We start from the raw sequence: 231,610 nt of genomic DNA, 5'->3' as shown, positions 1-231,610 counted from the left end.
ACCAGAACTGTGAGGGGCCACCAGAACTGTGAGGGGCCACCAGAACTGTGTGGGGCCACCAGAACTGTGTGGGGCCACCAGAACTGTGAGGGGCCACCAGAACTGTGTGGGGCCACCAGAACTGTGAGGGGCCACCAGAACTGTGAGGGGCCACCAGAACTGTGTGGGGCCACCAGAACTGTGAGGGGCCACCAGAACTGTCAGGGGCCACCAGAACTGTGTGGGGCCACCAGAACTGTGAGGGGCCACCAGAACTGTGTGGGGCCACCATAACTGTGAGGGGCCACCAGAACTGTGAGGGGCCACCAGAACTGTGAGGGGCCACCAGAACTGTGAGGGGCCACCAGAACTGTGTGGGGCCACCAGAACTGTGAGGGGCCACCAGAACTGTGAGGGGCCACCAGAACTGTGAGGGGCCACCAGAACTGTGAGGGGCCACCAGAACTGTGTGGGGCCACCAGAACTGTGTGGGCCCACCAGAACTGTGAGGGCCCACCAGAACTGTGAGGGGCCACCAGAACTGTGTGGGCCCACCAGAACTGTGAGGGCCCACCAGAACTGTGTGGGACCACCAGAACTGTGTGGGGCCACCAGAACTGTGAGGGGCCACCAGAACTGTGTGGGGCCACGCAGCAGCGGTGAACCCGCTGGGGTCACGGTGGAAGATTCTCTCTCGATGATTCTCTCTCGATGATTCTCTCTCGATGATTCTCTATCGACGATTCTCTCTCGATGATTCTCTATCGACGATTCTCTCTCGATGATTCTCTATCGACGATTCTCTCTCGATGATTCTCCCTCGATGATTCTCGATCATTCTCTATCGATGATTCTCTCTCGACGATTATCTATCGATGATTCTCTCTCAATGATTCTCTCTTGATGATTCTCTCTCGATGATTCTCTCTTGATGATTCTCTATCGACGATTCTCTCTCGATGATTCTCTATCGACGATTCTCTCTCGATGATTCTCTATCGATGAATCTCTCTCGATGATTCTCTCTCGATGATTCTCGATTATTCTCTATCGATTATTCTCTCTCGACGATTCTCTATCGATGATTCTCTATCGATGATTCTCTCTCGATGATTCTCCCTCGATGATTCTCGATTATTCTCTATCGATTATTCTCTCTCGATGATTCTCTATCGATGATTCTCTATCGACGATTCTCTATCGATGATTCTCTCTCAATGATTCTCTTTCGATTATTCTCCTTCGATGATTCTCTCTGGATTATTCTCTATCGATGATTCTCTCTCGACGATTCTCTATCGATGATTCTCTCTCGATGATTCTTTATCAATGATTCTCTCTCGACGATTCTCTATTGATGATTCTCTCTCGATGATTCTCTATCGATGATTCTCTCTCAATGATTCTCTCTCGACGATTCTCTCTCGATGATTCTCTATTGATGAGTCTCTCTCGATGATTCTCTCTCGACAATTCTCTCTCGACGATTCTCTCTCGATGATTCTCTATCGATGATTCTCTATCGACGATTCTCTCTCGATAATTCTCTCTCGATTATTCTCTCTCGATTATTCTCCCTCGATGATTCTCTCTCGATGATTCTCTATCGATGATTCTCTATCGATGATTCTCTCTCGATGATTCTCTCTCGATGATTTTCTCTCGATTATTCTCCCTCGATGATTCTCTCTCGATGATTCCCTCTCGATGATTCTCTCTCGATGATTCCCTCTCGATGATTCTCTCTCGATTATTCTCTCTCGACGATTCTCTATTTATGATTCTCTATCGATGATTCTCTATCGATAATTCTCTCTCGATGATTCTCTCTCAACGATTCTTTCTCAACGATTCTCTCTCGATGATTCTCTCTCGATGATTCTCTCTCGATGATTCTCTATCGACGATTCTCTCTCGATGATTCTCTATCGACGATTCTCTCTCGATGATTCTCTATCGACGATTCTCTCTCGATGATTCTCCCTCGATGATTCTCGATCATTCTCTATCGATGATTCTCTCTCGACGATTATCTATCGATGATTCTCTCAACGATTCTCTCTCGATGATTCTCTCTCGATGATTCTCTCTCGATTATTCTCTCTCGATGATTCTCTCTCGACGATTCTCTCGATGATTCTCTCTCGACGATTCTCTCTTGATGATTCTCTCTCGATGATTCTCTATCGATGATTCTCTATCGATGATTCTCTATCGATGATTCTCTCAACGATTCTCTATCGATGACTCTCTATCGATGATTCTCTCAACGATTCTCTATCGATGATTCTCTATCGATGATTCTCTATCGATGATTCTCTATCGATGATTCTCTCAACGATTCTCTATCGATGACTCTCTATCGATGATTCTCTCAACGATTCTCTATCGATGATTCTCTATCGATGATTCTCCATCGACGATTCTCTGTCGATGATTCTCTATCGACAATTCTCTAACGATGATTCTCTCTAGATGATTCTCTCTCAACGATTCTCTCTCGACGATTCTCTCTCGATGATTCTCTCAACGATTCTCTTTCGATGATTCTCTCTCGATGATTCTCTCTCGATGATTCTCTATTGATGATTCTTTTTCGATGATTCTCTCTCAACGATTCTCTCTCGACGATTCTCCCTCGATGTTTCTCTCTCGACGTTTCTCTATCGATATTTATCTATTGACGATCCTCTATCGATGATTCTCTATCGACGATTCTCTATCGATGTCCCCGCACGCGGCTCCTGCGAGCGCGCGCCGCGCGTTACCAAGCGCCGGGGTTGTACCATTCACACGGCAGGAGAGGGGGGGGGGGTCGCGTGGCATCGACGCAATCTCGTCGCGTTTGACGGCCCACGTCCGGGTTAGGCCACCCCCATTCCACTCGGCACGCAGTGGTCGCGCCCAATAGGATGCGACTTTGTCGCTGGAGTTGTCAGTAACTAGGAGCGCAGCGCTCCGACGCCGCGCTCACGCTCATCGTCGTTCTCGTGAGGACCTTGCTCGCTCCACCGCTGGATGAAGACGGCCTCTCCCTACAAGCCGCCGCCGCCGCCGCCGTCTCTCACGACCCCTGCGATGTTATTCATCTCAGCCCGGCCGCTCGCTGCCCAGCCACATGAGTTGTGATGGCATCGTCCGCTCCATCTCTCATCGGTACTCAGCGGCGATGGTGGTGGTGGTGATGGTGGTGGTGAACAAAGTCGACTCGCAGGTCGGAGTGAGAATCTCGCGCGCGTTCCATCCATGTGGCTGCGGCTGCGTTGTTAGTCTCCACCTCGCCTGCTATCAAGGAGGTCGTGGGTTCGACCAGCGACCCTGACGCCTGCTGCTGCTGCTGTGTGTGTGAAGTTCGCGGCGTCTCTCCCCACGATCGCGTGGATCTCTCAGCGTCTCTCAGCGTCTCTACGCGTTCGGAGTTATTTGGGGCTGCTGCTGCTGCTGTTCATCTCCACACGACTGCGAGCCGCTTCGCTGGGACGTCAATTGCGATGGCTACGTATAGCTCAGTGCGACTTAGCCGGTAATAGTGGAACAGAGTTGTTGTAGTTTGTCTGGCCTCGTAGACTGCCACAAGCGACGCTCCCCTCTCGCGTCAAACATTGCGGGTGGTGTCACGGCACGCGCGGTCTGCGGTCCGCGTGCCTCCTGCCACGGGGATCCTCCCGCCTGCTCGCGTTCCTTCTCTGTTGCACGATCAGAGGAAACCACAAGATGCTCGCTGTAGTCGCCACTTGGCTTCGGTCATCGTTGCGTTTTTTTATGCTTTGTTTTACGTAACCCCCCCCCCCCCACTTTTAAATTAAAGATTTAACAAAATTTGTTTCGCTCTGTTCTCCTTACCCCTTCCCTCTCTCTCTATACCCCTCTCTCTCTGCCCCCCTCTCTCTCTGTACCCCTCTCTGTACCCCCTCTCTCTCTCTACCCCTCTCTCTCTGTACCCCTCTCTGTACCCCCTCTCTCTCTGTACCCCTCTCTCTCTACCCCCTCTATCTCCACCCCTCTCTGTACCCCTCTCTCTCTGTACCCCTCTCTCTCTCTGTACCCCTCTCTCTCTCTGTACCCCTCTCTCTCTGTACCCCTCTCTCTCTGTACCCCTCTCTCTGTTCCTCTCTCTCTGTACCCCTCTCTCTCTCTACCCCCTCTCTCTCTCTCTACCTCCTCTCTCTCTCTGTACCCCTCTCTCTCTCTCTACCCCCTCTATCTCCACCCCTCTCTGTACCCCTCTCTCTCTGTACCCCTCTCTATCTGCCCCCCTCTCTCTCTCTACCCACCTCTCTCTCTGTACCCCTCTCTGTACCCCCTCTATCTCTACCCTCTCTCTCTGTACCCCTCTCCCTCTGCCCCCCCTCTCTTCCTACTCCATGTCGCTCTCTCGCTCTCTTTTTATTTTTTTATTTTTCTCGTTCGCTTCCGCCGCTCTGGACTTGTGCGTCGACGGCTTGAGACGAGTTTCGGCCCGTTGCTATAGCCACGGTTTAACCTGACAATACCGTATATACATGATGGTATATCTATATATTTGTGTGTGTATAAACATTAACATAACATCGACCACATCGTAAACACTCCGCCCCTGTCCTTGAAAGGGAGGAATGGAAACCCTTGCTTCTGAACAAGCGATTGAGTGAATAAGAACTTCCACAATTGCACCTTCGATCTGCTGCTATTAATCAGTGCGAAGGAAAAAAGATCACAAAATAATAAAAACGCTCCGAGTGAACGGTTATTTTTCATGACCTTGGTCTACTGGGCGCTGTCATAGGAATGTGGAATGGACAATTCAGGTTGATGTCAGTCTCGCCATACGACGCCGATGTTGACTCTCCCCGCAAAGTGGTAGGCTATTTATCGACCTGCGTGATTGTGACTGACCCAGTCGACCCCAGTGCACCTCCATCGTCGATATCAATGGGGGTGGACTCAGCACATTGTGATCACAGCCACTGGTGTTCCACCGGTGACTTTACAACAATGTGGTACCCACTTTATCGACCTCTCCGGGATTATGGCTGTGATGGTGGGGTCAGGCGTTTCAATTCCAGAATCGGAATTTTTATATCGACTGGAGAAATCCGATGAGCTATGAAGCTATTTTTCACACATGTACAGTTTCACAGATGTCCAATTGATTCACAGATGTCCACAGATTCCGATCTGGAGTCGACTCAGATCATCGTCACCACCACCATATTCATCGTCGTCATCGTCACCACCATCGTCCACTGTTCACTCCCCACAAAGTGTTATTCGGTGTCCCAATAGACATTCCAACGTTCGGCCAACGTTCGCTGACAATCCGGCCATCGTGGAAGAGTAGGCCAAATACTCCTCTGTATGGGCTCTCTAGAGCTCCCTCTATCGAAGGCCCTTCTGCCAGCAGGGGCGTGAGCGAGCAGCTGCAGGGCTGCGCCTTTACAGCCACCACCATCATCACCGTGGCCCATCTCCCCTGCGAGACAGCGGTGAGCGTGAACCCGGTCTAACCCCTTTCTGTCGCCCTCCTGAACCTTTGTGCCGCCCACCGCCCAGAAGATGCTGACCGCTCGATCGCTCGTCACGATGGAGAAGCGCCCGAGCCAAAGTTCCTCGGGCCCTGAGTTGGGGCCCACGGGCAGCCCGCCCGTGACGGCGCCTGGGCCGAGGCTGCCGCCGGCCGACGGCGGCGACGGCTTCGGCGGCGACGGTGACGGTGACGGTGACCGCGCGTTTGGCCGCGGTGTTGAAGGCGCCCGGTACAGCGGGCAAACGCTGCGCGGGCTGAGGCACGGACAAGGCAGGCTCGCGTGGCGAGATGGGCAGGTGAGCGAGCGAGCGAGCGTTGTTTGTAAACTAAAGCTAAACAACTTTTTACTTTGTTTCACCAGGTGTAAGTAAGGCCCCCACTGAGCCTCTACGGTGGCTTTTTTTTTTCAGAAGCGACCCGCCCACCGCAAACGAAAGTTCGGCGGAAGTGGATTGTCGCGTGGGAAATTCATAGCGGCGGCCAAAATACTCTTAAACGTGTGACGTTGATTCTAAATGTGGAGGGAGAAACGGGAGGAGCTGGAGAAAAATCCACGCGACCACGGGGAGAGAGAAAGACGCAAACTCAAAAAATATACAGCAGCAGCAGCAGTCTCGGGATCGAACCCACGACCTCCTGCGTGCCAGGCGAGGTAGTGTAGCGGTGAGCGCGCTGCACTACGAACCCCGGCGGCCCGAGTTCGATTCTCGCTCACGGCCAAAACCGGCGACGATTATCTGAACCGGTCCAGGGCCCCTCCTAGGTCGACTCAGCCTCAAATGAGTACCCGGTGCGCTGTGTGTAAACATCGCCACTGGGGAGACAAAAGGAGCGGTGCTGGGCCACCCCTCCCGTGTGCCGCGCCGACCTTCATAGGTTCGGGATCGAACCCACGACCTCCCGCGTACCGGGCGAGGGAGTCGACATCTCCTAGCGAGAGGCTTTTGGGGTCCTGTGTCGTTGCAGTTGTACGTGGGCGAGTTCTTCCGAGACCACTGCCATGGGCTGGGCGAGCACGTGTGGCCTGATGGGTCGCGGTTCCTCGGGCGCTTCTACCTCGGCAGGAGGGAGGGCTACGGATCATTCACGTTCCCGGACGGGAGCACTTTCCAGGTGACAGCCACTCTCCCCCTCTCTCTCCCCTCTCTTCTCTCTCCCCCTCCCTCTCTCTCTCTCTCTCTCTCCCTCTCTCTCTCTCTCCCTCTCTCTCTCTTCTCTCTCCCTTCGCTCTCCTCTCTTTCTCCCCCCTCTCTCTTTTTCACGATCAGAGGAAACAAGAAGATGCTCGGTGTAGTCGGCACTTTGCTTCGTTCATCATGTCGTTTTTTTTAGTTTATTTCCTCGCTTTGCTTTATGTGCTCCCCCCCCCCCTTTTTAAATGAAAGATTTTCCATGTTTTACATTTTGAAACAAAATCTGTGCTCCGGTGCTACTTTCTTCTCAACATACAAAAACCCACCTATCTCTCTACCCCATCTCTCTACCCCCTGTCTCTACTACCCCCTATCTCTCTACCCCGATCTCTCGACCCCCTCTCTCTCCCCCTGTCTCTACCCCTATCTCTCTAACCCCCTATCTGTCTACCACCTATCTCTCTACCCCCTATCTCTACCCCCCCTATCTCTCTACCCCCTCTCTCTACCCCCTCCTCTACCCCCTCTCTCTACCCCCTATCTCTCTACCCCCTATCTCTCTACCCCCTATCTCTCTACCCCCTATCTCTCTACCACCTCTCTCTACCCCCTATCTCTCTACCACCTATCTCTCTACCACCTATCTCTCTACCACCTATCTCTCTACCACCTATCTCTCTACCCCCTATCTCTCTACCCCCCTATCTCTACCCCCTATCTCTCTACCCCCTATCTCTACCCCCTATCTCTCTACCCCCTCTCTTTACCCCCTGTCTCTACCACCTATCTCTCTACCCCCTATCTCTCTACCACCTATCTCTCTACCCCCTATCTCTCTACCCCCTCCCTCTACCCCCTATCTCTACCCCCTCTCTCTCTACCCCCCTCTCTCTCTACCCCCTATCTCTCTACCCCCTATCTCTCTACCCCTTCTCTCTACCCCTTCTCTCTACCCCCTATCTCTCTACCCCCTCTCTCTCTACCCCCTATCTCTCTACCCCCTCTCTCTCTACCCCCTACCTCTCTACCCCCTATCTCTCTACCCCCTCTCTCTTCACGTTCCTGGACAGGAGCACCTTGCAGGTGTAAGCCACTCTCCCCCCCCTCTCTCTCCCCCACCTCTCTCTATCCCCCCCTCCCTCTCCCCTCTCCTCTCTCTACCCCCCCCTCTCTCTCCTCTCTCTATCCCCTCCCTCCCTCTCCACCGCGTATGCTGCCAGTTTAATTTGTTTGCTTTCTGTGTTTAGTTTGTGTTGTCCCCCCCCCCTCGCAACCTCCGATTAGCACGGTTGGCCACGTACGGTGCGAACGAAGTTCAACATAGTACATACGTACAGTACGGCGCGTACATAACACCACCACCACCCCCTGAGTCATTAGTTCACGAAACCTGTGAACTCGTTCGTATCGACCCGAACATGACCCACGTGTCGTGGCCTTCGTTCAGACGTTGTCGCCCCTGGCCTCTAGGGGGCCACGCGCTCAGCAGCCGGTGATGACGGAAGGGAGAGAGGTAGGGAGGGAGAGAGGCAGTCCGGCCAGCGGCCTGGGCATCTTCCGCGCTCTGGTCGGAGCCAGGGTGTGGCGTAGGCCGGAGTTCCGGCACGGCGCGGCTGACCCACGCCGTGCCGGCCTTCAAGGAGCAGTGGGCAGCTGGAGGAGGCCGCTGGACGAGGCCGCGTGCTCGGTGGCAGTAGCCGGAGAGCTCCGCGTGGAGATACCCGGTGGAGGCCGTAGGACTGCGAGGAGCGCTGGGTGCAGATGCAGCACTTGTCGTAGATTTGGCCTCACACGAGTACCTGTGTGTAGTCAACATCATCACTTTGGGGAGACAAAGGCGGCCGGGCGTGGTGCTGGCCACCCACCCATTTGTGTGCCGCAGTGCCGGCCTTCATAGGTGCTGCTCGTTAACAGCACTTGCCCCAACAGCCTGTTAAGGCTATAAGGGGGATCTTTGTCTTTGTGTGCATATGTTCGTGTTTACCGTATGTATATGTTAGTGTGTGTGTGTTCGTGGGGGGAGCGGTAGTGCAGTGGTTAGCGCGCTCCGCTACGAACCTGGCGAACCTGGCAAGTGCTGCTCGCTAGCAGCACTTGCCCCAGCAGCGTGTTAATGCTATACGAGGTGGGAGTGCATCTTTGTCTCTGTGGCGCGGGATGTTTGGGGCGCGCGTCGCTGGGGTTTAGCGTTGCCCCGCTGCCGGAGTGAAAGGTCGTGCACGCGTGCCGAGACAAACATTGGCCCAAGCGCGCCGCTGTGATGATGACGACGATGCTGATGATGAACGCGCCACGCCCGCCCTCCCCTGGCCCCCGGTTCGTGCTGGGTGATAGACTCGCTCAGACTCGCCCTCCGTATGGAAACTAAACAAACAAAACTCAACAACAATTTGTTGTTATTAAAATGGGACCTTTTTTGACAGTAGCATAGTATGAAAACATAGGGATAGGTGTTACCCTTTCTGGAAATAAAACAGGTGTTAAGATGTTCAAACACCAAATATAAGCCTCGTAATAAATGTTTTTGGGTTAGTTGGCGTCAGCATTAATGTGTCGATGTAACTACTTCAGCCCACCGCTGTGTTGAGTGAATCCAGCGAAACGCCGCACTACTCAGATTGTAAATGTTGTGGATTCACTCTTCAACACGCCGGTGGGCTGAAGTAGTGAACTATTTGGCGTTTTGTTTACGTGACAAATCCCTTACTGATTGGCCGTGTCAGGTGGTGGAGGGTTTCGACACATTTATAAATAACGCGATCTAACCCAAAAAAAACTTTATTACGAATAATATTGGTCGCGAAAGCCTTACGTGTTAAACGAAATATAAACCTTTTGCAATGAATCCTGAACAGTGCAAAGACAATGCACTATCAGCACCTTTATAGTTCTGTGTGAGCAGCTACGAAACATTATCTTGTGGCATTGTGTTTGTGCTGTTCGCCTTTGGGTGTTGTCTGGTTTACACTGGTGGTGAGACAGGGCCCTCAAGAAGGCTGTCTCTCTCGTAGACCAATCAGTTTCAAAGACAATTCCATATATTATCAGAACGTGCTTTGTTTGCGTGCTCACAAGTAACGCGATTTTGGACGATTTTTGACCCCCCCCCCCTCGTCACAAGGCGTGACAAAAAGTCAGACCCCCCCCCCCTCAAATATGACGTCACAGCTCTGCCCCCCCCCCCTCCACAACCATATTTCCATTTTGAAAATAAAACATGCTTCAAATCGCTTTAAACTATTGTCATTGTAGTGCGTATTTAATGCGGCGCTGCACTCTTATGTTGTAGGAGAAAACATTTATTACAAAGTCTATTTAATTAAGTAGAACGTGTTGTCTATTTTTAGTTAAAGTTGCGCATTTTGACGTGACGTCACATTTCTCAACCCCCCCCCCCTCCTCCTCGTCACACATCGTCACAAATGTCTGACCCCCCCCCCCACCACCCACCCTAGGTGCGTGACGTCATTTATGGACGGCCCCTAAAGATCGTCAACGTTCAAACGACTGACTAATGATTTGAAGCTGAAGTAATTCACCTTTTCGGGGGAACTCGCCAATAAGACCTTGCCGCGTGTTGGGATGACTGCCGAGGCGGTGGTTGGAGGCGTTGCCGTCGTCGCACTGCAGGGCCACCGCGATGCTGTCGCTGATGACGACGCAGCCTCCCGCGTGGCTTCCCGCTTGACGACCTCGCGGCGCGCGGTGGACAAAAAAAAAACATTCGTTCACGCGAAAAAATTCGATTTCGGTCATGGAAAAGCGTCCACGATTTGTCAGCTGCGTGACACGCGGAATGTCGTGGGCCGAACGTGTCGTTAGATCGAGGGATTCCCTGAAGTCCTCAACCTAGGGACGGCTGTGACTCGGCACTGTCTGAGCTTTCGTTCGGCGCCCCGGCGATCGCGACGCCGGAACGCGCCGCGAGGTTTCGCATGGACGATGCGCCGGCTATGCCGCCGCCGCCGCCGTGGCTATGTGCGCGATCCCATTTGAGTCACTTGCGGGTAATTTTTCTAACCATAGGTGGTTTGCTCACAAGCACTCGCCCCCAACAGCCTGTATTGTCCATACGGGGGGGGGGGGGGGGAATTATTTTACTTTGCGCCGCTTGCCGCGGTGCCTCTTGCAGGGTTTGTACGCGAGCGACCGGCGTTTTGGACCCGGCGTTCGGAGTTACGGGGACGGACGTCAGGACGCGGGGATCTGGCTGGGGGAGAGGCTCGTAAAGCTGTGCGTTCACCTGCCGAACGTCGCTCCCGCGGTCTGGCCCCCGGAGGAAGTGACATCGCCGGCGGGCGCCAACCCGCGGGAAGCGACGTCACGGGAGCCCGCGGCGACCGTGGAACCTTCCGGCGCGAGGGCGGGGAAGTCGGATCGCGAGCAGCGGAGCGAACTGGCGCAGCGGGAAGCGGCGTCGCACGCGGCCACACGGGAAGCCGGGCCGGCCGGGGACGTGCCGCCGAACGCCGAACTCTCCGACGCACGACCGGTGTGCTGAACTAGTGACGAATCGCGACGTTTTGTTTACGCGATGCCAACTTGCTGATTGGCCGCGTCGGGCGGTGGCGGGTTTGAATGACGCGTTTACATATTTACGCGATCGAACCCAAATAACTCCTTCCGCTGTGGAGGCCTACCTCGTCGGTGGCCTCAGCACGGCCACCGACGGCTGCACGAGAGCAAGCAGCGTCACATGTCGACTCGATTCTGCACTTAATCTGAATTCCAGCTCCGGGGCGATGCAGGCGCCGGCAGGCCGTGGGGCGCGCGAGAGGCGCCGTCTCCGCCGCGCGGCGGCGCCGACGCTTCCGGAGGGATGGCCCCCGTGATCGTCGCTCTCTGCAGAAGAGAGCCTCGTAGCTTGCCGGATCTCTCCGACGACGACGACGACGACTCCCACGACGACGACTCCGCGGCCCGGCCCGACGGGGGAGCGGCGCCCTCGCCGGGCACCGTGCGGAGCAGCGGCGGCGGGTTCGGCGTAGCGCTGATGAAGCAGGTAATGACGAAGCGGAGCGCCACGGTGGCCAGATGTTAACTACCTCGCCTGGTAGGAAGGAGGTCGTGGGCTGGATCCCGACCCCTGACGCCTGCTGTTTTATTTGCAGCTTGCGGTGTCTCTCTCTCTCCCCTCCACACTTAGAATCAACAACAAGACGCGTTTAGAGCATTGGGCTGCACGACGATGAGGCTGCTGTAGGCTCCCCACGTGACGGGCCACTTTGTTGAGCTCTCATTTGTGATAGCCACAGCGCTGCTGAACAAGAGCTACATACAGCTCAGTGGGCCTTGCCTGGTTTAAATAAAATAAAAATACATATAGTTAAAAATAGTTAGTTGTGATTGCTGCATCACCCCGCAGCCGTGTAAGTATAAGCGCGTTACGCGAAATGATACGTGAAGGCACAGCGGCGTTCACACCAAAAAAAAACGCATTTTTAAACGCTGTCAGCAACTGCCCAAGCTCTGTGATCCTATAATTGGAATGTTTGGCAGCTCCCATAAACTGTTGTTACGCTCATGACAATGCAACAGATGGTGCGCGTGACGAACTGTTTACGTGTCGGCCACAGACCCCCTGTGGGCTGAGAGTTGTGCGGCACACAGTGATCTCTGCGTGATCCATCAACTCCAAATCCAAACCGCCGGCTTGCGCGTGTGTGCCACCACCACCTCTCCTGGTGGTGGTGGGGAGCGGTGGCGCAGCGGTTAGCACGCTGCACTACGAACCCGGCGACCTAGCCACGGTCACCAACACCTTTGACGATCGTCTGAACCGGTCCTGGGCCTCCCCTAGGTCGACTCAGCCTCAAATGAGTACCTGGTGCGGTGTGCAAACATCGCAGCTGGGGAGACAAAGGCGGTCCTTCGCAGGTGCCGCTCACTAACGGCGCTCGCCCCGGCGGTCTGCCGAGGCTTCAACGGGGGGGGGGGGGACCGTTTTGTATTTCGTCACCCGCGCAGGTGCAGAGCGACCCGCTGGGCTACCGCTTCCAGCAGGTGGCGCTGCACGACGGCGTGGTGTTGCCGCCCGGCATGGAGCGCTACTCCACCGACGCGCAGCACCTGCCGCTCACCGCCAGCTACCTCGCCGCGTGTGACGCGCGGTTCTTCAGAGGTGCGAACGGGCGCCTTCCGCTTCCGACTCCACATCCGACTCCACATCTCCTAGCCACCGTGGTGGCTAGGAGATGTTGACTCCCTCGCCTGGTACGCAGGAGGTCGTGGGTTCGATCCCGACCCTGACGCCTGCTGTACATCTGCAGCTTGCGGTGTCTCGCTCTCTCATCATCATCATCACGGTGGCTAGGAGATGTTGACTCCCTCGCGTGGTACGCAGGAGGTCGTGGGTTCGATCCCGACCCTGACGCCTGCTGTACATCTGCAGCTTGCGGTGTCTCGCTCCCCGTGGTCAAGTGGATTTTCCTCCAGGTCCTCCAGGTTTTTCCCTCCACATTTAGAATCGACATCACGCGCTTCAGAGTATTTGGCTGTTGCTATACATTTCCACGTGGTGATGATGATGATGATGATAAGCCGCCGCTTCGTCGAGAAATCATTTGTGATGGCCCAGGGGTCGCTTCTGAGAAAGAACTGCACAGCAGCTCCATGTGCCAATTCGTGACTAGTTCAGCACGCCGGTTGTGTGCTGGTGAGTAAACCCACGACAACATTTACCATTCGAGTACCGTGACGTGTCGCCAGTAATTACAACCAGCATCATCAGGCTGCAGCCAGAGTTTGTTGATAAATCCTCCTCCTTTTTCGGTCTTTAATAGAGGTGGAGGTGAATGTATCCAGATAACTTACAATGGATGTCTGTTATTGGTTGGGTTATTCGCAGTTAATCAATATACATTATGTATGTACGTAATGTGTGTATATTATGCACATTACGCGTGTACATCCTTCCGTTTTTGGAACCCAAAAATCGGTAGACTCGAGAGCGCGGTTGTTGCTGTCAAGAAATAACCACGATGCAATGCGGCAGACCCCACTCCGCTGGCCACTGAGACAGATGCGTGGACAACCTCTACGAAAGATCGCAAATCACGCAAAAATCTATCACTGGACAAACGTAAAAAGCGCAAACGCCTCCGCACGCGACATCATTGCCCCGCCGCGCTCCCCGCGTCGGCCGCATGCCTGACCCCCCCCCCACCCCCCACCCCCCCCCCCCGTCGCCGCCGCAGCAGCTCGAGAGGCGGCCGGGCTCCACGCGGGCAGCTGCTGGCGGGACCGCCACCTCCCGGTCCGAGCGTGGCTGAGGACGCACGCACGGGCACACGGGTAACACACACACGCTCGTGAGCACTCACGCATGCCAACGTCCCTCCTGCCGCCCCCACCACCCTCCGAACCCCCCGCCCCCACCCCCGCCACCACCCCCGCCCCCACCCCCACCCCCGCCACCACCCCCGCCACCACCCCTGCCCCCCCGCCCGCCCGCCTGCGGTGGCAGCTGGGCTGGGGGGAATGGCGGCGCCTGGGAATATGGAGCCGTTGAATCGCTTCGTGTGAACCGGATTCGGTTCTGCGTTTTTCTCCCCACCTGCCCACCGCTACTCTGCGCGGGGTTTTCCTCCAGGCTCTCCACTTTCTTCTCATAGCTAACACAACCCCCGCAGTGTGAGTGGCACCGGGGCCAAAATTACATCCCAACGCTGGGAATCACTCGGTTTGGATCGCACGGCAGCACCGGCAACAGAGGCGGCATCGCCCCCTGCGGTGAACAGCTGGCAGGACCCTCCTGAAAAGGAGTCGTGAGACTCGGTGAGGTTCTCCTGGGTGAACACGCGGATCAATAATAAATCAAACTGATCGTTGCGTCGTGAGATCGTGAGAGGTGGCGGCCTTCCTCCGGCAGTGGATGGACCGCGGCCGGCGGCGGTGACGACGCTCCCCACGGCCGGCGGCGGTGACGACGCTGAGCTCTGTCGCCGCAGGGACGAGCGCTTCGCGCTCGATTGCCGTGCGGGCGACATCCTGGAGGGCCGCCGCGTGGGGTTCGGCCCACGGGGCCCCCTGGAGGAGGCCTCGGAGCGCCTGCTGGCGGCGGCCGCCAGGGGCGACGGCGCCCGGGCCCTCGGCCCGCCGCTCACCCACCCCGACGTCGCAGACGCGCGCGGGCGCACGGCGCTGCACGTCGCTGCGGTGAGAGGGCCGAACCGGAGCTGGGCGATTGGTCGCGCGCGACTCGGCTGCAACTCGGTTGCGTGCGACTGAGTTGTGCGCAACTCGGTTGCAACTCGGTTGCGTGCGACTGAGTTGTGCGCAACTTAACCGCTCAAAGCCTCGCCACCGCACTTGAGCAAGTCGATTCCACGCGACCGAATCACTGACGCAGGGTCCACCAACTTGGCTGCATGCAGAATCTCAAAAGTCGGGTCCCCACGCCTGAGCAATCACTTGAGCAGGTCGGTTGCATGCAAAACAAAACGCGAGTCATAGAGGCGATGGGATAACGTGGTGCGGGAGGATGTGGGGCTGAGTGGATGTGCCGATGACGGTCAAAGTCGGCCTCTGTGGAGGAGGTTCGTGAGGGACGCTACTGGGGAGTCGGAGGCAGTCATCCTCCAGCAACAACGGAGGGCGGAGGAGCGATGCACCTCCGATTAGCACGGTTGGCTGCTTACTGCGCGAAAGAAGTTCAACGTGGATACGTACATACGAGCGGAGGGCCGGGCAGATAAAACGCAGCAAGGTGGCACAACAGGGGGCAGAGTGGGTGCATCTGCCAGTCATCTCAGTGAGTTAAATCATAACACCTGGGTTTGTGCCATAACCTCCTCCTGCACCTAGCCTGGCACAGCAGGCAACACGATAGCACCTTGGGTGCCATGACCTCCTGCCAGCGAGCCTTGCTTGGACACTTCACGCGATGGCTTTTTAGTGGACCTAGCCTGGTACGTACAAGCGCCGTGGTGAATGACCGCAGCTATCGCGCTTTTGTTGCGTGTGGCGTGCCGTTGTGCTGATGCGGTGCTGCCCCCGTTTGCAGGTGAATTGCCAAGAAGACACAATTCACCTGCTGCTGGACTGGGGCGCCGATGTGAATGCGTTGACGGACGATGGAATTTCTCCACTGCTTGCTTGCCTCATGCTGTACTATGCACAGGTAGGAGACGCGCGCGCGTGTGTGTGTGTGTAGCAGTGCTGCTCGCTAACAGCACTTGCCCCTACAGTCTGTTACAGACTATTTTGGGGATCATTGTCATTGTAGCAGTGAGCGCGCTGCGCTACGAACCAGGAGACCCGAGTCCAGTTCCCGCTCGCCGCCAACACCGGTGACGATTATTTGAACTGGTCCTGGGCCTCCCCTAGGTGGACTCAGCCTCAACTGAGCACCTGGTGCGGTGTGTAAACATCGTCACTCCGGAGACAAAGGCTGCCGGGCGTGGTGCTGGCCGCCCATGCTCTTGTCTGCTGTTATGGCCTTAACAGGTGCTCGCTAACAGCACTTGCCCCAACAGTCTGTTAAGGCTGTACAGGGGATCTTTGTCTTTGTGAGTGGCAGTACTGAATTAGCTAAATAAATAGATCTGTAGTGACTGACTCAGAGAAACTGATAGCAGGAAGCACTTTAATTATTAACAGCCTTCACAGTCCACACAAAGTAACTCCAGCTCTCAGTGGGGACAGCTGGCAGACTGCCGACTGACGACGCCGAGCAGGTGAAGACGTAGATGGCGGCGAAGACTCCAGCAGCATGACGTGATCTCACTCCAAGCGACAGCCCCGAGCTCCCGCCCGGGGTCCCCTTTTATCCTCCCAGCGTGGCCTCGCTCCGCCCCAGCCACACCCCCTTTCTAGAACATTCTAGCGGATTCCCGGGCTTCCCTCACGTGCCCCTCCGGTAACCTTTCCCCTACATCCCTCTCTCTGGCCTATCACGTGACCTGCTGTCAGTCAAGGCTGCTGCAACTGCAGATCCCCTTCTCTGCCAGCAACAAGCGCTATGCTGCTAAGTGACCGATTCTATGTCACGACACATCCATCCAGTTGCATGAATTTTGAGTGTGCAGGTTACATAGAGACCCATACAGCTTCTTAGAATTAATTTTGTTATTCAAAATTTGGACCTGAAGAATCTGATGAGCTATGAAGCGCTCTTTCACAGATGTCCAGTAGGGACGGGTCAGCCCAGTAAGGATGGGTCAGCCCAGTAGGGATGGGTCAGCTCAGTAGGGATGGGTCAGCCCAGTAGGGATGGGTCAGCGCAGTAAGGATGGGTCAGCCCAGTAGGGATCGGTCAGCCCAGTAGGGATGGGTCATCCCAGTAGGGACGGGTCAACCCTGTAGGGATGGGTCAGCCCAGTAGGGATGGGTCAGCTCGGTAGGGATGGGTCAGCCCAGTGGGGATGGGTCAGCCCAGTAGGGATGGGTCAGCCCAGTAAGGACGGGTCAGCCTAGTGGGGACGGGTCAGCCCAGTAGGGACCGGTCAGCTCAGTAGGGACAGGTCAGCCCAGTAGGGATGGGTCAGCTCAGTAGGGATGGGTCAGCTCAGTAGGGACGGGTCAGCCCAGTAGGGATGGGTCAGCCCAGTAGGGATGGGTCAGCCCAGTAGGGATGGGTCAGCCCAGTAAGGATGGGTCAGCCCAGTAGGGATGGGTCAGCCCAGTAGGGACGGGTCAGCCCAGTAGGGACGGGTCAGCCCAGTAGGGACGGGTCAGCCCAGTAGGGATGGGTCAGCCCCGTAAGGGCAAAACAACAACCACAATAATAATAATAACAAGCGCACAGCGTTCAGAGATGGGTTTGGCTCCACTCCGCGTTGGTACGCCGCCGGGACGTCACCGCCCGCGTCCCCGCGGTGTCTTCCCAGGAGCCACCGGCCCAGGGAGCAGTCAGCGGTCGCGCGGAGACGCCAGAGGCCGACGGTGCCGCGGCGTCTCGGTGCGACGGGACCCCCCCAACCGAGAGCGGCCGCCAGTGGCCCCCCACCCGGGAATCCCCATCGGACAGCGGCGTCGACGTGAGGGACCGCGCGTCGGCGTTGTGCGAGGAGCCGCCGCGACGTGGCCGCTGTCATCGGCCAATGGCGGCGTCGGTAAAGAAGCACGCGCACGGCGCGATGTGATTGGTCGTTAAAAATAAAACGCAACGCCACGCCACAGTGTGGAGCTGCGATGTGATTGGTCATTTAAAAGTGTTTCCCACTCGCAGGCGTGGCTTTTCTCTGGTTTCCTTCCACGTGTAAACATTCATTAATTCGTCAATAACGCATTGTCGGTCCATCACCTCCTCGTCTCTCCGCTACCTCTACTATCACTCATCGCTCCGGCCACTCTCACAGACCGCCGGTCCATCTCCCTCGTGGTTTTTCTCTGCTACCCCACACCCGCCGAACTCGCTACCCGACCCACTGCTGCTCCATGGCCTCCCGGCCTCGCCGCCCGCTCCCCCGTGCGCCGCGCGCCGCCTAAACGCGCGCCGCTCGCCGTCCCCACCCGAGCGCGGGCCAGGCAAGGCGATGGCGCCTTCGGCGGAGGGACGACCGCTTGACCCCGAGCGCTCGGGATGGACCGGCCACGGGCCCTCGGGTGCACGCGGCGAGGACGAGGAGGAGGACGAGGAGGAGGACGACGAGGAGGACGAGGAGGAGGAGGAGGGACATTCTACGAGCTCCGAGTTCCGCTCCACCGCTACGCTGCGCGCGTTCGCCATCGCCGTCTCCGACAAGGAGCTGGAGCTGAGCGCCGAGGCCCTGAGCAGGCTCCGCCGTGACGAGGGGGCGGCTCGTGAAGGCGGGCGCGGTGGTGAGAATCGCGGCGGTGGCGGCGGCGGCGGCTGCTGCAGCGATGGAGGAGGAGCAGACGAGGAGGAGGAGGAGGAGGAGGGGGGCGAAGGAAGGGCAAGGAAGCTGGCCACCCTCAAACACAAGTGAGTGTCGCAGACGAGTCTCTCAATCTCTCGATGACGGCGGAGACGACAAGACACTCGTCCGGGGACGAAGGTGGTGATGACGATCCGCACACGAGGTGATTTGTGGAGGGTTGAGGACCAGACCTCCCGTCATGCCGTGCGCGAGTAGCGTGCGCACAGGCGACCCAACTCGAGAGTCTAGAAGCGGAGAGCGGAGGTCAACGTGGTGAGCGGGGGGGGGGGGGGCAGGGGGGCAGGGGGGACACTCACCCACTCAGTAAGCCACCCATCTACACACTCACCCACTCATTCACCCACTCACCCACGCATTTACCCACTCACCCATGCATTCATCCACTCACCCACTCATTCACCCAATCACCCACGCATTCATCCACTCAACAACAACCGCCATTCGCCACCAAGTGGCGGTGACGTCACCACGGCGCTTGTGCCAGGCCATGTGCACCTTGAGGCCACGTGAAGTGTCGAACGCCCGATGACAGGAGGTCATGGGGCAGACCCAGGTGCCACGGGTTGACTGAGATGACCGAGATGACTGGCTGATGCACCACCTGTGTCCCCTACTCTGCCAACCTGCTGTGCTTTAGCCACCTGGCGCTCTGCACGTGTTTTGAGCGTCGCTCCTCCGCCCTCCGTTGTTGTTGGAGGCCGACTGCCTCCAACTGCCCAGTAGCATCCTTCACAAGCCTCCTCCACAGAGGTCGATCTTGACACCGCTGGTACCAGTCATCGGCAAGTCCACTCAGCTCCACGTCCTCCTGTACCACATCACTCCATCTCTTCTCTAGCCCGTGCCGCACCCATTTAGCCCTCTCTATCCGGCCTAACAAAATCTGTTTAGGCATGCGGTGGCTGGGCATGCAGGCTATATGACCCAGCCAACACAGCCTTGCCTGCCGGAGGAGCTCACCAGATTTGTGAGTTCCTCACACAATCCAGCCTGGTTAAGCCTAAATATTTCTAACCGGTGAAGATGTTCCATTAGGGGGGTCCATGTTTCGCAAGTGTAGAGTAGGGAGGGCATGACTGTGGCCGAGAAGACCTGGAGCTTCGTGTGGAGCGACAGACCAGGTAGCTTCCACACAGCGTTATGCAACCGATGAAAAGATAATGCCGCTCGACTGATTCGGAGTGAGACATCTGCTGTCAAACTGGAGCCGGTCATGAGCACACTGCCCAGGTATGGGGAACTCTCCACTCTCTCCACAACTACCCCATCGCTAATTGGGAGTTGTGGGGGTGGAGTGTTTGATGGTACAAAATACCCAGGCAGGTGCTTAGTTTTGGTGAGGCTGATGGTAAGGCCCCACCTCTGAGTGGCACGCTCCAGGTTCAGCAGCAGCGCCTCCAACTCCTCCTCTGAGTGAGAAGCAATCACCAGATCATCGACATACATAACATGGTTGACCAATAGGAAGCCATCCCTTGCCCGCACCCGGGCATCGATCAGCCTCCCATTGTATCTGTACGTGGTCGAAATAGATGTTAAATAATGTGGGAGCCAGAGGACATCCCTGTCGCACTCCAAGGTGAACAGGAAATGGCTCCGACTCCCGGCCACGTAGTTTTACCTGGGCCAGATCACCATCATGAAGGTCCTTAAAGATTGTGAGCAAAGAGTCAGGGACTCCAAAAGCACGAATAACCCAGAGCCCAGGCCTACTGATGGTATCATAGGCCTTGACCAGGTTAATTAAGCAGAGATGTAGGCTTTGTTGGCATTCCCTACACCTCTGCTGTAGCAGACGGACAGTAAATATGGGATCTGTGCAGGACCGCCCTTTCCTGAAACCACATTGGGGCTCTGCAAGCCTCTCTTCAGCGTGCCTGGCAAGGCGATGTTGAATCATCCTTGCCAGGACCTTTCCCGGCACACTGAGGAGTTAGATGCCCCTGTAGTTGTTACAGTCTGTGCGGTTCCCCTTCTTAAAGAATGGGACCACCAGGGCATCCTTCCAATCCTGCGGAACCCGTCCAGTGGTCCAGACTGTTATTATGATGTCATAGGGCAGTATGTGCACAAATGCCACCCTCCCTCAGCATTTCGCTTGGGATATCATCTCTGCCCGGTGCCTTTCCTGGTGTCAGACTCTGGATCGCCTTCAGCACTTCCTCAACAGATGGCACCTCAGCCAGCCCCTCACAGGGGGTGACTTCCTCCAATATTTGAGGCACCGCAGCCTCAGCAGGGTCATCCCCACTTTGCCCAATGATGTTTTCCAGGCTGAGGGATTTTCCATCCCCCAAGACCTCACAGAAATGCTCAGCAAATCTGCAAACCTGTTCCTGGGGGTTGGAGATTGGATTATCTTTCTTTCCCCTAATGATGGTGATAGGTGTGGCACTACAAGTTACTTTTTGATGGAATTAAAGAGTGATTTGTGATCACGGGCCACTGAGGCAGATTCAATCTCCTCAGCAACACGCTACTACCACCCATCCTTGCAGTGCCTCAGGGCTCTCCGAGCGAAGGCTGTGGTAAGCCTCATTCTCTGATGTGGGATGCTGCAGATGATGAGAGTGGGCCTATCGCTTTTTCTCAGCCAGCCTGAACACCTCCTCTGTCAGCCAGGGTCTCTGGGGAGGTCTGGACCGTGTACCCAAAGCAGCCATTGCAGCTGCATGAGTCACAGTCCTAAACCTCGCCCATTTACCCTCGACATCAGGAGGAGTGGGGGACGATGCCAACCCCAGCCGCAAGCGATGATTAAATTGTTGCTTGCAACTTTCTTCAGCTAGGTGAGACCAGGCTACTATGAGTTTGAATGGGATCCTGGGTGTACACCCACCACCGGAGTGGAAGAATGGCAGGCATATCTTACAGATGATAAGTCGATGGTCAGTGGGCAGATCAGTTCCACGGTAGGTCCTGGTGTCAAGGACAAGGGCCTGCATCCACTGTTCTGTCACGATATAGTCCAGAAGATGTTCTTGCTTGGACCCGGCATGCATCCTTGATGTTGTGTGGATGCCCCAATGCCGGAACAGCGTATTGGTAATTACAAGCCCATGAGTTGCACAAAAGGCTAGCAGCCTCCTACCGTTGTTATTGAGGTGATCTGTCCCATGTCTTCCAATCACTCCAGACCAGGTGCCAGCATCATGACCAACTCGGGCATTGAAGTCACCCAACAGCATGACTCTATCCCGAGGGGCCACTTTAGCTAGCACCTGTGACAGGAGGTCATAGAAGGCTTCTGATTCATCGGCCTTGCCTGCATCCCTCCACTGATGTTCATCTTCGGTGGGGGCATAAGTAACCACGACCACCACTCCTCACCTCTGGTTGATGGGAAGGCGAGCCCAAGGTAGCCTGGGGCTTACAGCTTCCCACACCTAACCGCCACGCTCCCACGCCCTCTTCACCCACTCACCCACTTATTCAGCCACTCACCCACTCATTCACCAACTTACCCACTCATTCATCCACTCACCCACTTATTCACCCACTCATTCACTCAGTCACCCACGCATTAATCAACTCATTCACCCACTCACCCACGCATTAATCCACTCATTCACCCACTTACCCACTCATTCATCCACTCACCCACTCATTCACCCACTCATTCACCCAATCACCTACTCATTCACCCACCCACTCATTCACCCACCCACCCACCCACTCATTGACCCACCCACCCACTCATTGACCCACCCACCCACTCATTGACCCACCCACCCGTTCACCCGTGCAGACGGCGCCGCCTCTGGGCCACGGCGCTGCTGCTGCTGGAGCGCGGCGCCGACCCCGGCGTGGGCGGCGTGGGCGGCGTGCCGTGCCTGCTGCTGGCGGCGAGCGCCGGGGACGTCCGCGCCCTGCGCCTGCTGCTGCAGCGAGGGGCGCCGCCTGACCAGCGCCTGCCAGCCGAGGTAGCCCACGCAGCACCCCGGTGACACCGTGACGGTGATGACGTCAGTGGTGAGCGTCACCGTGACGGTGATGACGTCAGAAGTGAGCGTCACCGTGACGATGACGACGTCAGTGGCGAGCGTCACTGACGATGACGTTAGTGGTGAGCGTCACCGTGACGATGATGACGTCAGTGGTGAGCGTCACCGTGACGATGATGACGTTAGTGGTGAGCGTCACCGTGACGACGACGTTAGTGGTGAGCATCACCGTGACGATGACGACGTTAGTGGTGAGCGTCACTGTGACGATGACGTTAGTGGTGAGCGTCACTGTGACGATGATGACGTTAGTGGTGAGCGTCACTGTGACTATGACGACGTCAGTGGTGAGCGTCACCGTGACGATGATGACGTTAGTGGTGAGCGTCACTGTGATGATGACGTTAGTGGTGAGCGTCACCGTGACGATGATGACGTTAGTGGTGAGCGTCACTGTGACGATGATGACGTTAGTGGTGAGCGTCACCGTGACGATGACGTTAGTGGTGAGCGTCACTGTGACGATGATGACGTTAGTGGTGAGCGTCACTGTGACAATGATGACGTCAGTGGTGAGCGTCACTGTGACAATGATGACGTCAGTGGTGAGCGTCACTGTGACAATGATGACGTCAGTGGTGAGCGTCACTGTGACGATGACGACGTTAGTGGTGAGCGTCACCGTGACGATGACGACGTTAGTGGTGAGCGTCACCGTGACGATGATGACGTTAGTGGTGAGCGTCACCGTGACGATGACGACGTTAGTGGTGAGCGTCACCGTGACGATGATGACGTTAGTGGTGAGCGTCACTGTGACGATGACGACGTTAGTGGTGAGCGTCACTGTGACAATGACGACGATGATGACGACGATGACGATGATGATGATGTGAGCGATGATGATGAGGACGATGATGATGATGTGAGCGATGGCGACGCCGGTGCAGCAGGGCGGTTTCCCCGCCCTGCTGGTGGCCGCTGGCACGCCGGGGCCCCGCGGGGTCAAGATGGTCTCCCTGCTGCTGCACGCCGCGGCCGACCCGGACGTGCGTGCGCCCCACACGGAGGCCTCCTTCTTCCCTCCCGACCAGGTGAGGGACCTGGGTTCGAGCCCGCGCCATGGCGCCGTTCCCCACGCCGCTTGTTCGTCTGTTGTTATTGTTTTGACGCTTGTTTAACCAGATCGCGCTTGATAATGAGACTCCTTTGCCCTCATTCGTTCGCTCACCCATTCACTCACCAACTCACCCACTCACCCATTCATCCATCCGCCCGCTCGCCCGCTTGCCAATTCACCCACTCGCCCACATGCTCACTCGCCTACATGCCCACTCGCCTACTCACCCACTCATCCACTCGCGTACTCGCCCATTCACCCTCTCGCCCATTTGCCCTCTTGCCAATTCGCCCATTCGCCCACTCGCCCATTCACCCACTTGCCCATACGCCCACTCGCCTACTCACCCACTCGCCCATTCGCCCACTCGCCCATTCACCCTCTCGCCCACTCACCCACTCGCCCATTCACCCTCTCGCCCACTCACCCACTCATCCCCGCGTGGCCGCGCCGTGTGCAGGGTGCGGACCACGCGGTGTGTGGCACGGCGAGGAGCGACGCTGCCCAGGCAGGGTTCCCTTCCCAGCTCCACGGCCACCCCCAGCAGCCCCCTGCAGCGGGGGGACTTACAGCCCTGCACGTGGCTTGCCAGCGCTCCGACGACCCGCAGGTGCGTTGAGTGTGTGAGTGTCAGTGCACGTGTGTATGTGTGTGCACGTGTGTGTGAGTGTGTGAGTGTGTGCGAGTGGGTGTGTGCACGTGTGTGTGTGAGTGTGTGAGTGTGTGCGAGTGGGTGTGTGCGTGTGTGTGTGTGCGCGTGTGTGTGTGCGTGTGTGTGTGTGCGTGTGTGTGTGAGTGCACGTGTTTGTGTGTGTGAGTTTGTGTGTGCGTGTGAGTGTGTGAGTGTGTGCGAGTGGGTGTGTGCGTGTGTGCACGTGTACGTGTGTGAGCGTTTAGTGTAGCGGCGACCCGAGTTTGATTCCCGCTCACACCCAACACCGGTGAAGATTTTCTGAACCGGTCCATGGGTCTCCCCGAGGTCGACTCAGCCTCAAATAAGCACCTGGTGCGGTGTGTAGTAAACATCGCTACCGGGGAGACAAAGGCGGCCGGGCGTGGTGCTGGCCACCCACCTCCTTGGGTGCCGTACCATTCATAGGTGCTCGCTAACAGAACTTGCCCCAACAGTCTAAGGCTGCACTGGGGATCTTTGTCCTTGGCGTCTGTGTGATGGTGATGATGGCGCTGCGTCTGTGTGTGTGTGATGGTGATGATGGCGCTGTGTGTGTGTGTGATGGTGATGATGCCGCTCTGTGTGTGTGATGGTGATGATGGCGCCGCTGCGTGTGTGTGATGGTGATGATGGCGCTGTGTGTGTGTGATGGTGATGATGGCGCTGTGTGTGTGTGTGTGATGGTGATGATGCCGCTCTGTGTGTGTGATGGTGATGATGGCGCTGTGTGATGGTGATGATGGCGCTGCGTGTGTGTGATGGTGATGATGGCGCTGTGTGATGGTGATGATGGCGCTGTGTGATGGTGATGATGGCGCTGCGTGATGGTGATGATGGCGCTGTGTGATGGTGATGATGGCGCTGCGTGATGGTGATGATGGCGCTGCGTGTGTGTGATGGTGATGATGGCGCTGTGTGATGGTGATGATGGCGCTGTGTGTGTGTGATGGCGATGATGGCGCTGCGTGCTGGTGATGATGGCGCTGCGTGTGTGTGATGGTGATGATGGCGCTGTGTGATGGTGATGATGGCGCTGCGTGATGGTGATGATGGCGCTGCGTGTGTGTGATGGTGATGATGGCGCTGTGTGATGGTGATGATGGCGCTGTGTCTGTGTGTGTGTGATGGTGATGATGCCGCTGTGTGATGGTGATGATGGCGCTGCGTGTGTGTGATGGTGATGATGGCGCTGTGTCTGTGTGTGTGTGATGGTGATGATGGCGCTGTGTGATGGTGATGATGGCGCTGCGTGTGTGTGATGGTGATGATGGCGCTGCGTGCTGGTGATGATGGCGCTGTGTGATGGTGATGATGGCGCTGTGTGTGTGTGATGATGGCGCTGTGTGATGGTGATGGTGATGATGGCGCTGTGTGTGTGTGATGGTGATGATGGCGCTGTGTGTGTGTGATGGTGATGATGGCGCTGTGTGTGTGTGATGGTGATGATGGCGCTGCGTGATGGTGATGATGGCGCTGTGTGTGTGTGATGGTGATGATGGCGCTGTGTGATGGTGATGATGGCGCTGTGTGATGGTGATGATGGCGCTGTGTGATGGTGATGATGGCGCTGTGTGATGGTGATGATGGCGCTGTGTGTGCGTGATGGTGATGATGGCGCTGTGTGTGTGATGGTGATGATGGCGCTGTGTGTGATGGTGATGATGGCGCTGTGTGTGCGTGCTGGTGATGATGGCGCTGCGTGCTGGTGATGATGGCGCTGTGTGTGATGGTGATGATGGCGCTGTGTGATGGTGATGATGGCGCTGTGTGATGGTGATGATGGCGCTGTGTGATGGTGATGATGGCGCTGTGTGATGGTGATGATGCCGCTCTGTGTGTGATGGTGATGATGGCGCTGTGTGATGGTGATGGTGATGATGGCGCTGTGTGTGTGTGATGGTGATGATGGCGCTGTGTGTGTGTGATGGTGATGATGGCGCTGCGTGATGGTGATGATGCCGCTCTGTGTGTGATGGTGATGATGGCGCCGCTGTGTGCAGTGCGTGCAGGCCGTGGTGCGCCTGCTGCTGCGTCACGGCGCCAACGCTGACCCGGTGTGGGCCGGCCACTCGCCGCTGTCCCTGGCGGTCGCCTGCGGGAACCTCCCGGTGAGCTCCCCAGCGGCTCCCCAGCGGCTCCCCAGCGGCTCGCCAACGCGAGTCGGCGCCGGCCTGCCAGCGGCCGCCCCGCGCAGCGCCGCCCGCGGCGGGGTCGACCGTTATCTTTGTGCGAGCGAGCGCAGGCGGTGGAGGAGCTGCTGAGCGCCGGCGCCGACCCGGACCTCGCGCTGCCGGGGCCCGTCGGCAGCGCCCTCTGCGCCGCCGCCAACCCCGGCTACGCCCACGGGGGACTCGACGCGGCGTCGCTCCTCGCGCTCGTGAGAGACCCGCACGGGAGCCTGCCTGGTCGGGCGCGGGGGTCGCCGAAACCCCTCGCCCTGCGCCGCCGGTGGCCCCGTGACGCGGTCACGCGCCGGTGACGCGGCGTCACGCGGTTACCGGTTACCGTTGAGCGAACCCGAGCATCGAGCCCCGTTTGCCGCATCCCAGGCGATCGGAGCGCAAGCCGATGGCACAAACTGGCGACGCTCGCTAACCCAAGGGCGGGCAAGTGGGTTCGATCCGTACGGGGATCGAGCGTCACCCCCCCCCCCCTAACCCCCCTTGCTTCCCTTGCGGCCTGAGGGTTTTCTCCGGTCGCAGTTGTTATGCCAAACATCCTAATGTAGAATCGCAGAGCTTGGGAAATTGTTGTTAGCGCCGGTTCTGGCCGCCTTCCCGGATTCCTGCAGCCTAAGTAAAGATTCCGATTCTGCCGTGGAGTTGTGAGCCACGGCCTCAGCGCGCATTGCACCGTGTGTAGAGTAGAACTCCGCTTAAGGACCACACTTGTGTATGGCAGTGTAGTGTATAGTAGTGTAGTGTGTAGTGTATAGTAGTGTAGTGTGTAGTGTATAGTAGTGTAGTGTATAGTAGTGTAGTGTATAGTAGTGTAGTGTATAGTAGTGTAGTGTATAGTAGTGTAGTGTATAGTAGTGTATAGTAGTGTAGTGTGTAGTGTATAGTAGTGTGTAGTGTATAGTAGTGTATAGTAGTGTGGTGTATAGTAGTATAGTGCATAGTCGTGTAGTGTGTAGTGGTGTAGTGTATAGTAGTGTAGTGTGTTGTAGTCTGTAGTGTGTAGTGTATAGTAGTATAGTGTGTAGTGTATAGTAGTGTAGTGTATAGTAGTGTGGTGTATAGTAGTGTAGTGTATAGTAGTGTAGTGTATAGTAGTGTATAGTAGTATAGTGTAGTGTATAGTAGTGTAGTGTATAGTGTGTAATGTAGTGTATAGTCGTGTAGTGTGTAGTGTATAGTAGTGTAGTGTATAGTGTATAGTAGTGTAGTGTGTAGTGTATGGCAGTGTAGTGTGTAGTGTATAGTAGTGTAGTGTATAGTGTATAGTAGTGTAGTGTGTAGTGTATAGCAGTGTAGTGTGTAGTGTATAGTAGTGTAGTGTATAGTAGGATAGTGTATAGTAGTGGAGTGTATAGTAGTGCAGTGTATAGTAGGATAGTGTATAGTAGTGTAGTGTATAGTAGTGGAGTGTATAGTAGTGGAGTGTATAGTAGTGTAGTGTATAGTCGTGTAGTGTGTAGTGTATAGTCATGTAGCGTGTAGTGTATAGTAGTGTATAGTCGTGTAGTGTGTAGTGTATAGTAGTGTATAGCAGTGTAGTGTGTCATGTATAGTAGTGTATAGCAGTGTAGTGTATAGTAGTGTGGTGTATAGTAGTATAGTGCATAGTCGTGTAGTGGTGTAGTGTATAGTAGTGTAGTGTATAGTAGTGTAGTGTGTTGTAGTGTAGTGTATAGTAGTGTAGTGTATAGTAGTGTAGTGTATAGTAGTGTAGTGTATAGCAGTGCAGTGTATAGTATGATAGTGTATAGTAGTGTAGTGTATAGTAGTGTATTGTGTAGTGTGTAGTGTGGTGTATAGTAGTGTAGTGTGTAGTGTATAGTAGTATAGTGTATAGTAGTGTAGTGTATAGTAGTATAGTGTATAGTGTAGTGTATAGTATAGTGTATAGTAGTGTATAGTGTAGTGTATAGTAGTGTATAGTGTAGTGTATAGTAGTATAGTGTAGTGTCTCCATAGAGCCCAATGTGTTCGCTTACTGACCGTTCCCCTGCTAGACAGGCTGTTGTAGGTGCAGTAAATAAAGTAGTACTCGCGGTTGTGCGGGGATGCCAGTGGAACGAATTAATCCTTTATCGTGCACTCCCTACACTCGCTGAACGACCAAATCACTGAACGACGGGTTTCGTGTTAAGAGGGCTTCTACCGTAGCTGGCGCTCGGTCGTGTAGTGTGTAGTGTATAGTAGTGTAGTGTGTAGTGTATAGTAGTGTAGTGTGTAGTGTATAGCAGTGTAGTGTGTAGTGTATAGTAGTGTAGTGTATAGTAGGATAGTGTATAGTAGTGGAGTGTATAGTAGTGCAGTGTATAGTAGGATAGTGTATAGTAGTGTAGTGTATAGTAGTGGAGTGTATAGTAGTGGAGTGTATAGTAGTGTAGTGTATAGCAGTGTAGTGTGTAGTGTATAGTCGTGTAGCGTGTAGTGTATAGTAGTGTATAGTCGTGTAGTGTGTAGTGTATAGTAGTGTATAGCAGTGTAGTGTGTAGTGTATAGTAGTGTATAGCAGTGTAGTGTGTCATGTATAGTAGTGTATAGCAGTGTAGTGTATAGTAGTGTGGTGTATAGTAGTATAGTGCATAGTCGTGTAGTGTGTAGTGGTGTAGTGTATAGTAGTGTGGTGTATAGTAGTATAGTGCATAGTCGTGTAGTGTGTAGTGGTGTAGTGTATAGTAGTGTAGTGTGTTGTAGTGTAGTGTATAGTAGTGTAGTGTATAGTAGTGTAGTGTATAGTAGTGTAGTGTATAGCAGTGCAGTGTATAGTATGATAGTGTATAGTAGTGTAGTGTATAGTAGTGTATTGTGTAGTGTGTAGTGTGGTGTATAGTAGTGTAGTGTGTAGTGTATAGTAGTATAGTGTATAGTAGTATAGTGTATAGTAGTGTAGTGTATAGTAGTATAGTGTAGTGTATAGTATAGTGTATAGTAGTGTAGTGTATAGTAGTGTATAGTGTAGTGTATAGTAGTGTATAGTAGTGTATAGTGTAGTGTATAGTAGTATAGTGTAGTGTCTCCATAGAGCCCAATGTGTTCGCTTACTGACCGTTCCCCTGCTAGACGGGCTGTTGTAGGTGCAGTAAACGAACGAATTAATCCTTTTATCCTTTATCGTGCACTCCCTACACTCGCTGAACGACCAAATCACTGAACGACGGGTTTCGTGTTAAGAGGGCTTCTACCGTAGCGGGCGCTCGGTCGTGTCCCGTGCAGGTGGACCGGCTCATCGCGGCCGGCGCCAGCGTCCTGTCGCCCATCCACGTGCACGACGGCGCCAGGCTGGCGGTCGGCACCGTCGTCGACTTTGCCTTCATGCGCTTCAACCAGGTGTGCTCACCACGCTCACCACGCTCACCACGCTCACCACGCTCACCACGCTCACCGCGGTCACCACGCTCACCGCGGTCACCACGCTCACCGCTGTTACCGCACTCACCACGCTCGCCACAGTCACCACGCTCACCACGCTTACCACGCTCACCACGCTCACCACGCTCACCGCTGTTACTGCACTCACCACGTTCACCACGCTCACCACGCTTGCCACGGTCACCACGCTCACCACGCTCGCCATGCTCACCACGCTCGCCACGCTCGCCACGTTCACCACGCTCACCGCGGTCACCACGCTCACCACACTCACCACATTCACCACGCTCACCACACTCACCACATTCACCACATTCACCACATTCACCACACTCACCTCATTCACCACACTCACCACATTCACCACACTCACCACACTCACCACATTCACCACACTCACTACACTCACCACGTTCACCACGTTCACCACACTCACCACGTTCACCACACTCACCACACTCACCACGTTCACCACACTCACCACACTCACCACATTCACCACATTCACCACACTCACCACATTCACCGCATTCACCACACTCACCGCATTCACCACACTCACCACACTCACCGCATTCACACTCACCTCATTCACCACACTCACCACATTCACCACACTCACCACTCACCACATTCACCACACTCACCACACTCACCACGTTCACCATGCTCACCACACTCACCACGTTCACCACACTCACCACGTTCACCACGCTCACCACGCTCACCACATTCACCACACTCGCCACATTCACCACATTCACCACACTCACCACATTCACCGCATTCACCACACTCACCGCATTCACCACACTCACCGCATTCACACTCACCTCATTCACCACACTCACCGCATTCACCACACTCACCGCATTCACCACACTCACCACACTCACCACACTCACCATGTTCACCACGCTCACCACACTCACCACGTTCACCACACTCACCACGTTCACCACACTCACCACGTTCACCACACTCACCACACTCGCCACATTCACCACACTCGCCACATTCACCACATTCACCACACTCACCACATTCACCGCATTCACCACACTCACCACACTCACCGCATTCACCACACTCACCACACTCACCACGTTCACCACACTCACTACACTCACCACACTCACCACGTTCACCACACTCACCACACTCACCACGTTCACCACACTCACCACGTTCACCACATTCACTACACTCACCGCATTCACCACACTCACCACACTCACCACACTCACCACGTTCACCACATTCACCACGTTCACCACACTCACCACACTCACCACACTCACCACATTCACCACATTCACCGCATTCACCACACTCACCGCATTCACCACACTCACCTCATTCACCACACTCACCACATTCACCACACTCACCACACACACCGCATTCACCACACTCACCACACTCACCGCATTCACCACACTCACCACGTTCACCACACTCACCACACTCACCACGTTCATCGCGCAGGAGACGGCGAACCAGCTCTCGTTCGCTCAGCCCGGTCACTCGGGAGGTCCAAGCGGATGCTCCGGCACGTGACGAGACACGCCGCTAATTAACTTGACAACGTTCACAAACATTCCAAGATTTATCGTGATCATTGCAACGATCGTGACGATGATCACAAGAACAATCTCCCGCACGTGCATGCCTGCTTTGCTTGCGAGTGCGTTGGTGAGTGCGTTGGTGTGTACGTGGGTGCGTTGGTGCGTTGATGTGTACATGAGTGCGTTGGTGAGTGCGTTGGTGAGTGCGTTGTTCCGTGTGTTGGTGTGTACGTGAGTGCGTTGGTGAGTGCGTTGGTGAGTGTGTACGTGAGTGCGTTGGTGTGTACGTGAGTGCGTTGGTGAGTGCGTTGGTGAGTGTGTTGGTGTGTTGGTGAGTGTGTACGTGAGTGCGTTGGTGAGTGCGTTGGTGAGTGTGTTGGTGTGTTGGTGAGTGTGTACGTGAGTGCGTTGGTGAGTGCGTTGGTCCGTGTGTTGGTGTGTACGTGAGTGCGTTGGTGAGTGCGTTGGTGAGTGTGTACGTGAGTGCATTGGTGAGTGCGTTGGTGAGTGTGTACGTGACTGTGTTGGTGTGTACGTGAGTGCGTTGGTGAGTGCGTTGGTGAGTGTGTTGGTGTGTTGGTGAGTGTGTACGTGAGTGCGTTGGTGAGTGCGTTGGTGTGTTGGTGAGTGTGTACGTGAGTGCGTTGGTGAGTGTGTTGGTGTGTACGTGAGTGCGTTGGCGAGTGCGTTGGTCCGTGTGTTGGTGTGTTGGTGTGTACGTGAGTGCGTTGGTGAGTGCGTTGGCGAGTGCGTTGGTCCGTGTGTTGGTCCGTGTGTATCGTGGTGCGACTCTGCGGCTCGCAGGACCGCCGCGTCGCCCACGCCCCGTACCACGCGCTCTCCCCGAGCGAGCGGGCGGCGTTCACGGCGCGCCGTGCCGTGCTCGCCCACCTGGGCGCCGCCCTGCGCCGCGCCGCCGTCGCCCGCGAGCGCCGGCGGCTCGAGGCCTTGGCGGAGCGAGGAGTCGTCAGTAAGCCGCTAGCTCGCGGGCGGCGAGGGACGTTGTTGTTTTTGTCACGACGACGCCTCTGCTCAACCCGAGCTGCTGACGCGCCGGTCGTTGCATTGCCCTTGCGCTGGTCGCTTTTTTTGGCGTTGTTCTCTGGCGTTGTTCTCTGGTCTAACGCCGGTGGTGAGACAAGGCCAGAAAGAAGGCTGTCTCTGGTGTAGGCCAGTCGGTTTCAAAGACAATGCAGGTACATGATTATTATTATTATTAGAGCATGTTTTGCCACAAGTATGCGTGGTCAATTCAGACTTGATGCCTTGCAAAATGTATCTATGTGGTGTTTAAACAGCTTAACACCTGTTTTATTGCCAAAAAAGGGTCAAACTTATTCTTATTTGTCATAATTTTGATACTGGCAAAAATACGTCCCATAGATATAACTCTCGTACCGAGCTATAAGAGCTCTGATACTTGCATTGCCTTTGTAATGTTTGTCTTTTGGCGTTGTTCTCTGGTCTAACACTGGTGCTGAGACAAGGCCAGAAAGAAGGCTGTCTCTGGTTTAGGCCAATCAGTTTCAAAGACAATGCAAGTATATTATTATTATTATTATCAGAGCATGTTCTCCATGATACAGGTTTTTTGGGTTAGATCACATAAACCCGCCACCACCCGGCACAGCCAACTCGTAAGGGTTTGTCACGTAAACAGAACGTGGCCAATTCGTCACTAGCACAGCACACCGGTTGTGTGTTGGAGAGCAAATCCAAAACATTTACAATCTGAGTACGACGTTTCGCCAGTAATTACAACTAGCTTCATCAGGCAACAGCCAGATTTGTATAATTATGCGATCTAACCCCAAAAAAACGGTATTATTGGTGCCACAACTCCGTGATGAATGCAGACTCGATGCCTTGGAATAGGTGTGTGTCTATTTGGTGATTGAACATCTTAAACACCTCCTGTTTAATTGCCAGAAAAGGGGTAAAAGCCTATCCTTATTTTTTTTCATCATTTTGATACCGGCAAAAAAGGTTCCCGCCGAGGCATCTCTTCTTATCCCCACGCTGGGTAACCCGGCAAAGCCTCAATGAAGAATCGGGTGCACTGCGCGTAAACATCGCCACTGGGCAAAAGGCGTTCGGGCGCAGTTGCTGGCCACCCGGCTCGCTCGTGCGTTGAACTTCTTTCGCACCGTACATAGCCGACCGTGATAATCGGAGGTGCGGGGGAAGGGCAATTAAAACACGAAAATAAATTTGCGTTTACAATCTGGGCGCTTTAAAAGTGCATGGCTCCCGGTGGCTTCCCGAACCACTCGCGCCGTCAGCACTTGCCCCGACGGCCAGTCGAAGGCTGCACGGGGGGGGGCCTTTGCATGTGCGTCTCTGCAGCGGTGGGGCCCAGCAAGAGGTTCGTTTACACCGGCGCGGGCGCGACCGTCCCCACGACCTCCGGGCCGTCCCCTCGCTCGGCACGACGCTCCTCCTCGCCGCACTCCTCGCCGCACTCCTCGCCGCACTCCTCGCCGCACTCCTCGCAGAGGTAACGACGAGGTGGCGGCGCTCGCTCACGCGTCGCCTTCGGGCGTCACGGTGGCTAAGAGATGTTAACTCCCTCGCCTGGTATACAGAGGTCGTGGGTTCGATCCCGACGCTGATTCCTCATGTATATTTGGAGTTTGTGTGTGTGTGTCTCTCTCATCATCATCACTGTGCCGAGGAGATGTTAACTACCCTGCCCGGTATACAGGCTGTCGTGGGTTCGATCCCAACCCTGACACCTGGATATTTGGAGTTTGCGTGTCATCATGCGTTTAGAGCATTTGGCTAATCTAAATTTCCGCACACGGTCAGCCCACTTCATATTCTTGGGTTTTTCGGTAAAGTCAAGTAGATAGGTTCAAAGAAAATAACAAAAACCTATATCAGTGACTTTACCGAAAGACCCAAGAATATGAATTCGTGCAGTCACGAAAGCTTTAAGTCAAGATTTAAGCCCACTTCGTCGAGCTCCCATTTGTGGTGGCCCAGGTGGAGCCACCGTAGCTCAGTGGGGCCTTCCCTGGTCAAATTAAAAAATAAAAAGTTCAGTTTAGTTTTTTTGTGTCGCGGTTTTGTTGTCCGCGGCTCAAACCCGGCCGGGCCAATTCACTGAGCGCTGATTCACTGGCGCTGATTCACTGGCGCTGATTCACCGAGCGCTGATTCACTGGCGCTGATTCACTGGCGCTGATTCACTGCGCGCTGATTCACTGGCGCTGATTCACTGCGCGCTGATTCACTGGCGCTGATTCACTGGCGCTGATTCACCGAGCGCTGATTCACTGCGCGCTGATTCACTACGCGCTGATTCACTGCGCGCTGATTCACTGAGCGCTGATTCACCGCACGCTGATTCACTGAGCGCTGATTCACTACGCGCTGATTCACTGCGCGCTGATTCACTGGCGCTGATTCACCGCAAGCTGATTCACTGTGCGCTGATTCACTGCGTGCTGATTCACTGGCGCTGATTCACCGCACACTGATTCACTGCGCGCTCCCTCTTCACGGTCACAGACGAGAAACCCGCGCGGGCGCGGGCACCAAAGAGGGGAGCGCGGCGGTGAATGAAAAGAAAATCGTGAGGTGTGAACGCGCGAGCACACCCACACACACTCCCACGATACACACACACACACTCCCACGATACACACACACTCCCACGATACACACACACACTCCCACGATACACACCCACACACACTCCCACGATATACACACACACACTCCCACGATACACACACACACACACTCCCACGATACACACACACACGCTCCCACGATACACACACTCCCACGATATACACACACTCCCACGATACACTCCCACGATACACACACACTCCCACGATACACACACACACACTCCCACGATACACACACTCCCACGATACACACACTCCCACGATACACACACACTCCCACGATACACACACACGATACACACACACACTCCCACGATACACACACACACACACACTCCCACGATACACACACACACACACACTCCCACGATACACACACACACACTCCCACGATACACACACACTCCCACGATACACACACACTCCCACGATACACACACACACACTCCCACGATACACACACACACTCCCACGATACACACACACACACTCCCACGATACAACAACCGCCATTCGCCACTAAGTGGCGGTGACGTCACAACGACGCTTGTCCCAGGCCATGTGCACCTTGAGGCCACGTGAAGTGTCGAACGCCCGCTGGCAGGAGGTCACGGGGCAGACCCAAGTGCCACGGGTCGACTGACTAAGATGACTGAGATGACTGGCTGATGCACCACCTGTGCCCCCTACTGTGCCAACCTGCTGTGCTTTAGCCACCCGACGCTCCGCTCGTTGTTGTGAGCGTCGCTCCTCCGCCCTCCGTTGTTGTTGGAGGGCGACTGCCTCCAACTGCCCAGTAGCGTCCATCACGAGCCTCCTCCACAGAGGCCGATCTTGACACCGCTGGTACCAGTCATCGGCAAGTCCACTCAGCTCCACGTCCTCCTGTACCACATCACTCCATCTCTTCTCTAGCCCGTGCCACGCCCGTTTAGCCCCCTCGATCCGGTCGAACAAAAGCTGTTTCGGCATGCGGTGGCTGGGCATGCGGGCTACATGACCCAGCCAACGCAGCCTGGTTAAACCCAGGATGGATCGTAGGCAGGCTAGCCTAAATGTTTTTAATCAGCGAAGATGTTCCATTAAGGGGGTTCACGTTTCGCAAGCGTAGAGAAGGGAGGGAATGACCGTGGCCGAGTAGACCTGAAGCTTAGTGCGGAGCGACAGACCAAGTAGCTTCCACACAGCGTTACGCAACCGATGAAAAGATATTGCCGCTCGACTGATTCGGAGTGAGACCTCTGCTGTTAAACTGGAGCCGGTCATAAGCACACTGCCCAAGTATGGGAAACTCTCCACTCTCTCCACAAATGCCCCATCACTGATTGGGAGTTGTGGGGGTGGAGTGTCCGATGGTACAAAATACCCAGGCAGGTGCTTAGTTTTGGTGGGGCTGATGGTAAGGCCCCATCTCTTAGTGGCACATTCCAGTCTCAGCAGCAGCGTCTCCAACTCCTCCTCTGAATGAGCAGCTATTACCAAATCATCAGCATACATAACATGGTTGAGCAATAGGGAGCCATCCCTTGACCGCACCCGGGCATCGATCAGCCTCCCATTATATCTACCAAATGAAGATTCCCCCGGTACAGCTATTGAAGGCTTCACGAACTACGTGGTCAAAATAGATGTTAAATAATGTGGGAGCCAGAGGACATCCCTGTCGCACCCCAAGGTGTACAGGGAATGGCTCTGACTCCCGGCCACGTAGTTTTACCCGGACCCGCTCACCATCATGAAGGTCCTTCATGATCGTGAGCAGAGGGTCAGGGACTCCAAAAGCACGAAGAACAACCCAGAGCCCGGCCTACTGATGGTATCATAGGCCTTGACCAGGTCAATAAAGCAGAGATGTAGGTCTTGCTGGAATTCCCCTCTGCTGTAGCAGACGGACTGAAAATATGGCATCTGTGCAGGACCGGCCTTTCCTGAAACCACATTGGGGCTCTGCAAGCCTCTACTCAGTGTGCCTGGCAAGGCGATGTTGAATAAACCTTGCCAGGACCTTTCCCGGCACACTGAGGAGTGAGATGCCCCTGTAGTTGTTAGTCTGTGAGGTCCCCCTTCTTAAAGAGGGGGACCACCAGGGCATCCTTCCAATCCTGCAGAACCCATCCAGTGGTCCAGACTGTTGTTATGATGTCATATAGGGCAGTCTGTGCACAAACGCCACTTGGGAGATCATCTCTGCCCGGTGCCTTTCCTGGTCTCAGACTCCAGATCGCCTTCAGTACTTCGTCAACAGATGGCACCTCAGCCAGCCCCTCACAGGGGGTGACTTCTTCCAATATTTGAGGCACGGCAGCCTCAGCAGGGTCATCCCCACTTTGTGCCACGATGTTTTCCTGGCTGAGGGGTTTCCCCTCCCCCAGGACCTCACAGAAATGCTCAGCAAATCTGCAAACCTGTTCCTGGGAGTCGGAGATTGGAACACCGTTTTTCCCATAATTATGGTAATAGGTGTGGCGCTGCAGGTTACTTTTTTGATGGCGTTAGAGATTTGTGATCGCGGGCCAGTGAGGTAGACTCCATCTCCTCAGCAACCCGCGACCACCACCCATTCTTGCAGCGCCTCACGGCTCTCCGAGCGAAAGCTGTGGTAAGCCTCATTCTCTGACGTGGGATTCTGTAGCCGATGACAGTGGGCATGTCGCTTTTTCTCAAGTATCCTGAACACCTCCTCTGTCAACCAGGGTCTCTGGGGAGGTCTGGACCGCATACCCAAAGCAGCCATTGCAGCTGCATGAGTCACAGTCCTAAACCTCGCCCATTTACCCTCGACATCAGGAGGAGTGGGGGACGATGCCAACCCCAGTCGCAAGCGATTAAATTCTCGCTTGCAACTTTCATCAGCTAACTGAGACCAGGCCACTTTACGGTAGGTCCTGGTGTCAAGGACATGGGCTCGCATCCGCTGGTCCGTCACTATGTAGTCCAGCAGATGTTCTTGCTTGGACCCGGCATGCATCCATGATGTTGTGTGGATGCGCCGATGCCGGAACAGCGTGTTGGTAATTACAAGCCCATGGGCTGCACAAAAATCTAGCAGCCTCCTATCGTTGTTATTGAGCTGATCTGGCCCATGCCCTCCAATCACTCCAGACCAGGTGCCAGCATCATGACCATCTCAGGCATTGAAGTCACCCAACAAGATGACTCTATCCCGAGGGGCCACTTTAGCCAGCACCTGTGACAGGAGGTCATAGAAGACATCTGACTCATCGGCTTTGCCTGCATCCCTCCACGGATGTTCATCTTCGGTGGGGGCATAAGTAACCACGAACACCACTCCTCGCCTCCGGTTGATGGGAAGGCGAGCCCAAAGTAGCCTGGGGCTTACAGCTTTCCACACCTCACTGCCACGCTCCCACGCCCCCTTCATTCTTTTGTTCAAAAGAAGAGCCACACCCTGTTGTTTGGCAGTCTGCTGCCCTGAGTAGAGGACTGTCCACCCCTCATGGTATCAGGAGCCAGAACCGGTCCACCGGACCTCCTGAATGCCACAGAGATGCAGGCGGTACCGGTCCAGCTCCTGACAGGAGTGGCAGCCTCTCCTCCGCAGTGAGCGTTCGAACATTCCACGTGGCCACACGAAGTGGCTTTTCGTTGTTTCTGGAGCAGCCCCGAGGGGAGATATTCAATCTCCTGGCTCCGCCAATTGGGGTTTGGCCAGGAGACGTCATAGACGCCTGTCCCCCCGGGGCCTCCGGCACAAGCTTATTAGTTAGATATTTTAGTCGTGGTTTCGTGGTAATTTTTTTAAGGTGGAGAGGTTACCAGCCTCTCGCACCCGTCCAGAGCCCCCGTTTAGCCACTGTGGTGGTCGCAGACGCCATGAGGGGAGAGGCCAATCGGAATTGGCCCTCCCCCCACAGCACTGTCCACGACAGAGTTGCCCGTCCGGCACCGCGAGGAGGTAGGGGGTCCCACGATACACGCACACACGCACACACTCCCACGATACACACACGCCCACGATAGGCACACTCCCACGATACACACACACACGCACTCCAACGATACACACACATTCCCACGATACACACACTCCCACAATACACACACACTCCCACGATACACACGCCCACGATACACACACTCCCACGATACACACACTCCCACAATACACACACTCCCACGATACACACGCACACACTTCCACGATACACACACACACTCCCACAACACACACTCCCACAATACACACTTCCACTGTCGGGACTGTTCCAGATTTTTGGATTCGTGAGTGGATGACTGAGTGAGTGAAAGCAAAATATCAATGAGTGAATGTCAAAGTGAGTGAATGTCTCCCTGCCTTGGCGCTTCCAACTGCAGTTCTGTGATGAGTCAGCGAGTGCATGAATAAGTAAAGGAATATGTACGGGACCTTTTTCCCCAGTATAAATCCGCATGAACCACACGTACTTACATGTTTTTGCCACAAGTGGTTAATGCAGACTTGATGTCTTGAAAACGGGTTTCTATTTTGGTGTTTGAACATCTTAACACCTCCTGCTTTATTGCCAGAAAGGGGTAAAACCTATTCTTGTTTTTTTTTTATCAAGTGAAAGAACGTCTCCCGCCCTAGGCGCTTCACGGTGCGGTTCTGCTGCATCAACGAGCCAATGAACGATCGAAACGAGCGAGTAAATGAGTGAGCGAACGTCTCCCTGGCCAGGCGCTTCCTGCTGCGGTTCTGCTACGGCTGCGGCCGCGCCGTGGGCGTGCGGCTGTCCCCGTGCTCGCGGTGCCGCGAGGTCCTCTACTGCAGCCGCGCGTGCACCGTCGCCGCCTGGGCCGGCTGGCACCGCGACGAGTGCGTCCGCGTGCCAGGTGCGGTGCCCCCTCAGGCCGCTCGCTCGCTCACCCACTCATTCGCTCGCCCGTTCACTCCGTCGGTGGCACGTGTGTAATCTTTGAACTTCTTTCGCACCGCACGCCGCCGCCCGGCGCTAATCGAGCCCGCTCCTCATTCGCTCACCCATTCATTCATTCAATCAACAACGGCCGCCTTTCGCCACCGCTAACACCACAGCACTTGTGGCAGGCTAGGTGCACCTTGAGGTCAGGTGCATTGCGGAAGGCTCACCGACAGGTCACGGGACAGACCCAGGCGTTCGGGGTTGACAGATGCACCATCTCGGCTCCCCACTGTGGCGCCTTCCTGCTCGTTGCTGTTGTTGCTCGTCGCACCTCTGCGTCCTTCCTCGTTGTTAACTCGCTCATTTCCTTACCCATTCGCTCTCCCACTCATTTCCATCGCTCACTCGCTCGCTAATTTCCCCCACTATTCACTCGTCCGCTCACAGGGCCCTCTCTCCTCGACAACGCAAATCACATTGTGGTTCCTATTGCTCTCACATCATCGCAGCCAATCATTTCTAATAACAACACGCGATTGCGTCCCATGAACACAGCAGCCTGCCGGCGGGGCCCGTCGCCGCTCCGCGCGATCTCACGCTGCGCCTAGCCCTGGCGCCTTCCGTTCACTTGCCGGTCCGCGCGTCTCTGTGGCAGGTCAACGCAGCCAGCAGCGCAAGGGCAAACCCGACGCGGCGCTCGACGGAAAGACCGCGAAGCAGCCCGCCGTGCCTTCATGCTCGGAAAACTACAGCTTCAACTAACACGAGGAGCAGCCAACGGTCCGGAAGGGAGCTGCCTCCGCCCGGCGGATGCTTCCACGGTCCCCCGGCCGTGTGCCCCCGTCTCCTCCTCGTCTCTCCCGCGGCCAAGACGATCGCGGCCAAGACGATCGCGGCCAACGCCGCGGCCACGACTATCGGCCACCTTCATTCGCAGTTTGACAACGGCCGCTCTCGTCGACCCGTCACCCGCTCGTCTCTCCGCGAATGCTACGACCGTGGCCGTTGCTACAGCCGCTCTCTTCCCTCATTGTTGCCATCTCCTGCCCAAGCTGCAGGCAAAATTGTTCCCCCCCCCACCCTCCCTCCTCCTCACTCCCTCCCCCCACCCTCCCTCCTCCTCCCTCCTCAGTCCCTTTACCCCCCCCCCCTTTCTGTCCTTGCACTGCTCAGCTTTGAAAATCCGCTTCTCTTTCTAAGCTTGTAAACGCCGCCTTGATGCTCAGAGCTCGTCAGTCTCCCGCCCCTCCCCTTCTCTGGCCGTCTGTGCCGTGGCGGCGGAGGCTTTGCCGTACGGACGTCCGATTTAGCGACAGCGATGGACAAATCTATCCGCGGGCACGTCGCACGCGGCGGCTCCGGCAAAAGCTCACAGGGTAACGCTTTTCATGCAATCCGTGTGTGGTCAGAGACCGTGGGTGGAAAATATCCTTTGGTGGGGGGGAGAGAGCTGACATCGTTGTGATAAATGAAATCACGTATAGCGAATTAAATGTCTATTTTTTGTAAACTTTTTTTTTATTTTACCAGGTAAGGCCCACTGAACTATATAGCTATTCTTCAGAAGCGACCCGACCACAACCGATAGCTCAACAAAGTGGCTCATCAAGTGGAAATGTATATCAGCGGCCAAATACTCTGAACGCGTGGTGATGTTTATTATAAACCCAAAGAAAAACCCCACACGACCACGGGGAGAGAGAACATGCAACCTCCAAATATATATGAATCGGGGTCGGGATCAAACCCACAACCTCCTGTATACCAGGCGAAGTAGTTAACATCTCGCCACCGATATACATATATTTTACATATACGAATGTCCAAAAACTAGAGCGGAAGTTCGCCACTCACAGAGCACGCGGTGGACGGGCGTCCAAGGGCACCGGTCACCTGACCGCGTGCGGGACCCCTGCTCTACGTGCGGGGTGACCCCACACGCCGTGACCGCCTTGCAGAGGTGCTGCTGGGTCGGCCGTGTGCACGCCGGAGAGGTTCCAGGAGGCCAATCCCCTCCAGCCCCGGCTACCCACCACGTGCATGTTCAACTTACTTTGCACCGTACGCAGCCGCCAACCGTTCTCATCGGAGGCGCGGTGGGTGGAGGGGGGGGGGGCATCAAAAACGCGTGGTCTCGTACGGAAGCGGTCGGCTGGGTGACGGGATCCACGCTGGCTTTGCCACGTACAAGGAGCTGCGAACCACGTCGAGACACTGGGTTCAATCGCTGCAGCCGGGGTCGCCTCCACTAAAGGGCGTTCGCAATGTCGCTGTTGAATCGGCGTTTTAGTCGTCGCCTCTCGTCGCCCCTCGTCGCCCCACGCGAGCGTTGTTTGGCGACCGCGATGGGAAACCGCGAATAAAGACGCCATCTCCGTCTGCCGGTCTTCGTCTTCCACGGCTGCACTTGGGGGGGAGGGTGGGGGCACCGCACGGCTCGGCGGCTCGGGCCGGAGCCGCTCAACTGCTCCCACAGACGACGCGGGAGCGAGAAGCGGGAATCCTGCGCGTGGCCGGGAACCCCCCTCCCCCCCACCTCCGCCCCCCCCACCCACGCTCAGAGCCGGCTCCAGTTGACCGTCGCGTGGAGCCACGGCTCGCTTTGAGCCCGGGCCCGGAGTCGAACCCGGGTGGCGTGCGAGCGGCGCGAAGTTTCGCTCGACGTCGGCCGCCGCCGCCGCCGCGTGGAACGCCGCCGTCAAGGACGCGGCGCCGCCGGGGTCATGCAACAGAAGTGCGTCCTTTATTTTTATTTTCGCTACCGAGTCACGAGGCGTAACGATGCGCAAAGAGAAGTGCAAACACAGCTACAGTCGGTCGTGGAATTGCACAATCCTGAAGTTCAAAACACTTTCCTTCACAGCTATAGCAAATGCTCATGGAAACACTCACAAGTCACCAAGTCACCGGGATCTTTGTTTTTCGTAATACCGCCAAGGTCCCACGGAAAGCTGAGGATCGGGGGGGTCGTGGGCTCCACGTTGGCTACGGGGCGACGCAGGCGAAGCCGCTTCCTCGGGGAGTTTGGAATTTCTCGCGCTGATCGTTCCAAGTTTTGTTTCCCTTTCCGTCAACCGGTAAACGAATGAAATTCAAGCCGCGGGAGAAAACCGGTTAGTACCGGTTTTTGCCGCGCACAAGAGAAATGTCTAGAAGAATAAACACAAGGCGTTTTAACTTTTTAAACGCCCGACGACCTCTTCCAAGACGTGTGGCCAGCGCGGAAGAGTAGGCCAAACACCCCCGAGGGCTCCCTCCTCGCGATGACCCGTCTGCCCGGCAGTGGCGTGAGCAACCAATTGCAGGGCCGCGGCCTTCACCTTTTAACGGAGAAACGAGGGGGAGTTCAACTTAGGCCGCGGTGCGGTTCGCGAGTCCGCCCCGTGCCAATCGGCGCGTTCGTCACCGACGTCACCGGTTCCGGTAATTGACTCCGAAACGCGGCCATCGTTCAACCCCAAATTTTTTTCGTGCCCAAAAAGCAACAAAATCCACACTGCACGAGAGCGGCACGGGGGGGGGGAGGGGGGGGGGAACTCTCCCGCTGTGCTGCCGTTGTGCAAGTCCCATCACCACTTTCACTCCACTTAACTTGGGGGGGGGGGGGGGGGGGGGTGGGAAATCTCTCGAGACGCGACGGCTCATTTGGGGCATCGTCCGCCTGCAAGGTCTGCCGATGAGAGCCGACGGAGTCGCGAGCAGCTGCACCGGGCGCCGAGCGGAGGTCCGGAGGGCCCGCGGAACGTGCAGCGTTCCCCCCCTTACGCCGCTTAAAATCGGAGGAGCCGGGGGGGGGGGGGGCGGGGGACGATGCCCCCTACACACCAAGACAAATGGCGAGCGGCCGGGGCTACCTCGCGCGCGCGCCCTCCGGTACAATCGCGGGCGAGAGGACGTGGCCACCGCCGCCGCCCGCCACGTGAAGGGGGCGAGCGAGCGGCGCCCGCGCGGGGCGCCGCTCTGCGGGGAGACGCCGCACGACCGCCGCACGACCGCCGCTCCCATCGCGAAACTGGAGGGTCCCGGGAAAAACTCGGAAGCCGTAAAAAGTGGTCGTGGCTTCCGCGGCCGCTTTTCCTTCACAACCAAATATTCTTAAATCTCCCTCACCCCCCCCCCCCCCCCCCCGTCGCCTCCGTGCATCCAACAGTGCGAATGGGCTCACAACCACAGTCTATCGGTAAGGGCGCAAACGGTGGGGTAAAATCTGGGTACCCCTGCCTCTTCCAAGATGTCTGGTCCAGTGTGGGGGTGTAAGCCAAAAAATATTCCCTGGAGGGAGCTCTGTCCTCGATCTCCGCTTCTGCCAGCAGTGGCGTGAGCGACTACTTTGCAGGGCTGCGCCTTCCTTGAACCTGTTTGTTTGTTTGTTGACAATGTGCGCCCTGCCCCGGGCACCCACAACAGCGGTGAGCACTGGGCACTTGGCCCAGAACCGACGAGAGCGGAGGGGGCACAGAGGGAGTTCCAAAAGCGCACAGCACGCACGCGCAACAACAACGCAACAACAACGCAACAACAACGCCCACGCCCCAAGTACGAGAGCTTATTAAACCACCTGCGCGCGTGAAACACGACAGCAAAGTGTGACATGGCGAAGCCGCGAGATGGAGGAGACGCTGACGCAGCCACGCCTCTAGTCACCCCAAGCATTGCACACAAGCGGGGGCTGGGACGAGGGGTTAGGGGACCTGGTCCAGTTCGGGGTTAGGGTCGAGGTCAAGTATTAGGGACTGTGGTCGGGTTAGGTCCACCGAGGGTCAGGGTTCGGGTCGGACCTGGTGTTACATTCGGGAGGAGTTAGGGGCGAGGCGAGGGTATGCGCGGGAGTCTCAAGCCGCGCGATCGGTCCGAGAGTGTGGGTTGTCGAATCCCAACGAACACCCGTTTTATCCTTTGCGACACCCGGTAACCCTTGGGAACGCTCGGCGTGCATTGGAACACCCGGTTATCCATGGTAACACTTGGTATCCGTGGAAACACCCGGTATCCGTGGCAGCCCCTGGTATCCTTTGGCACACTTTGGTATCCGTGGAAACGCCTGGTTTCCGTGGTAATACTCGGTCACCCAGCGAGCGGCCCTGACGCCCGAACAAGAACCCGGGGGTCATCGCCCGCCACCACCACCCCACTCCCCCACCGCGTGCGCCACCCTTACCCGGCGGCAGACCCGGTGGGGACCCAGCCAGAGCAAGGTGCATGAGGGGGGGGGGGCATGGGAGGGGGAGGGACGGACGACGACCCCCCGCCCAACCCCTGCGGCCGCTAGGTGAGGCCCAGCACCCGCTGGAAGAGGGAGGCGTGGTGCTCCGGGTCGCCGGTGGGCTCCACCACCACCACCCCCTCCTCCTCCTCCTCCTCGTCGGCCGTCTCGCGCTGCCGGCTTAGGGAGCGGACCAGGTCCCCCACGGTCCAGAGGCGGCGCCGAGCGGCTCGCACCAGGGCCTGCAGCTGGGACAGCAGCAGCAGCAGGAGGAGCAACACGGAGATAAAACCGCACGACAGCATAGAGAACCACAGGCAACCAAACAGGCACACACAACCACACAGAACCACACTCAACTACATAGAACAACACGTAACCAAACAGAATCAATCACAACTATACAGAACCACTCACAACCATACAGAACCACTCACAGCCATGCAGAACCACTCACAACCATACAGAACCACTCACAACCATACAGAACCACTCACCACCATACAGAACCACTCACAACCATACAGAACCACTCACAACCATACAGAACCACTCACCACCATGCAGAACCACTCACAACCATACAGAACCACTCACAACCAAACAACCACTCACAACCATGCAGAACCACTCACAACCATACAGAACCACTCACAACTATACAGAACCACTCACAACCATACAGAACCACTCACAGCCATGCAGAACCACTCACAACCATGCAGAACCACTCACAACCATACAGAACCAATCACAACCATACAGAACCACTCACAACCATACAGAACCACTCACAACCATACAGAACCAATCACAACCATACAGAACCAATCACAACCATACAGAACCACTCACAACCAAACAGAACCACTTACAACCATACAGAACCACTCACAACCATGCAGAACCATTCACAACCATACAGAACCACTCACCACCATACAGAACCACTCACAACCATACAGTACCACTCACAACCATACAGAACCACTCACAACCAAACAGAACCACTCACAACCAAACAGAACCACTCACAACCAGACAGAACCACTCACAACCATACAGAACCAATCACAACCAAACAGAACCAATCACAACCAAACAGAACCACTCACAACCATACAGAACCAATCACAACCAAACAGAACCAATCACAACCAAACAGAACCACTCACAACCAAACAGAACAACTCACAACCAAACAGAACCACTCACAACCAGACAGAACCACTCACAACCATGCAGAACCACTCACAACTATACAGAACCACTCACAACCATACAGAACCACTCACAACCATACAGAACCACTCACCACCATACAGGACCACTCACCACCATACAGAACCACTCACAACCATGCAGAACCACTCACAGATACACAGAACCACTCACAACCATACAGAACCACTCACAACCATACAGAACCACTCACCACCATACAGAACCACTCACAACCATACAGAACCACTCACCACCATACAGAACCACTCACCACCATGCAGAACCACTCACCACCATACAGAACCACTCACAACCATGCAGAACCACTCACTACCATACAGAACCAATCACAACCATACAGAACCACTCACAACCATACAGAACCACTCAACCATACAGAACCACTCACAACCATACAGAACCACTCACAACCATACAGAACCACTCACTACCATACAGAACCAATCACAACCATACAGAACCACTCACAACCATACAGAACCACTCACAACCATACAGAACCACTCACAACCATACAGAACCACTCACAACCATACAGAACCACTCACAACCATACAGAACCACTCACAACCATACATAACCATTCACAACCATACAGAACCACACACCACCATACAGAACCACTCACAACCATGCAGAACCATTCACAACCATACAGAACCACTCACAACCATACAGAACCACACACCACCATACAGAACCACTCACCACCATACAGAACCACTCACAACCATACAGAACCACACACAACCATACAGAACTACTCACAGCCATACAGAACCACTCACAACCATACAGAACCACTCACAACCATACAGAACCACACACAATCATACAGACCCAGTCACAACCATACAGAACCAGTCACAACCATACAGAACCACTCACCACCATGCAGAACCACTCACAACCATACAGAACCACTAACAACCATACAGAACCACTCACAACCATACAGGACCACTCACCACCATGCAGGACCACTCACCACCATACAGAACCACTCACAACCATACAGAACCACTCACCACCATACAGAACCACTCACAACCATACAGAACCACTCAGAACCATACAGAACCACTCACAGCCATACAGAACCACTCACAGATACACAGAACCACTCACCACCATACAGAACCACTCACAGATACACAGAACCACTCACCACCATACAGAACCACTCACCACCATACAGAACCACTCACCACCATACAGAACCACTCACAACCATACAGAACCAATCACAACCATACAGAACCACTCACAACCATACAGAACCACTCACAACCATGCAGAACCATTCACAACCATAGAGAACCACTCACAACCAAACAGAACCACTCACAACCATACAGAACCACTCACCACCATACAGAACCACTCACCACCATACAGAACCACTCACCACCATACAGAACCACTCACCACCATACAGAACCATTCACAACCATACAGAACCACTCACAACCATACAGAACCACTCACAACCATACAGAACCACTCACAACCATACAGAACCACTCACCACCATACAGAACCACTCACAACCATACAGAACCACTCACAACCATACAGAACCACTCACAACCATACAGAACCACTCACCACCATACAGAACCACTCACCACCATACAGAACCACTCACAACCATACAGAACCACTCACAACCATACAGAACCACTCACAACCATACAGAACCACTCACAGCCATACAGAACCACTCACAACCATACAGAACCACACACAACCATACAGAACTACTCACAGCCATACAGAACCACTCACAACCATATAGAACCACTCACAACCACACAGAACCACACACAACCATACAGACCCAGTCACAACCATACAGAACTACTCACAACCATACAGAACCACTCACAACCACACAGAACCACTCACAACCATAGAGAACCACTCACCACCATACAGAACCACTCACAACCATACAGAACCACTCACAACCATACAGAACCACTCACAACCATACAGAACCATTCACAACCATACAGAACCACTCACAACCATACAGAACCACTCACAACCATACAGAACCACTCACAACCATGCAGAACCACTCACAACCATACAGAACCACTCACAACCATACAGAACCACTCACAACTATACAGAACCAATCACAACCAAACAGAACCAATCACAACCAAACAGAACCACTCACAACCAAACAGAACCACTCACAACCAAACAGAACCACTCACAACCAGACAGAACCACTCACAACCATGCAGAACCACTCACAACTATACAGAACCACTCACAACCATACAGAACCACTCACAACCATACAGAACCACTCACCACCATACAGGACCACTCACCACCATACAGAACCACTCACAACCATGCAGAACCACTCACAGATACACAGAACCACTCACAACCATACAGAACCACTCACAACCATACAGAACCACTCACCACCATACAGAACCACTCACAACCATACAGAACCACTCACCACCATACAGAACCACTCACCACCATGCAGAACCACTCACCACCATACAGAACCACTCACAACCATGCAGAACCACTCACTACCATACAGAACCAATCACAACCATACAGAACCACTCACAACCATACAGAACCACTCACAACCATACAGAACCACTCACAACCATACAGAACCACTCACTACCATACAGAACCAATCACAACCATACAGAACCACTCACAACCATACAGAACCACTCACAACCATACAGAACCACTCACAACCATACAGAACCACTCACAACCATACAGAACCACTCACAACCATACAGAACCATTCACAACCATACAGAACCACACACCACCATACAGAACCACTCACAACCATGCAGAACCATTCACAACCATACAGAACCACTCACAACCATACAGAACCACACACCACCATACAGAACCACTCACCACCATACAGAACCACTCACAACCATACAGAACCACACACAACCATACAGAACTACTCACAGCCATACAGAACCACTCACAACCATACAGAACCACTCACAACCATACAGAACCACACACAATCATACAGACCCAGTCACAACCATACAGAACCAGTCACAACCATACAGAACCACTCACCACCATGCAGAACCACTCACAACCATACAGAACCACTAACAACCATACAGAACCACTCACAACCATACAGGACCACTCACCACCATGCAGGACCACTCACCACCATACAGAACCACTCACAACCATACAGAACCACTCACCACCATACAGAACCACTCACAACCATACAGAACCACTCAGAACCATACAGAACCACTCACAGCCATACAGAACCACTCACAGATACACAGAACCACTCACCACCATACAGAACCACTCACCACCATACAGAACCACTCACCACCATACAGAACCACTCACAGATACACAGAACCACTCACCACCATACAGAACCACTCACCACCATACAGAACCACTCACCACCATACAGAACCACTCACAACCATACAGAACCAATCACAACCATACAGAACCACTCACAACCATACAGAACCACTCACAACCATGCAGAACCATTCACAACCATAGAGAACCACTCACAACCAAACAGAACCACTCACAACCATACAGAACCACTCACCACCATACAGAACCACTCACCACCATACAGAACCACTCACCACCATACAGAACCACTCACCACCATACAGAACCATTCACAACCATACAGAACCACTCACAACCATACAGAACCACTCACAACCATACAGAACCACTCACAACCATAGAGAACCACTCACCACCATACAGAACCACTCACCACCATACAGAACCACTCACAACCATACAGAACCACTCACAACCATACAGAACCACTCACAACCATACAGAACCACTCACAGCCATACAGAACCACTCACAACCATACAGAACCAGACACAACCATACAGAACTACTCACAGCCATACAGAACCACTCACAACCATATAGAACCACTCACAACCACACAGAACCACACACAACCATACAGACCCAGTCACAACCATACAGAACTACTCACAACCATACAGAACCACTCACAACCACACAGAACCACTCACAACCATAGAGAACCACTCACCACCATACAGAACCACTCACAACCATACAGAACCACTCACAACCATACAGAACCACTCACAACCATACAGAACCATTCACAACCATACAGAACCACTCACAACCATACAGAACCACTCACAACCATACAGAACCACTCACAACCATGCAGAACCACTCACAACCATACAGAACCACTCACAACCATACAGAACCACTCACAACTATACAGAACCACTCACTACCATACAGAACCACTCACAACCATACAGTACCACTCACAACCATACAGAACCACTCACAACTATACAGAACCACTCACAACCATACAGAACCACTCACTACCATACAGAACCACTCACTACCATACAGAACCACTCACAACCATACAGAACCACTCACCACCATACAGAACCACTCACAACCATACAGAACCACTCACAACCATACAGATCCACTCACCACCATACAGCACCACTCACAGATACACAGAACCACTCACAACCATACAGAACCACTCACAACTATACAGAACCACTCACAACCATACAGAACCACTCACAGCCATACAGAACCACTCACAGCCATACAGAACCATTTCTACTCGCTTAATTGCTGCAGTTCGTTCTTACGCTTTTGTCATGTTGGCGGCCCAGATCACCTCTGTGAATGAGCCTCCTCTATCCTGGCCTCCTGAGTTCCCATCACGTAAAATAAACTTGAAAACCTCTCCAAACACAATGCCTCCTCCTCCTCCTCCTATCCCCACCTCCCCCACGGCCCTCACCTCCCCGGGACCCCCCTCCCCCACCCTACCTGCTGCGGGTCTGGCAGCTGGGACTCGGTGACGCGCAAGCGGGCGACGCCGCGGGCCGACGCGACGGCCCAGAGCACCAGCACGGCCTCCTCGGCCCGGAGGCCCGAGCAGCGTGGCCACACGGTGTGCACCAGCAGATCCTGCTTCCACACGGCTGGGCGCAAACACGGCACGAACGCACAAAACCCAAGGCAAGAGATCCACCGTGGAGTCCGAACAGACCGTTTGGTGCTGTTAGCGCAGCAGCGCCGTTGAAGGGCGGCAAGGTGCGCGGGGGGGTGGGTGGCCGGCGCCACGCCCGGCCGCCCGAAGTTTTTACGCCGCACCAGGTACTCGTTTGAGGCCGAGCCGACCTAGGGGAGGCCCAGGACCGGTTCGGACAGTCGTCGCCGGTGTTGGCCGTGAGCGGGAATCGAACCCGGGTCGTAGCCGGGTTCGAAGGGCAGCAGCGAAGCTCACCGGCTACACTAACCGCTCCGCATACCCTGGACACGCGTGTACGCATGTCGAACAACACGCGTGTACGCATGTCGAGCAACACGCGTGTACGCATGTCGAGCAACACACGTGTACGCATGTCGAGCAACACACGTGTTCCTACATCATTAGACCTCCTTTGCCAGTATCAAAATGTAATAATAGGGTTTTTCCCCTTTTTTCTGGCAACACAACTGAAACCTTTTTACAAGGATTCATGTCTGCATTAACCACAATACCTGCAGTCAAAATGCAAACAAAAAACATACTATGACAATATATAATGCATTGTCCTTGAAACTGATTGGTCCACACCAAGGGACAGCTTTCTTTTGAGCCTTCAAGGACAATGCATATATTATCGCAGTGAGCGCGCCGGGATTGCAATCTAGAGGTGGCCAATTCGAGCCACTCTCCCGGCGCGGCAGTTGACACAATGTTACAGCGCAGCACGCTAGCCACTGCACACGGAGGAAGGGGACGTTCAGATGCGGCATCGGCAGCGCCGGCCATGACGTCGGCATGCGCTGGCCATCACCAGTGGCAGAAATGATCACATTCATTAGCAGCAACATCAGCATGTCCCCACACTAACATTTAATTCACTTCGCGTGGGCCGCAGATGCACGAGGCCTACCACATCGAAACAGCCTACGTGTGATGCGTATCCGTCACTGCAAGCGTCCGAGCCGTACCAATCTGGCACTGGAGGGAAATAACTTTCAACCTGGCATCACCGGGTTTCTAAGATTAGCACATTCAGGCACTAATGTTTTGTGGTATTACTGGATAACGCCGAGGTGAGCATGTGGCTACTCTAAGTATCCGCGTGTTAAGTCACTGAGCTGTCATTTGTGACCAGGCCGCTTCAAGAAAATAGCTCAGTGGCCCTTAATCTGTAAAATAAATAAAAATTGTTTAGTTTTATTCGTATTATTGTTAGTGATTTGCTTACATTTCCTATACTTTGTACTCCTATCGTCGTGTTTCTGTATTGTTTGTTGCTGTCACGTTCTGACCCGACTCCCACTGGACATCTGTGAAAAAGAGCTTTACAGCTCATCGGATTCCTCCAGCATAAACATTCTGATTCCGATTCTGAATGTGAGGAAAAGGCTCTTCCCACTCTTACCAACAATCGTAATGGAATAATAATAATAATAATCATCGATTATTTTCCCATGAAAGCCACACAAGTCCATATGGATCCCTGCAATCACGAAAACTTCAAGTCTAGATTGCCACACAAGTCCAAAGGCTTATTTTCAGGAGGGCCCTGCTACACTGCGATGTTTGGCCAACACCAATGGCACTGCGCGTGTTTAGCTGCGGGAGGAAACCCGTCCGTAGCAAGGGGGGAAGACACAAAACTCCACGACGAGAGGAGCCAGAGTCAGGAAGCGAACCCGGGTTCCCCTTGCCGTGAGTGTTGCCGCCCTGCCGCCCTGCCGCCCTGCCTGCCTGCCTGCCTGCCTGCCTGCCTGCCTGCCTGCCTGCCTGCCTGCCTGCCTGCCTGCCTGCCTGCCTGCCTGCCTGCCTGCCTGCCTGCCTGCCTGCCTGCCTGCCTGCCTGCCGCCCTGCCTGCCGCCCTGCCCGCACACGCGAACCCGTGAGTTGTCCCGCACTTACCTGTCCCGGAGGCTCCCGTGGGCCGACTGTTCTCCGCGGCCCCCTGCGGGTCGCTGCACGCGCGCACGCAAGGGGGAAAACGCCGGAGTCCATCGTTGGTCACCGTCGGCAGGGGACAGTGACGTTCCACTCCGCGCGCCGGGAACTCCGTCATTGGGGGGGGGGGGGGCAGGAGAACGGGGCCGGGGGGGGGGAGGTGCCGCCGTGCCGAGGCGGCGTCGGCCACGTCGGAAGCCGGCGGCGGGAGAGCACGCGGCCCCGGGAGCTCCGGCCGCGCTCGCGACACGAGGAGGCAGGGGCAGCGAGGAGGCTCTGGGGGCCTGCCCCGCCGCCCAGCCCAGCGCAGCGCGCGCCGTGTGGCACGCCGCTCTCCCGTGCCGTGTGGCACGGCACGGGAGAGCGGCACGCGGTGCAGTGTGCACGCTGAGCGCTACGCGACGCTCAGCTGGGTAACCAGACGCACCAAGACCCCGCCCCCCGTGTCACCTTCACAGATCGTTGGGGCAGGTGCTGTTAGCGAGCACTTACCAAGGATGGCACACGGCACGCCAAGGGGTGGGTGGCCAACACCACGCCCGGCCGCCTTTGTCTCCCTAGTGGCGATGTTTACACATCGCACCGGGTACCCATTTGAGGCTGAGTCGACCACGGGGGGGCCCGGGACCGGTTCAGATAATCGCTTGCGTTGTACGAACTCGGGTCGCCAGGTTGGTAGCGCAGCGCGCTAACCGCGACACCACCGCTCCCCACCCCACACGCGTGCACGCCCACACAGGATCAACATGCACCACAGCAGGGGTGTCCAAACTACGGGCCGCGGGCCAGTTTTTATTGGCCCGCAGCAAATTCTGAAAATATTATTGAATATGGCCCCGCACAAGAAGCTTGAGCTCAACTCTGTTGCACTTCTCAGTTTCAACACTAGATGGAGCCAGCCACGGAAAACCGTGCTTCTCCACTAAACAAAATTAAGCAAAGAAAAACTTTTACCGCGAGTCACCAGAAATGGCAGCACCGAAGAAACGCAAAATAGCGAGTGAGTGTGGAAGATTTCAAACGCGGTGGGAAAATGAATATTTTTTCAAAGAAATCAACGGAAAGTGTGTCTGTTTGATTTGCAATGAAGATGTTGCTGTGATGAAAGAGTATAATGTCCGTCGGCACTATGAGACCAAACATCAGAGCTACACCTCGGACACCGGAGCCGAACGAACACAGAAAGTCAAGCAAATGGCGGCTAGCCTGCAAGCTCAACAACAATTTTTTTTCGTGCTAAGAAAATACAGGAAAACGCCACAACAGCAAGCTATGAAGTCACTAAACTTATTGCCCAGCACGGCAAACCGTTCTCGGACGGTGATTTCATAAAGCAGTGCCTCATCAAAGTCACAGAAATAATGTGCCCAGAAAAAGTGCAGGATTTCAACAGCGTGAGCTTATCCAGAAATACAGTGGCGCGGAGAATCGAGGACTTGTCGGCTAACTTGAAGCTTCAGCTGAGAGACGAAGCTTGTGCTTTTGATTTTTACTCGATAGCATGCGACGAGAGCACAGATGCCACAGACACCGCGCAGCTGTTGATTTTTTTGCGGGGAGTAGTTGATAATTTTTGCTGTACGGAGGAACTGCTTGATATGATGAGCCTAAAAGGCACAACGACGGGTAGAGATATTTTTGAAGCTATGTCAGAGGCAGCTGAAAAGATGGGGCTTAAACGGGACAAGCTCTGCGGAGTAACAACGGATGGAGCTCCGTCCGTGACGGGCGAGCGCAAAGGAATGGCATCGGGGGTGTGCGCCAAGGTAAAAGAGAGCGGAGGTGAGGCTGTTAGGATGCGCTGTGTAATCCACCAAGAAGCACTGTGTGCCAAGACTGTCCAACTGGGCGATGTGATGAGCACCGTTGCAAAAACTGTCAACAATTCGAGCTAGAGGACTGTACCACAGAGAATTTCAAGCTTTCCTATCTGATGTGGATGCTGAATACGGGGATGTGCTCTACCACTCTGATGTGCGCCGGCTCAGCCGCGGCTCTGCGCTGCAGCGGTTTTATTCGCTGAGATCAGAAATCGACCAGTTTTTGAAAGAGAAGGGCCGACCTCTTCATGAACTGAGTGACCCTCTGTGGCTGGCAGACCTGGCATTTTTAGTTGATCTTACTCACCATCTGAATACACTGAACAAGAACCTACAAGGCAAAGAACAGCTGGTGCCACACCTGTATGCGCACATGAAAGCCTTCTGTGTAAAGCTCCGCCTGTTTGAGACACAACTACGAAGCTTTAATGCTGCACACTTCCCTGCGCTGTCTGAAATCAAGTCTGCTTTTCCAAAGGCCGACCTTTCTGCTAAAAAGGAGAAATATGTGTCTGTGATTGTATCTCTCGTGACAGAATTCAACCGGCGTTTCCAAGATTTTTCTGTCATTGAAAAACAAATCAAGCTGTTCTCGACCCCCTTCCTGGTGGATGCAGAAGAAGTGGAAGAGAGTCTGCAGTTAGAACTGATTGATATGCAATGTGATGATTCTCTGAAGAGTCAACATCAGCTTCTCTCCCTCCCTGACTTCTATCAGAGTTTGGATAATGCCAAGTTTCCTCTGATGAGACGCCACGCAAAAAGAATGATGAGCCTGTTCGGCTCAACATACAAATGTGAACAAACATTTTCTCTGTTAAATCAGAACAAAAGCAGACTGAGAACCAGAATGACTGATGGCCATCTCTGTGAAGTCCTTCGTGTCTCAACCACCAAACTTTCTCCTGACATGTCAGCCATCCTTCGATCCAAAGGACAGCATCACTGCTCCCGCTGAGTGCAATGTTCTTCACATTATAGGCGAGTTAGAAATACACGCAGTATTCATCACGTGTCAATGTCACCTCCAGTGTGTGGCCCGGCCTTTTGTTAATTTTTCTGTATTTGGCCCTCACTAGAAAAAAACTTTGGACACCCCTGCGCCACAGCCGCTCCCCGCCGCTGCTGCCGACACTGTCATGCCATGACTTTGACGACGAATGCTGCAGGGGAAGCCACGCAGGGGGAGAGCCTACAGCACCCACGCGGTGACGCGCGCGTGGGTGCGCGTGCGGGCAAGCGCGCGGGTACGCGTGCGGCTACGCGCACGTACCCGCGCACAGGCACGCGCGTAGGTACCCGTGTGGGAGTGCGCGCGGGCACCTGGTGGAGAGGGTGGGGAAGGAAAAGCTCTCATCGGAGCCCTCGACGTCCACCGTGGCCAGGCTGCTCCAGCTGCTGCCAGCCCCGTTGCTGCGGGGCCGGCAGCAAAGTGACGCGGTGAGGAGGGCGGGGCAGCGGAGGAGGCGGAACAAAGGAGGGGGGTGGATTGGGAATGAAGGAGGGAGGGAGTTGGAATGAAGGAGGGGAGTGGGAACGAAGGAATGTAGAGGAGAAATGGAGGGGTGGGGAGCGTGGGAATTGGAGGCATGGTGGGCCAGTGAGTGATGAATGGCACGAGGCTCGAGTGGGTTAAGGATGCGTGTTGCAGGAGACAAAGGTCATCCCAGCCTTCGTGACTGTTATACACACGTGACTGTTATACACACGTGATTGTTATACACACGTGACTGTTATACACACGTGTCTGTTATACACACGTGACTGTTATACACGTGATTGTTATACACACGTGAATGTTATACACACGTGATTGTTATACACACGTGATTGTTATACACACGTGATTGTTATACACACGTGACTGTTATACACACGTGATTGTTATACACACGCCGACGTTTCTACTGGGGGTGTGTTCCGGATTACATTTTCTATTTTTAAGGTCAATATCAGATTTTCGGATAATATACATCATCATCGTCATCGTCGTCGTCATCATCAACCTTGCTCAATCCACTGCTGGATGGAGGCCTCCCCAAGGCACCGCCATCCGGACATCTATGAATAAGAGCTTCACAGCTCATCGGATTTCTCCAGGATGAATAAAGATCCCGATTCTGATCTCACATGACCCGGCGATTCAACAATCCATCCAGCGCCTGCACATTCACCGATCTCATCGCTCTCCGTCTCCCCCTTGGACGTCTTCTCTCAGGACGCATTCTATGCCCTGGCTGTCGCTCCGTCATTATTCTTGACCACCGTCCCATCGCCCGCCCCACCACACCCTCCTTAGCCATGACTCATCCTGCCCAAGCCCCACTTTACTTTCCCTCGCAGTTGGGATCGTGCCACTCACCGCTATGTACAGTCCTAAGAGATTATTTTTTTTTGCCTTCACTGGAGAGCACGTGTGACACCACTTTCGTCGAGAAAATCACAGCGGATGACGACGACGACGACGGTGAGATGACGTGTCCGCGTGGGAGTTTTGCGAGCACCTGTCGCTGAGCTGCAGGAAACTGCTGCTTTCGTCGCCCACCCCCTCGCTGCTCAGCTGGGCCCAGCTGCCCAAGCTGCCCGAGCTGCCCTCGCTGCTGCCCCCTCCTCCTCCTCCTCCCGCGCCCGGCGCGTCCGTGGAGATCCTCTCTCCGGAGCGTGCGTTGCGGGCCAGCTGCGGCGCACTGAAAACGGTACAACGTGGCCGCTACCGCCGCCGACACCAAACACGCCACAGCCACCACCGCCGTGACAAACCAACAACCCCGCAATGTCCCCGGCGCTATCCCCGGACGTGAAGGCGCTTGCTTTGTATCGCCAGTTTTTTATTTTATTTTGGCCAGCCACCGAATGGAGACGGTCACCCGCATCGCGTGCTTTCTGATGTGCGCGTCTGCACCCGTCGGGAAGGCTCTTCCTTCCCATATTAGGAAGCCGCTGGACAAATTGATTCCTTTACAACTGCTTTTTGCGTTTTAGTTTCTTATCCTTCCCCCCCCCGCACCTCCAATTAGCACCGTTGGCCTACGTACGGTGGCGCGAAAGAAGTTGAACGCGCGCACGCGCGCACATGCACGAAACAACGGCACGATGGGGCGCGTCGCCGTCACCTGCTGCCCGCGAAGCTTCCGACGATGCCGCTGTCCGACGTCTCGCCCAGGTCGCCCGCGGCGGCCCCCGACCCCGCCGCCGTCTTTCCCCCGTCCTCCCCCTCGCCCCTCCCCGTCGCCTCCGGCCCCCCCGCCGACCCGGCCTCGGCCTCCACGCGGATGAGCGGCGGTCCCCAGCCGCGCGCGGCCGTCGCGCTCGGCCGCGCGCCCGCCCGGGGCGTGGACCTCATCTGAGGCGAAGGCAGCGGCGGCGGGCCGCGCCGGCGGATCACCTCCCACTTGCCCTGCCACAGCGCCACGTTGACGAGCCTCGCGGCGTACAGCTCCACGCGGGGGGACGGCGCCGGCACGCGGGACGACGCGGCCGGCCTCCCGGCAAGCCCCGTGGCGCGCAGCGACGCCAGCACGTCGCTCGCCACGCGCTCGGCGAAGCGGCCCAGCGCCGGCGCGGCCCCGCCGGCCCCGCCGGCGCACGGGCGGTGCGGGGGGCAGCCGCCTCCCCCGGCCCTCCTCGGGGCGCCCTCCGCCCCTCGCGTCACGAAGAGGTAGAATTCCTCCGTGACGCTGTCGCTCCTCGACCGCTTCCCCGCGCCGCAGCAGCGGGAGCAGCAAGCGGCGCGGCGGCAGCCGCAGAGGCCGCCGCCGCGGCGCCGGCCCTCGGCGGCGGCCGCCACCGACGAAGCGACGACGTCCTCGGCGCAGACGTCGGCGAAGGCCCGGAGGTGAACCTTGAGGCTCTCGACCCTGCCGGCTTTCTCGCGGTAGCGGCAGTGGGGCCAGCTGGCGAGGCCGCAGGCGGCGCGGCCTCCGGGCAGGGCGAGGCGGAGGGCCCAGTCGTGGAGCCGGGACTCCGTCGCGTCTTCCAGCCTGTCCGGGCGCTCGGCGATCGGCGGCGGCGGCGGCGGCGCGGCCGCCCACGCGCTCCCGCGGTTGGCGGCCGCCAGCGACGACCGCAGGATGTTGCGCGTCATGACCTCGGCGGACCTCTCCAGTCGGGCCTTCACCAGGGACAGGACGTCCGCGCCGCCCGGCGCCGCTTTCTTCTTCCGCTGCCGCTCCCTGCGGAAATACACGTCCCTGGGCTTCGTGTCGTCGATGTAGATGGACGCGAGCTCCGTCGCCAGCGAGACGATGTCCCCGGCGAGCCGGCTCGAGTACGCCTGCACGTCGCGGTGAGCGGGCGCGCCGCCCCCCTCGGCCTCGTCCTCGCTGCTGGCCCCGGCCTCCGACAGGGAGCGCGCGACGCGCAGCACGAACTCGGCCTTCTCCTCGGCGTCGCGGCCCACGCCCGACAGCTCGGCGGCCGTCATGGCGCGTGGCGTGGAGGGCGGCACCGTGGGCTGGAAGCACTTGGACAGCTCCCGCTTCAGATCCTTGCTCAGCCTCCGCATCACCTTCCTGTCGCCGCCGCCGCCCGTCGTTTCCCCCGCCGGGCCGGACGGACGCGGCGGAGGGCAGAGCCCCGGGTGGCGCAGGCCACCGCGATCGACCGACGGCTCCGGAGTCTGCACGGGGCTCGGGGGCGGAGTGGCGGGCGACCGCGTCCCCGCGGCGCCGCCGTCGCCGCCCTCCCCCGCCGGCGCCGGCGGCAGGGCGGACGGCGTCTCAGAGCCCTCGTGCCGCCCCTTGGCCTCCTCCGCAGGGAAGCGCGGCATGGAGAGGGAGAGACGCTCGGCCAGCTCGGCCGGCTCGGCCGGCTCGGCCGGCTCGGCCTCTCCGCCGGCGCCGCTCGGCCTCCGTGCCAACTCCTCCACGGACGCGGCGCTCAGAGCTTCCCGCAACAGCGCCGACGAGACGGAGCCCGCGTACCGGCCCAGGACCGGCTCGGGGCCGGGGCCCGCCACGGACGGCAGCGGCGACGACAAGAAGCTGGTGCCGTCGCCGGACTCCGAGCCGGACTCCTTCTCCGAGACCGGAGCCGGTGCCGCCGCGAAGTCGCCGCGCCTCACCTCCCTGCCGACGGCCTCCACGAGGCACGGCCCGGCGACGTCCGCCGGAGGCGGCGGAAGGCCACTGGCGCCCGGCACTTGGCCGATGCGGGAAATGCTGATGGCCGCCTGAGAGGGGAAGGTGCTCGCGGAGCAGGAGAGGCCGATGAAGGCCTCCTGCAGCACGGACTCGGCCAGGTCGGACGAGTACACGTCCACGACGGCGCCGCCGGCGTTCCACGCGCGGCCCTCGCGCGGCAGGTGGCTCGCCTCCATGGTGGCCTCGAACACGGCCTGCTCGGCCATCTCCCCCGAGAACTGCACCACGGCGCCCAGGTAGAGGCCGTGCCAGGCGTCCGGCAGGGCCTGCATAGCGCTCAGCACGGCGCCCCTCACCACGCCGTCCACCAGCGACGCCAGCCTCTCGTCCCCAGCGGCGAGACCGGCGGCCCGGCGCGGGGCGGGCGCCGTGCCCCGCCTCCTCCCGTACGCCACCTCCCGGATGGCGTCGTAAAAGCAGGCCCCGACCAGGCCGTCGGCCATGGCGCTCACGCGCGCCAGGTCTCCGGGCGCCGTCCAGCAGCACCGCCCCGGGGAGGAGGCGGGAGCCTTGACGCGCGAGCGAACCCGCCGGCTGCGCGGCCCCCGCCGGCCACCGCCCTCCCGCTGCTTGCGAGCGAGGCCGGACAGGGCGGAGCCCAGCACGGCGGACGACAGATTCCCGGCGAACTCGCCCAGCGTCGCCAACTCTCGCCGGGTGCGCCGATAGGGGCCCGTCGTGGCGTTCCGAGCCCCGCCACCGTGCGGAGAACCGCCGGCATCGCTCCCTCTCCGCTGGACGGGGGCGGCGCCGCCGCCGCCGCGTTTCTCCCCGCGAGCGCACGACAGCGACCTCATGATACTGCCGGATATGCGGCTTGCGAGCTCCGACACGGAGTTCGGTTCGCTCTCCTCCGCCGTGGCCGGAGGCGCCGGCTCGGCCGCCCGGCCGCCCTCTGCCCCCTCGCCGGGCCCGGCGCTCGGCGCCGCCAGCGCCAGCGACTGGAAGATTCTGCTCGAGATCTGCGTGGCCAAGTCGGCCACGGTGGAGACGCCGCCGGGGCCGGCGGCCCGTACGTTGGGAGGCGTGAACGCCGACGCGCGCTTCCACTCCGGCTGCTGCTGCTGCTGCTGCTGCTGCTGCTGCGACGGCAGCGCCGGCCGGGGCGACGGGTCGCGGCCGTCGGCGAAGCCCGCGGGGGGCGGCGTGGGCGAGCCCCCGACGAGGCCCACGACGGGCGAACCCGGAGCGTCGGTCGGCTTCCGGGGCAGCGGCTTCCGCAGCCCGGCCGGCGGGAAGGAGCGATCGAAACGTCGCGGGTTGGGGGCGCCACGCCCCGGAGCCGGCAGGCGCCGGCCCCTCGCCCCCGCGCCGCCTTCGCCGCCCGTGCCGTCCGGCGTCTCGAAGCGCTCGCGGCTGTCGAAGAATTCCCCGAGCTCCGAGTCGGAGTCTTCGATGTCGTGGCCGAGCAGCGCGGGGATGCTGGGCACGTGGATCTCGGCGCGCATGCTGCGCTCGTAGCCCTCCTCGTCCAGGAAGATGACGGGGCTGGGGCTCGAGCCGTTCGACTCCTCCGTCTCGGACGCCGCCTCCTCCTCCTCCTCCTCCTCCCGCGCGGCGGCGGCGGCGTCCTTGAGGAACGACGGCCTCTGCGTCTCGACTTCCGAGTCGGAACACGACGAGTCGCCGAGCTCCTTGGCGGGCGACGGAAACGCCGCGGCGGCGCCTCCACCCCGGATGCTTTGGTCCGAGTGGCCGTCGCCGCCGACGTCGCCGCCGGCACCGCTGGAACATCGACCCGGGAGAGGGGACGCCGCAGAGAAGCGCAGCCGTTGGGCCGGCGGTGGCGCCCGGCTGAGCAGGTGGCGGCGGCGCGAGGCCACGGGGGTCGGGGGCAGCAGCAGGAGCGTTGGCGGCGCCGTGCCGCGCTCGGGGGAGGAGCGCGGCTCCACCGCCAACTGCGAGCCGTCGCCGGGGCCCCCCGGGGGACCGCCACGCGGCCGGACGTCCGGGACGCGGGCCGGGGGTCCGGGGGCCTCCACGCCGCCCTGCTGCCAGTGACCGCAGCCATGCCTGGGGTCACTCTCCACGCCGCTCCCACCTGAAGGCGAACATCAGAGAAGGGTTTTTAGGGGGTGTGGGGAGAGACACGTGCTTGGAATGATGTCGGAGAGACAGAAAGAGGAACCACGTGGATTAGAGCAGTGGTTCCCATCCATTCAAAACTAGCGGATCACTGCCCTGCCAACCCTCAAACCAGCGTCGCAGACGACAATGCACGAACATCGTTTTCAACATCGAAACAACTGCGGATCCTGACATCTGCTACAGTGTCCGGGGACCGCTCCCCACAGCGACTCAGCCACGGGCGACTCAACCACGGGCGACTCAACCACGGGCGACTCAACCACGGGCGACTCAACCGCGGGCGACTCAACCACGGGGGCGACTCAACCACGGGCGACTCAACCGCGGCGCCTCACCTTCGTCCTCCAGCACCTCGAACGCCGTCACAAAATCGTCCTCGATGGAGCTCACAGAGCAGTTGGTGTCGTCTTCCGCCTCGACGGCCGTAGCGACGTCGCACAGCGCGCAGCGGCCGTGGCCCAGCCCGGCCATTTCGCCGGCGCGGCGCTCGCCCGCCCGGCGCTCGGCCACCCGGCGGTCGCTCGCCCACGAGCAGCCGAGCGCGGCCACGTGCAGCTGGTGCTCCAGCCAGGGCCGCCAGCGGTACAGGCAGATGGCGCCGTTCCCGTGGCCCTGCGCGAAACGTGGCACGAGCGTGTGACAGGGTGCTCCCCCCCCACCCCTCTCCCCCCCCCCCCCCCCGCCAACCCCCGTCTCATTCTTTGCACCTGGGCCCAAAGAAACCGGTGAATCAAGAGCTCGCAAAAGATATATATACAAATTTCTGCGGATGCCACCAGGTGTAATGGCCAGCAATACTGGACCTGCAATAACCGCAAATTGGAAACTGGTAAAAAAAAAGTGAGCAGTTTTCCACACGTAGAATATCCGAGTCATAGAACTTAACTGAGAAACATAGGAAGCTGCCCTGGTGTAAAGGTCAGTGCACTGGACATGCAATCCGGAGGTCGCCGGTTCGACTGCACACTTCCAGTTGAAACCACGGAGCAAGTTTCTTAAATCCCCAGGGTGCCTCTTGCCCACCCAGCAGTACAAATTGGTTCATTGCAGTCGGTCAATCGGCAGGTCGTGCACGCTGGGGTCAAGTGCAGGTACTGCCTGCCACCTCTTCTAAGGCCAGTGTGGAAGGTCTCGAGCCATCTCTAGAGGAGGAGTGTAGGGCTGCACCTTGACCTTAGCAAGTCACTGGAACTATGCAATCTAAACACAAATGGCCAATGAAGCCTTTCCCGTTCCGAGACATCTGCAAGTTCAGAATCAGAACATGTATCTATACTGGAGGAACCCGATGAGCTATGAAGTTATTTTTCACAAATGTCTAGTCATAGGTTGCAGGGTGGGTCACGTTCACCGCTGAATCTGGGAACGCGCAAGCGCTTCAGCGTTCATTTTATCCAGAGAGGCGTAGCGCCGTTGTTTTTAAAGACACCGTACTCACCACAGGGAACCGTAGCGGCACGACCACCGCACTTTGATAGCTGGTGCCAAAATGTGCCACGCCCTCCCGCGTGGCCCTGTGGGAGCCTCAGTATCGATTTTTCTTACGATTCCGTTCCGATTAAGAAGAGCTGGGAAAGGGTTCATCGTTTCTCGCGTAATTTAGATACCGATTACGAATGAAAGTAGAGGGCCTGGCGCTCCGTAATCGTGTCTTGCCTCACCTCCCCCGCGGGCGGTGACGGTGTCATGTGTTCTCCACCCTTGCCCAGCGCTAAACCTCGTTCGGCCCTAGTCACCAGAAGCACCTCGTCCACGCCAATCTCCAGGGGAGGCAGGGACCGCACCAGCGCGCCAATCGCCGGCGGCGCGTCCTGCACGGCAGCGGCACACACGCGCAGCGTCGTTAACCAGCGCAAGCAAAATGCGGCGGGCGGCTCGCAAGCCTCCCAAATGCCATATTGGTCCAGCCATGGAGGTCACTGGAATATAGGTCACCGTGCTGGTCAGTGCGTGCGTGTTGACGAAGGGGGGTTCGGATATCACTCGCCACTAATGTTAGCCGTGCCAAACAATTAAATTATGAGTAGAAGCCGGTTTGCCGAGTACACAATGCAATGCGAGCTAGTAATCGAATGGTCGGTGTTAATTATGTGTGTATTTTTTTTATAATTATGAATACAAATTACAATCAAAATTAGTAAAACAATAAACTGTTTGCCGACGAAAGCCACACTTGGGATTTATGGTCATCACCAATGACTCTACTTTGTATGTTTTTAAGCTTTGCGAGGAAACAGGAGAACCCGGAGAAAATCCACGAAGAACAGGGGAAGAGAATACAAATGCTTCAAAAGATTTGGGCCAGAGCCAGGAATCAAGCCCAGGTCCTGGTGGCTATGGGTCACACGCATTACCACTGCCCAAGTAAACATGCAAAGTTGGGCCAACATTGGCACGTGGTTCGATCCACCGGACCAACGTTGGCCCAACGTTGGGCCAACTTTCCATGTTTACTTGAGCGCCACGCTGTGCGTTCTCCCCTTGTTCTGTTGGTTTCCTCCGCTCTCTTCGGTTTCCTCCCATAGCAAAAAAAAAAAACATATTCACAATGCAACTGGTATAGCCCAAACGTCCCCACGCTGAAAAATTACCTGCAAATTAATCAGCTGCCATTACACATGGCAAAATCATCCCCGATTGTGAAAAAGTGTCAGAACACTCCGGAGAAAGAGGCACGGTGAGCTTCTCCTGGGAAAGCAAGCCGTCGTACAAAATAATAAAAGCCACAAAACTCAACTGAAGACGGACAGCCGTGCGCGTTTCATTTTTTTAGTCTAACCAAGTAACGCCCACTGAGCTACCTCGTTTTCAGAAGCGATCTGGCTATCGCAAATGACAGCCCAATTAGGTGGCTTATAATTGTGGGAAATGTACAGCAGCAGTCAAATACTCTAAACGCGTGACGTTCATTCTAAATGTGGAGGGGGGGAAAACTGGAGGACCCGGAGAAAAACTCAAAACATGCAAACTCCAAAAAAATAAAAAATACAGCCATCAGGGTCGGGATCGAACTTACGACCGCCTGCATCCTGCGAGGGAGTTAACATCAGATTCTAGATTAAAAGCTTTCGTGACTGCAAGGATCCATAACATCTGACTCAACGGGAGAGGGACAGCCCTGTGTGTATGTCCCATCCCCCCCGCCCCCACCCAGGCAATGACAGAGGGCACATGTGAAGGAGGTGTGAGCGTCACGGGGGCGGTGAGAATGCACCTTGATGATTATCCCCGGGATAATTAGCCCGAGGGACAGGCGCCGTGGTGTGTGCAGTACTCGAGCGGTGTGCAAAGGGCACGATCGTTGAGCTCACCTCCCAGCCGGCCTTGTCGACTTCATCCCAGCCGTTCCTGGTGCACGAGACGAACGTAACCTGTGCGGACAGGGACAGGTAATAAGGGATAAGAATTTGCGTGATCTGGACACAGGACCGGTCAACCTTTGATTAGCCAGAGTATTGGGGGAGGGGAGGGTTGATCCAGATAAAAAAAAAATAATGAAAATCACGTGAACTAAGGGATTAAACCCAGAGCTACTGTTTACTTGTAGAGACTATGGGTGGAGATGCAGAATGCATCGTCTGATCAGATGCCTTGCCACCGTGGCGAGATGTTAACTAGCTCGCCTGGTATAAGGAGGGTCGTGGGTTCGATCCCGACACCTGCTGTATATTTGTAGTTTGCATGTCTCTCCCCCCGATTTAGAAACACGCGTTGGCAGTATTTGGCTGCGGTTATAAATTTCCACACGATGATAAGCCCCTTCTCGTTGAGGCATCATTCATGGCCAGGTCGCTCCCGAAAAAGAGCTACACCGCTTCATGGACGCTTAGTGGGCCCTTACCGGGTAAAATAAAAAATAGTTTACAGTTTTAGTTTTTTGCGTGTTTGCGGTGATGTGCGCATTGAGACCTTCCATCCCACTGACCCCCTACGGGCGAGGAGCGGACAAGTGTTTACCTCTGCACTTACACGCGAAATCTACTCAGCCCATCGGTGATCGAGAGTTGCCTGTATTGGACACCCTTCCAAATGAGACCTTCCATCCCAAGGGATTATCAGGGTGACATATTTGAAGAAAAAACGCATTTTAGAAACAAGACTGAAATTTAATCTGCTCTTGTAGCCCACACAAATCGTCTCAGGAGCTGAAAATCAAGTTCAAGTTCTCCTGTTTATTTTTGTTGAACCAGGTGAGAAAGAAAGAGACCGGAATGGGTCTCATTGGCATTCATGGCCTGGATCACCACAATGCCAAAAGCAATCACGTAAAATGAAGAGCGGCAATGAAGCAAATTAAAACATCTGGGGCCACGGTGTATGCATGTTGAAGGGATGTATGTAGAATTTATTTCGCACGGGACGTAGCCAAGGGTACGGACGACAAAACTAAACACGAAAAAACACAGTTCTGGTGGTGGTGCACAATACCTCTGCGAGACCCTTGCTGTCGTGGGTCTGGCCAATGCAGAGCTCGCAGAGCCGCCTGCTGCTGCGTAGCCACGAGCTCAGGCAATGCGGCGTGACGGCGGCGAGACCCTGCCAGTAGTCACACAAACCATGGGTTCACACACAAAGGTCCACTGTGTAGCCTACATACGTTGCTGGGGCAAGTGCTGTAACGCAAACACCGATAACGTCAGCACGGCACACGAGGGGTGGTGTGCCCAGCGCCAACGCCTCGGCCGCCTTTGTCTCGCGAGTGCTGTTTACCAGGTAATCGAGGCCGAGTCGACCTAGGGGAAGCCAGTGATTTTAACCGTGGCTGAGAATCCAACTCAGGCCGCGAGGTTCATGGCACCGAATGTGAACCACTACGCTACCGCTCCCCACACACACACACTCCCTTGTACACATTATTCCACTAAAAGGCATTCTTAGAAAAGGTTGGAATGGAAACCCGGTAAACGTGGACTAGCAAAACTGCATCTGCCAAGTGAAGTACTTGTACACGCAGAGACCTTTATCAATCAACTGCAGGATGAACGCCTCCCCACAAGATGTGGGTCATGGGGGTTATTTTTTCAATACTTCAGCAGGCTGGCCAGTGCGGGTTTCGCGAAGGCGGGAAGCACCGATGCGGGGGGCACTGAAGTACGGTACAACAATTAACTTTTCTGCACGGCTGCTCTCTACTGCCCACCACGTGACCCGGCGACCGATGACAACCACCCATTGCGCACGGCGGCCACCTGCCCAAGCGCCATCTCTGTCGGCTCGACCACGATGACTTTCTAAAATCTGTCGAAAGACGGGCATTTTCTGGCCGGGTTGACCACAGGCGGCCACAGGAGCCAACGTCAAGAGCAGCATCGGGGGAAGCCAAGCCAGGCAGAACACGTGGGCTCAGCCTCGCTGCTGCCCAGCGTCATTAAGGTGGAGGTGGCCTGTCCCTCGGGCTAATTATCCTGGGGATAATCATCATGGTTGCATCCTCACCGCCCTCGTGACGCTCACACCTCCTTCACACGTGCCCTCCATCATCGCCTGCGGGGAGGGGGGGAGTGGGACACACACAGGGAAAATCTCAAAAAGGCCATGTGGAACGCAAGTTCCGCACGCACGCAAAACGCACCCTAATGAATCCTATAAACCCACACCGAAGACAAAGATTCCCCATATAGCCTTGTCAGAATGTTGGGGTAAGTGATGTGAGCGAGCAGCACCTACGAAGGCCGGCACAGCACACGAGGGGGTGGGCGGCCAGCACCTCGCCCTTTTTCTCCCCAGTGGCGATGTTTACACACCGCACCAGGTACTCATGTATGGCTGAGTGGACATAGGGGAGGCCCAGGTCCGGTTCAGATAATCATCACTGGTGATAGCCGTGTGCGGGAATCGAACTCGGCCGGGTTTGTATCACTAAGCACGACACGCCTGCTCCCCACGACTGCTCCCCACAACCAATGAACCACACCGATCACCGTCACACACCCTCCCATCAAGGCTCCAACCCATCATTACCGGTAACCACGGAAACCACCTTGTAAAGACCGGAAAAAAACCAGTTGCAGGTTTACTGCAAATACATAAACACTCATCATCCAAACACACCACGCTAACCACTCAACCCTCACCATCCACAGGACTCCCACCCCACTCACCATCACCACCTACAAAACACCACGCTAACCACTAAACACTCACCATCCCAGCACTCCCACCCCACTCACCCTCACCATCCCAGCACTCCCACCCCACTCACCCTCACCATCCCAGCACTCCCACTCACCCTCCCATCACCATCTACAACACCCCACGCTAACAACTCAACCCTCACCATCCCAGCACTCCCACTCACCCTCACCATCCCAGCACTCCCACCCCACTCACCCTCACCATCCCAGCACTCCCACTCACCCTCACCATCCCAGCACTCCCACCCCACTCACCCTCACCATCCCAGCACTCCCACCCCACTCACCCTCACCATCCCAGCACTCCCACCCCACTCACCCTCACCATCCCAGCACTCCCACCCCACTCACCCTCACCATCCCAGCACTCCCACTCACCCTCCCATCACCATCTACAACACACCACGCTAACAACTCAACCCTCACCATCCCAGCACTCACCCTCACCAACCCAGCACTCCCACCCCACTCACCCTCACCAACCCAGCACTCCCACTCACCCTCACCATCCCAGCACTCCCACTCACCCTCACCAACCCAGCACTCCCACCCCACTCACCCTCACCAACCCAGCACTCCCACCCCACTCACCCTCACCAACCCAGCACTCCCACCCCACTCACCCTCACCAACCCAGCACTCCCACTCACCCTCACCAACCCAGCACTCCCACTCACCCTCACCAACCCAGCACTCCCACCTCACTCACCCTCACCAACCCAGCCCTCCCACCCCACTCACCCTCACCAACCCAGCACTCCCACTCACCCTCACCAACCCAGCCCTCCCACCCCACTCACCCTCACCAACCCAGCACTCCCACTCACCCTCACCATCCCAGCACTCCCACCCCACTCACCCTCACCATCCCAGCACTCCCACCCCACTCACCCTCACCAACCCAGCACTCCCACTCACCCTCACCAACCCAGCACTCCCACCCCACTCACCCTCACCATCCCAGCATTCCCACCCCACTCACCCTCACCAACCCAGCACTCCCACCCCACTCACCCTCACCAACCCAGCACTCCCACCCCACTCACCCTCACCATCCCAGCACTCACCCTCACCATCCCAGCACTCCCACACCACTCACCCTCACCAACCCAGCACTCCCACCCCACTCACCCTCACCAACCCAGCACTCCCACACCACTCACCAACCCAGCACTCCCCACCCGACTCACCCTCACCATCCCAGCACTCCCACCCCACTCACCCTCACCAACCCAGCACTCCCACTCACCCTCACCAACCCAGCACTCCCACCCCACTCACCCTCACCAACCCAGCACTCCCACACCACTCACCAACCCAGCACTCCCACCCGACTCACCCTCACCATCCCAGCACCCTCACCACTCCACTCACCCCTCACCACCCCACTCACCCCTCACCAGCCCCACTCACTCCTCACCACGCCACTCACTCCTCACCAGCCCCACTCACTCCTCACCACTCACCCCTCACCAGCCCCACTCACCACTCACCACCCCCACTCACCACGCCACTCACTCCTCACCAGCCCCACTCACTCCTCACCACTCACCCCTCACCACCCCCACTCACCACGCCACTCACTCCTCACCAGCCCCACTCACTCCTCACCACTCACCCCTCACCAGCCCCACTCACCACTCACCACCCCACTCACCCCTCACCACTCCCTCTCACTCCTCACCACCCCACTCACCACTGACCACCCCCACTCACTCCTCACCACTCACCACCCCCACTCACCACCCCCACTCACCATCCCCACTCACCGCTCACCACCCCACTCACCACCCCCACTCACCACCCCCACTCACCACCCCCACTCACCACTCACCACCCCCACTCACCACCCCCACTCACCGCTCACCACCCCACTCACCGCTCACCACCCCACTCACCACCCCCACTCACCACCCCCACTCACCACTCATCACCCCCACTCACCACCCCCACTCACCACCCCTACTCACCACCCCCACTCACCACTCACCACCCCCACTCACCACCCCCACTCACCACCCCCACTCACCACCCCCACTCAACACCCCCACTCAACACCCCCACTCACCACTCACCACCCCCACTCACCACCCCCACTCACCCCTCACCACTCACCACCCCCACTCACCACCCCCACTCACCCCTCACCACTCACCACTCACCACCCCCACTCACCACCCCCACTCACCACCCCCACTCAACACCCCCACTCACTCCTCACCACCCCACTCACCCCTCACCAGCCCCACTCACTCACCACTCACCACCCCCACTCACCACCCCCACTCACCACTCCCCGTGTCGACTCCGCCGGTCTCCCGCCCGTCCCCTTGCAGCGGAGCGGCGTTAGAGTAACGAGGCCGACATGGCGGTGTGTGTACACGTGTGTGTGTGTTAGTGTGTGTGTTAGTGTGTGTGTATACGTGTGTGTGTGTTAGTGTGTGTGTGTTAGTGTGTGTGTTAGTGTGTGTGTATATACGTGTGTGTGTGTTAGTGTGTGTGTGTGTTAGTGTGTGTGTTAGTGTGTTAGTGTGTGTATACGTGTGTGTTAGTGTGTGTGTTAGTATGTGTGTGTTAGTGTGTGTGTTAGTGTGTGTATACGTGTGTGTTAGTGTGTTAGTGTGTGTGTTAGTGTGTGTATACGTGTGTGTTAGTGTGTGTGTTAGTGTGTGTGTACGTGTGTGTGTTAGTGTGTATACGTGTGTGTGTTAGTGTGTTAGTGTGTGTGTTAGTGTGTGTATACGTGTGTGTGTTAGTGTGTGTGTTAGTGTGTGTGTGTATACGTGTGTTAGTGTGTGTGTACACGTGTGTGTTGGTGTGTGTGTACACGTGTGTGTGTACACGTGTGTGTTGGTGTGTGTGTTGGTGTGTACACGTGTGTGTGGGTAAGGGTGTGTGTTGGTGTGTGTAAGGTTGAGTGTTGTTAATAATCAAGTACGTGTGTTATGAAGGGGGTGAGTGTGAGGTTCGTCAGGATGTGTCTGTGTGTGTTTACTTGTGCCAATGTGTGTGTCTGTGTGTAGTGTACGATTGTCTCTGTATGTGCAGTACTGTAATTATTGTGTATCTGTCTACAGTGTGACTGTGTGTGTCTGTGAATGAGTAGTTTAGATCTCTGCAGTGGGTACTGCTATTGTGCATATATGTACGTGGGTTGTATGTGTTACATGTGTGTTATACAGGTGTTGTGTACATATGCATATATAAAGTATTGTGTTTAGACAGTGTTAGTTTATGTATATACAGTATCAATGTGTATCTGTGTGGTGTGTGTGTATAACTGTGTATACTGTGCAGTATTGTCTGTGTTAATGTGTATGAAGGCTCTAATGTGTCTGTGTATACAATATTTTTGTGTCTATCAGTATACAATATCACCGTGTATCTCCGTGTGTATCTCCGTGTGAATCTCTGTGTGATGTGTGTTTGTATCTCTGTGTATTTGTGTGAATCTCTGTGTGGTGTGTGTATCTCTGTGTGTCGTGTGTGTGTCTGTACAGTGTATGTGTGTCTGTGTGTATCTCTGTACAGTGTACCTCTGTGTCTCTGTGTGTGTATCTCTGTGTGTATCTGTGTATCTCTGTGTAGTGTGTGTGTATCTCTGTGTCTCTGTGTGTGTATCTCTGTGTGTCTCTGTGTGTGTATCTATGTGTGTATCTCTGTGTGTGTATCTCTGTGTGTCTCTGTGTGTGTCTCTGTGTGTGTCTCTGTGTGTGTATCTATGTGTATGTGTTTCTCTGTGTGTGTATCTGTGTGTATCTGTGTAGTGTGTGTGTGTATCTGTGTGTCTCTCTCTACGTATCTGTGTGTGTCTCTGTGTGTGTATCTGTGTGTATCTGTGCGTGTCTGTACAGTGTATCTGTGTGTGTGTATCTCTGTGTGTGTATCTCTGTGTGTCTGTGTGTGTCTCTGTGTGTGTATCTATGTGTATGTGTATCTAGGTGTATGTGTATCTCTGTGTGTGTATCTGTGTAGTGTGTGTGTGTCTGTGTGTCTCTCTCTGTGTATCTGTGTGTGTATCTGTGCGTGTCTGTACAGTGTATCTGTGTGTGTGTCTGTACAGTGTAAAATCGCGTGTTGTTGGTGCTGCTGCTGCTGGTGGTGGTGTGAGAGGAAGCGATGCCGATAGCCGTGACGAGGCCCTACGTCACATCCAGCTCCACCCACACACAGCGTACACATACACACTACAGCATACACATACACACTACAGCATACACACTACAGCATACACATACACACTACAGCATACACACTACAGCGTACACATACACACTACAGCATACACATACACACTACAGCATACACATACACACTACAGCATACACACTGCAGCATACACATACACACTACAGCTTACACATACACACTACAGCATACACACTACAGCATACACACTACAGCATACACATACACACTACAGCATACACATACACACTACAGCATACACATACACACTACAGCATACACATACACACTACAGCATACACATACACACTACAGCATACACATACACACTACAGCATACACACTACAGCTTACACACTACAGCATACACATACACACTACAGCGTACACACTACAGCGTACACACTACAGCGTACACATACAGCATACACACACAGCGTACACATACATACTACAGCATACACATACAGCGTACACACACAGCGTACACATACATACTACAGCATACACATACAGCGTACACACTACAGCATACACATACACACTACAGCATACACATACAGCATACACATACACACTACAGCATACACACTACAGCATACACGTACACACTACACCGTACACATACACAGTACAGCATACACACTACAGCATACACATACAGCATACACACTACAGCGTACACATACATACTACAGCATACACATACAGCGTACACACTACAGCATACACACGACAGCTTACACATACACACTACAGCATACACACTACAGCATACACACTACAGCGTACACACTACAGCTTACACACTACAGCTTACACACTACAGCATACACACTACAGGGTACACACTACAGCGTACACACTACAGCGTACACATACAGCATACACACTACAGCATACACACTACAGCATACACACTACAGCATACACACTACAGCAACACATACATACTACAGCATACACATACAGCGTACACACTACAGCATACACATACACACTACAGCGTACACACTACAGCATACACACTACAGCGTACACATACACACTACAGCGTACACATACACACTACAGCATACACACTACAGCATACACATACAGCATACACACTACAGCGTACACACTACAGCGTACACACACACTACAGCATACACACTACAGCGTACACACTACAACATACACACTACAGCGTACACACATACTACAGCTTACACACTACAGCATACACATGCACACAACAGCATACACGTACACACTACAGCATACACGTACACACTACAGCATACACGTACACACTACAGCATACACACTACAGCATACACATACACACTACAGCATACACACTACAGCGTACACATACATACTACAGCTTACACACTACAGCATACACACTACAGCGTACACACTACACACTACAGCATACGCACTGCAGCATACACATACACACTACAGCATACACACTACAGCTTACACATACACACTACAGCATACACATACACACTACAGCATACACATACACACTACAGCATACACACTACAGCATACACACTACAGCATACACACTACAGCATACACATACACACTACAGCATACACATACACACTACAGCATACACACTACAGCATACACATACACACTACAGCATACACACTACAGCATACACATACTCACTACAGCATACACACTACAGCATACACATACACACTGCAGCGTACACATTACACACTACAGCATACACATACACACTACAGCATACACACTACAGCGTACACGTACACACTACAGCGTACACACTACAGCGTACACACTACAGCATACACATACACACTACAGCATACACATACACACTACAGTTTACGCATACACACTACAGCATACACACTACAACATACACATACATACTGCAGCATACACACTACAGCATACACACTAGAGCATACACACTACAGCGTACACACTACAACATGCACACTACAGCGTACACATAAATACTACAGCTTACACACTACAGCATACACACTACAGCGTACACATACATACTACAGCTTACACACTACAGCATACACACTACAGCGTACACACTACACACTACAGCATACACACTACAGCGTACACACTACAGCATACGCACTGCAGCATACACATACACACTACAGCATACACACTACAGCATACACATACACACTACAGCATACACACTACAGCTTACACATACACACTACAGCATACACATACACACTACAGCATACACATACACACTACAGCATACACACTACAGCATACACATACACACTACAGCATACACACTACAGCATACACACTCCAGCATACACATACACACTACAGCATACACACTACAGCGTACACGTACACACTACAGCGTACACACTACAGCATACACACTACAGCATACACATACACACTACAGCATACACATACACACTACAGTTTACGCATACACACTACAGCATACACACTACAACATACACATACATACTGCAGCATACACACTACAGCATACACACTAGAGCATACACACTACAGCGTACACACTACAACATGCACACTACAGCGTACACATAAATACTACAGCTTACACACTACAGCATACACATACATACTACAGCTTACACACTACAGCATACACACTACAGCGTACACACTACACACTACAGCATACACACTACAGCGTACACACTACACACTACAGCATACGCACTGCAGCATACACATACACACTACAGCATACACATACACACTACAGCATACACATACACACTACAGCATACACACTACAGCTTACACATACACACTACAGCATACACATACACACTACAGCATACACATACACACTACAGCATACACACTACAGCATACACATACACACTACAGCATACACACTACAGCATACACACTACAGCATACACATACACACTACAGCATACACACTACAGCGTACACGTACACACTACAGCGTACACACTACACACTACAGCGTACACACTACAGCATACACACTACAGCATACACATACACACTACAGCATACACATACACACTACAGCTTACACATACACACTACAGCATACACACTACAACATACACATACATACTGCAGCATACACATACACACTGCAGCATACACACTACAGCATACACACTACAGCATGCACGTACACACTACAGCATACACACTACAGCGTACACCCTACAGCGTACACACTGCAGCATACACACTACACACTGCAGCATACACATACACTACAGCGTACACACTACAGCATACACACTACAGCTTACACACTACAGTGTACACACAGCTTACACACTACAGCTTACACACTACAGCTTACACACTACAGCATAGCGCAAGCTGTACACGCAGCTTACACACTACAGCGTACACACTACAGCGTACACACTACAGCTTACACACAGCGTATACACTACAGCATACACACTACAGTTTACACACACAGCGTACGCACTACAGCATACACACTACAGCTTACACACACAGCGTACACACTACAGCTTACACACTACAGCTTACCCACACAGCGTACAAACTACAGCTTACACACTACAGCTTACACACTGCAGCTTACACAGCGTATACACTACAGCTTACACACTACAGCATACACACTACAGCTTACACACACAGCGTACACACTACAGCTTACACACTACAGCATACACACTACAGCGTACACACTACAGCATACACACTACAGCTTACACACTACAGCATACACACTACAGCTTACACACACAGCGTACACACTACAGCTTACACACTACAGCATACACACTACAGCGTACACACTAGAGCGTACACACTACAGCTTACACACTACAGCTTACAGCGTATACACTACAGCGTATACACTACAGCATACACACTACAGCTTACACACACAGCGTACACACTACAGCTTACACACTACAGCGTACGCACTACAGCGGACACACTACAGCGTACACACTACAGCTTACACACACAGCGTACACACTAAAGCGTACACACTACAGCTTACACACTACAGCATAGCGCAGGCTGTACACACTACAGCGTACACTCTACAATATACACACTACAGCTTACACACTACAGCGTACACACTACAGCTTACACACTATAGCTTACACACTACAGCTTACACACTACAGCGTACACATTACGGCTTACACACTTCAGCTTACACACTACAGCGGACACTACAGCATACACACTACAGCGTACACACTACAGCATAACGCCGGCTGTATACACTACAGCGTACACACTGCAGCTTACACTACAGCATAGCGCAGGCTGTACACACTACAGCGTACACACTACAACATACACACTGCAGCTTACACACTACAGCGTACACACTACAGCTTACACACTATAGCTTACACACTACAGCTTACACACTACAGCGTACACATTACGGCTTACACACTTCAGCTTACACACTACAGCTTACACACTACAGCTTACACACTACGGCTTACACACTACAGCGTACACACTACAGCGTAGCGCAGGCTGTACACACAGCTTACACACTACAGCGTAGCGCAGGCTGTACACACAGCTTACACACTACAGCATAGGGCCGGCTGTACATACAGCTTAGACACGACAGCAAAGTGCAGGCTATATGGTACATACATATTACACACTACAGCACAGGACAGGCTGTACTTTCAGATTACACACTACAGCAGGTTGTACATACAGATTGCATACTACCGTACAGTGAGGGAAAAAAGTATTTGATCCTCTGCTGATTTTGTACGTTTGTCCACTGACAAAGAAATAATAAGTCTATATTTTTAATGGTATGTTTATTTGAACAATGAGACAGAATAACAACAAAAAAATCCAGAAAAACGCATGTCAAAAATGTTATACATTTCATTTGCATTTTAATGAGGGAAATAAGTATTTGACCGCTCTGCAAAACATGACTTAGTACTTGGTGGCAAAACCCTTGTTGGCAATCACAGAGGTCAGACGTTTCTTGTAGTTGGCCACCAGGTTTGCACACATCTCAGGAGGAATTTTGTCCCACTCCTCTTTGCAGATCTTCTCCAAGTCATTAAGGCTTCGAGACTGACGTTTGGCAACTCGAACCTTTAGCTCCCTCCACAGATTTTCTATGGGATTAACGTCTGGAGACTGGCTAGGCCACTCCAGGACCTTAATGTGCTTCTTCTTGAGCCACTCCTTTGTTGCCTTGGCCATGTGTTTTGGGTCACTGTCATGCTGGAATACCCATCCACGACCCATTTTCAATGCCCTGGCTGAGGGAAGGAGGTTCTCACCCAATATTTGACGGTACACGGCCCCGTCCATCGTCCCTTTGATGCGGTGAAGTTGTCCTGTTCCCTTAGAAGAAACACACCCCCAAAGTATAATGTTTCCATCTCCATGTTTGACGGTGGGGATGGTGTTCTGGGGGTCATAGGCAGCATTCCTCCTCCACCAAATACGGTGAGTTGAGTTGATGCCAAAGAGCTCCATTTTGGTCTCATCTGACCACAACACTTTCACTCAGTTGTCCTCTGAATCATTCAGATGGTCATTGGAAAACTTCAGACGGGCATGTATATGTGCTTTCTTGAGCAGGGGGAACTTGCGGGCGCTGCAGGATTTCAGGCCTTCACGGCGTAGTGTGTTACCAATTGTTTTCTTGGTGACTATAGTCCCAGCTGCCTTGAGATCATGACAAGATTCTCCCGTGTAGTTCTGGGCTGATTCCTCACCGTTCTCATGATCATTGCAACTCCACGAGGCGAGATCTTGCATGGAGCCCCAGGCTGAGGGAGATTGACAGTTCTTTTGTGTTTCTTCCATTTGCGAATAATCGCACCAACTGTTGTCACCTTCTCACCAAGCTGCTTGGCAATGGTCTTGTAGCCCATTCCAGCCTTGTGTAGGTCTACAATCCTGTCCCTGACATCCTTGGAGAGCTCTTTGGTCTTGGCCATGGTGGAGAGTTTGGAATCTGATTGATTGATTGCTTTTGTGGACAGGTGTCTTTTAAACAGGTAACAAGCTGAGATTAGGAGCACTCCCTTTAAGTGTGCTCCTAATCTCAGCTCGTTACCTGTATAAAATACACCTGGGAGTCAGAAATCTTTCTGATTGAGAGGGGGTCAAATACTTATTTCCCTCATTAAAATGCAAATCAATTTATAACATTTTTGACATGCGTTTTTCTGGATTTTGTTGTTATTCTGTCGCTCACTATTTAAATAAACCTACCATTAAAATTATAGACTGATCATTTCTTTGTCAGTGGGCAAACGTACAAAATCAGCAAGGAATCAAATACTTTTTTCCCTCACTGTCGCATATAGCCCGCGGGGTATACCACTTTTTGCAAACAAAACAAGACCCTGCGGGGTATATGGAGGTGTGTGCAATCCCAAAATTATTTTCCACGTGTGACGTCATAACTCGTTTAATGTTTTCATGGTAGGACTATCCACTGTGCAACACTTCTGAATAAACCACTCACACTAAAATTGCACATGTTATCACGTTTTAAATTATTCCAATTGTTTGTACAATGAAATGACAATGTTTGAAGTGGGCGCACTTTGTTTACCGTAATACTTTCAGTGGCTGTAGGGGGGTGCGAAAGTCTCAGCTGAGGCTATTGCACAATGGGAAGGGCCTTAACAAGCGTCCACCAGACGCGGAATCATAATTGCTGAGTCCCTTAGGCCGCTGCTATTAGCTGAGCACTATACAGTCACGACCATGAGCTTTGTTTCAAACTTCCAATGGCTTTGTTGCCAGGAGGCAATGGCGCTACCGTAGTGCCGCTATATTGTCTGCGCAGTGCGGAATCTACCAGTGCTAAAACTGTACAGGGGTAACTACCGGTCCAGTAGCTGTAATATGATGAGGTCGAATGCTGGTAAGCCTAACAGTACGCTTACTTATGGTACTTATCTACCAGTTATGTGTTACTTATTTATTGGATATTTACTTTTGTTACTTATTTACTGTTTTCAGTTCACTCGTTTCCGGTTAGTTTGTTATCTTTGTGCACGTTATGATTTTAATGTTAACAATTGAAAGTGAAATGTATTGCAAATGTAAACTTTGTATTAATATGATGGAATTAAGCTGTGGTAACGACGTTAAAGATATGAATGCATGCGGGGTATATGGAGGTGCGGGCTATCTGAATTTTGTTTTACAGAAAACGCTATTTTTGCGGGGTATATGCGTATGCAGGCTATATGCGGGAAAATATGGTAGTGTAGTGACTGTACTTGGCACTGTATGGTGCCGGGCTTGCGAAGTCACGGCCGGTAACGTTGTGTTTACGGGCAGCCCGGGTTGCGGGCTGAAGTACCCACACTAGCGGTGGTTGGGTGAGCGCTGGTTAGCGCGGAGGCACCGCGAGCGGTGTGGGGTGCCGGCTCCCAGTGAGGGAGCGAGCGTCAGCCAGCCAGGGTCACTCTGGGGCATGACACTCCGGAGAGGGGGCCACCGGTGGAGGGGGGCCGAGGGGCGGTCACGGGGTTCCGAGGGGCTCTCGGGAACATTCGAGAAGGAGCCCAAGACGCCTGGAAGGTGGGCGGGGCTGAGGGCGGAGCCAGCCCCAGCCCGGGAGCCATGTAACGAGAGCTCCGTGAGCAGCTCGGGTTTCTTCTTCAAGTGTTGGTGTTGGAAGATCCACGTCGGGGAGCAGAAGCCTCTAGCCACGCGGTCCGGGACCCAGCTCGTGCTCCGGGCCGGGATAGCGAACCGCGTCTAGTTCTGCCGTAGCGTGGCTAGATGGGCATTCGAGACCTGAGCGTAGGTTGTGTTACGTTGCGTGCTGTTATGTGAATAAATAGTGTTGCTCCCAAGATAACGTCTGCCACTCAGTTGGACTCACTACACTAGCATAACACAGGCTGTAATTGCAGCTCACACACTAGCATAGTGCAGGATGTACATACAGATTACACACTACAGCATAGGGTATAACATAGCATACACAGTGTAGCACAGGGCATACAACATTATGCAGTGTAGGGTGTACATTCTACATACAGTTTAAATTAGCATAGTGTATTTAAACAGAATAGCGTTGTCAGGTCGAGTAACATTGCCCTCTAGCTCCCGATTGGTCGTGCTAGCATGCTTGCAGAGTAACTGATTCGTTTCGCGTGCGGGTCGTGTCGAGGTTGTCGGCCAAGGAAACAGCTGTGGCAACATCGTGTCAACTGCCGCGCCCGGAGATCGACTCCCGGTGCGCTCGCTGCGGTAACCACAACCATCGCCGTGTCGCTGGGTTCAAGAGGTCAACAGGAACGCGCGCGTGTCCACGGTATGTGGAGCGGTTTGTGTAGCCGGTGAGCCACGCTGCTGCACTCCGAACCCGGCCACGACCCGAGTTCGATTCCCGCTCACGGTCACCACCAACACCAAGGGACCATTGTGTGAACCGGTCCTGGGCCTCCTCCCCTAGGTCGACTCGGTCTCAAATGAGCACCCGGTGCGGTGTGTAAAAACACCGCCACTGGGGAGACAAAGGCGGCCGGGCGTGGTGCTGGCCACACCACTCCACTCCGTGTGCCGTTGCCGGCCTCGCTAACAGCACTTGCCGCAACTGGCCAAGCCATGCGGGGGATCTTTTGTTATTGTAAACGTGTGGGCCAAACCGGTAACCGGTTTTACTGGTTTGTTCATACGGTTACCCTATCACATGAGCATTGAGGTGGTGCTCATCTCCTGTTTACAGGCCTCAGCCAGTGACGGAAAATCCACATTCCTTTGGCGGGGACGAGTCTAGCCCACCGGACAACGGCTGGTGACTTCCCCCGCGACAACCCCCGAAGGGATGATGGGCTGATTCCTCCTCCACCTCCTCCACCTCCTCCTCCACCTCCTCCACCACCACCTCCACCTCCTCCCCCTACTCACTGCAAGACGCCGCCCTTCACTTCGTCCCTGGGTCCCCCTCCCCGCCACCGCCCCGCGACTTCCTCCTCCTCCTGCTCCTCCTCCTCCTGGTCCTGCACCTCTTCCTCCTGCACCTCTTCCTCCTGCTCCTCCTCCTCCTGCTCCTCCTGCTCCTCCTCCTGCTCCTCCTCCTCCTGCCCCTCCTCCTCCTGCTCCTCCTCCTCCCCCTGCTGCTCCTCCTCCTGCTGCTGCTCCTCCTCCTCGTGCTCCTCCTCGTGCTCCTCCTCCTCCTCGTGCTCCTCCTCGTGCTCCTCCTCCTCCTCGTGCTCCTCCTCCTCCTCCTCGTGCTCCTCCTCGTGCTCCTCCTCCTCCTCGTGCTGCTGCTTCACAACTGGAACCGCAAGAATCTGACGAGGCCGCTCTCATTGTGCGTGGCGCTACGCGGCGGCGTCGCGGGCTTGTGTGGGCCAGTGTGTGACTGTGTGTGTGTCTCAGTGTGTGTCTGTGTGTGTCTCAGTGTGTGTGTGTCTGTGTGTGTGTGTGTCTCAGTGTGTGTGTGTGTCTCAGTGTGTGTGTCTGTGTCTGTGTGTGTCTCAGTGTGTGTGTGTCTCAGTGTGTGTGTGTCTGTGTGTGGGCCAGTGTGTGTGTGTCTGTGTGTGGGCCAGTGTGTGTGTGTCTGTGTGTGTCTTTGTGTGTGTGTGTCTGTGTGTGTCTGTGTGTGTGGGCCAGTGTGTGTGTGTGTCTGTGTGTGTCTGTGTCTCAGTGTGTGTGTGTCTCTCTGTGTGTCTCTGTGCCAGTGTGTGTCTCTGTGTATGTGTCTCAGTGTGTGTGTCTGTGTGTGTGTCTCAGTGTGTGTGTGTCTCTCTCTGTGTGTGTCTCTGTGCCAGTGTGTGTCTCTGTGTGTGCCAGTGTGTGTGTGTGATTATTTGAACCGGTCCTGGACCTCCCCTAGGTGGACTCAGCCTCAAATTGAGTACCGGGTGCGGTGTGTAGTAAACATCGCCACTGGGGAGACAAAGGCGGCCGGGCGTGGTGCTGGCCACCCACCCCCTCGTGTGCCACAGTGCCGGTGCTACTCGTCAAACCGCACTTGCCCCTACAGTCTGCGCGGGCTATACGGGGGATCTTTGTCTTTGTAAGTGTACAGTATCGCAGTCGGGAGCGGTGGTGCAGTGGTTAGCGCGCTGCGCTACGATCCCAGTTCGATTCCTGCTCACGGTCCAACACCAAGTGACGATTATCTAAACCGGTCGTGGGCCTCCCCTAGGTCGACTCAGCCTCGAACGAGTACCCCGTGCGGTGCGTTAAAAACATCGCCACCGGGGAGACAAAGGCGGTCGGGCGTGGTTGCCGACCACCCACCCCCCCCCCTTCGTGTGCCGTGTCGGCCTTCGTAGGTGCTCTTTGCCAGTCGCGAACAGCAACTTGGTAGCAGCAGCAGCGCTCTGTGGAGGGGATCTGTCTCTTCCGTGTGTGGGAGGAGCGGTGGCGCAGCGGTTAGCGCACTGCGATTCGTCAGTGGTAGGTAACTGAACACCGTCCGAGGCCCTTCGCTTTGGTCGACTCTGCCGTCAGCGAGTTCCTGGTACGTTGCATGCGAGACGTCAGCACTGGGGAGACAAAGGCGGCCGGGCGTGGCGTTGGCCACCCAGCACTTGCCCCAACAGGCTGTTAGAGGCTATACGGGGGAACTTTGTCTTTGTCCCCTCTGCCTGCACGCTGTCGCACTCGACACCCTGATTCTATGGAACTGTAAATTTCGATTTAAAGCTTTCGTGAGTGCAAGGATTCATCTTCTTTGGTTCTTTCGGTAAAGTCACGTAGAATGAGAATGAAATAATAAATTGATGAAATAAAATAACACAATGATATTCTCACGACGTTTCGGCCACAACACAATGATGAAGGCCGCTTGTGTTGTGGCCGAAACGTCGTCAGATTATTATTGTGTTATTTTATTTTATCTATGGAACTGCTCCTTTGTATCCTTCCTCTGCAACTCCTTGACTATCAAAAAGTGCAGAGATGCATGTTGAATGTAAACATCTGGTTTGTTTGTTCACTGGCAATGGTTTAGAACGCTGGACTTGCAATTCCAGACGGAGCCCGTTCGATTCCCCGGCACGGCAGCTGCAAACAGCGCTGCACCGTTGTGTGCTGTCCCAACCCAGCAGTTTCAATGGGTCACCTCTTCCCAAGGACATTGGTCTCTGTAGGAGTGTCGAACAAATGCCCAACGAGAGCTCCCCCTAGTGGAGGAGACTTTTCGCGAGCAAGTGGATTGGATTCGGAAACCACTCAATCGTCGAGATTGAAGACTCGTTTCTTGAGAACTGCTTTTTGTGTTTAGTCTGTTGTCCTTCCCCGCACCTCTGATTAGCACGGTCGGCTACGTACGGTGCGAAAGAAGTTGAACGTACAATACAGCCCCTAAGACCACCCTTCACCCGCCTTAACCCCCCCTGCTCCAATCTTCTGATTCAATGTCCCCCACTCTGAACCCCTCTCCCTTGCTCCACTCTCCCTCTCTCCCCATTCCTCTCCAGCACTTCCCAGTTATTGCATATAATTTTTGTATTTGTCCTGGAGAAATCCGATGAGCTATGAAGCTCTTTGGTAGGGGCGGGTCAGAAAGTTACAACGATAAACGATACAAAAAAAAACGTTCGGAGCGCAAAGTACAGCATAGGAAAGGTAAGCAAATGACTAAACATAAAATACGTAAAAGAGATAGTCCACTTACCAAGCTTGGGCAAGGCAGCAGAACAAGAGCAAGTCCCAAACCACACCAATACAACACTGGAGTAGTCTCTCAATAAAATTGCACTTTTAAATTGAACTATCGATAACACGGGTAAAGATTAAAGTTACAAATCACATTGGCAAGTGCGGTCGTGTCCCAGCACTAATCTTCTGCTTCAGGATATTCTTTGAAGGAAGATTTACGATGCGAAGGGAGGAAACGGGGTTGTTGGCCCGAAAACGTTGGAGCTGCAACGGCAAAGGCTTTGTCTCTTGTTCTTGGAATATTTAAAAATACAATTCGATCGGTGTCTTTGGTTTATTGAGTTTGACAATGGGGTTGATCATTTTGTTGTGTTCATTTTGTTGTCCTTCCCCCGCACCTCCCATCAGCACGGTTGGCTGTGTACGTTGCGAAAGAAGTTCAACGTAACGCACATCTGCCACGGCCACAAGCTCAAACGCAGGTAACTCTTCGTCGCCCGCGGATGACGATGTCTTCGTTGATGCTCGTCTATATAGCACGTCCAGTTCAGAAATGAGACTTAGCGAGAGGTGGGAACGATGACTTTCACTTAACATTTTGAGGATTGGTGCTTGAGGAGCAGGAGGAGGAAGAAGTGAGTGATGTGGACGGTGGTGCGTCTTGTCACAGACACGTCCTGCCGATCCAAAATGAGAGTGAAAGCCATCAGCAACGTCTTGTGAACAGTTCCTTTGTCCTACAGTAAGAGTTTTTTTTTTTTCAATATTGGTGGAACGTTTTGTTTTCCATTGTTTTCAACTGAATTGAACGTTTGCCAGAAGAGTCTTTTATTTTACGTTGCGAATTTAGAATAGTTTCGTGATAATATGGAACATTTAACATTTTGTATTTGGCGAGTACATCTATTACTTAGTGTTCTTTACGCAATCCAATTGGGGGGGTAGCTTGATGGTCTTACATTATCCCAGGCTATATATAGTTTTCATAAATTCATAAATGTTTGGATAAAGCCACGGTGGACGATCACCCTTTACTCTGAGCTATTTTAAGGGGGCACGTTTGTCAATAATTTATATTAATTGATTCCCTCATCTGCTCCCCGCCTCTCTCGTCCTTCACTCCCACTCACCCGCTCTGCTCTGAACACCTCTCTCTCTCTCTCTCCCCCTCCCCACTCCGTTCCATCCCACTCCCCAAGCGACTCGCTTTCACCCCGGCTGCTGGAACCCACCTCATCACCAGCTCCATCACTCGCGGCGGCGGCGGCGGCTGCGAGAGGAGAGGAGGGAGTGTCACCCGGCCAGAGGATGGGAGCCGCTCGCCTCTACGCGCTTCTCTCCGCCGTCTCGCTGCTGGGCGCCAGCTACTACCTGTACCTGCCTCTCCCCGACTCCGTGGCCGAGCCGCACAAGCTGATGGTGCTGGACGCCGTGTTCCGCACCGCTCAGCACGTGGTGAGTGCCCCGGTGCGGCTGACAGCGCTGGCGAAGGCGCGCGGGGAGCGGTGGCGCAGTGGTTAGCGTGGTTGCGTTAATGACTGCGCCGCCGCTGAGTTTAATTCACGGCGACGGCACGCATCGGTAGCGAGCGGTAATATATTTGGCCGGTCCTGGGCTTCGCCTACGATCGCCGCCTTTTCCAGTGGAGACGAAGCCCGGATGTCTCTCTCAATAGGCCTTGGGCTACGACAAAAAAAAAACTACACTGTACGGTCTACTGTGATTAAGTTCAACACGGCAACAACGCCAGTACCAGATCTGAGCTACAAAATCAGTTCCCGCCACCCGACACACAGATGCCAATTACTGGACAGGTGGAAATTAACCCTCGCTCTGTCTCTCTGCCACCGCGTAAACTACGGTTTGACCATACTTCACCACGCGTTCGTGGAGACTCTTCCGCCAGCAGTGGCGCGAATGAGACATTTCAGGGCTGCACCTCTACCTGTTTAGCCGGGTGGCGGTAGTAGTGGCGACGCTGCAGAGGCGAGGGTTGGTTGAACCCACAAAATATCCCATGGGGCGATACAGCTGGCAGGCTCCACCTGTCCCGTCTGTGTGGGATAGAGCGTTTCCCCCTTGCACACGTGCGGGCTTTTTCTGGTTTGCTCCGGTTTCCGCTTGCGTATAAACGCTCATCAATTGGCTGATAACACCTCAACATATGGAGGACCTCGGAGCTTGGGCAATCGCTTGTAGCGCTGATTCATCACCGTGTAGCTGCTGCTGCTGCCTTCCCGCTCGGCTGTGGTTTCTCCTAACGCCTCTGTGTTGCCATTATTGCCGTCTTTATGGATGTGGTCGACTCCCTTCACGTGGAAATGTTAGTGCAGGAGGAGCTGGGTGTAGTTGTCTTTAGCTGGATCGTGATTTTCAAGAATTACTGGAGCACTGTCTGGGCTCAAGGGGGCCCATTGCGGCGCGGTGGCTCATCGGCTTGGGCCGTATACAGTGGGCGCCTCTGTGTGCCCGCATTAGCCTGCGGAGGACGCGCGTGGTGCTGGGGTGTTCATCCGTGGAGTTGCGTTGCTATTCGTGCCTCGCACCATTGCCCAAACGCAGCAGCAGTGAATAGTAATACCTTCATAATAATCCGTGAGAATTGATTGGGTCACCTCACCAGGTCTCACGGCATTCCTAGCGCGGCTCCATTCGGACTTATATAACGAGTCATTTATATATTTATACATTTAGTCACTTGGTTGCCTTTCTCTCTGTTTTGCACGTCTATCGTTTTTTTTTGCATCGTGTGGTGCTGTAACTTGCTTCATAGCTTAGCAGATTCCTCCAAGCCTAAAATAAAGATGTTTGATTCATTCCTTGCCCTATCCACTGCTAGGCTACGCCACTTATTGTGGCCCTCTCGTCGTGGCAAGCAGACCCCCCCCTCGGCGTCGGCATCTTAACTCCTGAACACATTTCTGCTGCCATCGCACGTGACAGTTATTATTTTGAGTGGCTACTAATTGTTGGGGTGGGTGGGGGAGGGGCAGCAGGATGCAGGCGTCTCACTCTGTGACCGTGTTCAATTGCTGCGTGTTTCATTGCATCGCTCTCAATCAATGTGTCTCGTCACGGCGCATCCACCCCACCCTCGTGTCCGGTGACCACTGCCCCCCCCTTTCACCCAACCCCCCCTCCCCCGTTGTGACCCCCCCCACCCAGGGCACGCTGACCGAGCGGCTGGGGCTGTGCGACCAGGTCACCTTCCTGCAGACGATCATCTCGCGCGTGGCGCGTGTGCCCGCGCACTCCGACGCCGCGGTGTTGGTGCGCGACGCCGAGCTGGGCGGCGTGCGCGTGCGCGCGTTCACGTCCACGCGCGGCGGCGGCGGGGGCCCCAAGCGCGCCGTGGTCTACCTGCACGGGGGAGGGTGGGCGCTCAGCGGGGCGCGTGGGTCACGCACGGCGGGGCGCGCACACACACGCACACACAGACACAACAACAACAAGAACCGCCATTCGCCACTAAGTGGCGGTGACGTCACCACGGCGCTTGTGCCAGGCCATGTGCACCTTGAGGCCACGTGAAGTGTCGAACGCCCGCTGGCAGGAGGTCACGGGGCAGACCCAGGTGCCACGGGTCGACTGACTGAGATGACTGAGATGGCTGGCTGATGCACCAACTGTGCCCCCTACTGTGCCAACCTGCTGTGCTTTAGCCACCCGGCGCTCCGCTCGTTGTTGTGAGCGTCGCTCCTCCGCCCTCTTGACACAGCTGGTACCAGTCATCGGCAAAGTCCACTCAGCTCCACGTCCTCCTGTACCACATTCCATCTCTTCTCTAACCCGTGCCGCGCCTATTTAGCCCCTATCCAGCCGAACAAAAGCTGTTTGGGCATGCGGTGATTGGGCATGCGGTGATTGGGCAAGCGGGCTACATGGCCCAGCCAACGCAGCCTTGCCTGCCGGAGGTGCTCACTGATGGGACTTTGTCCAGATCTTTCGAGGATTTGTGAGCTCCTCGCACAATCCAGCCTGGTTAAACCCAGGATGGATCGTAGGCAGGCCAGCCTAAATGTTTCTAACCAGCGAAGATGTTCCATTAGGGGTGTCCACGTTTCGCAAGCATAGAGAAGGGAGGGAATGACCGTGGCCGAGAAGATCTGAAGCTTCGTGCGGAGTGATAGACCAGGTAGCTCCCACACAGCGTTACGGAACCGATGAAAAGATAATGCCGGTCGACTGATTCGGAGCGAGACCTCTGCTGTAAAACCGGAGCCGGTCATGAGCACACTGCCCAGGTATGGGAAACTCTCCACTCTCTCCACAACTGCCCTATCACCGATTGGGAGTTGTGGGGGTGGAGTGCCCGATGGTACAAAATAGCCAGGCAGGAGCTTCGTTTTTGTGGGGCTGATGGTAAGACCCCACCTCTTAGTGGCACGCTCCAGTTTCAGCAGCAGCGCCTCAAACTCCTCCTCTGAGTGAGCTGCAATTACCAGGTCGTCGGCATACATAATGTCGTTGACCAATGGGGAGCCATCCCTTGACCGCACCCGGGCATCGATCAGCCTCCCAGTGTATCTGTACGTGGTCGAAATAGATGTTAAATAATGTGGGAGCCAGAGGACATCCCTGTCGCACCCCATGATGAACAGGGAATGGCTACGGCCACGTAGTTTTACCCGGGTCCGCTCACCATTATGAAGGTCCTTCATGATCGTGAGCAGTGGGTCAGGGACTCTGAAAACACGAAGAACAACCCAGAGCCCAGGCCTACTGATGGTATCATAGGCCTTGACCAGGTCAATAAAGCAGAGATGTAGGTCTTGTTGGAATTGCCTACACCTCTGCTGTAGCAGACACAACAACCGCCATTCGCCACTAAGTGGTGGTGACGTCACCACGACGCTTGTGCCAGACCATGTGCACATTGAGGCCACGTGGAGTGTCGAACGCCCGCTGGCAGGATGTCACGGGGCAGACCCAGGTGCCACGGGTCGACTGACTGAGATGACTGGCTGATGCACCACTTGTGCCCCCTACTGTGCCAACCTGCTGTGCTTTAGCCACCCGGCGCTCCGCTCGTTGTTGTGAGCGTCGCTCCTCCGCCCTCCATTGTTGTTGGAGGGCGACGGCCTCCAACTGCCCAGTAGCGTCCTTCACGAGCCTCCTCCACAGAGGCCGATCTTGACACCGCTGGTACCAGTCATCGGCAAGTCCACTCAGCTCCATGTCCTCCTGTACCACGTCACTCCATCTCTTCTCTAGCCCGTGCTGTGCCCGTTTAGCCCCCTCGATCTGGCCGAACAAAAGCTGTTTCGGCATGCGGTGGCTGGGCATGCGGGCTACATGACCCAGCCAACGCAGCATTGCCTGCCGGAGGAGCTCACCGATGGGACCGTGCCCAGATCTTTCAAGGATTTGTGAGCTCCTCACACAATCCAGCCTGGTTAAACCCAGGATGGATCGTAGGCAGGCCAGCCTAAATGTTTCTAACCGGCGAAGATGTTCCATTAGGGGGGTCCACGTTTCGCAAGCGTAGAGAAGGGAGGGAATGACCGTGGCCGAGAAGACCTGAAGCTTAGTGCGGAGCGACAGACCAGGTATCTTCCACACAGCATTACGCAACCGATGAAAAGATATTGCCGCTCGACTGATTCGGAGTGAAACCTCTGCTGTTAAACTGGAGCCGGTCATAAGCACACTGCCCAGGTATGGAAAACTCTCCACTCTCTCCACAACTGCCCCATCACCGATTGGGAGTTGTGGGGGTGGAGTGTCCGATGGTACAAAATACCCAGGCAGGTGCTTAGTTTTGGTGAGGCTGATGGTAAGGCCCCATCTCTTAGTAGCACGCTCCAGTCTCAACAGCAGCATCTCTGAATCAGCAGCTATTACCAAATCATCGGCATACATAACGTGGTTGAGCAATAAGGAGCCATCCTTCGACCGTACCCGGGCATCGATCAGCCTCCCATTATATCTGTACCATATGGAGATGCCCCCGGTACAGCTATTGAAGGCTTCACGAACTACGTGGTCAAAATAGATGTTAAATAATGTGGGAGCCAGAGGACATCCCTGTCGCACCCCAAGGTGTACAGGGAATGGCTCTGACTCCCGGCCACGTAGTTTTACCCGGGCCCGCTCACCATCATGAAGGTCCTTAATGATCGTGAGCATAGGGTCAGGTACTCCAAAAGCACGAAGAACAACCCAGAGCCCAGGCCTACTGATGGTATCATAGGCCTTGACCAGGTCAATAAAGCAGAGATGTAGGTCTTGCTGGAATTCCCTACACCTCTGCTGTAGCGGACGGACAGAAAATTTGGCATCCGTGCAGGACCGCCCTTTCCTAAAACCGCATTGGGGCTCCACAAGCCTCTCCTCAGCGTGCCTGGCATGGCGATGTTGAATAATCCTTGCCAGGACCTTTCCCGGCACACTGAGGAGTGAGATGCCCCTGTAGTTACAGTCTGTGCGATCTTCCTTCTTAAAGATGGGGACCACCAGGGCATCCTTCCAATCCTGCGGAACCTGTCCAGTGGTCCAGGCTGTTGTTATGATGTCATATAGGGCATTCTGTGCACAAATGCCACCCTCCCTCAGCATTTCGCTTGGGAGATCATCTCTGCCCGGTGCCTTTCCTGGTCTCAGACTCCGGATCGCCTTCAGTACTTCCTCAACAGATGGCACCTCAGCCAGCCACTTTGTGCCACGATGTTTTCCTGGCTGAGGGATTTCCCCTCCCCCAGGACCTCACAGAAATGCTCAGCAAATCTGCAAACCTGTTCCTGGGGGTCGGAGATTGGATCACCGTTTTTTTCCCCTAATGATGGTAATAGGTGTGGCGCTGCAGGTTACTTTTTTGATGGAGTTAAATAGAGATTTGTGATCACGGGCCACTGAGGCAGACTCCATCTCCTCAGCAACCCGCGACCACCATCCATCCTTGCAGCGCCTCACTGCTCTCCGAACCTCCGAGCGAAGGCTGCGGTAAACCTCATTCTCTGACGTGGGATTCTTTAACCGATGACAGTGGGCCTGTCGCTTTTTCTCAACCATCCTGAACACCTCCTCTGTCAGCCAGGGTCTCTGGGGAGGTCCGGACCGCGTACCCAAAGCAGCCATTGCAGCTGCATGAGTCACAGTCCTAAACCTCGCCCATTTACCCTCGACATCAGGAGGAGTGGGGGACGATGCCAACCCTAGCCGCAAGCGATGATGAAATTCTCGCTTGCAACTTTCATCAGATAACTGAGACCAGGCCACTTTAGGTTAGAATGGGGTCCTGGGTGTACACCCACCGCCGGAGTGGAAGAACGGCAGGCGCATCTTACAGATGACTAGTCGATGGTCAGAGGGCAGATCAGCTCCACGGTAGGTCCTGGTGTCATGGACATGGGCTTGTATCCGCTGGTCCGTCACTATGTAGTCCAGCAGATGTTCTTCCTTGGACCCGGCATGCATCCATGATGTTATGTGGATGCGCCGATGCCGGAACAGCGTGTTGGTAATTACAAGGCCATGGGCTGCACAAAAATCTAGGAGCCTCCTACCGTTGTTATTGAGCTGATCTGGCCCATGCCCTCCAATCACTCCAGACCAGGTGCCAGCATCATGACCAACTCGGGTATTGAAGTCACCCAACAAGATGACTCTATCCCGAGGGGCCACTTTAGCCAGCACCTGTGACAGGAGGTCACAGAAGGCATCTGACTCATCGGCTTTGCCTGTTGCAGACACCCACACATACACACCCACAACCAAAAAACAAAGATCCCGAAATATGTGGATGAAATATTACCTGATGATAGTGTTTTCATAGAGACACACAGACTCATAGCGCACTGCACTAACCACTATGCTACCACTTCCCACATACAAAGATCTTCCATATAGCCTTAACCGACTGTTGGGGCAAGTGCTGTTAGCGAGCACCTACAAGGGGGCCGGTGGCCACCACTCCCCGGCCGCCTTTGTCCCCCTAGTGCGATGTTTACACACTGCACCAGGTACTCATTTGAGGCCGAGTCTACCTAGGCGAGGCCCATGACCAGTTGAGATAATCGTCACTGGTGTTGGCCGTGAGCAAGAATCGAACTCAGGTCGCCGGGTCCGTAGCACAGTGGGCTAACCGCTCCACTACACACACCCACATACACACCCGCGTTCACAGCCACTTACACACAGGCAATAATGCACGTGGAAACTCAAGAGACACATGCACTGACATTTGTCATGGTAATGTCGAATTGTAACGCGCCTCCACCGCCGTGCAGAATTCGCTCTCTCGCATTGGTGCTTGCGAACAGCGCTCTGCCCCAGCGTCTGTGTAGGCTGTGCAGGGGGCCTTTTTGTCATGACGTTTGGCTGTGTGTGTGTGTGTGCATCACATCCACGCCCCCGCTGCCCGCGTGCAGAGGAGAGGGGCTATGACTCCCAGTGCCGCGAGATGGCGAGCAGCCTGGACGCCGTCGTCATCTCGGTCGAGTGAGCACCTCCTCCTTCTTCCCTCCTCCTCCCTCCTCCACCCTCCTCCTCCCTCCACCCTCCTCCACCCTCCTCCCCCTTCCACCCTCCTCCACTCTCTTCCACCCTCCTCCACCCTCCTCCTCCCTCCTCCTCCTCCCTCCTCCACCCTCCTCCTCCCTCCTCCTCCCTCCTCCCAGCCGTTCTCCCCTTGCTGTCCCCTCCCGCACAACCGACGGTCTCCCGTGGGCCCGAGGGTCGTCAAGACAGTGGGGACCCTTGGCCGACCGAATCCTCCCGGCGGCTCTGGCCACGTGTTACCGGCCGCACTATCGTGGTCGGTTATCCGGGCCCACGCTCGCCTCCTGAAGGCGGGAAACCTCCTCGCAAGCCGCGCCCAGCGCGGCACCGCTGATGACGCTGGGGCACGACGGCGTCTTTAACGTCCACCGCGGAGCCGGCTGCGCATGCCCGAATTGGCGACGCACCGGGCAGCATTGATGGGGAGGGCCGCCGGATTGGAACTGCGAGTCTCCGTGGCCAGCGGTCGAGGGCGCACGCCGCCAGGCCACGTCGCCGCCCGGCGACGGACGGACCCGGCGGTTGCCTAAGCGAGTTGCCGGCGGGAAGCTGTTGCCCCGGGAAGGCGACCGCCTCCTCCTCTTTCACGCCGTGACCCCCCCCCCCCCCCCAACCGTAGTTACCGCCTGGTGCCGCAGCACCGCTTCCCCGTGCCGCTGGAGGACTGTCTGCGCGCTGCGCGGCACTTCCTGCGGCACGACACGCTGGCGGCCTTCTCCGTGGACCCCGCGCGTGTCGCCATCTCGGGGGACAGCGCCGGCGGGAACCTCGCAGTGGCCGTGGCTCTGCAGGTGGGGCCGCTCTGTCTGTGTGTCTCTGTCTGTGTCTGTGTGACTCTGTGTGTGTCTCTGTCTGTGTGTCTCTGTCTGTGTGTCTTTGTCTGTGTCTCTGTGTCTGTGTGTGTCTCTGTGTCTGTGTGTGTCTCTGTCTGTGTGTCTCTGTGTGTGTCTCTGTCTGTGTGTGTCTGTCTGTCTGTGTCTCTGTCTGTGTGTCTGTCTGTCTGTGTGTCTCTGTGTGTGTATCTCTCTGTCTGTGTGTGTCTCTGTGTCTGTGTGTCTCTGTCTGTGTGTCTCTGTCTGTGTGTGTCTCTGTCTGTGTATCTCTGTCTGTGTGTCTCTCTGTCTGTGTGTCTCTCTGTCTGTGTGTCTCTGTCTGTGTGTGTCTCTGTCTGTGTGTGTCTCTGTCTGTGTGTCTCTCTGTCTGTGTGTCTCTCTGTCTGTGTGTCTCTGACTGTGTGTGTCTCTGTCTGTGTGTGCCTCTGTCTGTGTGTCTCTCTGTCTGTGTGTCTCTCTGTCTGTGTGTCTCTCTGTCTGTGTGTCTCTCTGTCTGTGTGTCTCTGTCTGTGTGTCTCTCTGTCTGTGTGTCTCTCTGTCTGTGTGTGTCTCTGTCTGTGTGTGTCTCTGTCTGTGTCTCTCTGTGTGTCTCTGTCTGTGTGTGTCTCTGTGTGGGAAGCTGTAAGCCCCAGGCTACTTTGGACTCGCCTTCCCATCAACTGGAGGCGAGGAATGGTGGTCGTGGTTACTTATGCCCCCACCGAAGATGAACATCCGTGGAGGGATGCAGGCAAAGCCGATGAGTCAGATGCCTTCTATGACCTCCTGTCACAGGTGCTGGCTAAAGTGGCCCCTCGGGATAGAGCCATCATGTTGGGTGACTTCAATGCCCGAGTTGGTCATGATACTGGCACCTGGTCTGGAGTGATTGGAGGGCATGGGCCAGATCAGCTCAATAACAACGGTAGGAGGCTGCTAGATTTTTGTGCAGCCCATGGGCTTGTAATTACCAACACGCTGTTCCGGCATCGGCGCATCCACACAACATCATGGATGCATGCCGGGTCCAAGCAAGAACATCTGCTGGACTACATAGTGACGGACCAGTGGATACGAGCCCATGTCCTTGACACCAGGAGCAACCGTGGAGCAGATCTAGTCATCTGTAAGATGCGCCTGCCATTCTTCCACTCTGGTGGTGGGTGTACACCCAGGACCCCATTCCAACCTAAAGTGGCCTGGTCTCAGTTATCTGATGAAAGTTGCAAGCGAGAATTTCATCATCGCTTGCGGCTGGGATTGGCATCGTCCCCGACTTCTCCTGATGTTGAGGGTAAATGGGCGAGGTTTAGGACTGTGACTCATGCAGCTGCAATGGCTGCTTTGGGTACGCGGTCCAGACCTCCCCAGAGACCCTGGCTGACAGAGGAGGTGTTCAGGATGGTTGAGAAAAAGCGACAGGCCCACTGTCATCGGTTAAAGAATCCCACGTCAGAGAATGAGGAGGTTTACCGCAGCCTTCGCTCGGAGGTTCGGAGAGCCGTGAGGCGCTGCAAGGATGGGTGGTGGTCACGGGTTGCTGAGGAGATGGAGTCTGCCTCAGTGGCCCGTGATCACAAATCTCTATTTAACTCCATCAAAAAAGTAACCTGTAGCGCCACACCTATTACCATCTTTAGGGGAAAAAACGGTGATCCAATCTCAGACCCCCAGGAACAGGTTTGCAGATTTGCTGAGCATTTCTGTGAGGTCCTGGGGGAGGGAAAATCCCTCAGCCAGGAAAACATCGTGGCACAAAGTAAGGATGACCCTGCTGAGGCTGCGGTGCCTCAAATATTGGAAGAAGTCACCCCCTGTGAGTAGCTGGCTGAGGTGCCATCTGTTGAGGAAGTACTGAAGGCAATCCGGAGTCTGAGACTAGGAAAGGCAGTGGGCAGAGATGATCTCCCAAGCGAAATGCTGAGGAAGGGTGGCGTTTGTGCACAGACTGCCCTATATGACATCATAACAATGGTCTGGACCACTGGACGGGTTCCGCAGGATTGGAAGATGCACTGGTGGTCCCCCTTTTTAAGAAGGGGGACCGCACAGACTGTAACAACTACAGGGGCATCTCACTCCTCAGTGTGCTGGGAAAGGTCCTGGCAAGGATTATTCAGCATCGCCTTGCCAGGCACGCTGAGGAGAGGCTTGCGGAGCCCCAATGCGGTTTCAGGAAAGGGCGGTCCGGCACAGATGCCATATTTTCTGTCCGTCTGCTACAGCAGAGGTGTAGGGAATTCCAACAAGACCTACATCTCAGCTTTATTGACCTGGTCAAGGCCTATGATACCATCAGTAGGCCTGGGCTCTGGGTTGTTCTTCGTGCTATTGGGGTACCTGACCCTCTGCTCACGATCATTAAGGACCTTCATGGTGGTGAGCGGGCCCGGGTAAAACTACGTGGCCGGGAGTCAGAGCCATTTCCTGTACACCTTGGGGTGCGACAGGGATGTCCTCTGGCTCCCACATTATTTAACATCTTTTTTGACCACATAGTTCGTGAAGCCTTCAATAGCTGTACCGGGGGAATCTCCATATGGTACAGATATAATGGGAGGCTGATCGATGCCCGGGTGCAGTCAAGGGATGGCTCCCTATTGCTCAACCACATTATGTATGCTGATGATTTGGTAATAGCTGCTCATTCAGAGGAGGAGTTGGAGATGCTGCTGCTGAGACTGGAGCGTACCACTAAGAGGTGGGGCCTTACCATCAGCCCCACCAAAACTAAGCACCTGCCTGGGTATTTTATACCATCGGACACTCCACCCCCACAACTTCCAATCGGTGATGGGGCAGTTGTGGAGAGAGTGGAGAGTTTCCCATACCTGGGCAGTGTGCTTATGACCGGCTCCAGTTTAACAGCAGACGTCTCACTCCGAATCAGTCGAGCGGCAATATCTTTTCATAGGTTGCGTAACGCTGTGTGGAAGCTACCTGGTCTGTCGCTCCGCACTAAGCTTCAGGTCTTCTCGGCCACGGTCATTCCCTCCCTTCTCTACGCTTGCGAAACGTGGACCCCCCTAATGGAACATCTTCGCCGGTTAGAAACATTTAGGCTGGCCTGCCTACGATCCATCCTGGGTTTAACCAGACTGGATTGTGTGAGGAGCTCACTAATCCTTGAAAGATCTGGGCAAGGTCCCATCGGTGAGCACCTCCGGCGGGGAAGGCTACGATGGCTGGGTCATGTAGCCCGCATGCCCAGCCACCGCATGCCAAAACAGCTTTTGTTCGGCCGGATTGAGGGGGCTAAGCGGGCGCGGCATGGGCTAGAGAAAAGATGAAGTGATGTGGTACAGGAGGACGTGGAGCTGAGTGGACTTGCCGATGACTGGTACCAGCGGTGTCAAGATCGGCCTCTGTGGAGGAGGCTCGTGAAGGACGCTACTGGGCAGTTGGAGGTAGTCGCCCTCCAACAACAACGGAGGGCGGAGGAGCGACGCTCAGAACAACGAGCGGAGCGCCGGGTGGCTAAAGCACAGCAGGTTGGCACAGTAGGGGGCACAGGTGGTGCATCAGCCAGTCATCAGTCAGTCGACCCGTGGCACCTGGGTCTGCCCCATGACCTCCTGCCAGCGGGCGTTCGATACTTCACGTGGCCTCAGGGTGCACATAGCCTGGCACAAGCGTCGTGGTGACGTCACCGCCACTTAGTGGCGAATGGCGGTTGTTGTTGTTGTATCTCTGTGTGTGTCTCTGTCTGTGTGTCTCTCTGTCTGTGTCTCTCTGTCTGTGTGTCTCTGTCTGTGTGTCGCTGTCTGTGTGTCTCTCTGTCTGTGTGTCTCTGTCTGTGTGTGTCTCTGTCTGTGTGTCTCTCTGTGTGTCTCTCTGTGTGTCTCTCTGTCTGTGTGTGTCTCTGTGTGTGTCTCTGTCTGTGTGTGTCTCTGTCTGTGTGTCTCTCTGTCTCTGTGTCTCTCTGTCTGTGTGTCTCTCTGTCTGTGTGTGTCTCTGTCTGTGTGTCTCTGTCTGTGTGTATCTCTGTCTGTGTGTCTCTCTGTCTGTGTCTCTCTGTCTGTGTGTCTCTCTGTCTGTGTGTCTCTCTGTGTGTCTCTCTGTCTGTGTGTGTCTCTCTATCTGTGTGTGTCTCTGTGTGTGTCTCTGTCTGTGTGTCTCTCTGTCTGTGTGTGTCTCTGTCTCTGTGTCTCTCTGTCTGTGTGTCTCTGTCTGTGTGTGTCTCTGTCTGTGTGTGTCTCTGTCTGTGTGTCTCTCTGTCTGTGTGTGTCTCTGTGTGTGTGTCTCTATCTCTGTGTGTCTCTGTCTGTGTGTCTCTCTGTCTGTGTGTCTCTGTCTGTGTGTCTCTGTCTGTGTGTCTCTCTGTCTGTGTGTCTCTCTGTCTCTGTGTCTCTCTGTCTCTGTGTCTCTCTGTCTGTGTCTGTCTGTCTGTGTGTCTCTCTGTCTGTGTGTCTCTGACTGTGTGTCTCTCTGTCTGTGTGTCTCTGTCTGTGTGTGTCTCTGTCTGTGTGTCTCTCTGTGTGTCTCTCTGTGTGTCTCTCTGTCTATGTGTGTCTCTGTGTGTGTCTCTGTCTGTGTGTGTCTCTGTCCGTGTGTCTCTCTGTCTGTGTGTCTCTCTGTCTGTGTGTCTCTCTGTCTGTGTGTCTCTCTGTGTGTCTCTCTGTCTGTGTGTGTCTCTCTGTCTGTGTGTGTCTCTGTGTGTGTCTCTGTCTGTGTGTCTCTCTGTCTGTGTGTGTCTCTGTGTGTGTGTCTCTATCTCTGTGTGTCTCTGTCTGTGTGTCTCTCTGTCTGTGTGTCTCTCTGTCTGTGTGTCTCTGTCTGTGTGTCTCTGTCTGTGTCTCTCTGTCTGTGTGTCTCTCTGCCTGTGTCTCTCTGTCTCTGTGTCTCTCTGTCTGTGTCTGTCTTTCTGTGTGTCTCTCTGTCTGTGTGTCTCTCTGTCTGTGTGTCTCTGTCTGTGTGTGTCTCTGTCTGTGTGTGTCTCTGTCTGTGTCTCTCTGTCTGTGTGTCTATCTGTCTGTGTGTCTCTCTGTCTGTGTGTCTCTCTGTCTGTGTGTCTCTGACTGTGTGTGTCTCTGTCTGTGTGTGCCTCTGTCTGTGTGTGCCTCTGTCTGTGTGTGCCTCTGTATGTGTGTCTCTCTGTCTGTGTGTCTCTCTGTCTGTGTGTCTCTCTGTCTGTGTGTTTTTCTGTCTGTGTCTGTCTGTCTGTCTCCTGTTTATGTGTCTCTCTGTCTGTGTGTCTCTCTGTCTGTGTGTCTCTCTGTCTGTGTGTCTCTCTGTCTGTGTGTCTTTCTGTCTGTGTCTGTCTGTCTGTGTCTCCTGTCTGTGTGTCTCTCTGTCTGTGTCTCTCTGTCTGTGTGTCTCTCTGTCTGTGTGTCTCTCTGTCTGTGTGTCTCTCTGTCTGTGTCTCTCTGTCTGTGTGTCTCTCTGTCTGTGTGTCTCTCTGTCTGTGTGTCTCTCTGTCTGTGTGTCTCTGTCTGTGTGTCTCTGTCTGTGTGTCTCTCTGTCTGTGTCTCTCTGTCTGTGTGTCTCTCTGTCTGTGTGTCTCTCTGTCTGTGTCTGTCTGTCTGTGTGTCTCTCTGTCTGTGTGTCTCTCTGTGTGTCTCTCTGTCTGTGTGTGTCTCTGTGTGTGTCTCTGTCTGTGTGTCTCTCTGTCTGTGTGTGTCGCTGTCTGTGTCTGTCTGTCTGTGTGTCTCTCTATCTGTGTGTCTGTCTGTCTGTGTGTCTTTCTGTCTGTGTCTTCTGTCTGTGTGTCTCTCTGTGTGTCTCTCTGTCTGTGTGTGTCTCTGTGTGTGTCTCTGTCTGTGTGTCTTTCTGTCTGTGTCTCTCTGTCTGTGTGTCTCTCTGTCTGTGTCTGTCTGTCTGTGTGTCTCTCTGTCTGTGTGTCTCTCTGTCTGTGTGTCTTTCTGTCTGTGTCTGTCTGTCTGTGTGTCTCCTGTTTGTGTGTCTCTCTGTCTGTGTGTCTCTCTGTCTGTGTCTGTCTTTCTGTGTGTCTCTCTGTCTGTGTGTCTCTCTGTCTGTGTGTCTCTGTCTGTGTGTGTCTCTGTCTGTGTGTGTCTCTGTCTGTGTCTCTCTGTCTGTGTGTCTATCTGTCTGTGTGTCTCTCTGTCTGTGTGTCTCTCTGTCTGTGTGTCTCTGACTGTGTGTGTCTCTGTCTGTGTGTGCCTCTGTCTGTGTGTGCCTCTGTCTGTGTGTGCCTCTGTATGTGTGTCTCTCTGTCTGTGTGTCTCTCTGTCTGTGTGTCTCTCTGTCTGTGTGTTTTTCTGTCTGTGTCTGTCTGTCTGTCTCCTGTTTATGTGTCTCTCTGTCTGTGTGTCTCTCTGTCTGTGTGTCTCTCTGTCTGTGTGTCTCTCTGTCTGTGTGTCTTTCTGTCTGTGTCTGTCTGTCTGTGTCTCCTGTCTGTGTGTCTCTCTGTCTGTGTCTCTCTGTCTGTGTGTCTCTCTGTCTGTGTGTCTCTCTGTCTGTGTGTCTCTCTGTCTGTGTCTCTCTGTCTGTGTGTCTCTCTGTCTGTGTGTCTCTCTGTCTGTGTGTCTCTCTGTCTGTGTGTCTCTGTCTGTGTGTCTCTGTCTGTGTGTCTCTCTGTCTGTGTCTCTCTGTCTGTGTGTCTCTCTGTCTGTGTGTCTCTCTGTCTGTGTCTGTCTGTCTGTGTGTCTCTCTGTCTGTGTGTCTCTCTGTGTGTCTCTCTGTCTGTGTGTGTCTCTGTGTGTGTCTCTGTCTGTGTGTCTCTCTGTCTGTGTGTGTCGCTGTCTGTGTCTGTCTGTCTGTGTGTCTCTCTATCTGTGTGTCTGTCTGTCTGTGTGTCTTTCTGTCTGTGTCTTCTGTCTGTGTGTCTCTCTGTGTGTCTCTCTGTCTGTGTGTGTCTCTGTGTGTGTCTCTGTCTGTGTGTCTTTCTGTCTGTGTCTCTCTGTATGTGTGTCTCTCTGTCTGTGTCTGTCTGTCTGTGTGTCTCTCTGTCTGTGTGTCTCTCTGTCTGTGTGTCTTTCTGTCTGTGTCTGTCTGTCTGTGTGTCTCCTGTTTGTGTGTCTCTCTGTCTGTGTGTCTCTCTGTCTGTGTGTCTCTCTGTCTGTGTGTCTCTCTGTCTGTGTGTCTTTCTGTCTGTGTCTGTCTGTCTGTGTCTTCTGTCTGTGTGTCTCTCTGTGTGTCTCTCTGTCTGTGTGTCTCTCTGTCTGTGGGTCTCCTGTCTGTGTCTCCTGTCTGTGTGTCTCCTGTCTGTGTGTCTCCTGTCTGTGTGTCTCTCTGTCTGTGTGTCTCTGTGTGTGTATCTCTCTGTCTGTGTGTGTCTCTGTGTCTGTGTGTCTCTGTCTGTGTGTGTCTCTGTCTGTGTGTGTCTCTGTCTGTGTATCTCTGTCTGTGTGTCTCTCTGTCTGTGTGTCTCTCTGTCTGTGTGTCTCTGTCTGTGTGTGTCTCTGTCTGTGTGTGTCTCTGTCTGTGTCTCTCTGTCTGTGTGTCTATCTGTCTGTGTGTCTCTCGGTCTGTGTGTCTCTCTGTCTGTGTGTCTCTGACTGTGTGTGTCTCTGTCTGTGTGTGCCTCTGTCTGTGTGTGCCTCTGTCTGTGTGTCTCTCTGTCTGTGTGTCTCTCTGTCTGTGTGTCTCTCTGTCTGTGTGTTTTTCTGTCTGTGTCTGTCTGTCTGTCTCCTGTTTATGTGTCTCTCTGTCTGTGTGTCTCTCTGTCTGTGTGTCTCTCTGTCTGTGTGTCTCTCTGTCTGTGCGTCTTTCTGTCTGTGTCTGTCTGTCTGTGTCTCCTGTCTGTGTGTCTCTCTGTCTGTGGGTCTCCTGTCTGTGTCTCTCTGTCTGTGTGTCTCTCTGTCTGTGTCTCTCTGTCTGTGTGTCTCTCTGTCTGTGTGTCTCTCTGTCTGTGTGTCTCTCTGTCTGTGTGTCTCTGTCTGTGTGTCTCTGTCTGTGTGTCTCTGTCTGTGTGTCTCTCTGTCTGTGTCTCTCTGTCTGTGTGTCTCTCTGTCTGTGTGTCTCTCTGTCTGTGTCTGTCTGTCTGTGTGTCTCTCTGTCTGTGTGTCTCTCTGTGTGTCTCTCTGTCTGTGTGTGTCTCTGTGTGTGTCTCTGTCTGTGTGTCTCTCTGTCTGTGTGTGTCTCTGTCTGTGTCTGTCTGTCTGTGTGTCTCTCTATCTGTGTGTCTGTCTGTCTGTGTGTCTTTCTGTCTGTGTCTTCTGTCTGTGTGTCTCTCTGTGTGTCTCTCTGTCTGTGTGTGTCTCTGTGTGTGTCTCTGTCTGTGTGTCTTTCTGTCTGTGTCTCTCTGTCTGTGTGTCTCTCTGTCTGTGTCTGTCTGTCTGTGTGTCTCTCTGTCTGTGTGTCTCTCTGTCTGTGTGTCTTTCTGTCTGTGTCTTCTGTCTGTGTGTCTCTCTGTGTGTCTCTCTGTCTGTGTGTCTCTCTGTCTGTGGGTCTCCTGTCTGTGTCTCTCTGTGTGTCTCCTGTCTGTGTGTCTCCTGTCTGTGTGTCTCTCTGTCTGTGTGTCTCTCTGTGTGTCTCTCTGTGTGCCTCTCTGTCTGTGGGTCTCCTTTTTGTGTCTCTCTGTCTGTGTGTCTCCTGTCTGTGTGTCTCTGTCTGTGTGTCTCTCTGTCTGTGTGTCTCTCTGTCTGTGTGTGTCTCTGTCTGTGTGTCTCTGTCTGTGTGTCTTTCTGTCTGTGTCTCTCTGTCTGTGTGTCTCTCTGTCTGTGTCTGTCTGTTTCTCTCTGTCTGTGTGTCTCTCTGTCTGTGTGTCTTTCTGTCTGTGTCTGTCTGTCTGTCTCCTGTTTATGTGTCTCTCTGTCTGTGTGTCTCTCTGTCTGTGTGTCTCTCTGTCTGTGTGTCTCTCTGTCTGTGTGTCTTTCTGTCTGTGTCTGTCTGTCTGTGTCTCCTGTCTGTGTGTCTCTCTGTCTGTGGGTCTCCTGTCTGTGTCTCTCTGTCTGTGTGTCTCTCTGTCTGTGTCTCTCTGTCTGTGTGTCTCTCTGTCTGTGTGTCTCTCTGTCTGTGTGTCTCTGTCTGTGTGTCTCTGTCTGTGTGTCTCTCTATCTGTGTCTCTCTGTCTGTGTGTGTCTCTGTGTGTGTCTCTGTCTGTGTGTCTCTGTCTGTATGTCTCTCTGTCTGTGTGTGTCTCTGTCTGTGTGTCTCTGTCTGTGTGTCTTTCTGTCTGTGTCTCTCTGTCTGTGTGTCTCTCTGTCTGTGTCTGTCTGTCTGTGTGTCTCTCTGTCTGTATGTCTCTCTGTCTGTGTGTCTTTCTGTCAGTGTCTGTCTGTGTGTGTGTCTCCTGTTTGTGTGTCTCTCTGTCTGTGTGTCTCTCTGTCTGTGTGTCTCTCTGTCTGTGTGTCTTTCTGTCTGTGTCTGTCTATCTGTGTCTGTCTGTCTGTGTCTTCTGTCTGTGTGTCTCTCTGTGTGTCTCTCTGTCTGTGTGTGTCTCTGTGTGTGTCTCTGTCTGTGTGTCTCTCTGTCTGTGTGTCTCTGTCTGTGTGTGTCTCTGTCTGTGTGTCTCTGTCTGTGTGTCTTTCTGTCTGTGTGTCTCTCTGTCTGTGTCTGTCTGTCTGTGTCTGTCTGTCTGTGTGTCTCTCTGTCTGTGTGTCTCTCTGTCTGTGTGTCTTTCTGTCTGTGTCTGTCTGTGTGTGTGTCTCCTGTTTGTGTGTCTCTCTGTCTGTGTGTCTCTCTGTCTGTGTGTCTCTCTGTCTGTGTGTCTCTCTGTCTGTGTGTCTTTCTGTCTGTGTCTTCTGTCTGTGTGTCTCTCTGTGTGTCTCTCTGTCTGTGTGTCTCTCTGTCTGTGGGTCTCCTGTCTGTGTCTCTCTGTCTGTGTGTCTCCTGTCTGTGTGTCTCCTGTCTGTGTGTCTCCTGTCTGTGTGTCTCTCTGTCTGTGTGTCTCTCTGTGTGCCTCTATGTGTGCCTCTTTGTCTGTGGGTCTCCTTTTTGTGTCTCTCTGTCTGTGTGTCTCCTGTCTGTGTGTCTCTGTCTGTGTGTCTCTCTGTCTGTGTGTCTCTCTGTCTGTGTGTGTCTCTGTCTGTGTGTCTCTGTCTGTGTGTCTTTCTGTCTGTGTCTCTCTGTCTGTGTGTCTCTCTGTCTGTGTCTGTCTGTGTCTCTCTGTCTGTGTGTCTCTCTGTCTGTGTGTCTTTCTGTCTGTGTCTGTCTGTCTGTCTCCTGTTTATGTGTCTCTCTGTCTGTGTGTCTCTCTGTCTGTGTGTCTCTCTGTCTGTGTGTCTTTCTGTCTGTGTCTGTCTGTCTGTGTCTCCTGTCTGTGTGTCTCTCTGTCTGTGGGTCTCCTGTCTGTGTCTCTCTGTCTGTGTGTCTCTCTGTCTGTGTCTCTCTGTCTGTGTGTCTCTCTGTCTGTGTGTCTCTCTGTCTGTGTGTCTCTGTCTGTGTGTCTCTGTCTGTGTGTCTCTCTATCTGTGTCTCTCTGTCTGTGTGTGTCTCTGTGTGTGTCTCTGTCTGTGTGTCTCTGTCTGTATGTCTCTCTGTCTGTGTGTGTCTCTGTCTGTGTGTCTCTGCTGTGTGTCTTTCTGTCTGTGTCTCTCTGTCTGTGTGTCTCTCTGTCTGTGTCTGTCTGTCTGTGTGTCTCTCTGTCTGTATGTCTCTCTGTCTGTGTGTCTTTCTGTCAGTGTCTGTCTGTGTGTGTGTCTCCTGTTTGTGTGTCTCTCTGTCTGTGTGTCTCTCTGTCTGTGTGTCTCTCTGTCTGTGTGTCTTTCTGTCTGTGTCTGTCTATCTGTGTCTGTCTGTGTCTTCTGTCTGTGTGTCTCTCTGTGTGTCTCTCTGTCTGTGTGTGTCTCTGTGTGTGTCTCTGTCTGTGTGTCTCTGTCTGTGTGTCTCTCTGTCTGTGTGTGTCTCTGTCTGTGTGTCTCTGTCTGTGTGTCTTTCTGTCTGTGTCTCTCTGTCTGTGTGTCTCTCTGTCTGTGTGTCTTTCTGTCTGTGTCTGTCTGTCTGTGTCTCCTGTCTGTGTGTCTCTCTGTCTGTGGGTCTCCTGTCTGTGTCTCTCTGTCTGTGTGTCTCTCTGTCTGTGTCTCTCTGTCTGTGTGTCTCTCTGTCTGTGTGTCTCTCTGTCTGTGTGTCTCTGTCTGTGTGTCTCTGTCTGTGTGTCTCTCTATCTGTGTCTCTCTGTCTGTGTGTGTCTCTGTGTGTGTCTCTGTCTGTGTGTCTCTGTCTGTATGTCTCTCTGTCTGTGTGTGTCTCTGTCTGTGTGTCTCTGTCTGTGTGTCTTTCTTTCTGTGTCTCTCTGTCTGTGTGTCTCTCTGTCTGTGTCTGTCTGTCTGTGTGTCTCTCTGTCTGTATGTCTCTCTGTCTGTGTGTCTTTCTGTCAGTGTCTGTCTGTGTGTGTGTCTCCTGTTTGTGTGTCTCTCTGTCTGTGTGTCTCTCTGTCTGTGTGTCTCTCTGTCTGTGTGTCTTTCTGTCTGTGTCTGTCTATCTGTGTCTGTCTGTCTGTGTCTTCTGTCTGTGTGTCTCTCTGTGTGTCTCTCTGTCTGTGTGTGTCTCTGTGTGTGTCTCTGTCTGTGTGTCTCTGTCTGTGTGTCTCTCTGTCTGTGTGTGTCTCTGTCTGTGTGTCTCTGTCTGTGTGTCTTTCTGTCTGTGTCTCTCTGTCTGTGTGTCTCTCTGTCTGTGTCTGTCTGTCTGTGTGTCTTTCTGTCTGTGTCTGTCTGTGTGTGTGTCTCCTGTTTGTGTGTCTCTCTGTCTGTGTGTCTCTCTGTCTGTGTGTCTCTCTGTCTGTGTGTCTCTCTGTCTGTGTGTCTTTCTGTCTGTGTCTTCTGTCTGTGTGTCTCTCTGTGTGTCTCTCTGTCTGTGTGTCTCTCTGTCTGTGGGTCTCCTGTCTGTGTCTCTCTGTCTGTGTGTCTCCTGTCTGTGTGTCTCCTGTCTGTGTGTCTCCTGTCTGTGTGTCTCTCTGTCTGTGTGTCTCTCTGTGTGCCTCTATGTGTGCCTCTTTGTCTGTGGGTCTCCTTTTTGTGTCTCTCTGTCTGTGTGTCTCCTGTCTGTGTGTCTCTGTCTGTGTGTCTCTCTGTCTGTGTGTCTCTCTGTCTGTGTGTGTCTCTGTCTGTGTGTCTCTGTCTGTGTGTCTTTCTGTCTGTGTCTCTCTGTCTGTGTGTCTCTCTGTCTGTGTCTGTCTGTGTCTCTCTGTCTGTGTGTCTCTCTGTCTGTGTGTCTTTCTGTCTGTGTCTGTCTGTCTGTCTCCTGTTTATGTGTCTCTCTGTCTGTGTGTCTCTCTGTCTGTGTGTCTCTCTGTCTGTGTGTCTTTCTGTCTGTGTCTGTCTGTCTGTGTCTCCTGTCTGTGTGTCTCTCTGTCTGTGGGTCTCCTGTCTGTGTCTCTCTGTCTGTGTGTCTCTCTGTCTGTGTCTCTCTGTCTGTGTGTCTCTCTGTCTGTGTGTCTCTCTGTCTGTGTGTCTCTGTCTGTGTGTCTCTGTCTGTGTGTCTCTCTATCTGTGTCTCTCTGTCTGTGTGTGTCTCTGTGTGTGTCTCTGTCTGTGTGTCTCTGTCTGTATGTCTCTCTGTCTGTGTGTGTCTCTGTCTGTGTGTCTCTGCTGTGTGTCTTTCTGTCTGTGTCTCTCTGTCTGTGTGTCTCTCTGTCTGTGTCTGTCTGTCTGTGTGTCTCTCTGTCTGTATGTCTCTCTGTCTGTGTGTCTTTCTGTCAGTGTCTGTCTGTGTGTGTGTCTCCTGTTTGTGTGTCTCTCTGTCTGTGTGTCTCTCTGTCTGTGTGTCTCTCTGTCTGTGTGTCTTTCTGTCTGTGTCTGTCTATCTGTGTCTGTCTGTGTCTTCTGTCTGTGTGTCTCTCTGTGTGTCTCTCTGTCTGTGTGTGTCTCTGTGTGTGTCTCTGTCTGTGTGTCTCTGTCTGTGTGTCTCTCTGTCTGTGTGTGTCTCTGTCTGTGTGTCTCTGTCTGTGTGTCTTTCTGTCTGTGTCTCTCTGTCTGTGTGTCTCTCTGTCTGTGTGTCTTTCTGTCTGTGTCTGTCTGTCTGTGTCTCCTGTCTGTGTGTCTCTCTGTCTGTGGGTCTCCTGTCTGTGTCTCTCTGTCTGTGTGTCTCTCTGTCTGTGTCTCTCTGTCTGTGTGTCTCTCTGTCTGTGTGTCTCTCTGTCTGTGTGTCTCTGTCTGTGTGTCTCTGTCTGTGTGTCTCTCTATCTGTGTCTCTCTGTCTGTGTGTGTCTCTGTGTGTGTCTCTGTCTGTGTGTCTCTGTCTGTATGTCTCTCTGTCTGTGTGTGTCTCTGTCTGTGTGTCTCTGTCTGTGTGTCTTTCTGTCTGTGTGTCTCTCTGTCTGTGTCTGTCTGTCTGTGTGTCTCTCTGTCTGTATGTCTCTCTGTCTGTGTGTCTTTCTGTCAGTGTCTGTCTGTGTGTGTGTCTCCTGTTTGTGTGTCTCTCTGTCTGTGTGTCTCTCTGTCTGTGTGTCTCTCTGTCTGTGTGTCTTTCTGTCTGTGTCTGTCTATCTGTGTCTGTCTGTCTGTGTCTTCTGTCTGTGTGTCTCTCTGTGTGTCTCTCTGTCTGTGTGTGTCTCTGTGTGTGTCTCTGTCTGTGTGTCTCTCTGTCTGTGTGTCTCTGTCTGTGTGTGTCTCTGTCTGTGTGTCTCTGTCTGTGTGTCTTTCTGTCTGTGTGTCTCTCTGTCTGTGTCTGTCTGTCTGTGTCTGTCTGTCTGTGTGTCTCTCTGTCTGTGTGTCTCTCTGTCTGTGTGTCTTTCTGTCTGTGTCTGTCTGTGTGTGTGTCTCCTGTTTGTGTGTCTCTCTGTCTGTGTGTCTCTCTGTCTGTGTGTCTCTCTGTCTGTGTGTCTCTCTGTCTGTGTGTCTTTCTGTCTGTGTCTTCTGTCTGTGTGTCTCTCTGTGTGTCTCTCTGTCTGTGTGTCTCTCTGTCTGTGGGTCTCCTGTCTGTGTCTCTCTGTCTGTGTGTCTCCTGTCTGTGTGTCTCCTGTCTGTGTGTCTCCTGTCTGTGTGTCTCTCTGTCTGTGTGTCTCTCTGTGTGCCTCTATGTGTGCCTCTTTGTCTGTGGGTCTCCTTTTTGTGTCTCTCTGTCTGTGTGTCTCCTGTCTGTGTGTCTCTGTCTGTGTGTCTCTCTGTCTGTGTGTCTCTCTGTCTGTGTGTGTCTCTGTCTGTGTGTCTCTGTCTGTGTGTCTTTCTGTCTGTGTCTCTCTGTCTGTGTGTCTCTCTGTCTGTGTCTGTCTGTGTCTCTCTGTCTGTGTGTCTCTCTGTCTGTGTGTCTTTCTGTCTGTGTCTGTCTGTCTGTCTCCTGTTTATGTGTCTCTCTGTCTGTGTGTCTCTCTGTCTGTGTGTCTCTCTGTCTATGTGTCTTTCTGTCTGTGTCTGTCTGTCTGTGTCTCCTGTCTGTGTGTCTCTCTGTCTGTGGGTCTCCTGTCTGTGTCTCTCTGTCTGTGTGTCTCTCTGTCTGTGTCTCTCTGTCTGTGTGTCTCTCTGTCTGTGTGTCTCTCTGTCTGTGTGTCTCTGTCTGTGTGTCTCTGTCTGTGTGTCTCTCTATCTGTGTCTCTCTGTCTGTGTGTGTCTCTGTGTGTGTCTCTGTCTGTGTGTCTCTGTCTGTATGTCTCTCTGTCTGTGTGTGTCTCTGTCTGTGTGTCTCTGCTGTGTGTCTTTCTGTCTGTGTCTCTCTGTCTGTGTGTCTCTCTGTCTGTGTCTGTCTGTCTGTGTGTCTCTCTGTCTGTATGTCTCTCTGTCTGTGTGTCTTTCTGTCAGTGTCTGTCTGTGTGTGTGTCTCCTGTTTGTGTGTCTCTCTGTCTGTGTGTCTCTCTGTCTGTGTGTCTCTCTGTCTGTGTGTCTTTCTGTCTGTGTCTGTCTATCTGTGTCTGTCTGTGTCTTCTGTCTGTGTGTCTCTCTGTGTGTCTCTCTGTCTGTGTGTGTCTCTGTGTGTGTCTCTGTCTGTGTGTCTCTGTCTGTGTGTCTCTCTGTCTGTGTGTGTCTCTGTCTGTGTGTCTCTGTCTGTGTGTCTTTCTGTCTGTGTCTCTCTGTCTGTGTGTCTCTCTGTCTGTGTGTCTTTCTGTCTGTGTCTGTCTGTCTGTGTCTCCTGTCTGTGTGTCTCTCTGTCTGTGGGTCTCCTGTCTGTGTCTCTCTGTCTGTGTGTCTCTCTGTCTGTGTCTCTCTGTCTGTGTGTCTCTCTGTCTGTGTGTCTCTCTGTCTGTGTGTCTCTGTCTGTGTGTCTCTGTCTGTGTGTCTCTCTATCTGTGTCTCTCTGTCTGTGTGTGTCTCTGTGTGTGTCTCTGTCTGTGTGTCTCTGTCTGTATGTCTCTCTGTCTGTGTGTGTCTCTGTCTGTGTGTCTCTGTCTGTGTGTCTTTCTTTCTGTGTCTCTCTGTCTGTGTGTCTCTCTGTCTGTGTCTGTCTGTCTGTGTGTCTCTCTGTCTGTATGTCTCTCTGTCTGTGTGTCTTTCTGTCAGTGTCTGTCTGTGTGTGTGTCTCCTGTTTGTGTGTCTCTCTGTCTGTGTGTCTCTCTGTCTGTGTGTCTCTCTGTCTGTGTGTCTTTCTGTCTGTGTCTGTCTATCTGTGTCTGTCTGTCTGTGTCTTCTGTCTGTGTGTCTCTCTGTGTGTCTCTCTGTCTGTGTGTGTCTCTGTGTGTGTCTCTGTCTGTGTGTCTCTGTCTGTGTGTCTCTCTGTCTGTGTGTGTCTCTGTCTGTGTGTCTCTGTCTGTGTGTCTTTCTGTCTGTGTCTCTCTGTCTGTGTGTCTCTCTGTCTGTGTCTGTCTGTCTGTGTGTCTTTCTGTCTGTGTCTGTCTGTGTGTGTGTCTCCTGTTTGTGTGTCTCTCTGTCTGTGTGTCTCTCTGTCTGTGTGTCTCTCTGTCTGTGTGTCTCTCTGTCTGTGTGTCTTTCTGTCTGTGTCTTCTGTCTGTGTGTCTCTCTGTGTGTCTCTCTGTCTGTGTGTCTCTCTGTCTGTGGGTCTCCTGTCTGTGTCTCTCTGTCTGTGTGTCTCCTGTCTGTGTGTCTCCTGTCTGTGTGTCTCCTGTCTGTGTGTCTCTCTGTCTGTGTGTCTCTCTGTGTGCCTCTATGTGTGCCTCTTTGTCTGTGGGTCTCCTTTTTGTGTCTCTCTGTCTGTGTGTCTCCTGTCTGTGTGTCTCTGTCTGTGTGTCTCTCTGTCTGTGTGTCTCTCTGTCTGTGTGTGTCTCTGTCTGTGTGTCTCTGTCTGTGTGTCTTTCTGTCTGTGTCTCTCTGTCTGTGTGTCTCTCTGTCTGTGTCTGTCTGTGTCTCTCTGTCTGTGTGTCTCTCTGTCTGTGTGTCTTTCTGTCTGTGTCTGTCTGTCTGTCTCCTGTTTATGTGTCTCTCTGTCTGTGTGTCTCTCTGTCTGTGTGTCTCTCTGTCTGTGTGTCTTTCTGTCTGTGTCTGTCTGTCTGTGTCTCCTGTCTGTGTGTCTCTCTGTCTGTGGGTCTCCTGTCTGTGTCTCTCTGTCTGTGTGTCTCTCTGTCTGTGTCTCTCTGTCTGTGTGTCTCTCTGTCTGTGTGTCTCTCTGTCTGTGTGTCTCTGTCTGTGTGTCTCTGTCTGTGTGTCTCTCTATCTGTGTCTCTCTGTCTGTGTGTGTCTCTGTGTGTGTCTCTGTCTGTGTGTCTCTGTCTGTATGTCTCTCTGTCTGTGTGTGTCTCTGTCTGTGTGTCTCTGCTGTGTGTCTTTCTGTCTGTGTCTCTCTGTCTGTGTGTCTCTCTGTCTGTGTCTGTCTGTCTGTGTGTCTCTCTGTCTGTATGTCTCTCTGTCTGTGTGTCTTTCTGTCAGTGTCTGTCTGTGTGTGTGTCTCCTGTTTGTGTGTCTCTCTGTCTGTGTGTCTCTCTGTCTGTGTGTCTCTCTGTCTGTGTGTCTTTCTGTCTGTGTCTGTCTATCTGTGTCTGTCTGTGTCTTCTGTCTGTGTGTCTCTCTGTGTGTCTCTCTGTCTGTGTGTGTCTCTGTGTGTGTCTCTGTCTGTGTGTCTCTGTCTGTGTGTCTCTCTGTCTGTGTGTGTCTCTGTCTGTGTGTCTCTGTCTGTGTGTCTTTCTGTCTGTGTCTCTCTGTCTGTGTGTCTCTCTGTCTGTGTGTCTTTCTGTCTGTGTCTGTCTGTCTGTGTCTCCTGTCTGTGTGTCTCTCTGTCTGTGGGTCTCCTGTCTGTGTCTCTCTGTCTGTGTGTCTCTCTGTCTGTGTCTCTCTGTCTGTGTGTCTCTCTGTCTGTGTGTCTCTCTGTCTGTGTGTCTCTGTCTGTGTGTCTCTGTCTGTGTGTCTCTCTATCTGTGTCTCTCTGTCTGTGTGTGTCTCTGTGTGTGTCTCTGTCTGTGTGTCTCTGTCTGTATGTCTCTCTGTCTGTGTGTGTCTCTGTCTGTGTGTCTCTGTCTGTGTGTCTTTCTTTCTGTGTCTCTCTGTCTGTGTGTCTCTCTGTCTGTGTCTGTCTGTCTGTGTGTCTCTCTGTCTGTATGTCTCTCTGTCTGTGTGTCTTTCTGTCAGTGTCTGTCTGTGTGTGTGTCTCCTGTTTGTGTGTCTCTCTGTCTGTGTGTCTCTCTGTCTGTGTGTCTCTCTGTCTGTGTGTCTTTCTGTCTGTGTCTGTCTATCTGTGTCTGTCTGTCTGTTTCTTCTGTCTGTGTGTCTCTCTGTGTGTCTCTCTGTCTGTGTGTGTCTCTGTGTGTGTCTCTGTCTGTGTGTCTCTGTCTGTGTGTCTCTCTGTCTGTGTGTGTCTCTGTCTGTGTGTCTCTGTCTGTGTGTCTTTCTGTCTGTGTCTCTCTGTCTGTGTGTCTCTCTGTCTGTGTCTGTCTGTCTGTGTGTCTCTCTGTCTGTGTGTCTCTCTGTCTGTGTCTGTCTGTGTGTGTGTCTCCTGTTTGTGTGTCTCTCTGTCTGTGTGTCTCTCTGTCTGTGTGTCTCTCTGTCTGTGTGTCTCTCTGTCTGTGTGTCTTTCTGTCTGTGTCTGTCTGTGTCTTCTGTCTGTGTGTCTCTCTGTGTGTCTCTCTGTCTGTGTGTCTCTCTGTCTGTGGGTCTCCTGTCTGTGTCTCTCTGTCTGTGTGTCTCCTGTCTGTGTGTCTCCTGTCTTTGTGTCTCCTGTCTGTGTGTCTCTCTGTGTGTCTCTCTGTGTGCCTCTCTGTCTGTGGGTCTCCTGTTTGTGTCTCTCTGTCTGTGTGTCTCCTGTCTGTGTGTCTCCTGTCTGTGTGTCTCTGTCTGTGTGTCTCTCTGTCTGTGTGTCTTTCTGTCTGTGTCTGTCTGTTTCTCTCTGTCTGTGTGTCTCTCTGTCTGTGTGTCTTTCTGTCTGTGTCTGTCTGTCTGTCTCCTGTTTATGTGTCTCTCTGTCTGTGTGTCTCTCTGTCTGTGTGTCTCTCTGTCTGTGTGTCTCTCTGTCTGTGTGTCTTTCTGTCTGTGTCTGTCTGTCTGTGTCTCCTGTCTGTGTGTCTCTCTGTCTGTGGGTCTCCTGTCTGTGTCTCTCTGTCTGTGTGTCTCTCTGTCTGTGTCTCTCTGTCTGTGTGTCTCTCTGTCTGTGTGTCTCTGTCTGTGTGTCTCTGTCTGTGTGTCTCTCTATCTGTGTCTCTCTGTCTGTGTGTGTCTCTGTGTGTGTCTCTGTCTGTGTGTCTCTGTCTGTATGTCTCTCTGTCTGTGTGTGTCTCTGTCTGTGTGTCTCTGTCTGTGTGTCTTTCTGTCTGTGTCTCTCTGTCTGTGTGTCTCTCTGTCTGTGTCTGTCTGTCTGTGTGTCTCTCTGTCTGTATGTCTCTCTGTCTGTGTGTCTTTCTGTCAGTGTCTGTCTGTGTGTGTGTCTCCTGTTTGTGTGTCTCTCTGTCTGTGTGTCTCTCTGTCTGTGTGTCTCTCTGTCTGTGTGTCTTTCTGTCTGTGTCTGTCTATCTGTGTCTGTCTGTCTGTGTCTTCTGTCTGTGTGTCTCTCTGTGTGTCTCTCTGTCTGTGTGTGTCTCTGTGTGTGTCTCTGTCTGTGTGTCTCTCTGTCTGTGTGTGTCTCTGTCTGTGTGTGTCTCTGTCTGTGTGTCTCTGTCTGTGTGTCTTTCTGTCTGTGTGTCTCTCTGTCTGTGTCTGTCTGTCTGTGTCTGTCTGTCTGTGTGTCTCTCTGTCTGTGTGTCTCTCTGTCTGTGTGTCTTTCTGTCTGTGTCTGTCTGTGTGTGTGTCTCCTGTTTGTGTGTCTCTCTGTCTGTGTGTCTCTCTGTCTGTGTGTCTCTCTGTCTGTGTGTCTCTCTGTCTGTGTGTCTTTCTGTCTGTGTCTGTCTGTCTGTGTCTTCTGTCTGTGTGTCTCTCTGTGTGTCTCTCTGTCTGTGTGTCTCTCTGTCTGTGGGTCTCCTGTCTGTGTCTCTCTGTCTGTGTGTCTCCTGTCTGTGTGTCTCCTGTCTGTGTGTCTCCTGTCTGTGTGTCTCTCTGTCTGTGTGTCTCTCTGTGTGCCTCTATGTGTGCCTCTTTGTCTGTGGGTCTCCTTTTTGTGTCTCTCTGTCTGTGTGTCTCCTGTCTGTGTGTCTCTGTCTGTGTGTCTCTCTGTCTGTGTGTCTCTCTGTCTGTGTGTGTCTCTCTCTGTGTGTCTCTGTCTGTGTGTCTTTCTGTCTGTGTCTCTCTGTCTGTGTGTCTCTCTGTCTGTGTCTGTCTGTGTCTCTCTGTCTGTGTGTCTCTCTGTCTGTGTGTCTTTCTGTCTGTGTCTGTCTGTCTGTCTGTCTGTCTCCTGTTTATGTGTCTCTCTGTCTGTGTGTCTCTCTGTCTGTGTGTCTCTCTGTCTGTGTGTCTCTCTGTCTGTGTGTCTTTCTGTCTGTGTCTGTCTGTCTGTGTCTCCTGTCTGTGTGTCTCTCTGTCTGTGGGTCTCCTGTCTGTGTCTCTCTGTCTGTGTGTCTCTCTGTCTGTGTCTCTCTGTCTGTGTGTCTCTCTGTCTGTGTGTCTCTCTGTCTGTGTGTCTCTGTCTGTGTGTCTCTGTCTGTGTGTCTCTCTATCTGTGTCTCTCTGTCTGTGTGTGTCTCTGTGTGTGTCTCTGTCTGTGTGTCTCTGTCTGTATGTCTCTCTGTCTGTGTGTGTCTCTGTCTGTGTGTCTTTCTGTCTGTGTCTCTCTGTCTGTGTGTCTCTCTGTCTGTGTCTGTCTGTCTGTGTGTCTCTCTGTCTGTATGTCTCTCTGTCTGTGTGTCTTTCTGTCAGTGTCTTTCTGTGTGTGTGTCTCCTGTTTGTGTGTCTCTCTGTCTGTGTGTCTCTCTGTCTGTGTGTCTCTCTGTCTGTGTGTCTTTCTGTCTGTGTCTGTCTATCTTTGTCTGTCTGTCTGTGTCTTCTGTCTGTGTGTCTCTCTGTGTGTCTCTCTGTCTGTGTGTGTCTCTGTGTGTGTCTCTGTCTGTGTGTCTCTGTCTGTGTGTCTCTCTGTCTGTGTGTGTCTCTGTCTGTGTGTCTCTGTCTGTGTGTTTTTCTGTCTGTGTCTCTCTGTCTGTGTGTCTCTCTGTCTGTGTCTGTCTGTCTGTGTGTCTCTCTGTCTGTGTGTCTCTCTGTCTGTGTGTCTTTCTGTCTGTGTCTGTCTGTGTGTGTGTCTCCTGTTTGTGTGTCTCTCTGTCTGTGTGTCTCTCTGTCTGTGTGTCTCTCTGTCTGTGTGTCTCTCTGTCTGTGTGTCTTTCTGTCTGTGTCTGTCTGTGTCTTCTGTCTGTGTGTCTCTCTGTGTGTCTCTCTGTCTGTGTGTCTCTCTGTCTGTGGGTCTCCTGTCTGTGTCTCTCTGTCTGTGTGTCTCCTGTCTGTGTGTCTCCTGTCTGTGTGTCTCCTGTCTGTGTGTCTCTCTGTGTGTCTCTCTGTGTGCCTCTCTGTCTGTGGGTCTCCTGTTTGTGTCTCTCTGTCTGTGTGTCTCCTGTCTGTGTGTCTCCTGTCTGTGTGTCTCCTGTCTGTGTGTCTCTGTCTGTGTGTCTCTCTGTCTGTGTATCTTTCTGTCTGTGTCTGTCTGTCTGTGTGCCTCTCTCTCTGTGGGTCTCCCTGCGGCTGTCTCTGCGTCTCTCTGTCTGTCTTTATCGCTTTGTCTATCTGTGCGTGTGGCTCTCTCTCATCTTTATCCTTGAGCCTGCCTCTATCAACCTGTCGCTCTCTGTATCTGTATCCCTGTATCTATCTGTGTGTATGTGGGTCTTTCTCTGTCTCTATCACTGTGTCTACCTGTGTGTATGTGGGTCTTTCTCTGTCTCTATCACTGTGTCTATCTGTGTGTATGTGGTTCTTCCTCTGTCTCTATCACTGTGTCTACCTGTGTGTATGTGGGTCTTCCTCTGTCTCTATCACTGTGTCTATCTGTGTGTATGTGGGTCTTTCTCTGTCTCTATCACTGTGTCTATCTGTGTGTATGTGGGTCTTCCTCTGTCTCTATCACTGTGTCTATCTGTGTGTATGTGGGTCTTCCTCTGTCTCTATCACTGTGTCTACCTGTGTGTATGTGGGTCTTTCTCTGTCTCTATCACTGTGTCTATCTGTGTGTATGTGGGTCTTCCTCTGTATCTATCACTGTGTCTACCTGTGTGTATGTGGGTCTGTCTCTGTCTCTATCACTGTGTCTATCTGTGTGTATGTGGGTCTTCCTCTGTCTCTATCACTGTGTCTATCTGTGTGTATGTGGGTCTTCCTCTGTCTCTATCACTGTGTCTATCTGTGTGTATGTGGGTCTTTCTCTTTCTCTATCACTGTGTCTATCTGTGTGTGTGTGGGTCTTCCTCTGTATCTATCACTGTGTCTACCTGTGTGTATGTGGGTCTTTCTCTGTCTCTATCACTGTGTCTACCTGTGTGTGTGTGGGTCTTCCTCTGTCTCTATCACTGTGTCTATCTGTGTGTATGTGGGTCTTCCTCTGTCTCTATCACTGTGTCTATCTGTGTGTATGTGGGTCTTCCTCTGTCTCTATCACTGTGTCTATCTGTGTGTGTGTGGGTCTTCCTCTGTCTCTATCACTGTGTCTACCTGTGTGTGTGTGGGTCTTTCTCTGTCTCTATCACTGTGTCTATCTGTGTGTGGGTCTTCCTCTGTCTCTATCACTGTGTCTATCTGCGTGTGTGGCTCTCGTCTCTTTCCCTGTGCCTGCCTCCATCGCTCACTGTCTCTCTCCGTCTCGTGTCTGCGTGAACCGCAGCTGGCGCGGGAGCCAGAGGAAGGCTCGGCGAGCCTCAAGCTTCAGGCGCTCATCTACCCGGTGCTGCAGGCTCTCGACTTCCAGACGCCGTCGTACCGAGAGAGCGCTCACGTCCCCATCCTCTACGGGCGCACCATGGTGCGCTTCTGGCTCCAGTACCTGGGTGAGCGCCCGGCGCCGCCCGCCTCGGACATTCCGCGTGAGCGGTGGGCAGCTCCTGACCAGATCCGCCACTGCCGACCCACGATACGGGGGACCCGAGCCGGAACGTCCGGAACGTTCAAATCCCACAGGGTCTGCTGCGTGGGGGGCGATAGTTCACGAGTAGATCAGATATGTTTTGTCCTCTATTACCCTCCCCCCTTCTCTCTCCCTCCACCCCCCCCCCCTTCTCTCTCCCTCCCCCCCCTTCTCTCTGTCTCTCCCCCCCCCCTTCTCTCTCCCTCCACCCCTTCTCTCTCCCCCCCCTTCTCCCCCCCCTTCTCTCTCCCCCCCCTTCTCTCTCCCTCCACCCCCCTTCTCTCTCCCTCCGCCCCCCCCTTCTCTCTCCCTCCACCCCCCCCGTTCTCTCTCCCTCCACCCCCCCTTCTCTCTCCCTCCACCCCCCCCTTCTCTCTCCCTCCGCCCCCCCTTCTCTCTCCCCCCCTTCTCTCTCCCTCCACCCCCCCCTTCTCTCTCCCTCCGCCCCTCCTTCTCTCTCCCTCCACCCCCCCTTCTCTCTCCCTCTGCCCCCCCTTCTCTCTCCCTCCGCCCCCCCTTCTCTCTCCCTCTGCCCCCCCTTCTCTCTCCCTCCCCCCCCCCTTCTCTCCCCCCCCCCCCTTCCCGCCGGTCCCACCACTTCCTCTCCTCTCCCCTGTCCCTTTCTATTTCCCGTTACGTTCGTTATCTTCCCCCTTGCCCTCCCTCCCCCCGCCCCCCGTATAAACCTTCAGGTCCCCCCGCTAGTGGTCCCCGCCTGGGTGGGGTAGTGAGCCCCCCAGTCCTCCCCCTTCGTCGCCCCGCCGAACTCGAGGCTGCTGCTTCGCGGAATTTATTTTTCTCCCCTCCATTCGGTGGTCGGTGCTTTTGAACCGGGGCTCGCGTTGAGTCGTAATAGAAATGATACAAAACAACAATAACAACAACAACAACAAACAACAACAACAACAAACAACAACAACAAACAACAACAACAACAATCCTATGTGAATAGGTTTTCCCTTTTATCTGGCAACAAAGCAGGTGTTAAGATGTTAAAACACCAAACTGGAATCTTTTACAAGGAATCATGTCTGCATTAACCACAATACTTGTGGTCATATGTGCATTGTCTTTGAAACTGATTGGTCCACGCCTTTTGGCGTCTAACACCGTTTGAGACGAGGCTCAAAAGAAAGATGTCTCTGGTGTGGACCAATCAGTTTCAAAGACAATTCATATATTATCAGAGTATGTTTTTTGTTTGCATTCTGACCACAAGTATTGTGGTTAATGCAGACATGATTCCTCGTAAAAGGTTTCAGTTTGGTGTTTTAACATCTTAACACAACTGTTTTGTTGCCAGAAACAATGGGAAAACCTCTTCTCATATGTTGGTCCTGGCAAAGGAGGTCCCATGATGTAGCAACAATCCTCGAGGTTTCAATGTTACTTACAGAGAGGCTCGCAGAGCCAGACCTGGGCCACCAACGGGGCTCGGTGTAAATCACCGAGGCTCACCATGACAGCCAGACCTGGGCCACCAACGGGGCTCGGTGTAAATCACCGAGGCTCACCATGACAGCCAGACCTGGGCCACCAACGGGGCTCGGTGTAAATCACCGAGGCTCACCATGACAGCCAGACCTGGGCCACCAACGGGGTTCGGTGTAAATCACCGAGGCTCACCATGACAGCCAGACCTGGGCCACCAACGGGGCTCGGTGTAAATCACCGAGGCTCACCATGAGAGCCAGACCTGGGCCACCAACGGGGTTCGGTGTAAATCACCGAGGCTCACCATGACAGCCAGACCTGGGCCACCAACGGGGCTCGGTGTAAATCACCGAGGCTCACCATGAGAGCCAGACCTGGGCCACTAACGGGGCTCGGTGTAAATCACCGAGGCTCACCATGACAGCCAGACCTGGGCCACCAACGGGGTTCGGTGTAAATCACCGAGGCTCACCATGAGAGCCAGACCTGGGCCACCAACGGGGCTCGGTGTAAATCACCGAGGCTCACCATGACAGCCAGACTTGGGCCACCAACGGGGCTCGGTGTAAATCACCGAGGCTCACCATGAGAGCCAGACTTGGGCCACCAACGGTGCTCGGTGTAAATCACCGAGGCTCACCATGAGAGCCAGACCTGGGCCACCAACGGGGCTCGGTGTAAATCACCGAGGCTCACCATGAGAGCCAGACGAAGGCTGAAACGACCCACGCCGACTCCCCCCGCCACCGGCGGCTCACCGCGGCCCCGCGTGCTTGCTGCAGGCGGGGACGTGGCGCTGACGGACGTGCTGCTGGAGAACGCACACTCGCGCCACGTGCTGCTCGACCCCAGCGGCCCCGGCGCCTTCGTCGACTGGCGCTCGCTGCTGCCGCCTCCCCTCCTCCAGCCGGGGCCCCCCGTGGGCTCCCCCGTGGGCCCCCCCGTGGGCCCCCCCGTGGGCCCCCCCGTGGGCCCCGCGCGCCCGGACATCCTGGCCCAGATCCCGGCGCTGCTCGATCCCAGGGCCTCGCCACTCCTGGCCGGTGAGCGCGTCCACACGCTGATGACAAAGATCCCACCGTACAGGCCCGGCAGGCTGGCGAGGCGGCGCCGTTAGCGAGCGACTATTAAGACAGACACGGGACGCGATGGGTGGGTGGCCAGCACCACGCCTGACCGCCTTTGTCTCCCCAGTGGCGATGTTTACTGACCGCATGGAGTACTAATTTTAAGGTTGATTCGACCGGTTCTGCTGTCACTTGCCACTGATGGTGTAAGCCACGAGCAGGAATTGAACTTGGTCGTACAGGTTCGTAGCGCAGTGCACGAAGCATCGTACCTTCCTCGTACGGCTGATGCTCATATGGAGCAGCAGATTTTATTTCACATTTGAGGTGGTCGAGCCAGAATGATTGAGTCACAGAGCGGTTCGTCGCTATGACGACGCCGCCGCCGCCGCCTTCGCGTCTGCGGATCGCTACAAGTTCCACGGTTCTCTTCTGTGTGCTTGGGGACTTGCTCGTGTTCCCGGCCCTGCACCGCCCGCCGATCCCTCGTGCCCCGACTCGCATCCACCGCGGGGCAGACAGCTCGGCCACAAGAGGGCAGCGGCGGCAGCGGCGTTGAGGCGCGGTGCTGGGTCACGTGACTGTGGAGGTTTGCCGCGGCAGTGCCACGGTTATCCCTCAGTCGGACCGCTTTTGTGCCGCAGCACTTCTGTGGTTGTCCTGGTGCCGTGGATGTTGTGTCGTCGTGGTGCCGTGGTGATGCCGTGGTGGTTCCTCGGTCGTACCACAGTGGGGCTGCATCTCTTTTCGTTTTCACGTTGTGCCGCGCGTCGTTCGGCACCATGCCCGACGTTTCACGCCACGCGCCTGGGAGTCATTGAGTTTTCAAAGAGCAAAGCTTTGCGGACATCGCGTGAGGGTCGACTGGTCGAGTTCGGGAAGTCGATCGGTTGAGCCTTTAAGCGGTGATGTTGAGTGTCGTGGATTGTGAGGGCGAGTGGTTGACAGTGAGGCTGCGGATTTGACCCCCGAGTCGCCCGCCCCGCCCCTTACCCCCCTCCCCCCCACCCCCACGGCCCCCCCCATCGCAGACGACGATTGGCTGCGCGCGCTGCCGCTCACCTACGTGCTGACGTGCGAGCACGACGTTCTGCGCGACGACGGCGCCATGCTGGTGGCGCGTCTGGGCGCGCTGGGGGTCCCCGTGCACCGCGCCCACCTGGGCGACGCCTTCCACGGGGTCATGCAGTTCATGCAGCAGCCGCTGGCGTTCGCCGTCGGGCGGAGGGCGCTCGACGGCTACCTGGCCTGGCTCGATGCTAACCTGTGACCCTTGACCCTGCCGGCTGCCCGTCGCGCCGGCGCCGGGGGTGGCGGTGGCCGCGGCGGCGGTGGCGCGAAGCGTGAGCGAGTAAGCCAATGTTTAGGGACCCCAAGCAAGTCGAGGGCGGCTCCCAGTATTCGTGAGAGGCGTCCGCCAAATATCATCTGGAGCTCTCACCGTCTCTCAGAGCCCACCCCAGCCTAACAGCCCCATCTCTTAACTCCTGACGCTTACCATTGCCCTACATGAGCTCAATTATGAAATGTTCATTATAAATATTCCATTAACGTAATTGTTTCGCACAGCTGCTGCAATTGAACGAATTGGGTTTGGCCTTTATTTCTTGTTGTTGGTCGATTTTGCCTATTCCTGCGCGCGATGGCGACAGCGGCAATGTGGTTCAGGAGCTCGATGTTAACCAATGTCGAGGTCTGCTACCGCTGTTGCTGGCCACGACGAGAGGGCCTCAGGGGAGAGAGGGCTCGTGTAGGTTTGCTGTTCCTCCTCCTCCTCTGTTGAGTGCAGACTACAGTGGTTTTTACTGTGTGGTCCATAGGGACATTGGTCATTTGAATTTCTGCTTACGTCCCCCAATGGAGTAGCACCACCACTACCCCCCTACTGCCCCCCGCATCACTACCCCACCCCCACCACTGCCCCCTCCCCTGCCTCCTCCCCTCACTTCTGTTTGCGTTTGTTCACTCGCCTGCACCACCGCGCCACGGAGGTCAGAGCACTGAGCCGGTACAACTGAGATCCTGGGTTCCAGTTTCGAGGTTTTAGCCGCCTTGGGATTAAACTTGATTAGTAGTTGGTGTTTTCAGGCCGGTAAATCAATGACATCACAAAACCTTGGCATTAAGTTATATCACGTGCTGAATTTGCCAGTAAAAAAATTGGCTTACCTCACGCGACAAACATTAACCGCACGAATGGGAAGGACTGCCCTATTCCACTGTGTGGGCAGAAGTGATCTCTTCGGTAGCCCTGTGATCTTCTCTTCTGTGGACCGTTCTCTTAACACGAAGGGTTGCACTGCTCTGCTAGAGATCCGATATCTTCACCTTATTACATGTCGCCGATAGCAGAATCAGGATAACATTTGAGGAAAAGTTTTTTTTAAGTTTAAAAAAATATATACCATTATTTAAAGAAATGTTACATCCTGAGTGCATCTGTTGATTGCTAAACACGTGCTACATCGTGTATGCAGAGAGCACCAATTCAAATATAGATCATGCAAATCACCAATATCGCGATATGACTCACCTAGACTGCGTTGAGCAATCAGGCATGGATCGCGTAATCACTTGACGGTTTATTCGGAGGAGATTGGTGAATCCGGAAAGACGTCTATCCCGGTGGGTCGTAAGGACCGGCGCTCGGGAATCTCGCGTCTACTCGGTCGCTGCTCCGCCAAACTATTTCACGAAACTGCGTGCGCTCGAGGCAACGTGCACACAAATGCATGCACGCGATTTTCGGGTTGTGCCCAGTGTTGTTTTGTCGGTCGGTACGATGTCTGCTGTTAGAATTTTTTTAAACGTGAATGAAAAAGACATTCAGTCACTGACGAAGCTGCCGGCGTAGCCACGCGCGGCATTCAGCGATGGCGACGCGACTGGAGAGCCACGCAGCTCCGCCGTGAAATCCTACGCAGCAGCGGCAAGCGTGCGTCGCCGCAGTGTCTTCCTGGCCTCGGAAGCCCGGTAGGTTGACACGCACGCGGTCTATGGTATTACGCGCCTCGCTGTGTGTCGTTTGGGGTTCGTGACACTGGGGGAGAGAGGCGTTAACTCGACGCTCTGGATAAGGTTACTCCGTTGTGCCTGACCACTGCACCTGTGCACGCTTTGGCATTTTCAAATTCAGCCGTGGCGTCGCCACGCTCCACGATGGTGTCGAGCACAGCCTGCTGTGAACGCAGTCTGGTGACCGCACAGAGAGTGAAAAAGGAGCCCCTTTTTTGTCTTGTACACGTGACAACTTACGTGACCCAAAATGTCGCTCAGGAATCCAAGCGAAACATTCGTGAGACTTCACCAACGTGTAAACGACGACCACCCCCGGTTGGCGCTGCTTCGTGAGTTTGTGACACCGCAGGCGCTGTTTGCGTCCGAACTTTCACACCGCGGTGTTTGCGTTAAACGCGTCGATGTCACGAGAGGTGACCGCGAGATTGAGGCTGCCCCGCGGGGGGGAGCACGCGCGGGCGCTTAGTCCCCCGTCTGCACTGTGCCCGGGCGTCCGTCCGGGCATCGTCATCTCAGTTCCCACACTCCAGGACTCGAGGACCATGCGCTGCCGACGCATGCACCCACACCAGCTCAGGCGGCACAAGCGTTCTGAGCGAGACTTGAGAGAGTGCAATTATTTGAATGGCAATGCAAATGCTCGTGACTCTCCGTAGCACGGCAATTAAAAGTGACCACTGGAGCTCGTGAGACCGTGCACTTTATCCTCATCACACGTGCTTCGTTCGGGTATCTCCTGTGTGTAAGGCTGCATGGAGTGGCGCAGTGGTTAGCACGCTGTACTACGAACCCGGCCACCCGAGTTCAATTCCCACTCACATCCAACGCCAGTGGCAATGATCTGAACCGGTTGCGGGCCTCCCCTAGGTTTATTAGACCTAGAGGAGGACCCCAGAGCCTGGATCCCAGATGCCAGGCCCCGGACCCTGAACCACAGACCCCACACCACGGATCCCGGATCCGAGTAATTAACACTGCACCATATGGGAGCCTTAGTCTGGCTCTGTGTGCCTTAGCGATTACACACTGAAACCTATAGAAGCCCTAGTCTAGCTCTGAGAGCCTCGGTGCGTAACACTGACCAAGTGCGAGCCTTAGTCTGGCTCTGTGAGCCCCAGTGATTAACACTGAACCCTATGGGAGCCTTAGTCTGGCTCTGTGAGCCTCAGTGAATAACACTGGGCCCTATGGGAGCCTTAGTCTGGCTCTGTGAGCCCCAGTGATTAACACTGAACCCTATGGGAGCCTTAGTCTGGCTCTGTGAGCCTCAGTGATTAACACCGAACCCTATGGGAGCCTCAGTCTGGCTCTGTGAGCCCCAGTGATTAACACTGAACCCTATGGGAGCCTTAGTCTGGCTCTGTGAGCCTCAGTGATTAACACCGAACCCTATGGGAGCCTTAGTCTGGCTCTGTGAGCCCCAGTGATTAACACTGAACCCTATGGGAGCCTTAGTCTGGCTCTGTGAGCCTCAGTGATTAACACCGAACCCTATGGGAGCCTTAGTCTGGCTCTGTGAGCCTCAGTGATTAACACCGAACCCTATGGGAGCCTTAGTCTGGCTCTGTGAGCCTCAGTGATTAACACTGAACCCTATGGGAGCCTTAGTCTGGCTCTGTGAGCCTCAGTGATTAACACTGAACCCTATGGGAGCCTTAGTCTGGCTCTGTGAGCCCCAGTGATTAACACCGAACTGGGATTTTTGCACACAGCGTTGGTGTACGGTGCTTTTTCAGGAATTTTTTAAATGTTTTTTTCCTGGATTTTCTGTTTGCACAGTCACATAGTCACTTTAAGATGTTTTCTTGTTCATCTTTTTGTTTTTTTGTTTGTTGCGATTGCACCCGATTCAAGAGCCGAATGGCTCACAGGGCTATGCCAAATAAATGGAAATAAATAAATAGAACTAGTCTGGCTCTGCGAGCCCCAGTGAATAACACTGGACCCTATGGGAGCCTTAGTCTGGCTCTGTGAGCCCCAGTGATAAACACTGAACCCTATGCGAGCCTTAGTCTGGCTCTGTGAGCCCCAGTGATTAACACTGAACCCTATGCGAGCCTTAGTCTGGCTCTGTAAGCCTCAGTGATTAACACTGAACCCTGTGGGAGCCTTAGTCTGGCTCTGTGAGCCCCAGTGAATAACACTGAACCCTATGGGAGCCTTAGTCTGGCTCTGTGAGCCCCAGTGATTAACACTGGACCCTATGGGAGCCTTAGTCTGGCTCTTTGAGCCCCAGTGATTAACACTGAACCCTATGGGAGCCTTAGTCTGGCTCTTTGAGCCCCAGTGATTAACACTGAACCCTATGGGAGCCTTCGTCTGACTCGGGAATTAACAGAGGCCCATCTACGGAGCTGATGCCACAGAAAGACCCGCAAGCTCAACCATACACGCACAGGCGCATGCAGAGAACCGCAGAGTTGTGTCGTTTGAGCCAACTTTGCCCTTGGCAAAACTATTTCGCAATGGCTGTCACGGAACCCCGTGAATGCGTGAACACAGACACAAGGGCAGACGAGTTTCAGCAAACAGCTCCCTCTCTCCCCCAATCCGTACATCTCTCCTATCCATACCTCCCCCAACCCCCTCCGGGCCCCAACCCCCATATCTCTCACTCTGGTGAAATATTAATCCCAACGACATATGTGGATGAAATGTTATCTGATAGTGTTTTCACAGAGACACAGACTCATAGCGCAGTGCGCTCACCACTGTGCCACCAATCCCCACATACAAAGGTAAAGATCCTCCCTATAGCCTTAACAGACTTGGGGCAAGTGCTGTTCGCGAGCACCTATGAAGGTCGGCACGGCACCCGAGAGGGTCGGTGGCCAGCACCACTCCCGGCCGCCTTTGTCCCCCAGCGGCGATGTTTACACACCGCATCAGCTACTCATTGAAGGCTGAGTCAACCTAGGACAGTACAAAAATCGGCATTCGCCACTAAGTGGCGGTGACGTCACCACGGCGCCTGTGCCAGGCTAGGTGCACTTTAAGGCCACGTGAAGTGTCGAACGCCCGCTGGAAGGTCACAGGACAGACCCAGGTGCTATGGGTTGACGGACTGAGATGACTCACAGATGCACCACCTGTGCCTCCTACTATGCCAACTTGCTGTGTTCTAGCCGCCCGGTGCTCCGCTCGTTGTTGTGAGCGTCGCTCCTCTGCCCTCCGTTGTTTCTGGGGGACGACTGCCTCCAACTGCCCAGTAGCGTCCTTCACGAGCCGCCTCCGTCATTGGCAAGTCAAGTCAGCTTCATATCCTCTTGCACCACATCATTACATCTCTTATCTAGCTATTCAGCCGAACAAAAGCTATTTGGACATGCGGTGGCTGGACATGCGGGCTACATGACCCAGCCAACGCAGCAGCCTTGCCTGCCGGAGGAGCTCACCGATGGGACTGTCCCCAGATCTTTCAAGGATTTGTGAGCTCCTCACACAATCCAGGCTGGTTAGACCCAGGATGGATCGTACGCAGGCCAGCCTGAATGTTTTTAACTGGTAAAGATGTTTCATGAAGAGAATACACGTTTCGCAACCATAGAGAAAGGGAGATTATGACTGTCGCCCAGAAGACCAGAAGTTTCGTGTGGAGCAACAGACTATGTAGCTTCCACACAGCATTACACAACCATTGGAAATATAATGCCGGTCTACTGATTCGGAGTGAGACCTCAGCTGTCAAACCGGAGCTGATCATAAGCACACTGCCCAGGTAGGGAAACCTCTCCACTCTCTCCAAAACAGTCCTGATAACAGTACGCACACATAGACGCGTACAAGTCTGTTTGGTAAACTGTGTTTGTTGGGCCACTGCTGCCAACGCAGCAGCAGCAGCATCACCACATCGTTTGTTGAAACTTTATTGGCTTTCGGCATTGCAGTGTCCCATCAGTAGAAGTCAGGCTTGTGCTTAAATATGTCGCACTTCCGAGCTGTAGAGCATACAGTGAGGGAAAAAAGTATTTGATCCCCTGCTGATTTTGTACGTTTGCCCACTGACAAAGAAATGATCAGTCTATAATTTTAATGGTAGGTTTATTTGAACAGTGAGAGACAGAATAACAACAAAAAAATCCAGAAAAACGCATGTCAAAAATGTTATAAATTGATTTGCATTTTAATGAGGGAAATAAGTATTTGACCCCCTCTTAATCAGAAAGATTTCTGACTCCCAGGTGTCTTTTATACAGGTAACGAGCTGAGATTAGGAGCACACTCTTAAAGGGAGTGCTCCTAATCTCAGCTTGTTACCTGTATAAAAGACACCTGTCCACAGAAGCAATCAATCATATTCCAAACTCTCCACCATATTCCAAACTCTCCACCATGGCCAAGACCAAAGAGCTCTCCAAGGATGTCAGGGACAAGATTGTAGACCTACACAAGGCTGGAATGGGCTACAAGACCATTGCCAAGCAGCTTGGTGAGAAGGTAACAACAGTTGGTGCGATTATTCGCAAATGGAAGAAACACAAAAGAACTGTCAATCTCCCTCGGCCTGGGGCTCCATGCAAGATCTCACCTCGTGGAGTTGCAATGATCATGAGAACGTTGAGGAATCAGCCCAGAACTACACGGGAAGATCGTGTCAATGATCTCAAGGCAGCTGGGACCATAGTCACCAAGAAAATAATTGGTAACACACTACGCCGTGAAGGACTAAAATCCTGCAGCGCCCACAAGGTCCCCCTGCTCAAGAAAGCACATATACATGCCCGTCTTAAGTTTGCCAATGAACATCTGAATGATTCAGAGGACAACTGGGTGAACGTGTTGTGGTCAGATGAGACCAAAATGGAGCTCTGTGGCATCAACTCAACTCGCCGTGTTTGGAAGAGGAGAAATGCTGCCTATGACCCCAAGAACAACATCCCCACCGTCAAACATGGAGGTGGAAACATTATGCTTTGGGGGTGTTTTTCTGCTAAGGGGACAGGACAACTTCACCGCATCAAAGGGACGATGGACGGGGCCATATACCATCAACCATCAAATCTTGGGTGAGAACCTCCTTCCCTCAGCCAGGGCATTGAAAATGGGTCGTGGATGGGTATTCCAGCATGACAATGACCCAAAACACACGGCCAAGGCAACAAAGGAGTGGCTCAAGAAGAAGCACATTAAGGTCCTGGAGTGGCCTAGCCAGTCTCCAGACCTTAATCCCATAGAAAGCCTGTGGAGGGAGCTGAAGGTTCGAGTTGCCAAACGTCAGCCTCGAAACCGTAATGACTTGGAGAAGATCTGCAAAGAGGAATGGGACAAAATCCCTCCTGAGATGTGTGCAAACCTGGTGGCCAACTACAAGAAACGTCTGACCTCTGTGATTGCCAACAAGGGTTTTGCCACCAAGTACTAAGTCATGTTTTGCAGAGGGGTAAAATACTTATTTCCCTCATTAAAATGCAAATCAATGTATAACATTTTTGACATGCGTTTTTCTGGATTTTCTTGTTGTTATTCTGTCTCTCACTGTTCAAATAAACCTACCATGAAAATTATAGACTAATAATTTATTTGTCAGTGGGCAAACGTACAAAATCAGCAGGGGATCAAATACTTTTTTCCCTCACTGTAAATATATCTAGTTTTTGTTCCTGAGTAGTACGTATTATTTCCTAATTGCTTTTGCCTCAAAAGTTTATAAAATCGATATTATTCCCCACAAACTTTGCTTTTTTGACCAGGACATTGATGTTTAGAAATTTACCTATTTTCAATGAGAAAACGTCTGCTTTTGTGTCATTCCTTTACATAAAGTCATGGTCACAAAAGCAAAGTTGTGGGGAATAATAGCCATTTTCTATACTTTTAAGGCATAAGCAATTATAAAATAACACTTACTACCCAGGAATAAAAATAATGTTACTATATCATCAGTGTGAGGGCCGGTACACATTTGAAACCATTTGGTTTAATAGCATGATGGGGTGTTTTCACATTTGTCTCCGCCCCACTGAGCTATATAGCTATTAAATTTTGATTTAAAGCTTTCGTGACTGCAGTAATTCATATTCTTAGTTTTTTCGGTAAAGTCACGTTGAAGGGAAACAACAAAATGATAAAATATATATAATATTTATATAATAATATAAATATATATTATATATATTTTATTATTTGTTGTTTCCCTTGTTGTTTCCCTTCAACGTGACTTTACCGAAAAAACTAAGAATATATATAGCTATTGTTCAGAAGCGACCTGGCCAACAAATGATAGCTCAACGAAGTGGCTTATCATCATGTGGAATTGTATAGCGGCCAGCTACTCCAAACACACATTTCAAAATGTGGAGCGAAAAACCAGAGGACCTGGAGAAAAATCCACACAACCACGAGGAGAGCACGCAGACTCCAAATATACCGGCGTCTGGGTCGGGTTCGAACCCGCGACCTCCTGTACGCCAGGCGAAGTAGTTGACATCTTGGCTCCGTGTCGCGATGTGGGTACAGCACTCAAGGGCACCAGGCTCTGCGAGTGGCCCGTGGACCTTGCAATGAAGAACACTGCATTAGGCAGTAGGGATGTGCGGTTTGGGGAGGCAGGGTAGGCAGAGCCTCACCTGCCATACTCCAATGAAAAGAGCCGTTACGAAAAGTAAATAATAAAACAAATATAAAGATTTCTCCGCTGATCTGTGTTATAAATGTAATTTCTATACGGTTCCAATCATTTTTTATAGTCAAAATCGCTAAATTTGCGGACCTTCGCTGCAAATACAGGGAGAGACGAGAGGTGAGGCAGCGACGCGCTCAGCCTCCCCTCAGATTGCGCAACCCCTCAGAAACTGGATGGAGCGCGGGCAATAAACGCGTGCCTGTTACTATCTCTCTGTATATCACCAATGTAATGTTTGTAGACCCCTTCATTACGTGTCCTCGCCTTCCATAGTCCAGGTAACTTATTTCACGTATGTGTATAAATATATTTATGCTCGCTGGTCTCGTCATAAAACTGCAATGAAAAAGCACCAGGGGAGGCAGCTATCACATCTGCCTCACCGAGGGGGGGCGTGTCGACACGCCCCCCTTCAGTGAGGACACGCTGCTACACGTGTAGCAGCTGCTACACGTGTAGCAGCTTGAGTAGCTACGGGCCCCGCACTTTCAAGGGCCCCGCGCTAAACGCTTTCATGCTATCAGAGTATGTTTTTTGTTTGCATTTTGACCACAAGTAGTGTGGCTAATGCAGGCATGATTCCTCGTAAAAAGGTTTCAGTTTTGTTGCCAGAAAAAAGGGGGAAAACCCCTATTACTATCAAGTAATAGGGGTTCAGTGATTCTACACTTGCTCTATTACTGTAGTACTATACTGCCTTCAACTTTTATGAACGACTGGGTGTTTAAGGCTAGCGATTTGCCGTATTGTCTGGCTGTATAGCAAATGAAAAATTGCAATTACTTTACCATACAAGTAAACGTGTTTTTATATATATTTTTGTGTTTTAAAAATGTAGGGCCCCTTTATAAGATAAGCGACAGGGCCCCCCACTAGCTTAATCCGGCACTGCCACCAGGTACTCATGTGGGGTTCAGGAAATCGTCCCCGGTGGTGACCACGAGTGATTCTAATGCAGGGCGGCTCCCCCAAACTCAGAGGCTCACACAAAGATCCATTGACAAACGCAGGGAAGCTGACGACTCGCACAGAGACCCACGTTATTCTGACACTGGATATCTACACGAGTCAGCGAGCATCTTCGTGTCACTACGAATTGTGAAAAATAAGTTTTATTTTTGAATGCATTAATGTAATAAATAAAATAATAAACGCGTGACTTCATTCCTGACTCAGCATTAACGATTACTTTAGAGTGCCATTCTCACAATGACTTCGCAATAATAACCGGCCGGCTAAAGTGAACGGCGTGTTCGGGCACGTAGACACAGCGACAGCCATAACAACCAGAGACTCTCACCCGCCCACGTCAGATCACACCCGCAATATTGCGACATCCCTCCTCCCCACGGCCGCCTTTGTATCCCCCAGACGCCCCATCGCTCGACCAGTCACAGGCGAGGAGTGCTGCTAAGCTGGGTGTGGTTTTGCAAGCACTCACGCAGACACCCATAGACTTCAACGCTGTGCATAAGGTCCTTTGCCCGAAACGTCGCCTATTATATATGTTCCTTTTTAAGGCCAAGGTGTTATTGACGTAATGCATGTCACGATTGCTGTTGTTGCTGTTGTTTGTGCAACAGCAATCAGCATCGCCGGTTGATCTGTCAATCATTCCATAAGCCCCACCCACTCCCCAACGAGCACGAAAACGGCCCCGCCCATTGCCACGCAAGCCTCGCCCATTCGCAGCCCCCTGATTGGTCAGTTCCAACCACCGCCCGGCATGGCTCCGCCCTCTGTCACGCGGCTATATAAAGCGCGAGCGAAGCTCCCCTCCCTTCAGTCAGGTTCGCGGTTCTTGCTTCAACAGTGTTTGAACGGAGCCACGGCGCCCTGCTTTAATATCCTGCTTTAATATCCTGCTTGAGGTAGTTCCCAGTGACACTTGATCCTCTTCGAGTCCCCATCTCTCTCGACAACTGAAAGCAGACGTAATGGCGTCCCAGGTTCGTCAGAACTACAGCCAGGAGGTGGAGGCGGCCATCAACCGCCAGGTCAACCAGGAGCTGTACGCCTCCTACGTCTACCTGTCCCTGGTGAGTTGGTGGGTGAGTTGGTGGGTGAGTTGGTGGGTGAGTGGTGGGTGAGTGGTGGGTGAGCGGTGGGTGAGTGGTGGGTGAGCGGTGGGCGAGCGGTGGGCAAGCGGTGGGCGAGTGGAAGAACACAACTCTGCACGTTTGGCAATAACACTGCAATAATATTAAGGATATAAGGCGACGTTTTAGGCCATGGCCCTCAATGGCATAAATGTCAGTGGGTGAGCACGTGGGTGTTATACTGCCGAGTGGGTGGTTGGTGGTTGAGTGGACAAGGCTCTGTGTATTCTAGTGGAGACCACGGATAGGTGAACACAACACGCACGGTGTCAGGTGCACCTAGCCTGGCACGGGACGATTTCACGGGATGTCTGTCTATAGCGAACTGCCGCTGCGAAACGCGGCGAGCGATCTGAGTTCGGAATCTTTATTTATCGAGGAAATCCGCTGAGCTCACGGGCGACATTGGCGGCTGCTTGAGAGTTGATAACTGAATAGTATCTGGAGCTGCGTGTGTCTACGGCATCGAGCATGGGGGAGACAAAGGCGGACGGGCGGGCGGGCGTGGTTCTGGCCACAACTATTGCCCGAACAGCCCTGTGGGGCTCCACGGGATGGAGGTGGGGGTGGTCACGTGGTGTGAAGGGGGGGGGGGCGCGCGCCAAGTTTGTAAACAACTGGTCACGTGGTTTTTGTTGGGGTGAGGGGGGACGCGAGTTGGTGACGGCAACGCTGTGCGCGTGACCTGGTGGATCACGTGATGGAGTGGAGGGTGGGGGCTGTGAGCAAGTGGGAGGGGTCAGTTGGCGCACGGCCCGGGGCTTGGGTCCCGCATGGTGGGGAGTGGGGGGGGAGTGGGAGGGGACTACACGGGGGAGGGGCATGCGGACAGAGGGGGCACTGCGCGGGGGGAGGTGGGGGCGGGTGGGGAGGGGCGAGTAGGGGGGAGGGGGAACACTGCCCGGGGGGAGGTGGGGAGGGGCGAGTAGGGGGGAGGGGTAACTGCCCGGGGGGAGGGGCGAGTAGGGGGGAGGGGTAACTACCCGGGGGGAGGGGCGGGGAGGGGGGAGGGGGAACACTGCCCGGGGGGAGGGGCGAGTAGGGGGGAGGGGTGAGTAGGGGGGAGGGGCGGGGAGTGGGGAGGGGTAACACTGCCCGGGGGGAGGGGCGAGTAGGGGGGAGGGGTAACACTACGCGGGGGGAGGTGGGGGCGGGTTTGGAGGGGGAGGGGCCATCCACCTTTCCGAGAAGTTGTTTACCAGGAAAGAATGAATTGACTGGGCATGGATCCAAGTCATGTAACCAACCGCGGCCCAATAATTATATGTTAGTTTATTTATTTATTACTATTCCACTTGTTTATCAAGTAGAGCCTCCCTTCGGCTCAACATAATGTTTCGGGTCCTGCCAGGTGTTCGCAGTAGGGGGGCGATGATGTCACTGCCCCGTATGATGCCAAATCGGGATATTTTTTAAGCATTGGGATGCTTGAGCAAACACTTGGTGACATCCCGAATCATTTTGAATTCGGTGTAAGTGGTTGGTGGTGGTTTCGTGGTGATTGTGCGACATGCTCCAGCACAGGCGCGCTCACCGCTGCGCCCGCAATAATACCGCTCTGTGGGTTTGCCACGTAATAATGCCCGCCATCTGTTTTACTCGGTGGACCTTAGCCTGTCATGTCATTTGGCATTTTGTGCTCGCGTCACCAAATGTTGAAAGATTACTCTACGAATTACTTTATTATAATTACACAGCAGCCACATTGCTCCCCGACTACAAACGCTTGGCAGTTTCCCTCCCGGGTAGGGAAGCCTAATAATCTATTAGCGCTGCACGCACACTTACCCCCGACCGCCACCCAAACAAGCCCAACGCCTTGTGTCCAGAGGATAGGGGCGTAACCCGGAAGGGGATGGGCCTAACCCGAAAGGGGTGGGGACTAAAGAGTAAGGGGGTGGGTATAAAGAGGAAGAGGCGGGGCTTACCTAGACTTAACATCCCTTGTTAATTTTGCGGTAATGAAATGAGTAAAAAGTGCAGCAGACAAACCACATCCCTTTTAGCGCCACAGATGCAGTCACAGGCCAACTTGGTGGTCATCAATCGTGATGGTTGATTGCATTGCGAGTAAGCGATGGTTGTTGTGATGGCGGTAATGATGTTAACGGTGATGGTGATGCTGTGTCCGCGGCAACAGGCGTCCTACTTTGATCGCGATGACGTGGCCCTGAAGAACTTCCACAAGTTCTTCAAGGAGTTGTCCGAGGAGGAGCGCGAGCACGCCGACAAGCTGCTCGCGTACCAGAACAAGCGCGGTGGCCGCGTGCAGCTGCAGGACGTCAAGGTACAAGGAGATGGAACCGCTGAATCAGGATCGCTAATCCGTGTGGGCAACTGAGAGACACGGGGTGGTGGGGGGGGTGTTAATGAAATATATGGGGAGTTTACCAAGGGTTTCTCTTTCTCGGATATGGCCATTTTGGAACCCCCCTGAGAAGTACACGGGCATTGTAAAAGTGAGACTGCCATTATGAACCTCCTGAGTGACACCCAGGGTTTGAACCCAGGTCTCCAGTTCACTAGCTAACATGGCCATTATTTATTTTTCTGAATGAAAGAGGTAGTGATATTAACACTTTAAAAAGTAGCTTGAGAGTCTATGTTTTGCATTTCTCTCCATCCGTGTATGTGTATCTGTGTTTATGACTGACTCTGTGTGTGTCTAAGTAACTATCTGTGTCTGTGTATCCGTGTATCTCTGTCTTTATATCCCTCTTGTATATCTCTATGTAGAAGCCGGAGCATGATGAGTGGGGAAATGGTCTGGAGGCCATGCAGGCCGCTCTGCAGCTCGAGAAGAGCGTCAACCAATCTCTCCTGGATCTACATGTGCTGGCCACCGAGAAGAAAGACCCACAGGCGAGTACAGGCGGACCCCCGCACCTACAAGTTGATCCCGCATCTCCCATCGCCGCAATGTTGTACATTGGGGTTCCGTTCCTGGAAACCCATTACGTACCATAAATGTACCCAATTTGACCACGAAAATAATGGAAATAATCGTAACAAACATTTATTGTAGCTTAACATAACTTTTACAAACGTTTATTAAGGAAAAACAAACATATTCTTGGTTTTTTCGGTAAAGTCATGTAGAAGGGAAACAATAAAATAATAAAAATATAAAACAATAAAATTCTCACGACGTTTCGACTGCAACCGCAAGGAATCATCATCAGGTGTGAAAACCACAGCAAATTATCTTGCTGCAAATTATCAGACGAGAGTTTGGAGACTCTTAACACGGAGACACAGACAGTACTTGTACAGACACTGGTTTAACCATCCACTCTCTCCCTCTTCCCTCTCACCAATTCCTCTCTCCCCTCACCTCGCCATTCACAATGTCTCAGCTGTGTGACTTCCTGGACGACTTCCTGGAGGAGCAGGTGGAGTCTATCAAGAAGTTGGGTGACCACGTCACCAATCTGAAGCGACTGGGCGTTCCCCAGTCTGGCATGGGCGAGTACCTCTTTGAGAGACTCACTTTGGGTGACAGCAGCTAGGCGCTCTCTCACTCACACTGCTTCCCCACTCAACCAGTCACACACGCTCACTTACTCTCACATGCGACACTCATTCATTTACCTACATTCATTTCCTGACACTCGCTCACGCATCCTCTTATACGACATTCATTTACCTACACACTCACCCACCCACTCAGCCACTCGTACACATACACGAGCGCTCGCCCACCTGCTCACTCACACCGAGCCGTGTCTCTCTCAATCTGTAGTTGCTTCATGAGGACAGCCGGTGTGTGATGGTGATGATAGTACTCCTATTACTGCTGCCGCTGTTATGTTCATTATCTTGTAAAAGATAATTGCCTGTACTGCTTTGAAGATATGGTACCTTTGGTTGATGGTGGTTGTGGTTGATTGACTTGGTGGCAATGGTTGAGTTAGTGGTGGTTGAAATGGTTGTGATCATGGTTTGGGATGTAGTGGTTGTTGACAGTCAAGATGTTTGATCTCATGGTGGTAGTGGAGATGGTTGAGGTGGTGGTTTTTTGGCCTATTCTCTTCTGGCTTCTGGGTTCGCTGATACAAGTCGGACCTCCTAGTGAGAAATAAAGATTCTACGAGCATCATTCCTGTCTGTGGTGTGTGATTTATTGTTGCTTCAAGGGATTTTTATCTTCCGGCAGTGTAAATTAATATGAAACTACCAGGTAAGGCCCACTGAGCTATATAACTCTTTAGCTCTTTTTTTCAGAAGCAACCTGGCCACAAATGATAGCTCAACGAAGTGGCTTATGTGGAAATTTATAGCAGCCAATACTCTGAAATGCATGTTTCTAAATGTGGAGGGGAAAAACTGGAGGACCTGGAGAAAAATCCACGGGGAGAACATGAAAACTCCAAATATACAGGCGTCAGGGTCTGGATCAACCAATGACCTGCATACCAGGCAAGGTAGTTGACATTTCTCCACAGGCACCCCTGTTGTCCCCACCTACCACTGCCGACTGATTGCATGCACACTCCCTGCCTCCATTTCTTCCCCCCACCGCTACCCCAACAAGCTCGACCCCATGTCCAAAAGAAGGGGTGGTGCCTAAACAGGAAAGGGTGGAGACAAAGGACAAGCCTGCTCTGGAGGACATGGGGCCTCAGGAGCAGGAGCCTAACAGCCTTTCGAGATTAAACTTTCCTCTTGATTTAAGAAAATAAAGGCATGGAATCAAGTGTATGAAGTTATACATTTAGTATTGCAGAATGCAGCCACAGGTGAACTTGCTGACAAGTTAGAAATCACTTGGCCAGGGATGATGCTGATATCTTGGGTTCCAAGCCATGGGTCTGGATATCTCATTGGTTTCATAATGGCCATGTCAGACCCAAAAATGTTGGGTTAATGCTGTGGTTCTAGATATCAGTTTCATAATGGCTGTTAAATTCTAAATCTTAAGGCTCATTATTGTAAGCCTTGCTCCACTACCCTCTATTGTTGGAGGGCGACTGTCTCCAACTGCCCAATAGTGCCCTTCATGAGCCTGTGACAGGCTGATCTTGGCACTGCTGGTACCAGTTATCGGCAAGTCCACCCAGCTCCATATCCACCTGTATCACAGCCCATCTCTTTAGCCTGTGCTGCACCCGTTTAGCCCCTTCTATCTGGCCAAGCAAAAGCTGTTTGGGGAAGTAGTGGCTGGGCACATGATTACATGACCAAGCCAATGCAGCCTTGCCTGCCGGAGGAGCTCATTGCTGGGACTTGTCTAGGCCTTCCAAGGATTTGAGAGCTCAATCCAGCCCGTTTAAACTCAGATGGATCGTAGGCAGGCCAACCTGAATATTTCTAACTGGTGCATATGTTCCATTCAGGGGGTCCACGTTTCACAAGCATCGGGAATGGAGGGCATGACTGGCTGAGAAGACCCGAATCTTCGTGCGGAGCAACACTCTAGATCGGTTCTACACAGTATTATGCAGCCGATGAAATAATGCTGCCCGACTAACTGGGAATTAGACCTCTGCTATCAACCCAAAGCTGGTCATAAGTACACTGCACAGGTATGGTAAAACTATCCATTTTCTCCACAACTGCTTTATTGCCAACTTGGAGTTGAGGGGGGGGGGAATGTTTGATGGAACAAAATACTCAGGCAGGTGATTTGTTTAGTGGGGCTGATGGTAGGATCCCACCAGTAGCACGCTCCAGGTTCAGTAGCAGTGCCCCAAACTCCTCTGATCAGCAATCGCCAAATCATAATACATAACATAGTTAACCAAAAGATTAATCTCTTGACCACACTCGGGCATCGATCAGCCTCCCATTGTATTTGTAGCGGATGAAAATTCCTCCAGTACAGCCACGGAGCTTTTAAAACTACGTGGTGAAAGATGTGAATAATGTGGGAGCCAGAGGACATCCCTTTCATACTTCAAGGTGAACAGGGAATCGCTCTGGCACCTGGCCACATAGCTTTACCCAGGCCTGCCTACCATCATGAAGGTCCTTGTTGTCTTTATAGAGTCGGGGACTCCGAAAGTGTGAAGAACAGCCCAGCGCCCTGGCCTGTTGATGGTATCAGTGGCCTTGACCAGGTCAATAAAGCAGAGATCTTGCGACCTATGCTGTAGCAGGACCACTACAGCCCTGGCCTGAAACCACATTGGGGCTCCGCAAGCCTTTCCTCAGGGTTCCTGGCAAGGCGATGTTAAATAAGCCTTGCTAGGATTTTTCCCGGAACATTGAAGAGCGAGATGCCCCTGTAGTTGTTGCAGTCTGTGCGGTCCTTCTTAAAGAGGGGGAACCACCAGGGCATCCTTCCAATCCAGCGGAACTTGTCCTGTGGTCCATACAGTTGAGATGATGTAATGTAGGGCATCCTGCACACAGATGCCACCCTCCCTCAGAATTTCGCTTGGGAGATCTTCTCTGCCCAGTGCTTTTCCTGGTCTCAGACGCCGAATCGCCACTCGCACTTCCTCCACAGATGGTAACCCCAGCCAACCACTCCGAAGGGGCGACTACTTCTGCCAATATTTGAGGCACAGTAGCCCCAAGCAGGATCGTCCCCATCTTGCCCGATGATGTTTTCTGGGCTGAGGTATTTCCCCTCCCCCAAGATCTCAGAAATGCTCTGCAGACACACACTAAGACACACACTAAGACACTGCAGAACCTGCAGACACTAAGACACTGCAGACCTGCAGACACACACTAAGACACACTGGAGAACCTGCAGACACACACTAAGACACTGCAGAACCTGCAGACACACACTAAGACACACACTAAGACACACTGCAACGACAGTGATCCCCCTGAACAGGCTGTTGTCGCAAGTGCTGTTAGCAAGCAGCGCCTATGAAGGTCGGCATAGCACACGAGCGGGTGAGTGGCCAGAACCACACCCGGCCGCCTTTGTCTCCCCAGTGGCGATGCTTAGACATTGAGGCTGAGACGACCAGGGTGACCCAGGAGCCATTCAGATGACCGTCACTTGTTGATTATGAGCGGGTTGCCAGGTTGGTAGCACAATGCGCTAACCATTGCACTACCGCTCCCCACACACACATACAAAGACAAATGTCCCCTGTAACAGACTTGGGGCAAGTGCTGTTAGCGAGCAGCACCTATGAATGCCGGCATGGCACACGAGGTGGTGGGTGGCCAACACCGCGCACTATGTACTCATTTTGAGGCTGAGTCGACCTAGGGGGAGACCCAGGACCGGTTCAAGATAATCGTCACTTGGTGTTGGCCGTGAGCGGGAATCGAACCCGGGTTGCCAGGTTCGTAGCGCAGCAAACAAAGTTATGAAGTTCAGCACGCAAGTGCGAGTTTCTCGTTTAGAGAAGATGTTACAGAAACATGCTGTGAAGCTGGTTTGTAAATGCGCGGGGTGTTCGTAAAGTCGTCGGTGATAGTCGAGCCCTGCCTGGACTGTCACAAAATACATCACAAAATAACTCGTGTTCATTCTAGATTTGAAGTTTTCGTGACTGCAAGGATCCATACTCTTTGTGGGTTTTTTTTCCGGTAAAGTCACGTAGATGAAAAAGAGAGATCATGCTTTCCCACCTGATGACGGACGCTTGTTTGCGCCCGGAACGTCGTGATTTAATTGAGTTATTTTCATTTGATTATTTTCATTATTATTTTAATTTTTCATCTACGTGACTTTACCGAAAGAACCAACGAGTATATAACTCGTGTTTCTCTGTCTGTCTACAAAGAGTATATAACTCGTGTTTCTCTGTCTGTCTACAAAGAATATATAACTCGTGTTTCTCTGTCTACAAAGAGTATATAACTCGTGTTTCTCTGTCTACAAAGAGTATATAACTCGTGTTTCTCTGTCTGTCTACAAAGAGTATATAACTCGTGTTTCTCTGTCTACAAAGAGTATATAACTCGTGTTTCTCTCTGTCTACAAAGAGTATATAACTCGTGTTTCTCTCTGTCTGTCTACAAAGAGTATATAACTCGTGTTTCTCTGTCTACAAAGAGTATATAACTCGTGTTTCTCTGTCTGTCTACAAAGAGTATATAACTCGTGTTTCTCTCTGTCTACAAAGAGTATATAACTCGTGTTTCTCTGTCTGTCTACAAAGAGTATATAACTCGTGTTTCTCTCTGTCTACAAAGAGTATATAACTCGTGTTTCTCTGTCTGTCTACAAAGAGTATATAACTCGTGTTTCTCTGTCTGCAAAGAGTATATAACTCGTGTTTCTGTCTGTCTACAAAGAGTATATAACTCGTGTTTCTCTCTGTCTGTCTACAAAGAGTATATAACTCGTGTTTCTCTGTCTACAAAGAGTATATAACTCGTGTTTCTCTGTCTGTCTACAAAGAGTATATAACTCGTGTTTCTCTCTGTCTACAAAGAGTATATAACTCGTGTTTCTCTGTCTGTCTACAAAGAGTATATAACTCGTGTTTCTCTGTCTGCAAAGAGTATATAACTCGTGTTTCTGTCTACAAAGAGTATATAACTCGTGTTTCTCTGTCTGTCTACAAAGAGTATATAACTCGTGTTTCTCTGTCTACAAAGAGTATATAACTCGTGTTTCTCTGTCTACAAAGAGTATATAACTCGTGTTTCTCTGTCTACAGAGTATATAACTCGTGTTTATCTGTCTACAAAGAGTATATAACTCGTGTTTATCTCTCTGTCTACAAAGAGTATATAACTCGTGTTTCTCTCTGTCTGCAGGGGGCACTAGTACTCTATGTGCCCGTGTCTGACCAGACATTTTCCCTGTTACGTAACAATACTCAACACATTACATAAACAACACTGCCCCTAACAGTAATTGTGGACGCTGTGTATTGTTTCAAGGTTTTACAGGATTCGTGGTTGCTGGCTGCGATGTTTCAGGAAACCAAGCCGAGGAGAGCATCCAAACTTCATCAAGAGCACAAGGCTCCCGAGACCGCTTAATGCACGTGGCGTTTTGTCTTTTTATATTGTCTCAAATCTTCTTTGGTTCTTTCGGTAAAGTCACCACGTAGAATGAGAATAAAATAATAAATTGATAAAATAAAATAACACAATAATATTCTCGCGACGTTTCGGCCGCAACACAAGCGGCCTTCATCAGGTGAAGGGACGAGACTGTCTGGAGGACAGCGCTGGAGTGAACACTACAGAATATCATTGTGTTATTTTATTTTATCAATTTATTATTTTATTCTCATTCTACGTGGTGACTTTACCGAAAGAACCAAAGAAGATTAATCATTGCGGTCACGAAAGCTTTAAATCGAAATTGTCTCAAATCTTTTACGCTTAATATCTTCGGATCTACGAATCCTACCGAGTTGAAATTTTCTACACAGACTCGTCTCGCGTGACAATTAAAGATTTAATGTAATTAAATAATAATAAAAAAAGCGGTCCGGGTCCCGGCGACCCTTGACCTATTCGTGTTTCTAACTTAATTAATAATTTTTGGTTCTAAATAAACTCCGCACCCCCTCCCCCCCCATTTCCAATCACGATTGGTCGCGCTCAGCCACGCGGGGACACGTCTTGTCCAATCAAAGCGACTTTTGTTGGAAGCCTCTGGCCAATGAGAGGCGCGCTTACGTCGCCCCTCGTAATGATGCCGGAGCGGCCGCTATTGTTCCCGCAACAATTACAATACTCATCATAATTACCAATTACAATACTCATCATAATTACCAATTACAATACTCATCATAATTACCAATTACAATACTCATCATAATTACCAATTACAATATTCATTATAATTACCAATTACAATATTCATCATAATTACCACTATTTATATTTTTTACATAATGACATAGCAATTAATAGCATTATCATTTCCTTTGCCACGCCCGTTCCGACGGGTTGAGGCCAACGTGCTTATGCTGAAGTTTAGCGAGCAGGTGAGAACTGTGATCATGATTTAAAATTAAATGCCCTCATGTTATCGCTATTTTAATTGGCAAAATGTTCTAATCATGATTGTTGATATAAATGCCTTGCCGCCTTTTATACACTACAGTACCTAATGAACGCAACTACGATAATTAAGCGTGTTATACTGATTGCGTTCTAAATGTAATTTAATTTCTTTGCATTCGGGATGATTGTTATTCTAATTGTTGTAATATACGTGCTGCGTTTTGTCAACCTTTCATTACATAAACTGTTTTGCAATGCGCATGCTTTCATTGTAGGGTATAGGGTTGACATAGGCAAACCATCGTAGTCGTCTCTTACAGAGTCATAAAACTGGTACAACTTTGTGCGAAGTCAGTGGTTGTTAAGGATGATCCCTGCTTTGTTAAAGTTCCACTGGTAGAGATTAGCACCGCACAATGACCATAGGAGCATAGAAACCTTTTGTCAATCCACTGCTGGATGACAGCCTCCCCACACCCTGCTGGTTGTGGAGGCCATACTTCACCCCGGCAGGTCATTGCGGATTGGTAAAGGCGGGCACCATAGACGTACAGTAGAACTGGAAATAAACACAATGTTGCCCTCCAGCCCTATGACAACCTGTGTTGTGCATGGTGGGCACCCATCCAGGCACTGTCCGAGCTCAGATCTGCTTGACTTTCGAGGTCCGACCAGATCGGGCACATTCCAAGTCCGGGTGATTTGTTCATAGGCGTTACTGTTGTTAACAGTTAACATCTGCCGCTCGTGGTTGTGGAAGTGGCGAGATGTTAACTACCTCGCCTGCTATACAGGAGGTCGTGGGTTCAATGCTGACCCTCACGCCTGTATATATGGAGATTGCATGTTCTCCCCATGGTCGCGTGGATTTTTCTCTGGGTCCAGTTTATTCCTCCACATTTAGAAACATGTGCTTAGAGTATTTGGCTACTATAAATTTTCACATGATAAGCCACTTCATTGGGCTATCATTTTGGCCAGGTCGTTTCTGAAAAAGAGCTACACAGCTCTAGTGGGCCTGACTTGGTAAAATAAAATAGTTAAAATAGGTTTCACGGTAAAAAAGGGAAATTTTTGTTTTAATGCACACACTTTTATTTGCACTCAAAAATTGAAAATACATTATTTCGACCCCAGAATTAATCAAATTTGATGTGCTGAATGAAAGTGGTTGGCTTCCTTTTGATTTTCGTTATGCAATCCACCCACTTTTATTCAGCACAACAAATTTGATTAATTCTGGGGTAAAAAAGAACAATTATACTTTTGAGTTCAAATAAAAGTGTGAAAATACATTTTTACATACATTTTTTATCTTCACTTCAAGCTTTCGTGACTACAGGAATTCATACTCTTGGGTCTTTCGGTAAAGTCACGTAGATGGAAAAATACAAATAAAATCACGACGTTTCGATCGCAACACAAGCAATCGTCTTCAGGTGAAAAAATACAGCAGGCGAACTGCTGAGGCAGGAGAAATATAGCGGCAGAGCTGCTGCAGCAAGAGGTTATATAGGTTTGAGATGGGTGCAACCCAAAGTTAAGTAGGCGGGGCTAGAGATGGAATTTGCATGTAAATGACATGTTTATCATCTGGCCACATGGCCTGCCAGCACTGAACCAATTCACCATGGAGGTGGAAAAGGATGGCAAGTTACCATTCTTGGATGTTTTAATCGAAAAGAGACCAGATGGCTCATTGGGACACTCTGTCTACAGGAAACCCACCACTATCCAGCCCAGAAGAATTCCCTCATCAAAACTCTACACCATAGGGCTCGTTGCATTTCCGACCATCACCACCTAGCCAGTGAACTGGAGTACGTACACCAAGCCCTCAAGATGAATTGATATTCGGACTGCACAATCTGTGAAGCTGTCACCCCAACCGTTGGGAAAGAACCATCTGAGGACCAAATTAAAACCATCACCTTGCCATACATAGGGCTCACCAAAAAGATTTCCAAAATCATGAACAAACACAAGATCCAGGTTCGATTCAACACAATACATAAAATTTGTGATCTGATCTCATCTGTGAAGGATGTGATCCCTGACATGCAATACCGAGGTGTCTGCAGACTAAGTTGTGCCTGCGGTAGTAGTTACATTGGGGAAACTAAGCGACATGTCTCGGACCGTGTTCGTGAACACAAGGTGGATCTGAAACACGGTAGGACGAATACCTCGGCAGTGGCTGATCATTGTTGTAATGCTGTGGGCACATGTGAAATTGATTTATCCAAGACGAAGGTACTCTGCAAACCTACTGGCTATCAGCAAAGATTTGTTCATGAAGCCATCCAGATATATAAACACGGACACAATTTCAACCGAGAAGATGAGTACAAACTGAGCAATCATTGGAAGGGTGTTATTAAGCAGGTAAAGTCATAACTGGCTGTGATGCTTCCATCCAACCTGCCGATGTTAGCAGTTATTTCTGACTCTCCTGAGTTACATTACCTTGTTAAATATCTTTACATTTTTATTTAAAGCTTTCGTGACTGCAGGGATTCATATTATTGGTTCTTTCGGTAAAGTCACGTAGAAGGGAAACAATAAATAAAAATAAAAACAATACAATTCTCACGACGTTTCAACTGCAACACAAGCAATCATCATCAGGTGTGAAAACCACAGGAAGAAAATTTGAAAAAGTGGCGGGTTTTTTTAACGTTAGCACCACGGAGAACGATTTGGCAGTTATTCAAATGGACGAGTCCATCTATGTTCGGAAAAGAGGAGGGGGGAGACGAAAATAATGGATGCGGTCTGACAGCCACCGTAAGCGTGAATAATCAATTAAGACCCGAAATGGTTTATCAAATCCTTCCAATGATTGCTAAGCCAGAATCCATCTTCTCGGTTGAAATTGTCTCTGTGTTTATATATGTGGATAGCCTCATGAACGAATCTCTCATGGTAGCCAGATGGCTTGCAAAGAACCTCTGTCTTGGAGAAGTCAATGTCATGTGAGCCTACTGAATTATAACAGTGATCTGCCACGGCCATGGTGTTGGTCCTACCGTGTTTTAGGTCTGCTTTGTGTTCACGAATGCGGTCCAAGACATGTTGTTTGGTTTCTCCAATGTAACTACTACCACAGAGGCAACTTAGTTTGTAGACGCCAGGGTACTGTATGCCCGGAATCACATCTTTTACAGACAGAACCAGATCACGGATCTTATGTAATGTATTGAATCGGACCTGGATCTTGTGTTTATTCAAGATTTTGGAGATCTTTTTTGTGATCCCCGCAATGTAGGGTAAAGTGATGGTTTTGAAAGGCTCCTCAAGAGGGTCCTTCTTCATGGTTGGAGTGATTGCTTTGCGGATTGTGCAGCCAGAGTAACCATTAGCCTTAAGAGCTTGGTGTACATGCTTGAGTTCACTGGTTATGTGTTCCTGGTCCGATATGCATTGGGCTCTATGGTGCAGAGTCTTGATGAGGGAATTCTTCTGGGATAGATGGTGGTGGGAATCCGGTTTCAGATAAGCATTCGTATGGGTAGCTTTCCTGTAGACACAGTGGCTCATTGAACCATCAGGTCTCTTTTTTATTAGGACATCCAAAAAAGGTGGCTTGCCATCTTTTCGGACTTCCATGGTAAATCTGATGGCTTGGTGTATGGAATTGATGTGGTCGAGGAATTGGTCTAGAGCAGGCCGGCCATGTGGCCAGATGATAAAAGTGTCATCCACGTAGCTCTTCCATAAGGTTGGGCGCAGAGTGGCAGTCTGGATGGCGTCAGTCTCAAATTTCTCCATGAAAATGTTGGCTACAACCGGAGATAGGGGGGACCCCATTGGGGTGCCCTCTGTTTGTAGAAAGTTCCATTCCAAGTGAAGTATTATTGGTTAAGCAGTGTCTCACCAGGGGGGGTACCTCAGTGTTTAGTCCTTGATGAACCAAGTCTTCATTGATTGCGATGGTGTCAGGTACAGAAACTTTGGTGAATAAGGAAACTACATCAAAACTGACAAGCAGGTCGTCTGGGGACAGGGAAATACCCGTAATTGTCGATACCAGGTGAGTGGAATTTTGTACCGCAGAGGTGGTTTTTCCAGTGAAAGGCCGCAGGATTTCAGACAGAAAACGAGCCAGTTTGTAGGTGGGGGAGTTGATAGTAGAGACGATGGGACGAAGGGGTGTATCTACTTTATGTATTTTTGGTAAGCCGTATAATCTTGATGGCCTGGCAGCAGAAGGTTTCAACGAGAACTGTTTGGTTTGATCAATTAATGCGGTTGAATCAGAAATGATTGTTGGTGTGTATGACAAGGCTGTTGGTCACTAACATAGCCGCTGCTCCCTTTTATTCGATGTGGCGGTGGCTCTCGTTTAATAGGCTAAATGTCTCACTGGCACGGCCACCGTTGCAGTGGTACTTTTGCGTTGACATGCTGGTCTCTCACAGTGCAGCGGCCAACGCCGCAGGTTTTTGTTGCTTACGAGGTGGCGTTGTGCCCGGTTCTCTGATACTGACATGCCAATCTTCTCATTAACACAGCCGCTGCTGCTGGAGCCGTCTCACATTGACATGCTAATCTCTCATCTCTCGGTTTATCAGGCTCTCCGATCTTACATTTATATGTAAATTCCATCTCTAGCCCCGCCCACTTACCTTTGGGTTGCACACATCTCAAACCGATATAACTTCTTGCTGCAGCAGCTCTGCTGCTATATTTCTCCTGCCTCAGCAGTTCGCCTGCTCTTATTTGTTCACCTGAAGACGATTGCTTGTGTAGCGATCGAAATATCGTGATTTTTTAAATTAATTTTAACTACGTGACTTTACCGAAAGACCCAAGAGTACAAATTTTTTAAATTTCTTTTTAGTTTACTTATGGATAGACCCCCAGAATGACAGGCCTACAGACGAGCACAGAGATCTAGACACAACAACAATAACCGCCATTCGCCACTAAGTCACGGTAACGTCACGACGGCGCTTGTTCCATGCCCTCTGCACCTTAAGGCCAAGTTTCGAACGCCCGCTGGCAGGGGGTCATAGTACAGACCCAGGTGCCATGGGTTGACTGAGATGACTGGCAGATGCACCACCTTTTCCCTCTACTGTGCCAACTTGCTGTGTTTTAGCCACCCGAGATGTTGGGTTAAAGCCATCGTTCTGGATATCTCTGATTGGATTCATAATGGCTGTGTCAAATTCATAATTTTAATGATTGTTGTTTTCAACGTTGCTCCTATGCCCTCTTACTCATTGGCTTTTTCAGTAAAGTCACGTATGTAGAAATACAATAAAATTATATTAAAACAAAAAACAATCACGACGTTTCGATCACAACGCAAGCGATCTTCATCAGGTGTCAAGAACAAATCACGGAAGTAAATACAACAAAAAGATGAGAGACGAGAATTCAACAAACCTGAAAAAACATTATGTGGAGCACATCCAGTCAGGCCAACAACACAGTTAGACACTTCCTGGCGGACCACGAATTTCAGAAGAGTGTTAAATTTCGTGTTCAACCTTTGGATTGCACATACCAGCATAGATAGAATGAAAAATACGAGGTACACGGTCAGTAGAAATACATATACAAGTCCACCAAGAGGTAAGGAGGGAGGAAAGACGGACAGGGAGGCAGAGAGAGAGGGGGGGGGGCGGAGGGATGAACAGAAGCTTGAATCAGAAATACGGTTGGAGGGGGGGAGGGGCCAGAGCGAGAGCGGCAGCTCAAACACACACATCTTATACATACAAAACGGCAGCTCAAAAAAAGACCACCTCTTGTAAATACAAAACGGCAGCTCAAAAAATGACCACCTCTGATGAAGATGGCTTGCGTTGTGATCGAAACGTCGTGATTGTGTTTTTGTTTTAATATAATTTTATTGTATTTCTACATACGTGACTTTACCGAAAAAACCAATGAGTAATTTTATGCAGTCACGAAAGCTTTAATACTTTCCTATGCCCTCTTGTTGCTGGAGGGTGACTGCATCCAACTGCCCAATAGCATTCTTCATGAGCTTTCTCCACAGAGGCCAATCTTGACACTGCTGGCACCAGTCATCAGCAAGTCAATTCCGCTCTATATTGTCTCATACCACATCATTCCATCTCTTCTCTCGCCCGTGCCATGCCCGTTTAGCCCTCTCTATCCGGCAGAACAAAAGCTGTTTGAGCATGTGGTGGCTCGGCATGCAGGCTACATGACCCAGTCAACGCAACCTTGCCTGCTGGAGGAGCTCACCGATGGGACTTTGTCCAGACCAGGTAGTTTCCACACAGCATTACGCAGCCAATGAAAATATAATGTCGCTCGACTGATTCGGATTGAGGACCTCTGCTGTCAAACAGGAGCTGGTCATAAGCACTCTCTCCACAACTGCCCCATCTCCGATGGGGAGTTCAAGAGTGTTTAATGACACAAAAAATACGGAGACAGGTGCTTAGTTTTGGAGGAGATGATGGTAAGGTTCCAACCTCTTCGTGGCATTCTCCAGGTCAAGCAGCATCGCCTCCAACTCCGCCGATGAGTGAGCATTAAGGTCCTTATTGATTGTGATCAAAGAGTCAAGGAATCTGAAAGCACAAAAACAACCCAAAGCCCAGGACTATTGATGTTATCAAAGGCCTTGACAAGTTCTATAAAGCAGAGATGTAGGTCATGTTGGCATTCCCTACACCTCTGCTGTAGTAGATGGACAGAAAATATGGCATCTGTGCAGGACCGCCCTGGCCTGAAACCACATTGGGGCCCCGCAAGCCTCTCCTCAGCGTGCCTGGCAAGACGATGTTGAATAATTCTTGCCAGGAGCTTCCTTGCATACTGAGAAGGGAGATGCCCCTGTAGTTGTTATAGTCCAATCCTGTGAAACCCGTCCAGTGGTCCAGACCGTTATTATGATGTCATATAGTGCAGTCTGCTCACAGACGCTGCCCTCCTTCAGCAGTTCGCGAGGGAGATCATCTCCGCCCGGCACTTGTCCTGGTCTGACTCTGGATCGCCTTCCGTACTTCCTCACATACATACTTAGAGACCCACAGATATTCACAGAGACCCACAGACACGCACAGAGACTAATAGACACACATAGAGTACCACAGGTATGCACAGAGACTTACACTGCACACGGAGCGAAGCTCTTCCTCCTCCACCTCCCCCCCTACTCCTCCTCAGATCTAGAGGGGTGGGGGGAATCATCTATGAGTTCCCCCAGTGAAGTAGTTGAGTTCCCCCAGTGAAGTATTCCCATTTCCCGCCCTGGTTAGGATGTGGTATTGGTGCCTCGTTGCCGAGGAGGTTTGTGTAATCCGGGACCCATCCCTGCGTTATCTGCCAACCGCCAATCAAAACAATGAGTTACAGCTAAGTGTCGCTATGGACACCTTGTGTAAAAGAATGCACATTTTACTTTGGTAAGTTCGGGACCCATGTTCTGCATTTTGTGGGATATTTAAGAAGTAATAAATAAAATAAAAAAGCTTCCATTAAATTGCCCTGCAGATGTCCATTGAATCTCAATATACTTTTTTTCAGGAGGGCCCTGCATCGCAAAGTTCGGCTGATTTTCTCGGTGAGTGACTTTGTGTTAGCAGACTCCGGAGAAAACCCATCATGGCTATTACAGGGGAGGTTACACAGCTCCGCACAAATAGATTCAAGAACCAATTGCTGGACTGCCATACCCTAGTAACCTTTTTTCGGTTATCCCAATTCTGTCCCAGTTTTTCTATCGACGTCATCTGTGGTGGTCTTGAGACGAGGAATCCATTCCGATCTCTCTCTCGCACAGCAGCGCAACCCTTAGAAGGGCCCCTTCCGGTGACCTTTGGTTCACACAGTGGGAGAGGGGTCAGGAACAGTGCTTTGCCACCTGCCCCTGCCACAGAGAGTGATGTTCATCCCATGTCCTTTGAGCCGGGATTCTTAAATAAGGTGCAGAACTAAAAATGAATGCGCGGGTCAGTGGCGCAGTAACGACATTACAGTATCAGCTCGGGTGGGGGGTGCGGCATTTGGTCAGGTTGGGGCCCCAATATTTCATTTGTTTCGTAAAGTTGTGCCTAGGCTATTTTATATCACGGCTCCTGTTGCTCCAATCGCATGATCGTTATGTTCACAGTCTCAAACGTTTGACTCTGTCAGGGCGCTCCATTTTAAATAAGTTTTGTTATTTTACACTTGTTTGGAAACATATCTCATGGTGGTTGTCAAGGGGGCCCCAACTCTTAGCTTTGGCCACCAGGGGGGTGGGACAAGGCACCCCCTGCCTCCCACTTTCGTCACATTACTGCTGCAGGTATTTTTGTGTGTGCAGTCATTAATAACCGAGCCGAAACCAGGATCTCGTTAGTTAGTGCCAACTTAGTGCTCTGACCACAAGGCCATCTGGCATCTTCTCTGTACATATATTGTTTATCTCTCGCTATGAAAACCATGGTCTTATGTTTTTATTTTATTTTAGGGTGACCCCTGGCTTTACCCTCCACTTCTTCTACCATACAAGCCGGGGACTCCCCACCCGCGTGTTAAACATTCCCCTCCCCTTTTTCCTTTTTACTTCTCATACACAGCACCCCCCCCCTCCCCCATGTTACAAAAAAAGGAATGTTCTACCGGCGCCATTTTCCCATGTAAACGAAACAGTAGTTTATCTCAACCCCCCCCCCATCAACCAGGACGCGTTGGGTAGATGTGGCCTGGCGGATATTCGCCTGCGTTTTTTTTTTGTCGCCCAACGTTCTGCAGCGGCACTTTGTTCTTGTGTACAGGAAAATCTTATTTTTAAAACAGCCTTGTTGAAAACGCGTCGTCGATCTGTGCGTGGAAAGGATGCTGGGTGGTGTTTTTTATCACTCACTTTTATTTAACTTGCGCTGTTGTCAGTTTATATTTTTTCAAATCTTTGATGCTTAATATCTTCGGATGTACGGAGCCTAACGAGCTGAAATGTTGCACACAAACTCGTCTCGCGTGCCGTTTCAAGATTTGATTGAAAGATCCCGCCCTGTTCCCGCCGATCTGGGGCATCTTCGTGTTTTTGACTGAATTTGTATTGCACTATTTCAAATACATGATAATTATCCAGACAATATTGAACTATTGTTATTATCTGGATTGAGATCTAAGGATGAATATGTACATATACTGCTCATTTTTACAATTTTAATACTAGAATAAGAACTCTTAAACTATAAATAAAACAAATATTAAATTTGTTCTTTTAAAGTTTTTCACAAATTCAAATTTGGTTGGTTCTGAGGTCAAAATAATTCCAGATATTGGAATTCAAAGCATTCCACGAATTACCGTTAAATCTGATATTAATTTTGGATATGGATAAATAGAGAGATGAAGGCTACTTTTCTTTCTTTGCTGGATTTTAATATTACGTAACATTACTGTATGAAAATGACCGGAACTTATGTTCAAGTCTTATTTAAGTAAATGAAAATGAGACTAAAACGTAAAAATAATTGCAAACACTTTTATTTTCAGTCAAAAGTCGAATGTTAATTATTTTGACCCCTGCATGAATCCAATTTTATGTGGTGAATAAAGTGTGTGGCTTCCATAATGAAAATTAAACATCGAAAGGAAACCATCCAATTTTATTGAGCACATCGAATTTAATTAATTCTGGGGTCAAAATAATTTATTTTATACTTATGAGTGCAAATAAAAGTTTGTGCATTGAAAAACTTGCTTTTTTATCTTTTTTTTGGCCACGCGCATCGAATCAGGAAGAGGTCGGACAAGCACGCCACGTGACGCATGAGACTTCGTGTTGAAATATGGCGCCCGTGCGCTCCGAGTTATAAACGGCGTCTCCGTTACATGCACAGGCGGTGGATGTGCACGAGTAGCGACCTCTCGCTGGGGGGGTTATCTAACCGTAACATCATCCCGCTGGTCAGTGCGGATTGATGACAGGTGGGAGGTGAGTGGTGGGTGGTGGGGGTACATGGCTGGTTCAGATATCACCGCTCTGATAAGCCAAGGTCAGGGAATCGAACCCCGGTTGCCTGCTTTGTAGTTCAAGGGCACTTACCACTGCGTTACCGCTCCACCGTTATACGCCCATTGACACGGATGAAATATAATTGATGGGTGACCAGCGCTGTTATAGATTTTGGGACATCCCTCGTATCTACAATTCCTTGCCTTCACTGTTCTTTAACGTGATGTACTGTTACGCTACATTTAAGTTGAAACAAATAAAACCATATGAATTTAGGAATGCAACTGGAAGTATAAAACACACACAGCTATGCTTTGACTTGCAGTATTACCTTTGGTTTTCGATCATACTGCACAATCACTGCACTTTAACCTTTATAAAGCACTCGGAATGATTTTTTGGGGACCCTTAACATCCAAAGGCCCTGGGCTGCAGTCTCTCGAGCCCCCGGCCATGTTGGTGCGGCTGCCTTGTCCATGTAACCCGTTCCTGGATATAAAGAACTTGTGTTAGTTGATAACCCTGTGTCCTTACAAGGACACCATATATATAACAGGTGACATTCGTGTAAATAGTTTCCTTTAAGGTCACACACACAGTTTTTAATGAATGTGTTGAGTGTTGATATTTATGCTTGTGCATCACTGCCAACGCAACAGAAGCATCATAACCAAATACACGTCGTTGCAGTATATATTTGTATTGAACTTCTTTCACACCGTACGTAGCCAACCGTGATAATAGTGCGGGACTATGGTTGTTGTTGCTGTTGTTATGCAAACATTGAAATGGGTTGAAGATGCCAGGTTGATGTGATGGTCATTGTGGTTATGTCTGTGCTGGGTTCTTATTTTTCATTGTTAATGTTTTCTTATCTCCATGACAACACACGATATTTACACACAAGTGTAGTGAGCGACTTCCGAGACACGATGTGTAGAGGGCTCCTTGTTTATTTCTCACACTTTACAGGCTCAATCACTTCACGACATATACACTGGGATACGTATAGCTGATCCACTCGTACAGCCCCATCGCCGGCGTCTAACTATATAGCTGGCTGACCAATACGACGACGATGGGAGCCGTACAGCGGATCGGCCATATGACCGGTCGATGAAGAAGAGATGACGGCGAAGACAGCGACGGCAGCCAGGACCCGAACCCCCACGACAAAACCTCCACGACAGCCCCGAAACTCCGGTCCTCGGCGTGGCCAAGCTCCGCCTGTGGCCACGCCCCCTTCTAGAACTCTCGTGCAGGTTCCCGGAGCTTCCCAACTGATCCCCGCCTCTGACCTTTAGCCAAGTTACGCCCCGTTATGGTTGGCTATTATATAGTGCACCAATACCCGTAATTGTCCCTCCTGGTCAACAGATGGCACCCTGTCACTACATCACCCCCCCCCCCCCCCCCCATGTTTAAAAGATAGTTAATATGAACAAAAGCAGGCAGAAAAATTCCGTAATAAAGAACAGTAAAAAATCCCGAAGAAAACTGTTTTTGTTGGGCGAAACAATCCGCGACTGAAAAGGCAGACCCAAGAACAACAAGGAAGGAATCGCAACTTTCCACGACTCTGGAAGTTGATGTGGGCTCGCATAAAAGCCCTGATGGGGTCGGCTCCATCCCCAACTCGGGCCGGGTTGTTGCCGGTGTTCCTTCGAATTCGGCAGGATCTCGTGACTCCCCAACCTTCAAGGGCTCGGAAACTGTGGGCGGCACAACACAATCCTTCTGACGCACACTCTCCGTGGCCGATTCCCCCGGCTCGTCAGGCACATCAAACACCAGCCGTATAATGTTTGGAGATGAGGTGTCAGTTCGGTGAGGAACATATGGTTTCAGCCGTGACGGATGGACAAAGCAACGGCGACGGCCCACCTGTATACGTGGCTGTTTGACTTCCACTGCCTCCATGGGACCCTGCCATGGCCGATGCAATTTAGGGACATTCCCAGCGGCACCTGCGGGCAGTGCAACCATGCCCGGTCCCCTATGGCCCATGGCAGCACACAGTCATGCCGCCCCACATTCTTTTCATTAGCATCCTGCCCTCTGGCGGTGGTTTCTTTGGCCGCTTCGCGTAATTCCGACATGCGATTTAGTGTAACTTGCAGGGGCGTAGGCAAGGTCGTTTTTCCCTTGCCCTCTGACAGGCCCAATTGAACCTCCATGGGGGGTTCATTTTCCCTCCCATACATGAGTAAAAACGGCGAAAATCCCGTGGAAGCGTGTGGAGCCATCTTGTATGCCGCCAGGACTCCCGGAACATGCAGATCCCAATCCGTTTGAGCCCCACTAACCGCCTGACAGAGCATGGATGTCAGGATTCTATGCAGGCATTCCACCATACTATCCGTTGGGGGATGGTATGGTGACGTTCTAATTTTCTTAGTGCCTAGAACGTCACATACTTCGCGCAGCAGCTTCGATGAGAAATTCCGTCCCTGATCCGTGAGAAGCTGCTCGGGGGTCCCCTTATCCATTACGTAGCCGTGCACAAATGCATCAGCAATGGAAGCGGCCGGTTGGTCGGGCAATGGCCAGGCCATCGACCACCAGGATAAATATTCCACCCCTACCAGGAGAAATGTATTCCCTCTCTGCTTGGCCGGGAAGGGTCCCAGAATGTCGAGCGTAACCAACTCGCTATGTTCTGCCTCACGACAGGTGTGGGTGTGTGTGTACACCGGAATTTCCTGTTTGGATGTTAAGTTTGGTCACGTGACCAGGAAGTTACGATTTTACATCCTCTGAGCCATGCGGCAGGGTATCAGCCATTACACAGAGTACAAAATGGTGGCACAAATAGCGTCTCAGTGGAGACAGCTGCATCTGTTCATTGTGGGACTTTAAGAAGCATTGGCTGTAAGTTCGTTTATGTTTTTATAATACTGGGAATGCTGTTATAATGTTACAATGGCCGTTATAATGCTGTTAAATTGTTATGATAAATACGAGGCCTAGTTAACAACGAAGCTTTCCACTTGCCTTATTGTGAATGCTACTTGTAATTGAATAAGTCGAGTCAGACTTGTACCCATGTAACCTTATTGCGATCTTGAGAGCAAGGATGACGAAATATCTCATCCACAGTTCAGTGTTATGTGTAGTGCTGTACATTTAGGCAGTAGTATGGTCGAATCAGGGAGAGGTCGGACAAGCACGGCTCGTGACGCGTGAGACTTCGTGTTAAAAAATACGGTGTCCGTGCGCTCTGAGTTAAGAAGCGGCGTCTCTGTTCCGCACACAGGCGGTGAATATGCACGAGTAGTGGCCTCTCACTTGGGGGGGGGGGGGGGTTATCTAACCGTAACATCATCCTGCAGGTCAGTGCGGATTGATGACAGGTGGGAGGTAAGTGGTGGGTAGTGGGGGTACATGGCTGGTTCAGATATCACCACTCTGATAAGCCAAGGTCAGGGAATCGAACCCCGGTTGCCTGCTTTGTAGTTCAAGGGCACTTACCACTGCGCAACCGCTCCACCGTTATACGCCCATTGACACGGATGAAATATAATTGATGGGTGACCAGCGCTGTTATAGATTTTGGGACATCCATCGTTGTATCTACAATTCCTTGCCTTCAATGTTATTATTTTTAAACGTGATGTACTCTTATGCTACATTTAAGTTGAAACAAATAAAACCATATGAATTTAGGAATGCAACTGGAAGTATAAAACACACAGGTATGCTTTAGCTTGCAGTATTACCTTTGGTTTTCGATCGTACTGCATAATCACTGCACTTTAACCTTTATAAAGCACTCGGAGTGATTTTTTGGGGACCCTTAACATCCAAAGGCCCTGGGCTCAGTGGCATCACTGGCGGGGTGCGGATTGCACCGGGTGACACCAAAATGACTGTCTATACAATTTTCATCATACATTTTTTTTATAAAAAATATCCCTGTAGTTAGTTATAACAACAACAAAAAATGTTTTCGTTGTTATAACTAAGCCCAGCTTACATGTACAATATACCTACAAGGCTAAAATTCTATGCTAATTTACTTTTTGAACCTTCTAATGCGTTCCGGTTAGAACTGTCATTATTACCCAATTACAATGACGGTTCGAGTCACGTGGTTTCGTCTGCACGCGCGACAAGCACGCGCTGTTTTTGTTGCTGCTGGTGTTTTTATAGTCGCTGATTTTGTCAAATTTTCTGGTGTTTTAGCTACAATATCGTGTTAATTAATATTTGTGAACTTATATCAATAACTTTTTTGAGAATGAAGTAGTAATTAAAGGAAATATTGTAAGTTAAAGCTGTAATTTGAATTTTGCCATTTGTTTTTTTGTTACTACTATTGACATTACATTCAGTGATATACGGGAATTACGATTTATGGGTAATATTAGTAGAACAAAACATTGCTAAGGATTTTGTATGGTCTGGTACGGGCAGAGGTCTATGAGGGGTAGCACCATGAGTTACCGCACTGGGTGACACCAATCCTAGTGACGCCACTGCATGGGCTGCAGCCTCTCGAGCCCCCGGCCTTGTTATGCGGCTGCCTTGTCCACGGAACTCGTTCCTGAACACAAAGAACTTGTGTTTGTTGATAACCCTGTGTCCTTACAAGGACACTATATATAACAGGTGACATTCGTGTAAATAGTTTCCTTTAAGGTCACACACACAGTTTTTAATGAATGTGTTGAGTGTTGATATTTATGCTTATGCATCACTGCCAATGCAACAGAAGCATCATAACCAAATACACGTCGTTGCTGTATATATGTGTATTGAACTTCTTTCACACCGTAAGTAGCCAACCGTGATAATAGCGCGGGACTATGGTTGTTGTTGTTGCTGCTGTTATGCAAACATTGAAATGAGTTGCAGATGCCAGGTTGACGTGATAGTCATTGTGGTTCCGTAAATGCTGGGTTCTCCTTTTTAATTGTTAATGTTTTCTTATCTATGAAAACACATGCTATTTACACACGAGTTTGCCTTCCATGCTACGCGAGTTCCCACGCAGAGATGTCTTATTGTCACGTTCCGGCTTGTTAATCGGTGATTTTCCATTCCACGTGACACTGGTCCGATATATAATATATAAATCGTTTATTCACACATTCACGCTCAAGTGAGTCAGAGTAGCTGACACTCAATGGCTGCGTACATAATTTCAGGAAAGGTGGAAAGGGCTGCAACATGTCGCCAAAGGGGGGAAACAGAAGGGGGAGGGGGTCAGATAGTGCTGTTCTAAACAATAAAATGCAAACATCAATGGATGTAGGCACAATCAAGAAATCGAGATTACTAACAATGAAAATAAAGCATATGAACTATGAAGAGCTGGTCCCCTAGTAAAGACGTATAATGTGGTAATGCATGGTCGTGCGGCTGCAAATGCAAGTGATAATACGTTATTTTGATTTTGGGGAGGAGAAATGGGTGGAGAACACTGTGCCGATTAGATAGAATGATGGGTGAAAATGGACCAATCAGCGACTAGGTGCACAGAACACCGCTATTTTGCTGCGGCGTAGAACTGACTCAAGCCGATCATGCTCAGCCGCGGTGGTAAATTCCCACTATGCTGGAGAGCCGTAGCTCATGTTAGCAATAATGGTTGAGGCGTAAACAGTATAAATGCAGCTTTGCGGCATTCCGTGCGCTCGTAATATGCGTTAGGCATAAAAAGTACGAGCACAGGACGCAAGTACAGAGGAAATATGGGGGGGCATTGAAAAGTTACTGGTGATGACCACACCCAAATATTTCATCACCGCCTCTCTTGATAAATTGAAGGAGAGGTGGATCAGGGATGTGGTTGATGCTGCAGGAGTGCCTTGTCTACCTTTTGGCCTGAAGATCAATTCTGTGGACTTTATTGAGTGTGATGTCATTTCAAATGGCCCACTTCTGAATGTGGTCGATTTCTTCGGAAGGTGGTGCAAAAATTGGATCCTGGAATAATTAAATAGATTGTCGCGTGGGAATTTAACGATTACATCGCCAATAGTTCTCGGTTGTAGGTCAGTGGCAGTGATGATAAAGCCTGCCTGCAGGGCCAACCGCTGACCCCTGGATTACACTGGCATTGATCGCAGCATACTCAGAAGTCTCATTCACAAACTTGGTGCAATGAGAATGGTTATTGAGAAATGAAACTGCTCCGTTATAGATGTTGTTCGGAACGTTAACGATTGAGAGTTTCTCAAGTAAACAAGCATGACGGACAGTGTCAAAGGCTTTGTTGAAGTCCAGGCAGATGACTCGAACGTACTCATTTGTGGTGAGCGTGACAGCAACGGTCTAGAGTATATTGATGATGGCAGCAGTGGTGGAGCCTAAAGGGCGGAAGGAAAATTGATCACAGAAAGTCAAGGATGGTGGTGGGTTTACGCAGAATGGGATAGATGAATGTCCTTACAACAATCCTTTCAAGCATCCTGGAATAAACAGAAGGGATGGATATTGGTCTGAAGTCGAACGGCTAACAGCGGTGGACATCTTAGGTATAGGATTGATTGAGGTTCACTTCCACTGCTCAAGAACAGTCGAGGAGGAGAGAAATAAATGAAATAGCTGGGCAATGGGCCGGCAACATATCGAGACACCAACACGGATAAACCAGGCTAGTAGGTTGTCTGGGCTGTCCAGAATGGTGAATATCTCCTGCTCAAAGATGTGGTGTTTTCAGTTGGCAGCTGAAGCTGTGGGCTTCCTACTGGCGATAGTATATGATTGATCATGGGAAACAATGGCACAATGGGCATTTGAATTCACGTTTGTGCGTTGTGCCATGAACGAGAATCAGGGCTTGTATTTCACCCTTGTTTATAGACCACTTGGAAGCAAAGGTGATTTTACGTCTCAGCTGTCTGAGGTAATCTCTCCCTTGTTCCTGGAATTCCCTAGCAGAATTGTGATGGGAGATTTCAACACATGGATGTATGACCCATCTAATAGTTTGGCTACAGACCTTTTGGATACCATGGGTTCCATGGGATTTACTCAGTTTATTCAGGACCCAACCCATCATGACGGCCACATGATCAACCTAGTATTCGCCCAGAGGGTCTCAGTTTGGGCCATACAATTTTCGTCTGCGCTATGGACTGATCACAGGATGATAATTGCTGAGATCAAGAGTCTCCCCACCCGTATCCGACAGTCTGGGGGAGTTCAGGGAGGCTGGGTTCGGCCCAAAAGGCAAATGACCCCTTCTGGATTTCATGACGCCTTATCAGCCCATATTTCCTTTTACTGTGACAGTGGTACCATCAATGAAAGGGTTGATGAGTATAATTTAGTGCTCCATACTGCTATCCATGATCTTGCTGCTCACCGCCATCTTCATGTATAAGTTTCCACGAGCACCCCCCCCCCCCCCACCTGGTATTCTAGAGACCTCAGGGCCCTAAAAGTACCACTTAGGAAAATGGAACAATGCTGGCGCATATCTCAGCTCGATGATCGAATAAATCGACGAAGCTGTAAACGGGCTTACACACGGGCTAATTTTGTGGCAAAGAAAAAAAACGTCGCCATGAGGATTGACTTGGCAAAGAACCACAGTGCTGAGCTGTTCAGTTTGGTCAACAGTTTATTCACCCAGGCTGTACATCCACATAGATTGCTCCTTCTGAAGAGTGCTGTAAATATTTCCATCGGTTCTTTGCTAAGAAGATCGATTGCATTAGAGAGGTTATCTGCCCAGCAATTATTCCTGATCCTTGCTTGGACTCAAGGGCTCCTTTCATCTTTGAGTCTTTTTTACCAGTCCTACCTGCAGACCTCATCCAGACTACTGCGGGGATGAAATGGACCACTTTGGGAATTAGGAGGCCTTTGAGCCAGTAATGCCAATGGTGACCGAATTGGTCAATGCTTCCCTTTCAGAAGGAGTATTCTCTGGCTAACTATCGCCCGATATCCAATATTCTCATTTTCTGAAGATTTTATAAAGGGTGGTCTCCTCCCATTTGGATTCATATCTTGAAGCCAAGTGCTTCTTTGATGTCACTCAATCAAGCTTCAGGGCCCAGCCTGGAACTGAGTCCGCCTTGGTTTGAGTGGCAAACGAACTCCTCATGGAAATGGACAGGGGCTGTATTTCAACCCTTGTTATATTTCCCGTATCAGCGGCCTTTGATACTGTTGGAGATATTGTGTTGTGAAATGTGTTTTTTTAAAGAAAAAACTTGGAAAACATGCAAATGTGTGATATGCAAATTACGAAATTATGCAAATGCATGGAATTAATAAATTAGTGAAAGTGTGTGTATTTAATGTTAATTGATATTCATTGAGTGTAAGTGTAATGTGATCAATCGTATGTGTGATTAAATGTATGTAAAATATTACGTGAAAATGTATGTATATGATCTATGTGTGCGTGTAGAGGAGTATTATTAATGTGTGTGTTGGTTTATATTAGGATCAATAGGTGTGCGTGTAGTTACGTGTATTATTATTGGCTCTTTCGTTGTCTAGGGGGTGTATTATGTGCGTGAGTGTATTTGTAATTGATGTGTGAATGTGTGAGTGTGTTGCTTGGTTTCGTTGTCTAAGGGCGTATCGTGTGTGTGTGAGATGGTGTGTGATTAACTTGTGTGTAGTGACTGTGCTTGTCACTGTATGGTGCCGGGGCTTGCGAAGCCACGGCCGGTAATGTGTTGTCAGGATCCAGGATGTAGTACCAGCCCTAGCGGGGCTTGGGTGACCGCTGGTTAGCGTGGAGGCACCGCGAGCAGTGTGCGGTGCGGGCTCCCGGTGAGGGAGCGAGAGGGAGCATCGGCCAGCCAGGGTTACCTTGGGGCATGATACGCTGGTTGACCTGCTCACACGTGACCGGACGATATTGGAGGGGGGCCACCGGTGGACGGGGGCCATGGGGCGGTCACGTGGTCCAAATGAGCTCTCGGGAACCTTCGAGAAAGAACTCGAGAGACCTGCAAGGTGGGCGGGGCGAAGGGCGGAGCCAGCCCCAGCCCGGGGGCATATAACGAGGGCCCCATGAGGAGCTCGAGGTTCTTCGTGTGCCGGTGTTACGAAGATCCACGTCGGGGAGAAGAAGCCTCTAGCCACGCGGTCCGGGACCCCGGGATAGCGGACCGTATCTAGTTCTGCCGTAGCGTGGTTAGATGGGCATTCGAGACCCAAGTGTAGATCGTGTTGTGTTGCGTGTTAATGCGGACTAAATAGTGTTGCTTCCAAGATAACGTCTGCGACTCAGTTGGACTCACTACATGTGTGTGTGTGATGCTTAGCTTCATTATCTAGGGGTGTATTAGCAATGGTGAAAATACAATGATTCTCGCTTTAACATTTACTGATTATGATTTTAGTGTAATTATGTCCAGTTTTAGGATTCAGATCTCGCCGCAGGTTACAGTTTTTATAATTAAGATAATTATGTATGAACTTAGGTAGGAACCACTCAAGACAAACCCTGGGCACCTTATTTCACCTTCGAGCAATGCAAAAAAACTCTGGAAGGTAAGATGGACAATTGTTGCTCGGAATTTTATGTTATAAAATTTGTTACAATTTTTAAAATTGTAAAAGTTTTTAATTTTTAAATGTTTTGGAATTTTCAGTGTTATTGAACAAATATATCATACATGAAAAATGTTGCGAGAATCTCTTACACATTAGTCATGGGTGAAATAAATGTATTTTTGTAGGATGGTACAGAGGGGAAAAGAGAGCCATGAAGTTCGCTATCCCTAGAATTTTGCGGGAACCCACTGACCACTCAAGCAACTGCTATTTCAGCATGATGGAACCTTCCAAACGTTGGACTGGCAAGAATGCACCTGCTATTACGTATCCGGACCTTCCTTCATCTATCGCTCCGGTGCCACACTGCCATGAGCTCCCCGTACCCACTCATGCGGAGAGAGAGCAGCCGTCTTTAGAAGAGAGCAGCAAGTCAGAGAGTGAGGAAGACGTTGTAGATCCAGATGACAATTTCAGAGGTGAAGCTGAGGAGAGAAACCCATACTACCCCAACCAAAAATACCTCAATGACTTGATCAAAGATCCTGGTTTCACCAAGTCCAATGCCAAGCTTTTGATGTCTAGGCTCAAGCAGTGGAACTTGTTGGATAAATCTTGATTTTAAGCTTTCGTTACCGCAGGAATCCATACTCGTTGGTTCTTTCGTTAAAGTCACGAAGGTAGAAAACATATGTAGAGGAGTAGAATGGGGAAGTGGCGTCACGTGTGCTGTCCAGGGCAATGATGTGACGTCATGCGCTCGGGGCAGCAGAGTGACGTCACGGCTCCTCAAGGATAAAAGGGAGACCCCGTGACGTAAGCGGGGTCGTAGCCAGAGAGTAGGATCGGAGAAGGGTGGAACAGGGAGCCAGGGGCCAGAGGGTAGGGATAGGGGAGAGCACAGTGCCAGGCTAGATGTGGCTGTGCTCCTCGGTCGCCCGTGTTGGTTGATCCCACGGCTGGCGTAGAGGAGACAGCACAGGGCAGCCGGCTGTGTCGGGACCTAGCCCGGGACCCCTAACCCCTGGGAAGTTGTTCACCCCTGTGTATTGTTAAAGATTTGTAATAAACCCTTGGTGGAAGCCCTTAACTTACCTTAGCCTCCGAGTGAGTCGTCGGGAACTCCTTTACACGTATAATAGATCACGACGTTTCGATTGCAACACAAGCAATCGTCATCAGGTGAGACAACTACAGCAAGAAAAAAACTGCTGAAGTAGGCGAGAGAGTTGCCGTGGCGTGAGGTTCTATAGGTATCGGCGGTAGGGGGGAGAGAGAAGGGGGGGGGAGAGAGGGAGCGGGGCAGAAAGTTGGACCCCGCAGCAGCACTAGAGTCACTGGGGGAAAGATCTGAAAGAGGCACAGAGAGAGAGAGAGACAAGGAGTCGGAAATAACAGCTGATATCGGCAGGTAGGATGAAACATCACAGTCAGTTAAGACTTTACCTGGTTAATAACGTCCTTCCAATAATTGCTCAGTTTGTACGCATCTTCTCGGTTGAAGTTGTGTCTGTGTTTTTTATCTGGATGGCTTCATGAACAAATCTCTTATGATAGCCGGTGGGTTTTCAGAGTTGGATAAAAGTGTGCAAGTCGCAGATCAGAGGAAGCATCAACAACCTTTTTGCAGCTTCTTCACCCGTCAAGATGGGCTCTGCTTCTGCCAAAATGTGACCAGTCTGTTCGAGGTAATTGGAATCGCCTATAACCAGAATGAGTGGCTCCTCTTCATTGGCAGCTCATCCAGGAGCCTCAAAGCTGCCCTGCTCCATAATGATAACAAGTACCCGTCTCATACCTTCGCTCACTCGGTGCACCTCAAAGAGGATTACAACAGCATCAAGACCTTGCTGGACACCTTGAAGTATGGTGAGTACGGCTGGGAGGTCATCTGAGACTTCAAAATGGTGGCATTAATGATGGGTCTCCAAGGCAGTTTTACCAAGTTTCCCTGCTATCTTCGCCTTTGGGACAGCAGGGACACCAAGGCGCACCGCCACAGGTGGGACTGGCCACAGCGGAGCGAGTTCTCTGTAGGGAGGAACAGCGTAAAGTGGGAGCCACTGGTGGACCCCCGGAAGGTGCTGATGCCACCACTGCACATCAAATTGGGCCTTGTCAGAGCTGTATAGATACGGAGTCGGGAGCCTTCAAGTACCTTCAAGACTTCTTCCCGAAGCTGTCTGAGGCAAAGGTCAAAGCCGGTGTCTTCGTCGGACCACAGATAAAGAAGATGCTGGAGTGCAATGAATTCCCCAAGAAGCTCACTAGTAAGGAGAAAGCGGCTTGGGACAGCTTTGTCACAGTGTTTCGTGGCTTCCTGGGCAATTACAAGGTCGAAAACGATGTGGAGCTGGTTGAGACTCTGGTGAAGAACTACGGCACAATGGGCTGTAGGATGTCCCTCAAAAGTCCATATCCTTGATGCGCATCTTGATACATTCAAGGAGAACATGGGAGCGTACTCGGAGGAGCAAGGCGAGCGCTGCCACCAGGATATACTGGACTTTGAATGCCGCTACCAAGAACATGATGGGAGACTACATTCGTGAAAGTGATTTACAGTATCATCGTAAATCTCGAAAAAATACTCCTACATTTTTCGTAGTCATTTTTTGTATTACTCTCTGGTTCTTTCGGTAAAGTCACATAGGTATAAAATAAAAATAAATCACGACGTTTCGATTGCAACACAAGCAATCATCATCAGGTGGGAAAACCTATTTTTTCTTCTCACACTCTCTTCTCGCAACCTTTTCGGGAAGGGTTGGAGGGGGGGGTAGAGAATGTATCAAAACTAAACATCTACAAAATTACATACATGCACCAAGTGAACTTGTCATGAGTGTATATCCCCTGCGGCAGGGACTACCTCATGCCTCTCCATGGAATTCTATATCAAGAGTGTGTCACCTCCCCACCATGTTCATATTCACGCTGGATTCAGTAGGAATGGGGACAATCTACCCTCAAACTCCCGCTCCTTACCCTTGAGCTTATGGCTAAGATGCTCCGTTCTTGCATGGGCTTGGAGGGTGTTGTGCCACAGCTTCTAGGAGGGAGGTTCGTGATTTTTCCAATTAGCCAGAATAGTTTCCTTGCGATGATATTAAAGTTTTATAGTCATGCATGCTTGTGTTTAGATGCTCCGTTTGGTTTTAGGCTCCACAGAGTGGATTCGATTGAGGGGTTAAGGTTAGTGTCACAGATCCTGTTAAAATAATCTGTGATGTCGAGGTAGAATTTTGAAATATCCGAGCATGACCAAAAGGTGTTTTGGTAAGTGAGCTGTGCCCGGAGGGCATCCAGGGTAGTCAGAGGAAGCATCAGTAGATGTGCCTCTTTCATTAGTCATAGAGTTACCGTGCATGGATTTGAATTGGATAAGCTTTAGTGATAGCCACCTAGGGCCTGCTGCTGGGGCCTGCCAGATTTTGATCCATTTGTCCTGGCCCAGGAGCTTATTCCATGCCTACTAGTGCTGGGTCTAATCCAAAACCCCTCAATTATTGCTCAAACACATCGACACATGTATTCTAAATGGCATAGGTAGATTGCTGCTCGATTACTGCTTGATTCCATATACACATGCATTCAATGTCATAGCTTGATGACTACTCGAACACAGACACATGGTTAGTGACAGAGCTGTCTGTTGGACAGCAGCAGCAACTGCAGGTGGGCACTTAGCCCACACGCCGCTGAGCATATACGCGGGTGTGCTAGCAGGGCGGAGGAACTGGGGCAAGGGTCATGATAGACCCCGTGTGGAAGTCCCTGCAAGCCTCTAAAGGGTTCGAGAAGAGAGGCGCAGCTAGGGCGGAGTCAAGCCGTGCCGAGGGGAATAAAAGCAGCGGAGAGCGAGAGCTCTGGGCTGCCGGTTCTGGGATTGGCCTCATCTCGTCGTTGCTGTCATCGTCATCGCCCTCGTCGCTGCCGCCTTCGCCCGATCATTGCGCGACCGGACAGTAGTTTGCTGTCCCAGTCCACACAATGCTCCGTGCTTGTTTGTTTATTAGTCCAGTGTCCAGCTCGTCCATCCCCCTATGGGCAGGAATTCCACACAACTCTGCCTCCCCCCCCTCTCTCTTTCTATTTAAGGCCTCGACACAGAGACGTTGTCTTTCTGTGTGCCTATGTGTGTTTATCTCTCTGTTTGTCTCTGTGTGAGTCTCTCTCTGCTTCTGTGTCTGTCTGTGTGTCTCCGTGTCTATGTTTTGTCTCTCTCTCAAATTTAGCAATCTTTGGAAGAACGTAATTAAACAGATGGGGTGTTGACTGTTTTTTTGGCCGACTCTCTGTATTGTATTGCATTATATTTCCAAGTTGACTATGTTTTCTCATTCATTTGTACCTGATGATGGTTGCTTGTGTTGCAATCGAAACGTCGTATTCCATGATTATTTAATTTAATTTCTTTCTACGTGACTTTACCGAAAGAACCAAAGAGTAATTTCATTGCCCGATTACTGCTCAAACATATAGACACGTATTCAAAATATCAAAGCTTGATGACTGTTCGATTACTGCTTGATTGCATAGATACATGTGTAATGTAGGACTCCGGAGACAATAACTGTAGAGGCACCTTTATTTATAGTACTCGTACTCACACTACACGACTCACTGAGCACATAATGTAACGCTGACCGTCAAGTTCGACGGCGCTGACTGAATAGCTGGCTAACTATCCAGCAGTGGCGACGTCGGGCAATGACAAGGACGGCAGTGACGAAGAGGACGACTTCTACAGCAAGACGACCCTGATTCCCACAGACAGCCCAGAGCTCCCTCTCTCACCCCCTTTTATGCCTCCAGCGGGGCCAGGCCCCACCCAGGCCATGCCCCCCTTTTTGAACCTTCTAGCTGGTTCTGGGAGCTCCAAGATGGATGCTTTCCATGATCCTTGGCCCAGTTCTTATCCCTTCCATAACCCTTGCCCCAGTTCTTCCCCTTGTGGACTTTCCCGTGTATACTGTCTCCCCTTGGGTAGGTAAACCCGCTATTGTTACTTCTGGCCTCCAGTCGGCGCTGCTACACCACATGTATAAAAAATGTCATAACTCAAATACTGCTCAATCACTGCTCGATCACACAGAAACATGTGTTTAAAATATCATATCTCGATCGGAGCTCGATTAGAGCAGTGTGCTAACCGCTACACTACCACTTCCCACACTCGTAGTTTCACACAGAACCATAGACAAGTATAGAGAAACGTAAGACTCACAGAGACCCACGTTATTCAAATACTGTGTTTCTATGCGAGTCAGGGAGTCTCTTAGTGTAACTATGAATTGGCAAAAATATATTTTTATTTATAATATGAATATGTAATAACGCGCCACACGTTGTTACTCGGAACCTTTTATTAGATACAGCACCAACACTAGGCCCAGGCTTCGTTCTTGATGCTTGCAACTCATCTCCCCGAACGTCCCCTCCCCTTGTGCTGTCCCCTTTTATACTCCGCGAGCCCTCTTTCTAGAAGCTTCGCTCAGCCCTCTTTCTTCAATTACTTCTCGTCCTCCTGCTCTAACAGTTGTCAACCGTAGCCCCTGTTTTCTCTTGCTTCCCACCTTTTACGTTCAAATCTGTCCTCCAATACTTTTGAACCTTGCCTCACCAACCGGAGGTCTTGGTTGACCTCCTGACTGTCCATCTGCACTTACGCTTGTTTTAGGTGAGTGGTCGGTTGTCTCGGTCATCACAGATGTATTAATTAAGAATAAATGCGTGACGCTATTCTTGACTCAGCATTTAATTTTAATGATCATTTTAACATATTCTCACATTGACTTTGCAAAATAACCACTGGCTAAGTGAAAGTGTATTTTGGCACATAGACACCATGCTAACCATAACCATACCCTCTCACACATAACACACCCAGAATGTTGCGATATTCCTCCTCCCCATGCCTGCCTTTGTATCCCCCAGTGCCCCATCGCTCGACCAATCTCAGATTAGGGATGGAGCTAAGCTGAGTGAGGATGTTGGAAACACGCAGAGACACAGACACCCATAGACTCACACTGTGTACTATGCAGACAAGCCTTTACCGGAAACATCTATTATATATGTTCCTTTTAAGGTTTACGATGCTATTGACGAATGTGTTTAGGATTTCTGTTGTTGTTTGTGCTTGTGCAACAGTGGCATCAGCAGTTAATCTGTCAATCGTTCAATAAGCCCACCCACTCTTAGCTTCGCATGAATAGCCCCGCCTACTGTTATGCGAGCCCCGTCCATTTTTAAGCCCCTGATTAGTTAACTTTATCCACCGCCCACGTGCCCCCTGCTGCCATGCGGCTATATAAACTGCGAGCTGAGCAGCGCTCCCTCAGTCAGGTCACAGTTCTTACTTCAACAGTGTTTGAGGGAACCCCGTCGTCTTGTGGAAGTCTTGCTCCTCTCAGTTACAAAATATCCTCCGAGAAAATTCCTGTTAAATGTATTCTTGAGTCCCATTCTCTCAATCGAAAGCAGAAATAATGGCATCCCAGGTTCGTCAAAACTACAGCCCAGATGTGGAGGCGGCCATAAACCGCCAGGTCAACATGACTCTGCATGCTTCCTATGTCTTCCTCTCCCTGGTGAGTGGGTGAATAATTATGTAACACGATTTTTTGTTCCTGGGTAGTAAGTATTATTTTCTAATTGCTTATGCCTCAAACGTATAGAAAATGGCTATTATTCCTCTGGTGGGTGGGGGAAGATGTCCTGCACAACTCGGATTTCGCGCATGTGCTGCCATCTTTTCAGTCCTGTCACGTTCTATCGCGTGCGTAGTGCTGCGAGTGCTCATTGTAATCTGCGCGGACTTTATCGCAAAATATCTTCGCAACCCTTCAACACCACTCGTCCACTCCTCGAGGTAAGAGCATACAAATTATAGGTTAAGGTAAATTCTTGTTAAAATTCCTTTTTAAGATATGTGCTTTTTACACACTTTTATTGAACTTGCCGTGTGGCTATATTACCTCAAGTCTTTGACGCTTAACATCTTCGGATCTACAAACCCTAACAAGCTGACATTTTTACACAGACTCATCTCGCGTGACAATTCAAGCTTTCATGAAAAAAAACGGTCATGTCCCGCCAATCCTGAGCTATTTGTGTTTTTGACTTCATTTGAATAAGTAATACTTCATTTTACCCCTCTTTATTCAATCTCGAATGGTGACAATGCGCATGCTTTCTTTTATTGTATAAACAAGAGTTGACATAGGCAAGCCATCATTGTCATCTCTACAGGGTCATAAAAATAGGGTAAAAACAAGTTTTCCAATGCACACACTTTAAGAAAATTAAACATCTAAAGGAAGCCACCTACTTTTAATCAGCACATCTAATTTGATGAATGCTTGGGTCAAAAAAGTTATTTTCTACTTTTCAGTGCAGATAAAAGTGTGCATTGAAAAACTTATTTTCACTTTTTTACGTAAAAAATTGTTTTCTATTTGAGTTATCGCTTTAAAATATCACAAATCCATTTTTTTTCTAAAGGAAAACGTTTTAAAGTGTACAGGGCTGCTTTGAAATGCTCATAAAAAATGGTTTAAATCAAGTGTTTAAGTATTAAAGGCTGTTGAATGATTTTTTAACTCAAAATTGGTTTTAAATATGTGCACATTATGTGTTGTGCAATATAGTACAGGAACTGTAAATGTGTAACGACATAAATGGGCTGTTCTAATGCAGATTCCGGATGTCACGGAGGTCGGGTCAAGACAAGACAGTCTGGATGAACCAGATAGTCTGAGTAAACCAGACAGTCTTGCCAACAAAACTGAAACCTTTTTACAAGGAATCTTGTCTGTTTCAGTTTTGTTGCCAGAAGAAAGGGGGAAAACCCTATTCTTATATTTTGGTACTGGCAAAGGAAGTCAAATGATGTAGATGCTTACCCCGAGCCCTCATTACTTTGATAGTGCATTATCTTTGAGCTGCTCGCCTTTTGCACCGTTTGAGACGAGGCTCAAAAGAAAGCTGTCTCTGGTGTGGACCAATCAGTTTCAAGGACAATGCATATATTACCATAGTATGTTTTTTGTTGCATTTTGACTGCAGGTATTGTGGTTAATGCAGACATGACTCCGTGTAAAAAGGTTTCAGTTTTGTTGCCAGAAAAAAATGGGAAAAGCCTATTCTTAATAAAACGTGTTGTCTCCTAGTCTTGGTGTGCGCCTGATTAGAACCCACTACAAATGCATAGTACATATCTTGCTATTTATTCCTATGGGGGGAAATTCCCCATTATCCATCGTTTCGTTATAAGCCGCAACTCTCCGATCACCTAACCCCAACGTATGTCGGGGACCCCTGTATATTGCTGAGTGGACCGAGGTGGTAGTGCTGGGGTGGTGTAGGAAACTTTCCTCGTTGTGTCAACTGCCACGCTGGGATATTAAGTGGACAAGGGTCGACTTAATCTAGTGGAGACCACGGGTAGGTGAACAAAACACTTACAGGGTCACGTACACCTAGCATGGCACGGGACAACTACATGGATTGACTGGTTATAGCGCACTGCTACTATAAACCTGGCGCCCTGAGTTTGGAATCACAATCTTTATTTATCCTGGAGGAATTCGATGAACTCACAGCCAACATCAATGGCTTGAGAGTGATAACTGTCCCCAAGCTCGGTCGACTCGCCCTAAAATGAGTATCTGGAGTGGTGTGTGTCTTGAGCATCAAGCATGGGGAAGACAAAGGTGAGCGGGCGTGGTTGTGGCCACAACACTCTCCATAGCCCTTGCCCCAACAGCCTGTGGGCTACACGGGGAATCTTTGTTTTGTGAGTGGGGAGAGGTAGGGGATGGGGTCACGTGGTGTGAAGGACGGGGGTAGGGGTGGAATGGAGCGTCTGCTGTAATACAATAAAAACGGACTGCGACAGAATCACCGATCATGCAGATATTAGCCAATCAAAAAAGGGGGTCTGTCACATGATGCTATACTAGCAAATGGGAGTGATCGGCAATGAATATAGACAGGGATTAACCCACAAATTATGAACAGATCGTGATTAACCTGGGATTTTTAATGTTTATTATATTTTTGTACCTATTTTTATATTAATGGCCGTTTTTATCTTAAACTTGATTATGAGCGTCCTATTATACAGCAATCCCTCTCTCACCACGGACTTGCCAACCTCAGAATTCATGTATACGCAGTTTATTATTGGTATACCAATTTACCAGCGGCGCCCTGGAAATATGAGTATCCATGGGTAAGCATGGCTCCGCAACAACGCATTTACAAATTTTGCAGGACCGCGGCTCTCGTCCGTACCACAGCATCACCCATGGCCAGCCATGGTGCTGTGTAGCTTATCAGCTGTCCGTTTGGTTGTAATTCCCGCAGGGCATAGACCGCTTTGCATCGCAACCGCATGTTTTGCTTGTTTGTTGGTCATTCACATAAATTTTCCCCTTAATCATGGACCAGAAGCATGCGGCTAGTGGTGAAGGTGAGAAAAGGGTAAGGGGAGCAAGAAAAGTGATGGGTTTTCAGAGTAAAGTGGAAGCGTTAGATAGGTTTGTAGTGGTAAGATTGTTGTGTCTGTGGGGCAAGTCTGTGGGATTAAAGAGTCTAAAATTTTGAACCATTAAAAACAGTGATGTTCCGTCTTGATTTGAAGCACACAACATCATAGCCAGTTATAGTCTGCTAAAGAACGAGAGCCACAACCACATCCAGGGAAAGGGGCAACCTTGGCTTTTTTAGTGAGACATTTAGCCCGTTAATGTAAAGACATTTAACTTGGTAATGTAAATTGGTAATGTAACTCAGGGAGTCGGAAATAACTGCTAACAATGGCAGGTAGGATGGAAACATCAACAACCAGTTCAGGCTTTACCTGGTTAATAACGTCCTTCCAATGATTGCTCAATTTGTACCCATCTTCTCGGTTGAAGTTATGTCTATGTTAAAATATCTGGATGGCTTCATGAACAAATCTTTGATGGTAGCCCAAAGGTTTGCAGAGTACCTTGGTCTTGGAAAAAACAATGTCGTGTGAGCCCACAGCGTTCAAGCAGTGATCTGCTACGGCAGAGGTATTAGTTCTGCCGTGTTTCAAATCTGCCTTGTGTTCACGAACACGGTCCGAGACATGCCGTTTCGTTTCCCCAATGTAACTGCTACCGCAGACACAACTCAGTTTGTAGTCACCAGGGTATTGCATCTCAGGAATCACATCTTTCACAGATGGGATCAGGTCAGGGATTTTGTGTACTGTGTTGAATCGAACCTGAATCTTGTGTTTGTTAACGATTTTGGAAATCTTTTTGGTAACCTCTGCTATGTATGGCAAGGTGATGGTTTTGATTGGGTCTTCAGATGGTTCTCTACCCATGGTTGGGGATACAGCTTTACGGATTGTATGGTCTGAATATCCATTCATCTTGAGGGCTTGGAGTACGTGCACCAGTTCACTGGATAGCTGGTGCTGGTCGGAGATGCAATGGGCCCTATGGTGTAATGTTTTGATGAGGGAATTCTTCTGGGCTGGATGGTGGTGGGAATCAGGCTTTAAATAGGAATCCATGTGGGTGGTTTTCCTGTAGACAGTGTCCCAACGAGCCATAGATGAGTAGAAAACTGAAATCTGGAGTCTGCGCCTGCCACACCTGATCCTACCACAAATGTTTGTGCCTAAGCCTGATTGCCAACCAGCAGAATCTCCTATTTTTCTGGATTAAGCAGCATTTTGTTTAGTGAAAACCACACGTGCACCACTCGTGTGCAATCATCGAGTTTACTGAGGCTTTCCATGTCTAATTTCGACTTCACTGCAGTGCACAATTGTGTATCATCAGCATATAGATGAAAGTTAATGTCATGCAATAAGATGAGATGACATCGGCAATTGGAGAAATGTATGTTGAAAATTTAAAGGGCCTCTGGACGGACCCCTGTGGTATGCCAACTAGGCATGGCATAGGCAATGACTGACGAACTGTGATCGACCACGTAGATATAACTCAATCCACCCCAATTCTGTACCCAATACACCATTACTTGACCTTAACCACCCAATGAGTATCTCACGGTCGATGGTGTCAAATTTTGCTGAGAGATTGAGGCCAACCAATGCTGTGGTGCACCAGTCATTCATGATCTCGTAGACGTCAGTGATAAATTTTGATTCAAAGCTTTCGTGACTGCAGGGATTCATATTCTTGGTTCTTTCGGTAAAGTCACGTTGAAGGGAAACAATATAATAATAAAATATATAAACAAAAAAAATTATCACGACATTTCGACTGCAACACAAGCAATCATCATCAGGTGTGAAAACCACAGCAAGAAAATTTGAAAAAGTGGCGTTTTTTTACGTTAGTACCACGGAGAGCGATTTGGCAGTTATTCACATGGACGAGTCCATCTATATTCGGAAAAGAGGAGGCGGGAGACGAAAATAATGGATGCGGTCTGAAAGCCACCGTAAGCGTGAACAATTAATTAAGACCCGAAATGGTTTATCAAATCCTTCCAATGATTGCTAAGCCAGAATTCATCTTCTCGGTTGAAATTGTCTCTGTGTTTGTATATGTGGATAGCCTCATGAACGAATCTCTCATGGTAGCCAGATGGCTTGCAAAGAACCTCTGTCTTGGAGAAGTCAATGTCATGTGAGCCTACTGAATTATAACAGTGATCTGCCACGGCTGAGGTGTTGGTCCTACCGTGTTTTCGGTCTGCTTTGTGTTCACGAATGCAGTCCGAGACATGTCGTTTGGTTTCTCCAATGTAACTACTACCACAGAGGCAACTTAGTTTGTAGACGCCAGAGTACTGTATGCCCGGAATCACATCTTTTACAGACAGGACCAGATCACGGATTTTATGTAATGTGTTGAATCGGACCTGGATCTTGTGTTTATTCAAGATTTTGGAGATCTTTTTTGTGATCCCCGCAATGTAGGGTAAATTGATGGTTTTGAAAGGCTCCTCAAGAGGGTCCTTCTTCATGGTTGGAGTGATTGCTTTGCGGATTGTGTAGTCGGAGTAACCATTAGCCTTAAGAGATTGGTGTACGTGCTTGAGTTCACTGGCTATGTGTTCCTGGTCGGATATGCATTGGGCTCTATGGTGCAGAGTCTTGATGAGGGAATTCTTCTGGGATGAATGGTGGTGGGTTTCCGGTTTCAGATAAGCATCCGTATGGGTAGCTTTCCTGTAGACAGTGGCTCATTGAACCATCAGGTTTCGTTTTTATTAGGACATCCAAAAAAGGTAGCTTGCCATCTTTTTCGACTTCCATGGTAAATCTGATGGCTGGGTGTATGGAATTGATGTGGTCGAGGAATTGGTCTAGAGCAGGCCGGCCATGTGGCCAGATGACAAAAATGTCATCCACGTACCTCTTCCATAAGGTTAGGCGCAGAGTGGCAGTCTGGAAGGCATCAGTCTCAAATTTATCCATGAAAATGTTGGCTACAACCGGAGATAGGAGGGACCCCATTGGGGTGCCCTCAGTTTGTTTGTAAGCAATGTCTCACCAGGGGGGTACCTCAGTGTTTAGTCCTTGATGAACCAAGTCTTCAATGATTGCGATGGTGTCAGGTACAGGAACTTTGGTGAATAAGGAAACTACATCAAAACTGACAAGCAGGTCGTCTGGGGACAGGGAAATACTCTTGATTGTCGATACCAGGTCAGTAGAATTTTGTACCGCAGAGGTGGTTTGTCCAGTGAAAGGCCGCAGGATTTCAGACAGAAAACGAGCCAGTTTGTAGGTGGGGGAGTTGATAGTAGAGACGATGGGACGAAGGGGTGTATCTACTTTATGTATTTTTGGTAAGCCGTATAATCTTGGTGGCCTGGCAGCAGAAGGTTTCAATGGGAACTGTTTGGTTTGATCAATGAATGCGGTTGAATCAGAAATGATTTTTTTGGTTTGTATGACGAGGCTGTTGGTGGGATCTCTTTTTATTTTTGTATAACTGCCATCATTGAGTAATTCTTTAATTTTGTTGTGATATTCTATTTTATCCATGATGACAGTGGCATTTCCCTTGTTGGCTGAGAGGATGATAATGTCATCCCTCTTTTTTAACTCATATAATTCAAAACGCTCATCTTTAGTAAAGCTGTCTCACTGCTTTCGAACTTCCAATATGCCGACTGCAATGGGTTGAATCTGCCCGTTGCGGCGATGTGGGGAAGTAACTGCTTCAGACAAAGGCGCTCTATGACCTTTGACCTTTGAAGTTGTACTCAGGTTTGAGATCGGGTGATAGTTTTCAGGGTCACTATGGCTCAAGCCAACTTTTTTGAGGGGCGATGTTACTTGGCCCATTTTTAACTGGTTTGAGAAACAGACCCTCACTGAACCAAAGATTTGCCAGGTGGACAACCAGCAGCGGAAGCACTATCCGAGCATGATTTCAGAATCGACATGTGGATGTAGTAGAGCAGCGATTTTTTATTTGTCAGCCGTGCAATGAGCATCGACACCACTGCCACCGACGTTGGTGCCAGGGTCTCGAGTTCTGCATTGGTTCCAGGTTGATCAAACTCAGATGGCAGACTGGGAGCATGTGTAGCTTTCAAGTTAGAAACTGCTATCTTCATCGTTATTATTTTCTTGGCGAAGAAAGTTGTAAGTACTGTGCACCGACCTGGTTGACGGGTTGATTGGTGATTGGAGTGCAGCAGACCATTCACAATGTGCAAGAGAGCACGGGGGTTGTGAGCGGACTCATTGATGCGCAGAGCATAGAATGGTCTGCATGACTCAATAATGAGTCGGTTGGTGGATCTGTAGGCGGCTATGCGGGTCAGACAGTCTCGAAAGCGGTTTCTTCCAAAGATGCTCCAGCTTACTCTGCGTCTGCTTTGCAGTGATCGCCTCTAGTGAAAAGTTACTGTGCGCTCTCCCCGTTCTATTTGTGCTTGTTCGGCAGGAGTTCATCAAGAACAGCAGTGATGTCATTTTAAACTTTAGCTGCAAATGAATCGACTGCCGATGCAGGATATAGATACGCCAATGAACCAGATCTTCTGACGAAAAGGATCATAGTCCAGTCGTTTCCAGTCTCTCTATGATATCACCGTGACGAGTGGAGAATAATCGGTAATGCAACTTTGCACGTCACGAGACTGTGATCTGAAATACCCACATTTTACATAATTTCGGTCCCAGTTACGGCATCGGTGGATGTGAAGATGTAACTGAGTATATTTCCCGAGTGACATGTTTCGCCGCTGATGTACTGGGTTAAACTGTGACTGCTGATAATCTCGGAGAGATCACTGTTGATTTTACTGCAAGAATCAGTCGGTCCGTCAGCACGAGCGTGCGAGTGAATTAACTGAGCATGGATCCAAATCATGTGACCAACCACGGCTCAATAATTACTGTATATTTAATATTACGCCACTTATTTTCCCAGGAAAGCCTCACTGAGGATTTGTTCTATTTTCAGGAGGATCCTGCCAGGTATTCGCAGTAGGGGGCGATGTTTCTGCTGTGTGTGATGCCAATTGAGTAATCTGCAGGTAATTTATTCAGCATTGGGATGCTTAAGCAACGTGACATCGATTCCTTTTTTTATCTAGTGGTGGTGGTAGTTTCGTGATTGTATGACATGCTCCAGCAGTAGCCCGTTCACTGCTGTGCCACCCTGGATCTTACTGCGGTGTGATTACCATAGAATACCCGCCATCTGTATGACTTGGTGGACCGTAAAGAGCCCGTGATGGCATTAACAAGACATTCTGTGCTCGCGCCACGGTCCATAATTTGCCAAATTAGAAAAATTACACTCCAAATTACTTGACTGGAATTACACAGCAGCCACATAAAAAAAACAACTTGGCAGGCCTCTTCTGAAATTCTGTCGAGATTAGTGTTTCCTGGATAAAGACGCCTTATCAATTGTTCTATTATGTTGCTGCTCTGAGGACTAGTGGTGGTTTGTGAAACCACTCCATCCCCACCCACCATTCCTAACTATGCTGCATGCACACTCCCATCTCTTCCAATACCCTGACCACCACCCAAACCAGCCCAACCCCTCTGTCCAGAAGAAGGAGTGGAGGCTTAAGAGGAAGAGGTGGGGCCTAATCCAGAATGGATTGGGACGATGAAGTAAAGGGGGGTTGGGGTATGAAGAGGAAGGGGTGGGGCTGAACCTCCCTGTTAATTTAAAGTAATGAAAGCATAGAATAAAAGGTGCAGCAGGCAGCCATACTGTTTAGCGCCACAGATGCGGCCACAAACCATCGAGTGGTCATTAATTGTGATGGTGATTTTGTTGTGAGTAGTAATGGTTGTGGTGATGACAGTAATGATGTTAGTTATAATGGTGATACTGTATGTCTATGGCAACAGGCGTCCTACTTTGATCGCGATGACGTGGCTCTGAAGAACTTCCGCAAGTTCTTCAAGGAGTTGTCCGACAAGGAGCGCGAGCACGCCGACAAGCTGCTCGCGTACCAGAACAAGCGCGGCGGCCGTGTGGTGCTGCGTGATATCAAGGTACTGGGACATGGAGCCACTAAATCAGGACCGCTAATCTGTGTGGGCAACTCAGAGAGATGGGGAGGGGGAATATGAATTCAATGTATGGGGTATTTAGTCGATCCCAACATCCTGGTTGCCCATGGTGTTACACATCTCTCCTTCACCCATCTGCCGCAACAGTGCAATCCTCTGGGAAGTCCTGCGAATCGAAGAAAACGGTCACCTTCCCATTCATCAGGATCTCAATAACATCTCTTGTCATCGCTTGAAGTCACGCAAGCCCTTTTGGACCCATGCGCTTAACCTTAAACAATGGGAGTTTAACCCCAGTGAAGCTTGGAGAGCTGAATGGAGTTCAAAAGAACTCACGTACACCTTGTGAAAGAACTAACGCAGACGATCCCTGGGTTTGATCTTCCATGAAGCTCATGGTCCACCATAAATCACATCCACACTAACCATGGCAGATGCAGATAGCCGATACACAAATGTAAAATTGAAAACTCTCCAGTATTTGGTTCTATTGCCCCGATGCTGTTACTGTTGGCCTGATACTGTTAACATTTGTATGGGTACCTTTTCTATGTTGGTAAATCACCTAGCTCCTGTACTCCGAGAGAGTTTTTTTCAACTCCCTCCTCCCCTGCACGAGGACACTGTGTACTGTACCACACTCATGGACAATGCAAGGCACACAATATGGGTCACGGCGGATCGCCTCACTTTATTTCTATCACCGGAGGACACAGAAATTCCCCCCTTGGGTGGCCAGTGTTTGGCCCCCTCCCCAACTTTCCCCTCTCTCCCCAACTCCCTGAATCAGTACTCACTACGCATAATACAGAATTTTTTTTGGGTTAGATCGCGTAAATATAATGTGTCGTTAAACCTGCCACCACCCGACATAGCTAATTAGTAAGGTTTGTCACTGAAACAGAACATGTCAATTCGTTATTCGTACAGCACACCGGTGTGTTGGAGAGCAGAACCACAACATTTATAATCTGAGTACGACGTTTCACCAGTAATTATAATTAGCTTCATCTGGCGACAGCCAGATTTGTGGAGAAATCCTGTTTCGTTCCTTAAATAGTTGGGTAGATGTAATGACAACACTTGTGTGTTCTTCTTACACGAAGTGAGGGATTAATTAATGTATATAAATGACTATGGGTATCCATTGCCGTTTGGTTTATATATATGGTAATCAGCGTACATTTGGAAATGCGCATTATGGAAGCCCATTGTTCTTGTACTTCCTGTAGATTGTGTGTACTAAAATATCCATACCAACGGTAATTCTTATTGAAGTATGGTGACCTGTATAGGCATGCATTTAAACAATGTGTTATTTGATTATTCGCTTCCAAGCAGCACTAAGTCTGTAGCTATCTGAACGGTTACAATTATTTTTCTCTAAATTTCGATAGATTCTCTCATTAGACTTGGCCAGTAGTAACTTGTTTTGCACATAACTTCAACATTATAAAAATCAATTGAATGTCCTTGTTGGCACGTGTGTTCTACCACTGCTGACAGTTGTATTTGGGAGTATTGAATATTTCTTTGGTGTTCTTTTAGTCTCGTGCTGATCATTCAGCCTGTTTGCCCAACATAGCATTTGCCACAAGTGCAATTAATCCAGTACACACCTTCTGTTGATAGCTTCGTTAATATAATACATCTTTTGTACCAGATATTAATTTACGTATGTTATCAGCAGGGCATTGAATGCCCAAACCAAATCAAATAACACGAGCATTGAAACTGACCAAGTAATTCAAACTATAAAAACGTACATTATTGGAGTAACGGATAAACTAGCTAGATGTTTGGAAAAACAAAACATCCAAGTCAGATTTGGCACCTTCCATCGAGCCCCGATATAGAGAAATTCCTATTTGAGACTCCCCTACCCCATATACACCCGGATTGGAGGGAAGCTATGGAAGCCCCGAACGAGCTCCCCGAACTCCTGGAGGTCCTGGGTTTCTCCCCCGCAGGGAAGGCCCCAGGCCCCGACGGCTTCCCATTGGACTTCTACATAAGCCTGGGCCCTTTGATCCTAACACACTCCTTGACACTTTAAATGAGTCTGTTATACAAGGGAAACTCCTGGACTCCACAGAAGAGGCAGCAATCACCATCATAAATAAACTGGGATTCCCCATAGACGAGACCTAGAGCTACAGGCCCATCTCTCTCTTGAATACGGACTATAAGCTGTATGCTAAAACCCTGGCTGGGTGCCTTGAGAAAGCCCTTCGGGAGGTCATTGGCACTGCCCAAAGGGAGTCCGTTAATGGCAGGAATCCCTCAGACAACATCTGAATCTTGGTCGACTCGGTTGATATTGCCTCCAGGTCAAGCACAAAAATATACGCCATTCCACTAGGCGGGGACAAGGCTTTCCATCGGGTAGAGTGGGGGTTTCTTTTTGGTACCATGCAAAGATTAGCCTTCCCCCCCACGGTTCATCAAAATGTGCAAGCTCCTTTATGATCATCCGACTGCGACAGTTAGTCCTAATGGGTTTGTCTCAGAGAGGTTCCCCCTCAATAGAGACATGAGACAGGGATGCCCCCTATTCCCCCACCTCTTTGCAATTGCATTTGAGCCTCTGGCACCCAGAATATGAAGTAGCCAGGAGATATTAGGTATACACTATGGGTAAGTCGAAAATAACATAAATTTATATGTGGATAATGTTCCGCTTACAAACACAAACTGGACACCTCAATACCTGCCCTCCTGAAGCTTATTGCGGAGTACGGTGCAGTCTCAGGCTATAAACTCAGTATCACGTCAGAAATCATGGCTCTGTCCCTGACCTTCGGGAAGACCTCTGCCCAATGTCTCCCCCTCCAGGTGGTGCCTCTCCCAAATCAAGCACCTCAGGGTGAATAGCACGTCCAACCTAGCGGACCTCTTCAAACAGAACTCCCCTCCCTTCTTTTGGAGATTGAGGCCTCCCTATCCATTTGGGATGATATTCTGCTATCACTCCCCAATCGGGTCCACTTGGTCAAAATTATTACCCTTCCAAAGGCTCTCGACCATCACAGGATGATCCCCACAACGATACCTCAGAAACTTCAGCAAGCTCCACTCCCTCGTATCCTCCTTTGTCTGGGGCCACAAAGTGGCCAGGATCGACAACTATACCTTAATTCAGAGGAAGAAATGCAGTGGGCTGGCGCTACCTGATTTAGCTAAGTACAATTTATCAAGAGGCCTTCTTATGGTCAAGCATTGGCTCACTAAGAACATACAGGCCTCCTGGAAGAAGTGGGAAGAGGGATCAGTATTATCCTGAAGCCTTGAGGGAATAGTCCACTTGCACCCGAGGGATAAGCCCTCAGATTTTAAACCACTATCCTCGGTAAACACAGCCCTCTGGATCCTGAGAAATAGACTGATCCCTATCACTTTTGGCCTCCAGCGACGTTCCCCTATGTGGGATAATCCATCCCTCTGAATTTGGGGCAAGGATGTCAAATGGTTGGCTTGGAAAAGGGCAGGAATCAGGAGGGTGGGTGATCTTTCGTCTCACTCAGGGGGGGTGAAAACTCTCAAAAACATTAGAAAGCGACATGACATCCCTAATAGCGATTTTTTTTCAAATTTCTCCAGATCAGGGACTGTATTAACAAGGCAAGGGATGTTGACCTCCTAAAGATCCTCTCCCCGATAAGGGTATGGCTGATGGAGGAGAGGGCCCGCTATAAATTATCTGAGAGATACCAACTCCTACTTCTGGGCCCTACCGAGGTGAGGCCAAAGACCATGGCGCTTTGGGAGGGGGCGCTGGGCCCACCCGATCCCATCAGAGTCTCATCAAGACTCTGATGGGATTTGTACTAGAACGCATCTCCCCTACTGTCAACAACATCTTGAGCGTCAACCAGGCTAGTTTCCGCCACGGCCAAAGCACTTGTGACCAGGCCCTGGCATTTACGTTTGGTGAGAATGGCTTCCAGCGCATCTCAAAACAGGTGCAGTGTTCCTGGAACTCACAGTAGTGTATGATGCCGTCTCGCACAGTCGATTTCTGCTAAAGCTGTTACGAGTCCTGCCGTGTCGTGCTCATAAGTGAACACTGTCGAGCTTCTCAAACAGTGACCTGGCTATGGTAGCAGACTACTGCAGCAGATGATTACTCCAGCCAAGTACAAGCAAGACCATTTGCAGTGTCTGTCACATGCTCAGTGCCAGAGCCACTTATAAGCGCAAAGTACACCTGAATGGCCAGTTCTTAAAACGTGGCCCAAAGCCGGTGTTCCTTGGAGTGACGTTGAATAGAAGTTTGACGTACCGTCCATAACTTGACAAGGCGGCTGGGCAAGTTGCCCTCGCGAAACCATCTGTTGGCCTGGCTGACTCAACGTGGGGCGCTGGTGCTCGGTCACTTCGTATGATAGGCCTCTATTTGTGCTTTTTTGTAGCAGAATACACACTAAATTGGTGGACACTCAGCTGAATGTCTGAATGAGAACCATCTCCGGTGCCATCAGGACAACCCCACTAATGTGACTGCCAGTATGCTGCAACACCCTCCCACCAAAAAACTGCTGCCAAACTGCAGTGGTCAAGTTGCTGGACAAGGTACATACAGCACCAGAGTTGCCCTTTCATCAATATTTCCAAGCCTCCACCCATGAATCTGAAGTCTCAACACCGAGAGTGGTCATTACCACAGCCCAAAGACTTGAGTATGCAGGATACCTGCACTGCCTGGGCGAGGAATGGCGATGCTTCGATGTGCCTCACAAAAAACCTCAAGTGATCCGTCTGTCCAGATGCCTGACTTCGACCTCCCAAGTCATCAGTAGGTTCAGTTAAACCGCTTCCAGTCTGACTAGGGGGTGCGTGCCACTTCCAAACATCAATGGGGCATACTACCTGACAGCCCGCCGTGTGAATGCGGAGAGCAGAAGACCATGGGGCACATCGTCCATAGCTGTGTAGAGGTGTTAACTACGCACTGTTGCATAACCTGCGTTGCCACCAGGGCGGTGCAGCATTACCCCTGGGTACAACGGTTGGGGTCAGTCGAGGTGAAACGGATCGTGGCCAGGGTTTGGTGCGAACCAATCAGACGGTTCCACGTGGGAATGTATGATTGGTTCTACCTGGCCACGAAGGGGTATAAGACGGGTGACCCAACGGACCTGGGGGAGTTCGCTCCCTGCACGAAGACAGAAGACTGGGCTGAAGCCTAGCTAGGACCCTGGACCAGCCTTTCAGCCCTTCTAAGGGCTAAGGCTCGGCATACCCAGTGGTCAGGACCCACCGGGCCAGCGGTGGGTCAGATAGCCTCCCCTAGGTCCTAGCCGGAGGACTAGGATAGCGGTAGACGTGTGAGTCCCGCCAAGTCCGGAGGTTGTACCTCCTTAGGTATCAAGGAGGTTAGCGGTAGACGTGTGAGTCCCGCCAAGTCCGGAGGCTGTACCTCCCTAGGGTATCGGGTGAGGGGACCGAATATCCCTCTGTGTGTGTTAAGCGTTGTATAAGGAAATAATACAATAAACAGAGTGTGCCTCCTAAAGAAGTCTGCTCGTCCTTACAACACTACAACTGGAGTCAGAAGTGGTTGAAAATGGAAACCAGAAGTTCAGCCCACGCGCGGAGCCAGAACGAAGATGACGCTGTCTCACCTCCAAGCACCGCCAGCTCCGCTGAAAACGCTGCCGCGTTGACGGCCGCCCAGCCACCGGTTGAGCAGCCGGTTGCTCCCCCTGCCATGGGGGACGGACTCAGGGCAGCACACGGCCGTCTCGCTCAACTCCTACACGCCGCGGCCTCAATTCTCGAAGAGATCAACTTGGAGGTTGCGGGCAGGCCGAGTCAACCGCCGGCAGACGTTCCCGCCACCGGCCAGGGCAGACATTTTGATTTTCCCGCCGGGGAGCCACGTGATTCCGCCGGAAGCGGAAGCCAGGGGCATCCTGGGAACGCGGGGGGCCCATCACAACCCGCAACGTCATCAGCACGCGACGCTGCGAATTCAACTTTCTCAGCGGACGCCGCGTCATCACTGTACCGACACGGTACAGTAGACTCTATCGGCCGGGAAATCGCCGATCTCCGGCTCGAGACGGTACAAGCTGAGGGGGAGACGACGTCCGCCCTCCAACAACGCCTGCCCATCTTCCGAGAATTCACATCTGAAGGGGGCGACTGGGCGGCATTCCAGCGTCGCTTCCTGAGCCACCAAGAGATGGTGGGCTGGTCGGACGCACAGGCGCTCCGAGCACTACCGGCCACTTTGGATGACGACGCTCTCGCCTCGCTCCTCACCATCCCCAGGCAACAAAGGGCGACTCTTCAATCGGCCCTCCGACGGATGTCCAACGTGTACGGGCCTCCATCCGACGTCCGCAGCCGATTTTACGACAGGCGACGCCGCCCTAAAGAGTCTCCGTTGGCATTCCGGACCGCTCTACTGGCAATGGCAAGAGCGGGTTACCCTCGCATGGACGACGAGGCCATCGATGCCATCGTTCTCCAGAAGATGCTGGAGCTGGCGCGCGAGCTGCGCATCATCATCCAAGCGGTGGACGACGACAGTATGTGCTCGCTACGAGCCGCTCGGTGCATCCACGCACATCTGCTGCTCCACACGGAATCGACCATCGCCGCCTCGGCTTCGACGTCGGAGCCTTCCAGCAGGGATGCCGAGTTCTCCCCCGACCGGGCCTTCATGGCGACCAGGTCAACGGGCCGGCGATCGTCCGACCACGCTGGTCGCCGCAACGACCAGCAGCGGGGACGGCCTGCTCCACGCGGCGACGTGACGTGCTTCAACTGTGGCCGACGAGGCCACATCTCCTCTGACTGCCGTGCGCCTCGAAGACGCCCCTCCGCATCCCGGGGCCAGGACTACAGGACGTCCACGGCATCGCGGCAAAACCAGGCAAGTCGCGACGCCTCTCACGCTCGGCCCTCATTCACACCATACACACTGCAGCGCACCATAAGAAGGGCTCGCGATTCGGCGTGTGATGGGGGGTATTCTGGCATTTGTTCGCGGCCACTCGGACCTGGGCAGTGGTCTGAGTTGGCCCATAGGGTAGTCGCGGCGACGGCAGGTTCATCCGTGGTTGTCGGATCAATCGAGGGTGTGGAATTTCGCGTGTTGGTCGATACTGGTGCGTCGGCTACGATCATTTCGGATCTGATTTACAATATACTGCCCGTACGATGCCGCCCCTTGGAACGGGTTTCTATCCCGTGTTTCGCCGCTAATGGCAGTTCACTTGGCATTATTGGGCAAATTCGGGCGCAAATTTCGATTGGAGACATTAAATTGGCAGGGCCTATTTTGGTCTCTTCTTCCCTCGCCGTGCCGTGTTTGTTAGGCACTGATTTTCTCGCGAAAATGCCTATTAAGATCCTTGTAGATCAAGGCTGCATCGAACTCCCGTCGGGTCGACGGATGGCGTTCTTGCCCACACCCTCACATCCGCGCATGGCTAGTGCCTCGGTGCAGGCGTTTGTTGCGAGCACAGTTCGCATTCCACCAGGGACACAAATGCTCGTGCCCTTGCAACTTAAAAAACCGCTAGCCCCGGAGGCCTCGGCACATGGCATTTTGCTGGGGCCTTCAAACGCAGCTGCTAAGGGGTTAGATTTGGTGGCTGCACAGACCCTCGTAGCAGCCGACAGGGAGCCGTTCTTGCAGGTTTTGAATGTCGGATTGTCCACAACCGTCATTCCGCAAGGAACTGTGCTCGCTCACGCGACCCCGGTGCCGTTGGGGACCGGAGTCGCGGGACACGTGCGTGACACGCCGCAGGTCCCACCTCCTTCCGAATCGGATGAGAGATGGTTGGACGCGCTCTGCACAGACACGGGTGATCTGTCTCATTCGCAGCGAATTAAATTGCGCGCTCTTCTGCGAGAATTTTCCGATGTCTTTAGTAAATCTAAATTTGATATTGGCTGCACCAAGCTGCTGCGTCACCACATTGATACTGGTGACGCTGCCCCGATTCGACAAAACCCGTTTCGGCTTAGCCCGGCGGAGAAACAGCATGTTAAATCGGCTGTGGATGACATGCTGAAGGCCGATATAATTTCTCCCTCCACTAGTCCCTGGGGTGCTCCAATAGTGCTGGTCAAAAAGCACGATGGCAGTCTCCGTTTTTGCGTTGATTTTCGGCGCCTAAATAAAATCTCGGTAGCGGACGCCTACCCTCTCCCTCGTATGGACGAGTCATTGGATGCCCTGGCAGGGGCGCACTATTTCTCCACCTTGGACCTTCTGTCGGGGTTTTGGCAACTCCCCCTCGACGAATCGTCAAAACCTAAGACTGCTTTTCGGACACCACAGGGCCTTTTCGAGTTTAATAGATTGCCCATGGGTCTCCACTCGGCCCCAGCGACGTTCCAGAGGCTCATGGAGCTGGTCCTCGCTGGGCTCCAGTGGGACTCATGTCTCATTTATCTTGACGACGTCATCGTCTTTAGCCGCACGTTCGGCGAACACATCGAACGGTTGCGTGCTGTCTTCTTGAAAATGCGGGCCGCTAACTTGAAATTCAAGCCGCAGAAGTGTCACCTTCTGCGTGAGTCTGTGCGCTATCTGGGCCACATAGTTAGCCGCTCGGGCATTTCTACCGACCCTGAAAAAACCAAATGTGTTCAACATTGGCCGACCCCTACATCTACGGGCGATGTTCGTAGTTTTATTGGTTTTGCGTCGTACTACCGCCGGTTTGTTGCTGGCTTCGCGACGATTGCCAAGCCGCTCCACGCCCTTACGTCAAAAGGGGTGGCGTTTCATTGGGGGGACGCAGAACAGGCTGCGTTCGACTCCTTGCGGAACGCGCTCGTGACGGCACCGTCCCTTGCGTACCCCGATTTTTCCGTGCCATTCGTGTTGGACACCGACGCTAGCAATACGGGGATTGGGGGTGTTCTGTCACAAAAAGTTGATGGCATTGAAAGGGTTGTTGCCTATGGTAGCAGAGTCTTGTCTCTTGCTGAACAAAGATACTGTGTGACCAGACGTGAGCTGCTGGCCATTGTTTTTTTTATTCAGCAATACAGGCCGTACCTGTATGGTCAGCATTTTACCGTGCGATCTGATCATTCGGCTTTACAGTACGCTCTGCGGGTTGACCAACCGTCCGGGCAGCTTTCTCGGTGGCTCGAAGTCCTTCAGGACTACGATTTCAATGTCACTTACCGTAGGGGTGCACAACACACGAATGCCGATGCGTTGTCTCGCCTTCCGCCGGCTCAAAAATGTGCGTGTTTTTTGGGCTCGGGCCGTTGTAAGCCGCCACTGCCTGCGCAGGTCGCGCCTCTCACAACGGTGTCAGCCGCACTTCCCGCCGCCTCAGCGCCGATGTTGGATCATGCAGATCCAATGGCCAGTGACGATTTGCTGGGGCTAACTTTGGCCGAATGGGGTCGGCACCAGGGCGAGGACATGTCATTATTGAGGTTGCGTCGCCACGCGAATAATGCGGTTCCAAGACAGGGCAAATTTAATTCATTTGTCATGAAGCGTGGCTTGTTGATGCATTGGGATGCTGACTCGTGTCAACATAAAATCGTCGTGCCATCCGCCTTGCGATGCAAGGCCGTATGGGCGGCGCATGAGCGTTTATTGCACCTGGGTGTTCATAAGACCATTGGGTTGTTGCGGTTGCAATTTTTCTGGCCGGGCATGCTGCGCGATGTCACTGACATTTTGCTGGGATGCACCCATTGTGCGCAACATAAACCGCCGGCTAAACCGGCATGTCCACCCCTGCAACCCATTTCGGTCTCTCGTATAAATGAGTTGGTGGCTCTCGATATTTTGGGCCCTTTTCCTACTACGCCACGGGGTAATAAGTACCTTCTGGTTGGGGTAGAGTATTTTACACGGTGGCCTATGGCCTGGGCCCTCCCCAACCAGTCGGCGGCGGCCGTTGTGGACGCCTTTGTTCAAGGCTACGTCCTGGACAAGGGCGCACCAGAACGGTTGCTGACCGATCAGGGAAGACATTTTTCAGGAGCCTTGCTGACTGATGTGTGCCGCCTGTTGGGCACTAAGAAAGTGCGCACTTCGCCCTACCATCCCCAGACCGACGGCATGGTGGAGCGCCTTCATAGAACTCTCACCGCTATGTTATGCCATCAGGTCGATGAATCCCACCTCGATTGGGACTTGCAGGTTCTGGGGGTCCTCGCCGCATACCGTATGGCACCTCACGCGGCGACGGGATTTTCCCCGTTCTTTCTAATGTACGGCAGGGATGCCTTTCCTCCCGCCGACGTTCGGCTGGAAATCGAACAGCCACCGCAAAAGTCAAAGCTCGTTGACCACTTGCGATTCAACCTCCGTAAGTTGGCCGAGGCACGGGAGGCCGCCATTGAAAATTCGGCTTCCCGCCAAAGGGCGAATTTGCGACTGCGGGACCCTCGGTCGTACACGCATCGGTGGGCACCGGGAGACAGGGCATGGCTCCACTGCCCCCAGGTGCCGGTGTCCACGTCGGCCAAACTCCTCAGACCATGGCGAGGCCCGGTTGAGGTAGTGGAAGTCCTGCGTCCCCAATGTGTTAAAATTAGCTGGGGACGGCGTCGCTGGTGCGTTCACCCCTCTCGGTTAAAACCCTTCGTCACGCCACGCGTCCCTCCACAACACACACGACATGGGGGCCGAGTGTGCGACGCGTCCGACGAGCCAGATGTTGCCCCGTTGGTGCCTAACCCGCAGCGCAGGCGTGTCATTCCTCCTGCAGATGACGCGGGAGTGACGGCTCCATGCAGGCCACGTTCGGCCTCAATGGACCGTGGAGCAGCAGGTGTCCCCGTGGAGATGCATAAAGGCCCACCGGATGCTCTGGCTCATCCTCCTCCTTCCCTTGTGCCGCCGACAAAGCCTGCCATCCCCTACGATGGTCCCGCGAAACGCACGCGCGCGAAATCTCGCTGGTTGTTATAATGTTTTTTTGGCATGTCTAGTGCCTTGTACATACGTTATGTTGTTAAGGGGGGTATTTATAGGGGTTTAATTGTTCTTGTTGTTCGTGAGGCACACTCACAATTCTTCTACCATTGGTAATTTCGGAGTTTCCCATTGTTGCAGCCGGGACGGCTGGAGCTTCCGAAGGAGGGGGTGATGTAGAGGTGTTAACTACGCGCTGTTGCGTAACCTGCGTTGCCACCAGGGCGGTGCAGCATTACCCCTGGGTACAACGGTTGGGGTCAGTCGAGGTGAAACGGATCGTGGCCAGGGTTTGGTGCGAACCAATCAGACGGTTCCACGTGGGAATGTATGATTGGTTCTACCTGGCCACGAAGGGGTATAAGACGGGTGACCCAACGGACCTGGGGGAGTTCGCTCCCTGCACGAAGACAGAAGACTGGGCTGAAGCCTAGCTAGGACCCTGGACCAGCCTTTCAGCCCTTCTAAGGGCTAAGGCTCGGCATACCCAGTGGTCAGGACCCACCGGGCCAGCGGTGGGTCAGATAGCCTCCCCTAGGTCCTAGCCGGAGGACTAGGATAGCGGTAGACGTGTGAGTCCCGCCAAGTCCGGAGGTTGTACCTCCTTAGGTATCAAGGAGGTTAGCGGTAGACGTGTGAGTCCCGCCAAGTCCGGAGGCTGTACCTCCCTAGGGTATCGGGTGAGGGGACCGAATATCCCTCTGTGTGTGTTAAGCGTTGTATAAGGAAATAATACAATAAACAGAGTGTGCCTCCTAAAGAAGTCTGCTCGTCCTTACAACACTACAGCTGTAAAGTCCGTCAGGGCATGCTGGGTGGAGGAGGAGGCTGCCACAAGGAGGCTGGCACATTAACATGTATGCATTTATATAATACATAATTTTTCTTATGCATTTGGTACTGTGAGAATGTCATGTGTAAAAGCATTCGCTAAATAAATATTAGGAACCCAACACTGCCATTAACCTCGAGAGAGGGATGGCCATAATGAACCTCCTCTTGAGAGACACCCAGGGCTTGAACCCAGGATCTCTCCAGTTCCTTGGCTAACATGGCCATGATGATATCCCTGAGAAATGTGAAGCGGTGTGGACGAGCGCCATCGTGAACCGAGGTCGCCGTGGTTACATGAGGTACGGGGGGTGAGCGGTTATGGGGAAAATCCCCCAAAAGCCTCCACCTCCGAAAGAAACGGTGCCACTCAGTCTGACCTTGACTGGGGCTGGGACACGAATTGGCCAGTCAAGGCAGGCCAGTTGGCGTGAGGTGTAGGGATAGTCTACAGGGCTATGCGTGATTTGTGGCAAGTGTGGTCAACAAAAATTTGGTTTAATATAACGAATTAACGAGGTTCTGATTGGAAGACGCTGAACGAACCAAGTTGATTGACAGGGCCTGAGGAACGAGAGATGGAGTAATTGCACCGAGCAACAGGCAGCTGATTGACTGCTAGGGAGGGCAGAGAGAAAGAGGCTGTGAGGGCGGGATTGAATCCGTGTATTAAGGTGAGCGCTACCCGTGTACGAGGGCAGAGGTGTGTGTAGCGTTCGCCGGGAGCGGTCAACATTAGCTCGGGGGGCACAGTGTGTTCAGCGTTTGCTGGGGCGGTCGGCATTTGCCCGGGTGGTCGGCGTTCGCCTGAGGAAGGACGGATGGTCGATGCTCACCACAACCAAGGAGACTCTTGGAGAAGACCAGCGGCTCAGTGACCAAGACTGCAGCTGCTTTAAGTTGTTCACAGCGCTGTTGATGGTGCCAACCATTCCCGATACTGCAGTTGCTTTTGATTTGTTCGGAGCGCTATTGATGGCGCCAACCAAAAACCCGAGACTCCAGCTGTGTTGAGCTGTTTAGAGCACTGTTGATGTCGCCAGCCACGTCCTGAGATTGCCGTTACGTACCCTGGACTTGTGCTGTGTTGTCTTATTGCCCAAGAGTGGAGCGTGCATGAGGGTTGGTATGAACGGTCGTCACGTTCTTCTGTTGTTTTGCAGCCACGGTGTTTTGTGATTGTCAACACATGGGGCGCTGTGTTAAGGCTGTTGCTGTTGCCGAGAGTTTTTAAGAGTCGGTTGTACTCTGTGTTCTGTAATTGTTGACGTGCGTGGGGCGCTGTGTAGATGTGTGATGTTAACATTGGCGAGAGTTTTTAAGAGTTAGTTGTACTTGGTTGTTAGGAAATTATCCGCCACAGTTGATTCGTATCCTTGTGCAAAGTATTTCAATAGTGTATAACGAATCAAGGCATCGTTAATAAATTAAAAATCATAAGATTCTCTGTATTTCTGATTGAGTTATTGTACATCTTTTTGTGGCCGTTTAAGTACGTTGGTGCCCTATAATATTGAGATAATTGCATGGGAGAGAAAATGGATCCTAAAACCTCTACTATATTAATAAAAAAAGAGGAGCCCTCACAAAATGTGGCAGTGATATTAACATTTTAAAAAGTAGCTCCAGTGTCAATGTTCTGCGTATCTCTCCATCGGTGTATTTGTACCTGTGTGTGTGACTTTGTGTCCTCGTTGGTGCCGGATGGCAACGCTGTGGTGAGCAGTGCCATGGGGGGAGGGCCAATTTAGATTGGCCATTCCTCTCATGGCGTTTGTAGCCACCACAGCGGCCAAATGGGGGCTTCTGAACGGGTGCGAGGGGCTGGTAACCCCTCCATCTTCAAATAAATCAACACGATACCACGGAAAAAATATCATAAAAAGCGTGTGCCGGAGGCCCCGGGGGGACAGGCGTCTATGACGTCTCCTGGCCAAACCCCATTTGGCAGAGCCAGGAGATGGAATCCTTACCGTCGGGGTTCCTCCAAAAACAGAAAAAAAACCACTGCGGGTGGCCACGTGGAATGTTCGAATGCTCACTGCAGAGGAAAGGCTGCCACTCCTCTGTTCGGAGCTGGACCGGTACCGCCTGGATCTCGTGGTATTCAGGAGGTCCAGTGGACCGGTTCTGGCTCCTGCCACCATGAGGGGTGGACAGTACTCGACTCGGGGCAGGAGAATGCCAAATAACAGGGAGTGGCTCTTCTGAACAAAAGAATGAAGGGGGCGTGGGAGCATGGCGGTGAGGGAAGCTGTAATCCCCAGGCTACTTTGGGCTCGTCTTCCCATCAACCAGAAGTGAGGAGTGGTGGTCGTGGTTACTTATGCCCCAACCGAAGATGAACATCCGTGGATGGATGCAGGCAAGGCCGATGAGTCAGATGCCTTCTATGACCTCCTGTCACAGGTGCTAGGCTGGGTCATGTAGCCCGTATGCCCAGCCACCGCATGCCTAAACAGCTTTTATTCAGCCGGATAGAAGGGGCTAAATGGGTGCGGCACGGGCTAGAGAAGAGATTGAGTGATGTGGTACAGGCGGACGCGGAGCTGAGTGGACTTGCCCATGACTGGTACAAGCAGTGTCAAGATCGGCCTCTGTGGAGGAGGCTCCTGAAGGACGCTACTAGGCAGTTAGAGGCAGTCGCCCTCCAGCAACAACGGAGGGCAGAGGAGCGATGCTCACAATAAGGAGTGGAGCACCAGGTGGCTAAAGCACAGCAAGTTGGCACAGTAGGGGGCACAGGTGGTGCATCGGCCAGTCATCTCAGTCAGTCGACCCGTGGCACCTGCCAGCGGGCGTTCGACACTTCACGTTGCCTCACCGTGCACATAGCCCGGCACAAACGCCATGGTGACATCACCGCCACTTAGTGGTGAATGGCAAGTTATTGTTGTATGACTGTTTCTGTGTGTTTCTGAGTAACTAGATATCTGTGTGTGTATCTGTGTATCTCTGTCTTCATATACCTCTTGTATATCTCTGTGTAGACGCCGGAACGTGATGATTGGGGACATATTTTGGAGGCCATGCAGACTGCTCTGCAGCTGCAGAAGAGCATCAACCAATCTCTCCTGGATCTACATGGGCAGGCTCGCGAGAAAAATGACCCACAGGTGAGTACACAGAATCGCACACACAGACAAGACTTGGAGACTCCAACACGGAGACACACAGACAATGCTCAGAGATGCACACAGATGCATGCCTCGAGATGAGTCTCGACTTGTACAGATACTGGTGAATTTTCACCACAAGTCTTCACTTTAACACGTAGGCTTTCGCGACCAATATTATTTGTAACTAGCCTTTTGCCCGTCCAAGGAAGGGTGAATTGCAGTAAATCTGAAACTTGCAAGCTAAAAGCAGACCGCGACGTGATATTCATTGCATTAATTCGTGTGCAATTTGTAAGGGCGCGGTGACACAGACCTATTTCATTTTAAGGTTATAATCCCTTGTTCATCATGTCCTTTTTACTTTGATGTCTCAATAACGTTACAGAGATCGCGTGATGTGAGGGTTCTGCCTTTGTAGTGAGGGTTGCAAGTTGACGCCGAGGAGGGATGAGGAGGCACCTCGGCCCCCCATGTGGAGTAACGTCAGCTGCTAATTATTATGAATGGGGGGGGGGTCTATTTGGAGGACGTCACCTGTTAATGATTATGAATGAGAAGGGCTGTTCGATGTGGAGTGACGTCACCTGCTCATGATTATTAATGAGGGGGGAGGGTGCTCCATGTGGAGGACGTAACCTGTTCATGATTATTAATGAGGGGGGCTGGTCGACGTGGAGTGACGTCACGAGCTTTGCACACAGACATTCTTGGCTCATTATAGTAGGTAAGAATAATGGGGGGGGGGGGGGTGTCCATTTGGAGGACGTCACCTGCTCATGAATATTAATGAGGGGTGGGGGGGTGTCCATTTGGAAGACGTCACCTGCTCATGAATATTAATGAGGGGGGCTGGTCGATGTGGAGTGACGTCACGAGCGTTAACAATAGACATTCCTGGGTGATTCTAGTAGGTATAAAGGTTTTTGGGGTGAGATCTATTCTCAATTATTTTGTCAACCTCGCACCTAATAATCTCTGCCTCATTATGTGGACGGTGTTGTACCGCTGATTCCACCTCAGCAATGATCTCATCTACTGGAATTGTACGTGGGGCAACTGCAAAGTTAAGACCTTTAAAGACGATATCATGCCACTGGTTAAATAAGTGTTAATTAAGTTAATTAGTTTTCTTTTAAATTGTTCGTTATTAGTTGGGAATTGATATGAAGGACACTCAATTGATTTTGATATAACTAATTATTACTGGCCGAGACTACCATAATTCGGGAATCCATTGAAATTGAGAGAAATACTAAAATTTTAACCACTCTGACAGCTACAGGCTTAGTGCGGCCCGGAAGCGTATTATTAAGTAATAGATCTTATAACTGCATTCCTTATAGAGGAAATACATGCTAATTAACTGATTACTAATCTATTATATAATTGCAATAACCCCCCCCCTCCCCCCACTCATATTCTTGGGTCTTTCGGTAAAGTCACGTAGATAGGTTCAAAGAAAATAATTAAAAATAACAGAACTACGTTTCGATCGCAACGCAAGCGGTTGTCTTCAGGAAAAGGGGGGGTTAGCTTCCAAGGGAAACTGTTTATAAGGGTTTGAAATGGGTGTAGCCCAAATGTCAGCAGCCAATGATTATGTAAGTGTTCGGCAGCGAGCCCGGCGGTGGTTCGTTTTCCACCAATCAAAGGGCTGCCAGGTGAAAATTAGCATGTTAAAGAGAGATTATCATGTTAATGAGAATCGCAGAGCCGCAACAAAGGGGTCGGCGCGCAAAGTGACTGTGAAAGCGCAAGTTTGAAGTGGGCGTAAAGCACAACTAACATCGGAAGGTGGTAGGATGGGAACATCATAGACAATTATGGCTTAAACTGGTTGATAACGTCCTTCCAATGATTGCTCAGTCTGTACCCATCAGCTCGGTTGAAATTGTGTCTGTCTATATATATAGCTCCATCACTCCCCCCCCCCATCCCATGGCCTCTGATCTCTAAACATCATGATCTTGCTATTTTTAAGACTGGAAGCAGGTGGATTGTTTCACTATTCTGGCAAATCGCCCGATGATGTTGGATGTAATTACCAGCAAAACGTCATTCAAATTGTAAATGTTGTGTATTTATTCTCCAACACACCAGTGGGCTGAAGTAGTAACTTATTGGTGCGTTGTTTATGCGACAAACCTTACTGGCTGTGTCGAGTGGTGGAGGGTTGACACATTTATACTTACACGATCTAACCCAAAAACCTTTATTATGAAGTCTTCACTTGTTTAACCATCCACTCTCTTCCTCCCTCTCTCCTCTCTCATCCCGTCACCAAATCCTCTCACCTCTTCTCCTCCACCACATGTCCTCTCCACCTCCTCTCTCCCCTCCACCTCTTCTCTCCCCTCACAATGTCTCAGCTGTGTGAATTCCTGAAGGACTTCCTGGAGGAGCAGGTGGAGTCTATCAAAAAGTTGGGCGACCACATCACCAATCTGAAGCGGCTGGGCGTTCCCCAGTCTGGCTTGGGCGAGTACCTCTATGAGAGACTCACTCTGGGAGACTGCAGCTAGGTGCTCTCCCACTCTCAAACACCCCCCCCCCCCACCACTAAACCATTCATTCATAAACACACTCGCTCACTCACCCTCGCATACGACACTCATTCATTTACCTAAACACTCTGCCCACCAACTCAGTCACTCGTACACACACACACAAGCGCTCGCCCACCTGCTCACTCACACCGAGCCGTGTCTCTCTCAATCTGTAGTTGCTTCATGAGGACAGCCGGTGTGTGATGGTGATAATAGTACTCCTATTACTGCTAACATTTGCAAACGATAATAGCCTGTACTGCTTTGAAGATATGGTACCCTTGGTTGATTGAATTGGTGGTGATGGTTGAGTTAATGGTGATTGAAGTGGTTGTGATCATGGTTGATGATGTGTGGTGCTTGTTGACACTCAAGTTGTGATTGATCGCATGGTGGTAGTGGAGATGGTTGAGGTGGTGGTTTCTTGGCCTCTTCTCTAATCCTCTGGCTTATGGGTTCACCGATATTACAAATCGGACCTCCTAGTGAGAAAATAAAGATTCTACAAGCATCAGTCCTGTCTGTGGTGTGATTATATCATTGCTCCAAGGGATTTGATTGTCGTGCAGTCACTCCTATTGTCGCTAGCCACCACTGCCTACTGCTTTGCATGCACACTTCATGCCCCCATGCCCAACCCCATGTCCAGAGGAAAGGGGTGGTGCCTAAACAGGAAAAGGCGTAGCATTAAAGGACTGGAGCCTGCTCAGGAAGAGACGGTGCCTCAGGAGCAGGGACCTAAAGTGGAAGGAGGTGGGGCCTGCTAAGGTAAATCATTGCTGTTGATTTAAGGCAATGAAGGCAGAGAATCAAGTGTGGGCAGTCCTACATTTAGCACTGCAAATGCAGCCACAGGCCGACTGTTGCGGACAGGTTTAAAGTTGCTCGGAGGCCAGGGATAATGCTGAGATCCTGGGTTCAAGCCATAGGTCTGGATATCATTCATTGGTTTCATAATAGCTGTGTCAGAGACACTGAGCTGTCACTTCTGAGATTGTGGGTTTTAGCTGTGTGTTATTCAACTGGTTCTTTAAAAACCGATAGACTCGCAGAGACCCACAGACTCGACTTGAGGGCAATAACCTTTTAATCAATGTGACTTTTCTTATTTCATATGACTGATGTAGATGCAGAGCAACAACTACAATTTCACATTCAGATAGGCAAGCCAGATAACCGCATCAGGAGCAGCGGAGTGTATCGCTGTGGTGCCTTTTTACTCGTGAATCGGGCATTGCACCGTTATATATTGTATCGCCTGTTCTGGATGACCACGGTTGCACACTGGGATAATTTTTTATTTGTACATCAGGTATCCGCATCTGCCATGGTTTGTGCGGATACGGTTTAGGGTGGACGATGAGCTTCATGGAAGATCAAATCCAGGGATCTTCTGCATTAGGTCTTTCACAAGGTGTTTTTGAGTTCTTTTGAACTTCATTCAGCTCTCCAAGCTTCATTGGGGTTGAACTCGCATTGTTGAAGGTTAAGCGCATGGGTCCAAAAGGGCTTGTGTGACTCCAAACGATGACAAGGAACGTTGAGGTCCTGATGAATTTAAAGGCGACTGTTTCCCGGAAGTTTGCAGCGTTGCGTTGGATGAGTGGGGGAGAGATGTGTGACAGCACAGGCAGCCACAATGTTGGGGTCGACTTGAGAGTTCCAGTGATACACCATATTGCAGTGTTCAGTTGGACATCAACAAGTCGAGTGTCACTAATTCTGGTCCATACTGGTGCACAGTATTCGGCTACAGAATATACAAGGGACATCGTTGATGTCCATAGCACTAGTGTTGATGGCTCCCCAGCTTGTGCTTGCCTGTTTCAAGACCAGGTTGACCCTTGTTTTGGTCTTGATAGGTACCTTTTGCAATTGGTTAGCGTATGGTACATGTGCAGTTCCCCTATCTTCATGCTGGTGGCTTCTTTTTCAGTTGGTGGGAAGGTGTAGAACTCTGTGATGGTGTTCTTCACATATATGGCCGAGCCACATTTCGGGTTGTAATTTATCGTCGTGAGGTTGTATCCATGTGTAGTGACTCTCGGACAACTTGAAATGTAGAGGTTTTCTTTATTATTTAGGGCACTTGGCGCCGGTAACTGCGACTTGAATAGGGATAACGCAGAGATCACTTGGGCCAGGGATAAGACACAGGTAACTTGGGCCAGGGTTGGCACACAAGTAGTGTCGACGCGAAGACAGCGACGGCGTGAAGGCAGCGACGGTGTGAAGACAGTCGACCCTGATCCCACTGCAGCTCCGACCCTTGCCCCTCGCCTCCTGTTATTCCTGGCGTGGCCCTTACTCTGCCCCCAACCACGCCCCGTTTCACGAACTTTCTGGCCGATTCCCAAACTTCCCAGATGGTTCCCCTTCTGTGATTACCTCATGTGACCATTGGGCCACACACTGTCCCTCCACCCGCACTGTCTCCACATCCACACTGTCTCCACCCACGCACTGTCTCTATCACCGCACTGTCCCTATATCACCCCCCTCCTAAAAAAAAACAACCGTCTCGGCTCATAACAAGTGTCCCGCGTCAGGGCCCGAAGAACCGCATCAGTAACATAAACAAAAGAACATTTTACCCGACGTCCGATGAACATTAGAGCAGCCGAACTGCATAAATAACCGACCCAACGACCGAAGAACATTTAGGGTAGATGAACTGCATAAATAAACACCCCGATGACCGACGAATGTTAGGGGCAGAAACCCCGCATGTAAAAAAAACACCCCAGCATGACCATGGGAGATCCGCTTAGTGGAAGCATAGACACTTTGACCAGGTCCTTGGCGCCGGTCCATCGCTCTGTGCGTCTCTGGGCAATGGGGGCTTGCACAAAAGCCTTGAAGGAGTAGGCTCATCTCTGGACTCTGCGGAGGAATTTGACCGGGCTCCAGCCAGCGGTACATCGCACGTGGGGGTTTCTTGAGGTTCTAGGGACTTCAGGTACTTGGAAACTGTGGGCGGCACAATGCATTTTTACTGAGGCACAATTTCCTTGGCCGATTTCTCGGCTCGTCCGACACACCAGATATCGGTGGCAGAGAGTTTGGGGGTGAGCTGTCAGCAGGAGGCTGAGCATATAGTGTCAGGTGCAACGGGTGAACGAACCAACGGCGGCGTCCCGCCTGAATTCTCACACACTGAGGCCTCCTGACTTCCACCACCACGATAAGACCCTGCCATAGCCAATGTAATTTAGGGGACGTACCCAGCAGAACCTGATGGCAATATAACCAGGCCCTGTCCCCAATTGCCCATTTAAGCACATGCTCGCGCTGCTCCGCGTTCTTTTCGTTAGCAGCTTGCATCTTAGCAATATTTTCTCTGGCCACTTCACGAGCTTCAAAGACACGACGCAACGTGACCTGCAGGGGAACTGGGATGGCTGCTTTCCTCTTCCCCGAGGCCATACACAAGTGTGCCTCAATGGGGGGTTCGTTTTCCCGCCCGTACATGAGAAAAAACGGGGAGAATTCCATTGAGGCGTGTGGGGCCATCCTGTATGCAGCCAAGACTCCCGGAACGTGCAAATCCCAATCCGTCTGTGCCTCATTAACTGCCTGATAGAGAATCAATTTCAGGGTTCTGTGCAGGCGTTCCACCATACCATCCGTTTGGGGATGGTATGGCGGTGTTCTAATCTTTTTTGTGCCCAGTACATCGCACACTTTTCGCAGCAGCTTGGACGAGAAATTTCAACCTTAGTTCATGAGAAGCTGCTCGGGGGGCCCCCTTATCCATCACATAGCCGTGAAAAAATGCATCGGCTATGGATGCAGCCGTTTGGTTGGGCAATGGCCAAGCCATTGGCCAAAAGGAAAAAATACTCAATCCCGACTAGGAGAAACTTATTCCCCTTTTGCGTAGCCAGGAAGGGCCCAATGATGTCTAGCGCAACCAATTCGTTAATGCGGGACACCGTGATGGATTGTAACGGGGGTTGAGATTTTTGCGATGGCAGCTTACGGCCCGCGCAATCAGGACAACCTTTGATCAAATGGAAGACATCGTTTGACATTCCCGGCCAATAAAAGTCTCATTGCACGGTTAACAAAGTTTTACGATGCCCGAGGTGCATCAACTTCTCTTCATACGTTGCCCGCATTAATCAGCCTCGCAGGGAAGTGGGGACCACAATGCACAGGCGTCGCGAAATCTCCTGCCACCTCATCAGCAGACCTTCCCGATGGACGGACTGCGAGACTCCCTTAGGCCCGGAGTTCTTGTGGTCAGTTTCTGCGTGGCACTGCAAGTTCAACAGGGAGACATCCTCCATCTGTAGCTGGCCCCATTCGGCATGCGAGAGGCCCAACGTGTCGTCCCTATGTGCGACCTCCACGGCTGGTGGCGGGGTAACTCAAGGCCGCTACAACCCCCGGTGGCCCAGCCCTAGGCTGTTTACACCGGCCTGCGCCCGACGAGCATGCACAGCATCTGTTCAGCGGCAAGCGGGATAATGCATCGGCATTACAGTGCCTCACACCCTTGCGGTAAACCACTCGAAAGGAATACTCCTGGAGTATTTCCAACCAGCATGAGAGCTGGCCAGAAGGCTGGTCCACTCTCGGAGAGTACTAGAGGGCCACGTGGTCCGTGTGGACTACAAAGTCTTTGCCATAAAGATAAGGCCTGTACTGTTGGATGAAGTACACCTTGGCCAACAGTTCCCTGCAGGTGACCCAGTACCACTGCTCAGCAGTTGACAGGACGTGACTCCCATATGCGATCACCCTTTCAACCCCGTTCTTTACCTGGGACAGGACAGCCCTGATGCCCATGTCACTAGCATCCGTGTCCAGTATGAATGGTAGGGAAAAATCTGGGTGGTCAAAAGGAAGCGCGTTGGAAAGGCGATGGCGCAGCATAGCGCAACGAATACGGCCTCCTCCTCTTGGCCCTATTTAAACTTCTGATTTTTATCCGTCAGGGCATGTAAGGGTTTTGCAACCGTCAGAAACTGCGGAACAAACCGTCGGTAATATGACGCAAACCCAACAAAACTGCGTACTTCACCCACCGACTTGGGGGTTGGCCAATCACATACGCATGCCGTTTTGTCCGGATCCGTCGCTATTCCATTAACACTAACAATGTGGTCCAAATATCACACCTAGGTCTTTAACAAATGGCACTTGGCTGGTTTAAATTTCAGATTTGCCGACCGTACCCTGGAGAGCACTGTCCGCAACCTCTGCAAATGCTCCTCGAACGTGTGGCCAAATACGATGATGTCGTCTAGGTAAATAAGGCAGGAATCCAACTGCAGTCCTGCCAGCACCAACTCCATGAGTCGTTGGAAAGTGGCCGGTGCCAAATGCAATCCCATCGGAAGATAATTTAACTGGAATAGTCCCTGGGGCATTTTTTTCGGCCTGGATGACTCATCTAAGGGAAGTTGCCATAATCCCGACAATAGGTTAAATGTGGAGAAAAACCGAGCGCCCGACGCGTCTAGGGAATCGTCCATACGTCGCAGCTGGTAAGTGTCTGCTACAGAGACTTTGTTCAACTTACGAAAGTCGACGCAAAACCGTAAGCTGCCATGTTGCTTTTTAACCAACACCACAGGGGCTCCTCAGGGGCTGGTTAATGGTGAAATTATATCCGCCGCTAACATTTCCTCCACCGCCTGGTGTACGTGCTCCTTTTCGACAGGACTCAACCGATGAGTTCTGCCGAATAGGAGCTGTGTTACCCGTATCGATGTGGTGTTGCAGCAAGGAAATTCGCCCAATATCAAATTTGCCTTGACTAAAATACGTCGGAAAACTCTCTAAGCAACGACCGTAGTTCATTCTGTTGTTCATGGGACATATTTGGGTTTTCTCCACAATTTATCTGCCCACGTCCTATCTGACTCCGCTTGCTGTAAAACCGCGCTTATGACCTCCCCCGCCTCGGAGTCAACAGCCTCACAGCATGCCGCTGTTGCGTGAGCTACCACTGTACCCGCCTGAACCACAGCCGTTCCAAGACCTACATTCAGGACCTGAAAATAAGGTTCCTTATTTCCCCGAAGGATTATCTGCACCCCCACTAATGCAAGGCCACAGGTTGCTGTGTTAGATGGGGTCAGCCAACTAGAGGCGTTTATGGTAGCGCAAAGGGACTAACATTTGTGTGCCTGGCAGAATATGTAGATTCCCTCGGCAAGGCCTGAACAGTAACGTTCGCCACGGTGTTCCTATACGGGGAATTCAAAAAGAACACCCGTTGTCCCGACAGCATCACGACACAACCTTGATCCATCAAAAATTTAAAGGGCATCCTGCTCAAAAAGTGTCCCCAAGAGGCAAGGCACCGCCAGCATTTTGAAATCAAAACGGGCCCCGACATCTCAATTTCCCCTACTCTTACGCATGCCTCTATACGCCCCACAATGCCCATGCTCCCCCCATTAGCCGCAACACACGCATTCTCCACCGGCATAACGCAACGATTCCTTAAGGGCAACATTATAAATGACGTCTGAGATGATAGTAGCCGAGGCCCCTGTGTCAATCAAGACACGTGCCTCTATTCCCTGGATGAAACCAACTATTGCCAATGAACCTGCCGTGGCTGCTATCACTCGGCGCGCCAATTTCCTCCACTGAGTGCTGGAATTTGGCCACCCACCCATGGTATGAACCCGCTGTTTGTGCGCTCCAACCGAGGAAGGGGAGGTGAGAATGCCAGACGGAATGCGTGAAGGCCTAGATGCGTGAGGTGGTGGTGGTATGGGCCGAGTGTCCTGTGTGTCACGACTTGCCTGTTGGGGCTGGAAAGCGGTCGTCGGCAGGACGGGGGATGTCAGTGAGGTCGTCAATCGCCGAGCGTTGTCCGTCCCGGCATCCCCGCATGATGTGTCCCGGTTCTCTGCACCGGAAGCAGGAGATGGAGGGTCCGTGTGGCAGAGGGGTTGCTGGTCCCTTCAACCTTGAGGCTGCCTTGAGATGTCCCCTCACCGTCAAGGCCACCCCTGCGCCGCCGCCGCCATCTCCCTCCCCAGCTCCGAATCCTCCTCCGCTGGCCTTGGGTCGCTCCTTGTTGCTTGAGCTGTCAACGTGTCGCCCGACACAGGCTCACTTGATTACGCCGCTACCTGGGTCCACCTGTTTATGTTCTCGTGGGCCTGCAGGTATCTGGCCACCCACATGGACGTCTGTGTCTCCTCCTCAACGATAGGCAGCACAATCCCCATCTCTTGTGCCAGCACCAACAAATTTTCCATTGTCAGTCTATTGCCGCGTGATCCATGCGCGAGTACGCCGCCTGCCCAAGCGCCATCAGTGCACTGCGGTAAGCGAGGGGTGTCTCGGCCTACCCTCGCCTCCGCTACAAGAACTTCCTCCGCGCGTTGGATGGAGAATAAAAAACGGCCGCCATCTCTCCATAAGAGTGGCCCGCTTCTCTGGTGGGATGGTCCAAAATCTTGCAAGAGTGTCGTCATCGAGGGCCGTTGGTAAGGCCCGCACAGCCTCGTCTTCTGTCCATGCGATGGACGAGAAAGCCGCCTCGAAACGACGGATGAATGCGGCCCAATTGCCTCCCGCTGCCATGAACTCCCTGACGGGAGGCAGCCTTCTTGGTCGGCCCGTTACTACTTCATGCGCCATTGAGAACGAAGTTGACACCGCAGCCACCTGGGGATCGGTGGCGAAATCGCGGCCATTGACCGCGTCCTCTCCCCCGCGAGGGAAATGGCGGCCGTTAATTTCGTGGGGAATGGCGGCCGTCGATCACGCGGGCTCCGCTACACAAACGACGGCGGTCGCCGTCCGCCCCGTCTCCTACACGGGGCCCCGCCGCGTGCAGCAGGCAGAGCTGCGCAAGGAGCAGGTCGAGCTTCCCCGCCACCTCTCGCTACCCCTCCACGGCCCGTGGCTGCTGGCCAGCAGCCCCTTCCTCCTCCGCCTCTACCGCCACTTCCGCTGCACCCAGGGGCTCAATCACCGTCTTCGGCTTTGTCCGAGGTCGATGCAGGTGGGTTTTTCTTCCTTGAATACCGTGACATACTTTTAACACCAGTTGTAGTGACTCTCGGACAACCCAATTTGCGCAGGCATCATTCATTTATTTATTATTTAGGGCGCTTCGCGTAGGTAACTTCAACTTGAATATGGATAACGCAAAGATCACTTGGGCAAGGGATAATGCACAGGTAACTTGAGGCCAGGGATGGCACGCAAGCAGCGTCGATGCCACGACAGCGACGGCCCGAAGACAGCGACGGCGTGAAGACAGCGACGGTGTGAAGACAGTCGACCCCAATCCCACGGCAGCCCCGACCCTTGCTTCTCGCTTCCTTTTATTCCTGGTGTGGCCCATACTCTGCCCCCGGCCACGCCCTCTTTCTCAAACCTTCTAGCCCATTCCCAAAATTTTCAGATGATTCTCCTTCTGCGATTACCCCACGTGGCCACTGGGCCACGTACTGTCCCTGCACCTGCACTGTTTCCACAAACGCACTGTCTCTATCCCCGCACTGTCCCTACACATGGATGGTAGCGACTGGAATGTAGGGCACCCAAGACGTGGGTTTCTTGGAGTATCAGGACATCATTGTTATGGGAATTCATTATGTTCGCGAGATCCTCGCACTTTGCTCCAGGAGTCCCTCAATATCAGTTGGAGGATCCTCATGCAAGGCCTATCTGGTTTCAACAGGCCCTGAAGAGGGATGTTGGCATGGCTTGTGTTGATGCTCTGGAGACTAGAAGATCGATGTTTGATCGCCACATTGATAGGATTCGTCGTTGATTTCTCAATGAACAGTGGGCCGCGTGAAGGCTGCCATTTTTCACTCCATCATTCTGACTTGATTTTCAATCGGGCGAGTCCCGATTATCAACAATAAGTATTTGTTCATATTGAGCTTCACAAGAGTTATCATGCCCTCCCTCCCCGTCACACAGACGGACACAGAAGGCATGCACATATCGTGTCACCCATGTTGTGGTCATTTCACAATTTTCAAACTATTGGAAAGAAAACTTTAAATGATTAATTTTATCAGGCTGATCTGGGACTCTTTAGTCTGCACCTGTGACCGTGTTGAATATGTAATTTGTGACATCCTGTCTCCACGGAACGTGCTGTGAAAGGGCCATTTATCAAAACGTCACTGGTTGTATATTTCCTTTGGTGGCAGTGTTGTTGACGAACGTGTTGAGTATTTTATATTGTTCGATGTATCATTACACCAATAGTAATAAATTAAATATGCATGTCTACAAATATTAACTTCAGAAATAAGACGCACGAGTCTCCGAATACATACACAACAATATATTTAAAACAAGAGAATTGCACCGGCACACAGTAATGAGTTTTAACACATCTGATGAGGCTGGTTGTAATTACCGGTGAAACGTCGTACTCAAAATGTAAATGTTGTGGGTTTACTCTCCAACACACCGGTGTGCTGAACTCGTAACTAATTGGCAGGTTTTGTTTACGTGACAAACCTTACTAATTGGCTGTGTCGGGTAGTGGCGGGTTTAACGACACATATCTACGCGATTCAACCCAAAAAAACCTAACAATAATGAGTGCGTGTGCCGCTCACAGTGTGGGGGGGGGGGCGGGTGGCATCACCCGCCAGCCTCCAGTTACGCGACTGCGCTGGTGGCGGGGTTCACATCTGCACGTAACGTGGCGTGGTGTCCACGTATTTCCCGTCGGGCGCCATGTACCCGGGGATGGCTGGGGTGTACGCGGGCCCATCGCGGTGCAGGGGGAACAGCGCAGGGTCACGCGCCACCGCTGCTTCGTAGAGCCGCGGCGACTCGAGCTGCAGCTCGAGCAGCGCTCGCCGCTGGCTCTCGCGCACGCGCGCGATCTGTGCCATCTCGGCGCGGTGCTGCGCCGCCTTGTAGCGCGACCACGCCTTCCCAAGTAGCGTCCGGCGCTCCGTCTCCTCGGGGCTCAGGCTCGGATTCTCTCGCCGCCTGCGGCGCGCACACCGATTCGCCTTTAGTGCTCACCACACACCGCTGACCATTCGCGCTCGCCACCACACAACTCTCACCGTTAGCACTCACCACCGCTCGCCACACACCACTCTCCGTTAGCACTCACCACAGACCGCTCACCACCACTCACCAAACCACTCACCATTATAACTCACCATTCGCACTCACATCAATATTATAATATTCCTGCGTATGGAAGCAATGTTCTTCAAGAGCCAGCTGCCAGTGTTGAGATCTGCTGCTGGCCACCACGAGAGGGCTACGGCAGAGTGAATTTGCGTCATTTTGCTCTTTTTTTCATGTTGAAGCAGCACAGACTATAGTAGTTTAATACATGGTCCATAGTTTGGATTTCACGTTCCCAATCGTGCGATCATGCCACATCAGTACTCCCCACACTTAATCAGCACTCACCACTTCAAACATTTTACTCAAACCGCACATATTCAAAGCAAAAACGTTCATTGGAAACAGATTCAATGTGAGGCTGTCGGACATCCTCCATGCGTCGTTGACACGTCGTACACACTCTACAGTTTGTACACGGGAAGCACCTCGTCTCGTCCAGGTACTTGCTCGGGGTTACAAAGTCCATCACTGGGATCAGCTCGGCTGGGACCTTCTCCATGCGCTTCAGCTTCTTTTTGAGTCGCTCCTTGACTAGCTGCTCTCGTCTCGGGTCAGCTTTCTTCTTCTTCTTTGGTTCTGCCCTGCACAGACGCAAACATGGACACACAGACACACACGCGTACAGCAACAACAACCGCCATTCGCACTGAGTGGGGGTGACATCACGGCGCTTGTGCCAGGCTATGTGCATTTTAAGGCCTGGTGACATGTCGAACGCCCGCTGGTAGGTCACAGGACAGACTCGGATGCCATGGGGTGACTGGAAAATGCACCACCTGTGCCCCCTACTGCGCCAACTTGCTGTGTTTTAGCTTCCCGGCCCATGAAGGGTGGGGTGGCTAGCACCACGACCGCGACTTTACACATCCCACCAGGTACACATTTTATGGCTGAATATAGTGAATTTAAGTAATTTCTCAAACAGCAATCTTTTACCATCTAGCAGTGAATTTATTACAGATGATGATGTCCAGTGACCATGGGATGTGGACTTTCCACCACTCACGCCCAACATTGATGATAAACACCACCCAATTGTTCGTTTGAGCAGGCAGACACTTTGCCTCGCCCTTACCAATAACTGCAACAATGCCCCTTCATTCCCCCGACATGACATCCTCCCTGTGCATTGTCATTCATTCTCAGAGGTTATTTGACCACATGCCTCGCAACACCGATCAGTGAGAGTTTCTAGTCGGTGTACATAACCTACCATACACAGAGCTACCTACCCAATGTCTATAAACATCTGCACAATCTGTATTTGCAACCCAAACGCAGTGCTGCCATCTCCTGGCCATCCCGCACTTCCTTATCTACAACAGGCGGTGTTAGGGGAAGTCTCCTATCCAAACACAAAACCAGGCGGAAAATCCTGCTTAACTTCTGAGATCAGGGCCAAAGGTAACATGTTGTGACTATTTACCTTGTTTTCAACAATTTTTTTTATCATCACAATGCAGCGAGGGGCCCTTAACTGGCAACAGACTTTGCCCTCACGTGGCAGACAGCACAGTGGCACGGCATCAGGAATAGCTGGCAAACGGGGTGACTGGGCGGCTCAGAGGTTCTGTGCTCAGCTGGTACCAGTGAGGTCGTGGGTTCATATCAAGCCAACTGTCTGTGAATAAAACTAGGTTGTCAAGTTGAGTGAAGTTGACGGTCTCAGCCTGGTACCAATGACTGCACAAAAAGCATCCAATTAAATTTGGTTCTGCACTTAAATTGACAAAATTCCCAAACTCTGAGAAGTAAAAATATCAGTTTGGCCATCATGCAATGAACGTAACTCTGCAGCAGGATGGGTGGGCGAGTGGTGCCGCTCGTGTTGTGGATCAGATGTCACTTGAAGGGACCTCAAGAGGTAGCTCTATGACATCCGCTTCTGTGGGCTGGTTCTCGAACACAAAGGGCTGTGTTCTGCTCTCCAAGAGATCGGAACGGATTCGTTGCCCCATGACATCACAACATGAACATAGTCTGGAAGAAAATTGGGGACAGGGCAAATCTGTACGTAGCTGGTAATACGTTCAGCACTGTGAAGAGTCAAAGTCGCCCCACCTTGAGCTTTCGAGTTAGTGCGGTTGCTCCTCTGGGTGTATATATGCATGTTGTCATGATGTTAGTTTGCTCTCGGCGAGCTGTTCAGTGACTCACCGCATAGGCAGGGCCGCGCTGACCAACGCCAAGAGGCCGGGCCGCTGCTCTGCTGTGTGCAGCGTGGCACAGCCAGGCCTGGTGGCACAGATTTCACAAGCACACACACGGGTAATGGTGTTAAACAGCCATTTCAGTATTTGCCCCCGCCATAGGAATGTGGAATTATATCGTATTAGCTCAGGGCTGCCAATTAACGTGAGCACCGCCCCATGCTCCTTTGAGTGGACACTTGACTTTTGAATCAATTCTCCCTCTCTATTTTCTGTGGCCCAATAACTGCATTATTATGAATCGGTCAGGTGACTTCACTGCATCACCGATAATCATGGACTGATGTGTGGATGAGAATAATCAACGGCCAGACTCGGTGCATTGAATAACAACACGACTTGCATCTCTATCGGCAACAGCGGCCCGTTAAGACAACACGTGCATTGGCAGCAGAACTGTGTAATGCCCAGCTCCGTGTAATCAGACATCATTTTAGTAGTAGCTGTACAAGGGTGCTGCTCAGGACAGGCCTGATCCGAGCCCAGTTCTGAACCCAGGGCTGATCCGAACCCGGCTGTTCAGAAATTAAGGCTCATCCGAACCCAGCTGTTCTGAACCCAGGGCTGTAGGAAACCCAGGGTCTGATTCGAGATATGTTCTGAACCCAGCTGTGACCCTGGCCAGAGGGCCGTGTGGGCCGGCCTCCTGTCACGCCCGTCCGCGTCTCGTCTCACGCGGGGTGAAGGTGGAGGAGGCGCGAGGCTCCCCGCAGCAGCCGGGACGCGCAGCTCCACGCGACCGCCATGCCCGCCGGGGTCACGTCGGGGCTGCTCGGGGCTCACGTGGGGCTGCTCGGGGTCACGTGGGGCTGCTCGGGGTCACGTAGAGCTCCTTAGGCTCACGTGGGGCTGCTCGAGGTCAAACCGCGCGCGAGCCGCTCGCGCTTCACGAGTCACGTGACTACGAGTGCGCGCATTCCGATGACGTTACTCACGCCCGGAGGCAGGCTAATGACGCCTTCGCCAAGAGGCGGCAGTGACGTCACGCGTCAGCGAGTCATGTGACTACGAGTGCGCGCGTACAGATGACGTCGCTCACGCCGGAGGCAGGCCAGTGACGCCTTCGCCAAACGACAGTGACATCACGCGTCAGCGAGTCACGTGACTACGAGTGCGCACGTCCTGATGACGTCACTTAGGCCGGAGACAGGCCAGTGACGCCGTTGCCAAGGGGCGGTAGTGACGTCACGCGTCAGCAACCATTTGTCAACGTCACCCGGATGTGACGTTTTTCCGCGCGCTTCATCGCGGGACTCGCCGCGAGAGCCCGGATGAAAGCAGTGACGTCACCACACGAAATAATATTGGGAGCGCCGCGTGACGTCACGATTAAATAACCGGCAGTGACGTCACGGGGCGAGCGGAAGCGCCGGCACGTGCCGAGTAAACAGAGCCGAGAGCGAGCTCGCGTGTCCACCCTCACTCACCACACTCGCCCGGAGCACACTCATCCTCACTCACCCACACTCATCCTCACTCACCACATTCACTCACCCTCACTCACCTCACTCGCCCTCACTCACCCTCACTCACCACACTCGCCCGGAGCACACTCATCCTCACTCACCCACACTCATCCTCACTCACCACACTCATCCTCACTCACCACACTCATCCTCACTCACCACACTCACCCTCACTCACCACACTCGCCCGGAGCACACTCACCACACTCGCCCTCACTCACCCTCACTCACCTCACTCGCCCGGTGCACACTCACTACACTCGCCCACTCACCCTCACCCACTCACGCCCACATTCACCCTCACTCGCCCGGAGCACACTCACCACACTCGCCCACACTCACCCTCACCCACTCACTCACCACACTCGCCCACACTCACCCTCACCCACTCACTCACCACACTCGCCCGGAGCACACTCACCACACTCGCCCTCACCCACTCACTCACCACACTCGCCCGGAGCACACTCACCACACTCACCCTCACCCACTCACTCACCACACTCGCCCTCATTCACCCTGAGCACACTCACCCTCATCACACTCAACTCCCCTCATCACACTGACCCCGCGCGCGCACACCGTCTCTATACTACTACACACACTGCTCAAGCACTGCACACAATACGCTCCACTCGCCCTCAATCACACGAGGTAGTCCACAGTCTACATTACACAACATTACACACTATACACGACTCAAGCACCACACAATACACGCCACGCAATACACACCACGCAACCTCAGTCCTCAAGTACCACAATACACACCACGGACCTTCAATCACACAAGGTAATCTAGTCGACATTACACACGACACTATACACACCACTCAAGCACCACGCACTGTACACCATACACAATCACCCCACTGTACATTACATTACACACGCAGGAGGTATTCTACATGTACACAAATCTATATTACACACATGCCATACATACTACACAGATGCACTTTATACAATTCACCTCACACTCTTAATACACTCATCGTGCACACACAAGGCATTATCTATACATTCTATAATACACATATCCGTACACTTACTACACAATATCTTCCGAATATTTAGGATCTTACATTACTCTCTCTCATACTACACACACAGTACACTATACGTATAATACACTGCACACACGAGGCATTCAACCAGTGTGTATTACACACACTGTAAACTAAGAACGCCATTACACACAAACTATGCACATACTATACACAGATTGCACAGTACAGCCTCTAAGTTAAAGTAATTCTAAATACTATATACACAGACACATACCAAATACGTGGCATGCACTTGCATACACTCGCATAAACGTACGACGCACACCGCATATTGAGAGTAAGTTTAGAAGGGGTTTTTTTTTCACCAGGTGAGGAGAATTCACGAGACGAGGATGGAGTGAAGGTCCCCTTTTGTCAAGAGTTGCCTGGGATATTTGTGGGCCAGCAGTGGCGCCGTGCAATCATTCCTCGCAATTGAGTAATTAGCGGTGGCATTTTAGAAGAATTCTGGGACTTTTTGGCAGCCGCCACAGCAATGACGTCGCGCGGTCTTTAACGTCCCCAATGTATTGGACCCCGCAGTTATATTTCGGTAAATCAACCACTGCATACATTGGGTGCACACGTGCGGTATACGCAGTAAATGCTACACGTACATGCTTAGAATAAAAACTGCTGACACAAACTATTCATACATATATCCTACACCCCAAATACAGATAAATAGCCTGGCAGGCACTACACAGCACAGCATACACACTGCAAAACGAGACAACTCTCATACCTTCACACACTGTAGAGTATCACACAAAAATAAACTTCACATACGACAGTAGATACGTGACATAACACGACACAAGTACTCGACACGATATTCGAAATTACACAATCTTCGCAGACGACACTACATCCCGCAAGCAATATACTACACATCTTACACGACACACCACAAACACTCACACACCACAGTAAATCACACACCACCACACAGTAACACACCACAATAACTCACACACCACACAGTAACACAACACACAGTAACTCGCACACCACACAGTAACTCACATACACCACACAGTACCTCACACACACCACAGTAACTCACACACACCACACAGTAACTCACACACACCACACAGTAACTCACACACACCACACAGTAACACACACCACACAGTAACTCACACACAGTAACACACACACACCACACAGTAACTCACACACCACAGTAACTCACACACACCACACAGTAACTCACACACCACAGTAACTCACACACACCACACAGTAACTCACACACAGTAACTCACACACACCACACGGTAACACACACCACACGGTAACACACACACCACACGGTAACACACACACCACACAGTAACACACACGCCACACAGTAACACACACCACACAGTAACACACACACACCACACAGTAACACACACGCCACACAGTAACACACACCACACAGTAACTCACACACACCACACAGTAACACACACACACCACACAGTAACACACACACACCACAAAGTAACACACGCACCACACAGTAACTCTCACACACCACACAGTAACTCACACACACCACAGTAACTCACACACACCACACAGTAACTCACACACAGTAACACAAACACCACACAGTAACTCACACACACCACACAGTAACACACACACACCACACAGTAACACACACACACCAACACACACACACCACACAGTAACACACACCACACAATAACTCACACACCACACAGTAACACACACACCACAGTAACTCACACACACCACAGAGTAACACACACACCACACAGTAACTCACACACACCACACAGTAACTCACACACACCACACAGTAACTCACACACACCACACAGTAACTCGCACACACCACACAGTAACTCAGACACACCACACAGTAACTCACACACACCACACAGTAACTCACACACACCACACAGTAACACACCACACAGTAACACACCACACAGTAACACACACACCACACAGTAACTCACACACCACACAGTAACTCACACACACCACAGTAACTCACACACACCCCACAGTAACTCGCACAGTAACACACACACACCACACGGTAACTCACACACCACACAGTAACACACACCACACAGTAACTCACACACACCACACAGTAACTCACACACACCACACAGTAACTCACACACACCACACAGTAACTCACACACCACACAGTAACTCGCACACACCACACAGTAACTCGCACACACCACACAGTAACTCACACACCACACAGTAACACACCACACAGTAACACACCACACAGCAACACACCACACAGTAACACACACACCACACAGTAACTCACACACCACAGTAACTCACACACACCACACAGTAACTCACACACACCACACAGTAACTCACACACAGTAACACACACACACCACACAGTAACTCGCACACCACACAGTAACTCACACACACCACACAGTAACTCACACACACCACACAGTAACTTACACACCACACAGTAACACACACAGTAACACACACACCACACAGTAACTCACACACACCACACAGTAACACACACACTACACAGTAACACACACACACACCACACAGTAACACACACCACACAGTAACTCACACACACCACACAGTAACTCACACACCACACAGTAACACACACACCACACAGTAACTCACACACCACACAGTAACACACACCACACAGTAACTCACACACACCACACAGTAACTCACACACCACAGTAACTCACACCACATAGTAACACACACACACCACACAGTAACACACACCACACAGTAACACACACACCACATAGTAACACACACCACACAGTAACTCACACACCACACAGTAACTCACACACACCACAGTAACTCACACACACCACACAGTAACACACACCACACAGTAACTCACACCACACAGTAACACACACCACACAGTAACACACACACCACACAGTAACACACCACACAGTAACACACCACACAGTAACACACCACACAGTAACACACCACACAGTAACACACACACACCACACAGTAACACACACACCACACAGTAACACACCACACAGTAACACACCACACAGTAACACACACACACCACAGTAACACACACACAGTAACTCACACAACAACAACCGCCATTCGCCACTAAGTGGCGGTGACGTCACTACGACGCTTGTGCCAGGTTATGTGCACATTGCTAACAACACAGTCACTCACAACCCACACACCAACAACCCACACACCAACAACCGACACACCAACAACCCACACAGTAACTCACAAAGACGACGACGATCCTCCGTATCGCCGTAACGGACTGTTGGGGCAAGTGTTGTTAGCGAGCAGAGCACAACTAACAATGACACAAACACAAGCGGCACAGTAACTGGCACAAGCAGTGACAACACCCCAACAACAACACCCCAACAACAACAACAACACTCTCGTTGCCACACGGAGCCGGCTCGCGACTCCACACAAGCGCCCCTTCCTGCTGCCCCACACCGCTACTTCCCATCTCCTCCTCCTCCTCCCTCTCCTTGCCAGGCCTCGCACCTCCCTCAGCTGTCGTCTCTCCACGTCATCCCCCCCCTTACCCCCTCGTCACTCCTCATATCGTCGCATCTCTTTACATCTCCCCCTGCTCGCTCATCAACTCGCTCTTCTTTATCCCCTCGTCCACCGCCTCATTATCTCTTCGTCTCATTCCCCTCCTCCTCCGCCCGCTCCTCGTCAGCTTCCTCCCCCGCCCGTCCCCCGACTGCCCCGAGGAAGTCCGGGACCCGCGTCCTCCTCGCAGAAGATGGCCTCGGCCTCCTCCTCATCGTCAACAACCACCACCACCTCCTCCGCCTCGTCGCCCACCCCGTGGCCCGAGGAGTCGTCTGCGCGCCGCCTCGGCCTCTGCTCGCCGCTGGGCTCGCTGCGCTCCCTGGGAGGCCGCCTGTCCCGGCAGGACGTGGCGGCCCTCCGGGAGCGCTTCCCCGCCGACCTGGGGGCTGGCCCCGCCGGCGGAGACGACGGCGGCCGCTGCTGCTGGGGGGACCCGGGCAGCAACGGCGGCGGCGGCGGCAGCTGGAGCGGCGAGGAGGCGCTGTTGGCGCTGGCCCGGGCCGGGCGTCTGGGCGAGGGGGAGCCCCGCGCCCTCAGGAGGATTCTGCGTGCCGCCAACAGACTCGACCTGGCGCACAGAGCCGCGGGGGGCTCATACGGGGCGAGCGCGCAGGGTATGGGGCCTGCACGGGGACATGGCGGGGGGGGGGGTGCATGGGGACGTGGAGACACACGGGGACGTGGAGACACACGGGGACGTGGGGGACACGGGGACGTGGGGGACACACGGGGACGTGGAGACACACGGGGACGTGGAGACACACGGGGATGTGGGGGGACACGGAGACCTGGGGGACGTGGAGACACGGGGACGTGGGGAACACGGGGACGTGGAGACACACGGGGACGTGGGGGGACACGGAGACCTGGGGGACGTGGAGACACACGGGGACGTGGAGACACACGGGGACGTGGAGACACACGGGGACGTGGGGGGGACACGGGGACGTGGGGGGGACACGGAGACCTGGGGGACGTGGAGACACACGGGGACGTGGGGGACGTGGGGGGACACGGAGACCTGGGGGTCGTGGAGACCTGGGGGACGTGGGGGGGACACGGGGACGTGGGGGGGACACGGAGACATGGGGGACGTGGGGGGACATGGGGGATATGGGGGGACATGGGGGATATGGGGGGACACGGGCTGAGGCGAGTCGGGGATACAAAGACGTGGGGTGAGTGAACATGGAGCAGCCGGGGCATGGTGATGATGATGGAGTACACATGGGGACAGGCGTGTGGAGAGCGGGACAGGAGGACATGGGGACAGGTGACGTGACGAAGGTGTGTGGGGGGGACATGGATCGATGTGGTTAGACGTGGCATGGGACACACACACAGGTACCACCAGGGTGCAGAATACACACGGCCATTGTGTGGAAGAGGAAGTACAAAGGAATGGTGACAAGGGGACACGGGAGATATTGGCCAGAGTGGAGGACACAACCGACATGGTGGAGGCTATACCGGGACACCGTGAGGGTGGTGACAGTCGGGGAGAAACGCGGGGGACACGGGAGGTGTCTGGGGTGGAGCAATCCAGATCTTACCCTGACCCTCACTTGATAGAATTCAACGTGAAGCTGTCAGGGTGACTTATTTTGAACTGCAGAAATCCGATAAGTTATGAAGCTCTTTTTCACAGATGTCCAGTAGGGGCACGGGGTCAGCGAGTTACAACAGCAAGCAAGACAAAACGAACAATAACAGTGCAAAATGGAGAAAATGTCAACCTAAGACGTCCATCACGAAAAACAAGTAACTAAAAATAAAGTGTGCAAATAAAAATCGCACAAGTACAATATCAGAATCAGAATATGTATTTATACTGGAGGAATCCGATGAGCTCTATAACGCTCTTTTTCACAGATGTCCAGTAGGGGTGGGTAAGAACGTTACAACAACAAACAATACATAATCACGATAGGAGTGCAAAGTTCAAGAAAGTAAACAAATAACCCAAACACATACAACTAATCCATCCCGATCCTACCAGGCAAAACCTGCTGCTTTTTCAACACTAAATGCAAGCTTCGAGCAAGGCAGCAAAACTTTATAAAAACAGTCCCAAAGCACACCAAGACAACACAGCAGTAGTCCCACAATAAAATAGCAAATTACAATTGAACTATCGATACACGGCAAGCATCAAGGTTACAAATCACCCAGCGCTAATCTTCTGCTTCGGAATATTGCATGAAGTAATATTTACGATGTTAAGGGAGGAAATAGGGTTGCTGTTTCCAAATGTTTGTGCTTTAATGGCAAAGGCTCCTTCACCTATTCCAATTCTTGGTCTAGGGATATTTAAAAATACAATTAGATGGACGTCTTAGGTTTCTTGGCTTTGACATTTGGGTTCATGAATTAGCGAAGTATAGTGTAGATTTGCCACTAACTACGTGACCTTCCTGAAAGAACCAAAGAGATTTGCCATTGAAGGATTTTATGGATGAACATGGCCCAATGTAGACTTCTTCTCGCATCAAGTGACGTGGAAGTGGATTCTAAGTAGAAGTCGCAATGGTGGGTCCTGTATGGTAACATCTCGTGCAAATCGAAGAGCGGAATGATAAAGTGGGTTTAGTCTGTAATTTTTTTCACGAGTAGTTGATCTGTACGCAGCATCACAGTAGTCAACAACCGGTAGATAATGATAGCTTCAACATTTTGCAGGTGCAATCAAATGAAAAACAATGTTTTTTTTCCTTCATAAAAAACATTTTGGATTATCCAGCACCCACTTATTCCCTGCAGTCCCTTGGCTCACCAGCAAAGTCATTCGCCTCCTTATCACTCCTCTATTGCTGCCGTGATTATCGTGTCCGTGAACTTTGATTCTTCCACACATTTCGAGGACTGTTTTGTTATATTTTGTCTCTGCTGTGTTCAACTACCACACTGCAAGTCACAACGCTTCTCTTTATGCATCTTACCTTGTACTGCTGCACCTCCAAATTCCCTCGCTTTGTCTATCTTCTTAAAATTTGTTATAACTTTGTCAATTCAAGAAACAGCTCTTATTACAATTTTGATCGTGCCGTTTATTGCTGGCCACCTGATATTGTGGGCCTTTTGGCCTCTGCTCAATAACTTGTGAATTTTGAAAAGGTGGAATTAAGTGAAAAAAAATCTAAACGTCATTTTGTTGCATTTTGCGCAGTCGTTGGTACAATGGAAAATGTGGTTTAATCATGGGCGGTTGTGAAGCACAGATCCGGACTCGGAATTTCAGATATGCGGCCTTGCTCTATGACCCGGCGTTAGCCCCCCCCCCCCGCGCCTTTGAGCCACAAACCCATCTCCAAACTATAACCAGAAGACAGACATGATGAGAATGGTTTAGACCACTGGACTTGCAAGCCAGATTCCCTGGCACGGCAGTTGCATCAGTGGTGCACGGATGTCCACGCAGCAATTTGAATGGCTACACCATTTATCCACCCACCATTCCACCTGAAGTGAAATGGATGTTATGTGGTGGAAGTAGTGAAGGGGGGACGCCACACAATGTCTTGTTACGGAGTCAACAGACTTTACAGATTTGTGACAATGTTGTTCTTGTGGGTGATTTTGGAGATGCTTGGTGGCATCTCTACTGGAGAGTTCATCGTCTGTTATGTCTTAAAGAGCATACAAGATACTTGAACAAAAACGGACGATAAGACCAAAGCACGAAGCATCATGGTTTTTTTGACAAGATCAACCCGATGTTAGCACAAACTGTCCTTTCAGTTAAACACAACACATCTGGTTCACTTGTGAGATGTTGCGAAGGGATTCTTCACCTCATGACATGATGCTGATAGCACAGTTGTAATAAATTGGCTGGGGGGGGGGGTGGACAGACTAAATAATATTTTAAAAACGGTGCCTTTTAGGCAACGTTAAAGAAATGCAACAGGTGCACCACATTCACTGGAGTGTTGATGAAAGTCACTTTAAAAGTCTTTTACATGTCATAGATGTAGCCACAAGTCAACATGTGGGACCTCTCAAGTCTCGCAGCTTAGGTGTGTGGCTACAAGAGAAGAGCTGTGTGCTGAGTAGCGCCCCGTAAGCGCACGTTGCACGCTTCTCTGCGCACTTTGCTGCGCGCTTCTGTAAGCATGGGTGCGTGTGTCCCTGGCGCTCTGTGCGGTATGCAGTGTATTTGGAGCAGGCCGAGGCGCGCGAAGAGGAGCCTGTGACTCCGCTGCCGCCCTCCCGCAACCTTCGCGCAGGTAACGCACTCGCAGCTCGCGCTGCACCGACCGCGAAACCCAAAAAAGCAACGAGGGGTGTAAACATTCATGACTTCACCCACATTGCCAAATCTTTCCCCGCACAGCACGTTCGTCAAATTGCGCGTGACGTAAAAGAATATATTTTTTTAATTGTGCATAGGTCATTGTGTTAAAACAGAATTCGTCAATTCACATCTCAGTAGTTGCCTACACTTGCCACAATAGTGGCAATTAAAGAATCACCCCTTGAATTATGTTCACTTTTGAAACTGGTAGGGGAGAAATGTTACATACGTCGCACATGTGTCTCAGCCGACAATTGATGCTGCTTTGTGGTACAATACGTCTGCTGTAGAAGGTTGTGTTGATTGTGTTCATTGTGAGGCTTGCTCTGGTTCGTACATTGAATGGCACTGCCAATGCGCAATGCAGTTCCTTGAGTTTGACTTAAAATGGGAACAGATTTTTGTAGATACCTGCCCAAGCCGCATTGTCCCGGGGTGCCCACCAGCATGCAAATGCAACTTTGTTGATTAAAAAAAATCATTTAATGTCATGGTCAAGCACTTTATTGTAGTGTCACAGTGATGTCACTGCCACACATTTCAAGATGTCACTTGATTGACGCTGGTGTAACCATCAACCGCATCAGGACATCAACGGGCCCATCACCTGCATAGATGGAAAATTAATGACAAACCATGGTAATATGATTGTGGCCATACAACACAAACGATGGACCATATAGTAATCCACTATCGTCTGCGCTCCTTCAACAGAGGAGGAAACTACACAAAATCTCTGCTGAAGCCCTCTCATCATGGCTAGCAGACCTCAACATTGGCATCTAGCTCCTGAACATGTTGCCTTACGAAAATAGAATAGTAATGTCACCAAATGCAGGAGAGCACGTCAACTTGAATTGGAATATTTTTTTTAATTTCAACTCAACAAAGTTTAAAACTCTTGCCAGGGCAGCGTTACACACAGCCTGCGGTGTGTGGCTCCTAGAGAATATTTTTTTTGGTTTTCTGCCATTCCATTCTCAAATTTGCAAAACTGTACACCATGAGGCCTCGGTGTCCTTAAGCTGGGTGTTACCGCAACCACCCGCTTCACCGCACGCAATCACCATCATCGCCTTGTCTGTTTTAACACCGTTATAAACACTCGACATTAATCCTTTGCCACACATTCCCAGTGCGACCACACCATAGGAGGAGATACCAACTAAAGCTTCCTACAGATGGGGTCACGTTATCTACTTGCCCCACCTCACCCCGCCCAGCAGGTTTTTAAGTTTCACAGATCCAAACGATCCGCCAATTAGGGTGGCCGCCCTTTCCACTGTAGTTCTAACCTGGACACATTTCTCAGTCAGCTTCGGTCTTTTACCAAAACTGCAGTTGTCTTCTTCAAGTAAAGTTCACATTCTCAATACAAATCCCTTTTTAGCTAACCATCGAACAAAGACCGTCACCGTATCGCGCGCTTTCAAATGCGCTTTTGTGGCCATCTGGAACATTCTTTCGATATTAGAGAGCCACTGGAGCTAAGCACTTTGAAAATATAGGTTGAAAACTAATTTATTTCGATCTGCATTTTGTGTTTAGTTTGTTGTCCTTCGCACCTTCGATAAGCACGGTTGGCTACATACGGTGTGAATCATTTCTGCCACCAGAACACAGACGCCTAATTCCTGGATTCACAGCTATTGTCAGAACTGATTGAATGTCTGCATTTTTACTCACTATCGACCAGGGATCCGTTTCAGCAGGACAAACTTTTTTTGAATAGATTTGTTTGCTTGACTTTGGTCCAGGGGTGAGCTGCCTTTTTCGTTTTGCGTTAAATCAACGCCTGATTATTGTCTAGGTGGTGACTAAGAATCATTCAAAAAAATGAGCTTCTCCAAAGCAGGCAGTGTTGTTAAAGCCTGTAGTAGTAAGAATCGGAATCAGCGTATTTATTTATACTGGAGGAATCCGGTGAGCTCTAAAGCTCTTTTTCACAGACGTCCAGTAGGGGCGGGTCAGAACGTTACAGTCGTGGCGAGGAACGCCCATCACTTGATTGATCGCGGGCACTTTGCGCATTGGATTTTCCCGTACAACCTTACAAAACATCTCCTTGTTGTCGAAATGACAAAGAAAAGTACCACGAGGTGGCATTGATTCCCCACTCGCCAGAGAGACTCATAACCACAGACAGTGGACAGCACCAGGAAATGCACCTCAGCCAATGGCGCGTGGTGGGGGTGGAGCTGTGTGAGGGGGCGGGGTAGGTGAGAATAACTCGGCCAATGGTAACCTCTGACCTCTTGTATTTGTAAAATCTAATATTGCTATTTTTATATGGATTTCCCATGTAAACACAGGGCCGGCAGATGCAACAAGACAGCCGAACACGGGTGGCACGCAACATTTTCTCCGAATAATGTTCCCGTATTTTGGCTCCTCAGTGCGTGCACACTGCCTCCTGATGCCTGAGGAAATGATTGGAAATGATAAATATGGACGTATTAATTTTCAGGACGAAGCATATGATATAACGCACGTCATGAATTTTAATGAGCTTGTGAAATCCATAAGAGGTTGTTTGGGTTAGATCGCGTAAATATATAAATGTTTCGTTAACCCCGCCACCACCCGACACAGCCAACTAGTAAGGGTTGTCATGTAAATAGAACACGCCTATTAGTCACTAGTACAGCACGCTGGTGTGTTGGAGAACCAAGCTACAACATTGACAATCTGAGTACGACATTTCTGCAGTAATTACAACTAGCTTCATCAGGCGGGTTTAACGACACATTTACACAATCTAACCTTAAAAACCTCTTATGCATGATATGGGTCGCGAAAGCCTACATGTTAAACTAGCTTGTGAAAGGTGGCCAACGCACTGCTTCCTAGGCATAAGTAGATACATGCTTATGAATATTAATGCACTTGCAGGTGGACTTTTATGGGTAATGATGCTGTCTCAAACCATACCCTCTGCACCAATGCAAGCGAATGGTTGCTTACAGCATGAATAAGCCCCTACATGCCTCCACTCGCCTTTCGGTGCCCTGTGATGTCAATATGAGTGTTTAAATCATATTGTGCACAAAAAACTGCAGAAGCTCATTGGACACGGAAGTAATTTAGTTAAACCTGAGGGGCAATTTGTAAGAAAAAAAAACCCTGTTAATTGAATGTCCAGTGCAGTGTTTAACGTTTCAGGCAACCTTACAATCCATAATTTCAGATTGACAAGTCTTGTTCAAGCGAACTGAGACAGAAATGAACTGATCCTCTTAGGGTTGGCTTGAGCTTCGTTGAGTCTTAACTAAACTAATATTTGTATTTTACCAGGTGAGACGCATTGAGTTATATAGCTCTCTTTCAGGAGCGATCTGGCCACAAATGATAACAATGCAGTGGCTTATGTGGAGTTCTATAGCAGCCAAATGTGGAGGGAAAAACCGGAGGACCTGGAGAAAAATCCACGCGACCACGGGGAGAGAGAACTCCAAATATACAGCAGGCATCAGAGAACTCCAAATATACAGCAGGCATCAGGGTCGGGATCGAACCCACGACGAGTGAGTTAACATCTCATAGCCACCGTGGTGCCTCGAGTCGGAGTCGGAGTCGGAGGAGTTGTCTCCTTGCTCAAGTAAGCAATGGGGGGGGGGGGGGGGGGGGGCTCATGTCTAGCCCCGAACCAGTGACGGAAATTCAACATTCCTATTACAAGAGCCAGGTTCGATAGGATCTCCACTGTTGTACGTCACGTGAGAAATGACATATAAAAAAAAAGATCGTTGTCACTGACGAGTCTAGATGTCACGTAGCATTAAAACTCGTAGGAATAGGTTTTACCCTTTTAACTGGCACAAAAACTGACACCTTTATTCAAGGCATCATATTTGCAATGACCACAACACAAGCAGTCAAAATGCAAACAAAAAAGACAACTCTGATAATAATATGCACTGTCCTTGAATTTGATTGGTCCACACCCGAGACAGCTTTTCTTAGAGCCTAGTCTCCATTGGTGTTGGACCAGAAGACGCCAAAAGGCGTACAACTCAAAAACAGCGCACTATCAGAGTATTGAGGGCTCGGGGTGAGCATTAACATTATGAGACCTCCTTTGCCAGAAACAAGATATAGGAATAGGTTTTACCCTTTTAACTGGCACAAAAACTGACACCTTTATTCAAGGCATCATATTTGCAATGACCACAACACAAGCAGTCAAAATGCAAACAAAAAAGACAACTCTGATAATAATATGCACTGTCCTTGAATTTGATTGGTCCACACCCGAGACAGCTTTTCTCAGAGCCTAGTCTCCATTGGTGTTGGACCAGAAGACGCCAAAAGGCGTACAACTCAAAAACAGCGCACTATCAGAGTATTGAGGGCTCGGGGTGAGCATTAACATTATGAGACCTCCTTTGCCAGAAACAAGATATAGGAATAGGTTTTACCCTTTTAACTGGCACAAAAACTGACACCTTTATTCAAGGCATCATATTTGCAATGACCACAACACAAGCAGTCAAAATGCAAACAAAAAAGACAACTCTGATAATAATATGCACTGTCCTTGAATTTGATTGGTCCACACCCGAGACAGCTTTTCTTAGAGCCTAGTCTCCATTGGTGTTGGACCAGAAGACGCCAAAAGGCGTACAACTCAAAAACAGCGCACTATCAGAGTATTGAGGGCTCGGGGTGAGCATTAACATTATGAGACCTCCTTTGCCAGAAACAAGATATAGGAATAGGTTTTACCCTTTTAACTGGCACAAAAACTGACACCTTTATTCAAGGCATCATATTTGCAATGACCACAACACAAGCAGTCAAAATGCAAACAAAAAAGACAACTCTGATAATAATATGCACTGTCCTTGAATTTGATTGGTCCACACCCGAGACAGCTTTTCTTAGAGCCTAGTCTCCATTGGTGTTGGACCAGAAGACGCCAAAAGGCGTACAACTCAAAAACAGCGCACTATCAGAGTATTGAGGGCTCGGGGTGAGCATTAACATTATGAGACCTCCTTTGCCAGAAACAAGATATAGGAATCAATACTCTGATAGTGCGCTGTTTTTGAGTTGTACGCCTTTTGGCGTCTTCTGGTCCAACACCAATGGAGACTAGGCTCTAAGAAAAGCTGTCTCGGGTGTGGACCAATCAAATTCAAGGACAGTGCATATTATTATCAGAGTTGTCTTTTTTGTTTGCATTTTGACTGCTTGTGTTGTGGTCATTGCAAATATGATGCCTTGAATAAAGGTGTCAGTTTTTGTGCCAGTTAAAAGGGTAAAACCTATTCCTATATCTTGTTTCTGGCAAAGGAGGTCTCATAATGTTAATGCTCACCCCGAGCCCTCAATACTCTGATAGTGCGCTGTTTTTGAGTTGTACGCCTTTTGGCGTCTTCTGGTCCAACACCAATGGAGACTAGGCTCTAAGAAAAGCTGTCTCGGGTGTGGACCAATCAAATTCAAGGACAGTGCATATTATTATCAGAGTTGTCTTTTTTGTTTGCATTTTGACTGCTTGTGTTGTGGTCATTGCAAATATGATGCCTTGAATAAAGGTGTCAGTTTTTGTGCCAGTTAAAAGGGTAAAACCTATTCCTATATCTTGTTTCTGGCAAAGGAGGTCTCATAATGTTAATGCTCACCCCGAGCCCTCAATACTCTGATAGTGCGCTGTTTTTGAGTTGTACGCCTTTTGGCGTCTTCTGGTCCAACACCAATGGAGACTAGGCTCTAAGAAAAGCTGTCTCGGGTGTGGACCAATCAAATTCAAGGACAGTGCATATTATTATCAGAGTTGTCTTTTTTGTTTGCATTTTGACTGCTTGTGTTGTGGTCATTGCAAATATGATGCCTTGAATAAAGGTGTCAGTTTTTGTGCCAGTTAAAAGGGTAAAACCTATTCCTATATCTTGTTTCTGGCAAAGGAGGTCTCATAATATTAAAACTCGTGTTTGGGAAATAATGGGATTGTGAATGGGATCGGTAGTAGATTTCTCAGAAGATTAGCAAATGGGAGTGCTTTTTGTCCGTAATGACGGACGTGCTTGATCACTTTAATTGGGCAGAAACATAAATAGCTGCTTGCGGGTTGAAGGCAAAGTGTCTCCTATTGTTACGTTACAAGTCATTTTGCCTTATTTGAGTCCAATCTCTACAACGATCAATTATGTCAAGGACTGAGATTCCATAATGTGTGGCAGAGTGTGGAATTCCTATCAGCATGGGAAACTGTGGTAATTTCTCCAACCTGCAGAGGAGCAGCTGTGTGGATCGGACAGGCGCTGTGTGAATTCTGGGCCTTGGAAGCTGTGTCGTTATGAATGCCGCTTGCGATGTTGAATGTCTCCCGCAACCCTGACGGCCGCGATCTGCCAGCGCAACTTCAGGGCAATCGTCACCGCCAACAGCCACAGCATCCCCTGCGATAAAAATTGGTTTCCCATAATGTAAACAAATCTGATCGCAGCTCCCCCTCGTGGGCCACAGTGACAGCAACTTCCAATCGGGATGACAGGTCATCATGGCTTGCCTCTATTACATCGACGTAGTGACTGGTGATAATAACGTGCTGCATAAAGTACACTCCGCGTTGAATGACCGGTTAACCGTTGCCTACAAAGTTGACATCGTCCCTCGTGCTTCATGAGATGATGGTTATATTCATATTCTTAGTTCTTTCGGTAAAGTCACGTTGAAGGGAAATAACTAAATAATAAAATATATATAAAACACTAAAAATTCTCACGACGTTTCGACCATAACACAAACGGTCGTCTTCAGGTGTGTTGGTTTGCATAAGACGACCGTTTGTGTTATGGTCGAAACGTCGTGAGAATTTTTATTGTTTTATATATATTTTATTATTTTGTTGTTTCCCTTCAACGTGACTTTACCGAAAGAACTAAGAATATGAATTACTGCAGTCACGAAAGCTTTAAATCAAAATTTGAGATGATGGTTGTTCGCAAGTTATTTCTCTGACCCCGCTGCACTAGCGGCCTTTGAGGGGGGTTGCGTTTAAGGAGGGAGGGCGAGGCTGACGCGGGGGTGGGGTGCGTTTGTTGTGCGATGGCCGCGGCGCCAGGCGTGCGTGTGCGCAGGCGTACGAGCCGGTTCCCCAGGATGCAGATGCACGGCAGAGCCGGTAGAGAGGCCGCCGATGGCACCGAGAAGCGCACGTGCGGTAAGTCGGAGCGACGATGCGCTCCCGAGTGCGGACGTACTCACACACGTACACGCACGCACTCGCATACGCACACACACGCACTCACACGCGATCACACAAATTTGGTTCTGCATTTAATTTGGATAAATTCCTTCTCTGAGAAAAAAAAAATTGGCTTTACTGTCACTTGACAAACCCCTCTCGTGTGCAAAATGAGTTTGAAGTTCTGCCCTGTACTGTGCGTGACCCAGAGGTTACTTTGAAGAAGGAATCTCAGAGGTAGCTCTGTATACGCTTCCGTGGGCCGTTCTCCAACATGAGGGAGATCTGAAGGGATATACCTGGGGCACAATGTGGATAAAATTGGGGAAAATAACAAAGGGGATTAAGTGAGTAATTTTCTATGCAAGCTTTCGCAACCAATGCTTCATAATTCACGTGCATGGTGTGCTGATGATGACATGGCACCTACTTAAGAACCTGGATCAGGAAGCTTATTCACACCAAAGTTGAGCTTTGTCAACACCGTGATAATGCTGGATTTAATGTCCAGCGAAACCTACGTAGCTAAATATTTACATGCTTTTCAACACTGCTGCAGTTTTGCTAATAAACCAAATCAATCGTCACGTTTGCCCCATCACGGGTTGTTAAAATTGGACATTATACTCACAGGATCTAACCCAGGAGACCGATCATGAATCGGATTAAGTGTGTATCACAGGGGTGCCGCGGTGGTATGTTAAGTACCTCGCCTGGTATACAGAAGGTCGTGGGTTCAATTTCAACCCTGACGCCTGCTGTATATTTGAAGTTTGCATGCTCTCCCCATGGTTGCGTGGATTTTTATTCGAGTCCTCCGCTATTTCCCTTGACATTTAGAATCAACATCATGCACTTATTTTGCTGCTATAAATTTCCACGTGATAACACACCTCGTTGAGCTAAAATTTGTGATGGCCAGGTTGCTTCTGCAAAAGTGCTACGTAGCTCAGTGGGGCCAGACCTGGTAAAATAAAAAAAAAATTGTTTTGCTCGAGTTTTATTTGAACGGTCGCTGAAATTCCATGCGTTGTGTGCGGCAGACATTCGCTTGCGCGTGCGCGCAGAGTACTGCCACCACGACGCCGCGTTGCAGGAGAGCGTCTTCTCCAACAAGCCCGACCCTCTGGAGCGCCAGCTCGAGAGGTTCTCGCAGGCCGTCGCGACGCTTAAGTCGCGCGACCTTGGCGCCATCATCTGCGACATCAAGTTCTCGGCCCTCACGTACCTCGACGCGTTCTGGCGCGACTATCTCAACGGGTCGCTTCTGGAGGCCCTCAAGGGCGTCTTCATCACTGACTCGCTCAAGCAGGCCGTGGGGCACGAGGCCATCCGCCTGCTGGTGAACGTAGACGAGGACGACTACGAGGCCGGGCGGAGGAGGTTGCTGGGCAACGCGAGTCCATCGGCGGCGGCGGCGGCAGGAGAAGCGGCGGCGGCGCCGGCGGCGGCAGGAGCAGCGGGGCTCTGATGCGGCGAGCGCCGGGAGTGAGCCGTGTTGGCTTGCCCGCTGCCCCGTCCTGTACGATGCTCGTCGCCACGGATCGTTAAAGGGGCTTGTAACGATCCACACCCAACCCGCCCGCAGCCGCTGTCGACGATTGTCGTGGCTGAATTTCGAGAGCGTCTGTCCTTTGTTGTGTCGTTTTGACTTTCTCATCCGTATTGTCTCTCGTTTTTTTTGTCTCGTCGTTCTCACCATTAGCCTCAACGTTGACATCTGTACATAAGTTGCACGATTGATGCTTACACGCAAATATAATTGATGCTTACACGCATGATTCGGTGCACGTATTGTGAGTGTAAGAATTGATTTTAATAGGTGGATCGTTACATGCCTAATATTTAACATTATAAAAAACTAAGCATCTAATTACATATGTTAAACACATTAAATGGTTGGTATACTTTCTATTCATTGGTTAGTCTCCAAAAGTCACTTCGGTAAAATGGTATATCCATTTTGTAGACGTGTTTTACAGAGACGATGATTGGAGCAGAGGGACTTTCCATGAGCAGACGTTACACATGGGCATCACCGGGTGCGCACACAGCCGTGTGTTTGCAGAGCACTCGCAACGCTAAACAACACAAAAGGCAAATGTGCATTCGCAGGCAAACATTTGCCGCATCGCAGGCTCATGGGCATACGTACAACACATGGGAACAATTCAAGCGTAATTGGACAATTGGGCGCACTTTCAAACGCGCGCAAGCCGGTCACATTACTGCTCCATCTCCCCCCTCCCTTGGCTGCTCCTCCATCGTCAGTCTCGACCGCCGACCGTCTTCCCTTCTCGCGACGCGTCCCCGCCCAGGCTCACTTGCCTCTCGGCGGTCGATATGATGATGACGACTGACGTGGGTCCTCTAATCCACGTGCTCCCCTTTCCGTCCGTCTTGTCCGTCGTCACCATTCGTGTACTTGTCAGCATCTGTTGCATTTTCTATGTCACGTCGTTGTCCACGTTCCTGATCCCTGTGTTATAGCAGTTAATATACTCGGTAAAAACTTAATCCTTTCTGCACATTGCTTTCGTTTAATAGGTTCGGTTTTTCCAGAGAACCGTGTATATGAACTCTGATGTGATTTACAGTTGTCCTGTCAAGATCTCTTCAGTTGTTTAGCAAACTTGTACAAGACTTTGTTATTTTTGCTTTTGTTTTGTTGATATTTATCTCGAGCCCAACTTTAATAGTGTGCACATACAGACACGAAACCACACATCACGACTGGATATCAAGCAACGCCCCATGGCCACAATGAAACGACGCGACATTCACACCCCGCTGGTGCGACGGGGAACCGCGTCTGCAGTGAAGAGTCGACAAGCCCACCGCACGCTATGCAACACAAATGGTCGCCATTTGCGTACACGAGGTCGAACAATTTGCGGTTGCATACAAAGAGACGTGCTGTTGTTACTTTTGTGTCTAGTTGCGCGGCACACATTTTTTTAAAAACGTGTTTGGCTCATTCCCGTCTGCTCTCGCGCGACGAGTCGTTAACTTCTGTCGGCTGGCACACGCGGGAGGGTTGCAGTTGGCCTCCGGTTTGCGGCTCCATCCTGGCAGCGTCGCATCTGACGACACCTGCCCATGACCGTGCACTTCGTGGTACCTTTGCATTTACTTTAAATAAAGATTGATATGAGCACATTGATCTCTTGTGTGTTGCAGACATTCTCACCTGTCTTCAGGTTTGTGCTGTATAATTTATAAATTCGTAGATTGTGATCGATTTTAGAGGGACGTTTAAACAAAAAATCGTGCTCTTGAAAGTCCATTTGCAAAGCTCTCGGAGCAGTGTTGCCACGTGTGTTGGAGAACGGCTGTGGATGGGGGAGTATTTTCTTCACAGGACTTATCCAGAAAAATGTAAATGTCCTTTGTATCCGTCACCCGTCGATCAAGACCTCAACGATGCACCTCGCCTCCGACTCAAGTCCCCGGGTCCCCTTCTGGGAGCCCACCCAGAGCCGGTAGAACGCTGGCGAGCAGAGTGGAGCAACGCGGAAGTTCGGAATGAACGCCTCATTCGAGAGCCAAACGTCTCAACCTCGTGGTTTTGACATTGATGGAACTAGCCACCGCTTTCAGAACATAAAGAGGTCGATGCGCAACATCGTCATGAATGGAAGCTCAAAGATACAACCCACGGCAGTGTAATTGTGGCCATGCAACCCAAACTATTGACCTAGAGTAAACCGCTGTAGACTCCTCTCCTTTAACGGAGGAAGAGCAAAACTACACTCCTGCAACCCTCATGGATAACATGTACATTTAGCCCCCGAATGTATTGCTGCCCTATGCAATAACAGGACACAATCAGTAAGACAGTAAAGTTTGCACTTTCTCAAACTGCTGTAATGTCCCGTACATTTCATTCGAGATCTGGATTTTAGTTAAATTGAGTGCAAAACACTTTCCGTATGTGATGATTACTCGAACAGGCATTGTGGTCAGGCCAAGACATACTGCCAAGGTGCACTTGCGATCGATGTAATAATGTATGGTGTCTGGATTCTGAATGCAGGATATCAGAGCGTTGCCAGTTCGGCAGAGCCCTGACCTCCGAGCCCACCCGGCCATCATCCGCAAATGTCGTTCTGGAGTCGTGGGAACGGCGTGGCTTTGGGCGTGCCCCTGCGGGCATGGCACGACACTGCCCCCTCCTGGCCGCCACGAGTCACCATCGCGATCCATGCATGGGCAGATAGCCCCCGGAGATGTCCACTGCACATTTCGTCATTTGTTTCCACTCCCCTCTGTCCTGTGCCAACATCTTAAACAGTGGACGCCACGAATTGGTGGAGGAAATTGCACAATTCTAGATCTCTGTGTAGGGTGCCCGTTACTGAGTACGTCAAAGCCCACATTAGACCGCCCCTTGACGCTGATTGGCTTCCCGCCGCATTAACATAATTTATCATTCCGTCGCGGGTTCATGATATCCTGTGCCACTTCGTGATAGTGGCCAAGGGTTTTCATCGTGCCCAACAATGGGATTCCACAACCCTCAAGCAGGAAATTTTTCCCGTGCCTGCTATTTAATCTGTGACAAATAATGATCTACCCACAGATTAAAACTTTTTGAGAAGATAGCAGAATCACATATTTTGGCACTGTGCTGATGAGTCCGAATAAGGATGAAACCAGTCCACATTCGTCTATCTCTGTTATCACCGTTGCCTTGTCAGTCGATGACATTGTTCCTCAATATTATTTTAATAGTCACCTAGAACAAGAGGACCACGGTTCAGTCATATACAGAGTTTGACTTGAGGGGGGGGGGGGGCATGGGTTCGCTTTGTCCCTCACATTAGGAATCGGGGGTGCATATAATGCATTTATTTATGATCTTAATTGTACACTACTGAAAATAAATAAATAAAGGTGTCCAGTTTTGGGTGGGGGGTAAGCCCCCCCCGTGCCCCCCTCCAACTCAGTTTTTCAGGAACTGCTGTCGATGCTTCTTGTATAACGCACAGAGAGGGGCGTTCGACGCTCGTGTGTGCGTGTGTGTGCGTGTGTGTGTGTTCGTGCGTGTTCGTGCGTGTGTGTGTGCGTGCGCGTGCGTGTGTGCGTGTGTGTGCGTGCGTGTGTGTGCGTGCGTGCGTGTGTGTGCGTGCGTGTGTGTGCGTGCGTGTGCGTGCGTGTGTGTGTGTTCGTGCGTGTTCGTGCGTGTGTGCGTGCGCGTGCGTGTGTGCGTGCGTGTGTGTGCGTGCGCGTGTGTGTGTGATTGTCAGTCGACCCGTGGCACCTGGGTTTGCCCCGTGACCTCCTGCCAGCGGGCGTTCGACACTTCACGTGGCCTCAGGGTGCACATGGCCTGGCACAAGCGTCGTGGTGACGTCACCGCCACTTAGTGGCGAATGGCGGTTGTTGTTGTTGTGATTGCTGTGGCGGTGAGTGTAAGTGTTGCAATCAACCGCTGTGGCACAATCAGGCGCGGCCGGGTGTGCCCTGGCGTGAGTGTGCCACAAGGTGGCGGTCGTGCCACGGCAGGGCGATTGTGGTCGTGCAGCACAAACTCTGGACAGGCGAGTACAATTTTAACTTTTTTTGTAATGTTACCAGATAAGGCCCACTGAGCCGATATAGCTCTTTTTCAGAAGCGATCTGGCCACAAATGATAGCTCAACGAAGTGGTTTATCAGCACGTGAATATGTATATCAGCCAAATAGTCTAAACGCGTGACGTTGATTCTATATGTTTTCATCTGAGGACGATTGCTTGTGTTGCGATCGAAACTTCGCGATTTTTTTTCTATCTACGTGACTTTACCGAAAGACCCAAAGAGTATTGATTATAACTGTGGAAGGAAAACCCGGAGAAAAATCCATGCGACCACGGGGACAACACGCAAACTCCAAATATACAGCAGCAGGTGTCAGGGTCCAGATCAAACTCACGACCTCCTGCATACCAGGCGAGGTAGTTAACATCTCATAGCCACAATGGTGCCCAAGACAACTCGCGTACAGTGTAGTTTATCTAGAGAATAAGCTTCTGTGTCCAATTCTCATGTTGCTTATTTCTGCAGTAACTGTAGTAAATGTCGCTGTTACCGTCTTCTTATTCTTCATATGGTCAATGTTGATGCAAAGCAACATATATACTTTTACGTTGAGGTGGTTGAGCCATATAATTGCGTCGCGAGTAGTGGAGTGGTATGTATGCGTGTATGTTGAACTTCTTTCGCACCGTACGTAGTAAACAATGCTAATCGGAGGTGCGGGAGTAGGACAACAAAATAAACACAAAAATCAGTTCTGAAGAAAAGAGTTTTCAATCTAGATTTAAAAGTGCGTAGTTCCAGTGGCTTCCTAATATCGCAAGGAAGAGCGTTCCAGACGTACGCAGAAACGCATCTGGTATGGCTGTGATGATGCCTGCTTCGTATTTGCGAATCGATCACCGAGTCATTAGATGTGCCGTGGTTTTGCTCTGGGTGGCGACCCCAGTCTATACACATTAAACGGAGAGTTATCAATTTCCCAAGCATGGTCGCATCTGTTGCTGGTGCCATGGGTTGTGGCGCAGCGGATGCGGTCCAGCGGTTGTGGCCCAGAAGCCTCGCAGGAAGATCCCAGCCAGGGATCTTTCTGCGTAGTATGATCTCTCCATAAGAGGTGTTCGTTGTTTGTGACTTCTTCTTGTGAACTCTGTTCGGCTTTCAAAGCTCCACCATCGGGGGGGTTGACTCAGGTGACTGTCACTAACGATGGGTGGAGGAGTGGTGGCACGGAGGTTAGCGCACTCGCACGAGGAACCTTGTACCCTTGAGCTCATGCGGTTCGTTATGAATTTGACTGAATGTGCACACAATTTATTCGCGTTCGATTGAGAACATTCTGGGGCTGCAATTGGCTTTATCGGCCTCTGTTGCTGGCTGCTTTTATTGGCATTAAACTATACCGTCATAGAATTCGTTCTCTGCGCATCACGGATAGTAAGGGTAGTCACGTTATTTTTAAATACAGCAATATGGCCATAAAATAAGTGAACCAGGTTCAACGTGAGTGGTTACACTGAAATGCAATTTTGTATGCCATGTGGCAAAGGGTGTGCATTATATCAGTCGTGCCAATATTTGTAATTCCCGATTAATGCATTTTTAAACAACCTGTAGTTTATTCGCATTTACAGCCGTGACTGATTGATGACGCTGTGCGTACGCTTGTTGATTCTGATATCTTTAAAAAAGGTTTTTTTTAATGTTTGACGTGTACATTTAACTTTGGAAATTGTTTTAAGTTGAAAAAGTGCTGCAGGTTGGTGTCTTTTTTATATTTTTACATAGTGTTGTGTTTTAAAGGAGTTAGTAATGTATTGCATTAAAAAGCACTGACTGCCAAGGCTGTTTTACTTTTTATGGTTTGTGTAATAAGGGGGGGGGGGGGCTAAGCCTCCTTTAGCAAACAGCACAGAGGTGAACTTGTCCACCCATAAATAGTCCGGAGGTTTTATCAACACTTCAGAACCACACTCTCAAGGGGCCCACCGCAGAAGTGCAAGATGATTCAGAGATGTTTTACATTGTTCATTTCATGTTTAATTACATGGTCCTTGTTGCAAACCAAAAGGTAAAAAACATGTTGTGCATTTTCGCGCACGGTACTGTAAAATCTCTGGAATGTATATACGCAGCAGTTGTGTTTAGCGAATGTTGTGTTCAGTTCGACGTCTTTAATGTACGGCAGTCTTCCAGACAATTATCGGCGATTATATTTTGTGAAAATGAAAATTTTAAACATTAGTTGCGAAACAAGACGAGCTGAGCGTGAGCACGTTAAACGGTTGTAATGTCCGTAACGCGATGCAGTTTGTAAGCAAGCAAAGGAGCGCGCGATCGCTGCTCGTTTGCCCTCTCGGCAACTTGGCCCCAAGCACCGCACGCCGCCCCGGTCTTGGGTTCGTCTCGTCTGTTGTCACCCGCTCACCGGGCACGCGCACTTTCTCGCAACTTCGATTTTTATTGATAACCACCAATGTGAAATTTAGACCGCGTGGATGGGGTTTGGGCAGTGCGGACTGGATGGACTTCGGGCAATTGTATTGACATTTTTTAATGCAAGCTGTAATTTCCTATTTGTAATAGGGAATATAAGTGGACGCACATCACATCTCCTCCGTGTCGCTCTGTCTCCACAGCTCTCGCCCTCTGTGCGTTGAACATCGCCTGGAGTCGCCGTTATTCTGCTTCCTCTTGGTCTTCTCCCAAATAATCTTCCCCCAATCACCTCCTTCAGCTCATCCCCCCCCCCCCCCCCACTACTACCTACCCAATCCAGATGTTCTTCCTTTTCATTTTAGATTTTACGAGTTCAAGTCTTTCTCCCATCTGAAGCAGGACCTCTTTATGTGTATTCCTGTCTGGCTCATTTCTATAATTCTTCGTTAAAATCCACATTTTAAAAACCGTCTAATCTGTTCTTCATGCCCGCATTGTCCACCGCTCAGAGACGCACCGCGCCACACTCCAGACCTTGCTCTTGATTATTTTACTCAATTTGCCATCAAACCGTTGTTAGGGAATCCTTTCTGAAAGCTTCTTGACCCATCACATTTCTGGTTGTGATTCTTTAGAACACCATCCATGAGATGTGATGAGGCTACCGAAGTAGCTTTCGAATGATCACTGAGCCAGAACCACTGAGGCCGAGTTCAAATTTAGGCGGTCGCCTGTGATATTAAACCGGGTTCTCCAGTGTAGAGAGTTGGTAGTCTCAGCCTAGTCAACAATGAATGTAAAACTTGCATGATTTTATTGTATTATTATTATTATTCGTAATCTCCTTACATTCCAGCTATAATTTTTTTCATATAATGTGGTTTGACCATTATATGATGAACATTTCTTTGTAATAGAAAATTCTCCCTCTAAGTGTGCAGATATAACATGTCACTTGAATGGAGAGATCTCAGAAGTAGTTTTCTGATATCTCATTACGTGGGCCATTATATGACGTTGCGAATGGATTATGTGCCTCGTGACTTGAATCCGTGTGAAACGGTCTGATTCATGACTTCACTTGACTCTGTGTGAAACGGTCTGCTTCATGGCTTCACTTGCATTGCTTTGGCAGATATTCCGTGTTGGTAGTCAAACACTTCCGAGAGACGTTTGTTAAAAAGCCAATGACCAAGAACAACATTTCACAAGCACTCATTTACAAATACTAAGAGACAATATATACTGTATATACAGTATTGACTACCCACAAGTCAAACCAAAGTGTCTCTGTAGTGCTCATGACCGCTGGTTTCTCTGAGTCAGTCGTGCAAATTCAACATTCCTACGTAGGGGTTTCCTGAAACGATAACCACTGTTGATAAGATGACCACTCGTCGACCTCCCAGTATGCTCATCTTATCAACCCCAGATATGAGAACCACAAATTGTATTGTAACGTACAGCATTCCGATTGTGAGTCAAGTTTTCTAACCACGATGCCATCTGCCCACCTGGAGTAGG

General features: G+C 51.4%; 7 protein-coding genes across 26 annotated transcripts; 5 read left to right on the top strand and 2 right to left on the bottom strand.

Moving 5' to 3' along the window:
- Positions 1 to 2,733: 2,733 nt before the first annotated feature.
- ANKMY1 (ankyrin repeat and MYND domain containing 1) lies at positions 2,734 to 42,191 on the top strand. 4 transcript variants are annotated; one of them, XM_076052260.1, is made up of 22 exons: positions 2,734 to 3,193; positions 5,515 to 5,781; positions 6,452 to 6,598; positions 10,751 to 11,110; positions 11,351 to 11,620; positions 12,586 to 12,739; positions 13,815 to 13,911; positions 14,568 to 14,775; positions 15,623 to 15,739; positions 17,448 to 17,672; positions 18,078 to 18,505; positions 22,210 to 22,384; positions 23,356 to 23,499; positions 23,986 to 24,135; positions 26,199 to 26,306; positions 26,441 to 26,575; positions 29,586 to 29,699; positions 32,114 to 32,279; positions 33,656 to 33,806; positions 34,823 to 34,891; positions 39,629 to 39,783; positions 40,468 to 42,191. In XM_076052260.1, exons 1-22 carry the CDS (start codon positions 3,098 to 3,100, stop codon positions 40,572 to 40,574), a joined length of 3,843 nt encoding a protein of 1,280 aa, XP_075908375.1. In that variant the 5' UTR covers positions 2,734 to 3,097; the 3' UTR covers positions 40,575 to 42,191. The 4 variants fall into 4 exon arrangements, with proteins under 4 accessions (XP_075908375.1, XP_075908376.1, XP_075908374.1 ...); XM_076052261.1 differs by having other exon boundaries at positions 5,512 to 5,781; positions 13,818 to 13,911; XM_076052259.1 differs by having other exon boundaries at positions 5,512 to 5,781.
- A 2,784-nt stretch (positions 42,192 to 44,975) lies between these two features.
- LOC116954414 (uncharacterized) lies at positions 44,976 to 82,022 on the bottom strand. Of its 4 annotated transcripts, none has more exons than XM_032974904.2 (12): positions 81,605 to 82,022; positions 67,791 to 67,838; positions 66,783 to 66,890; positions 65,666 to 65,725; positions 64,016 to 64,165; positions 62,690 to 62,966; positions 58,239 to 62,307; positions 57,630 to 57,812; positions 56,449 to 56,538; positions 53,270 to 53,322; positions 51,163 to 51,317; positions 44,976 to 45,263 (listed from the first exon to the last, which is right to left on the bottom strand). In XM_032974904.2, exons 1-12 carry the CDS (start codon positions 82,007 to 82,009, stop codon positions 45,078 to 45,080), a joined length of 5,784 nt encoding a protein of 1,927 aa, XP_032830795.2. In that variant the 5' UTR covers positions 82,010 to 82,022; the 3' UTR covers positions 44,976 to 45,077. The 4 variants fall into 4 exon arrangements, with proteins under 4 accessions (XP_032830795.2, XP_075908373.1, XP_075908371.1 ...); XM_076052258.1 differs by lacking the exon at positions 81,605 to 82,022 and adding an exon at positions 70,779 to 72,436; XM_076052256.1 differs by lacking the exon at positions 56,449 to 56,538.
- LOC116954474 (neutral cholesterol ester hydrolase 1-like) lies at positions 81,928 to 129,809 on the top strand. Of its 8 annotated transcripts, none has more exons than XR_012929634.1 (10): positions 81,928 to 82,010; positions 84,719 to 84,792; positions 85,510 to 85,765; positions 87,476 to 87,704; positions 92,680 to 92,749; positions 93,429 to 93,600; positions 115,501 to 115,663; positions 117,957 to 118,217; positions 119,273 to 121,214; positions 124,385 to 129,809. XR_012929634.1 is itself a non-coding variant. In XM_032975015.2 (10 exons), the coding sequence occupies exons 4-10, from the start codon at positions 85,619 to 85,621 to the stop codon at positions 119,509 to 119,511; spliced, it is 1,281 nt and encodes a 426-aa protein (XP_032830906.2). In that variant the 5' UTR covers positions 81,928 to 82,010; positions 84,719 to 84,792; positions 84,981 to 85,052; positions 85,510 to 85,618; the 3' UTR covers positions 119,512 to 121,941. The 8 variants fall into 8 exon arrangements, 7 of the variants coding, with proteins under 7 accessions (XP_032830906.2, XP_032830904.2, XP_032830911.2 ...); XM_032975015.2 differs by lacking the exon at positions 124,385 to 129,809 and adding an exon at positions 84,981 to 85,052 and having other exon boundaries at positions 119,273 to 121,941; XM_032975019.2 differs by lacking the exons at positions 81,928 to 82,010; positions 124,385 to 129,809 and adding exons at positions 82,595 to 82,718; positions 84,981 to 85,052 and having other exon boundaries at positions 119,273 to 121,941.
- LOC116954521 (ferritin heavy chain B-like) lies at positions 129,668 to 134,079 on the top strand. The gene is made up of 4 exons (XM_032975094.2): positions 129,668 to 129,920; positions 132,121 to 132,267; positions 132,717 to 132,842; positions 133,337 to 134,079. Exons 1-4 carry the CDS (start codon positions 129,819 to 129,821, stop codon positions 133,487 to 133,489), a joined length of 528 nt encoding a protein of 175 aa, XP_032830985.1. The 5' UTR covers positions 129,668 to 129,818; the 3' UTR covers positions 133,490 to 134,079.
- A 5,258-nt stretch (positions 134,080 to 139,337) lies between these two features.
- Positions 139,338 to 192,721, top strand: LOC116954522 (ferritin heavy chain B-like). Of its 2 annotated transcripts, none has more exons than XM_032975097.2 (4): positions 139,338 to 139,846; positions 174,632 to 174,778; positions 189,533 to 189,658; positions 192,031 to 192,721. In XM_032975097.2, the coding sequence occupies exons 1-4, from the start codon at positions 139,826 to 139,828 to the stop codon at positions 192,181 to 192,183; spliced, it is 447 nt and encodes a 148-aa protein (XP_032830988.1). In that variant the 5' UTR covers positions 139,338 to 139,825; the 3' UTR covers positions 192,184 to 192,721. The 2 variants fall into 2 exon arrangements, with proteins under 2 accessions (XP_032830988.1, XP_032830987.1); XM_032975096.2 differs by lacking the exon at positions 139,338 to 139,846 and adding an exon at positions 165,595 to 165,872.
- Positions 192,722 to 201,478: 8,757 nt separating this feature from the next.
- On the bottom strand, positions 201,479 to 210,365 carry MRPL40 (mitochondrial ribosomal protein L40). Of its 2 annotated transcripts, none has more exons than XM_076052255.1 (4): positions 210,311 to 210,365; positions 204,466 to 204,543; positions 202,734 to 202,889; positions 201,479 to 202,155 (listed from the first exon to the last, which is right to left on the bottom strand). In XM_076052255.1, the coding sequence occupies exons 2-4, from the start codon at positions 204,468 to 204,470 to the stop codon at positions 201,843 to 201,845; spliced, it is 474 nt and encodes a 157-aa protein (XP_075908370.1). In that variant the 5' UTR covers positions 204,471 to 204,543; positions 210,311 to 210,365; the 3' UTR covers positions 201,479 to 201,842. The 2 variants fall into 2 exon arrangements, with proteins under 2 accessions (XP_075908370.1, XP_032830982.1); XM_032975091.2 differs by lacking the exon at positions 210,311 to 210,365 and adding an exon at positions 205,194 to 205,418.
- On the top strand, positions 205,771 to 225,291 carry LOC116954518 (death effector domain-containing protein-like). Of its 5 annotated transcripts, none has more exons than XM_076052253.1 (5): positions 205,771 to 206,777; positions 210,577 to 211,256; positions 214,794 to 214,868; positions 222,006 to 222,104; positions 223,172 to 225,291. In XM_076052253.1, exons 2-5 carry the CDS (start codon positions 210,833 to 210,835, stop codon positions 223,597 to 223,599), a joined length of 1,026 nt encoding a protein of 341 aa, XP_075908368.1. In that variant the 5' UTR covers positions 205,771 to 206,777; positions 210,577 to 210,832; the 3' UTR covers positions 223,600 to 225,291. The 5 variants fall into 5 exon arrangements, with proteins under 5 accessions (XP_075908368.1, XP_032830980.2, XP_075908367.1 ...); XM_032975089.2 differs by having other exon boundaries at positions 205,772 to 205,901; positions 210,767 to 211,256; XM_076052252.1 differs by having other exon boundaries at positions 205,773 to 206,777; positions 210,767 to 211,256.
- Positions 225,292 to 231,610: the final 6,319 nt, after the last annotated feature.

This window comes from Petromyzon marinus, chromosome 55 (assembly GCF_048934315.1).
Source record: "Petromyzon marinus isolate PM22_M1 ecotype Great Lakes invasive population chromosome 55, UKy_Petmar_22M1.pri1.0, whole genome shotgun sequence".
In the NCBI taxonomy this organism is placed as follows: Eukaryota; Metazoa; Chordata; class Hyperoartia; order Petromyzontiformes; family Petromyzontidae; genus Petromyzon; species Petromyzon marinus.
The sequence above is the reverse complement of the archived record's forward strand: the minus strand, read 5'-3'. Positions and strand labels throughout refer to the sequence as shown.

What these genes read in the sequence shown, in the direction of transcription:
- ANKMY1 (XM_076052259.1), top strand. Translation starts at nt 3,098, where the DNA reads ATGAGTTGTGATGGCATCGTCCGCTCCATCTCTCATCGGTACTCAGCG. An exon ending in CCTTCTTCCCTCCCGACCAG is followed by an intron (nt 23,500 to 23,985) that starts GTGAGGGACCTG and finishes CGCCGTGTGCAG; the next exon opens with GGTGCGGACCACGCGGTGTG. An exon ending in AATGAAAAGAAAATCGTGAG is followed by an intron (nt 34,892 to 39,628) that starts GTGTGAACGCGC and finishes CTCCCTGGCCAG; the next exon opens with GCGCTTCCTGCTGCGGTTCT.
- LOC116954414 (XM_032974904.2), bottom strand. Translation starts at nt 82,009, where the DNA reads ATGAGAGCGGCCTCGTCAGATTCTTGCGGTTCCAGTTGTGAAGCAGCA. An exon ending in GTGAAGGGCGGCGTCTTGCA is followed by an intron (nt 67,839 to 81,604) that starts GTGAGTAGGGGG and finishes CCCTCCCCGCAG; the next exon opens with GCGATGATGGAGGGCACGTG. An exon ending in AGCTGCCAGACCCGCAGCAG is followed by an intron (nt 45,264 to 51,162) that starts GTAGGGTGGGGG and finishes CTGCTGTCCCAG; the next exon opens with CTGCAGGCCCTGGTGCGAGC.
- LOC116954474 (XM_032975013.2), top strand. Translation starts at nt 85,619, where the DNA reads ATGGGAGCCGCTCGCCTCTACGCGCTTCTCTCCGCCGTCTCGCTGCTG. An exon ending in TCCGCACCGCTCAGCACGTG is followed by an intron (nt 85,766 to 87,475) that starts GTGAGTGCCCCG and finishes CCCCCCACCCAG; the next exon opens with GGCACGCTGACCGAGCGGCT. An exon ending in GGCCTCGCCACTCCTGGCCG is followed by an intron (nt 118,218 to 119,272) that starts GTGAGCGCGTCC and finishes CCCCCATCGCAG; the next exon opens with ACGACGATTGGCTGCGCGCG.
- LOC116954521 (XM_032975094.2), top strand. Translation starts at nt 129,819, where the DNA reads ATGGCGTCCCAGGTTCGTCAGAACTACAGCCAGGAGGTGGAGGCGGCC. An exon ending in CCTACGTCTACCTGTCCCTG is followed by an intron (nt 129,921 to 132,120) that starts GTGAGTTGGTGG and finishes CCGCGGCAACAG; the next exon opens with GCGTCCTACTTTGATCGCGA. An exon ending in TGCAGCTGCAGGACGTCAAG is followed by an intron (nt 132,268 to 132,716) that starts GTACAAGGAGAT and finishes ATCTCTATGTAG; the next exon opens with AAGCCGGAGCATGATGAGTG.
- LOC116954522 (XM_032975096.2), top strand. Translation starts at nt 165,771, where the DNA reads ATGGCATCCCAGGTTCGTCAAAACTACAGCCCAGATGTGGAGGCGGCC. An exon ending in CCTATGTCTTCCTCTCCCTG is followed by an intron (nt 165,873 to 174,631) that starts GTGAGTGGGTGA and finishes CTATGGCAACAG; the next exon opens with GCGTCCTACTTTGATCGCGA. An exon ending in GCGAGAAAAATGACCCACAG is followed by an intron (nt 189,659 to 192,030) that starts GTGAGTACACAG and finishes ACAATGTCTCAG; the next exon opens with CTGTGTGAATTCCTGAAGGA.
- MRPL40 (XM_032975091.2), bottom strand. Translation starts at nt 205,264, where the DNA reads ATGGCGGTCGCGTGGAGCTGCGCGTCCCGGCTGCTGCGGGGAGCCTCG. An exon ending in CTCCTCCACCTTCACCCCGC is followed by an intron (nt 204,544 to 205,193) that starts GTGAGACGAGAC and finishes CTGTGCCACCAG; the next exon opens with GCCTGGCTGTGCCACGCTGC. An exon ending in AGCGCGGCCCTGCCTATGCG is followed by an intron (nt 202,890 to 204,465) that starts GTGAGTCACTGA and finishes GCGTCTGTGCAG; the next exon opens with GGCAGAACCAAAGAAGAAGA.
- LOC116954518 (XM_076052253.1), top strand. Translation starts at nt 210,833, where the DNA reads ATGGCCTCGGCCTCCTCCTCATCGTCAACAACCACCACCACCTCCTCC. An exon ending in ATACGGGGCGAGCGCGCAGG is followed by an intron (nt 211,257 to 214,793) that starts GTATGGGGCCTG and finishes TGCGGTATGCAG; the next exon opens with TGTATTTGGAGCAGGCCGAG. An exon ending in CTCCCGCAACCTTCGCGCAG is followed by an intron (nt 214,869 to 222,005) that starts GTAACGCACTCG and finishes CCGCGGCGCCAG; the next exon opens with GCGTGCGTGTGCGCAGGCGT.